We start from the raw sequence: 252,660 nt of genomic DNA, 5'->3' as shown, positions 1-252,660 counted from the left end.
GTCAAAGTCAGTCCCCACTCCCCACATAACTGTGGAGAATGTCCTGTCCATTGGGTAGATCAGAGTAGGGGTTTGAATCATGGCTTTCCATGTCTGATATATGATATAAAATCCTCAAACTTCTTCCTAAGGGTAGAATTGCTTAGCATTTTTTGCCATTGCTAGTAATAAAACCAGCCCTTATCAATTTATCAGTGAAAGAAAGCCTTGCTAGGCAAATACTCTGTCAATGTTATACACATACACACACACACACACACACACACACACACACACACACACACACGTGTGTGTGTGTGTGTGTGTGTGTGTGTGTTTACAGTAAGAGTGTTTACAGTAAGAGATGATAAAAGTAATAATCAGTGAACTACTGTTAAAATATATTCTCTTTAGCAGTTGTTCAGATATCTCTAAGTCTAAAATCAAAGGATTTCTATTTGTAAGTTATTAAATCAAATACTTTTAGGGGTCAAATATGATGAAGATTTAAATTATAGTATGGTGGTTTGAATGAAAGTGGCTCCATAGGCTCACAGGGAGTGGCATTCTTGGGAGGTATGGTCTTGTTGGAGGAGAAACCCTCTAGGGGGAGGGTTGCAGAAGCTTAAGTCAGGCCCAATGTCATTTTCTCTCCCTGATGCCTGCTGATTCATATGAGGACTCTCAGCTCCTTCTCTAGCACTATGTCCACCTGTGAGCTGCCATGTTTCCTGCTGTGATGAGAAGAGACTAAATTTCTGAACTGCAAGTGAGCACCAGTTAAATGGTTTCTTTTATAAGAATTGTTGTGGTCAAATGTCCTTATTGTGTGACGGAGCATCTTTTGGGTTAAAGCCAAAAGTGGAATAGCTGGGTCTTGAGGTAGGACTATTTTAAATTTTCTGAGAAAGTGCCAGACTGATTTCCAAAGTGGTTGTACAAGTTTGCACTCCCACCAGCAATGGAGGAGTGTTCCTCTTTCTCCACATTCTCATCCACATGTGCTGTCACCTGAGTGTTTGATTTTAGCTATTCTAATAGATGTAAGATGGAATCTCAGAGTTGTTTTGATTTGCATTTCCCTGATGACTAAGGACATTGAGCATTTCTTTAAGCGTTTCTCAGCCATTATATATTCCTCTTTTAAGAATTCTCTGTTTAGCTCTGAATCCCATTTCTTAGTTGGATTATTTGTTTTGCTGGTATTTAATTTCTTGAGTACTTTATATATTTTGGATATTAGCCCTTTGCTGGATGTAGGATTGGTAAAGATCTTTTCCCAATCTGTAGGCTGTATGTTCATAGCAGCCTTATTCATAATAGAGAGAATCTGGAAACAAGCTAGATGTCCCCTAATCAAGGAATAGATAAAGAAACTGTGGTACGTTCACATAATGGAATAATACTCAGCTATTAAAAACAAGTACATCTTGAAATTTGCACATGGATAGAACTAGAAATGATCATCCTAAGTGATATAACCCAGATCCAGAAAGACATGAATGGTATAGGTATATACTCACTTATTAGCCCAACATGGATGTCATTTGAAAGTCTCCACTCAGTGGGGGATCAGGACAGATGCTGGGACTTGCTGCTGGAATCCAGGTGAGAGTGGTATGGAAGAATGGAGAAATAGAAAGACCCAGAGGGCACAGGAGCCCCATAAGAAGACCATCAAGGCTGGTGGATCTGGACCCAAGGGCGGGAGGGTCCTACATAAACAGCTGACCCAACCAAGGACAATACATGCCGTAAACCTAGACTCCCTGTTCAGATCTAGCCAATGGACAGCTCATTCTCAAAGGTAGTTGGAATAATGGGGACTACCTCTGACATGAACTCTGGTGTTCCCAATTTGACCACTTCTCCTTGGTGAGGAGGCCTGGCAGCATTCAAAGGAAGGGGAAGAAGGCTATCTGGATGAGACCTGATAGGCTGTGGTCATATGGTGGGGGAGGAGGCCCCTTTATGTCAGAGGTCTAGGGAGAGGAGTACGGTGTATTTTCACAGCAAGAGAAACCGTAAGTAAGATATATGGAAGGTGTGGATTTTCTATATCAGAACTTTTATATGAACTTTGTACAAGAGAGTATTTCCTATTTAAAAAATGAGATGCTAGTAAGTAATAAGATAACTGTCAGTAGCTATGTAGATATATTCAGATTGGTGTCATAGTGTGAATATGTTATATAAGCCATTTATATCTTTTATATGAAGACTAAAAACTCAAAAGTTAAAATAATGCTGCCTATAAAACTAGTTTAATGGCTGAACAACATGGAAAAGTAAAATGGGACAAAAAGGCTAAAAGTGTGAGTATTAGGATTTCATTAATTTATCCTCCCCCCTCCCTGCCCCATTTTTTGGTTTTGTTTCTTGCCTTCATTAGAATTTTAATGTAATTATTTCAGAAGACCATGATATTAACTTTCTGGTAACCACCAAGAAAAAATCTTAAAACATGCTATTAGCATCAATTATGTAACCACAAAACAAACTATGAGAGATTGAGGGGAAAAAAATAAAGCATGATAAAACTTAAAACAAGTTACAAAATGGCTATAGTAAGTTTTTATCCATTAATATTTACCTTGAATGTCAATGGATTCATTCTCTAATTAAAAGCCATATAGACAGCCAGGCATAGCTCTGCACACTTGTAATCCTAGCACGCAGAAGACAGAAGAAGGATGATCATAAATTATATAGTTCTATGCTTACTGCGTAGTTTCAATCCCTCTGCTCCCACAAAACAAACAAACAAACAAACGCCTGAAACTGAAAAGATTGAAAAAAGATATGACTCAATTACATGCTGTTTACAAGAAATTCATTTCACCTCTAAGGACATAAGTATAATAAAAAATAAAGAGATAAGATAAGATGTTCCATGCAAATGGAATCTATAAAAATACAAGACTACTCATTCATTAATAAAATAGGAATTAAGTCCAAAACAACAACAACATAAAAGACAAAAAAAGTCATTGTTGTGGTTGGGATGAGAATGGCCTCCATAGGTTAATGCATTTAATGTATTTCAATACTTGGTCCCCAGTTGGACTGTTTGGGAAGGATTAGGGGGTGTGGCCTTGTTGGAGGAGCTATGTCTTTGGGAACAGGCTTTGAGGTTTTAAAGACTGGCGTGATTTTCTGCCTCGTTGTTTGTGGACCAAGTTGTGAGCTTTCAGCTGTTCCTTTGCTTGACCATTACGGAGTCTAAATTGGAATCTGTAAGCTAAACTTTCTTTTATAAGTTGCTTTGGTCATGATGTTTTATCACAGTGAAAGAAATATAATTAAGATGGAAGTCATTATATAATGAACAGGGTATCTATTCAACAATATGAAATAACATTTATCAATATAGAGGGCTCTTCTAATTACATCAGGACTGTCTTAGTTAGGGTTTCACTGCTGTGAAGAGACACCATGACCAAGGCAGCTCTTATAAAGGAAACATTTCATTGGGGCTGGCTTACAACTTCAGAGGTTCAGTTCATCATCATCATGGAGGAAGCAAGGCAATGTGCAGGCAGACATGGTACTGGAGTAGATGATACTTCTATATCTTGATCCCCAGGCAGCACACTGGGCATAGCTTGAGCATATATGAGACCCCAAAGGCTGCATCCACAGTGACATGCTTCCTTCAACAAGGCCACACCTTTTCCACCAAGGCCACACCTCCTAATAGTGCCACTCCTTATGGGCCATATCTATTCAAACCACCACTGGGGCACTGTATACTTAGAAGTGAGAAGTAAAATAGACTATAATACAATATTATTAGAGATAGTTAATACCCTACTTTTAGCAATGGAAAGATAACCTAGAAGAAAACCAAAAAGGAAATACAGTTAAATTGTGCTCTAAGACAAATGGACCTAACAGCCATTTACAAAACATTTTGGCCAGTGGCTGCAGGATACACATTCTCCTCATCAGCACATGGAACATTCACTAGAATAGATTGTATGATAGATCACAAAATGGTCCTTAACAAATTAAATTTAATATTGAAAACACATTCAGTATCTTTCCTAACCATAATGAGCTAAAACTAGAAATCAGTAAGAAAAACACTCAAAACTGCAGATCATGGAAATTAAACTAATTTCTCATAGAAAAATAATGGGATATATAGAAAGTAAGTAATAAAACTGTAAAAATTCTTGAAACAAATGAAAAATAGGGGGTATAGAAAACACAGTATTCAGGGAATTTTGTAGAAATCAACAGATATGTCATATTCAAATATTAACAACTATTTTTGCATCTCAAGAAAGTAGAGAAACAAGAATGAATAAAAATCATTAGAAGAAACAGTAATGGTCAGAGCAAAAAAACGAAGTCGATATTTACAAACAAATTAAAGGATTGTTTCTCAAAAAATTAGTAAATTTGGCAAAGCAGTAGCCAGACTAAAGGAAAGAATGTCTAAATAAAATCAGAGATGGAAAGGTAGATACCAGAGATATCATAAACACAAAAGACAGTTAGGCATTAATTTGAACCACTGTACCTCACTCAATTCAATAATATAGAAGAAATGAAAACAATCTTGGGAATATACAGTGTATTTAGACAGATTCATGAAAAAGTAGGGAACTTGATCTGACCACTAAAAAGAATGTGACTAAATCTTAATAATGTCCCTTCTCAAACAAAAGCATGGGACCAGTTTTTCAGCTGACTTCTACCAAACTAATTATAATCCTTCTTAAAGAATAAATTGTTTCATACTAAGTAAATAAATCCAGGATACCATGATATCAAAACATGGTAAGAGAACTTTTCAACAAAACAAAGTACCTCAGTTCTAACAAAACATTAAAAAGGTTGCTTACCATGACCAAGTAGAAGTTACCCAGGGATGGAAGCATAGTCAAAACACACACAAGCCAATAAATGTGCCTTGTCACATCAATACAATGCAGAACAAAAGCCATACGAACATCTCAATAGATGCAGAAGAGCCTTTGATAAAATCCAACATCTGCTCATGACAAATATGAACAAATTATGCATAGAATTAACATATGAAAACAACTACAAAAATTGTATACAATGAAAGAAAAGCCAATGTTAGACTGTGACTTTTAATATTTTTGTGAAATAAATATAAAATATACCTTAAAACATAAAAAGTGAAAATTATTTATTTTACTTTAGAAATGTTTAAAACTTAAATGAACAACAACAACCCACAACTAATTCTGTAATGGCTTCAGAATAAAATGAGCCTCTAAACTGGTGTTGAAGTTTTGATGCCCAAACAATGATCAGATGTGGGGCTTTGGAGCAGTGGATGGAGCTTGAGAGCATTGACCTAATGAACAGATTATTCCATTGATGAATTAAAAATGTTATACAATTACTGCAAAAAAAATGAGATATGGCCTACAAAGAGAAAGGAAGTCACTCTTGATGAGTATACCTTGGCCTACAACTGTCTCTCTTCTTTCTGGTTGCCATGAGATGAGCAGCCACATGATCCTACAACCATAATGTTCCGCCTTAGCACATGAGCATAGTAATAGAGTCAGCTAAGTATAAATCAAAACATCTGAAAGTTTGAACTAGAACAACTATTTCTTCTTCTAAGTATATTATCTCAAGCAATTTTGCTATCATGTCAAAACAAACAATCAGAACAAAACAAAACCCTGACGCTAACCCAAAATGTTATACGCTATATCCAATTTTAATTAATTGTCATTAATAGCATAAACAAGAAATTAATTAAATTATGTTATTCATGCATATAGAACTAAATAGAGTTTCACAAATATTGGGGATACAGCCATATAGTGTTACCGTGAAAAGGCAACAGATACTTAGAAATAAAAATGATGTGCAGTGGTGCTGCATGATATAAACTCTTACACAAATCTTTATACAGACACATATAAAAGGAAGAGACTTCACCAAAATATGGACAAAATATGAGGTTCAAGGAAGTATTCATTTTCTTTTTTCTTTCCTATAGACTGTAGATATTTTCTCACTGAGAATTGTTTTCTAAGGTGATATATATCTTGTAACTGTGAAGGTTTGCCTAAAATTATTTTAATATTAGTTGGAAATTGCTCAAAACTTATCCCTTTTATTCTGGGCCATATCTATATGCTGGGGAGAAAGATCGTGAGCTCTAGGCTAACCAATAGTACATAGTGAGATCCTCTTTCACCCTCTTGCTCCCATGAGAAAGGCATAGAGTAACTAAGTGGATTTTTAAAAATATGACTCAACTGTATATTGCTTACAATAATTGATATGCTGTTTCTCATGTTCTCTGGATGGAGTTCTGAGAGTGATAAGAAAGAGTGGAGGGTGTGTGTGGAAGGTCCAGGAGGGAGCAGACACTCCACTGGGAGATCATCAAGGCCAGTAGATCTGGACAAAGAGGGGCCTATACAAACTGATGCACCATCCAAGGACAATGTAAGCAGAGAACCAAGACACCCTGTTCAGATGTAGCTGATAGAGGGATGGGAAGAGGGAGGGGAAGTGTCTGCTGAACCTCTGACAGGCACTCTGGTACTCATGATTTTGTCAGTGTCCCTAGGCAAGACGGGCTTGTGGGCACACAGAGGAAGGGGATGCAGAGTATTCTGATGAGACCTAGTAGGCTGTGGTCAGATGGTGGAGGAGGAGGGCCTGCCCATCAGAGGTCTAGTGGAGGGGAAGTGGGCAGAAGGGGGAGGGAGGCAGGGTGGGAGTTGGAAGATAAGAACATGCGGATAATTAAAAAAAAACACTTTTTTCCAAAAAACAAAAAAGAAAATAAAAACATGTTGAATTAAAGAAGAAGGGGAAGAAGGGGAAGAAGAGGAAGAAGAAGAAGAAGAAGAAGAAGAAGAAGAAGAAGAAGAAGGAGGAGGAGGAGGAGGAGGAGGAGGAGGAGGAGGAGGAGGAGGAGGAGGAGGAGGAAGGGGAGGAGGAAGAGGAGGAGGAGGAGAAAGTATATGAGACACAGGATTGGCTTCCTCAGGAGGTAAATATTCAGCTTCTAGGGATTGGAATTTTATCTGAGTAAAACAAAGTCAAGATGGGCAAGTGGATAGGGCCAGAAAAAAAAATAGGAAAATTAAAGCCACATGTGGCTAATATAGCCATGAATTTATGAGGATGTGATTTGTTACAATGGAAAACACAGATTAACATTATTCCAATCTCAGAAACAAACCTAAAGCAAAATAAAGAATGCTTCTGAGAAAAATAGTAAAAGGTATTATTATCAAGAACAGTTACAGTCCACCCAGGTTGCATATATCTGCTGAATTAAATCACTCCGTATTTTATTTTATTTTTTTATAAATCACTTTACAGTTTGATACTCTCCCTTTCCCCCCTCTCCTCCCAGTCCTGCAGTCCTGCTCACCTCCCACCACTCCCCTTCTCCTTCTTCTCAGCAAAGAGTGGACCCCTAAGGGGTACCAACCCACCCTAGCAATGTATACTTTAAAGATGTGTTGACCTCAGGATGGAATTGGAACATGTGTTACATTGAAGAGGTTTTGCCTTTGTTTCCACAGGAGAAGAAAAGCTGTAGATACTATCAAAATTGATAAAGATAGTTGAGTGGAGAGTGGGGACTGACTTTCACACAAACTTTGGTGCCCCATATTTGACCACGTCCCCTGGATGGGGAGGCCTGGTGGCACTCAGAGGAAGGACAGCAGGTTACCAAGAAGAGACTTGATACCCTATGAGCATATACAGGGGGAGGAGGTCCCCCTCAGGCACAGTCATAGGGGAGGGAGTAAGGGAAAAATGGGAGGGAGGGAAGAATGGGAGGTTACAAGGGATGGGATAACGATTGAGATATAACAAGAATAAATTAATAATAAAAAATTTTAAAAATATTATATTCAAACAAGAGATATCTCCTGAATAAGGCAATAGCTCATCAAACAGCTTGGTCAGCTAGTCCAAATTAACTTATAAACACTAAAGTTTTCTTCTTAAATAGAAAGGCTATTTTCATTGCTTGGCATTAAAAACACAGCTCATGCTTTTAATACCAGCACTTGGGAGGCAGAGGCAGGTGGATTGCTATGAGCTCATGGCCATCCTGATTTCACGGTGAGTCCAGGATAGCCAAGGCTAAACAGAGAAACCCTGTCTCAAAAAAAAAAAAAAAAAAAAAAAAAAAAAAAAAAAAAGGAAATTCAAACTTGTTTTCTGAATCTCTAAGAGTTGTAAGAGTTGGAGTAATTTGGAGCTAAATTAAGATATTTGAGCGGGGAGGTGATTGCCCATGCCTTTAATCCCAGCAGAGACAGGCAGATCTCTGTAAGTTAGTTGCTTTGTAAGTTCTAGAGTTAGAATGAATAGGGTGATGATGGTTCCAACTTTGAATTCCAACACTTGGGAGGCAGAGGCAAGTGCATAGGAATTACAAATATTTAATAAAAATATGAAAAATAATAAATTAAGAAAAAACAACTATGCCATTTCCAAAGAGACCCAAATGTCTATCAAGTGATAAATGGATAAATATACTCTGATATATACAATAGAATAAATTGTACCATTCAAAATCACATAGTGTGGTTTGTGCCCTAGGAGTGGAGATGATTTTGAAGTGAAATCAGGCAGGCATTTCAGATCAACCTGCTGCCTGATCTCACTGCTACTTGGAGTCTAACAACGTTGGCCTAATGGAAGACAGGATTTTCCTGCCTACTAACCTCCACAGTTAGTAGGGCAGAAGTGGGCTACAAGGTCTAGTTCTGTGTAAGAAGGCCTGGTATGCTTTTGAATAGAATTGTAGGTGGCTAGAAACAGTGATGACCAATATCCTAAAAGCAAGAAAAATGATTTTGAATGTTTTTACCATACAAAATCATGAATGATTGAGCAAATATTTATATTTATTTAATTTAAATTCTGTCCAATATAGATATGTCCATAGATGCCATAGTATAGTTTTCCTAGATTTATGTGTTTGCTATATTTAATTTAAATAAATGTTAAAGATATTTAAAAATTAAAGACTGCTTGCAAAAGGAGGACTGAAATTCAAAGTGAATGTCCTTTGTAATCCAATAATAAATACACTTAAAGGTATATTTAGTTTCAAATTTCCAAAAGAATATTTTTTAAAATTTCAGCTGGACCACAATGCTATTCCTGGCTTGTTTAACCATTTTCCCCAATGAAAGAGAGATAAACATGTTTTTGTTTAGATCCCAAGTGTGGGATGAGAAACAGACTTGTGAGAGAGCAGGTGATGTTTATCCCACCTTGTGGGAGAGCTTAGTTGTTACCAGCCAAAAAATATCCTTGAACAGATTCTGAGAGGAGATATAAATGTGAGCCAAAAAACAGGAGGCAGGGTGTCTTTGGAGACTTGGGATTGTTTGGCTGTTCATTACTCTACTTTGAGACGCTTCTAGAGAGAACCACTATAGGGAATGCTTCAGTGCTCCAGGCTCTGGCTGAGGCTCCAGGTTCCGGTCGCTCCAGGTTCCAGCAGAAGAAATCCTGCTGACTACACCAGGAGAATCTTTTCTTGGAACTGATACCCAGAAGGCTTCATTCTTGTGTTCTTTAATTTCCTTTTCTGCTTGTTTAAGTTAGTCCGGCTATAAGTGAGGTACGCTTGATTAATAAGTTCATAATAAAATATAATTGTTAAGAAAATTGAGCCTACACCCCATTTTTATTTGGGCCCTACAAAAGTATCATTCACTCCAAATCAGCTGGAAGAAACCTTAAGAAAACGATGCCCCATTTCACCTAAGGGGGTTTGGGTACATTTTTCTTGGCTCTCTTGGGCTACAGATGCTTATAAACTTATGTTTATAAGTTATTATTGGTGTTATTCAGAGAGAAAACTAGGTTGGACTCAGGGATGTCTTTCTTTTCCTTTATCTTTCTTTCTTAGGTTTGGAGATGGGAGTTGAAAAGAAAGAAGAGGGGATATAGAAATATATAGAGATGACTGGACAAAAGTAGATCATTGAATTTACTCCTCAATTTAAAGCCTTGTTACTCACAAATAAGGTCTTTTTTTTTTTTAATTCATTGGTATAAAATTTTGCATACTGATGCAAAATAAGTTTAATTTTGATACATTGGTATATAATTCAAGTTTAAGATTAGTCTTCACACACACACACACACACACACACACACACTATATATATATATATATATATATATATATATATATATATATATATTTCTACTCTAATATGAGATATTGTACCCATACAAATCATTTATAATATAAGGCTTACTTCCAACACCTTGAAAGTGGTATTGCAGGCTGTTTAGGATAAGTAAGTAATGCAAGATAATTGTTAGTTGACTGAATCATGGTCATGTCAATTATTAGTCTATTTTTATCATAAGAATACACACCCTAGGTTTAACAAATAGATATGATTCTATAGATAGATAAGGTAAAATAGTTAGATAAGGTCTTCAAAAGCCTCAGAGACCTATAGAATATGGCAAAGATGTTTTTTTTATTATTTTAATGATTTTTTGATAACAAGACATGTTAACTCCTGGCAACACCCACCCTACCTCAAAGAAGATGATGAGCATCAAAGAACCTCCTTATGGGGATGGCTTCAAATGAGGCAAATCATCCACTGGGCAAAATATCCTCTTCTTTGCCACAGACAGAATTCTGCCTAAAAATGGGCAAGCTTGGGTGCAGGCAGAGTCAACAGCCAAACTCTGCCAAGACAGGATGAGCAAGTCCTCAATTGTTCCTGCCTTGCAAGTATGTCTGTCAGATATATTGGGCCAGATGGCTGAAGATGATGCTCCAACATTATAGAGAGTTTTGGGTGACTTTTCACACAACAAATTGTGTATGTCATTTTTTTGTTTGTTTCTGAAGCTACTCACTGGCACTTCCGTTTTTCTCAGGTAATTAAGTTTTATTCTTTCTCTAGTCTCTGATGGGGTCAAAGACCAGATAGTCTAGTCTTAAAATTAAGCTTAGTTGTTTAGGGGTTATGATGTTTTAGGTCTAAATAGATATTTCAAGTTGATAGAGATAAATATGATAGCTATTGATTTAATTTCAGGATTTTAGACTCACCAAGATAGGGAAGATGGTTTCTTCAAGGTTGCCAAATACAAATAGCCAAATCACTATGAATGTAACATTTTCATAATTCCTGACAGTTTCATGGTTCTTCTTGCTGTATGTAGTTTATTTTATTTATGTGTAATAATATAAATGTATATATGAAAATAAATATAAAATTTCAATTCAAAGATCACACACTTTTTCTGTTGGGGAAAAAAAAAGTCCTAGGAAGAATATAACCTGCTTTATAAAGGAACACCTCAGTGTTAGGATGTGGGTAGGGTTTTGTTTTTATCTTTCCAGAAGAAAAGCATAAAACTAAGGAATCTGGAGACCACTGGATAAGTGAAACATCTGAAGAAAAAGGACCAGACACCAAAGAAGACAAGTACGCCAGGTGATCCAGCCTCAGAGATTGCCTCAACAGCTGTTTCATCAAAATCTGCATCCAGAGCTGGGCATGGGGGCATATGCTTGTAACCCCAGCTCTTGGGGTGTGGAGTGGGGTGAGGATTGAGAGGCAGAGGCAGGCAGATCTCTGCCAGTTAGAGACCAGCCTGGTCTACAAAGCAAGGCCAGTATACCCAAGAGTACACAGAGAAACCCTGTCTCAAAACAAAACAAAACAAAAACAAACAAAAAACCCAAAGCAAACCAACAAACAAAAATCTGCATCTAGAACAATTTCAAAATCCCTAGCTAAAATAATCCAGCCAGACAAAATTGTTCCAGCCAGAATTTCCCATGCCACAAAGACTGAACAATAAGTGATACAGCTAGCTCTCCTCGGACTTGGCCAATATTTCAGTTTTCTTTGGGCCCCCAATAGATTCTGTCACCTTCAGACAATAGGAAAGAATTTTAAGAGAACAACGCCCCATTTGCAAGAGGTAGGATGGGTAGTTTTTGGTCATTTGATGGATGATGGATGTTTAGGGGGTTGGTTGCAAGTTGTTAATGATCTTGGTCAGGGAGGAAACAAAGTATAGGGGGTTAGACTAAGAGATTGCTCTTCTTTTCTCTTTCTTTTCTTTTTTATGTAGGAAGAGAAGGGTTAAAAAGAAGAAAGCAGGGATATAGACATAATATAGGAATAATAGGGGAAAGGTAAATTATTGAATCTACTCTTATAGATCCTTCTATGTTGATACAAAGCTAAGGCTATATTTGGTTACATTTGTATAGATCTTTGTATATTGATACAAAATTAAGGTAATATTTGGTTATAACTTGCTATGTATTAATCTTTTTAAGGTATTGTACTTATCCTATGTAATTCTTTAAAATGTTATGTGAAGTTATAGTCTTTTTGAAAGCCTTGATCACAAACTGTTTAGGAAAATTATGAAGTGGAAGATAATAGTCAATCAAACTTGTGGTTTTATTAGGTACTATTTTAGTTAATCACAGGTGTTTTCTAAGTTAATCAGATATAAAATAGCTAGAAACAAGCAATTCAGATACAGGAGAGATAGACAGTCTTCAAAAACCTTAGAGATCTATACAGTATGATATTTAAAGATGTCTCAATAATAAAAGTCTTTTGACATTGAGCCACGTCTGCTACTGGCAGCACCTCTATACTACTTCAAAGAAGATGATGAGCATTTTAAAAACCTCCTCATGGAGTTTGCTTCAAATGTGGCAAGCTGCCACTGGTCAACAAAATGTCCTTGTTTCAACTGAAGACAAAATATTGGACAGACTGAACAAATTGAACACAGGAAAGTGGACTGCCAGGCTTTGCAAGGACAAGGTAGGCAACTCCTTCATAATTCTTCCTTCACAGAAATGTCTGTCAGGTATTCTGTGCCAGAAGGCTGAAGATGATGTGCCAACATTACAGAGAAAATTTGGGGGACTTTCCAGGTAGCCAACTACATCTGTCATTTCTACAGTGTTGGAAGCTGCTTCCTTTGCACTTCCTGTTTATTCAGATAATATTTATCCTTCTCAGGTCTCTGACAGGGTTGAAGACTCATTATAGTCTCACAGTTAAGCCTAAGTTGTTTAGGATTTACAAAATTAGTTTAAGGTCTAAATTGATGATTTTAGGTTGATGAATGCAAGTTACAATAGAAAGTGATTTAGGCACAGAACATTGGAGTCACCAGGATAAGATAGATTAGAATACTTTCTCCAAGGTTGTTAAGTACATATGCACTGGGTATTGTAAATATAATTTTTACCAGATAGTATAGCTAGAGAAAGAGTCTTTTATTTGGACAAAAAGGGGGAAATGTAGCAGGATATTTGATCTCATTGTACACTCCAAGATTATGAACTGGAAAGACCTGTTTCTTGTTTGATGTGGCTCAGTCTTAACACACACCTTTAATTCAAGAGTTTTCTGTTTACTCTAAGTACTTGTAGTATGGCTCAGCCATAGCACACACCTTTAATCCAAAAGTTTTCTGTAAAGAGGATTAAATAAAGTTAACCCTAGGTCAAACAGCAGAGCAAGCAACCAGATTGGCAGGAAGTGAACATGAGGAAAAAACAGAGAGAGTGAGAGGAAGTCCAGAAGATGGATAAAGAGATGCACTGGAAGTAGAAAGAAGAGACATTCAGTTAAGGGTTATTTAAGGTAGTGTGTAGAAGGAAAAAGGTTTTTTTCCCATCTGGGACATAGGCTGAGTAGGAAGGTAAGCTGGGTGCTTCCTCTGCATCTCTGAGCTAGAAGACTTTCAACCCAGCACCTAGCTCTTGAGTTTCTATTGGCAAAATCCAACATTAGGGATTTTATTTTTAAAATAATAGACTTTACTGGACAAAATCTTTAAGCAGACGTAGACCTTCTTTGGAGAGCTCTTTCCTCTTCATCCAGCTGTATGGAGATGATACAAAATATTCCATGTGGTGAAACTACAAGGAGAAAAGCCTGGCTCCATCAGTTGCCATTGGTAGAAAGGCGACCTTCTAAGTAGATATGCTCATTCTGAATCTTTAACTATAGAAGAAATAATCCTGATAATACCTTTGTGCTGCTATACATTTTGAAACATATATGTATACCATAGTAATAAAACACACCCTAGAAAAGATGAGCGTCTAAATATTTTAATACTATGAGATTGTATATCCTTTATTTCAATCGATTAAAAATTCATCTGCCTTTGTAAACCACTTCTGTCACCAACAAATATGATCTGTTATTTTATACCACTTACTGCTATAATATCCACACTTGCAGGAAGCATTTATTTAAAATGAAAGACAGTAAGGGCTGGGGAGATAGTCTGGTGGCAGCAAACTTGCTGGGTGTGTGCTAGGATGTGACCTGATCCACAGCTAGCAAAACCAAACAGATCATCTTAGTGGGGCTATAAACAAGGCATAGGAGTTCCCTCCCAAGCATTGGCATAGGCAACTGCTTTGACAAAAATGTAATTGAAAACTCTATGAAGCACAACCTAACGTTTTGGATATTTGCAAACTGAATTCTGAGCATCATTTTCTCTTACTTCAAACTAAACTTTCTGTGAGACACTCTGAAAATATGTCACATACAATTTAATAAAAAATTATGACTTTGTCCAAAGTAATGAGAAATACTAGTTTTGAATGCCTGGAAAGACATTTAGATTCCTAAAGTATGAAAAGGAGATTTTTCTGTTAATTCATGTGGTTTTTTTTTTTCATGGTAGAAAACTGGCAGCATTCCTATTGAAATTCTCTTTGGTGCAGGGGCCAGATATCACACTTTATCTTACACGGCATATTCTTGACCTGGCTACAGACATCTGCAACATGTTTGTCTTTCATTAGAATTCCTTGGAAAGAATAACTATATTCCCTAGCACATGCTTTCTGAAACAACTTGACCAATAACCTTTGATTTACATTTTCAAGGCCCATTTTAACTTTGTCCTTCTTGATTTCTAATGACCCGGGTGCCAACTTTCTACAAGGCTATTACGAGAGAATGTAGAGATCATGCTGAGAAGCTGCTGTGGACAGGGCTTGAAAGTAGACACACAAGGTGCTGTTGACTACTGTGCAGTGGCTTGTTGGAAAGAAAGAAAATTTCTTTTGGATTCCAAGGTCCCATTCCCAGACTCTATTCCCTTGATGACCAGAGTATCTTTCAGAAGCTTTGCAGAATTTTGATTCAAGTCCTTTGGCTTCTTTTCCTTTCATCTTTTCTTTCGTTTCTCCTTTCTCTTCCTCTTCTCCTTCCTCCTACCTCCTTTCTTCTTTCTTTCTTTCTTTCTTTCTTTCTTTCTTTCTTTCTTCCTTTCTTTCTTTCTCAGCACTGGGGAAGGAACTCAGGGCTTTATGCATCCATGCAAGCTCTCTGCCATGGGCCTATATTCTCATTTTTCAAATGGATTTTTTTTGTTAAATTATGAAGGCATAGACATTTTTATATATTCAAAAGCAAACTTACTTCAAAAGATATAAAAGAGATTAAAATGAAAGAAACTTCAAAAGGAAACAAAACGCATGTTTAAAATATACAAGGGATTCCCTGAGGAGTGTAAAGAACTCAGTGATAACTGCCAATTTTAATCAGTCAAATACTTCAAAATTTGCTGTTTATACTCAACAGAAGAATAGAAACTATTTTAGAAGTTTATTTTGACAGTAATAGAACAAGGTTAGGATGTTCCCCAAAATTCCAGTCAAGACCTGTCCAGAGACCCTGTCATGACCTGCTTATGCCCTTCCTTGGCATACATCCTCTTCATTAAGTTTTTGTCTTCCTACAGCCATCACCCAGAATGGTACTGTGAAACCTAAGGGCCTCATTTGGAAGCTCATAAAGTAATAAGGCCGATTGAAAGGATAATAATCATTGTTCTGTTGGCCCCCATCCCTGCATGAATGGACTGCATATATAAATGTAATCCAAATGCAGAAATGGTGGAAGCCAGAAAAAATATGAATCACTGAGAAAGTAGAGGAGAAGGTCAGGCTTGGGAGAAAATTATACTTGTGATTTACTACAGAAGCCTATCCAAAGTACTTGGAAAATTGTGGACACACAGACACAGACACCACACACACAGAAACACACACGCTGACACACAGACTCTCTTTTATCTAGCGCAAAACACTATGTCAGCATCAGGCTAGTAGAGATTTACTTTTAATTGTAGCTTCACATAGTCCTAGGCTTTTTTTCCTTCTCTCTTTATTAACATGTGCTTTAACATCTTTGCTTGAAGATCCTCAGAATTGTTTTTACATGAATACAGTAAAATGAATAGAGTACTCATTTTTTTTTTGTTGCCACTGTAACCAAGTCTAGCATATTTAGTGAATTATTCAGAACAGATTTATTATCTGACAGTCGGACAGTTCTGGAGGTCAGAGTCTGATAGAAGTCTCTGGGGGCTAATACTAAAGTGCCAACAAGGCTGAGTTTCTTTCTTGGAAGACGTATGGTTGACTGCTTCCTTGTGGTTCCCAGCTTCCTGGGGCCACCCATACTCCTTGGCTTTCTGTCTCCTTTTCCATCTTCAAAGTCTACAAAGACAGATCAGTTCTTCCTACATCGCCCACTCTGCTCTGCTTAAGTCTGGAAAAAGTTCTCTGCTTTTATGGATGCACATGGTTAGCCAACAGGCCTGGCATCCCAGCACTCAGGAGTAGAGGCAGGAGAATTAAGATGATGCTAGCAATTGTTACAATGACTACACCACTATAATTTGATGAGGACAGTCCAAAAAAAACCCAACTAATAACAATTCATTTAGTCTATATTTGGTTCAAATAAATTATGGGTGAGACACTGGCCTTGAACTCCTAATCCTGCTGCCTGCATGTGCTGATAGTTCCGGGGTTATGGGTGAGTGTCACCGTGCAAGGTAGTATGGAACAGTGGTGTATTTCCTTAATCCTCTTCCTCTTTGACAGCGCTGTGATATTGAGTAACTGTCGCCATTCTATATTAAGTAAAAGCCTTTAATTGATTTCTAAGGTTGCTCCATCTTGGAGTGTTTATGAATCGGTGTCAATATCACTGTAACACTCCATTAGGACCGAATTAAAACTTCCAGGATTACTGAACTACTCGAGGTAACTTAACAGTGGAAGTGCTTCAACACTAGAAATGTCTTGAGGTCATTTGTGGCTCTATCAAATACAGCTCTATTAAGACTCATCCCCATTGCCTGAGCTTCGTGGCACAGGTCTCCAGTTTGGCCTGGACTAAAGAGCAAGACTATCTCAAAAAATCAATAAGGAGCACTTGGGAGGCAGAGGCAGGTGGATCTCTGAGTTCAAGGTCAGCCTGGTCTACAAAATGAGTCTAGGACAGCCAGGGCTGTTACACAGAGAAACTCTGTCTGAAAAAAACTAAAACAAACAAACAAACCAGCCACCAAGCAGACACAATTATAAAACACAAATTTATTGTCAAAAACCTCATCTGAAAAAAAGAGGCCAGGAGGCCAGAAGAGGGTGTCAGATTTCCCCAGAAACCAGAATTATCAGCCACCACATGGGTGTCAGGAACCAAACCCAGGTCTTTAGCTAGAGCAGCAAGTGCTCTTAATCACTTAGCCATGCCTCCAGCTCACAACTTTTATAAAAAAAAAATGCAGGCTGTGAACTTCTCAACATTCTCTGAAGAACTATCGTGGCATTGTAGATTGCCCCTAATACTTCATTGAACAACACAAATCTGTTAGCAGGACTTCCCTACTTTCCTTGAGATGGTGGAGATTTAACTGCACACTTACTTTGTTTTCTATTTCACCCCTTGATCCACTTCTTCCTCATCTCCCAGGTCTTCACAGGTCCTTCCTTGGGGCAACCCAGTGCTCACTTTAATAGTCAAGATGCCTGAGAGACAGACCCTGCAGGGTGGAAGTCACTGGAGCAAACACAATATTGGAATATGTAGCTCAGCTCCAGGAAGATCAAAATAGAATTGAATCTATTTGATTGCTGTTTTATGTTGTTTTCTTCTGCCTTTCTTGATTTGATCTTGGTTAAGAACAGTCTGCTGTATATCTTGTTTTTAAATGTATCATCCATTTTTATTGACACAACAGGAACTAAAGCTATGAAAATGGACACATTATTGCTTGATGCCCAAAGAATCCATACTTATGAAAGTGCACTGCAGGCATGCTATCCTCTGAAACTTTGCACTTCTCAAAGTCACACATTAAATGGACCCCTTTGACAGCAGTATTAAGAGGTGGGTCTTCAGGACTAGTGCTTTTGTCAAACCAGCCCCATGAAGTTTGTTACCTCTTTTCCACTGAAGATGCAGCAAGAGAATGGGCCCTTTCTAGACACTCAATATGGTGCAGCTTTGACACTGGACTTCCCAGCATGCAGAGCTACTGACTATTTCTCTGGCATCATTATTGGGATGTAGCAGCTTGTACAGTCTATGACTAGCCAGTAGGTGAACTTTAACATTCAAACCAAGTGTTTTTCCATCCGAAAGTTATCAGTGATATACTGAATGGATCTATAAACTAACGAGGATACTGAGATTGCCATCGACCTCACTGGGAACAGAGTGATCCATTGTATCCATTCTGCTAGGAAGTTTTAAAGCCTTAGGACTACATGAACATTTTGCTGTAGTTGTAAAGTCATACCTTCTCATAACTTCATTTTCTCTTAACAGTTTCCTGTTTTCTTCCTTCCTTCCTTCCTTCCTTCTTTCCTTTCTTTCTTTCTTTCTTTCTTTCTTTCTTTCTTTCTTTCTTTCTTTCTTTGTTTTTCGAGACAGGGTTCCTCTTGACTCACTTTGTGGACCAGGCTGGCCTTGAACTCACAGTGATCCAATTGCCTCTGCCTCCCCAGTGCTGGGATTAAAGGCGTGTGCCTTCACGCCTGGCAGTTACCCATTTTCTTAATGGCCACCAATTGGATGCTTGCTTACCTTTGAAGGCACACAGCATTGGAATGTACAGTTGAGATTTGGGAAGAATAAACCATTGGGAGATTTAGCTTTGAACATATCTGTTGTGTTTTGACTTTCTTCATATTGTCTTAGAAATACTCTTATGTTCTGTAACAGTTATCCACACTAGTGTTACTTCAAGAGTAGTAAAGTAGGCCATCAGTTATTTGTGTATTTATCTTTAAATGGTCACAAATGGCTATCTGGAACTTTATGTCTTTAGGTCCACACAGCACTTGGCACTTTATAACTTCTCAACCAATGCTTGGTGATATGAAGTTGACTGAATACCCAGTGTGTCCATAAGGCAGCTCAAACATCATTCATCCACAGTATGACGGTAAAAACATGTGTATCTCTGATTTTAGCAAATGTGCCAAAGATATCAAATAGATTACTGATTTTTTTGCTCCTCTATTAGATTAAAATGCTTTCAAAAGTATCAGAATCTCATCTGTATATTTATTTTCTGATACACATACTGACATATGCATTGATGTAAATATATTAACAGGGCTCTCTTTAACTTTTTACCTGCAATACTATGATTTTTTTCTCATGTTAATCTGAAAATAGTGAACACAGTGAAGACTCTGAACTTTTGTTATAGTGACTTGCAATAATTTCTCTTTAAAAGCTGCTAGACAGTCCTTCAACTATACTTAGAATCAGGGAATGTTTCTAAAAATATTATGAGAGGAATGAAGAAGATTAAGAAGTATTTAAGATCAAGTATATATTCATATTTGTAAATAATTGTGCTCATTACATTTCCTCTTAAGTTTATAGCTATTTAAAATCTTCGCATATGTAAAAGTTAAATGCAATGAAGGAAAAAAAGAGACTCATTGCATACCATCAGACACAAAAGTCATATGTAAAAAAGGGAAGAAACCCACTGCAAAACCACCAGTCAATGACTGGTTTTGAGATTTTTAAGTATATGGCACTACTTGAGGGGATATTTTCTAATTGTTCTATATCTGTTGAGGTGGTTTTGAAAATCTACCTCTCTTTGGACCTCCGAGCACAGGCTGAGCATTTCTTCTCTAAAATACTGAGATGATGAGCTTGAAGTGTGGAGGCTTTCAGGATTTGGGATACTTCTGACTTCACCGGCTGCACACTTCTAATCTGAAAAGTTCAAATCTAAAATGTTCCAAAATCTAAACCTTATTGAGGGTTATGTAGGCAAACTTACCTAAACTTTTGATTTTGGATATTCTGACAAGAATGCTCAATCTGAATAGCATTTGCTCTATGTGCTTTGAAACTCTTGGAAAGAACAAGGGGATTGTGTCCCTTTGGTTAATCTGACTAATTAACCCCATAATCATTATGATGTAACTTTTCCCCAGTAATATTTTTATTCTACAACCTTCACAAGGTTTACTTTCTAGCAGTTTGGGCCATGGCAGAGAAACTTTCCTGCCCTCCAAAGAGCAAATTTTTGTCTGTCATGGTATATGGTTTCAATTTCCTCAAAGGCACTTATTGACTAAATTCTTGGCATTTATCATACAGTGTTCAGAACTATTTACTTACTTACTAGGACTGATGCCAGGATTTAGGTTTTGAAAATCTGCTATGTTTCCGGTTACAGTGAGAAGTGGTTCTGAGTTTCATCTGCTGAAGCCCAAGTATTTGGACTTGAATTTCATATCTTCCAGCAGTGCTAGCAGTCTAACTCTGCAGGATCATTTCATGTGTGGCAGCACAGGAGGGTCAGAAGGGCAAATTTTCTTTATTTGGGCAGAACAGATTGAGGCAATGAGGGATAGAACACATTTCCCTTTATTTTATATATTATATTACCTTCTAGAACATTATATTACATTACCTTCTCCCATGGCTTTATCATCTTCACCCTTGTCTTCAATTTCTTGGCTTTGAACTTGTGGACATTTTATTATATACTTAGGGAAAAAGAATCATATGACTTCTGACTTCCTCCATCTTCAAAGATCCATGGTAGTTTCTTTATTTTTAAATTATTTGCCCAGTCATCTACAAGAATGTTAATTTTTTCAGATGTCATAATTATGTTCAAATTTCACTGTGACGTGAATAGTTTTTTCTTGTTATTATTAGTATTATTATTAACTTAAATATATTTTATTAATTTATTCATATTACATCTTAATTGTTATCCCATCCCTTCTATCGTCCCATTCCTCTCTCCCTCCCATTCTCCCCTTACAACCCTCCCCTATGACTGTGACTGAGGGGAACCTCCTCCCCCTGTATATGCTCAGAGGGTATCAAGTCTCTTCTTGGTAGCCTGCTATCGCTCCTCTGAGTGCCACCAGGCCTCCCCATCCAGGGGACTTGGTCAAATACGGGGCACTAGAGTTCGTGTGAAAGTCAGATCCCACTCTCCACTCAACTGTGGAGAATGTCCTGTCCATTGGCTAGATCTGGGTAGGGGTTCGAAGTTTACTGCACATATTGTCCTTGGCTGGTGCCATAGTTTGAGCAGGACTCCTGGGCCCAGATCTGTCCATCATAATGTTCTTCTTATAGGTTCCTAGGACCCTCTGGATCCTTCTATTTCCCCATTCTCCCATGCTTCTCTCACCTAGAGACTCAATAGGATGTCCTCCCCTCTGTCCCACTTTCCTGGTAAGTGAAGACTTTCATGGGACATGCCCCTTGGGCTAGTGTCCAGATATAAGTGAGTATATACCATGTGAGTCTTTTTGCTTCTGGGTTAACTCACTTATTATGATCAATTCTAGTTCAATCCATTTGTCCACAAATTTTGGGAATTCCTTGTTTTTAATAGCTGAGTAGTATTCCACAGTGTAAATGTACCACACTTTCTTTATCCATTCTTCTACTGAGGGACACGTTTCCATGATCTGGCTATTATGAATAAGGCTGCTATGAACATGGTTGAACATATGTCCCTGTTGTGTGGTGGAGCATCTTCTGGGTATAGTCCAAGGAGTGGAATAGCTGGGTATTAAGGAAACCCTATTCCCAGTTTTCTGAGATAGTGCCGGATAGGTTTCCAAAGTGGCTGTACTAGTTTGCATTCCCACCAGCAATGAACAAAAAACCCCAGAATAGCTAAAACAATCTTGTACAATAAAAGATCCTCCGGAGGAATCTCCATACCTGATCTCAAGATGTACTATAAAGCAACAGTAATTAAAACAGCATGGTACTGGCACAGCAATATGCTGTTTGATCACTGCAATTGAATCGAAGACCCAGATATGAATCCACACACAGACGGTCACTTGATTTTTGACAAAGGAGCCAAATCTATTCAATGGAAAAAGGATAGCATATTCAACAAATGGTGCTGGTCTAACTGGATGTCTAAGTGTAAAAAAATGCATTGGATCCATAGTTGTTACCATGCACAAAACTCAAGCCCAGGTAGATCAAAGACCTCAACATAAAACCAGAAACACTAAGTCAGTTAGAAGAAAAGGTAGGGAAGACCCTGGAACACACTGGCACAGGAGACAACCTCCTGAACAGAACATCAACAGCCCAGGTCTTAAGGTCAACAATTAATAAATGGGACCTCAGGAGGCTGAGAAGCTTCTGTAAGGCAGGAGACACTGTCAACAGAACAAAGTGACAGCCTACAGACTGGGAAAAGACCTTCATTAATTTATTTACCACAGTTTTGTTTAGTAACTGCAATGGGCTTAAATGTATATGAATATATGTGTTTGCATGTGTTCGATTGTAGACTTTTAAAAGTACTTTCAGAATATGTCCACTAATCTGAGAGCTGGCAATCAAAGCCATAACATTGTATATGCTAAACAAGGGTCTTGCCATTGAACTACATGTTCAGCCCAAGGTATAGAATTCATACTGTGATAATAGAGAATATTGGTTTTGGATCATTGCTTTCTTATTTATTTATTTAATTTTTTTTAGAAGTAACATATTTTTTTATTAATGTATTCTTGTTACATCTCAATGGTTATCCCATCCCTTGTTTCCTCCTATTCTTCACTCCCTCCCATTTTCCCCTTACTCCCCTCCCCTATGACTGTTCATTTTTTATTTATTGTTTTATAGTTCTTTTACTCATTCATGGTTGAGACATTCAAATATGTACCAAGATACATATGAATTACTAAGGATCACACATGTGCAAATAGCCTGTAAAATCAAGAGGCTCAACATGTGATGGAAGGATAAGCATAAAATAATGTCCACCTTGTGTGCAGTTAGGTACTAGTAATTTCTCCAAGTTACTGCTAAAGAATCCCTGGTGGTTTTAGGAAATAATATATGCACAGCATAATGGCCAAAGCCAATGTCCTTTCCTTTCTCAATTGGAGGAGAATGTTCCTTATACCTACAAAAATGGCAAGGCTGTGGATGAAGAAAATTCCATTGGTTGCTAATCAAGTAGGCAAGCCCTATGGCTAAGACAACGTACTGTTTCCTCATGGAACTTTTCTGTCTTTGTGTAGAGTGGGCTCTGGTGTCCATTCCTCTTATCAGGACACCAACCCCTAGGAATGGAGTCTTATCAAAATTGTAGCATCTAATTACTCTCCTAAAAGCTGTACATTTAAATAATCACACTGGGAGTTAGCCTTCCAAGTATGAATTGTAAAGGGATACAGGTGAGTTCCTAACACTTTGTAGGCTTACTTTTTGTTTCTCTGGGAATCTTTCAGATTCAACCTGTGTTGTGAAATCTCTCCTTACTTTCTCAGGCAGAAATATGGTATTGCATACCTTTTCCTTTTCCTTAGAGCACCTTGTCCACTGGAGTATATGGCTGAGACAGCAGAAAAACCTAACTCCTGTATACCCCGTTACACACCTAACACCCACAACAGAATCTGTTTGCAGATCTCCAGTGTGGAAACGACTCATAGCATTGTTCTGGTAGTGTGCCCATATAGCTACATCCTGTCTGAAATAGTCAGTTTATAAGTGACTGACTGTGCAGCTTTGTAAGCAGATGACAGGACCCATGTCTCAGGACAGGCAAATGGCAACAGGAAGTGAGTTCATGTATGTAAAATAACCTAGGAGCAGTGTTTGGCATGTAGTACATACAACATAATTCTCTATAAAAAGCATCTGAGAATTCTGTACCCTCTTTCAAAAACACAACTTTTCTATGGACAAAGGTTTGTTTAGGGCCCAAACTTGATGCTTTTGACATAACTGCTTTGCTGTACAAAATGAATTGCTAAAAAGGGGTGGGGGATGGGTGAAGAGAGGAAGCCGTGCAGATAACCAAAACTCAGCCCTCTTCTCTTTTCTTTCAGAACTAAAGTCTTTCCCAATCTTCCTCTTCCTTTAATGGGTACTGAGAAGCCTCACACTTCCAGAAGTTCAAGTCACACACACAGTAGGTCCACCTCAAGATATTAAATTTCCACAAGTGTCATTGGAGGGAATTTGCTTGGTGCACTCCTGAGGCCAGTGAACCGATTGGGTCAAGCTGGCCATGAGAACCATTCTTGGGCTCTGGCCTCAGCTGAGCAGTAGCGTGCTGCTCACGACAACCAATGTTGACAGAAAATTATCTTATTTTTTCATCCTTTTCTGATACCCTGGTAAAACACTGTTATCAGTTTTATTTGGGACAGCCACAAGAACTCAAGAACTCCGCACTTAAACTAAATTCTGCAGTGAGCGCTCCCAGCTGAGATCACCTTTCAAGTTAACTTGGGTCAACCCTCACTTTCACCTTCCTCATACCCAGTTTACAGAACGCCCATGGATTCAATACACTTGGATCTTACTCTCTCTATGGCTACTAGTGGCTCATGTCAACCTCTCACACGGTAATGAATGCGGTACTCTTAACTGGCCCCGTAGCTCCCAATCCTTCTCTGCCTAGCCTTCCACAAGTGGCAACAGCTATAGGATCAATTCAAAAGCTCCTATCATCACAGCAGGTCATTCTTCCTCACAACACCTGCCTGCAGCTCTTCCTCTTATTCGAAGCCAAGTCCCTATGAAAACCCTGTATTCTCCCAGGCCTCCTGGCTAATCAGGCGTCCTCCCACATACATGAGGGCGACATTATCTCTTCCCTCTCACCAACCACACAGCAGTGCAGCTGGGTACTTACCTCTTCTGCTCTTTCCTCTGTGAGGCCCATCTGAGTGACCAATTCAAGTCTCCTAGCCTGTGCTTTAGTTTCCAACATGGAAATTCCCTGAATCTCACTATGATGTCTTGTGGACCAAGGTCTACATCTTTAGGAAGTGCTGCTTTGGTGACCTCATTGTTTTTGGTCTGGACAGGGCTAGCCTACTCAAACTTTAGGGTCACTAGACAAAAGACAAGGTAGTTCTGGAAGTACAGGAGGCCGAGTGCTACAGCTGGAGATTCTGACTAAGACAGCTGAGGACTACATTCTAACAAGCATTCTTGAGAAACACTCATCACATATGACATGTGGTAACTGTATTAAGGATAGCTATTTCCTCCTCATTAGAATGTAAACTGAGGCCAACTGACTTTATTTTCTGCCATTTGCTCTTGACAGAACAATACCAGGCACAAAGCAGGATTTTATTAAATACACGTTAAACATATGAAAAATGTTTATCCTGTTACATCACAAAATGTGCCTTAGCTTATAGGAATAGATACAAAGGTATTAAAAATAGTTCTGTCATGCAAGGAAACATTTCCTGATATTTCAAAATGATTTGTCACTAATATTTTACATCATTTTGAAGCATCCAGCTGTAGGATTTACTGTGTGCTGGGCAGTGGTGGTGCATGCCTTTAATCCCAGCACTTGGGAGGCAGAGGCAGGTGGATCTCTGTGAGTCTAAGGCCAGCCTGGTCTACAGAGTGAGTTCCAGGACAGCCAGGGCTGGTACACCGAGAAACCCTGTGTAGAAAAACCAACCCCCCCCAAAAAAAGTCCAAAAATGTACTGTGTGCTAAGCTCCTTGCAAACAGCATTTCAAATGCCAGTTGTGTCCCTTCCATCTTACAGAGAGGGGCTCTGGGTTGGACCAGTAGACTTTACAGTTGTCTCCTAACCTCCATGTGCTCTGCCAACTGGGAGTGAAACAGGAACCATTTCTAGGTTTGCATTATAATTTGCTATATTTTATTTATGCCTATTGAGGTAATAACCAGTCATGTTTTAATTTTGACATTCCATGAAGCATATCAGAGCACTGAATTTTAGATGCAAATGCTGAGCCACAGTAATGCTTACTTCATGAGAGCATTTTCCAGATGTATTCCATGGGTTCTTTGTGATGATGCTGAGAGTTCAGTTACTATGTGTATCTGTTCTATCAAACTGTGGAGTTTGATATATATCAATGTGGAGAAAAACAGACATAAATAATAGTAATGAGTCAGTGACTTTTTCTTTCGAGTAGAGTCAATTGTTTTTAAAGGCCTAGATAGTAAACATTCACGTATATAAAGCATATAACTTTGAAATTATGAAAACACCCAGATAAAACCTGGAAGAGTGGGTAAGGTGTCATTCAAATAAGATCCAAAGTGACAGGTGAAGTCTATAGGCCATGGCCTGCTGTCCCCTGTACTAACAAAGTCATGGATCATGGCGTGCCATCCTTATAGTAAGTAGAGTCTATGTCCTCTACTCTAAAGAATTCCAATCCAAATGGCATAAGTGAAAAGGCCCAGACAAATTTCAGGTGAATTAATAAAATAAAAAAAGACATTCCTACCATGCAAATCAAAACATGATTGGCTCTGCAGTACACTGACCAAGTTAAAGAATCTTGTTGTAATGTTCACAGAGCACACATGCAGGCAGCGCATAGCAGTATAAAACTGATTTACTTGACCCGGAGACCTAAGTCCTATGGGCTTCGTCATCATTCCATCTACCATCTTCAATTCCACAGAACAGAAGACAATCTTTAAAGCACCAAGTATGTGAGCATTTGGACAACATTCTTTCCTTCATTTTCTAATACATAAATCCACTTCCACTGAAGGGTACCAATCCACAGTACGTGCCAGAGGGTAGACGAAGTCATTGTGGTGTTACAGTGTAAAGTGCTACCTCTTCATCTTGTATTTCCTTCAATGACCTTTAATTTTTACAGTTTTATCTAAATATGAGTATAAACCACATTTAATCTCTCATCATTTACCACTTTTGGATGCTCACATTTGCCTTGCAAATCCTGAGAGGAAAAAAACCCAAGATTGCCAATCCAGAATATTCTGGTAGTCTTTATTAAAAGTTTAATTTAGAATATTATAGCAACATAATACGGTTTGTTTGTCCAAATATTACAGATTTTTCCAAAACTTCCTTTAGTGTGTATAAATTAAGAAAGCTGATACCCAACATAATTTTCTACAGGGATCTTTTCATTTCCTGAAGCAGGGTTTGATGCTAACACCAACTCTAAATACTCAGAGATAACTTGATCCACTAAATGGACAATGACAACTGGCTGAGGCAGCTGATGAATGCTTCAGAAATACACAGGAGTCACTGTCTTACTTAGTGGCAAGGAGGTCTTCTGTAAAACCATGCTCCTGAAAGGCTGAGAAAAGTTTAATGGACTGTTAGTTCTAAATGTGGAAAACACATGGGTTCCACAACCAGAGGTTCATTCCCTGCCTGTTGTCAGCAGCCTGAGGGCCTTCTGTAGGTTCTGCACAGCGGTACCCACGTCTTCATACTGTAGTGCACTGCCAGCATATTTGCAGTACTTCTGAGCCCTAGTGAAGTCCTCGGGGGTCAGGCGGACATCCCCTAAAAGAAGCACATTCAGACACATCACAGATTACATCAGTTATGCTGTTACTTAGGTACATATTTCAACTCAAGGTGAAATAGCATATTTATGCTTATGTAAAAAGATCAATCTTTGTTTTGCTGCTAATATAAATCAGATACATTTTAATAAAAATAACTCATATGTATACAGTTTTCCATCAGTAACAAATAAATCAGAAGTCTGTGTTTTAGTAATTAATCGTGATATAAAATAAAACCAGAGCATCTGGATGTGTGAAACAAAAGAAGCAGCTTGGTGTTTACACTGAGCAGCCGAGGCTCTCTTCGTGGAACACCACAAACAGACTAAACCCTTCTGCCCTCACTGGGCTAGAATATTAATATATCCTCTAATAAAAGGGGAGGGGGATAACATAATCTAACCAGAACATTGTTTCTTTTTTAAGCATTAAATATTCTACATTTTGTACTGTCCATGTAAAAAGTAGTTAAGGCTACCCTCAAATTCTTATCATTAAACATACAAGTAAACATGAAAGCAGACATTACAAAACAATTTCCCTACATTTATTTCCAGCAGTTTTTTCCTACTTACAGATGAGTAATATGTCCAACTAAATAATTTGGGTAAAAACTACATTATTCATTTAATTTAAAATATAAATGTTCTTGTACATATGCATTTCTATACTAATATTAAAAAACAAAGTATTTTGCCTTTGCAAAAGAAATACATGGACATTTATTCATATATTTAGTTTTTTAAAATGGAGAAGTTTATTATAGAAGCATGGAAAAAGAGGAAGGGGCATTACAGAGAGAGAGAGAGAGAGAGAGAGAGAGAGAGAGAGAGAGAGAGAGAGAGAGAGAGGAGAGAGAGAGAGAGAGAGAGGAGAGAGAGAGAGGAGAGAGAGAGAGGAGAGCGCGCGAGTGCTTGTTTGCGCGCAAGGGAGAACAAAAGAAAGGAAGTGTTTACTTTTTGATATGGAAAAGTTTGAGGATGGTAAAGCATACTTCCTGACTAGAAGAAAGAAACACAGAGAAATGAGCAAGTGACACACTTTAATTATTTTTAAGACTGTACTGACATATTTATTACTTTTAAATGGTCTTTATTTTTTTATTTTATTTTTTTACTATTGATGAAAATAGCAAAGTACGACATTACCTAGTAAAGAGGTAGCAGCTGTAGGTAGGCTGACACTAAATCCTAACAAATATTACCATATTCTAGAGGAAGTACTGATACACTATGAATTTTTGTGTTTATTCTGTATAAGGCACTTACTTCGTGGTTGCCAGCTCAGTGGCTCACTGAGTAAGTATAGACAGCCTGCCTTTATTGTCAGTAATATTCCACATTCTAAATATAGTTCATGAACAGTTAAATACTAATTAAATCCCAGATTTTAAGATAAAATGCTTGCAAATTTACACACAGTAAACATACAGGGTGCTACTAGACTAAGCCTTCAAATAATCATTGGGTTAGTAAAAGATTCAAGTAATTAGATATTAAGTTTTTTTTAATTTCCATGAATTTCTCACTTGCCAATCAACAAATGAGTAAGACTACAATTGTGTATTAAGTAATAAAGAATAATTCATTACCGTTAATAGTTCAGTGGATAGTTACTCGCCACACTGATCAACCTTAAGAACAACCACCTTCATCTATGTTCACAATTTGTCAGGTGCGCTTCAGTTTATGTTTTGCTTGAGAAGTATCTACTAGATTCCTCAATGGTTTTCAAAATAACTAAGGCTCTAGCCACCTGGAGTAGAACACGTGGACTGAGTACATCTTAACACTGCCCAGTTTGTGTCTGAGAGCTTCTCCTTCCATCTTAGTAAACTTTAATGCAAAGGGAAGTGTCCAATATTTACCACACCTGTTGCAAGGCAGCTTTGATGCCTAGAACAACCCCATCTATACAGGGTAATGTTAGTTTTGTTTTGCTGATCCATCACTTACTCATAATATGTGCATAATAGTAAATTAATAGCAAAGCTGATACTATTTTATTTTCATAAACTAAACCTATTCACCAATAATAACGCTATTTTAAAGCACAAACATTTTAGTTTTTATGAAATCATCTCAATATTGGTAAATTACAAATGAAATATCACTATCGAAAAATAAAGACATAAAGCTTAGTGACATATGACACTAATTAATTCATATGTAAAAGATAGTAACTAGATGGTAAAAATCAACATGTAGGTACATATTCAAAATGTACTTTCTAGACATACTGAGAGAGATGTTAGCCTTTTCTCCAACAATTTAAAGAACTTAACCAAGCCATGACAAATAATTGCTTTTGTAACAAACTAAGCTTTCCTTCATTCAAGAAATATAATTAACTCATAATTAAATACAGGAACTCCTCTTTCAATATGAACTAAAAATAATATCTTGTCACCTACTTATGACCCTTGAAAAGTACCATATAAAATTTCAATAGTGAAGGTAGAAAAACAAGAAAGGAGACAGCTTAATTTCAGTGTCCCCAACTTTATACTCAGTATCATAAAGACAGCCTTACTCCACCAAATAAAAGCAGTTTTCCCTATGCCGACAGGTGAGAAAGCACCACATGGTCCCAGTGGTGATGCCTAACCTCGCATTTCTCTCAGGCACTGTGATCCTGCAGATATGGCTTTGCACCAAGACCACCTTATCATAAGAGGGTGTGTCCCCTTCAGAGCAGGACCAGGACAAGCAGAGGACAGCTGGGTAGCTGCCAGTCTCTGCTGCTGTGGTAAGGAGAGTGGGTCAAGAACTATATCAAAGCCCTTTCCAGGGGTAAAGTAAAATCACTGATAGTTGACAAAAGCATCCTTTTCCAAGATTCATCTATCTAATGTCACCACAGAGCGTAACCAGACATATTTCTAATTTATATAGACAGTTCTACAAATTAGTATGCCAAGGGCCCTGGCAATCTCATTAGAGTATAGTCTATTACTGATTTGATTAGGCCACTTAAGACACAAGTAGAGAAAACAGAGAAACACACTTCTGAATTCTTATAAAAAGACACTGTCTAAAGGAATTATGGATACAGGTAGTTTCATTATTTCAATATTTTGTAACTGAATGTAATAACAACATTCAATATTTTTCAGCTTTTGTAACATTTAAGACTCAAAAACACTGAGATAAGGTTTTATTCATATTATAATAATATATGAGGTAAAAATACTAGATCTTGAAACTTTTTGCTTTTCTAATTTCTTTCTGGAGTCAGTCACAATCATTACAACAGTTTAATATACATTAATATTAATATATTTCTATATTAGCATAACAGGTATACTTCTGAAACACTAAGGGAAAAGTAGAGCAGTGAAAGGGCACAGGAAATAGAGATGATGGTGAGGGCATGAGGAGTTGGTATAGAAACCTGTATTAGTTTTCTGAAAACAGACAACTCTTTAGAGGAGTTCTCAGTTCACAGGAAAGACAGGCATTTTTTTTATTTTTTTTGCACACACGCAAGCCCTTCCATTTCTGGCGTCACCAGCAATGACTCAACTGTTGGATGTTCACTGATGTGCTGTGATTGCCCTGAGGCCACTGTGCAGCTCCCCTTTGCTTTGTGTATTCGATGAGCTTGGGCTAATCTATAAAATCCTTCTGTAACTAACAGAATACTTCTTCACAGCAGTGAAATTCTTGTTCTCTATTCTATTCATCCCTGTTTTTCTTTCTTTTTAAAAAAATTAATTTATTATAATCTATTGAGATTACATCCTGCTTGTTGATTATTATGCCCTCACTTGAATCTTCCAGTCCCCACTCTCCGTCCTTCTCCCTTCCTCTAGCTCTCCCCTAGACCTTTGACAGAAGATGACTTCCTCTCCCACCAAATGACCACAGCCTATCAGTTCTCATCTGGATAGCCTACTTCCCCTTCCTGTGTGCCCGAAGGGCCTCCGCACCAAGGGGAAGTGATCAAATCGAGCTCTTGTCAGGGGCAGTTACTGCTCTCCCAACAACCTTGGAGAATTAGCTGTCCACTGGCTTGATCTGAACACGGGGTCTAGGTTTACTGTATGCATTGACCTGGGTTGGTTTCATCCCAGTTTTTCTTACCACAACTTACAAATACTGATGTTTTCACTGCCTCCACTCTCTTGCCTCTTCTGTGTCCTAGCTGGGATCACACAGTACGCAGCCTTTGTGCATTTGTTGTTGCGCTGTTTTTGTTCCCTGGGCCCTGAAGCAAGCATTGTATTTAACATGAAACCATCAGGGAGAAGGTATCACGACAAATTTCATCACAGAGCTAGTTCTAGTTTCAGCCATTTGCTATGCTGTAACTTTTGCCCGTCGTCTTTATTAAAGACATGTGCCAGCTCCTGACAATGTGGCATCGGACAGCACATGGGCACAGAGCTTTTTAGACTAGGGAAACAAGTGACAAGTAAGACAGTGGACTGGTTTGCCACTTGGTAGTAGACACTTAAGTTTTCTTTCCTTTCCTTCTTTTAAAAGGCAGGGCAGCTCATTTGCACTTAAGTTGGGATGATATTTTATCATCTGTATATTCTACATTTTATCCCTTTACTAACAATAGAGATCTTGTTACTTTTCAGTTTTGGCAAAAATGGATAAATTCAGCACCAACAAGTAGATGCAGTGTTTTATGTGTACAGACTCTCCACATTTTTGGATCAACATCAAGGGGCATGACTCTACATTTAGGCATGTGGTTATTTTGAGTAAAAAAAAAATTAAAGTTTTTGCCCCCAATTTCAATAACTTCATCCCTATTTTATTTTTATTTAATTTAAAATTTGATTAACAGGTGCTAGTGGCATCTGCTAATGGAGTTCACATGCTATCTGAACATATGCACAAACCATCACCTGTCACTTTAATGTTCATCTTCCATATATGAGAGAACAGTGATTGTCTTTCCATTCCTGCTTCTATCCCTTCATGTTGTATAGTTCAATGGGTTCCACTCACTTCATAGCAAATCACAGCATTTCACTCATTTTTTATGGCTAAATAGCCATATTTACAACATTTATATATTGTGCTGGCTAGTTTTATAAGAACTTGGCACAAGTTAGAGTCATTATGGAAGAGAAAACCTCAATTGAAAAAAATGTTCCCAACAGACTGGACCATGGACAAGCCTGTGTTATATTTTCTTGGTTGATGGGGCAGGGTCCAGATCACTGTGCATGGTGCTACCCCAAGCTACTACCCCAAGCTACTGCACCAAGCAGTCCTGGGTGCTCTAAGAACATAAGCTGAGGAAGACATAAAATCTAGTAAGCAGTACTCCTCCAGGGTTTACCTTCAGTTCCTGCCTCTAGGTCCCTGCCTAACTCTCCTTAGTGATGGGCTATACGGATAGTATGAAAAGAACCCTTTCCTCCCCAATTTAATTCTGTCACGGGGTTTTATCACAGCATACTCACTAATTTGCTGATGGCCATCCAGGATGATTCTATCTTAGCTACTGTGAATAGTGACATGTAAGTAAGTATACAGTTACCTATGCAGCTTACTGATTTACTCCCCTTGATTATATGTACATACATACATACCTGGGAACCAGATCACACGTTAGTAGAACTGTTGTGTTAACTAATATCCTATAATAGTGTATAAAAGTTCCTTTATCTCCATATCATTACTATCCTTGTAGTTTTGATTTGCATTTCAAAAGATGTTAATTGTTTTTATGTATCTGCTGGCCATTTCGATTTCTTTCAAGTGTTTATTTAGATCACTTGCTAATTTTAAGAGGAGGTTATTTTTACTTCCAGTTCTTATTTGCTTAAATAGTCCATATATTAGCCTTTTGTCAGTTGACTAGTTAGCAAACAGTCCTTCATGCTATGGGCTGTCTCTTCACTGTTGACTGTTTTGACTTTGGGATTAATACCATTTGTCAACTTTTGCTTTCATTCCCTGTCCTTTAGGAATTGCATACATATAAAATTGCCAGCCCTTCAGTGTGTATCTTAGTATTTCCTCCAGTATTTTTAAAGTGTTAAGTCTTGTTCTTGAATAATTCTGATTTCTGTACAGGAATGAGGAGGGGATGACATTAACCTGCATGCAGATGCAATTTTTCCATCGCCATTTACTTAGGAGGCTGTCTTTTCTCCAACATGTTTTTGACTCCCTTGTTGAGATAGGTTAACTGGAGATGCAGAGGTCTAAGTTCATTTCCTGGTATCTATTCTGTTATACTGGTATACCTGTTTATGGCAATACCATGCTTTGGTTTTACATGAGTCATAAGAAGACTTAAACTCTGAGTGAGAAGTTAAGACATGCCTCAAATCCAACTAGAGGCAAAAAAGTAGAGAGGAGTCAGAAAAAGAAAAAAGATTACATCAGCATGTCAGTCACCTAAAGTATGAGCCAACCAGACACTTAACTGTAGACAGTGATGCCCATATTCATCATGGTTAGCTTTTTCCTTTTTGGATAATGTAATAATGTAGTACAGATAAGAAAAGCACAATGACAGTACAGAGTGATTTTGAAAAGAGGTTTTGAAACGTGGCCAAGTAACCACAGGCTTCCACAGTAGCTGTGGCTAGATATTTGTGTCCAGTACAGAACAAACAAGAAGGACAGTACAGAAAAGAAAAAAAAAAAAGATAGAGTATCTTTAGATTTGGGTCTCTGTGACCATCTTATAGACTCCTGGTTCACTTGACAATCTAGTGGAGACAGTGAAAAATCTTGTTTTGAGTAACCTAGATATTTGAACTCAGATGTAACACGCAAGGAACAACTTGAAACACAGCCCAAATAAGGAAAGAAAGAGTGCAGCCTGCAGAAAGGCAGCTGGCTCACCCTGGGAAGCTGTGTACAGGTCAGGGTCCATGGCTGGGACAGTCTGTGGACTAGGCTGGACGGCATTACTCGTCACACCTGTGAATCAAAAGCAAAGACATGTAGAAAGTGCTTCACCCCTTAATTAAATGTCAGCACAGAAGTCAAGGGAATTATTTCACTATTTCAACATTTTCTTGGAACCTTAGTTGAATCCGATGCATTAATTTGAACACATTAAACAAACTGGAACAAAAAATATGCAGGGAAATATGAGTATTAACTTCATAACTAGTACTTCAAATTGTTTATTTCTAATTCTTTGAAATTAGGATATAACTACATCATTTTTTCCTTCTTGCTTCTTCCAACCCTCCCCATGAAACCCTTACTCTCTCTCAAATTCACTGCTTCTTTTTCTTTATTTGTTGCTACATGTTATACATGTACATATTCACAAACATGTAACAATGATCTACTCATCCCACATCATATTACTTGTATGTCTATGACCAACTGGTAAATTACTTAATTGAAACTTGTCATTTATGTTTAAGGGAAGACTCACTTCCCACCTTTTAATCTCAGCCTGCTAAGCAGCCTGAGAACAAAGTGAGACATAGTTGTGACTTGGGTTGGAAGAAGAGTACAGTTCATAACTGTGTGGTGTTGAACACTACAATTCTCCACTTAATGTTTATAAGGTGGTATTTTTATAGGTAAATGGGTGATTAGCTTGAGTTCCTGTTAAGACTTGTCAAAGCTGTCATATCAATGATTAACTAGCACTGTGCTCCAGATGTAGCGTATTACTCATCTAGAAATTTAGCAAAATGAAGTGAAATCTTACAAAAGACTTTACCGAGTCAATCAGCAGGGAAAGTAAACGAAGACAAGCCGATTAATTTCAGAAGCCAACTCATGTCTGAAAACTCAAAATTCTATATGGCATGTGTCTTGCAAATATAATTAGTTCTGCATAGTCTGTTGCTCTGCATGCTTTGCTGTTTATGTGGCTTAGCAATTATAATTTCAGGTTAATACATACAATCCCTGCTTTCTTTTTAATGATCTGATAATGCTCCTTTTGAACGCATGAATCATGATTTACCAAACAACTCATTACTAACAAATATACTTCCTCATCTTTGCTGCTACACACAGTACTATAGTGGATGTACCTAACACCACAAAGACTGGAGACATATGGAATTTATGCTAAATAATTCAGTGATCTTTTGCTTAGGTTTGATGAGTGCTAAGAAAGTATATTAAGTTATTAGCATTTAACATACTTTTCCCCACAAACATTTAAAGGCACACATAAAAATAACATTTAAAAAATGCTAGAAAGCTGGGCATGGTGGTCATGATTTTAATCCCACGACTTGGGAGGCAGAGGCAGGCAGATCTCTGAGTTGCTGGCCAGCCAGGCCTACACAGTGAGACTCTGTCTCAAAACACACACACACACACACACACACACACACACACACACACACACACACACCAAAACAAGATTAAAAGGGAATGTTAGGCAGTCTGACAGGGACTGTTTGTTTACAGCAGGCATATCTTCCATACGTGCAAACGGCTGTATACACTGTCTAAGCAGGTAGTACCACTCTTCCTCAAGCAACTCATACTCTTCCATAGGTTACATCCTTCAGCCAACTCCTTCATGGAAAGATATACTTTTTGGTCGGTTTTCTATGGTAACTCTCTAATAATTATGTGTACAAGTCTTGTGAACAAGCCATATTAAAAACACAGTAGGAGTCATAGAGACTGCTTAGTTATGCAGCAATATACCATGTGAATAATGCTTTAAAAGGCAGTGTGAATCTTACTAAGTTTTCGGTCAGTCACTCAGCTGCACATGCCTGAGGCAGGATAGTCTGAACATTGAATATGTCTCTTCCTGTTTTGTCTTGAAGCAGAGGCAGGTCTGCCCTTTAGCCGCCACCAGAAGTCTGTAATACTGGATTGACGTAAGCTCGGAAATACCTGGTAGGTTTGTAATGTTTTTAGGTTACTATTTAGTCCCTGGACGCTGTAATCTGTTATTCTTTTCTCCATTCTGAATTTGGTTAGGTACCTCTAGGCAATATGCTCAATGATCACAACTTTTAGACTGCATTATGATGGAGTGAGGTGATCCTTTTAAAATCCATCCAGGAGCAAAGCAGTGAGCTTGGACATTTATTCTTTCTGTTACTCAATAAAATGCAATACAGTGTTTATGTCAGCAAGTAACTTCTGAGTGATACTTAGCAGTATATCAGAAGGCATCCATACATGCTCAAGCACACTGTAACACTGTTAGTTAAGTACTCTTGCTATATAGACTAAATGCATAGAAACTTTTGAGAAGGGAGACATGAGAGTTGGTTAGGAAGTTAAGACTGACTGACTCCCAAATTTGAACAGAGCCGTGACATATAGTGGTGTTTAGAGGCCCAGTGGAGGGAGGAGACACAGCTACTGTAACCTATGAAGAACAGCAGAAACAAAGGTAAGAAAAGCAGGACACCAGATGGAAACTATCCTTCATGTAACCAGGGGAAATGGCACTGAGAGAAGAACACAGGCCAGGATGTCAATAAGCAATAACACCCCACAGAGCCCAAGAGCACAGCTTCCTTCTCCACAGTTCTTTACAGTGCTCAGATTTGCAGTGTATTAGGTGAGAGGCAAAAAGATGAGCAGTGGCTGGGTGTGGTGGTGCACACCTTTAATCCTAGTACTCCTGAGACAGTGACAGGAGGATAAATTTGAGTTAGAGGCCAGATTATCTACATAGAAAGTTCCAGGTGAGCCAGTGGTACATAGTGAGACTCTGTCTGAAACAAATGCAGTTGTATCATTTTTACCTAGTTTAATTTTCTGCTAAGGCCTTCTGTGATACAGACTACAAGAAATATACGTTTCAAGAGACAAAGGGAACATTTATCAGAGTCTCCATGTGACTAATGTCTGCTCAGTGGCTTCGGCACAGGGGCAAACACTGCTACACAACCTCTACTTCTGCCCTCCTTGCACCACTGCTTTTCTTGTGGAAGAATGAAAGCATGTAAATGAGTACATACTATTCTTTTCAGCTATCTGAAGGATTTCCCTTGATAAAAATGCATCCTGGACCCATTGCATGAGAGAAGGTAAATGACTCTTAAAGTGAGCAAGAGGGGAAACATCTGTTATGTTTATAAACTAAAAATGTTATTGCTTTCTTTTATTTGACAGTAAATGTAACAGAAAAAAAATGGAGTTAAGAGGAGATCCGGCATCTAAAATCACTAACTAAATAGAGGCTTGCCACTGAGAAAGCAGGTTTAGATTTGAAAAGATTTTTAGATCCTTGTCTCCAAAGGATAACAGACAAGGGACACAAAAAGGAGGTAGCAACTACTTAACTAACTAAAGGAAGCCAGAGTCTTGAGTTCAAATTCTAGTTCTTCCCTGAGTAAGTTTCTCTTTTTATTTGATTCTCTGATAAATGAAGAGGAGAGTGGGACAAGAGTAATTAGGATGTATAATTTACACATATGTGCACTCAGAGACCGCACACACCACCACCACCTGTGCACACTAGAATACCTCCTAGAGTCCACCTTCCAATATTTATCATTGTCATGAATATTCCCAACAATAACTGCTATTAGTGTGACTACATGAAGCTATCAATATTTTAATGTTTTCACTGTACAAAAATGGCAATTTTATATAGGTCAATTGAACGGTCCTCCTACTTAAAGTATGGTTTGTTGTTTTACACACACAGCAAGGCTGTATTGATCCGGGGCAAGTGATTTTACTATGCTGCCCTCAACTTTTTCTATAGTCGTACCTTTCAGGTAACCTTTCCATACAGTCTACGCTGACATGTGATATTTGTCTTGGCTCACAAACGATTCTGAATCCTTACTCTTGCCATTGAAGCCCTGTCCTTTTGGCACAGAGAAGGACAGAAGATGGAAAAAGGAAAAGGAAAGGAAGTGAATTTATAGAATGCTTATATTTCTGTTATGGCTAAGTACTAGTCAACTGACGCTTTCCCCTCTTTTAATAATGAAATTAAACATGAAAAATAGGTATAATATACTAATTTCATCTTAGAAAGAAGAAAAACATAGGGTGATGTAGGTAGATTCCAGCTGAGTTACTGCAAATTTAGTTTAGTGGGAAACAACAGACACTGTGTTCTGATTCATTGCATAGCATATTTCTTCTGTAAGATGGCAGTGGTGACTCTTTCAGGTACACCCTGACCATTATTCACCTCCAGATACAGTGGGGTGGATGGTTTTGCTTAAGCACTCTAGATCAGAAATGATGAATGTTTCCAAAGACTATACAGCATTTAAAATAGTGTCTTATGAAATATGCATACAAAATGAATTCACATTGGCTGCACTAGCTATGTCATGACACATACCTTAAAGCCTTGCAAGCCAGGTAAATTACACAAAACCATGACTCAAGAAAGACTGGTGATGCAACAATTAATTTCAGCAATAGTAAAGGTACTATATTAGGAATATAAACAGAAAACATGAAGTTTTAAAATGCAAAGAACAAATGTAATTGCTATTTTAATGGCGAAAATAATTAACTAATTGTGAAACCCATGCAAGATGACCTAAATGGTTTGGATAAAATGTGACTTGCAAATGAAACCCCGTGACGTAATGGGTGCAGTGTCACAGAAATAGCAGACATCATTGTGTGAACCAAATATAAGTGTAGTTCCTTTCTAAAAACACTGAGGATGGTGTGTGTGTGTGCACATGTGAGTGTGTATGCATATATGAGTGTGGTACATGTGTATGTGGTATGTGTGAGTAGACGTGTGCTGAGGCCAGAGGAGGACACTGGGTATCCTCTGCTCTACTCCTCTGCATTCCTTTAAGGTAGGGTCTCTCAAGAGCCCTGGAGCTAAGCTCCCAGCCAGCAAGCCCCAGCAATCCTCTTGTCTCCATACCCCTTAATATTTGGGTTACAGGTGCATATGTTGTCATGGCCAGCTTTCCACGTGGATGCTGGGGTCAGAACACAGGTCCTCATATTTGTGCAGCTTGCTCTTATCCACTGAGCTATATCCAGCTTCATGACTCTGCAGTGTTTATGAAAATGGGGACAGTGTACTGCGTTCATACCTGTGTTGTGCGGCACTTCCGCAGGGGTGTTAGCTGGAGCATGTGCGCCTGGAGGAATCTGTATCCCACTGTAGCTGCCTGGTGTCAAGTTGCTTGGGTCATATGTTGAAGATGATGATGGCTGAGGTGGCTGAGTGGGCAGAGAGGTTGCGCCAACATCTTCATTTTCTTCAACATCTGCATATAATACACGCACAATGTTGAAACATACATTCTGAAATGGAATTGCTCATCACGCTTATCCACCTTCACTGACGTGACAGAAGGAACCTACACACACAATTCCACCCAATGCAGCTGATAAGTACGCTATTTCTTGAAATCATTGTTACTTTAAAGAATTTTACTTTCTTAAGTTTATGACTAGTAATGAATACCATTTCTCTAGAACAGTATCCACAAAGTCTACACATTCATTGCACATAATATTCCCTTCTTTAAAACAAACTTCAAGTGAAACATAAGGACATTTTTGGCAAATTCAGTCACGTTTGTATTGTTCAAAAGATTGTTTTTTGATACTGTCTTTTACTCAATATCTTCTATGTGCAGGCTATTAAATGTTTATCTATTACTACTGTTCAGAGATTTAAAAAAATTAAAAATGAAATTTCACATTGAGATATCTACACTATAATGGGTAACCAGATATATAAATAAATTTTGAAAAATACACTTTTAAAATAAATTATATCATTAACTGACTCTGAAAACAAACATGAGAAAGTTAAAATTTGATAGTATATGTGAAGAGACAATTAGCCACCTTCAGTAATTATATAATTTAAAATAAAATAAAATTAGAGCTATAAAATTTAAAACACAATATTTTGCTTTAAATTAACTTTTCAAGTAAGTATTTTGTCTGAGTATATACACTTTTAATATAAACTATTTTAAATAAAAAGTAAATCCAATTTACTTACTACCCTGAGATAAGCACTTTCTAAATAATTTTGTGAACCTATTTACTCTTTAAATACACTGACTGAAATTCTTTTCCTCTACCCATACTCTTAACACTGACGTGTGCCATTTTAATGTCTGACAAAACAGGCTTCAAACCAAAACTAATCAGAAGAGATAGAGAATAACATTACATATTCATGAAAGGAAAAACCTACTAGGAGTAAATTACAATTCTAAATGTTTATTCAGTAATCACAAGGGCACCGTATTTTAGAAAAGAAATGCCGAGACTTCTCGAATCACACATAAGACCCACACACACTGACAGTGGTAAACTCTAGTACCCCACTCTCATCAATAGGGAGGCCATGTAGACAAAAGTAAAGAGACAAATGCTAGAGTTAAGCACCATCATAAGTCAATCTACAGACCATTCCACAGCAACACACAGAACATACTTATTTCAGCAGCCCATGGACCTTGTTGCAAGACCAGCCAAACACTAGAACACAAAGCAAGTCTTGACAGATATAGGAAAACTGAAACAACACCCTGCATCCTATGTGGCCACCATGGATTAAAGCTGGATATTATTTTGCATTTATATATACAATTCTATACCAGTGAATTAAAAATAACCTTTCTCAGCAACAATTAAGGCCTTAAGTTGAGGAGTAGGTTCACTAATCTACTTTTTGTCCTATCATCACTATATATTTCTATATTCCCCCCTTTTTTTCAACCTCTATCTCTAAACCTAAGAATGAAAGATAAAGGAAAAGAGAGACATCCCTGAGTCCAAGCTTGTTTTTTCTCTAAATATTTAAAACCAATAATAACATAACCAACTCCCATTGAAAATAAACATCTGTTGCCCAGGAAAGCAATCAAAAAGCTACCCAACTCCTTAAGGGAAATGGTATGTTGTTCTCTTAAGGTTTCTTTCAGTTGATTTGGGATGAATAATACCTTTCTAGGGGCCCAAATGAAATTGGGGAAAATGGTTAAACAAGCTGGGATTAGCATTTGTGGTCCAGTTTCTAAATGTTGAGAAATTCCAGGCTTAATTAGAGTCCTATGTAGGACAGTCTGAAATGCTGGATTGGAACCTTTCTTTGAAGCTGTCCTGTTCTGATGAGGAACAGCAACTGAAGCTACTTCAAAGAAGACGATGAGCATCAAAGAAGCCTCTTAGGGAGATTTCTGGCTTCAAATATGGCAAACAAGCCACTGGGCAAAATGTCCTCATTTTTACTACAGACAGAATTCTGTCTAAAAAAGGGCAAGCTTGCATGCAGGCAGAGTCAAAGGACAAACTCTGCCAAGACAGGGTAAGGAAGTCCTCAATAGTTCCTGCCTCACAAATATGTCTGTCAGATATATTGGGCTAGAAGGCTAAAGATGATGCTCCAACATTATAGAGAGTTTTGGGTGAGTATTAAGGCAACAAACTGTCTCTGTCATCTTCTCATTTGGGAAGCTGCTAACTTGCACTCCCTGTATACTCTGCTAATTAACTTTATTCTTTCTCAAGTCTCTGATAGAGTTGAAGACCAGATAGTTTAGTTTTACAAGGAAGCTTATGTTTAGGGGTTAACATGTTTTTAGGTCTGGATAAATGTTTTAAGTTGATAATGATGAGATATGATACATACTGATTTACATTCAGAATTTTAGACTCACCAAGATAAGAAAGATGTTTTCTTAAAGGCTGTCAAATATAAACAGCCAAAACACTACGAATGTAACATTTACATAATTCTTGATTTTTTTCATAGTTCTTCTTGCTGTAGGTAGTTTATTATATATATTTGTAATAACATAAATGCATATGTAAAAAATAAAAACTATATTTAATGAAAAAAGAAAAATTAAAAAAAGAATAAAGACACATGGAAATAACCCCACCTAGAAAACACAACAAAAAACCCAATGTATTCTGGTTCTTATGGGGTGGGGGTGGAACTGGATGTCAGCAACAAAAGAAATGGCAGAAAGGATACAAAGTCATGGAAACTAAACAACTTACTAGTCAATGAAAACTGGGTCAGGACAGCAATGAAGAAGGAGGAAATCAAAATAGTTTATAGAGTTACATGAAGATGAAAATTCAACTTACCTAAACCTAAGGGAACAATGAAGGCAGTTCTAAAAGGCAAAGTCATAGCACTAAAATATATGTGTGTGTGTATATATATATATCTCCTATGCTCATGGATAAGTAAAATTAATATTGTGAACATGCCCATCCTACCAAATGCAATCTATACATTCAAGAAAATCTTCATTGAAATTCTAACACAATGCTTCAACTTCATACGGCAACACAAACACCTCAGGAAAGCTAAAATAATCCTGAATAATAAATGGACTTCTGGAAGTATCACCACTCCATAATCAAGTTTTATTACAGAGCTATAGTCATAAAAACAGCATGGTATTGGGTGGGGGGAAGACATCAACCAATGGAATTGAACTGAAGAACCAGACATAAGCCCAAACACCTACAGATGCCTGATTTCTGACAAAAATACACACCGGAAAAGAGACAGAATCTTCAACAAATCACTGTTAAAACTAGATAGTCACATTCAGAAAAATGAAGATAGATCCCTATTATCACCCTGTACAAAACTCAACCAATTCCAAATGGATCAAGGACCTCAACATAGGACCAGATAGCTTGAATATGAGAGAAGAGACGGTGAGGAATAGGCTTTAACTCACAGACACTAGAAGGGACTTTCTGAAAAGGATACCTGTAGCACAATTAATAGGTGGGAACTCATGAAGCCAAAAGCCTTCTCTACAGCAAAGGATGCCACCGTCTGCGCAAAGCAGCAGCCCACAGATGAAGGAACTTCAGCAATCAGACAGGGTGAGTCTAATGAGAAAGGGTTACTATCTAGAATATATAAAGGACTTCCAAATATATAAAGGATATATAAAGAACATATAAAGGAAACCCAAATAAAAACTATTTTGAGATTTTATGTTGCCACAGTCGGAATGGCCAAGATTAATAAAACAAATGACAGCAGATGCTGGCAAGGATGCATCAAAAGGGAAACTCTCGGTCATTGCTTGTAGGTCTGCAAATTGGTAAAACCACTAACATAATCTGCACGGAGGTTCCTCAAAAGCTGAGAATCAATCTACCTCAAGATCCAGCTTGGGTATATAACTTACTGTTCCTACAGGGATATTTGTCCATATTTTTAACAGTGAGAAACTGGTAACAAACCAGATGTCCATCAACTGATGAATGGATAGTTAAAATAGGGTAAATTAGCAGAATAGAATTACTGTTTAACTATTAAAAAACATGAGATTATGAAACTTGCAGGTAAATGGATGAAGCTAAAAACAATCATCTTGAGTGAGGTACTCTATATTCAGAAAGATAAACATGGCATGTTTTCCCTCTTATATCAATGCTAGCTTTTAAGTGCTATATATGCATGCTTTAGGTAGGTAGCAAGAGTTTGGTGTGGGGATTTTCCAAGGAGGGATGTAGTGTTATAAAAGAAACAAAGGAGAAACTAGGAGAATTGAATGGGGGTGGGGGGTGGGAGGGAGGGCAGAGTAAAGGAGGGACTATGGGAGGGACAACACTAAAAGCTTTTTGAAAAGCCATATGGAAATCTGGTACTGAGGCAGCTCCCTAAGTTAAATAAGTATAGGAAAATAATTTAAAAAGAATTACCATATAATGTGGGAAACAATGCCATAAGTAGGTATCTTATGCCACCAAGTATCTTGTAGAGTCACTGGCCAATAGGGCCCCTACACATCCCTTGCCCAAATATTATGGGCTACTGCCAATGCTATTTCTATTGCTGAAGATATTCCTTATGTTATTAAACATGGAGGAATCTAGCTGGGGCCAACTATAAGTTTCTCCTCTACTTACTAGCATACATAGTGTTAGAAAGTACTATACATGCTGCCAGAGGAGAAAAAGAATTATCATTATCTTCAAGTGCAAATCCTATGACTTACAATAGCGACCTGACTGCAAAATACACTGCACAAAATAGTGCAACAGTGTTATGCAAATAACTAACCAGTTTTTCAATCTGATTTAAGGCCTAACCCCCATGATATACAATCAATTCCTGACACTGCTAAAGTGGCCAAGAATCTGAGAGTAGACTGGCTCAGAACTGTAAAGCAGCAGTTCTCAACCTGGGGGTCATGACCAAATGACCCCTTTCACAGATTTCATCTAAGACCATCAGAAATAACAAACAAAAAGATATTTACGCTATGATTCTTAACAGCAGAAAAATTACAGTTATAAGGTAGCAACAAAAATAATTTTATGGTTGAGGGTGACCACAACATGAAGAACTGTATTAAAGGGTTGCAGCATTAGGAAGGTTGAGAACCACTGAGCTGGATACTTGTATTATTCTGCTATATATAATGTTCCCTGAGCCATAGATACTCAGCACCATTGTCACATTTGTCCGTGGATGTATGCAACCTTGTATATGGATGCTTATCTCTATACAGAACTGTAACTCAGAGCTAATGGGAAGGACCCCACTCACATCTACAGGTTACTAAAATGAGTTAAAAGAAGTACTTATTTCATTAGTGTAAATTTATTTCCTAGATGGGCACAGATCAGAAGTGTGCCAAAGAAGGTTTCACAACACCCGACTTCCTTCTTTCTTCTCCCCCAACTTTTTTCTTGAAGTTTTGTCTGGCTACATACCCCTGTCTGTTTGTGTGCTCGAGAAATCTTTCAGCCTAGCTTGCCCATGTCCTAGAATTATAGGCATAAGCTTCCATACCCAGGGGCACAGAAAGTTTCTACAAAACATTAAAAAAGCAGATAATTGGCAACCTATTTAAACCAAGAACTAATGTATTTACTATCTGAATTTTGGTGGGATCTAGGAAGATGAGTATATGGAAATACTGTAAGTTTTGGAGCCTCCCTTGCCAATAAGCACATAAAATTATCACAGTACTAATACAATATTCATGGGGTTTGGAGACACTTCTAGGTCAATGTGAGTGGACAGACATTCCTATGCAGGGATGAAATCTGGGCAGATATAGGAAACAGGCAAGCCACTCGGCTGACCTGGACAGATAGCACATGGAAACTTTTACTCTTCGATGTCCCTAAGTTCCTGCTTTATAATTATTATAGATTAAAAAATTGTTAGTACCTTGGAAAACTTTGAAATCTTCTGAAAATAAGATTCTACTGAAACATTTCTACCTAGGATTCAAAAACACATACCGTTATCTTCCTCTATTCCAACAGGGCCTGCTTGAGGAGTCTCTCCATTCTTTAAACAGTTATGAATGTATGTTGCCTTCCACCTTGCGTACTTTCTGTGTTTCACATTCTAAAAGAAAGTAAATTTGTAGCACCATTAGACCATGGTAAAATAAAAAGGAGAAGCATGTAACTCAGGCTCAGCTAAATTTTTGAGATGAAATCTCTATTTGTGTGGTGCAGTTCTGAGAGTCTGACCAGCTCTATAGTCTAGCGTGGATTCTTCAGGAGTCAGGGCCTGGCAGACTCCATGAGAAGGTATTTTCACTGGAGCACATTATAGACAAAGTCCACAAGGGAAGTGTATGGATGTCTTGTCAGCAAAATTTCTAACTCCTGGGTCCTGAGAGAAATAGGTTAAATGGAATTTTAAGCTAAAATAGAAAACAAAGCAAAAATAGACAACTTGTTTCTGTAAAGATATATACAAATTCATGAAAATAAAAATAAAACTTAGATGATAAAAATGATATTGCTGTGAATTTTAATGTCTAAGTTATCATATATTACCTAAGTTCAGAAGGAGGGCAAGCAGGATCTCATTATGTTGTCTAAAGAGGAACTAAAAACACCACTCACTAAGGAGCCTGAAACTCTTTCCTGTTTCAGCCCCAAAGACTGGTTCCCATTAAGGCCCTATAACTACCACCATCACCGCCACCGCCACCGCCGCCGCCACCACCACCACCACCACCACCACCAGGTTTGACTGAACCTGGTTTCATTTCTTTAACAAAATTTTTAAAACAATTGTCCATGTTCATGGCTTTACTGTTCAGCTCACTGGTGTGTGTGCCTGCATTATTTCTTTTCTGTTCACTTGTGTCACAAATGAAGTCAGACAATTTGAAAAACCCACTCCTTTAGTAGCAAGGGTCTGTAACCCATCAGAGGGGCTTCTCTGGATAATGTCACCAGTAGCCTACTACTCTTGGGCAAGTCCAGTGGACATGTTCAGCCTTCCCTTGTCAAATCTGACACCAGTATAGTAAAACCTAGGCCATTTCTGTCTGCTAAGCCTTTAGGGACATTTTGTGACAATCTTTTTCTCCTACCTCAGTTTTTGCTACCTACGCCCCACTCAACCTTCAAAGAGTCAGAAGACTCCTATTCTAGCAGAGACTGCAAGCTAGTGGAACAGTCAGTGTGACTCATATAGGACTTTAAAACATCACCTGTTTCCCAGAGTAACAGTAATTTTACAGAAATCCATTATTTCTAACGTTTTTAAGAAATGGAGGCCTTGAAACACTGGGATTACCGTTATTTGGCAGTGTGTTTAAGCTGGGTGCCATTTCCTTCAGAAGAAGTACACTCACATAGATTCAATAATACAGTGTCTCTCCCCTGTTCTCACACCGTCCTTTCCTTGAATTCCCAGGTTCACACATATTTAGCATTTATTATCAGGTACAATTTACTCCCTCAAAGTAGTCTGTCTTTCATCTTTATAATACTCATGAAATTCCTACAAATATCATGACAGTCATCCAGCTTGTTTCTGTCTGTCTCCATACTGATTTATATGGCTTCTGTCATCTTTATTAACCTTAAATGTATATAACTAGTCTGAATTTGTTTGTGGCAAATATCTGATGATGAGTATTTCCACTTGGAAGTCACATATACAAGTAAATTAATCTGCCCCCCATTTTTTTTTTTAATTCTTCCCAGCCTCTCCTCCTCCTAGTTTACTTCATTCACTGAAGAAAGAAATCTGTGGGCATCATGTTTAGCAATCCTATCTTATCTTTGACTACTTCCATGTAACTCACCAAGAATTCAGTTGATTTTTTAAAAATATAATGCTCTCCACCTTCATATTTCAATTTAGTATTTCCCTAGTCCCCAATTTGTCTATTTTTAACGTATCCTCCCATATACTTTCCTCTTCCAATGCACAGATCAATCTTCTAAAACATAAACCTGCTCCTATCAATCTTTTCAGTGGCGTCCCCATGCACTTGGGCTATAAAAGTCTTTCTTACTTGGTTCATAACTGCCTGGGCTCCTTGACCTTTCTATCTGCCTCACTCTATCATATAGCTTTCTGGATAGTTTCTATCTTTAAACATAGCTAGGCCAACATATGCTGCTATCTCTCGCTTTTCTACTTGTTCTCACAAGGTACATTTATTTACCTCCACTCATTCCTTAGGTGGTATGTCAGATATTAATGCTCACAAAGGTTTCCCTGACCTATCGAATCTAAAACTAGTATGTATTCTGTTTCTCTAATATTTGCCACAATTTATAATTACTTATCTATGCTCATAAAATACTTCCTCATCTATAAACACACTCATGACACCCCAGGCAGTCTACCCTTTCTGTCCTCTGCACCACATGGCTGGCTTTGTTCTAGCACATTCTACTTCTTAACATCATCTCCTGTCAGATGAACTGATTCTAGCAGAAATTATCTTGTTTTCCAATAATGTAGTAGAGTTGATTGGCTATGTATGCAGTAGTCAGTTAGGAAGTTCAACTGAATCAATTATACAGTTATATATATTAGTTATATAGGACAATTTGAAATTTCCTAAGTTTGGCTGTTGAACATTTTTAGAGGTGGGGTGGTGGACTTTGAAACAGGGTATCATTCCAAAGCCTAGGCCAGCTGGGACTCACTGTACAGTCTAAGCTGGTCTTAAATTTGTGGCAATTCTTTTGCCTCAGCTTCCCAAGTGCTAGAATTACTGCATGAGCTACCATACGAGACTAGCAGTTTCTGACCTATAGAAATATCATCAGCATATGGTTTGCTCTTTTTCCCCCCTTCTCTTTCACTGTCTGTCTGAACTCAATCTGCTATGGGTAGGAAGATTATGAGTGAGTAGGATAAGAAATCCAAAACAAGACTTAAAGTTTCAGCCAATAATATTTTATCACCCTCCAGGTTATAAACCACTTATATACTTTCTTATTTGGTCCTCACAGACCAAGTTATATTTTATTTCATCTAAGATGCTGAGACATTATGGGACCAGGTAAACAAAAGCACATTTTGGTCTGACATTCAAGGACTTCTGCATTTATGACTCTGCTTCAGTCTCATCCGTGTCATTTCCTGTAATCTAGAAGAGGCAATGTTTCCTCATGCTATTCTATATTTCCTACCATGGTCACCTTGTGGTCAAATCTCTCTTCTTCAAGGCTCAGCTCAAATATTTACTCCCAAATAGCCTCCCAGGCTTGCAGGAAGTTAATAATTACTTGTCATTTTCTCAAGGCAGACACTATGTTAACTGCGGAGGAAGACAGGATAAAAGGGGACAGCACAAACATTATATATAGTCCAACATGAAGACCAGTAGTTATTGCCATGTGTAAATGTGAGCCCTTTCATCAAAGCTCTACTGTTAGCTTCTGCTATAGAGGGAAACCACATACTTTACCATCAAGAAATAAGAAAAAAAGGCCTGAGTTCTACAATATCCTTGGTGGGTATGTTTTCAGTGGCCTAAAAGATCTCCACAAGGTCCTACCACTCACCTGCATTGGATCTGAGGAAATAAGCATTTAAAACCAGAATATTTGGAGATGTTATTCAAACCATAGCAGTTATATATTACTTCTTTGTCCCTTTCCCTTAAGCTTGATTAATTTCATTATTACAGAGCTATCAGTTGTTACGATATTTTAATAATAAAGCCAGGCACACTATTTAGAAATGGTTTGGTAAGCTACAATAATCATGATACAATTTATAATTCAGAGGGAAATATGTGAGCCCTGGGGAAATGACTTTAGAAGATAAATCACTTAAAATGTATTTGGATATGTCCACAGTAAAGAGAGGCTACTTCTGTAAACAAATGAACTGCATCTTTACATAAGCTAACCATCTGCAGATTCAGTGGAACAGCTGTGCTGTGACTAAGATTCACTCCTAGTTTCATATTGTGAGACGTTTAAGCCATCTTGATTACCTTTACTAAGTAAGTAAAGTTTTGAGAAAATATTAGTTTTAGCTAAAGGGCTTATTTTTATAAACATATGAAAAATTACCCATAGCACATAAAGGAAAAATTTTGTGTTTGTCCCCTATTTTCCAAAACCCTGACATGAATAATATATAGCAGACATTTCTGACAGTTTATACACATCTGAATACTGTTGTAGTAAAATAAAACACTTGATGATGCACAGTATTTTACAGGATAATAAGATGTCAATATCTGAAAAACCCATTTACTCCTTTTGGCTAATCAAGATGTCCTTTCTGGGAAACAGGAATTACTAAAGGAGCTTTTACTTTTGTCCCTGGCCTCAAGTTCCTGTTTTGTAGCTGAACTGATGAAAATCACTGACAATGGCAAATTTCAGCTACTAGGGTCAGCAGCGGATGTGAAGGTTTCCACTGAATTCTCAATTCACTAACTGTATTAGCCCTCTGTGACTGGACTGGTAGGAAAGCACAAAGCCAGAGAAGGTGCTCTCAAACTACGTGCACACAGGAATGAAAAGAAATTTAACTACATACAAAATCCAAGTTTGTACCAAACCTGCAAACTTGGAAAAGCCAATATATTGTGTTTCTGGCACACAGGACTTCACTTTGGAGACAGCTCGAATGACTTGCCTTTAGCTCTTCCTCCATGACCTTTTGTCTTGAACTGACCTAGATCCAACATTGCAAATGTCCTCATTGCCCACGTTAACTGCTCTTTGTCAAGGTCAGGTATTTCCAAACGCATCTGTGCTCATCCTACACTAGATGACATTATCTGCACCCTGCGACCCAGTTGTATCACTCCCATTGCTTTAAGCTCTATGTGTATTTGTTTTACTGGTTTTTCAGGTCTCCTAATTTTCTTTTTACCTTGATGACATTGCAATCAGTGCCTTTTATTGTCTCCTTTTTGTTATGCAAGGCCTGGACTGCCACTAACTAGTTCTTAGATACCTTTTCTTCCCCATCTAACTCCATTCTTTGATTCTTCTATCCAGCATGGTGGTTAGAATAAGAATGGACCCCATGACTCACGCTACCATGTTTAGTCCCCAGCTGAAGAGGTGTTGAAGGGATTAGATGTGCCTTAGTTGGAAGAGGTTTGTAGCTCAGAGTAGCTCTGAGGTCTCAAAAGCCCAGGCCAGGCCCAGTCTTGCACGTTTTTTGTGCCCTTTGGTTGTCTGTGGATCTTGATACTCTGAGCTGCTGCTCCAGCACCATGCCTGTCTGCTTCTAGCCATGATAATAATGGATTACCTTACTCTGAAACTTTGAGTAAGCCCCTATTTAAATGCTTTTATAAATAAGAGTTGCCTTGATCATGATGGCTTTAAAGATGACATACAGCAAAGTCCCAAATTTACATCTTCTCTCCAGACCTCTTATATGCCCCTCAATACTAATCCTTCTACTCAACACTGCACTTGTAGAGAGCCTTCTTCACATGCCAATGCCCTCTCCTGAATCCTTCATCTAGTTTTATTACTTCCAAGCAATATATGAGGGGCAGTCACATTTAAAAATCTAGTAAAAAGTGAGAAACTTTTGGAAAATTCTTTTTCTTTTCTTCCAGACAGGGTTTCTTTGTGCAGTACTGGCTGCCTTGGACTCATTCTGTAGACCAGGCTGGGTTGGAACTCACAGAGATCCTCCTGCCTCTTCCTCCCAAGTGCCACCACTGCCTGGCTGGAAATTTTTCTTTTTATTATGGAATATTTTCATATTAGAAGAAAGAAGTTCCTTGTAGCTCTAAATTAATAAACTTATAACGATCTCATAGACCTCAGAATTGTAATTCAACTGACAACAGGCCACCACTATACACTAATAGAGTCTTAATGTTCAGCTCCATTGTCTGAATGGCCTCACTAAAGCTTGTTCCTTCCCAGGGTAATTGTGCTCTTTCATAATATTTGCTGTTTTTCTGAGGTACTAAACTTAAACTGTGTTGGCCTGGAATTCATGACCTTTATCTCCTGAGTGTTGAGGTTACTGTATGTGCTATCATATGTGCACCAACATCCTTAGCAGCTAGCTGCTCAAGGCCACGCTCTCAGCCATGCTCCTATCATCCATCAGCACTATGACAGAAGCACATGCAGAATGTGGAGGACCTGACAGCTAGAGGACTGCCATGACCTCCACTGCAAACTTTGTTCTAGGTGAGCAGTGTCTCTAATATGGATTACCCAATGTCTGCTTTTCCTGTTCAGTCCTAGTCTACTACACTGAAAACAGTGACGCCAGGAGCAATGAAATGTAGTAAGAAATACTTAAGAAACTAGTAATAAAATTGTTATAATAGAGCCAGAGAGCAAAATTTTACTATAAAAATAATTAAAATTTAATCCACATATTTGGATTATCTACTCTATTATCAGAACACTGGATATTAGATAAGATTTCCAAAGAAATTACGAATGTTAACTATTTAATAATATGGTTTCATTAAATTTACAATAAAGTTTTAATAACAGTATACATCATACATAGATATGTTACATCTAGGCAAGATACATATTCCATATAGCTTATAATCATTCTCCAACTGTTTAAGATATTATGTCTCCCTATGTTTTTCTTTTTCTCAGATGGAAGACAATCTCATATATAACAGATATCAAGACCAGGGATATTTACACACAACAGTATTGTCTGGTCCACAGCTTGTCAACTATGTCAGCAATGTCCTCTGGAGTTATTTCTCTCCAAGGCAGAGATCTAATCTAAGAAGCATGCATTATTTAGTCATATTTAGTAACCATGCCCATTTAATTTCAATCTATAAAGGCTTTTTTCCTGACATAAAAAAATGCTATCAGTTATAAAATGTCTACTGGTTAGATCTGTTGGATGTTTCTTCATGTTTGGTTTACATTGCATACTTTGAGCAGCACTGCCACACATTACTTAATATTGAACTGGATACTGGGATGCTGGCTTGTTCCAACACTATGGATGCAGGTTGCATAATCTGTTAAAGTAGTCCATGCTTTTCCCTTATGAATTTACTGTTTCTCTCTTTGAAGCTATTAAGTTATCTGAGGGGAGATACTTAACAGAATATAACACCATAAAGAGCTTTCTCTGTTTGTCCATCACTTATTAGTTTTATTATATTTTTTATATATTTATATGCATTATTGCATATTTATATATTATTTCATTTATTATATTGTATTTCAACACTATGGACTCACTGATTTATAAACATTGGTTATTGTCCATAGTTATCAAACTTGCACTGATTAATTACTTTTGGAGAGAGGGTCTCAACAAGCTTAAGCAGGCATCCAACTTATAATCTTTCTATCTAAACTTCCAAACTATAGAATCAAAGGTGCACACCACCATGTCCAGTGGAAGATGTTCTTTATATAGACAGTGGGACCCTTTCAAGGAGGCTGCTGGGTCTCTCAATTATGACCACATCTGGAACAAGAAGGTTTAACCTAATGCAGAACTTTCCTGACCTAAATTACGATTCATTCATTTGTATGAAAGCACTGGTTCCTGTCAGAGAAGACTGGTATTCAGAATCCAATCAGGTACTCAGGATGTTCTGTTACTGGTGCTTTACTGCTGTTAGACTTTCTTGGAATAGAGAAATACACTACACTGTATGTGTTTTACACGTTCTAAGTAGGTATTCACAAAAACATGGCAATTATATATATGACATAATACACACACACACACACACACACACACACATATGCATAAATGTATATATGTAAGCCAATGTACTCAGAAGCATGAATTAAATCCTCTACTTCAACACAGTATACTTCTCTCTCTCTTCTTGTGCTTAACTTCTCCCACTGAGAAACCCGCTTCCCCCTGTATTACCCACTTTGTCAGTCCCAGAGTAAGCTGCTTTATAATTGCCAACTTACCCCAGATAAGCCTGTAAGTAGTTCAATAGTGAAAGTTTTGCAGTGAGATTGACATATAATTTGAGATGCATAAATGCTAAGCATATAAATTACAGTTCTGATAAATAAATGTCAGTGTAAATCTTATTCCTCTCAATATACATAATTTCTAACTATTCAAAACTTTTTACAGCCCTTTCCAGATCCATTTCCCTTGCTTTCCTAAAAGAACTTTTTTTTTTTTTAAATTAATTTTTCTTTTCTTTTTTTTTTCTTTTCTTTTTTTTTTTATTACATTTTTATTAATTTATACATATTACATCTCAGTTGTTAGCCCATCCCATGTATCCTCCCATCCCTCCCTTCCTCCCATCCTAAAAGAACTTTAAATGTACTTTTCACTTATTAGAATGAACTTGTCTGTAGCTATACATCATATACAAGCAAAAATGTATGATACACCGTTTGATTCTTATGTTGATCAGCATTTCTACACAATTTCTCTACATTCTAGGCTGCATTAGCTGTCAATTCTGTGTCACACTGAATAACACCACAATTTTGTTTATCAATTGCTCAGATGGAGATATCTGGATTGTTTCAAGAGTTTGGCTATTATGGATAAGTTTCCAAAGAGCAAGCTCTTTTTCTAGGCAGATGTTTTTATTTCTCTTGGGTAAGTATCAGAAAAGGAACTGCTGGGCAAAAAGGTGGGCGTATGTTTACTATTATAAAACCTGCCAATTTTTTCCACTAAGTAGTTATAACACCTAACATTTCCACCAAGCAAATCTGAAAGGTCTGGTTTTTCTTCATTCTAAACATTCCAGGGGCCGGTCTTTGTTTGGTGAATTTTAGTGATTGTTAAAGCTACTGTTTGTTTTTTTAATCAGTGAGTGACATTTTTAAATCTCCAACAATAATTATAAAATTTTAAACATTTCATATAATTGGAAAATACTGTTATTGGGCATACAGGAATTTGTAATTGTCCCAGTTTCTTCATGAACTGACTGACCCTGACTACTATGAAATGTCTCATGTCACCATCAGCAATGTGTTCTTACAGCTTACTTTGCTTATTACTGTTACTTGGCTCTTTGCCACTTAGTATCTGACAAGAATGTTCTTCTTTTTAACATTTTCACTTTAGAAAGTGCACTACCTGCTGAACTGCTTCTCCTGCCTGTATCTTCATCCTTTTCAAGTGAATACTGCTAGCAAAAGAATTCTGGTGAACAATTTCTTTATTTCTGCTTTTCTGTTTTTTTCCCCCATTCTTTTTCTCTAATCACCTGTATTTACAATTACATTACTTTCTATCCTCAGTCTCTCTGTCTCTTTCTCTTTTCCCTTTCCCTTCCCCTCTCTCTCTCTCCTTTTTTTTTTCTCTCTCTTCTCCCTACCTCTCCCCAATCAAGTATTTTTCAAGGTATTGTGATCCTGTGTGTAAAGTGTTGCTTCATATGATTTTCAAAATGTAGCTAGAGAAAATTTACCCTTTTTGCTTCTGTTACACGTCAGACAGACATGTTGGTCTGAATAAATAATGCACTCAGGAAACTGATAAAAAGCAGCATGTCTTGGCTTCAGCTATGAGACAGTAGAACTTGTTTACTTACTTCATCTGTAAGTTCGCCAAACACTGTTATGACATCGATTAAGAGGCTCGCCGTGTAGAAGGACTTGATCATGTTTCTGGAAGAGAAACAGTGTTCTAATTTAAACTAAAAACAAGCAAGCAAAGAAACACTGAAATGTAGTCATGTACCTGTAAGGAAAAAAGAAAGTCTGAACACAGTGAAATTAATCTTTGAAATAAAATCTATACCAAGAACATAAATGGAAGCCAATTGCTAATATTACCAGAAAAAAACCTAACATTCATACTATAAGTAAATGCTGCAAGGTTTTATTGTAGGGTTTTGTTTTGTTTCTGTATTCTTCCTTTCAGCAATGTCAAGTACTGCCTGGATCTATATCAAAGCATGATGCATTTCTATGATTTTAAGCAGTATAATAATGACTAATCAATCGTCTAAGTTGGCTAGTAGAGTACTCTTTCTTGTTTTGTTGTTGTCCCGTGTTTTTTGAAGCAGAGTCTCACAATGCAGCTTCTGTTGGCATTGGATTTTTGATGACCCCCCCCATATCAAAACAGTTATGTGCCACCACACCTAGGTAGGCTGGTATGTTTTTAAAATTGACATCATCAGGACAAATTTGTTTTGCCTATTTTTACTAAACGTAAAGAATGGCTTAATTCGGATACGTTTACTGAGAAATGTGTTTGACATAAGTAGTTCCTGAAGTTATTTTCTTCAAATAGAAAGGCCAACATTTTTAACTTAAAAAAAAAAAGTCACTGTGGATTTACAATTCCAAAATAAATAAACCATTACTCAGGTGGTCAGAAAGTATTCAACCGAAAACTTGGTTATTCTGGCAAGAAGCTAGCCAAAGTAATAAAAGAGTTTTTATTTTCCTGTCCTTACTCACTTGTGAAATCGTCCAGCTCTATCTTCATTGTCTGCGTACAAGAACATTTTCAAAGCATAATTTTCCAAATGGGCACAACCAACTATTTCTTGAGTAATAGCTTCATTATCCCCCAACTGTTTCTTAAGCTAGAATAAAAGAAGACATACAGCTCATGATTTTGTATTTTCAGATGGGTCTGCTTAAACACAAGTCATTCTCATAACTACTTTACGTACATTACATTCATTTCAATAAAAGCTGTATCAGCAAATCTTATAAAAATGGTTTACTCCAGCCTCCTTGTTCAAACAAAAGGAGTCTCTCACAGGGATGAAGATGTAGAGTACAACTGAGCTCTAAAGGTGGCAGCCACCAAAAATAAAAGACAACATTGCCAAGTATCCCAGTGAAGAATCAAACCCTGCTAAACATTAGCAAGTCACTAACAACTACCCTAAAATGGAAGTAGAAACTTCTCAAGCACATAATTTAAAATTTAACTTTGAACCATTCAGTTTGCATCAAATATAGAAAAATAAGACTAGAGGCATTACTATGTCCTAAAATAGTACCTTCAGAACAGTGTGTAAAGGAGAGCTCACACCAAACTAGGAGAGGTATAAAGTGACAAACTCATTACCAGATTATTTTAAACTTAGACACATACAGCCCAAGTCAACTTACAACCACATAGAGTCTCAATTTGCATATCCCTCCACTACATATAAAGCAATCTGAAATACATAAAACCCAAAACAGCTCCTGTTTTTCTTGTCTAGGACTATTATATTGGATTAAATTATTTGCAGGAACATATTATGTAGGCAACCATATTCTTAAATGTTTTTCTATTAGAGACTGACTGAAAAGGTGGCTTCTTGTTCTTGCAGAGTACATGGGTTCAGTTTCCAGCACCCACATAGTGGCTTACAGCAATCTGTCACTCATGTTCTAGGGGAGCTGATGCCCTCTTCTGGCCTAGGCAGTTACTGCACACTTGTGGAGCATTAACATGTATGTGGGCAAACGGACTTGCATACGTGCATGCATACACATACACATGACTTCAAGATTGCCTACAAAGTCAGCAAAAGCAAAACTACTAAAATAAAAATAGAATAATTTAAAGTTTAGACGAGATATATGTGATGTTAGAATTTAAGGTAATTTTGGCTAATCTTATTCTGCATTACAGCAGAAAAATACCCAAATGCCCATATAATACAATTTACTGTGTTTAAGCTGCAAATTGATTGGCAAAAACAGACTTAGTCCTAAAAAACTGGTGAAAACATGGCATGTCACCTTGTTTTCAGTAAGCAAAAGTATCTGATAAAGTCCTGACATATTTGAATGCTTTAAAGTATAATGCAAACACTGTATCATAGAGGTATGCATTCATGTGAACGAACTTACCTGGCTAGTCATTTAAAGTCTTAATGAGTCCCTACATAAATGTGATTTATATGTGTTACAAAGAAGTGAGTGCGCCTTTTCCTGAAGCTTCTAGCTGTTGTTACTCATGGGAAAAAGACACATCTACATAAATGTCTGGGAAGGTGGAATTTTACAAATTCACCGCTATGCGTGAGAGTCATCTCCCATCTTCCTCAGCAGCATCTCTGCAATAGCACTCTAATTCACTTCACGTCCATGGAAGCAGCATTAGAATCCAGAGAAGAGTGACAGCAGGGTACAGAGGACACTATTCTATGACTGCTAATAAGTTTTACTTTGGACCGGCCCTCTCATCTAAATAGCAGCTTTGGAATAATAAAGAAAAGCAATAAAGACATTAAAAGGTTCTGGGTTAACATAAACTATTTAATTTTAGTATGTATAACTTTTGTTTCCTTAAGCCAAATTGTGCAAGCAATCCAATTTTTAAAATACCTAAATAGACAGAAAGTGAAGTATACAGCTGTCAAAGGAACTCTTGGAGTGGATGCATAACTGTGTCTTTGTTTTTGCCTTTCTTAAGAGATAAACTTGGCGGTCTGCTTTGCTTTCTGTTGCTGTGATAAAAACTATTACCAAAAGCAAGTTGAGGAAAGGAAAGAGTGTATTTGGCTTAAACTTCCACTTCATAACCCCTTATTAAAGGAAGTCAGGGCATGAACTGAAGGCAAAACCTAGAGCAGAAACTATGCTAATGGCTGCTCTTTGGCTCTCTTCTATAGCTTTTTTCTATAGCTCACACCCACTTGCCTGAGGATGGTACCACCCACAGTGGGCTGAGATCTCCTGCACCAATCAAGCCAATTCTTCAGACACGCCCACAGGCCAATGTGATAAAGTAATTCAGTTGAACTTCCCTCTTTCCAGGGACTTAATTGTGACAGCAGGGCACAGGAGTCACTGAGAGAACTCTGATTACTAAGACTATTAATGGTTGGTATTACATTCTTTGTTCAATGACACCTAATCCAAGCAACTCAACTTTCCTTTACTTGGCCTACACAATAACCTGTGGAAGGAAAAGAATAAGCAATCGGCACCACCTTTTTCATGATTCCTTTCACTAAATATAAATAGTCCTTTTTATTCCAGTAAGAGCTATCTAGGAATTATTCAATCACCAATCCACATGATTATGTGAAGGAAGGCAAGACAGGCCTCACTACTTATGAAAGGATGACCAGAGAGCCGTCTATACTAATGTCTATACAGCAGTAACTGAGCCTACTTTAGACTTGAAACTCCCCTGGATATAGTGTGGGTTTTTCAGACTCCTCATTTTTCTCCAGGTATAATGAGTTAGCTAAGTGTTGCTAGGGCAGAACTGGAATGACAGAAATACACGCACAAACATACAAAACACGGTGCCACATAAAACAACCAGACAGTAAGTCAGTCATTAGTGTTTAACTTACAGCTTCTAACTGATCCATTAGCTTTGATAAAAATTTACGGCACTCAGGAGTTTTACTATCAATCTTCATTCCGGTCTGCATAGCATATAAACGACCTACACAGGAAAGAAAAACATGTTGGGTTTAAATTTCTATACTTAGAAAAAGCCCCATCGAGTATCATTTCATTAGGCCCACGGCTAAGGGATTTCCAACATCCATTCGTGAGGATACGCTCAATTTGTTAGGATCTAACCGACAGCATGCACACCTGAAGCTGGGGTACATACAGCTTTATCTCTGGTAGCATGTATGAGTTCACAGCTTTCTGATTAATCTTAGCTGCTCTATCAGTTGATATTCTTGTTTCTCCATGACATCTATCTCACTGTCCTTGTGTCTCGCTTCCACAGTTGCTTTTGAGGTAAAGAATGCTGATTGGACTGGACATCATGAGTGTGTTCTTACTGCAGGTGGTTTTTTTTTTTTTTTTTTTGCCCCTGAGGCTTAAGAGCCTTTACATCATATCCTGAGTAGAAAAATACCTTGGTATTCTGCTAAGCATGTAAGCTAAGGAATCACCATTCGTGTTTCCACCAACTAGTTTGTGAACTGTCTTATTCTTCACAACTTAGCAGCTGCGTACAGCCCCTCCTACATCCCCTTTCTACAACACACAGCAAGACTGGGAATACTGGTCATTCTTCCAAACAAGACAAGGCTTCACATTCTTGAGTATTCTTGTCTCGCTATTGAAACACGCCACCAACACTGCTTTCTTGGCTTTGCCTTTGGTCTGGCTTCCTGGATTTTTGAAGCACCATCTCATGAGATGAGAAGCAGCTGATCTTATATACACTTTTTCTTTTAAGTCACTGAATATTTAGAATATTTTTGTCTAGTAAAAAAATCAGAATTTGTATACATTTAAAGATCAGATTTCTTATGGATTTTTATTTATAAAAAACATAAAAATCTCACCTAAAAACACAAGAGAGGCATCATGATAACATATTTTTATAAGTAAGGTCTTTTTTTGCCATCATGTTAATGACAAATCAAAACACTAGGTAGGCCCTGCGGTGTCAAAAGCATAAACAATTTAACTGGTGAGCCAAAGCATTAAAAGACAAGACAAGACAAAATGAAATATAATCCCATGTAGAGTGCTTGCCAACAGAGTCAAGAGTGAAGCTCTGCTAAGACAGGGTAAGCAAGTACTCAATAGTCCTGGCCTCACAATATCTGTCAGATCTATTGGGCCAGAAGGCTGAAGAAGATGCTCCAACCTTATAGAGTGATTTGGGTGACTGTTCAGGCACTTCCTGTCTACTCAGATAATTAATTTTATTTCTTCTCAAGTCTCTCATGGGGTTAAATACCAGATAGTTTAGTTTTTACAATTAAGCTTAGTTGTTTTGGGGTTAAGATGTTTTTAGGTCTAGATAGATGTTCTAAGTTGATAGAGATAAGATATAAAAGATAATGATTTACATTCAGAGTTTTAGACTCACTAAGATAGGTTCGAAGGTTCTGGGCTAACGTAAGTTATTTAATTTTAGTATGTATAACTTTTGTGTCCTTAAGCCAACTTGTGTAAGCAATCCAATTTTAAAAATACCTAAAGAGACAAATACATATAGCCAAAACACTATGAATGTAACATTTATATAATTCCTGATTGTTTTATGGTTCTTCTTCCTGTATGCAGTTTACTATGTATGTGTATATATATGTATGTGTGTGTATATGTGTGTGTGTAATAACATAAATGTATATGAAAAACAAAGAAACAAACAAACCCAAAATGCAAAGAGGTTGGCAATACTCAGAAAAAAAAAAGTGCTGGCCAAATTAGTGGTGCTGATAGACAACTTGGGCTGGAATGGTGCCAACAGAGGATTGAGATGAAGTTTATAGGGTGAATTGTTTCAGTCCTTGCAATGTACTCTTTCTTTCAATAAATAAACCTCTTAAAAAAAAACTAATAAAAGCACATGAGATATGGGTAAAACTGAAGACATCTTGAACAGACACCCCATTTCAACAGTTTCCAATGTGGAGAACTAGAAATGTTTATGGTGACGACTTTACAGGATCAACATCTACACAACATCTTTAATTCCCTCGTCTGCAAATGGCAGCACTACTGTTTCACAGAGTCTATGGGTTCTTCTAGCAAATGCACATTGGGGAAATTCTCTAAGTTCACAGTTAGAGCTCCTAGTGCACATATTTACAAGTTGCGGGGGTTAGAGGAAAACAAGAGGTAGCATTTCCTAGTGCCAGTTTCATTTTGAGAGATACTTCAAGGTGTGCTTTAACACCAAGTACCACCATATAGTTACTTCTATAATATATGCAGGTACCTGTATTTGAGCCCACAAAAGCTAATATTAAATGTAAAATCATATCAATCTAGGGATTGAAAAGTAGCATCTTGGTGAGTTTCCTGATGAATAAAATGGCATTACATATTTCCTAGATATCTTGGTTATTCTACTTTATAACATTAAGACTGCTACCAAAATTAAAATCTTGTACAAAACTGGATCTCTTTGTAAGAAGCAGGATTGAAGAACTATCCTATCATTTTTCGTTCTCTTTGGGCGGCTGTGGAAGAAGAGGTAGGGATTAAAACCAGGATGCCATGTTAGGTGAACACAATACCAACAAGTGACAATCCTGGTCTACAGTTCTCTACTTGAGGTTAGATGAACATACGTTTTCTCATCCATAGATCCAACAGAATACATTTCTTTCTTGTCTCCCACATGCCCAAATCAGCCATATTCTTCAGGAATTTGTTCAGGGTATCATGCAGGACAACTACACTCGTCTTCATCCACTCTCACCCCTATTACAGTGCGGTTGGACATCCTTGTCAAACCACTTCTACTTCTTTGTACTTGGCCCAGTTTGCTTCTATTTTTGTCAGTTCTTTTGTATTTGAACTTGAATTCTGACCACTTCTTTGATGAGCTGTCAATGTCTTCTTAGAGGATTTGGGGATACTTCTTAAAATTCCATCACATAAGGTCTTCAGATAGAAATATGTTAGCTACAAATACTGTGGGCACTCTTTAAGTTACTTAGTTTGTGACATTTTCCCACCAAATAGACCTAGCTAATGGAGTTTCAGAGCAAGCAAGCAACACACCACAAATGTCACATATAGTTCAAGGTGAATACTAGAGCTGAGACTGCTGGCAAACTGTTATGATTATAAATATAATCATTAGCCTCAAATAAACTTAGTATTTACTGTCCAAAAATGCAAAATTTTATTTTAAACATACTTCATCTCTTTAGAACAAGCATATATCTACAACTATGCAAAAATTAGCACATATTAATTAGCTGACCACTATGGACATTCTAGTCAGTATAATATAATAATGTGAAGCAAGATTATACTGAAAGCTTGATTTCTGTATGTCTTTTCATTTCTTCTCAGCACAGTAATGGACAGTGGACATTACCTTAGGTCTAACATCCAAGGAGAAGAGTTAGCTACTTAGTAGACCTGCTTGGGGGGCACGGCTACTCAGCATAGTTAAAAGCCCAGGTAGAGAAGGAGTGCAGTTGATTGCTAGACTTGTCTTCTACAACAGCCCTGGGACAACTATTAAGCAGACATATGGAAAATTAAACCAGTATCTTCTTGCTACCATAAGTAATTGACTGCCACGTGAAAGATTCCGGCTCTTTATTAAATTTATTTAGCCTCTGTTGCTTACAATATAGAGAGAAATACGTAGCTATCTTCTCTAAAGCAAAGATAAAATTGTTCATACTTTAGTGTAGCCATGATCACTAGCACTGACATTCTTATTCTTCAGGAATACTTGAAATACAGTGTAATAATGTTTATGGTATTGACTTAAGCTTTATCCTCTTCTGAACTTAAGAATTAGATCCTCTCAGACTCCTACTTGATATTTCTGTATTAGTTATGTGGCTTACAATTTGAAGTTTGAAAAATATAAAGATGATATTTCCAATACTGGTAAAAATAAGACCTTGATTTCCTTACGAAAATTACAAAATATATTTTGCCATGTGGATGGAAAAAGGGTCACTTTCATACAGAGCTGTTTGAAATGTGCAATTTACTGTAGAAATAGGAATGTAATGACTTAATGTGCAACAGAAAAAACATTTACTAAGGTAGAACAAATGCATGTGTTGCCTACAGGAATACTGAAGCTGGGATTTCTTTCAGGAGTGGAATGGATACTCTTTAATTTTTTTCTGAGATAATTACACTATTTCCCCACTTCCACATATACCTCCACTCCCACTCTTTTTAAAATTCATGCTCTTTTTGTTTGCTTTTATGAATAAATGAGTAATGAGGTATGTTTGCAAAAGGATTAAGTACTTTCCAAACCAACTTTAATTTAATGTGAGCCATTTGGGAGACAAACATTCACTAATCATGAAACTATGCATTATTCAAAGTTCCACACACTTTGAACATAAATATTCTAACAGACCTTGCTTATCCAAGAGAAATGTAATTCTAACATGACATAAATACAAAATTATATATATATATCCATACATACGGATATATATACACACTATATATAGTTTTTATAGTAGGTATTATTTTACTACTTTCCAAAGTAAAACTGTAAATAACAATTCTTTCTCCTACCAATACAAACAGTTTGGCCACAAATAATGTCAAAACAAAACAACAAACAAGGAAGGCAGAATAATAAATAAATGTCTACTAAAGGGTATACATTCATCCTTCATCAAATAAGCAGTTTGGAGCTTTATGATACAACTACTTTAATAAAGTTACACTTAGTTCCTACTAAAGGATGAAATAAAAATTGATCTACGAATTAGTGTATCTAGGCTTTTAATATCTATACAATCAGCCAATACTCACACTTAGATTATGGATATCAGCATTGCGCTGATATATAGCAACAGTACATGACAACTGATTATTAAAATGATACCGTATGCTGGGCTGAGTGGGAAAGATCTGCACTCTAAGTTACTTTTAAGGCTAAGACAAGCTGGACATGGTGGCATATGTCGTTAATCCCAGCACTCAGGAGGCAGAGGCAGGTGGATCGCTGTGAGTTCGAGGCCAGCCTGGCCTACAAAGCAAGTCTAGGACAGCCAAGGTTACAGAGAGAACCTTGTCTCAAAAAAAAACAAAGACTGAGACAAGAAGATTGTCAGGTTCATGGTTGGCCTGGGAAACTGTGATTTCAAGGCCAGCTTAGGATTTAGGGGGAAAAAAACCCTGGAACAAAAATCACAAAGCAAGTTTCTTAACAGGAGAAACAACAAACCATGGTGTTTAAAGAAATGATACAAGGATGGAACACCTAAGTTCAGGCCAAGATTTTACATGGAGGCACCCTCAAAACTCAGGGGCAGGACAACAGTTCCAAGCAAGAACAGTATGTTTTCTGATTGAATTGGTAAAAGAAGGATGGAGTTCAGGGAGAATGAGGCAGTTGTAAGTTGAAGGCTAGGGTCATGATCTAGAGGAAGCTATCAGAAAGAAGTCCACTGAGTTGCACAGCTACACACAACTGAAGTTGGCCATGTATGTGCAGGGAAAACTCCACAGGGCCAAAGAATGCACAAGGGCTATGTGTCTACCTATTGCCAAGCACACATACAGTATTAGAATACATTCATGCTCCAACTAGACAATGGAGAGTCCTGGATATTTATTCAGGCTATTCAGTTGACTCCAAAACCATACTTTAATAGTGGTGCTTTGATAGGGATTGCATTGAATCTGTAGATTGCTTTTGGTAGGATGGCCATTTATACTATGTTAATTCTCCCGATCCATGAGCAAGGAAGATCAGTCCATCTTCTCATGTCATCTTCAATCTCTTTCTTCAGAGTTTTGAAATTTTTTTCAAACAAGTCCTTCACTTGCTTAGTTAGAGTAACTCCTAAATATTTTATATTTATTGCTTGTGGCTAATGTGAAGGGTATGGTTTTCCTAATTTCTTCCTCTGCAAGCTTGTCATTTGTGTATAGGAAGGCTACAGATTTTTTTGAGTTAATTTTGTATCCAGCCAATTTGCTGAAGGTGTTTATCAGCTGTAGGAGTTCTCTGGTGGAATTTTGAGGGTCACTTATGTACACTATTATATCGTCTGCAAATAGGGATAATTTGACTTCCTCCTTTCCCATTTGGATACCTTTGATCTCCTTTTGTTGTCTTATTGCTCTAGCTAGAACTTCAAGTACTATATTGAAGAGATATGGAGAGAGTGGGTAGCCTTGCCTTGTTCCTGATTTTAGAGGAATTTCCTTGAGTATCTCACCACGAAAGCCTTCACTTACCAGGAAACTGAGACAGAGGGGAGGACATTCTATTGGGACTCTAGATGAGAGAAGCATGGGAGAATGGCAAAGTAGAAGGATCCAGAGGGTCCTAGAGACCTGCAAGTAGAACATTAGGATAGGCAGATTTGGGCCCAGGGGTACCGCTCAAACTAAGGCACCAGCCAAGGACAATACAGGCTGTAAAACTTTAAACCCCTACCCAGATTTAGCCAATGGACAGAACATTCTCCACAGTAGAGTGGAGAGTGGGATATGACTTTCTCACATACTCTGGTGCCTCACCTTTGACCATGTCCCCTGGAGGGGGAGACCTGGTGGCACTCAGAGGAAGGACAGCAGGTTACCAAGAAGAGACTTGATACCCTATGAGCATATACAGGGGGAGGTAATCCCCCTCAGGAACAGTCATAGGGGAGGGGAATAAGGGGAAAATGGGAGGGAGGGAAGAATGGGAGGATACAAGGGATGGGATAACCATTGAGATGTAACAAGAATAAATTAATAAAAAAAGGAAAAAAAATAGTGGTGCTAACCTGTTCCAAAAGAAAGGCTCTTTTATACAGACTCTCTAAAGGCTACTTTACTCATGTTCCCCACCAAGCTACAATGGCAACAAACAGCATTGGGAAACAAACAAAAGAACCAAGCACAAAAGGATCCAATGAACCACACATACCTTGAAAATTGGCCAGATCAAATCTTTTCAAAGTGTTCTATGTACAAGCAAAGATTACTAACCATGCTGGTGTGAAAATGTGATGCATAAGGTCATAAGCCAACACTTCAAGCAGATCCAGCAAGGCTAACTAAAATGAAGGAAATATCAGATGACAGTCAAATACTAGGAATCTAATATTATTTAAAGAAAATGAGTAAAAAGAAAAATGAAATATACACAAAAGGATTCAAATGTAACATCCAGAAATAATTATTCAAAAGGAAAAATTGACTTGATTAAAAGAGAAAGAGAGAGAGAGAGAGAGAGAGAAACCACCTAAAATAAAACTGGGAGAAAACAATTTTAACACTTTTTAACTACTAGATGTCCCTCAACTGAAGGATGGATACAGAAAATGTGGTACATTCACACAATGCTATACTACTCAGCTATTAAAAACAAGGACATCTTGAAATTTGCAGGTAAAAGGATGATGCTCATTTATAAGTGGATCTCAGCCATAAAGTACAATATAACCATGATACAATATCCACAGACCCAAAGAAAGTAAGTTACATGAAGGCCCAAGGGAGGATGCATGAATCTCACTCAGAAGGGGAAACAAAATAGGCAATGGAAGTGAGTGGAAGGTGGGAACTAGGTAGGAGAGGGGATGCGGAGGGGAGCAGGGGTAGTGATTAGGGGTAAGGTGAGCAGGAAAGAGAGGGCCAGGTGAGAGAAAGGAAACTGGAGGTGGAGATGGCCTGAGATAGAGGAGGGCACAGGACGTCTATGGGGTCACCCTAAAGAAGACTGCTGCAGCAGGGGATATGGACTCTGAAGTGGCAGCCCCCTGTAGCCAGGTAGGCCTTTCAGTGGAGGTACAGGGACACCAACCCACCCATAGAACCATCGATCCAAACTTTGTCTTGCCTACAACAGGTGCAGGGACAAAGACAGGACAAAGAAATGAGGGAATAACCAAAAGACTGGCCTAATTGAGACCCAACCCAAGTAAGTGAACCGATCTCTGACATTACCATGTTACTGTGCTATGCCTGTCGATTGGAGCCTAACATAACTCCTCTGAAACCCTGTCTTGAAAAACCAAAACAACAACAACAACAACAACAACAACAACAACAACAACAAAGAACATACATGGACTGGTCCTAGGCCTGCTGCACATATGTAGCAAATATGCAGCTTGGTCTTCATGAAGATCTCCTGACAACTGGACCAGGGGCCCTCAGTGATTCTAGTGCCTCTGTTGGATCACATTCCCCTGCCTTGTCTGGCCTCAGCGGGAGAGGATGCATTTGGTTTTATAGTGTCTTAATATGGGGAGGGGGGGGGTTGCTGGCATCCATGGAGGGCCTCCCCCTTCTCTGAGAAGGGAAGGGGAGAATGGGGGAAGGGCCTATGAGGGGGTTCCTGGAGGGGGGCTGTGTAAAGTGAATACATAAATAAATTAAAAAACATGACAGTTAAAAAAGAGAAAGAAAGAAAGACAAACAACTTAAAAATCAGCCTCTAGAGGTCCAGGAAAATGTCAAGTATCTACCTTACATGTGACTAGATTCCCAAATAAAGGAATCCAGCCAGAAAGGTGTCAAAGAGGAGGTAAAAGAAAAACAAGCTGTCAAGTCTAGTACACTGCAAGTGCAAGTGAATCTGTCAAAAAGAAAGGCTGAAAGATAAGCTTACTTCCTCACAGGAGAGGCTGAAATAACCTCAGCATTAAACTGAGAAAGAAATGACATAGTTCTGGGAGAGGAAAAGTAATGCCACCAGATTTAAAGGTTAGGCCAGAAAGGAAGTAGAATGATGAAAATGATATTTATGTAGAAAATATATGAAAAAATGGCTTCTCACTTTATAAAAAAATTAGAACATAAGTAAAATGTATTACAGGGCATATGACATTTATTGGCAAAGAGTAGGAAAAATGATAGTTTGTGGTGTAAAGTTATATACCACATGACAGCAGACTGCAATGCTTTAATGTTACAGGACCTTTGATCCCTAAGATTGTGAAGTGTAAAAATCTGTCTTTGATCCCATTGTGATTCCTGAGATTGAACTGTAAATCTTTGTTTCTTGTGGTTGAGCCCTAACACACCTTTACTGCAAGATCTGTTTATTGAAAACAGGTGATTAAGGTATGGTTCAGCCAGCCTTACAAATACTTTTAAATCCAAGAGCTATTAATAAAAAGTTAACCATAGGTCAAGACGTGGAACGAGATATCAGCTGACAGGGATTAAACTGTAGGAGGGACTTTGAGTTTAGGGGTATTTAAGACATTAATAATCAGAATAAACAAATAATCTACACCAATTAAAAGGTAAAGGGTATCATACTGAGAAAAAATATAAGACTCAAGAATATATGAAATTATAAGACTCAGAAATATATGTAATAATAACAAAAATAATTAGCATTAAATGAATAGTAAGAGTCATGTACTTACATAATCATTTAAAAGTGGCAACATCAAATTATTTCACCACAAAAGTATTGTGAAGTATTTATTACCTTTGATCCAAGATTAGTAATAAAGTGCACACTTCCTGCTATCTGATTCTCAAAGGTTCTAAAACCAAATGTCAGATAAAGGCACACTCTTAGCCAAATAGTGCTAGGGAAAGTGGACGGTCAGATGTACAAGTGTCAATCTAGATCTTCATGGCTCTCAAAACTAGACTGAAAATGGATCCAAGTCCCTAATCAAAGACTTAAAATCAAAAAGGAAACACTTTACATTAGCGGCATAGGTAAAGACTTTCAGAACAGGATTCAAAACAGCTTATGGAATAATATCAAGATTAACAAATACAATCACATAAAACTATGCAGCAATTAACAAAGAAGAGACAATATGTAGAACATGAGAAAATCTGTTGTCTCTATAATCAGGGAATTAATATTCAGAATATATAGAACACCAGAAAGTAATCTGAGAAATAAGTGAACAAATATGTTGTTCAAACCAACTCAAATGTCAATGAATACTAAAAAACTCAACATCTCTAGCCATTATACAAATGTAAATCAAAACTACATTGAGATTTCATCTTATCCCCATCAGAACGGCTAAGTAAAAATACAACAATTCTGCTGTGTGTGTGTATGAATGTAGGGGACACATTCATAACTGTGAATAAGAATTTAAATTAGTATAACCATCATAAAAATCAGGATGGAGCTTCCTCAAAAAAATGAGGGCCATGTGATCTACCTATACCACTCTCAATGGTGTACATTGCAGGAACAAGGCCAGCTTACTATAGAGGTACCTGTATATCCATGTTTACTGAGACACTAATCACAACAGTTAAGTAATCAATAGCTACTATCAACAAGTAGGTAAAATGTGTCACACAAACATAACTATCCATAAAGAATGAAACAGTATCACTAGAAGGGAAGAAGGGAAAAATAGAACTGTCTATCACCACGCCTATGAAGCAAGCCAACTCAGGCAAATACCATGCTTTCTCTCATCTGTAAAAGGCAGGGGTAAGTTAGAAAGATGACATCAAAGTAGAATGGTGACTACTACAGAAGAGAAAGGGGATGAAGGAGAAGAGATAAGAAAAAGTAGAAGGGGTGGGGTTACATTACATCAAGTACGTATGTGTCATGTATGTAAATATTACAACAAAGCTCATTATTTATGCAGCATTAAAAATAAACTCAATTTCACAGTGATGCATGTTGTCCGAAGTCATGTAATCAAGTAATAGGTTAAGATTTCCCTCAGGTACAGTCTCGCTCAACTCCCTTACCTAGTATCTATAGCTCTTACCGCACACATGTACATAGTACTGCATATGTACTATGTATATAAAACCAGATTATATATACTTGAATATATTATTATTCATATTTTTATAGTATGCTGTGGATTCTTCTGTAAAAAAGGTAACTATTATTTCTAGTGACATAGCATTGTATTATAGCAGCCTACCACAAAGGACTTGAACCTATCCATATTAGCTTTACAGTTTCAGCATATCATAAAAATCACTACTAAAAATAGGTTTATGTGTGTACACTTTTGTGCTTGCCATTGTTTCCTTTATGCCCACTCTAATTAACTAGACTACCATGGTAAAACGTATTATTTATTCTCTTCTCATAGTGACTATTTCCTTTTTTTGTTTTTTCAAAACAGGGTCTCTCTATGTAGCCTTGGCTGTCCTGACTCGCTTTGTAGACCAGGCTAGCCTGGAACTCACAAGATATCTACCTGCCTCTGCCTCCCACATGCTGGGATTAAAGGTGTGCGCCACCACCGCCCAACAACTATTTCATCCTTAAATAAAACCTTAACCTGATAAGAATCCTCGATATAATCATTGATAATAATGATCATAATAATCATCATCATCTGTTGTAGAAGTTTTTGTTCATTTAAAAACTCAGTAATGTTATGTAAACATGTTTTGTTTTAATTCCATGTGTGGAATATGGGGGCTGTACAGTTTGTCTACAGCAGATAACAGCCTCATGACAGGGTTCATGATCTTTGTCAAGAGAAACTGCCTCGTGCGGAGGTGTGATCTTTGCCAGTTGGAAAAAATACAAGAGCCAAAGAGAGAGAGAGAAGGAGGCCTGCAAGAAGAGCACCTGGAGATGGTTGGAGAAGGAAAATGGCTGCTGCTGGATTTGCTGTTGTTGGCTGAATATCCTGACGACAGAGATTGTTATTGCCCCAAAGAAGCCTAAGACCCCAAACAATAGGAATTAGCCAAAGAGTACTACGTCCCTTCCCAACTAATGTTTTCTCTCTCCTACCTGGTGTTGGAAGGGATTGGGTGGAGAAGGGAAAAAGAGACATAAGAACCCAAGTATACTTACAATCATCCTTGGCATAATTAATCATTTTTTCCCTCAAAAGAACTGAAGCCTAAGGAGGTCAGGTGGCACACACAGTTACAGAAGATAGCAAGTATGGATTTTGTACATAATTTTACATGTTAGTCCCGTCAAACAAATGCTGCCTGTGATGATTATAAATGGGAAATCATGTGATTCTTTATTCTTTTGGTTGTATCCCACATTTTCTAAAAAACATACATTATTTTGATCAATGTTTCTCAAAGGTGGCAAAACAAGACTTCTAGAGAGAGCAAGAAAAGTATGGAGATGCTTGTGTGAGTGTGCACCAAATGCCAGAAGGCAATGTTGGTGTTTTCTTCAATGTCCGCCATATGTCTCTAACTGAACCTGGAACTTCCTAATTAGAAAGACTGGCTGCCCAACTAGTTCCAGACATCCACCTGTCCCTGTATTCTGAGCGCTGGGATTACAGAGGAATGCTGTCATGTCTGGCACTTAATGTGGGTGTTAGGAATCAAAGTTGGGTGGTCATGCTTGCATGGTAAGCACTTTATGACTGAGCCACCTTCCCAGTATGTGTAGTGTCTGGGGGAACTGCGCCACTTACAACAATGATTTTCTAAAATGTGTTGGGAAGTCCTGTCAACAGAGAACAACTCCTTCCATGATTTCCAGCATTGTTTCCAGAAAGAAGCAATAATACATTGAGGCTTAAACAAAAGCACCTCATACCCAAAACTGATTAACCCCAAGACAGAAAAACAAACTAATCATTATGACAGCTAAATGAGGCCTAGTATACATAGTCCTGTGCTGTTCAAAAAGGCTGTGTCTTTCACTTCCCCCCTCCACCTCCCTTTTGTTGAGCAGTCAAATGCAACTATTATGAAAAGCAAGCCTTATCAAAAAGTGGTTTAAATTCTCTGGGATGGATAAAAAGGAAGTGAAAGTTGAGGGGTTGCACAGGCTCCACTCATGTAATCCGTTTTTTTTCTGAAGAGTTTTATTTAAACAAAGAAATGTCATCAAATGATTCAAATGACCACGTTTATAAAACAAAATATGGGTGTTCTTATACTTGTACAAATAAAAGTAATGAAATTATAATACATAAAACAGGAATTGATCATTCTGTATATTTACTGTACTGTAAGACAATGGTCACAGTACAGTATCTTGAGTTGGCTACAATAAAAAAATTACAAAAGGCTATGATCCCAATTTACCATTTAAGTTCTGAAACCACAAAGATAACAAGATTCTTCCTATTGACTTAGGATTATCTAACTTAAAATTCTAATTTTCTTCTGTGTGATTAAGAACAAATTAATAAGAGGCAATGCTAATTTCCATATATGTTATCAATAGCAAAGAAAAACTAACATTTTTTTTGTTATTTAAGTTAAACATTTCTGCTTTAATGTGCTATATTATATCTGACTGAAACAGTTACATGTATTCACAACTTCCTGAGGAACTACTTAATCTTTCTGTGATCACATAAACAAACAGAGTCTCAGAATGTGTTTTCATGGTCACTGAAGGTCTATGGTTTTACAATGCCACCCCCTAGAGGAATGTTTAAGTCAAACTGGACCCTTTATACAGTGAACTTGAAGAGAACTTTTTGGATTTAGCCTAGAGTACCAAATCTGGCAGTGTCAAAATTGTTATCATACAGTTGCGCTAGAGGAAAGTCAAATATTTTCTGCCTTTATTAAAGAGAAGGGAAGAGGAGCTTAGAGACACAGTGTTAGGAGCAGAACTCTTACCCTTCATTTTCTCTTTCAACCTAAGTTTCTCCCTGATTATGTCATTATCTTTTGCTAATTACTTTCAATGACAACTCTTTTATTCAACATTTCTCCTTTCCACCTGTCATTCAGATGTTGGTTCTACCAACTAGCAGCAAGATCAAACGCCCCTAAAGAAAGATTGTTACAAATGCCAAGAGTTATCTAAGCTTTAGCTGTCTGCCAACTTTCTGCGACATCTATGTGGTCAGAGCTCTATAAGGACCACTGTTACCTTAATATTCAGTTCAATTCAGTAAATTTTGGACTTTTTTACTCTGAAACTATCTCTGGTAGCTGAGCACTAGCAGGCACAGTAAATGAATAAAGAAAAGCAAGCCTCCCTACCTTCACAATCTACAAGAGAAGACAAGCAAATAAACAGGCAGCCAGAAGAAAGCCATAGAAAACACAATGAGGACTAAAACTAGGGGCCCAAGAAAAGGGCTACCAGGAACAACAGTGACATTCAGGCAGGGATGTTAAGGATACAAATGGAGTGTGTAGTGGAAGAGTTGTAGATGCAGAGCAGAGGCTACAGGCCATGGAGACAAGGGAAAGTCAGTTATGCTCCAGGAAGGGAAGGGAAATCAGTTTCATTAGAACTACAAAACACAAAATCCAATCACTAGACACCATGCCACTGAAGACACTGCAATTTTTTTCTGGTTAGCATTTGAAGCTCCCCACTACCTACCTACGCCTTTTAATAGTTTGGGTTATAGTTTTCAGTGGCTTTATTTATTTATTTATTTTTACAATATGAAATATAAATATGTCAACTCACAGAAAGGGGAAAACACAATCAAAAGGAAAAAATACCACACACATACAAAAACTCTATTACTTGTGAATATATAAGATTATTTGTCCTACATTGTCATATAACTTTTCATCTTATAAAATACAGATTGTAATTTTTGAATAATTATGATTTCCTACCAGGGAAGACACTATTTTCATAGTACTTATTTACACTGTTCATATATTTCACATAAACAAACATACACAAACAATTTGTGTTTTGGAACTTTACACTTTAATTTATAGCAAAACTTATGTAGTACTTGGGTCCCACACATGGTAGGCAAGTGCTCTAAAAGGAGGTATTTTGATAGCAATAGACAGGTTTTCATGTAGCCCAGGCTGGCTTTGAACTCTTGATCCTCTTGCCTCTATGGCCTGGGTACTAGGATTACAGGTATATACCATGATGCTCAGCAAACCTGAGAATGGAAAGATCTTCCTACATTTAGCATTACCTAAAGGAGCACATTTGGCAGTGTCCAAAATATTTCACACAGTGTCAGTTATTTGTAGGGACTCAGATATTTTCTGGTTTTATTAAAGAAAAACAATATGCATCATATATATGTCATGGATTTCTGCTTAAAGCTCTTACAGTATTTGTAATTATTTCTAAACATATTTCCCTGAACTGGAACCACTTAATTATATTTATATTTTCTCAAAGTGCCTTCTAAAACTTTGTGCCAACTCACCTAACTATGTCAGTGAAGACTTTAGAACACTTACCTGTACTAAGCTCACTTTTTATATTTAAAAATGGTATTCATTTTAACTTACACTTATTACTGTCTTAGTTAGGGTTACTTTTGCTGTGATAAAACATCATGAGCAAGGCAATGTGGAGAAGAGAACCTGGCAGCAGGGGCTGATGCAGAGACCACGGAAGAGTGCACCTTACTGGCTTGCTTAGCCTGCTTCCTAATAGAATCAGAACCACCTGCCCAGGGATGGTGGCACCCACAATGGCTAGGCCTTCTCACATCATTCCCTAAGCAAGAAAATGTCCCACAGGCTTACCTACAGCAAAATCTTACATAGGCACTTTCTCAACTGAAGTTCCCTCCTCTTAGATGACTCCAGCTTGTGTCAAGTTCTTATTAAAACTAGGTGGGACACTGATTAAGCTTAATGTTAATAATTAACACTGTCTTTCCTTAGTTTGCATTTTTTGTCTATTCTCAGGGATTTCCCATCTGTAAAATTGGGTCTGGGGAGATGGCTCGATGGTAAGGTTCTTGGGCAGGTGCAGAGATTTAAGTTCAGACTCCCGGCACCTCCAGTCATTCATACTGCTTGTATGGGGGTTTAAAATGATGAAGGAACTAGAAGTTCAGTCTTTTTATATCAGAAAAATGAACATTAATGGTGTCATTAAAAAGTCCTCTGTGACATGTTAGTTTTATTCATAAAATGAACATGAAGCAGCCTGAATATCCTTCAACAGTTAAGTTGCTAAGCTGTCATAGACATATAAAAGACTGTGTGTCCATTTTATACATGTGTATTTAACTGTATATACATGTGTATATAACTGTATAAACATGTGTAAGGTAGATGTGGTAAAGAGCACTATAATGGATGTAAGGAACATATAAGCCATTTTCTGTAACCTAGAAACCATTTTTTATGACTTGAAATACTATGATGTCTGAGCTTGTCATCAGGCAGCTATGATAAGCACTACACCTTAAAAGCAAGCTTCAGGCAGGCTACCTGGCAGCTTAGATACTTAGACAGGAGCCTAGCCCAGGACAGACCTTGATATATTTTTGTTAATTAATTAATTAATTAGCTTCACATCCCAATCATAACCCTTTCTATACACTCCTCCAGTCTCACCCTCCCTCCCTCCTTCTTCCTCCCTCTGCCCTACCCTATTCTTCAGAAAAAGGGAGACCCTCCCCCAGTTCATCAAGTCGCATCAGGACTGAGGGAGTCCTAGTCCCCTGTAGCCTGATGAGACAGCAACCCCAGGCGGGAGTGATAAAAAAGCAGGCAACAGAGGCCATGTCAAAAGACAGCTTCAGCTGCCCTTACTAGGGGACCCACATGAGCTGCCCATCTGCTACACCTGTGTAGAGGCGTAGGTCCAGTCTAAGAATAGTTTAGTCCTGTTTGGTGATTTGGTCTCCACAAGCCCCTCTGGCCCTGGTTAGTTGGCTCTGTTGTTCTTCTGGTGGAGTGCCTGCCCCACTCAGGTCCTCTTATTACCCCAACACCTCAACTTTTCCACAAGACTCCCCGTGCTTCACCCAGTGTTTGGCTGTGGGTCTCAGCATCTGTTTGGATCTGCTTCTGGGTGGTCTTTGGATGTAGGCGCCTATCTGTGAGCATAGCAGAGTTTCATTAACAGTGTCAGGGGTTCACGCTATCTCATGGGGAATGTCCAACCAACGCCTGGTCCAACCTGAGGCCTAGATATTTTAATGAGAAAACCCAAGATGCTGTTGATGTGCTAGTGAACCAGTCCCAAGCTAGGAGCCCTGAGAGCACAAAGCTAACACCCAATGAAATGATTAAAAAAAAAAAAAACATGGGACTTTGAGAATGGTCTAGAGGATCACACACTCCCAAGACATGGCTTTGCTAGTTTCTGTGCAGTGGCAAGAAGACCTGAGACTCTGTGCATGGATGGCTCTCAAGGATTTCCAGGACCTCCATCAGTGCCCATCTTCACAGTCTGTCACAGCTGAAGGACTTCATGGTAGACGTGGGTAGGGCCTGTAAGCTCCTGGGATTCCTTGTAGGATAAGAATCCACACTGGAACCCTGAAGCAGCATGTCTGCCCAAACATCTGTTCAATACTTGGGCAGATGTCTATTTATCTTTCATGCTAGCACAATATTATAAGCATAGTCCAAAGACAAATCTTGTTCAGACATCCTACTGCCAAGTGCCTTACAGCCCATAGCTCCCTCAATGGATTCTTAGGCTACTGTGTATTGACTGTGTTGATACAAATAGGAACCTACACAGGTGAAACTGCTTAGAACTAAGTGTGTGTACACATAAATAAGCATGTGTAGAACTTGGAAATCAGAAATCCGGTGAGCTGCACCAATTTCAACACATCTATTGATGTGTTGCATCTGGCTAAGACATATGACATTTGTGAGGACAACAGGCATTTTCTGTATTATTTCTTACACTTGCACATGGATCAAAAGTGATCTCAAAAGAAAAATTCTTTCTTTTTTTAATTTTTATTTTATGTTTAATGGTGTTTTGCCTGCATGTATATCTGTGTCAGGGTGTCAGATCTTGCAGTTACAGAAAGTTGTGAGCTGCCATGTGGGTGCTGGGAATTGAACCCTGGTCCTTTGGAAGAGCAGCCAGTGTTCTTAACTGCTGAACCATCTCTCCAGCGACCCCCTCCTCAAAAAACCACTTTCATAAGAAATAAAATTGCTGGCCACGGTGTAACACATCTGAAATCTCAGCATTCAAGAGGAAGAAGTAAGTGAATCTTACTGAATTGGAGGAAAACCAGAGCTATGAAGACTGTGTCTGAAAAAGACACCACAACATACCACAACACAAGATGAACTTATTGAATTCTTTCTTGGAATGGACAGAGTTTTCATTTCTGGGGATTACACTATTTTGCTATGACTATATTAAATAGGCCATGCAAGGACACATTCAGCATTAACTTTTGATTTAAAAATATTAAAAGAGCAGGCAACCTGGAAGTGTTAAGAATATTAAGGTAACAAAAAATACAAAACGTTGGAAGATTCCTATTAAGTCCAGGAATCACTCACTCATTTTTTGGAAATCCCATTATTACCGAGAAATAAGTATAACACACATACTCCTAACTACAGTGGTATCTGTACAAGGGATTAGATCTATGTGAAGACATGGAGGTTTGTTTTAGACACAGAGACAGCAGATATTTGTGTGTGTGTGTGTGTGTGTGTGTGTGTGTGTGTGTGTGTGTGTGTGTAGGCATGTATGGAGGCTGTGATCAATGCTGGGTGCTTTCCTCTGTGGCTTTCCACTTTGTTTTCCGAGACAAGGCCTCTCGTTGAGCCTGGAGCTCATCCCCACTGTCTGGTGGGATGGTAGTAGGCTCCTGGTCCTACTCATCTCACCTCCACAGAATCACACTCTCTCTCCTCTGCAGGTGCTAGAGGCCTGAACTCAGCTCTCACATCTGCCTAGTAAGCACTTCACCCACTGAGCGATCTCTCCAGCACCCATCTCTCTGGCATGGGAAGTAAATTTATATATTTCCACGGTCTGAAGCATGAAACAATGGTTCTCTGGGAAATTTTCTACTTTTGTCATCATGTTTGCATTAAAAGCCTTTTGGATTTTAGAGCATACAGGGTATGGGGGGGGGATATATCTAAACTCAAGAGCTTTAAAGATAAACTCAGTAATGAGAAATGGTCAGGCAGATTTGAAAACAAACACATATAAGCTGAAGTTAACTCAATAGATGTGTTAAGCAACAAATATGTGAAAATTTAAGAAAAGGCCTAAAGGATTCACACAATATATGACAAATGAAATATATGAGAGAATTAAAGGAAGAAAAGTAAAGGGAAAAATGATAACATATATGTAACAGAAACTTGACACTAACAAAGGAAAATCAATAACGTAACTTTCTATAATTGATAAGATATCCATTTACAGTATTAAGAAACCAAATCCCACGTGAGTACACAAAAGAAATCAAGGACTGAAAAACTAGAGCATTTCCTAGAAACTGACAGACAATTTATATTAAGTATTTTGGATAAAGGACTTCCTGAAGAAAAACCAGGCTGTGAACTGGGAGAAAAGAGCTGCAACACATGCAACAAAGGATTGGTATATATTATTAGGAAAAGACATTTCAATAGAAGCACAGGCAAAAGCGACAAAAAGGCAGCTCGAAAGAAAACCACATGTTTAATTAACATATGAAAAGATGTTGAACCTCATTAAGACCCAAAGAATTGCAAATATTACTTCAAAGAGACAGCATCCACAGCCACCATATTATCAAAAATTAAAAACGTTAGTAACAGCAAATGTGAGTTCATTAGTGCCTTCCTGTCATTCCTTAAACTCTGTATGACCACTATGCACAGCTTACATACAGGTCTCATAACAAAAATGTCATTACAGACTAATGGACTTTGTCATGGAAATGCCTATTTGTGACTCTAGCAAGAGGGATTCCACTAAATAGAAACAAGCATAAAAATCAGATGGCAGTGGACTAAAAGGTCCTCACCAGTGGACTCCCATTTCCAGCTTACCTATGAGACTCAACTTAAGAATTATAGGGGCCTGTCATGGGAAACATTTAGGATGTTTTTTTTTTTTTCTTTTTCTTTTTCTTCTTCTTCTGTTTTAAACAAAGGGAACAAGGGGACAAGCTTAGAACAAAGGGACAAATGAGCTCAATGACACAGGAAGGATAGGATCCTGTGCAGTCACAAAGGTGCACGGTAATAGGTAACAGTATGAATAAGGATGAGGTTTGAGGGGAACAAAGGGCCCCATGTCACAGTAGGAGACTTTGCTTCTCTGTCCTGTACAAGTCTGTCTGGCTCTGCACTCCTGTCCTAGCTCCTCCTCTTTTAAACTTGCCTCTGGACCTCTAACCTTTTATTCCTTGGAAAGGTACATTCTTTCCCCCAAAGTGCCCAAAGACCTGGCTTCAACTGCCAACTCAGTGTTCTCTGAACACAGGAAAATAAAATCCCCTTTACACTACTGTGGGACTTCCATTCCCTTTCCTGACTTACTTTATATAATTCACAAGAACTGTCCAAGCACCCTCCTTTCATTAGTCCTACAAATGAACATAGGAACTGTGTACAGTACTTAGCAATGCTTGGCAAGAGGGGAAAAAAGGCTCAAAAATTACCTACTACACGAATGGTTACTAGGCCTTGTTTGAGGAACTTAAAAGAACAAGCATGGTGGAACCAGTCTTTAAGATTTTTATAAAAATAAAGTACATTCTTCACCTGGGGGCTTGCAGAAGAGGTGCCAATCCATCTAAATCAAGAGGAGTTTAGCTGCTAGGGGGAGGGTATCCAGGCACATTTGAGAAATTAGGTGTATGTGGAAGGGAAGGATGACTTGGTCCAGATTTTTGCTAATAATGTCCACAACAGAGGACACATCATATTAAATTGCTCTAGACGGAGGAGCTCTGTATTCACAGTAGCACAGCCACTTCTTGCGACAAAGACGTGAGTATAAAACTCAAACTAGAGTTAACATAAAACTACTAGTCCCTACCCACTTTACCAACTCTAAAAAGTCAGGACAAAGATTTGTTGCCCTTCAGTGACCGAATATATACATCTCAAACCGGGACTATTTCTCAACTTTCAGTATCACTAAACGACGGCGGAAAATTCTTATGGTGGGGGGAAAGAGGAGTATGGTAAATCAACTCAAGTACAGTCAAACTCAAAATATTAGTAGTAGACACTCCACTGAATCCTTTATGAGTTTTGGAACGTACTTGAATGTTGTCATAATTAACGTGCAATTTTTGCTCTATTTTCTCTATTAGTCTACCTTCCTTCCCATCTCTGGGAAACCCACTTGAGTTTCACCCTATCTCAAAGGCTCGTCTGTCGAGCTTATTATTCCCAGAAGATAGGCAGCTTTCGCGTAAACACAAAAAAAAGCTGGGAGGCGTGTGCAGAGTGCTCAGGAGCGGGTGGTGTAAGGCAGGAGAGGCCGGGGACAGCAAGGTGCTTGGGGTTTCCCAGGGCAGGGCCAGAGGTCAAGGCTCAGGTCTAAAGCCAGGGGGCGGGGCGGGCCTCGAGAACCGAGGGCGGCGCGTGGGCTCCGGGAGCAACCCTGTGGGAGGGCGGCGACTCGGAGGGACTCACAGTAGTAGGCCACCACGGGGTCCCGCTTGTCATGCTCCTGAGCCGTTCTCAAATGATGCTGTATGCTCTTAAACTGCGCGGGCAGCGGCGGCAGCGAGGCCAGCGCGGCCATCTCCACTCCCGGAAGCGCCACTTCCTACAAGCCGGCCCCAGACACTTCCGCTTCCGCCTTTGAGTGCGCTGAGGCTTATCCGGGACGGGTGGCTGGAAGAGACCAACTTAGCTGCCTGGCTCAAGGCGGGCGAAACGCGGAGGACGAGCGTCTGTTACGGTGCACGCGGCACCAGCGCTCTCTGCTGGTAAGAAGAAGAGAGTGGTTTTTATTTAATCTCCCCCCGCCCCCCCCCCCCCCCCGACCAACCATGGAACTCAGTAAAGCAAAGGGAAGAAAGGGAAAAATAAGAAAGTAAAGCACATTGGCTGAGAGAAAGGGAACTCACCCTCCTCATCTTTTTCCCTCGTGCTTCCTGTGTGTGTGTGTGTGTGTGTGTGTGTGTGTGTGTGTGTGTGTGTGTGTATTTTGATGGGAACATTCTAGGCAAGCACTATATACCATTAGGCTACCTTCTCTACTTTGAATTTTCCTTCCTTTCTTCCTTCCTTCCTTCTTTCCTTCCTTCCTCTCTTCCTTTTTTTATTTTTAAATTTTTGTTTATTTATTACTTTTATTTTTTAATGAGACTGGGTCTCACTAAGTTGCCAAAACAAGATTTGGACTTGAAATCCATTACCTACAGCTTCCCGGTTAGCAGAGATTAAAGCCATGTGTTTGTAGACAGGCCCACAGCGCTTTCCGGGTCGGGGTGGCGGGCATGCCATTAATTTAATAGAGCAAATGACTGCAAAAATAAAATTTTATAAACATTCACACAAAAAGGTACACCTTGCAGCCTTTCTAACTTTCTAGAAACTGCAGAGAGATGCTTGAAACATGTATGTAAAGGGAGTTGGAACTGGAAACAACCGCTGCTTTTAGTTTAGAAGCTTTAAATCCTTGCAAAGAGAAGTGCTGTGTTTAAAGATTAAATTAAAACTTTGCATGTTCGCGTATTGAACTAGATAACTAGCCCTTTTCAAACTTGAATGATAAACACATGCAGGTTAATGAACATTGAATACTTTCTCTGATATGGCTACTATATATTTTAGTGAGCTAATACTATGCGCGCTGATTAAGGACATTAGGAAAGTGTTATTCTATCTTTAAACATGTCACGATGGAGTCCGGAGATTCATACAAAACTTCTGGCTCGTGTCATTTTACAGCATGCCTCGCCTTTTCGTCATGTCAGCGTTTCTTGTGCCCCCACCACGTTCTGTAGTTTCATCTCTGAGGACTTTCATCTGCTCATGCTTTCCTCCCCTCCCCCCTCAGCACTCAGTTTTGAGGCTTTGTCTTAAAACCGTTGTTCACTGAATTCCTCCCCCCCCCCCCCCGTGCTGCTAAGAACTAAAAGATTCCGTGATCACACCCCACAATGTCCTTATATTTCTCCTCTAGATACTTTGTCCTTGCATGCTTTCTACACTTTTATTTATTTTTATGTAGTTTAATGAATTTAAAGTCAATGTACAAAGTATAATGGGTCTTATGAGGTTTTTATGGAATTTACATACACACATACGAATCATATACAAATGATATAGTGCCACGTATGTATGTATTAAAGCAATGTTGGGCTTTGTCAAAGGCCTTTTCTGCATCTATTGAGATTATCATGTGATTTCTGTCCTTAAATATATTTATATGGTAAATTAGTTTTATTGATTTACAGGTGCTGAACAAACCTCGCATACATGGGATTGAATCTTGGCCGTTGTTTATAATCTTCCTAATGTGTTCTTGGATTCTGTTTAAAATTATTTTTCTGAGAAAAATGTTATCTACGTCCTTTCCCAATATTGGTCTATAGTTGTTCTTTTGCCTTTTCTAGTTTAATTCCCGAGTGATATACTGGTGTCACAAAATGGGTTTGGTACTGTTGTTTCCCTTTCTATACACGGAATAGTTTGAGAATATTGCTATACTCTGTTCTGTAGAGTTCATTAGAACTCAATGGTGTGCCAGGCATGGCGGCACACACCTTTACTCCCAGCATTCTGGAGGCAGAAGCAGGCAGATCTCTGAGTTCTGAGGTAACTAGTCCACAGAGAGAACGCCAGGCAGGACAGCCAGGGCTACAAAGAGAAACCCTGTGGTGGAGGGGGAGTGGATCCAACAGTGAATATGACTAGTCTTTATCTGTCTGTCTGTCTGTCTGTCTGTCTGTCTATCTATCTATCTATCTATCTATCCATCCATCCATCTATCCATCTATCTACCTATCTATCTATTTTTGCTTTGTGGACAAACTTTTGAAAAAATATTGCTTCATTTTCATACCTTGTTCTGAACCCTTTGAAGTTGTTTATTTTGGTAAGTTATATATGCCTAGGAAATTATTTCCCTTAGATTTTCCCGTTGTTTTATTTTAATATAAGTTTTTGAACTATTCTCTAATGATTCTGTGAGTTTCATTGCAATTTGCTATAATAACCTTTAAAAATTTTTTTTTATTTCTAATTCTGCTTTCTGTCTTTCTTTTGATTAGTTTGACTAGGAGCTTCTCTATCTTGCATATCTTTTCACAGAACCTGGTTGTGTTCGGTTGATATGATGGTACCCTCGTAGTCTCTGCTTCATTAGTTTCCTCCCTGCCCTTCGCTGGTCCTCAATGTCTACTTCTTTGGGGTTTGACTTGTTCTTTTTTCCTTAAAATGTTTGAAGGATACTTCTGGGTTATTTATTAGTGATCTCCTTGACTTTTTCTTAAACCTGGCACTTACAGTCTTGTACTTCCCACTAATGTATAGTTTCACACTTTTCACTAACAACTGTCTTATCTGTATCCCAGGGTTCCTGACAAGTTGTGCTATGATTTTCATTTGATTCCAGTAATTTTAAAATTTCTTCCACTATCCCCTGAGTCTATTATTCAGTCCTTAAATATTTGGTTTTTCTTCTCTTTTTTATTGTTTCTAGTTTTATTCCATTGCCTCCCAAGATTCAAAGAATTATTTCAATACTCTTGTATTTATTTAGACTTGCTTATAGCCTATAATATGTTCTATGATGGAAAAAATTCTGTAAGAGGAGCAGAGGAATGGATATTTTTTATATATTGGGTAGAATATTTGTAGATATCTATTCAGTCCAACTGGTCAGTGATCTTGTTTAACTCTGAACTTTTTTTTGATGATTTTTAGTTTGAATGGATTTTCTGAGGATAAAAATAGGGTATTGATATCTGAGGTATTGATTGTATTAGCATATGTCTGACCTTTAAATGCACATTAATGCCTACTTTATGAAATTAGCAGCAGAAATATCAAGCGAACGCATTGATACATTTACAATTGTTATATCACATTGACTAATTGGTCTCTTTACTAGTGTGAAGTGGTCTTCTTTATTACTTTTGGTTTGAAGTCTTTTCGACATCACAATAGCTATGCAGTGTGAATTGTTTCTATTTACTTAATAGTTATGCTAATAGTCTGCGAGTCTCAGTTTCTAGGTTACTTTGCCGGAGATATCTTTCTTAGACAGAACAGATAGCATTCTTTTTTAAAGATTTCTTTTAAAGTCTATGTGAGTCTGTCTGTTTGATACAATGATAGTTGTACTTAATAGATATCTACAGATGTAAACTGCCTGACAGGCTTGCTTGGGAGGAAACTCAAAACTCAGGAAGAGCAGTACCTATTCTTAACCAGTGAGGGATCTTTGCCAAGGGTGGAATTTATTCTTTAATCCAGCCAACTAGTCTCATCATTTAAATATTGAGCTGAGGCCTTTTGTGTTTCATTTGAGGATTTGCTAAATCCTACGTTCTTGTTCTTGTTTGTTGTTTTTCTGGTTTTAGTTGGGTCATTCTTTTTTTTTTTTTTTTAATCTTTTTCCTGTTAGTAAAGATATTTGTTGTTGTTTGCGTGCTTGTATGTTTTTTAGCTTACTGTATTAAAATAATGATTTTTTTCCTTTTATGAAACTTATCCTATCATGAGCTTTCTTTAGTATTTCCATATAAATTTTAGGAACCATTTGCAGATATTTACAAAAACTGGGTGGGATTATATTGACTTTATAGATCCACTTGAGGTACCAGCAGATCTTAATGATTAAGGCTACCAACACAGCTATTGCCATGACTTTTAATTTATTTAATAGATTTAAGAATATCTTTATTTTTGTCATTTAATTTCTTTGAGGACTGCCACATTATTTTTATTGTACCTGTCTAGCAGGTGAATTTTTTTTATGTGTTTAGGGATTTTTAGTCTATTATAAAAGATAATACTTTTATGAAGGTAAAGATTTTGTTGTGGAAAAGCAGTGTTTTCTTGATGTATTTTACCATTGGTGTAGGGATTTTAAAAATGTTTTAGAATCTTCGATGTACTTCCATATGAGTGGAGATGATATTCCTTCTTTTCTAATCAGCATATCTTTTATTTTGGTTTTATTGAATACACTGAAGAAATCATTCAGCATATATACTATTTTTTTCTGTTTTGTCTTAATGAGCTACATTTCAAAATAAGCCAAAACATTAAGTAAGAATAGAAATCTTTCTCTTTGTCCAAGTCATAAGGAAAACTGTTCATTCTTTCAATATAATGGGATATTTCCTAAGATTCCTTTTTTTTTTTGCTTTGTTTTTTCATCAGCAATAACTGTTAATGTTAATCAAATACTTTTATTTGCATTTGTTAAGATGATTATGTGGTTTCTTCCTTTTTTTTTTTAATAAAGTTTAATTACATCAATTGTCTTTTAAATGTTAAAAAAATTTTTGTCATCTCCTGGGTAAACCCAACCTGGACATGTTTTAGTTGTATATACATAGCTGGATTACATTTGCTAATATATCTTTTGCTAAGAATTTTCAATACCAAAATTATGCTGCTCTGATTAAATGAAAGGGGAAATATTTTCTACTCGTTCTGACACAATCTTGCCCAAGAAGCTAGATGCCTCCTTTTTCTCTTTTCCTAAAAGATTTTGTAATGTTAGGTCTTCTCCAACATTTGGTGAATTCAACCAGAGAGTTCATCTGGAGCTAGAATTTTCATTATGAAGAGGATATGAATTTTAATTTATATAATACATTTAAGAATATTAATTTTCTATGTGTTTTATCAGTTTCCTCTGTCTTTGTAATATGGCATCAAAGAATTTCTTCATTCCATCAAACTTAGTGTTACATTGTTCAAGTATCTTTATGATCATTTTAATATCCTATCACTTTTTATTTAGTATAAAATTGAATTTTTTTCTTTATCATCATAAACTGCGTAACCAAAATCTTACTAGTTTTACTAAGCTTTATTTAATGCATTTTCTTTTAACATTCATTTTCATATTTTTATATTTTGTGTGCTTAGTTTTATTCCCATCCCATTTAATGTTTTTCCTACTTGTTTGCCAATTTCTTGAAGGGAGACAATAAATAAATGTATAAATTTACTGACATAATATAGAATTTCTATAGGCTAACAAACATTGTTGATTCTTTCAACAAATTTCAGTAAATTCTGCTTTCATTATCATTTTGTTCACAGTGTTTTTTAATTTCTGATGTCAATTCTCCCCTATTCCATGGATTATTATAAAAAATAACAGTGTGTTTTTAAACATTTAGATATTTGCTAAACATCTTATTTTATTTACAGTTTATTTCCATTACAACAGGCCACTACTTTCTTGATATATCACGTAATCATCCAACAGAATGTGCTCTCCTTTGAGTAGCAGATTTTTTGTTTGTTTGTTTGTTGTTGTTTTTTAATTTGACCTAACAATGGTCAAATTTCCATATTAAATAATATGTCCTCCATAGCTATTTGTTGAGAGAAACAAAGCTGGTTTTCTTGTGCTTTTATGGTGCAAAATCAATTATTTAAAATCCTAATAGAGAATTTTTAATATCAAGCATAGGCTAAACAATGCTCTAGAATTCCAAAATTTCAGTATTTGACCAGCTATATGTGGTTTCCCTATGAACGTACCAGCATAAAGCAGTAGGGCAGAAATATGTTTAAATGACATAAACTGAGGATGATTGTTGGTATTGTAGGTAAATAAAAAGAAAGTGCAATGATTTTCTGTAAAATTGCCTATGAAGTGATCTAAAAACTATTGAGGAATTATAGCTTAATAAAAACAAAATTTTCCATTTCAATAATTTTAAATATGGAAGTCAATTGTTACAGGGTATGTATGGGCACAACAAAAAACAAGGAAGCCATGCACACTGTTGTTCATAGCAACTCTAATTTATTTGGTTACTATCTCCATAATCATCTAATATTGAACTTTCAGGAAAACAATATGGATTTAGTATTTTAAAATGCAATTGTTCATTTTCTTTGAGTTAGCAATCAAACCATATTATGATTCTTAATTAATTTATATTTTGTGTTTAAAGTTATACTTTACACAAATGCAAAGAAAATTATGTCCTTAAAGTTGAAGATACACAGTTCAGGGGATATGGAAGACCTGGAATCTGGTTTGGTTGTGTGACTCAGGGCACATAAAATAACATCTGTGAACATCAATTTTCAACCTGTAACAGAGGTAGGATGTTTCTCTGTCCAAAAATTGTGATCACTTAAAATGTTGTATATGAGAGAAGCCTATAGAATTACAGTCTTAAAAATGAGTTATCATTAGTCTTAAGTGCACATTGTCATAGAATAATTGATAAAATGAAAATAGGAGAAAATATTTGTCCAAAAATACCTAGTTTAGAACTTGGTATCCTATTTTCTAGTATACATAAATTGCTGACACACAAAAGCTTAAAGAACATATGTAATTAAAATACTTGGGGAAACTGAATATAAACGATTGGTAGGGTCTATGGTATGACAAAAGGTAATCAACCCTGTCATCGTTTAAAGAGGAAACATGATCTTTTAAATATGATCTCAAAAATCTCAGCAACACATAATACTATTGTGATTACAGTAAATGTGTACATCGCAATGAGAAAAATAGTCTTTTCAAAGTGTTCTGGAACCATGCATTTTAGAATATTCATTTTTTTACCAAGTGGTTCAGCATCGCACAAGTATGTAGGCTTCACGTGGAAGCCAAAGAGGTCAATCTGAAGCCAAAATGCTAAAACTTCCAGGCTGATTCTTAGCAAGACCGAGAGGATGTAAATCACAGTGTACACGGGCTTTTGAAGAATGCATTCTTGATTGATGCTTTTACATGCAGCATAAAGGTGGAAAATAGCTCCAGGAAGCAGGACAATCACTAGTTGCAATGCCCAGAACACCTAAAGTATACCAGAACTATTTTAGTTCAATTAAATAAGAAACCTGTAACCAAGAACACATGGATAATTCATGGATTCTGCAAGGACCAATTTAAAAATTTAAAAAGTTTCATGAATACCTTATACAAATAAAAATATAATTAACAAACAGTAGTATTGGCATATACCATTTAATTATTGATATTTTAGAACTTTAAACATATGGCAGTTGGGGAACATGATCATATTTTACTATTCTGCTTATCTGCTAAAGATAATGATGAGGTACTTGATTTTAATACTCGCTTAATGCCTTTATGATATATATATACATATATATAATATTAACAGATAATAGAAAATTGTATTTGGAAGAATTTTCTGAGGACCTCAAGTCACAACTTTCTTTAGCATTCAGCCAAGTAAAAAGTAATACAATTCTCAAAACAATAGTAGAAAAAAACTGCATATTGGGGAGTCAGTGTTTTTGCACACACTGGAAAACTTACTTGGGGAGTTATTGGTCTGAACTGATTGTAACAGAACAGATTTATCTCTCGTTTGTCTGGGTCACAGCTGAAGTGCAGAGCTTCATTCCCATAAACCGCAAAACCCAGGACTCCAAGGAAGAACATCCTCACTGAGCCGAAGAAGAGGGTGTGGAACTGGCCGATCACCGTTGGAGGTTTAACCTATCATTTTTGGAGGCGGGGGATGGGGGTGAGAATTGGTTGGAAACAAACATTTAAAAGGGACACTTTGGAGGATGCTTTTATGATCACATTTAAAAAAAAAAGATAATTTAAAAAATGTTAAGATTTGAGAAGTTTTAAGCAAGCTAGACTCTTTGAGGTGACCAAATGCAGGATAAACCCTACATTATGAAATTGTTGCACTTTACTTTTCATAAACTACAGAGGTCAAATAGGGATCTACTGCCAACCAAACGGGTAAGCTTAGAAACACTGTAAACAGCTTCCAATGAAATGAACATTTCTTTCTCTTGTAATCTCTTTGAAATGAAACCATAAATATCTTAGAATGTCTGATTGTTTCTTTTGGAAGATTAGATGACGCATACAGCATATAACTTAGGGCAAATATCATCATAATTGCAGAACATTAATTATTTACTTTTGGCAAAACTTTTTTCATATTTAATATTAAGAGTGTGAGCTAATTTAATGCATCAATGAATGAAAGTACGTTCAGAGTTAATCTATCTAACATTTTAAGTTCAAAATATTTTACTGCATATTGTTGTTATTTAGGTTATTTTCTTTTGTAAATGTCCTTATCAACACGCATGTCAATGAGGTTAAAACACACAGACAAAAAGTCATGCAATTGATTTTCTTGCTTGCTACTTACACATCCTTCATAGAAGTTTTTGATGTAATTTAGAGACATCTTTCAAGAGTTGTTATCCTGGCATCCCCGTGGGCTGTTGTTGAACTATGTTCTCAGTTTGCTTCCATGAGAACCAAACTTTCACATGCTCTCTTGACTTGTACAACTGAAACCACTTATCTCTGCAAATTTCTCCCCTACCCCATCCTTTTCCTTTCTTTTTTCCCCTCACAGATCTCTGGGGCCCTAGTCAACTTTTACGATCTCCATCTCAAAACAAAACAAAAAACAAAGAAACAAAAGCGGAGGGCACGTGGTCTATCTACTAATCCCTTGGCTTGCAAGATCAGCAGAGCCAGCCAGTCAGTCAGGAGTGCCAGCAAAGCAGGCCAGCAGGCAGATGCCCTGAGGACGCAGGGGCCCTGCAATCTCTTGAGAATTGCTTAGGTGTAAATTGGCACACTGGGTACTCTGGAGTGTCATTTGCTATGTGCTGAAGTACAAGGAGGTATTTCTGGCGTTGCCTGTTGGCCTTCCACAACCTATTGTTAATTTCTAAGAAGTCTAAGAAGTTGTAAACATGGGCTTATTATGATAATTAACCGACACTGACTATTATCAGTGTGTTGTTATATTTATCTTTGCTGAGTACTTGCAACAGATGTAGAGAAAGATTCAATTAGGTCTCTGTTCTAAGGATACATGTGTGGGACAATATCAGCATAGGACTAGGGCCAGGGTCTAGCATAAATTGTAACAATCTATCTTTTCTTTTTGTCCTTGAGTAGATATGTCACCCATTCGACATTGTTATGGGTGTCCATACTGGACCTGAAAGATAAATAACTACTTGTATTTAAACCAGTTGGTGTTATTTTCTGTAGACCAACACTAGCACAGGGCCAATGATGGATGGTATCTATTTCCTTTCCTCCCTTTCTTTCTCTTGTGATATCCTGGAGATTAACTCCAGACTGTTTTGGGTTTTTTTGCAACAGTGTAGAAGTGACAGTATTATATATAATTGTAACTAATGGCAAAGGCAGTTATATTGTTGAATAAGTGCTCTTTTAATAGGAACAACCAAAATTAGCAACTTAATGGTTCCTTTGATTGAAAAAAAAGCTTATACTGTTATTTCTTCAGGTTCAAAATATGAGTGTACTTTAATTCCTCCCTAGAAAGAGAAGTACAAAAGCTCTTACAGTTATTTTTGTGAAAGGAATCCTGTACTGAATTCTATCTATGTACAGTAATAAATGATAATGTTTAGTTAAATATATACAGTGTCATACACATATAAATCATCTTGTTGCGGGCTCCTTGCTCATAAGGAGAAAGTCCTGGTCAGTAAATGTTATATATTCATTCTCACCTTCCAGAGGCATGTTAAATTCAACCGGTAAGAGCGCTTCTTGGGAGAGGGACCCCATACATATGACAGACATTAGCTAGGGTTGTTTATTGGGTGATCACCTGGGTTTCTTTACATGCAGGTTCCTAAAAACACAGGTTTAACCGTACCCAGGCACCTGATGAGTGCATGTTTGCTAATGATACATTAAGTAAAACAAGGTATTATAGCTCAGATGTGAGAGACAACTTCTACTGTTTCATCTGAAATCATGTGAGAGATGGTAAGAAAAAATTGTGCTCAAGGTCATATTCTATTATAAATATTCTACCACAAATATGAACATCTCTCTCACTGTTTTCACCATTATGCCAGGATGCTAAACATCCTGTCTAATAGCAGGCTTAAGCTATTATGCCTGGATATGGCTTAGCTCTGACTCTTCTTGTCTCGAGCCTGGAGATACAAAGGGAAATATTATCTTCCTCTATTCAACATCCACATAAAACTGTGAGACAGACCTGAGATCTATCGGCACTTCCACTCCATTTGAAAGAGAGGAGAATACAGCCATCACTGCTGTACAGTGATTTTGAATTTCACAGGGAAAATACTGCCAGTTGAAGACTTTATTGCTTTAGCAGAAATGGTTCCCAGGTCCACAGCTAGCTATAGTTTGTAGCTCTTCCATGGCCTATAACTCTGCACTCCGTTCTTGGCTGAAAACATCTTCCCTGTTTTATTAGGAAAACAGTGGTTGTGTTAGAAGCCGAAATGTTTCCTTAACTGCTACCAGCCAGAAGAAAACCAGCGAGAGAGAAGCCTTAAAATTTGACCAAGATCTAGCTCCTTAACCCATACTAGCAATTGTTTAGCTACTACAATCTAAAAAAAATTATTTGCTTATTTTGTGTGTATGAATGTTTTGTCTACATATATGTATGCGTACCACATGCATGTGTGGTGCCTGCAGAGGTCAGAAATGGCGGTAGACTGCTGTGAGCTGTCATGTGGGTGTTGGGTAGGGAACCAAGGTCCTCTACAAGAGTGGCAAGTTCTCTAAACTGCTAAGCCATCACTCCAGTTTCTGTTCTTACGTTCTTAATTACTTTCCCTCTGCTTCTGTGTATTGGATTTAATACACTTAGCTATTTTTTCTTTTTCTTTTTCTTTTCTTTTCTTTTCTTTTCTTTTTTTCTTTTTTTCTTTTTTTGAGACAGCCTTTCTTCATGTAGCCTTGGCTGTCCTGGAACTTGCACTGTAGACCAAGCTGTCCCCAACTCCAAACTCACAGAGATCCATCTGCCTCTGCCTCCCAAGTGGTACGATTAAAGTCATGTGCCACCAGTGCCAGCCATACCCTTAGTTTTTTTTTTAATAAGTCACATAACATCTTAAATACTTAATTTTCTGTCCTTACATGCATCAGCTACTGTCTGGAGAATAAGCTTTCTGTGAGACCATGCTTTTGAACGTTTTAGAAATCTTTTGTCTAACTCACACGGTTATTAGTCATACTTTAAGTGCTTGAGAAATCATATGCAAGGACATAATCATATCACCAACTTGAATTCTACCCTAAATCCCTTTCTTATATTAGAACTTTTTACTGGCCAGGATGAATAAGAGTGATAAAGAAATCTAATGCAGCAAGTCCTGGCTCCAAATTTTACTTGCAAAGCCACATTTGGCTTTCTAGACCAGGCGATGCAGAGTGAATACTTAGAATACTAAGATGCTGGAGAGAATACCATGCGCCTCCTTGTTCTCACCTCTGCAGTCTAAGGAGAACACGGAGAGGCACAGTGGCTGAAGGCCTTACAGTGCTTGCTCTCTTTCCACGTCCAGAGACTGATCTCACCAACAAGAGGCAAAGCAAGGCCAAAACACATTCACAGGGAAGAGCTGCAACAAATGAAGGCTTCTAATAAATAATGCATCAATGTGAACAGGACAAACAAATAGTATGAAAAACTATAGGTAGAAAAAAAAATCATTCTGAGCTGGGTAACCCAAGCCCAGGAAGACAAATACAGCATGTAGTTACTTATATGTGGATGTTGGCTGTTAAGACTGGATAGGAAGAGCAAGTGGGCCCAATGAGGAGGCTTAGGGAGGGAATACAGGGAAAGACAGGTAAAATTAAGGGTCATGTGAGAAATAGAATGGAAACCTAATACAGTAGAAACTTTATAGAATATAAACATGTTTTAAGGTGATCAAAATGAAATCGCCAATTATGGGGGAGACATATGGCTATCTCTTGTCACGAAATGAAGTTCATACATCTAATTCAGTTGTTCCATGGGAACTCCCAAACAAGCCAGGCTGTTGCCAGGGCGATAGGTTGCTCTCTAGAAACTGATAATGTCCCATAGCTGAAGTCAGCACCTACACAACTCGTTGAACATGGAAAAGTCAAGCTGGTGCCTGCACAGAGCCTTCATCTCAACATGCCAGCTCTTTTCTGTCTGTGTTTTCCACTTTCAATGTATTAGTTTTTGTTTTTTCCTGTTATATTTTATTATTGTCCCTTAGAAGCCTTTGGGTTTTCTTTTGAGAGACAGAAGGTGGAGGTATCAAGATGGGAGGAAAGGTTGAGAGGAACTGGCAGGTGTAGAAGGAATAGAACCTTAATCAATATAATTATGTGAGAAAATAAGCTATTTTCACAGAAAAAAATTGTGTAAAAAAGAAAATTCTGAAATACCAATGAAGGAATTGAAAAAGATGTAGATAAATGAAGGTAACTCATATTTAGGTACTAGAATAATTAATAGCACTTAGATACCCACGTTACCCAAATTCGTGTGCAGATTCTGTGTAATCTCAGTCAGATTAAAAAACAAAACAAATATGGACCTGTGAGACCAAGTCTACTAAATACCATTATAGTATGTGGCAAGAAAAACACAGATAGAAGCATTCTAGGTCATGGTTTTTATTTTTATTTTATTTTATTATTTTATTTTATTTTGGTTTTTCGAGACAGGGTTTTCTCTGTGTAGCCTTGGCTGTCCTGGACTCACTTTGTAGACCAGGCTGGCCTCGAACTCACAGTGATCTACCTGCCTCTGCCTCCCGAGTGCTAGGTCATGGTTTTTAAATGTATTCAAAGCATTAATTATCAAACCAGTAGTATAAATTAACATTAAAAACAGACTAAGAAAAGAGAAACAGGGGAACAGAGTGGAGAATCTGGAAGTGGGTTTACACGTGTCAGTCTTCAGCACTGATGCCAAGCAAATGCAATGTAGAACCAGTAGTCGCTGCTATGAGTAAGAAACCTGGATGCCTCCCATGGAAGGAAGAAGATAAAAACCTGCTCTCACACACAAACACAAAGTTACAATGGCTTGAAGATTTTAAGCCTTTCAGTGAAACTGAAATTGCTAGAAGATAGCAGAAGAAAAGCCTCTTGACACTGTTTTGACCCAGAATTTTTGGAGGAAACACTGAACACTGGCAACTAGAGCAAAACCAGAAAGTGGTAGCACACTGAAGTAAAATCTCTACAACAAAGTCGATCAGCACAACTAAAATACAACCTGCGATATGGAAAGTGCACTCAGATGATGTATCTCCAAAACGGGTTAATAGAGAAAGTATAACTCAATCAATGATTGATAACCAATTAACACTAATACTCAGATTAAAGGACCGACAAAGGGTGTGTATCAAAAGAGGACACAAGCTGGGTGCGGTGGTAGTGCACACTTGTAATTTCAGCACTCAAAGGCAGAAGTAGGCAGATCTCTGTGAGTTCAAAGCCAGCCTCATCTACAAAGTGAGTCCAGGACAGCTAAGGCTACACAGTGAAACCTGGTCTCAAAAACTCAAAACCCAAAACAAAAAAGAAACAACAAACAAACAAAAGAGAAAACAAATGGCCAAAAGACATGTGCAAGGGTGGCCTGCATCCCCCCATGATCAAGTGGGAACTGCACACTGAAACCAGGGTAGATATCACCTCACACCTCTCAGAACGGTTATGATGTCAGCAAATGTGTGGAGAAATGGAGCTCCTACTCATGGCTGATGGCATGCAAACTCACACAGCCCTTACAGAAAAGGGTATGAATGTCCTTCGAAACTGTAAAAACAGAATTGCTGTAATGGTATGCAATCCCAGGTGTATATTCCTACAAGTGAGCTTAATACCTTGCATGATTCTCTGCGTGCCCATGTTCACTGTGGCATTATCCACTATAACCAAAATGTTGGCCAACCTAATGTTCACAAAATACTAGAAAATCTCTCTCTCTCTCTCTCTCTCTCTCTCTCTCTCTCTCTCTCTCTCTCTGTGTGTGTGTGTGTGTGTGTGTGTGTGTGTGTGTGTGCATGTGTAAAATGTGTCACTGAGGGTTTGTTTAAAATGGACATGATTTGTATTTAATCTTTCAGAATATGGTCATGAACTATCTTGGATAATTTTGTATTTAGCAAACAAGGGAGATAATCTCTATATAAATTTCTTCTCTAACATTTTTTGACTTTCAGTGTTTGCATTGTGTCTCAGTAATTTACCTTTCCCTTCACATGATAGCTGATGACTGTTGAATGTGGTTGAATAGAGATCAATTTAGATCCTCACAATAGTGTGCTTCCCAGACGGACAGCTGAGATAAGGCAATCTGGATAGCTGCCTAGATTCATAAATCACAGTCCTTAACCAATTCATATCTCACTGAAATCTCTCACTTGCCAAAATTGGGTTTGTCTTTCTACATGAATAATTTATATTTTCTGGAATGGAATTGGGGATGGCTTAGTAGAAAGGTCAATAACCAGCAATGGTATTTTGGGTAAATGATTTAACCTTATGAGGTACACCCCATTTCTCCAAAAAGAAGGCACTGGATACTACGATCTGTAAGTAATTCCACAATTTTGTGGTTTTATGAGTGAGTCTTAAGTATTTATTTCTATACTTACAACAATTGCTCTACTTTAAAGATTTAGTGACAGCTATTTGTTTCTTACCAGCAGTTTCTTGTTCTAAGAGTGGAACGGATGGCTTTGTTTCCCATCATTCCATGAAGTTTGTAGTTTGAATATTTCTAGACTGCCTGGTTTCTATCTTCATAACACACATGACTCTTGGCTTTTTGATACCTCATTGATAGGATGAACTCCAAGGAGAACATGGCATATGACCAGAAGACCCAAGTCCGGGCCTCTTTTTTCCTAGTGTTGTTTCTTCAGCATCTGTTGAACCTTTAGTTTCAGTTTTTCCGTCTTTAGAATGGGTAAGACAACTCTACATGTAGATGCTTTGGTAAGAGAAGTAAATGGAACACTACCTTGAATGGTGTCTTCTAGGTGTGTACTTGGTTTCTCAATAAATTCTCAAATATTCTCAAAAAATTTCAACTTCTGTTTTGGAGGTGATTACTCATTCCATCAAGCTTGGCAAGAGTTACGCCAAGTAGTTATGAGATTTCTGTCCTAGAAAATGGATTCATGCCTATGGTGGGAATGTGTTGGCTCCTTAGAGGGTGGGTCCAGATGACAAGGACACATCTCTGCTCTTCTTTCTGTCTCAGGCATACTTTCTTGATTTTTCTACCGCATTATGTTATATCATGGGATGTAGATTGCTAGATTCATTCTTTTAAACTATCAAGCTTGCACTTTTAAAATACAAAACATTGTAATTTATGTAATTTGTAGCACATCAGTCCACTTTATCTACTCCAGGGCCCTGAAACCACAGATAATACCTAAATCTAATTCCTTGTATGTTTACTGCTCTGGGGGAGTGGGACCTAGGAGAATGGAGCTGATAAGTGAGGCAGACTGAAGTCTCATGCAATACCCAACTTTATTCAGAGTATCAGACAACGTTATAGTCTTAAGAGTTAAGAAGAGGCACATGAGTAAAATGTACAATCACAAGAACAGGTCACAGGTGGGAGGGGGCAAGGTTCATGAGGCAAAAATGTGTTTCTTCGTAGAGGCATATAAACGAATGCCAATAGCTGGTTGTAATGAGCGATCTGAAGTAAACTCATTTTTATTTACTATGCCTTGGAGGAGCATGAAAACACATTTCAAGAGCAACTCTATGTTTTGAAGAAACTCCAGTTAAAACAAAACAAAACAAAACAAAACTCTTGTTTCCCTGGAATTTTCTCATAAGCACTCAGAATTCTTCTCTCAACAATAAATACCATTCTTGGACCATGTTCCAACACTTGTTATACCGTGTGTTTCTTATACATACTATCTAAGCACAGCATCTATGAAGAAATTTAATTTATAAGTTAAGCATAGTGAGAGTTTCATTATAACTCTAACCAAATAGAAAATGTAACAATATCTTTTGATAAAAGTTCTGTGAATGTGGTCCTTCTTTCTCTCACAATGCGCTACTCACTCCTCTCTACATGAGATGATTCGTCCCCCAGATGATGGACTTAGCTGAGATAAATGATTCAGGCACGTGGGTTAGTGTTAGGTGTCTATGTGAGAGGTTATTCTGTACAGAAGCACTGGGATGCTGATGCCATAGTTGATCTGGTAGGAGAGACTGTTGCTAAGTGACTAAGGCAAAGAAAGATAGCATCGGCAGAGAAGGTGCACAGATGGAAGGATGACTGATGTATAGAGCAGGAAGGAGTGAGGTGAGAGAGATTTCATCCTGCTACTCTGGGTGCTTCACAGTTTAAAACTTACAAATTGTTTCCTTTTAGGGTTTTCCATGTAATAGCTTTGGACAGTGGTTAACCATGGGTAACAGAAACTGTGGGAAATAAGGCTCCAACGGAGAAGTGGTGTACTCTGTCAGAGCAGAAGAAAACAAGGACCATAATAGAGCTTGAATTTTTGTCTCAGTATGTTTTATCTTACATACTTAATCTATAGGCTCTGGAGTTGGAATTTTTCAATTTGAACATATTTTATTTCTAGGAAGAGGTCAACAGTACAGCTGCTATATCCTTTGTGAAAGGGTGTTTTATTGCAGCATCGTTATATCCACTTACTTATATATTGTCTCTTATTGCTTTTTGGTATAAAATAAGAGCTGAATACTTGCAACAGCAATTATGTGGTCTGTGGAGTTAAAAGTACTTGCCATATGGCCTGTGGAGCAAAATATGGCAGGCCTTTCAGAGTCATTACTGCTCTAGAAGCTGAATTTAGGACTTTTATAAAGTTCTCTCTTTTCTGGTAATAACATCAATATTTTTCTCTTATTTAAACAGACAGAACATATTTTAGTAGCTGTTTAATATATTTTCTGGTTTTGTGTTTGTCATTTCGAGGTCTGTTTTGTGTGATTGATTTTCTCATTATTAATTATATGTTCTAGCTTTTAATAATCCTGGTAAGTTTTAATTGACTGTTTGGCATTGCAAATTTTATTTTGTTAGCTGTTGAGCTTTATAGTCTTCTCTTAAATATGGCTATAGTGTGTTCTGGAATGCATCCTCATTATTAGATTCTGATGAGTAGTTCGGAAGCTTGGTCCTGAGGATAGTCACACGTGATTCGGAGATGGGAATGCAATCTCAGACAACACAGTTAATGAGATTTAATCATTGTTCCAATAGCGTAGTGTGTATTTACTGTGCACCAGCTGAAATGACTATATCAAGGATGATTTAATCTTATGGGAGCACTGTTATATGAATGGCCCAGGATTGACCCAAATACATTCTACACTAGTATGCAATAGAGGATATTGTACAGAGTACATTGTACATTATGAGGTCTTTCCATTCTGAGAACACAAACTGTCTCAGGATGTACAAACTGCTTTTAGTTCTTTGTGTTTCCAATATTTTCTGGTTTGGTGTTTGGAAAGGACATTGCTATTTAGCATCTTAGACTGCCTTGAGTTTGTGATCTTTCTGTGGCTGTCCTGAGTGCTGGAATAACAGGCACTTAGCATTATGTCTGTGTGTGTGTGTGTGTGTGTGTGTGTGTGTGTGTGTGTGTGTGTGTCTAGAACTTACAACAGTTCTTTCTCATGCTTTGGATAGCTTTTTGTCATATATGAGATCTGTCCTCAGTAGCAGCTTCAAGAAGCCCTCTTTGCAGGTCTTCTGAGTTTTTTCTACTTAATTTCCTCACATATTGTACTCATTTTGGCAAACCAGGCCCATTCCTTCTCTCTAAATGGATTTCTTCTTTTACAGTTCAGAGTGTAGGCTCTGTTAGGGTTTTCTGTTCCCAAAAGATCCTGGAAACAGATGGACATAAGCTGATATATTCACAGTTTGCTTGTTTGTTTCTTCTCTTTTAGTGAAGTTCTGCACTGTTTATTTCCTAAGGAAGTACAGTGATTTATACAGAAGGTTGCTGTTGTTGGCGGTAGAATTTTCTAGTTTTGAGAGCAAAATAGCCAATCCCCAGCACTACAATCCTCCCTGAACAGAGACCTCTCAAACCCATTTTGAGGTTCTAAGTAGTATTCCAAAGAATGAAGATTGTTGGACATGTGATCACTGAACAAGTATAATGCAATTTTAAAATGCTTGTGATACAGTGCCTGTGACTTAAAACTAAAGTGAGGAGTTTATCTGAGGTCATAGAGGTGACCATTGTATATGGTCAGTGTTACACCAGGATGCAGACGTTGTGTTTTTGTTTTTTGTTTTTAATTACCAAACTGTTTCTTATTCTGAGTGTTACTGATTGTCTGTTTTTGGATGTACTATTTTTCCTTTAAGAATTAAGATTTTATTGGAGGGCCAGTACACAGATGTTTCATTTAATTCACCCTTAAAATTTTACTATATTGCTGTTTTTGCAGGGATGAGGTATGAATGTGCCATAGCACACGTATGAAAATTAGAGAGCAATTTGTGGAAGTTGATTCTCTCCTTCGACCATGTGGGTCCTAAAGATTGAGCACTGGTTGCTGTTTAGTATGTTTTTCACTGTGTTAGATAAAACCAAGTCCTCAGTTGGAATGCTAGGCTGATGCCCATGACAGCCACAGGTTCCTGTATTTTAATATCTGACTATTACTTGATTATACCAAAAAGTATGTATGCTATTTATTCCTAGGTTTCAATTGCCATTCACAACAGGGAAAATTGTATTATGTACCTCCTAGGGCTTCTATTAAGATGAAATGAGATAATCTGTGTGAAGTGTTTAGTATCATATTTGAACGTAAATTCCAGATTATCAAAGAAATACTATTGTTTATTTCTTGTAATCATTACATAAAACTTGGTCATTTGCCAATGTAACACCAAGATTCAAGTTTCTAAGTGCCTATTATGCCTACTGCCTTTGGCTTTCTATTGGGCAAAATCAGAAAATTTTCCCTGGCCATCACCATCTGGATCATCTTGCAACTCAGGCAACAGCAACCAATAACTCAAGCCTAATAAGATAACCCTGTGTGATGAAGGTAACTTGGTCTAAGTGTGGTGATTCGTAAGGGTCCTCTACTTCAATGCCATGCCACTAGTGCTGGGAATTTTGGCTTCTGACAGGGACAGCTTCATCTTTGATCACAATCCTACTTTTCAAAGAATTGTTATGCTAGTTTATGTGCCTCCCTAGTGGTGACGTGTGTCAGTAATGGGCTGATGCAGCCCAATTAGAGTCTTAGTTCAGAAAAATGCTCAAGGGCTATCCCAACTGCCCTTTGTATTGACTAAGACTCAAGTTACATTACAACCATGTCATAGATGTTTCTTTGTTTGACCAGTGTTTCCTATTTTCTTCAGCATCCAATTCTTGAAAGTACTCTTCAATAAATATTCTGTACACATATCCTCATCAGAGAATCTTTCACATGACAGTACATTTAAGACATTTTTAGATTGGTTTTCCTTCACCATTACAAACTGTGACAGTCAGTTTCAAATATTCATTTAGGTTCATGATAAATTTAAGTCCAGTATCAATGAACTTTGTTGCCCTGCATGGGTCGTGAGGCAGCACATTCTGGAGTAATTATGTAGCACAACAAAACTTGGTTGGGTGGATGGGGAGTGAGAGACAGATTGGAGGAGTCCCACCATCTCCTTCAAGACCATGATGCTAATGACTAGACGACCTGTGAGTAGGTTCCAACTATTCAAGATTTTGCCACCTCCTGTCAGTGCCACACAAGGGACCCAACCTTTTAGGGACACTCTAGATCCAAACTATATTACTTGAGGAACATGGGTGTGACATACTCAAGGGAGAGGAGATGCTACATTCTGAATGCACATACCCTCTACTTGGCTCTTTATGAAACTTGATACAGTCTTTCCAGTTAGAATAACAGTTGTTGAGCAAGTATTAAGACATTTATTGTCTTCTCACCCCTGTTCCTTAACTTCAACCTCTACTACCATAACAAGTCTGGAAATGTCTTGTACTTTTACTTCAAATGATATTTATAATATAGATGATCCAGACAGAATACTCCTATGTCTGCTGAGTCAGAGCTATTCCATGAGAAAAGGCTGTGAAGCAAGTGCAGAGAGGAGAATCGTGAGGACAACATGATCAGAAACCATATGCTAACAGCTCCAGGCTGCCGAGCTGTTCACCCTCTAGAAGGGACATAAGAAGAAAATCTTCCAGTTTTTGTTTTTCATGCTGAGATAATCTGTCCTGAACATAAACACGACTTTGGAAATAAGTTAGTAATGACTGTAAGTTAGTGAGAGCTGAAAACACATTAGAATCAGAGTATAAGCTATTCCTTTCAGCATGATTAGATTATCCTCACATCACTTCAGATCCTTGTAATAACTAAAGAGCTACAGATGTTATGGTACCCTAGCTGGATCATTTAGACTCATTTTTTAAAAAATCACATTTATTCTTGTGATAAATAATACAAAATTAAATCTGTCAATGTTCAATTTTTTCATTGTTTGGCAAACCAAATCTCTCTCTGTTTATATATATGTATATAATATATATATACATTATATAATACACATACAAACACACATGATGGCCAATGTTGTAATATTATGTACTGCGAGCCAAACTTAAACGTCTATGCTTAATGATTCTCCTGTTTTGGCACTTGTATCTGACTTAAGTCCAATTTTTATCAATATGAATCCTATATGCAATCAATTGGTTGTCATTATGCCATAGATTTGTTATTATTTTGAAATGTTATAATAACAAGAGATGTGTTTATGTTACTTGCTTTAATGTGGGGAATATTAACAATTGCTTCTTGTTTAACAAAACATTATTCTGTAATGTATTAGTATTTGGAAATTTGGAACCATGTTTTGAATTCTTGAGATACAATTCATGTCTTTAATTTATGACATGATTCCAGAATTGAACTTTAGTTCATGTAAGCAGTCATGTGTGTGCATAAGCTTTAGATTACAGAATTAAAAATCTCATACTAAATTGTTGGGCTCTCATTAGAATTGCTCCTTATTCCTTTATGACATGTTACTAGGGAAAATCCACTTCTTTGAATAATAATGAACTTGAGACACATTTATCTTTTGAAAGATGATTAATGCATTTCCCTGTTATTAGCACTTAATTTATAAAATATTTTTACCCTCTTTTGTAAGGGATATTTAGTGTCAAACTTTCTACATGTTTCTATTCATTATGCACTGGAATATGCTAATTTTTCTTTACACTATTAATAGGGATATTCTGATGTAGATATACAGGAGTTGATAGGATATGGAGCCATATGAGTGATGATTATATTAATATCCTATATATTGTAATTATTTGATACTTCTAAGTCATATAGACTAAAATAATTTAAAACATCTTATATTCTTTCACAGTTTTCCCAGATCTTTATGCCAATGATACTTTTTTCTCCTTAATTAATTAATTTATTTACTTTACATCCCAATTGCAGATTCCCTTTCTTCCTCTCCTCCCAGACTTTCCTCTCACCTCCCTTGCCCTCCTTTGTCCTGTCTCTTTCTCCTCAAAGAATGGGAGGCCTAGCATGTACATTAATCTGGGTTAGCATATCAAGATGCAGCAGAACTAGGCCCATCTTCTCTTCCTGAGACAGGCCAGTTAGTGGAAAGGGATCTAAAGGCAGGCAATAGAGTCAGAAACAATTCCTGCTCTGGTTGCTATGGGAACCACATGAAGACTAAGCTACACACCTGTTACATATGTGTAGGTCTGTCCCAAGAATGCTCTTTGGTTGGTACTTCAGATTCTGTGAGCCACTACAGACCCAGATTTCTTGATTCTGTAGGTTTTCTTGTGGAGTCCTTGACTTCTCTGGCTCTTTCAAGCCTTCCTTCCCTTCTTCCACAGAATTCCCCCAGCTCCACCTAATGCTTGACTGTGGGTCTCTGCATCAGGTTCCATGAGTTGCTGGGTTAAGCCTCTCAACAGACAGGACAGTCATGCTAGGATCCTCTCTGCAAGTACAGCAGAATATGATCAATAGTGTTAGGGGTTGGCTATCTCTCATAGGATGTGTCTCAATTTGGGCCAGTCATTGGTTGGCCATTCCCTCAATTTCTGCTCCATCTTTATCCCTGCACATCTTGTATGCAAGTCAAATTATAGGAAGAAGGTTTTGTGGGTAGACTGGTATAACTCTCCCCTCCCTCTTTATTGGTTACAGGAGGTGGCCATTCCAGGTCTATCTCCCCTGTTGCTAGGCATCTTAGCTAGGGTCACACTCATAGATTCCTGGGATTTTCCCTTGTCCTAGGTTTCTGGTTCATCCCAGAGATGCCTACTCCCCCTCCAATTTCAGTTCTTTCTCCCTAAGTCCTCCGCACACTTGATCTCTCTTGTTCTCCTCTCTACCCACCCAGGTCCCTCCATCCATCCATCTCAAATGTCTATTTTATTTCCCCTTCAAGCATCCTCCTTTGTGCTCTCCTTGTTACTTAACTTCTTTGGGCCTGTGGATCGTAGCATAGTTATCCTGTACTTTTTGGCAATATCTACTAATAATTGAGTACATGCCACATGTGTCTTTTCTGGGTCTGGGTTACTTTACTCAGAATGATATTTTCTAGTTCCACCCAGTTTCCTGCAATATTGGTGTTCCTGTTTTTAATATCTGAGTAGTATTCCATTGTGTAAATGTAACACATTTTCTTTGTACATTCTTCAGTTGATGGACATCTAGGTTATTTCCAGTTCCTGGCTATTATGAACAAGGTTGCTATGAAAATAGTTGAACAGGTGTCCTTGTGGTATGGTGGAGCATCTTTTGGGTATACATTCAGGAGTGGTATAGCTAGGTTTTGAGCTTGAACTATTCCCAGTTTTCTGAGGAACTGCCAAATTGGTTTCCAAAGTTGTTGTTCAAGTTTGCACTCCCACCAGCAATGGAAGAGCATTCAGCTTGTTCCACATCTTTACCAAGCATGTACTGTCTCTTGAGTTTTTGATCTTAGCTATTCTGACAGGTGTAAGATAGAATCTCAGAGTCATCTTGATTTGCATTTCCCTCGTGACTAAGGATGCTGAGTACTTCTTTTTTTTTTAAAATACATTTTTATTAATTTATACATATTACATCTCAGTTGTTAGCCCATCCCATGTATCCTCCCATTCCTCCCTTCCTCCCACTTCCCCCCTACTCCCCTCCCCTCCCCTAAGTCTGTGTCTGAGGGGGACCTCCTCCCCCTGAATATGCTCATACAGTATCAAGTCTCTCCTTGGTGACCTATTATCTTTCCTCTGAGTGCCACCAGGCATCTCCGTCCAAGGGACATGTTCAAATATGGGGCACCAGAGTTTGTGTGAAAGTTAGATCTCCTTCTCCACTCAACAGTGGAGAATGTCCATCGGCTAGTCCGGGTAGGGGTTCAAGGTTTTTACTGCCTATTTTTTCCTTGGCTGTTGCCACAGTTGCGGAGGGCCCCAGGGCCCAGACTCGCCTGTAGTTTTCCAGGACCCACTGGATCCTTCCATTTCCTCTTTCTCCCAGGCTTCTCACACCTAAAGTTTCAATAGGATGTCCTCCCCTCTTACCCACTATTCTGGTAGGTACAGTTTTTCATGGGGACGTACACCTTGGACTAGTGTCTCGATATAAGTGAGTATATACCATTTAGCTCTTTTTGCTTCTGTGTGAACTCACTCATTATGACAATTTCTAGTGGCTGAGAAACACTTAAAGAAATGCTCGACCTCCTTAGTCAACAGAGAAATGCAAATCAAAACGACACTGAGATTCCATCTTACACCCATCAGAATGGCTAAGATCAATAACTCAACTGACACCTCATGCTGGCGAGGGTGTGGAGAAAGAGGAACACTCCTGCATTGCTGGTGGGAATGCAAACTAGTACAACCACTTTGGAAAGCTATCTGGTGCTTTCTCAGAAAAATGGGAATAGGGCTTCCTCAAGACCCAGCTATTCCACTCCTTGGAATATACCCAGAGGATGTACTACTACACAACAGGGACATATGCTCAACCATGTTCATAGCTGCCTTATTCATAATAGCCAGAACTTGGAAACAACCTACGTGTCCCTCTATAGAAGAATGGATAAAGAAACTGTGGTACATTTACACTATGGAATACTACTCAGCTATTAAAAACAAGGAATTTCCAAAATTTGTGGACAAATGGATTGAGCTGAGTACTTCTTTAAGTGATTCTCAACCATTAGAGATTCCTCAGTTGAGAATTTTCTATTTAGCTGTGTACTCCACTTTTTATTTGGCCTATTTGGGTTTGCTGGTGTCTATTTTTTTTCAGTTCCTTATATATTTTATATATTGTCCTCTGTAAGATATAGAGTTGATGAAGATCTTTTCCTAATCTGTAGACTACCATTTTGTCTTATTCATGGTGTCCTTTGCCTGAGAGAAGCTTTTCAGTTTTATGAGGTCCCATTTATTAATTATTGATCTTAGTGCTTGAGCTGTTAGTGTTTTATTCATTATGTTGTCTCCTTTGCCAATGCATTCAAGGCTGTTCTCAACTTTCTCTTCTGTTATGTATATAGTGGATCTGCTTTTATGTTGAGGTCTTTGATCCACTTGGATTTGAGTTTTGTGCAGGGTGATAAATATAGATCTAATTGCATTCTTCTACATGCAGATAATTAGTTAGACCAGCAACATATGTTGAAGATAGTTTCTTTTTTTTCTATTGTATGGTTTTGCCTTCTCTGTCAAAAATCAAGTGTCCATAAATGTGTGGGTCTATTTATTAGTCTTTGATTTAATTCCATTGATCAACCTGTCAGATTTAATGCCAATACCATGTGGTTTTTACTACTTTTGCTCTGTAGTACAGCTTGAAATCAGGGATGGTGATACCTTCAGAAGTTCTTTTATAATACAGAATTGTTATACCTATCCTGGGATTTTTATTTTCATATAAAGTTGAGAATAGCTCTTTTAAGATCTGGGGATAATTGTATTGTAATTTTGATGGTAATTGTATTGAGTCTGTAGATTGCTTTTGGTAAAATGGCCATTTTTATTATGCTAAGTCCATGAGCCAGTCCATGAGCATGGGAGAGCTTTCCATCCTTTGATATCTTCTTCAGTTTCCTTTTTCAAAGCCTTGAATTTCTTGTCATCCAGGTCTTTCCCTTGCTTTGTTAGAGTTATAGCAAGATATTTTCTATTATTTGTGGCTATCATGAATGGTGTTGTTTTTGTTGTTATAAGACTTTTGATGACTGCTTCTATTTCTTTAGGGCCCACAGGCCTATTTAAATTGCTTACCTGATAACATCTTACCCTCTAATCTAAATAGATGTCTTAAGTTGATAGTGAAGAGATAAGATATTGATTTACATTCACAATTTTACACAACAATTTTCCTCAAGGCTGCCAAATACAAATAGCCCAAACAATAAGAATGTAACATTTATGTAATTCCTGATTGTGTCATGGTTCTTCTTGCTGTAGGTAGTTTGGTATGTATATGTGTAATAATATAAAATATATATATATATATAAATAAAATTATTTAATAAAAAATTTAAAAAAATAAATTGTTTACCTGATCTTGATTTAACTTTGGTAAGTGATATCTACCAAGAAAATCATCCATTTCACTTAGATTTTCCAATCTTGTGTAGTACAGGCTTTTAAATTAAGACCTAATGATTCTTTTGTTTTCCTCAGTATCAGTTGTTACATTACCTTTATCATTTCTGATTTTGTTAATTTGTATACTGTCTCTCTGCGTTTTAGTTAGTTTTGTTAAGGATTTGTCTATCTTGTTGATTTTTCAAAGAACCAGCTCTTGGTTTTGTTGATTCTTTTTATTGTTTTCTTTGTTTCTAAGTCATTGATTTCAACCCTGGGTTTCATTATTTCCTGAAGTCCAATCTTTTTGAGTACTTTTGCTTCTTTTTGTTCTAGAACTTTCTGGTATGCTGTTAAGTTGCTTGTATGAGATCTCTCCAATTTCTTTTTATAAAATTGATTAATTAATTAATTTTAATATAACTCATTCCTATTATAGTAATCCCCTGGCTTTTATCTTGCTGTTCCTAACCTCCCTCCCTCTTCCACCCTATTCCCCTCCCCTAGACCTCTGACTGTTGGGGTCCTCCTCCTCCACCATCTCACCACAGCCTATCAGGTTCTTTATGAAGGCATTTCATGCTGAGACCTTTCCTTTAAGCACTGCTTTCCTTGTCTCCCATAAGTTTGGGTATGTTGTGCCCTAATTTTCGTTGAATTCTAGAAAATTTTTAGTTCCTTTCTTTATTTCTTCTTTGACAGAGTGGTAATTGGATAGAGAGCTATTCAGTTTACACGAACTTCTAGGCTTTCTGTTGTTGTTGAGTTCCAGTTTTAACCCACAGTGGTCTGACAAGATACAAGGAGATATTTCAATTTTCTTTTATCTGTTGAAGCTTGCTTTATGACTGAGTTTGTGGTCAACTTTGGAGAAGATTGATATTCTTTTGTGTTTGGGTGGAATGTTCTACAAATATTTGTTAGCTCCATTTGATTCATAATGTTGGTTGTTTTCATTATTTTTCTGTCTAGTTTCTGTCTGTGTGACCTTTCCATTGATGACAGTGGGGTTTTGATGTTTCCCAGGGTTAATGTGTGAGGTTTGATGTGTGATTTAAGCTTTATATTGTTTCTTTTACTAAGTGGGTGCCCTTGCACTTGGGGCATAGATGTTCAGAATTGAGACATGATCAGGGTATATTTGTCTTTTAATGAGTTTGAAATGTCATTCCCTATCTTGTTTGATTAATTTTCATTGGAAGTTTATTTTATTAGACATCAGAATGGCTAGTATAGCTTGGATTTATGTCTGTTTGGAAAACCTTTTTCTAGTTCTTTACTCTTAGATAATTTGTATCTTTGTCACTGCGATGTGTTTCTTGTATGCAGCAGAGTTATGGATCCTGTTTTCACATCTATTCTTTTAATCTGCATCATTTTATGGGATAATTGAGTCCATTGATATTGGGATATATTATTGACCAATGACTATTAATTCCTGTTATTTTGATAGTGGTGGTGGTGGTGGTGGTGGTGGTGGTATGTGTGTGTGTATGTATACTTCCCTTCCTTGGTTTTGCTGATGTTTATTTCCTCTGTTTTCTTGGGTGTAGTTAGCATCCTTGGGTTGGAGTTTTCCTTCTAGTTTCTCTATAGAACTGGCTTTGTGGATAGCTATTGTTTAAATTTGATCTTACCATGGAATATCTTGTTTTTTCCATCGAGGGTTATTACATTTTGCTGGCTATAGTAGTTCAGGCTGACATCTGTGGTGTCTTAGACTCTGAAAGATACCTGTCCATACTGCCCTGGGCTCTAGAGTCTCTCTTGAGAAGTCAGATGTAATTCCGATAGATTTGCCTTCATATGTTCCTTGGACTTCCAATATTCTGTCCTTATTCTATACAGTTAGTGTTTTGATTATTATGAGGCTGATGGGTTTTCTTTTCTGGCCCAATCTATTGGGTGTTCTGTAAGCTTCTCGTATGTTTATAGGCATACCTTTCTTTAGGCTGGGGAAATATTTTTTCTATGAGTTTGTTGAAAATATTTTTCTGGTCCTTCTATTCCTATTATTCTTAGATTTGCTCTTTTCATAATGTCCTTGATTTTATGGATCATTTGTTTCAGGAACTTATAAGATTTGATATTTTATTTGACAGATCTATTGAGTTCTTCTGTATATCTTCTATGCCTGAGATTGTTTCTTCCATCTCTTGTATTATATTGGCGATGATTGTTTCTGTGGTTTCTGTTCTCTTTCTTAAGTTTTCCATCTCCAGGATTTTGTATTTTGTTTGTATTTTACTTATTGCTTCTATTTCCATTTTCAGGTCTTGAACAGTTTCATTCATTTCCTTTACCTGTTTGATTTTATTTTTCTGTGTTTCTCAAAGGGATTTATTACTTTTCTCTTTAAAAAGGCCTCTATCATCTTTATAAAATTGTATTTAAGGTCATCTTTTGCTTTAGGTATGTTAGGATATGCAAGGCATTCTGTGGTGTGATAGCTGAGTTCTGATGGTTCTGTATTGTCCTGACTCTTGTTGATTGTGCTCTTATGCTGGCCTTTAGCCATCTGGTTGTCCCTGTAAGTATCCTGTTGTGACTTATCTACAGCAAAAATTGTTGAGTAGAAAAAAAAATGAGTAGAAACCAACCCCAATATTTGTACTTGTAATGGGGATCCAAACAATTTAGGATATGAGTTTATGTGGAGCAAGTTTCTAATAACAATGTTACTATTTAAATATGTACCTGTGTATGTGATTTACTCATTTGTAAGATGGTAGGTTGCTAACAATGTTAATCATAATGATGCTAGTATAAGTTAATAACTAGTTAAAGGCCAATATGTTAAAATTAATAATAACCATCAGAGCCTATTTGATTAAAAATTATGATAATACTAAGTTGAAAGATCACTTATATCAATGAATTCATTCGAGTAAAACATAAATCTCTAAATTTTTACTGAAAACATGAATGGGCAAGAAATTAAAAAAAAAGATGTGTTTCTAATGTTGCTTGTCTAAATATGTCTCATTAATAGGGAGATATTGAAAAAAAGTAGGATCCTAGTGGAATGGATTTCTTAGAGTTGGTACACAGAAGTGTTTGGAATCAAATGCTGTACAGGCCACAGCATGAGAGATTTCCCTGTAGTAGTAACATTTCAGAACTCAGGGGCATCATCAACCTTGTCAACTTTGAAGCCTGTTTATTAGTCAATGGATGGTCCTAGTAATTTATCGTACCTGAAAGAGTCTAAAACTAGCACTACTTTCAGGCCTTTGTTTGTGTTTAAATGAGTTTACTAACCACATATTCCCTTAGAGCCAAATATTCTACAGGAAACTTCCTGTGACTAAATTCAATAAGCATCTCTGTATAAATATGTGTTTTAATGGATGTATATTTTTGTAAGACTAAGGGTGTGAAGTGAATTATCAAAGCTATTTCTTTCACAAGCAAAATGGCTTTCCATGGAAAGGTGCCAAGCTTGTTAGATTCCCAGAACCCATATGGTGAAATGACTCCCACAAGTTGTCCTTTGAGCTTCTCTCCATACACACACACACACACACACACACACACACACACACACACACACAGTAAATCAATCATCAATACGTGTAGACTGTTATCTACATGACTACTTTATTAATTGATCATTTAAACATTTGACTTAAAAGCAATTCTTTCTGGATGTTTGGGATATTTGATAATACACAGTGTAATATAAGGCCACTTGGCACTTTTTTTTATAAATTCGGAAAAAGAGCACTTCATGTGGTAGGAAAATCCAAAAGACACACAGTTTATTGAGCAAATATCTCTTAGTGGATCAGAAAAAATACAAGATACAAAATTTTCTTTTAAACACACACATATAATTTTTGGTTGACATATAGTACTTGAGCAGTATGATATTTCAATGCTTGTATATTTGTATTTTATATACACAATCTTGTATATTTGTGATGATCAAATTACATTCACTTTCTGATACTAAAAAAAGAAAATTCCCTCAGATGAGCAACTTAGAGGAAAAAAATGTTTTCTTTTGTTCACAGCTCCCGAGATTGCAGCCAGTGAACCATTTACTTGTGTGCACTCTTATAGTTGTCCTTTGTTTTGCTTTTTATTCTCAAGACTAGTCTGTTTTCTCCCTTTCACTCTGGAGTGTAGTTCAATATATTCATAGATACAAATATGCTTTTGACTTAAAGTTTACTGAGACTCATATCTCAACTTGGTACCTTTAAAATGGATACTACTCAGATTACAAATTTTCAACTACCGTGTTGTTTTCTTTTTTTACTGATATCAACAAGACATATCTGACTATTACACTTTTTTACATATGTGTCAAAATATCAGGAAATTGAAATATCACACTGTGCTCAATGAACTCAGAGGGTACAAGTAAATATAATGAAGGATAGGAGAAGTATTCTTATTAATAACCTGAGTTTTAAGAAATTTATTCATATGATTTATCATTTCTATCCTATTGAGGACACATTTCTATTGTTTGAAAGACATTTTTTTAAAATAAAATATCAGATTACTAAATAAAATGTCCCACTCATGTAGTGGTTAGTGAAGAGAGAAAGAAAAATGGTGAGAGACATTACAATTTCAAAGGAGTAGGCCTTGGCCTTGACCAGTGGAGATTGTCCTCAAGGAACAAAGCAATTTATTTTTTCACCTAGGCTCATTCAAATTCTTGTCTTCTCTGCCGTCACCACACAGGTTACATGCAGTGGACCAAATTCCTATCAGTCTTTTAACCTTTGCAGAACACTTTGTGACTGTGCATATTTGGCTTTGAGGGGAACTTTTTTTATTTTGTAAATGGGATCTCCATGCTAAGAAACCTCCAGGGAATCAGGAGAGATGGCATGGGTGAGAGAATGCAGCAGGATTGTTCCACAAAATGATCCCACTACACAAGAACGTACATGCAGTGGAGACAGGATTTTTATAACAGTATTTTGAGTATGTTTATGTTTGCAAGTATCAAAGCCTTCATGTGAAATATCAGCATTGTAGACAATTATGTTTTATGTTTGGTAATCATTTCAGTGTTTACATGTATTTTCATGCTTCCAATTTTGGCAAGGCTCCTTGTTATACTTGTGTATCATAAATAAGAAACAAAAAAAAAAGATGCTATGCAGCTATTATTTGACTCTTCAAACTGATGTTCTGCTTGTGTTATGAGTGTGTGGTTAACAAGACAGATGAAATTATTTCACTACATTTTTTCCATACTGTTTTATAATAATTAAATAAGGTTTAAAGGACGGTACAAATAGGTTTATATAGGTAGAATTTCCAACTAGCCTCTTTTGTGATATGGCATTCACATCTCTGATTACTGCACCTATACATAAAAAGAATGGATAAAATGATGTACTGGCCCTAGGACCTTCCCATTGTCATTCTTTTGTTCCTTTGATTTGGTTGTTTTGATTTTAGTCTTTTTCTGAGATTTAGAAAATGAAACCAGCCCTCAGTAGATGGCGCTAACGAGTCACATACAATTACGCTGTCAACTGCGGCTGCCAGCCATCTGTTTGCCAGTTAAATTATGAAGTTCAGTAATAAGGATGTAGAGAGTGAAGACAGATTGGTCTCATCTCTCATTTGGGGAATGCTTATGAGATACTAAGGGATTTTAGTGATATTGTTCAATTTCTGATATATATGGAATGTTAAGGTGATAACTATACCCTTTTGTCCACTTGATATTTGGAGAAAATAAAAACAACAATTTTACTGAAAATAAGGGTTCCTTTTTACCTAGGAGTAGGTCCTTGTGGTCATGCACTTCAAGATGGAAAAATTGGAAAATATTGATGATTCTACTAAATATTTGCATAGCATTCAAACAAGAGTCACGACAGCTACTATAAGGAAATTATTGTCCTACTCATCTTTGGGGCATATCAGTCAGTTACCCATCTAGGCTACGTGATCTGAGTTGGAAGATGACTCTCTCTCAACTCTATTGTACATTCAGAACAAAAATTGGATTCAGAGTGATGGTTCAGTGGCCTTACAAAAACAAGAAAATACTAGTTAATGTTAATGGATTGAGGTATTTGCATGTGTTGTCTATTTAAGAATTAGAGTTTAAAACAGCACTGACTTTGTGCTGTACTATTCCTGAGAAAGGGAAGAGTCATTGCTAAAGCAAGAGTTGTGTTTCAAGTGGGGATAAAGAGTCTTTCATTGAGTACACAGTAGTCTGTGTTATTTGAGGCTACAATTCCTCATGGACTACGACAACACTGGCATTTTTCTTATCATAAGATTTTCACTTTTCAATACTCTTTGTGCACAAGTCAATCTCATCCAGTTCTATGCTCTGATTTGAATAAATTGAGCCATTTCACCTTTTTTGTTGCAACTATTTGAAACAAGTGGTAGGATAAAAGTATTTAAAGTGATTCCCTAATGTTGCCAATGCTTAAGTAACAACCAGGTTAATTTCCACAAGTAATATTAATAGTTAAAAACTCATAGAAATCTCATAATATAACTAAAGCAACTTTTCTCATTATGAAACATTCAATTTTATTTTTAGTCATAAATAAAAAATTTGACTTTTGAATTTCTTGCCTCTTTCTAACAGAAATGATCTCTTCCCAAGGCCCTGGTTTAGTTGTGTTTATCAGAACAATTCAAAGGCCATGCCTCAGTGAATTCAAGAGCCCAATATTTTTGTAATCATTGTTACAGACAGATCTTCTGTTATTTTGTTGAATTAGATTGAAATATTTTCCCAAAGGGAAAGGTAACCTGTTGGCTCTGATTCCTTAACAATGCTACTTTATAATGAATTTATTAAAGGCATGTACCTCCCTTACAACCCGACTACCCTAAATAGGAGGGAAAGGAGGTGAAGGAGAACAAGAATGAACCGTCTGGGTATCTCTTCCACCTGGCAAATCCTCTGGCATAATTTTCCAGAGTCAAGTAAGTCTTCTATCCAACAGAAGAAGCCACACCTCTTTGTCCACCGAACCTGCGTGACTCCACTAAGTTCTCTGCTCCCTGGTGAATATTTTAACTCCAGGCCTTCAGGAAGGAACCTCTGATCTCTCTCACTGGATTCCCCAACATCATCCATCTCCTCCCAATCAATGGTCCTTTTTGCAATACAATACCCTGGGTGTAATCACAGGAGCTTGTTTTTTTCTTGGGCTGAAACTTAACTTCCTCTCTCTCTCTCTCTCTCTCTCTCTCTCTCTCTCTCTCTCTCTCTCTCTCTCTCTTTGAGTCTAAGACCTTTATCAGTTTGTAGAGACAAGGTCTCAGTGGGGTCAAGCCACCCAAGATTGCTTTCACCTTGGGCCCTGCCTAAGGCAAGGTTACGTTCTTTCTACAGTAATCCATCAACTTCTTATGGGAGTTTGGCTGGGAAACAATTTATGTGTTTCCTATTTCTTTAAGTTCTATAATTAGTCAGCTATTATTTTGAACTTATGAGGCTGAGCCATCAAGGAGATTAATATAAAATCCATTCCCCACTTAGGAACTTTCATAATTTAGAGGGTCCAATTAATTTTTCTATAACTGGTTTTGGAAGTAAACATGATGAGCTAACAGGCCTACGAAGGTGTCCTTCTCTACTTCCTTCTGGCTTTGCTTTTAAAAATCTTATGATACATGGCTCATATACTATGCCATTCGGGCTCATAAAGTGTACAGTTTAATAAGTTTTACTCTATTCACAGAGTTTTGCAACTATCACAACAATCAATTAAGAAAGTCTTTTGTCTTGCTCAAAAGAAACATTACATTATCATCACATTCCCCATTTCCACCCATTTCCTGCTAACTTCTCAGGTCATGAAAATCTAGTCTATTTTCTCTTTTAAGCTTTTTGATTTCTTTTTTCCTTTTTAAAACATTAATTATAATATATACATTTATATTATTGCACATGAATAAAATGAACTACATACAGCAGGAGGAACTAGGAGACAATCAGGAGTTATATAAATGTTACATTCATAGTGACCTGGCTGTTTGTATTTGTCAAATGTGAAGAAAGCATCTTTCCTATCTTGTCAGGTCTAAATTTCTGAATGAAAATCAATATCTAGCATATCTCATTTCTATTTACTTAAAACATTTACCTTGATCTAAGAAAATCTTAACCCCTAGCCAACTAAGCTTAACTCTAAGGCTAAACCATCTGGTCTTCAACTCTGTCAGAGACTTGAAAAAGGATAAAACTTAAATACCTGAGTGAACTGGAAGTGCAGGTGAGCAGCTTTCAAAATGAAAAAAATCACTGAGACAGTTTACTTCCAACATTCTCTATAATGTTGGAGCATCATCTTTGGCATTCTAGCCCAATATTTCTAACAGACATATTTGCAAGGCAGGAACTATTGAGAACTTACTTACTCTGTCTTGGCAGAGTTCATCCATTGACTCTACCTACATCCAAGCTTGCCCAGGCAAAATTCTGTCTGTGGCAGAAATGAGGACAGTTGGCCACTTTGAAGCCAACTCCATAGGGAGGCTCTTTGATGTTCATCATCTTCTTTGAGGTAGGCTGGGTGTTGCCAGGAGTTAACTTGTCTTGTCAAAGAAACTTTAGAATAATAAAAACATCTTTAAGTGTCATATTCTGTAGGTCTCTGAGGCTTTTGAAGACCTTATTTAACTACTTTACCTTATGTATCTATAGAAACATCAATCTGTTAGACCTAGGATATATATTCTTGTGATAAAATCAGCCTAGTTTTTGACATGGCCATGATTTACATCAATATACAAAATTCTATGCCTTATTTTTGAGTAACAATTAAGGCCTTGAGTTGAGGAGTAGCTTCAATAATCTATATTTTGTTCTATCCTCCCTCAATATTTCTATATCCCCCTTTCTTTCTTTACAGCTCCTATCTCCTTACATAGGAAAGAAAGAGAAAGGAAGAGATGCCCCTGAGTCCAACCTAGTTTTCTCTCTAAGACCAATAATAACTTATAACATATCTCAATGAAAATAGGCATCTGTAGCCCAAGAGAGCAAACAGAAACCTACACAACACCCCTTAGAGGAACAGGGACTTCATTCTCTTAAGGTTTCTTCAGGCTGATTTAGGGCAAATAATACCTTTGAAGGCCCTACCCCCCAAAATTGGGGAAAATGGCTAAGTAAGCCAGGGATAGCATTTGTGGTCCAGTTTCTAAATATTGAGAAATTTCAGACTTTATGAGTCCTGTGTGGGACAGTCTGAAATGTTGGAGATATTGGGATCAGAAGCTTTCTACAACACTGTCCTGGAAGATGACCAATTCTGATGGGTGACAGCAACTGAAATGCCTGTGGCTGGAGCCAATCCCATCCCTTCCCTCATCCCCTTTCCCTCCCTCCCCTAGTCCTTAGAAAGAGGAGTCCTCCTCCCCTAATGTCTGACCTCAGCTTATCCAGTGTCCTCTGTATTATATGTAACCTCTTCCTCTGTGGCCAGGCAAGGCCAACCTACAACTCTCAGCACTCTGCCCAGCGCCCAGCTTCAAGTCTCGGTAATGGTCCCTATCCTCTGCTGGGTGGAGTCTCTCAGAGGACATCTATGTTGGTCTAAAGTACACTTATAAGTGAGTATCTGCGTGTCTTTTGGGGTCTGGATTATGTCACTTAGGATGATCATTTCTAGTTCCATCCATTTGCCTGCAAATTTCAAGATTTCCTTGTTTTTAATAGCTGAGTACTATTCCATTGTGTAGAGGTACCACAGTTTCTTTACCCATTCTTCGGTTGAGGTACATCTAGGTTGTTTCCAGATTCTGCCCATTATGAATAAAGCTGCTATGAACATTGTTGGATTCTGCTTTAGTCTGACTACCTGTGATGTCACTGCTTACCTGCCATGGGGGCGTAGCCATGACCTGGACCATATGAAAGACACTCTCTCACTACTTCTTTCTCTACTCTTCTCTCTCTCTCTCTCTCTCTCTCTCTCTCTCTCTCTCTCTCTCTCTCTCTCTCTCTCTCTTTTGCTCTGGGGTACCCTTTCTCCCTTTTCTTTCTCCTCCCGTGCTCATGTAATAAACTCTGTACAACATAATATCTGTCTGGTACCTTGTATTCTATCATCTGCCTTAATCTTTAATTTTAACAAACATAGTTGAGCAAATGTCTTTGTTGTATGGTGGAGCATCTTTCTGATATGTGCCCTGGAGTGGTATAGCTGGGTCTTGGGGTGGAACTATTCCCAATTTCCTGAGAAAGTGCCATATTGATTTCCAAAGTGGTTGTACAAGTTTGCATTCCCACTAGCAATGGAGGAGTGTTCTGTCATCTTGTTCATATGAAACTTTTACATTTCTTTAATTTTGCAAGTTTTGGTTTTATATTTTTAGTGTTTATTGATTATTATCTGTATAGCATCAGATTCACCTCAGATGTATATGAATAATTCCATAAGTTATAAAATACTACTGTTTAATTTTATGTTAAAATTAAGTTGTGTATGTTTGTGTGTGTGTGTGTGTGTGTGTGTGTGTGTGTGTGTGTGTGCGCGCGCGCATGTGCGCGCTATGGCACACAGGTGGTCATAGGACAACTTTGTTCTACCGAGTGGGTCCCAACAGTCAAATTCAGGTTGACAGACTGGGCACAAAGTGATGGGGCCAAAAATACTATGAAAGACATTTCATTTGCATATGAAACTAGCCCAATAGTACATAGTTGTAATTTTTATGTCATATAATCTCTTTTTTAATGAAACTGGGAGGAGAAAGAATAACTATACAATTATAGCACTTGTTATATTAATTCATGTGGATTTGGATTGCTGTCAGTTGCTTACCAACTGAGGAATTTTCTTTAGTTTTTTTTCATATTCAAAGTATTTATTCAAAAAAAGTTGTTGTATAATTAGAAATGTACATAATTATGTGATAAACATAAAAACACCAAAAATGACAGTAAATTTAGCTATTAAGATTATAGGAAAATGTAATTAAAATATCTAATGCATTGCTTAAGGCGTATATTTTCTTTTATACTTTTTAATATGTTTTGAGAATTTAATGCATGAGTACTCTATTTACATGATTTGCACCCCACTCTCCCTTCTCCTGGTCCTCCTTAGTCTTTGGAGTTTCCTCTCAAATTTATAATTTCTTCATTATTATTTATATACATACATGCATACACACACACGTTTTACTACAACATGCTGAGTCCACTTAGTGTTGCTCATACACATATGTGTTTAAGGATGACTACTTGGGATTATGTATCATATCAGTGGACTTGTCCCTGGAGAATGCTGTGTCTTCCACTTTTGGCAGCTAATCAATTGCCTATTGTTCGTTATTGTGGCCAGGGTCTTGTGACACACCACTTCCATGTTGGGATGGCACCTAATGGTGTCATTGTGCAGTTTTTTTTCTTAGTTGACCACATTGTTAATATTTCATGGGTGTGGCTTGCCTACTATATTGTAGCACAGGTCCTGGTCCCCTTTTGCAACATTTCTGTTTCTTCTTCATTAATCCACGAGCCTTAGGTGAAGGAGCTGTGTTCTATATTTATTAGTTGGGGTGGTAAGTGTCATTTATATTTGAGAAGTAATCAGAAACCATCTAATTAGACTTAAGACTCCTCAATAAGAAGCAATTCATGCCTGGTACTCTAAATTAGTCCAGTTACCTTTGGCTGATGAGGTCCTGCACTCTACAGAGAACCTACTATTGTCATCTCCTTAAACCAGGATAATTCCTATTAAATACAATATAAAAACTATCCTTATGCACACAGATACCTCTCATTTCTTACCAAATAAGCTTCTTTTTTTGCAGCAGAGGCCACCACAGAAGTGTCCTTAGTGTTTCTTTTAAAGCAAGGCTGCTACCATAAAATAATGCTTTTGTCTGTGAATGTATTTGCCTTCCTTTGTAATGGATAGCTTGGCTGATTATAAGATTGTTTTCTGGCAGGCTTTCATTCATTATTTTGAAAATGACAGCCCACTGAAGCATAGATCTCCCTTCATTCTTTTAAGAGAGAAAATGAGCTGTTACCCTACAGATGTTTCCTTGTATTTGACAAGTCATTTTTCTTTTGATGCTTTCACTATTTTATCTTTGTTTTTGACTTTGAATATATTTATATCATTGAAATGCATGCATGGGTATAGACATTTTTGTGCTGTCCTGTTGGGAGGTTTTTGTGGGTTTTCCAATGCAACTTAAATATGTTTTACAGAGTTTGAGAATTATTTCTTTGAATATTTTATTCTTTTTATTTGTCTGCTATTATGATATTGTTTACATTGCAGCATACTTAATGATATGGCATCACCTTTCTGAATCTGTTTCCTTGTATTTTTTTGTTCTCTTGTCACCAGATTATATACTCACTAGAGTTGGTCGCCAGTTTTACTGATTCTTGTCAGTTCAAACCCAGTGCTGAGGGCAGAAGTGAATGTGTTTTGCTAATTATTTTACTTTTCATCTCCAGAATTTACATGGGGTCATTTGAGAAGCAATTCCCTCATTTTCAGTATTCTATACTTGATGAGACATCCTCTAACTTCTGTCTCTTTTTAAACCATGGCTTGTTTAGTTATTTGAATGTTTTAAGAATTATATTCAGGTAGTATAGAGAAAGTCATTAATTGACTAGAATGTTCCATATATTACATTGTTACAGTCTTCTCTTGTCTGCTCTTTTTTTTATATATGTATGCCTGGTTTCTTTTCATTGAAAACTGTACAGTTTAGGTAATATATTGTATCTACTCTCTATTCTGACCACCTTAAAACCTATTTGCTTCCTTACATTTGTTAACTAGGTTAAAATATTTGGATGATATCCCTATTCTCCACAGTGTGCATCCTCTAATGTAACACCACAGAAGTAGAAGCTATTTATGTGGACAATCACTTTACTATGTAGTGGTTTGAGCAGTATTAATTTGATATACATTGTCCCTGAACTCTTTTAAAAAGTATACCTTATTTTTTAAATTACATGTGTGTGTAGATATATGCACTTGAGTGTAGGAGTTTACAGAAGGTAGAAGTATTAGATCCCCTTGCAATGGAGTAACAGGTGGTTTTGAGAACTGGAATCCAAACACTAGTCCTAAGCCAGATCAATAATCACGCTAAAGCACTGAGCCACTTTTCCAGTCCCTTCTTGAACTCTTTATTAATCTATTTGCCTCAATAAACATCATATCCAGCTGTTAGCTTCAACTAATTGCTGACTGATGCTCTGTTGTTTTTAATAATACCTTGGGGGCATTAAATGCTTCACAGTATAATTCAATTAAATTCAGAACCCTTTGCAAAGGGTAGACGTTGAGGTCAGTATTTAAGCTTTCTTCTTTCCTGCTTCTTTGCTTCTCTTTTGTGAAATAAGTAGATGGTTTATGATTTAGCTGATTATTCTTAAAAGCTATAGGACATCATACTCTTCACTGATTTGAAGGCAGTCCTTCATATTGAAATTCCCCATGTTTCGTTCCAGTGTTAGTTTCCTTGGGTAGGGCTATTGATTTCTTTGTTTTTTCGTCTTTCTTCAACATCTCAACTTAACAAAAACTTCTGTTTGTAGCTCTAGAAGCAGGGTGATGGCTTATTGTATTTGAATAACACCACGGCAGTATGTTATACTTCCAGCCAGAGAAAATGGGCAGGAATGGTAGTCTAAGTTTCTTTACTTTGCCTTTCCCTCTTCAAGTGAGTTGGAGTGAATGTGAGTAGGAGCCCCAAATTTACAGACTGCGACTCCTGGGGCGCAGTTTTCAATACACTTGTGGTAGATCTTGGAGTAAGTAGTGCTCTGGATTGCTCAGATGGTCTTGAATGAACTCAAGCTCAGGTTCCTGCCAGGAAGGAACTGTATCACTGCTGGGAGCAGGGGAAGATGGAAGAGGGAGACTTCTGTTTGTGGCTGCTGACACACAGAAAGAAGATGCCACACTAATTGGGAGTCATGAGGGCAAGTGGAGATGGTGTGATTTTTCAAATGCTGTTGGGGACAGTAGGCCATATGGTCAGTGTTCAGCCACCTTGTCAGAGCCTGCGCCTTTAGGCTTCTATTTCTCCAGCAGTCTGTCATTTATCAGAAACCAGCTGACCGACCCTGTCGTGATTCGGCAGTTAGACTAAAGTTAAGATTAAGATGGAGCCACCTTGTGGTGGTTTCTTGTGAGGGACGGTCATTCTAAGACCCCTGAGCTCATAGTAAGAGCTACTCCTTTCTGGCTATAAACTAGCTTTTCCAGTAAGACTACTGGTAAAATCAGATTAAAGGCCAGCTACCCACGAACAGCAGTTCCGGGAACTTTTTCCTGACTAATCAGATCTTTTAAACTTCCCTCTTTCTCTGGAATTTTTCCCCTTTCTGTGATCATAGCCATAAAGGTAGACACTTGCTGGAGCATTCCAGAGTTAGGTATCCATAGCAACCCTCGCTTGTGCAAATACCCATGTCTCTGTGCCTATAAAAACTTTGTGAAACTTTTCAATAAAGGGGGCTTGATCAAAATCCATACTTGCCCTCATTTCTTCATGTCTCTTGTCCCCCGCCCCACTCGTCTGCCCCTCCACAGGTACCCGTTGAAGACCCTGCAAGCCCAGACAAAATGCACAGACTTACTTTGATTTTGTTTAGATTTCACAGGTAGTTTGGACAATCGCTTCAGTTTCCTTTTGCACTATGAATGCCTAAGGTTATTAATGGCTATGTGTATTACTAATGCTCACTAGTTCTGCTTTTCCCTGGGGATGACAGGTCTACAGGTCTTGCTCTAGCATTGTTCTAGTTGTGCTCTTGTAGAAGGCTATTTATCTATTTCATCTCCAATGATTTTAATGATTCACAGTGTTAACACTTCTATTCTTTTTTTTTTTTTTCTTCCTTCTGAGGACCTGAGGGTTGAACATAAGGCATCATGCACATTACTAGGCACGTGCTGTAGTGATGATCTACATCTTCATCTAAACATGTTTCACCATTTGGGAAAGAAAAAAGTTATCAGGCCCAGAAGCTTGCTACCACCCCCTCCTTTTTATGGTTGTATAACCACAGGCTATCTTGTTCTCAGAAGACCTGTACTTTCGCTTAATGTATCCCTTCACTGAGGCAAATTCTACTAGCCCTAATTGTCCTATACCAGATACTGGTTTACCTTAATGTTGCCCTCAACCTCATAGTAGAATTTTTATTTGATCTAATATTTATGTTATAGCCATTGAAATTCACACAAAAAATCTGATTCTAAAGACAAAATCATTTGACGATAGTTAACTTAGACTGTACTATTATCCATGTGTATTAGAGAGTTTCACAAAAACTGCCTAGACTATAGATACTATCTCTAGGACTTGAGTTTGTATGTGATCCCCATGTGTCTGATGGCTTCAGTTACCTCCACATTACTTTTTAAAGGAAAAATATTTTGTTTTATTGTCTGAATGTTTGTATACACCCAAAATTTATATGTGGAGACCTAATCAATAGAATTAAGTACTATGGATAGGGGCTTGGAATGGCAATTAGGCCACCAGAGAAGAGGGAGTAGTGCCCTTATTAAAGGCCCAAGAAAGCTTGTCAGTCTCTACTACCATGAATATAGAGAAATTTTATATGTTATTTTGTTATCATAATAGCCCAAGGTGACTAAACCACATGATCATTTCATTATATGCTGAAAAAGCATTTGACAAAATCCAACATCTGTTCATGTTTAAAGTCTTGGAGAGGCACATATCTAAAAATAATAAAGGCCATATACCACAAGCCAATAGTCAACATCAAACTAAATGGAGAGAAACTCAAAGAAATTCCACTAAAATCAGGGACTAGACAGGCTACGCACTCTCTCCATATAATACTTGAAGTTCTAGTGACCACAATAAGACAATCAAAAGAGATCAAGGGCATCCACATTAGAAAGGAAGAAGTCAAAGTATATATATTTGGAGATTATATAATAGTATTCATAAGTGACCCCAAAATTACACCAGAGAATTCCTACAGCTGTGGCTGGATAAAACATTAATTAAAAAATCAGTAGTCCTCCTGTATGCAGAGTACAAACAGGCTGAGAAAGAAATTAGGGAAAGTACATTCTTAACAATAGCCACAATGAATATAAAGTACCTTGGTGTAACTCTAACCAAGCAAATGAAGACTTGTATCAAAAAACTTCAAGTCTCTAAGGAAAGAAAGAAATTGAAGAAGATATCAGAAGATGCAGAGATCTCTCATGCTCATGGATCAAGAGGACCAACGTAGTAAAAATGGCCATATTACCAAAAGCAATCTATAGATACAATGGAATACCTATCAAAATACCCATACAATTCTTCACAGACCTAGAAAGATCAATTCTCAACTTCACATGGAAAAACAAAAATCCCAGAACAGCTAAAACAATCCTGTACAGTAAAAGATATTCTGGAGGAATCTCCATCCCTGATCTCAACTTGTACTATAGAGCAACAGTAATAAAAATATCATGCTACTGGCATAGGAATAGGCTGATTGATCAATGGAATAGAATTGAAGATCCAGAAATAAATCCACAAACCTATGGACACTTGATTTTTAACAAAGAAGCCAAAACCATACAATAGAAGAAAGATAGCATCTTCAACAAATGGTGCTTGTCTAACTGGATATCTACATGTAGAACAATGTTGAGACTCTAGGTGAGAAAAATATAGGGGATAGGCAAGTAGGTGGATCCAGAGGGTCCTAGAAACCTACAAGAGAAACATTATGATGCGTAGATCTGAGCCCAGGGGTTCTGCTTGATCTAAGGCACCAACCAAGGACAAAACATGCAGTCATCATCAAACCTCTACCCAGATCTAGCTAAGGAACAGAACATTCTCCACAGTTAAGTGGAGACTGGGGACTGACTCTCACAGGATCTCTGGTGCCCCATATTTGCCCATGTCCCTTTGTTGGGGAGGCCCAATGGCACTCGGAGGAAGGATAGCAGGCTACCAAGAAGAGACTTGATACCCTAGCACCATATTCAGGGGGAGGAGGTCCCCCATAGCCACAGTCATAGGGAAGGGGGATTGGGGTGAAAGTGGGAGGGAGGGAGGAATGGGAGGATGCATGGGATGGGATAGAAAATGAGATGTGATATGAATTATTTTATTTTTCAATAAAAATGTGTTATTAAAAAAAGAAAATGTAAATAGATCCAAATTTATCACCCTGCATAAACCTAAAGTCCAACTGGATTAAAGACCTTAACATTAAATCAGACACACTAAATCTGTTAGAAGATAAAGTGGGAAGGAGCCTAGAATACATTGGCACAGGAGACAACTTCATGAACAGAACACCAATAGCTCAGGCTCTAATATCAACAATTAATAAGTGGGACCTCATGACACTAAAGGCTTCTGTAAGGCAAAGGACACTGTCAATAGAACAAAATGACAGCTCAAAGACTGGGAAAAGATTTTCACGAACCCTATATCCGACAAAGGGCTAATATCCAAAATACAGAAAAAAACTCAAAAATTAAACACCACCAAATCAAATAATCCAAATAAAAAATGGGATACCAAGCTAAACAGAGAATTCTCAATAGAGGAATATTGAATAGCTGAGAAACAATTAAAGAGACACTCAGTGTCTTTAGTCATCAGAGAAATGTAAATCAAAAACGACTCTGAGATTCCATCTTACATATGTCAGAACGGCAAAGATCAAAACCTCACATGTCAGCACATGCTGGAGAGGGTGTGAAGAAAGGGCAATACTCTTCTATTGCTGGTGGGAGTGTAAACTTTGAAAATCAATCTGATGTTTTCTCAGAAAATCTGGAAGAGTGCTATCTCAAGACTCAGCTATACAATTCCTTGGCATATATCCAAAAGATGCTCCACCATACAACATGGATGTTTGCTTAACTATGTTCATAGCAGCTTTATTTGTAATAGCCAGGAACTGGAAACAACCTAGATGTCCATCAACTGAGGAATGGATATAAAAATTGTGGTACAATTACACAGTGGAATACTACTCAGCTACTGAAAACAAGAAAATCTTAAAATCTGTGGGCAAATGGATGGAACTAGAAAAGATCATCTTGAGTGAGGTAACCCAGGCCCAGAAAGACACATATGGCAAATCCTCACTTATAAGTGGATATTAGTCCAATATAGATGTCCTCTGACAGACTCCACCCAGCGCGAGATCAGGACAGGTGGTGGGAATCACTGCTGGACTTTGGGTGGAGTGCTGAGAGTGGTATGGACAAATGGGGGGAATGGAAGGACCCAGAGGGTTCAAGAGCCCCATAAAGAGACCATCAAGGCTGGCAGATCTGTTACATTAACTAAGGACAATGCATAAAGTCTTCTAAGACCCCTTGTTCAGATCTAACCAATGGACAGCTAGATCATTCTCCATGGTTGTGGGGAGAGTGCGGACTGTCTCTAACATGAAAACTGGTGCCCCCAATTTGATCACTTTTCTTTGGTCAGGAGGCCTGGTAGCACACTGAAGAAGAGGAAGCAGGCTATCTGGATGAGACATGATATGCTTTGGCCATATGGTGTGGAAACAGGTCCCCTTCTGTCAGAAGTCTGGGTAGGGGAATGGGGCACGGAGAGGAAGGGAGGGTGGGAACAGAAAGATACAAGCCAAGGGATAACGTTCAGGATGTAATCTGAATAAATTATAATAAATTAAAATAAAATAAATATTCAGTATATTCAAAGACTGTTTATAAGGCATAACCTAAAAGGTGTACTGATTCCACCCAAATTACCCCCCCAAATACATTAACCTCTCAGTGTCCTCAACCAGAGTGCTGTACTTGTTACAATTAATTAAATTATGTTGAAATATTATAAACCACACAAAGACCACACTTACATTAGGAGTCATTCTTGGTGGTGTGTGTTATATGCATTGGACACATTTATCATTATGCTATCACACAGAGTATTTTTACTAACCTAACAATCTTCTGTACTTTCTGTATTCTGATTTCACCTCACTCAAAAATGGCTAGTCAGCAGTATCTTTATATTCTCCAGTTTTGCCCTTTGAAGGAATGCCCTATGCTTAGAATAATATAGTGTGCATCCTTTTCAGATTGCCTTTGTTTGCCTAGTTATATGTATATGTTTTCTCTAAATCTTTTATCAATTTAGAGCTATTTTTAGCATTGAATACTATCATGTGTGTGTGTGTGTGTGTGTGTGTGTGTGTGTGTGTGTGTGTGTGTGTATTTTCTGGATATATTCATTCTAGTTAAAAAGGCCTGGCATTACAGTTCTGCAAACCTGAAGAAAGAGAGCCAGATTGAACTTGGACTGTATAGAATATAACTTATTGAAGTACCAATTTGTGGAAGTATGGTACTATGTATGAATAAGGTTAGCCTAGTTCCCACAAACCCATGTATTTGGGTTAGGACAAAAGTAATGTTATCTTAGCTTGAGTGTAGGTGCATGGTGGGTTGTAAGTTACTATCAAAGAATGAGGCATCCTTCTGTATCAGCAGTCTGGGCTGTAATGTTCAATTTCCTGTTCTAACAGTTTGCCTGCTTATATGGTTTATTGGAAAACTATTCAGGAAAAACTAGGTTGGGTTATTCTGGGGCAATCATGGCAGTACCAAGTCAAGATGGCAGCAGTCAGATCAAGCAGAATCCATAAAGTACATGTTTTCAACTCTGCATAAGCAACGAAACCAGTATTTGAATCACATGCAAAGAATCTGCTCAGTTTTGCAAAAACTGCCAAGATATGTTTTATATTTTTATGGTCTCATCTTCATTGAATGAAGGTTCATATTGTTACAAATTCTCATTAGTATTGAGTGCTAATAGTCCTTTTAATTTTAGTCGTTATAATATATGTATACAGTAAATCATTGTTATTTTACTTTTCTATACCTTAAAAACATATGATGTTTGATATCTTCAAATATGCCACTTTGCCTCTTCATCTTCTTTTAATTTTTTAAAACAATATTCTGATTTATCATTTAAAAATGTCCTATGTGTTTATAAGGTATTTTAATCTGATTTACCCCTCAGTACCTCCCACCAACTGCCTTAGGATTCAACATTCCATTTTTACTTATGTTCTTTAAAGATAGACTATCATCATTACTAAAAGCCGCCTGTCTTAGTCATTGTTCTGTTGCTGTGAAGAGACACCATGACCACAGAAACACTTAAAAGGGAAAGCATTTAATGAAAGGTTGCTCATAGTTTAGAGGTTTAGTCCATTGTCAGCATGGTGGAAGCATGGCCGCGTGCCGGCATCCATGGTGCTGGAGAGGAGCTGAGAGTTCTACATCTGGATCTGCAGGCATCAGGATGAGAGAGAGAGAGAGAGAGAGAGAGAGAGAGAGAGAGAGAGAGAGAGAGAGAGAGAGAGAGAGAGAGAGAGAGAGAGCGCCACTGGTCTGGACCTGGGATTTTTATACCTGGGTCCATTCTTATTCAACATCCCTCCATGAGTCATATTAATGCTGATCATGTGCAAATAGGCACAGGACCCTCCACTGGGCATGGACAACCTACCCGTGGTAACATCCCCTAAACAATCCCCTTCCCCACATCAGCAATCAGCTGATAGTAGCCTCCCCCATTTAGGCTGGAATTTTTACTAGCTTGATCCTCTGTGAAGGTCTAGTGCACCCAACTATAGCCACGTCATTCCATGTAACCATTTCATCCCAATTAAAATAGTCTCTCCAGAAGGGAGGAAAAGATTCATGAGACTTAGGAAGTAACCAAAGCTCACGCTTGAGAAAGCTGAAACTTGGAAGCTGCTAAAGACCCCTCCCCGCAACCGCCTTACAGATAGATGTGAGTACATCCTATTGAGACTCTAGATGAGAGAAATAAGGGAGAATGGAGAAATAGAAGAATCCAGTGGGTCCTAGAAACCTACAGGAAGAACATCAGGATGGGCAGAACTGGGCCCAGGGGTTCTTCTCAAACTACTGCACCAACCATGGAAAACACATGCAGTAAACAGCAAACCCCTACCCAGATCTAGCCAATGGACAGGACATTCTCCACACTTGAGTGGAGAGTGGAAACTGACTCTTACACAAACTCTGGTGCCCCATATTTGACCACTTCCCCTTGGTGGGGAGGCTACCAAGATTAGACTTGGTAGCCTGTAGCCATATAGTGGAGGAGGAGGTCCCCCTCTGTCATATGCCTAGGGGAGGGGAATAGAGTGAAAGCGGGAGGGAGAGAAGAATGGGTGCATACAAGGGATGGAATAACAATTGAGATGTAATCTGAATAAATTAATTAAATAAAAGACCCCCCCTTACTATTATATAAAGGCAGTGAACAACTGTGGGTAGAGTCAAGTGGGGTTGGGTCAGGAGAAGACTGTTCTGCAAACCTGCTGAGAAGAGATCTCTTGGACCTGTAGAGCACCCTGAAAATTCTGCAGTAAGCTCTGGGGATGCAACTTTTGAGTCTTCACCATTATTAGTGTGTAATCCCTGCTTCTCCAAGTCACCTTTCACCCAAACTCCTCTTAACAACCTCAAACAAACTTCATAACCTCATCAACTTGGATTTTAGAGCAAACCATTATTTTTGTTTGTCTTACGTTCTCTTTATGGTGTGTGTTATTTTTCCTGAGGAAAAAGTCTTTCACCCAATAGTCATGTAGAGAAGACAACATTTGACTGCTATTCTCCTCATCCTCCAGCTCTTAGATTCTTTCCACCCTCTCTTCTGTGATGTTCCCTGAGGCTTGGATACAAAGGTGGATATAGATGACCCATGTATGGCTGAGCACTCATTTATTTTCATCACTTTGATCAGTTATGAGTCTGCAGTAATCATTACCCACTGCAATAAGAAGCCTCTCTGTGATCAAAGTTGAAAGCAGCCCAAATCTATAAGTGTAAGTATAAATATTAAGAAAGTAGTGTGTCGGACAACATGACCATTAAGTGTGAAACACCAGTAGATTTGCCAGTGGGGCTTATGGTATCCTAAGTCATGAGCTTTTGACCAGATTTATAAACCAGAAATGAAATCCTTCCTGTGGCTTGGAAGCCTCAAGTCCAACATCCACATCGCCATTATTGTGAAAGTGGTCACAACTTGCCTGGCAGGTTGGTACTGAAGCATTTTCAGTCTAGTGATGTGTAAGACCCACATTTCTCCCCAGCAGGCTACATAGCACCTTCCAGTACTACAAACACAATTATCATGGAGTTTCTTGGTCAGTTTGAGATTGATTGCTCAATGTCCTGCATCCAAAGTGAGTATGTCTTCAGCGATAAGGCCTTACCTTTTAATGACGGTGAGCAGCCAAGAACTATGGGAATAGCCTGCATTATTTTAGTGTCTTTTTGTATGTCTTGACCAACAATTCATTTGAAGATGTCCTGTACCTGGCACCTAAATTTCAGTAACTAATCTTGTCTTCTGAGGAAAGTAATCAAACTTTATTTTTATGTAATATTTGTAATTAGCGTATAGGCTAGTGGGTTTACATAAATCTTACTCATACGTCTTCAGTTTTGGTTAGCCCACCTCTAGCCCTATTAACATTTAAACTTTTAACTTTTAGTACCCACCCACCCCATTCCTTATGCCATTTGCATTACTATCCCCTATAATTATATTGTTTAAACTTGGATGGCAATTAAGAAAATATGATCTTACAGGCGCCCTCTGTCCTGTGCTGTGATGCATTGCCATCTTGCTGCTTGATGAATATACTGTAAGGAATTGGAACTGTGTGTGTTACTAGTGCCTTTCTGTAACAGGATGTAAAATACAGATGAAGGATATGCAAATGAAAGACATTCCTATCTCAGAATATCTAAAGCTTTTATGCTTTGTATGTTTTAACCTTTTGCCTTAAACTTTACAGAACAAATGAAAACAAAAATAACCAAAAACATATGGAAACCAGCTATCCTGATTTTTAATTAATTTTTTTGTTTGTGAAATATACGTGACTATGTGAATGAGCATGTGTGTGTGTGTGACCAACAGAGGAAGATACTGGATATATTAATTTCTCACTTTCCACTGTGTTTTATTTTGACAGGGTAGCTCCCTAAACCTGGCTTTCATAGTGCCATAGAGATTCATATACCTATCTTCTTTAAACATGTATGTGTAGGGTCTTTGACTCAATTTTTTGCTTGGTCAGTTTTTTCTTATTGTTTAATATTAATTTTTTTGTGTGTGTACTTGGTGTTAAAGAAGTGGCTCATTAGTTTAGAACACTTTTTGGTCTGTCAGAGGACCCACCCATGTTCAATTCCCAGCACCCACATGGTAGTGTCAGTTTCAGGAAATCTGATACCCTTCTTCTGATCTCACAGGCAACAGGCATGTACATGGACCACAAACATGCATGCAGGAAAAACACTCATACACATAAAATAAATAAATAAATGTAAAAAAATAAAAAGAATTATTTGTGCATTTTGGATATGTAATTACAACAATTTCATCGCAATTGGTATACTTTAGCTCACAGATCCCAATCTGTGCCAGGTCTTTGTGTCACCTTGATAGTAGCTCTTACAGTGAAAAAGTTTTATATTTTGATTAAATTAGTAAGTAAAACATAATCAGCTTTTTTAAAGAAAGTGACAGTGTTATGCCCATGTCATTTAGAATTTTCCCTGTGTGGTTATGTAGGGATTCAATGGTTTTGGGTTTTACATTCAAATCTGTGATCAATTGTGAGCTAGGTTTTGTGTTTAGTGTAGGATCCATGCCTAGATGATAAACATGAAGAAGATGAAGAAGATGATGAATGTATTTGTATTTGTATTTAGATATGCATTTGTTACAGCACCATGTGCTGAATGTTTATTTTTATTTCTTTATGTTTTCTTAATTCTTTGTCAAAGAACCATTGTTTATATTTCTGTGGGAATACTTTTAGGACTTATTTTCTATTTCATTGACTCAGTTTTCATTTTTTTTTTTTTTACAACTACTGCTATTTAGTTATCTTCTGCTAGAATCAATTCTCTAATTTTGTCTTCTTCTACAATATAGTTTTCACTATTATTCATCTCCAGGAAATCCATGGAAACCTTATTGTCATTTTGCTGATGCCCATATATTACCTTACTAGGCTATTGATTACTTTTCATTGAATCTACAGATCAAGATGTAATAATAGATATATCAAGTCTTGCTTTATATCTATAAATATGAGCTATTTTTCCACTTATTTAATTTTTGATTTAATTTACTAGGGTTTGCAGTTTTCTTCATATAGATATTGTATATATTTTGATAGTTGCATGTATTTATTTCTTTTTAGAGACGCAATACAAAAGTTTTACTGTTTTGAATTTAAAACCCACTTAATAATAACATCACATAGGAGAACAATTGATGTTTGTTCACTAATTTTAACCCTTAAAATGCTTTTATAATTCATCAGTATTTGCAAGAAAGATTTTTTTCTTGTTGGCTTTCATTATCCCAGATTTTCTACATCAATTTATGTTTATTCATGAAAAAAAGCAGTTTTATTTTTTCTCTCCTAGTTAATTTTCTATTTTGCCTTATTGCATTATAGAGTACATCTAATACAGTGTTAAAGAGGAATGGTGAAAGGAGGGACATTCCTTCTTTATTACTGATCTTAGTGAGAAAGCTACAGATTTCATAGTGTGATATATGATTTTTTTCCTTTGAAAAATTTTTATTTAAGTAATTTATTCAGATTAAATCTCATTTGTTATCCCTCTACTTGCATCTTCCCGTTCCCCCTCCCTCCCTCTTTCATCCTATTCCCCTCCTCTAGGTCTGTGACAGAAGGAGACCTTGTCCCCCACTATAAGATCACAACCTATCAGGTCTCTTCCTGGTAGCCTGCTTCCTCTGAGTGTCACCAGGTCTCCCCACCAAGGGAAGTGGTCAAATAAGGGGCACCATAGTTCATGTCAGAGTCAGTCCCTGCTCTCCACACAATTGTGGAGAATGCAGTGTCCATTGGCTAGATCTGGATAGGGGTTCTAGGTTTACTGCATACATTCACCTTGGTTGGTACAGTAGTTTGAGCTGACACGTCTGGGTCGAGATCTGCCAGCCTTAATGGTCTTCATGTACGTTTCTAGGACCCTCTGGATCCTTGTATTTCCTCATTTTTTCCTTACCTCTTTCACCTAGAGTCCCAGTAGGAATTCCCAGTATCTATCCTAATCTCTAGCTAAATGAAGACTTTCAGGTGATATCACTTTTGAGCTAGTATCCAATTGTAAGTGAGTATATGCCATGTGTATCTTTCTCCATCTGGGTAACTCACTCAGGATGATCATTTCTAGTTCCATCCATTTGCCTGAAAAATTCAGAATTTCCATGTTTTTAATAGCTGAGTAATATTCCAGAAAATAAATGTACCCAATCTCAAGCTGTACTATACAGCAACAATAATTAAAACAGCATTGTACTGGCATAAGCAGGCTGGTTGACAAATGAGATTGAATCAAAGACCCAGAAATAAATCCACACACATATAGACACTTGATTTTTGACAAAGAAACCAAATCTATTCAATGGAAAAAGGATAGCATCTTCAACAAATGGTGCTGGTCTAGTTGGATGTCTATTTGTAGAAAGATGGAAGTAGATCTGTATTTATCAGCATGCACAAAACTCAAGGCCAAATGGGTTAAAGACCTCAACATAAAACCAGAGACACTACATCTGTCAGAATAAAAAGTGGAGAAGAATCTGGAACTCATTGGCACAAGAGACAACTTTCTGAACAGAAAGAACTCCAACATCATCATCAATTAATAAATAAGACCTCATGTAAGGAAGAATACATTGTCAATAGAACAAAGCGACAGCCTACAGACTGGGAAAAGATCTTCACCAACCCTACATTTGACAAAGGATTAATATCCAAAATATATGAAGAGCTTAAGAAATTAAACATAAACAAACCCTAACCCTAACCCCAATTAAGAAACAGTGCTCAGAACTAAACAGAGAATTATCAATAGAGGAATATCGAATGGCTGAGAAACACTTAAAGAAATACTCAACATCCTTAGTCATCAAAGAAACACAAATCAAAACGACTCAAAGATTCATCTTACACCCATCAGAATGGCTAAGATCAAAAACTCAAGTGACAGCATTTGCTGGTGAGGATGCGGAGAAAGGGGAACACGTCTTCATTGCTGGTGGGAGTGCAAATGTGTACAACCACTTTGGAAATCAATCTGGTGCTTTCTCAGAAAACTGGGAATAGGGCTACCTCAAGACCCAGCTATTTACCCCTTAGAATATACCCAAAAGATGCTCCATATACTCAAGGACACATACTCAACCATGTTCATAGAAGCCTTATTTGTAATAGCCAGAACCTGGAAACAACCTAGATGTTCCTCAGTTGAAGAATTGATAAAGAAACTGTGATTTTCACTTGTTCTATCTGTGAATTACTGAGCTTCCTGTAATATCAAGGATTTTAGCTCTTAATAAATACACAAAACTGGAGACAGTATTTCTTCAATAAATTTTTTTGTTCTTTTTCATCCACTTTCTGGCAGTCAATTAAATTGCTATTAGGCAAATTAGATATTCTGTGGTATGTTATATGTCTTTTATTTTATTTATTAAATTTTATTTAATTAAAAATTTTAAATTAAATTTTATATCTGTAGCATATATTCCAATATAGATAATAACTATGAGTTTTCTCTAGCAATTTTCCTGTTGCTAATTGTATATTTTTCATAATAGACATTTTTCTTCTGTAGATAATCAATGCATATCTTTTTTTATTTTCTATGTGTTTCATTAGGATGCATTTTTCTTTTCTAATAATTCATGCATATTTCTAATTTTCTTATTATTAATCTACTATTATATTACCCATATCATTATTGGTTTAATTTTAATGAGCTAAGTTTCAGTCCTTATTAGCAGTTTTCTCTTTGGAAGGATAGAACAGAAAAGCCTTTATTGTATTAGTAATCTTTCTTCCAACTTTGGACACGGTACTTTTCAGAGTAATATATCAGATGCTCTGAGTAGTCAAAGGTCATACTCCTGATGCTAAGAATGTACCTTACTTAAAGTACATATTGCTCCATGAGTTGTTGACTTATTATTTTTGGATAGTTATTTTATACATTTGTTTAAGTATAAAGTACTTTCTTCTCCCTTGGTGATAAACATACATTTAAGTTTTTTTTTTCTCTTGTCTTTCTCTGGCCATATTCACTTTAATTCAATTTAATGGAATTAGAACATTTATTGTTATGTAGAGGCTCATTCTTTATTTGTGAACTGGTTTTACAAGCATTGCCTATTAAGTAATCTATACTTCCCTGTGTTTATTTGCTGCATCATGCTTTTAAATATGTTTTCTTATAGACAAAACTGTCTTTGAACGTTTTATCCTCTTCCATTGATTTTAATTCATATTCTGTCAGTTCCACTGTTATTTTGGTATTTTTACTTTGTATTACTATCTCATTTCTCAAAGTTTAGATATTTTCTTTTCTTTTTTTTTTTTTGTTACCACAGCATTGATTGCAATAGCCTCTAATTATTAAATAGCAATGGTAATTGTAGGTACATTTGTGTTTCCTAAGTTCTTAAATGGGAATCTGTAAAATGTAATATGTAGAACATTTGACTTCTTCGTACTTTGAAGGAAAACACATTGAGAGATATAAAGATTATAAGAGTAATATACATTTCATATTGTTCAAATTCACTTATAGAATAATTATATTAAAATTTTTTAAAAAGACTTTTTTATAGTTTCGTATTAAGGATGTAAAATCTATAATGCATATTTTATGAGGATTCAGTGCCTTAAGGTTAAAAACCCATTCTTTGCTTACATAAGATTTTATATTTATTCATTTATTTTAGTCTCACCATATTTAATTTTTATTCATTATTTGTGTTATATATATATATATATATATATATATATATATATATTGTGTGTGTGTGTGTGTGTACACTTATGCATGAATATGTGGAGGCCTGCAATGACTTCAGTTATCTTACTTGATAACACTCCATCAAAGTTTTGAGACAGGGTCTCTTGTTGAAACTGGAACATTCTATTTTGATAAATTGTTCTCTCAGGGAGACCCCAGGATCTGCCTGACCCCACCATGCTACTGCTGGTCTTGCAGATACCTGCCTTCCTGCCCAAGTTTCACATACCCGCTGGTGTTCTGAACTCTGCTTCTTTTTTTTTCCCCCCTTTTAGGGTTGTTTATTACTTATGCCTACACAGCAACACTTTCCCCATAGTGCCATCTCCAATGGTCTTATCTATGTGTTTTTTCTTCAGGGACAAAGAATTATAACAGACATTGAGCTCATAAAATAAGCTTTAAAATACAGTTTTATTGAGTTGTTTGTAGAATTAAGCAACTCATCTTACCTCGGTTGTTTGTTGTCTCATGTAAAATATAATACTTAAACACTTACCTCAAAGAATATTTATAGTTATTAGTGAGATGTGGATCTCAAGGATGGATGGCACATTGAATAAAATAAATATTTTCTTCCTTTAGTGCATGCCGTCTTATGATTGTGTTTAAAAGTTAGATAATATTCATATTTCATTTGAAATTTTGTGATACATCTTATAGTTGTAATCATTTTATAAAATTTCATACTAAAATAATTATTATTGAAATATTTTAAGTCTCTTTTAACATGAATCCCCCTCCCTCTCTCTTTCTCTCTCTTTCTCTCTCTCTCTCTCTCTCTCTCTCTCTCTCCTCTCTCTCTCTCCCTCCCTCTCTCTCTCTCTCTCCCTCTCTCTCTCTCTCTCTCTCTCTCTCTCTCTCTCTCAAACACAGACACACACACACACATACACACACATGTATTCACGATGAAAAAACATTCAATACAAATGCCTCATTTCTATGAATCATATTATTTGTATATTTGCTAACACAGCTTTTGGAATAAACATATTTCTCATGTCATTGGTTATGATTATACAGAAAACTTGAAGAGATAAACTTATACAATACTTTGGCTTTCCTCATACTTTCATATGCATACATTAAAATGTGATAACTGTAGACTAATATAGTGCCAGATACAATAAACCTCTTTTTGAAGGGTTGGTCAGGATAGTCCATATGACTTCCAAAACAATACAGATTATTGATGTTGCCCCTGTTTGCCTTTCAGGAGTTGAGTGTTGAGTTTTGGCCCCTAAAGCTGAACATACCACATTTAGGATACATAATTCAGGTAATTCAACCTGGAGCTTACCTTACAGCCTCTTTCCTCTGGTATGGCTTGTTTGGTTGCAGAAAATATGATGTAATCTGGGGAGAGAGGAAATCAGTTCAGCAGCCCTATCCAGCTGCTGCACCTATGATCCATGTCAATTACCAGTGTGGTAAGTTTATAAATAGGTGCCAGAAGTAACTTTCACATGCATGTGGCCACTGTCAGCTATGTTATTGGACTTTAGGCCCACTCAACAGGAGGAATATCATGCCTGTACCAACCTAGCTAGCTTCTCAGGGCTATGGACTTAGGAAAGAATCTACTGCCATCACTTTGATAGAGCAGCATTAACTCCATATCACATTCTAAATCTTATTCTTATGCCCACAAGATAAGTGTAGCTACCACCCCCCAATTAAAGAAGCCTCTCATAAAAAAAATGGAGGCCATGACAGAAAACCACAACTTGACACAATGCAGGGTTCATGGGGAGGCCAGTCCCAATGGATACACATACATCACAGCTCATGCAACTATGCCATAGGATACATCTAGGAAGAAGGGACAGAAAGATTTTAGAGACAGAATATCATAAAGTCTTCTGTAAGCAGTTTTCCCTAAAAGAAAAAAAAAGGCTGCATAAACAATACTAGAACAATAGCAATATCAATAGACATGCTAATGTTAGCATAAGGAGGAAAATATCAAGGGTCTTATGCTTATATAAAAACTACAAGTAACTAATGTTTACTGGAGGATGCTTAATTAGCTCTTTCAGGGTTGAGCACTCTTCCTGGTTTTCCATTGCGGAGTGGTCAGCCTTGAAGCCATATACGCAAAAACAACAAAAACAGACCCAGTAAGTTATATATATATTTTTTACATGCACAAACACATATGTAATAAGTACAATAAAATAAAAAGATGTGTTGAACCTGAGAGCAATGACTAGAGGGTGAAAGCGAGACAATTTTATTGCAAGGGAAAACATTAAAACATAAAAAACAATAAAACAGAAAATAGTTTGAGCTTGAAAGTTTGTGACCTCTCAGAATTTTGATTCCTTTAAAAATTCACTTTGCATAGAAACTTAACCTTGAGCTGTCCTTTGGCTGCATCTGAACAGGGGCTCTAGGCACTCAGCATGCATTGTCCTTGGTTGGTGTCAGTCTGTGCAGGCCCCTTAAGTTCAGGTCCTCAGGCCTTGATCGTCTCTCTGTGGAGCTCCTCATCCACCAGGTCTTTCCACCCCCCATCCCACACTCTTCTATACAACTCTCTACCCAGTATCTGTCCCAAACCCCTGCTGGATGGTGTCTCTCCCAGGTTATCTATTTTGGGCTAAAGTACCTAGACCCCTTGTTCAGATGTAGCAGGTAGATAGCTGAATCTTCCTGCGTGTGAAGGTGGGGAGAGGATGTGGGAGAGCAGGGACTGCCTCTCACATGAACTCTGGTGCCTGAGATTTGGTCACTGTCCCTTGGCTGGGCAGCTTTGCTGGAACACAGAGGAATGGGATGCAAGCTATCCTGGTGAGACCCTGATAGACTGTGATCAGAAAGTGGAGGTGGAGTGCCCTCCCTGTCAGAGGTGAAGGAGAAAGTAATAGGCAGAAGATGGTGGGAATGGGAAGATAAGAACAAGGGGGTAACAATCGGGTTGTAATGTGAGTAAATTATAATAAATAAATAAAAAAGAAAATGAACAACTAATATATATATATATATATATATATATATATATATATATATATATATATCTTACCCTGCAAATAAATTTGACATCCCCCCCAAAAAGGTTGCCTTTATAATAAAAGAAAAAGAAACAACCTTGAAGAAAAATTTTCTAGAGACATATTTCAATATATATGTAATGCTAATTATTATACAAAAGTATAATGTACAAAATAGAAACAGTGTTCATTTATTTAAAAAAAAAGTACATGTAAATTTGATTTAGCCAGTCTAAACATTGTAGTGGAGTAAGCAGTGAAATTCAATAGTATAACAAAGACTTAAAATTGAACTAGGAAACAATTGATTTTAATGCCAATATCTACCTTGCTGTGTGAAATCTTTGTTAGGTGATGTCTGAAAAGACACTTAATTGACAAATGGTTTTACACTTATGCACAGGTTTTCAACTAATAGCTAGGCCATTGAAGGGACTGACTTCCAATTGTTAATTTTTATCTTTTAATGTTCAAACCCAGATACACATTTTCTTCAACAACAAGGGTGTTATATGCCTCATTTTGGAGCTATTATATGTAGGCAGTTTAGAATACTTTATTTATAATAGTTACTGTGGGGTTTTGTGTGTGTGTGTGTGTGTGTGTGTGTGTGTGTTCAGGTATGTTGTGGGAGTCAGAGTCAGCACATTCTAGAAGCTTCTCTCCTTGCACACTGTATATGGGCTCCATGGTTGAGTTCAGGCTGCCTGTCTGACACTCCCACTGCTTTATACACTGAGCCAACTCACTGGCTCCAAGCAGTCCTTTCTTTGCAAAATTCTCATGTGGTGGTGGTTAAGAAAATTATTTTATTCTTATTGACAGATTATTAATTTGCTAATTTGGGTGCAGGATTAGGTCCTGTAGTTCCAGATTCTCTTGAAGCAAGAGAATCACTTGAGCTCAAGAACTCAAGACCACCCTGGGTGTTGTGTAACATTACACTTCAGAAAAATGAATATATCTCATTTTAAAATGTCTAAATTTATGAGTGGCATTATCAACTCTGGGCATATATAACTACATACATACATACATACATACATACATACATACATACATACAATGTTAACATCACACCAATATAAAAGGAAAAACAAGTTGATAATTCACATTTAAAAAACTATGTTTTACAACATGTGAACATGAGCTCCAACTAACAAACTCAAGCCTGGAATTTGTCCAAGTGCGTGCACCCGAAGCCATGTGCACAAATGTTCATAGAAACTTCATTTAAATCAGCAAACATTGTGAAATGTTAGTGAACTTCCAACTGTTAGTGAACATGAGAATGGATCAGTAACAGCTGTATGTTTATGGAAGGCAAAAATCAACACACCGGCTCCTCACAAAGCATATGTGGTTCCTACACATGTAATGAGAAGAAGTCGGATGATGATTGTATTTTAAGAAGTTCTATTCTTGTGATGAGACAGAGAGAGAGAGAGGGAGGGAGGGGGAAGGGAGAGGGAGAGGGAGAGGGAGAGGGAGAGGGAGAGAGAGAGAGAGAGAGAGAGAGAGAGAGAGAGAGAGAGAGAGAGAGAGAGAGAGAGAGAGAGAGAACACTAAGGTGAAGGTGAAGGCAAACATAGTGGTGGTTTCCACTAGACTGCTTGTTTTCACAGTAAAGCATACATCTAAGAGAGCTGCACTAATGCACGCTGTATCACAATAAAATATGTTTAAAAATACATCAGCTGTAGGAAAAAGTTTCCAGACTTGGGGTGCAGGGTGCTCAGAGGATGACAGAATAGAGAGAAGTATTTTCATTGACTTCATCCTTTGTCCCTTGCTGGCTTGCTAAATTCAGTGTTTCAGCACTGGGGACTTGCCAGCTCAGATTTGCAATCCTCAGTGGATCACAAACTTCCTGCGTGGGCTTCTCCTGCTCGGAGTTGATTGAGGATGGATGTATATGGGGACGTAGAATGAAAAGCAACTCAGTTACCCTTAGGAAGGGAGGAGAAAAGAGCAAAGCTGTGGGGTGAACACAAAAGGCCCCACGTTAGTGCCAGCATTTCAGCGGCTGCCGGTTGGACAGATCCTGGATGGCTTCCGTTCCTGGAGTGGACCAGTTAGTCAGGTAGGGATCAAGATCCCACAGGGACTGACCTTTGTTTTCTCGCTTGACAAAGCAAAAACTAAGCTTTAAAGACAGAATAAAGGCTCCACTTCTTTGTTTTTTGTTTAAGTCTAAATCGCAAACCAGCGGCAGTGAAGGGAACCTCTCCTAGGGGGAAGCTCTGGAGCGCAGCGCTCACAGACTTCTCTGTGAGACTGGCGCTGTGGCTCAGTCCCCGGAGCGACAAACTTGCCAGGATTAAAGACAAATTAATTAAACCCACGGCGTGCTCGTCGCACTTTTCGAGACATCCGAGTGCATGAAAAGTCCTGCGAGTTCCCTAGGAAAGAAGACCATGTCCTTCAGTTCTCTTCCCAACCTCTCCTTGCCCGCGGAGGCGAATGAGAGCAAGTTGGCTCCTGAGGTGTGGGGAAAAGATGTCCTGCCTGGCTCGGATGGGACCACAGCGGAGTTGGTAATCCGCTGTGTAATACCATCGCTCTACCTGATCATCATTACGATAGGCTTGCTGGGCAACAGCATGCTGGTGAAGATATTCCTCACCAACAGCGCCATGAGGAGTGTCCCCAACATCTTCATCTCTAACCTGGCCGCTGGAGACCTGCTGCTGCTGCTTACCTGCGTCCCAGTGGACGCCTCCCGCTACTTCTTTGATGAATGGGTGTTCGGCAAGCTGGGCTGCAAACTCATCCCGGCCATTCAGCTCACCTCGGTGGGGGTTTCTGTGTTCACTCTCACCGCCCTCAGCGCTGACAGGTAAGAACACAAGTAGCAAAGAGATAAACTGGAAAAGTGATGGGCAGGGGTAGGGGCTGGGATTATTGGGAATTGGGATACAGCAGTGAAGGAGATGGGGAAAGGAAACTATATAAGGGGAGCCTACTAAATCGTATTCAAACATAATGAGAAGTGAGATTTAAAAACATTGTATATATATATATATATATACACACATATATAAAAAATGTTTGCGCTGTGCACGCACAAAATGAGGGTTATTTTGAGACAGGGGTTCTCTGTGTAGCCCCGGCTGTCCTGGAACTCACTCTGTTGTCAAGGTTGGCCTTGAACAGAAATCCACCTGCCTCTGCCTCCAGAGTTAATAGCTAAAATTGCAATAACTTTAAGCTTGCATGTTCTAGTGCCTGCATCCTCCCCGTGCACCCCCGACCCCGGTCTAGAAACCATACTACAAACAGAAGATCCACAGTATAAACAAGTTAAAATTCAATTGTCTTCTGGGATTTTCTCTGTGTGTTTAAACCTGAGCAGTCTACTTTCCTGATTCAGTAGGGTGGCATTCTATGTTAAAACACTAAGTTTAACTTTAGGGAACTGTTTAGCTCAGGCTGTACACCATTTACAATATGAAGTAAACATTATTTGTCTACGTGAAAACAATCACAATAATAGTTGTTCTTTAAAAATAGACTCTCAAAATTTGTTAAAAAATCATAAGTTCTTTTTGCTCTTGTTGAAATCAAGTGATGTCTCCCATGTAGATAATGCTAAATGTCAGTGTCTTAAAACAATGCTACGGGCACAGCCTTCATTATCAAATCTGCTTTCACATACTCCAGGGCTGTGAAGTATCCATTATTCTAATTGGTTCAGCTCTGTCATTTTCCATGTGTGGATCTGAAGCTCAGAGAATGTAAGTCTTCGTGACATCCCTGGGAGGAAAATTGTGGCTTCCTGAAAGGACTGCTCTCCCAGCCATCGTGTTTTCAGGTTTTTGTGCAGGAGCGAATGTCTGGGTGGATGACTGGAGGCAATGTACATAATTATGCATTATTATTGGAGCTGTGGTCTCATTGCCTTGGGATAAAGGACTGACTGAAGTTATTTAGCTAAACAATTTAATTTGGATATGAAAATGATATCCGTTGTCTTTATTAATCTGCATATTGAGTTACTAGTGAGTCTGGATTTGAGTTTCCTGGGGCTGGTTATAATGTCCTCACACTAATTTGGAGTTGAAGAGTTAATACTGGAAGTAAGACAGTATTCAGTGGAGAGTCTTTTGTTGTTGTTGTTAAGTAGATACTTAGTCTCTGTAACAAACTATTTAAAAATACTCCTGGGAAAGTGGTTTAAAAATTTGAATACCTTATGAGCCTTATTTTGTCTTCTTGGCACTATTTCTATCATCTTTTAAAAAGTTTTATTTCAACTTCAAAGCTAAAATATTACATTTAAGTTGGCTACTCTTCTTCAGGTGAACTATTTTGGTTACACTGTTAAATAAATAAACGTAATTAGAATAAAACACAATGGTTAACAATCACAAAAGTTGAAACTGACACCTAGCATCTGTTTTTAAACTATGGCATTCGGAGCCAGATTCAGAGCTTGAGGTTATTTCATACAAGTTTTCCAATCTATTGCCATGTAAACAAGTAATTTTGCTCTGACCAGAGACAGAAGACTGAAGAGCCTTCTGCATTTAGGACCTTTTGAAGTCATCATATGTAATTATGGAGGCAGCACAATATTCTGATACTCTCATTAAAATGACAAACACTGGTGGATTGCCTCTCTTGTACCTTTGAGTACTCTGGCTGTTTTCAATTTTGTTTAATTAGGAAAGCTTTAAAAATGTCAATAACATATTACAGGGATAAAAGGGGGGAAACATATGCAGGGAAAATGAAAGTTGAGAAATACAGGATGACCAATACCTTCACAAAAGGTAATTAATTTTTCTGAGAGTTTTTGTCATCTCAAAAAGAAAAGTTGTCAAAAAAAAAAAAAGAAAGAAAGAAAGAAAAGGAAAAAGAAGAAAAAGAAAAAGAAAAAGTTGTCTTTTATAGTTTGGACCCAGCTGTGGTTTTTACAGAGCCATAGTTACAGAATGAAGTGAAATTTCTGCACCTAATTTATTACTCTAGTATTAAAGTGACTTATACTATATCTGACTTCAATAAGTTATGTCTTTTACTCAATTGATTTCAAGCACTGCTAAATTGCTTTCATTTTTCTTATTAGAAGGAACACCATGACTTAAAATGCACTGTGGCATTCTTAAGTAGTAATATTGTTTCCACAACTTAGTTGTAGCTATAGCATTATTTGGTTACTTGTAACACAAAAGCTAAGTAATCAGAGAATGTGTCAGGGTGGATTTTATGGCAGCTGAGCCCTCATTGCAGCCTTTACATAAACGCATTTTACCCCAAAAACGATGACAAAATAATATAAGACATGTGCTCCTAAGGCACTGTTTACCTAATTTGACAAAAAGACTAATACTGTCAATATGACATGACATTTTGAGAAAAGGCTTCTGACTCTCTAAATGCCATACTTCCGTGATTGCGCACCCACTACTCTGGACAGCTTGCAGGACGCCTGAGGCAAAGCCGCACATTGTTGCATCAGTCACGTTGAAAAGTTGTTTCTAAGCATGACCTGTGTGAAGATCTGAAAAATATTAGAGAGGCAGACTCTCTCAACTCATATCCAAACGACTCGGTGTCACTCAGTCCCTCAAAAAACCCAGCTGTATGCCTCATATCATCCCCGGTCTTTAGGTGATTCCCAAGCGTGATGTACATTGACCATTACTGGACAGTTTCCATTGTGCGCCACCATTCCTGCCCTAACCCAGTGTCTACACCACAGTTGGTCTCAGTGATTTCCTTATTACTCAAGCCAACAACTATTTGCTGAGAAGCCACTGCGCTGGACATTATACTGAGCACTAGTGAAGCAACGACGAGAAATAGCTTTGCTGCTGCGAGCATATGATTCACACCTGGACTCCCTGTTGGCCTCCTTCCTGAACACTAATGCTTGATAATCTAAAAGAGGGAAGTGTAACTAGACATGCTTAAAGAAACGGATTCTGAGATGTTCTGATGATTTTTTTTTGCAAGATGTAAACACGATCTGATTTTCTGTTTTTTGTGTAATATGATCAAATTCAATTTAATATTTACATTAAGTCAATACTAATACAGATATCGCAAGAGATATTCACATTGATGAATAAATTTATTCACTGATGTTTAATAAGCGAATGATGATTATACTTCTCTATATCTGCCTTCTGATTGGGTACTCTTTAATTCAGTTTTCAAGTGGGAATGTCTCTCAGAGGCTATTTGTAAGGGAAAATGTAACGTTTTACACGTATCTGCTATGCTGCAGAGTTTAATTAAATAGGCTATATGCTGAGGGACATCTTTCTCAAGTTTAATGTAAATATTTGAAGGAAGCATGATAAAACATGCCCACTTGAATATGCATTAGATGACTTTACTTATTGCTTTATGGTCTTCCAAAGATAAACTTGCAGCATTAATATTCTTTCACAGCTGGGTCTATAGCTCAGTAGTAGAGTGCTTGCCTTGCACACAAGCTACCTTGGGTTTATTCCCTGCCCCCACAAAACCAACCAACCAACCAACAAACAAACAAACAAACACTAATTCACAATTCTAAGCTATGTTACTGTACTGATAGCTTTGGTAATCTGTATTTTCTATTGTAATTCTTTGTTTATGGAACTGGCACTATTTTCTCTTCATTTAATTTGTACTGTTTAGAGATTCCTAAGACATAACCCTCTTTTCTTGGAGAAGGTGACAAGAATCATTCCTGAGATGAAATAGTTTTCCTTATCTTTGCCCTACTCTCCTGCTGGGCTTGCTTTCCTAAATGAATTTTGACCTATTGCTAGTAATCTTATCATATAAGAGGTTTATACATTTTATAACCATTTAAGTTTCTTTACCATCTTTTAGGGGTGGAGGGCATATTAAAATACGAAGATGTGTGTCATCCAAAAATTCATAAATTAAAACCTTTTCCCACAATACCGTGGAATAGGTAGTGGAACCTTTGGGAGGTGATTAGGTCTTTAGAATACGGTCATTGTGAAAGCAACTCCAGAAGGACCCAGTGGAAGACACCAATATACTATAAGCAAGGGCACAAGTGAAACCACCAACTGGACCACTGTGTGGGTAGAAAGCAAAGCTTTTGGGGGAGCAAGCTGTCAGGATGCCTCTGAGAATAGAGGTTTTTAGCTGTTCTGGAAAGCAAGTGAGTTTCATATGATAGTCAACAGCTTGAGGTCTTTGAGTTGAGCAGGCTCTAGACTGACTGGGAGCTAGATGCTCTTGCTCAGGTAGTTGACTGTTGGTGGATCAGGGAGGTAGTGGCTTTCTTGGTAATAGAAACCAGCCTTAAGAGATCCCTGAGAAATGCTGAGTTTAGGCTTCTGTTTACTTAGTAAGAGCCATTTTGTTTAGGAAATTGTCACCAGCACTGCCATTTTGGGGTCCTGCTTTGGGACCCCGTCCCAGCTTTATTCATGTCATCCAGGAAGGGCACTCTCAGAGGGAGTGACTCTGGAAAGCCTTCACTCTGGACTTCCTACTCTTCAGGACTGTAAGATGACCTTAATGGGTTAGTAAATCTGACAGCCTAGAGTATTTTATTTAGTATTGGAGATACCTAAGACCATGTTTCTGAAAGTGTATACACTTGGTATGGTGTGGAGAGGGGCATTCCTTTTATGTTTTAAAAGTATGAAGGACATTTAGAATTTTCTTTGTGGTTCTTGGCTATCTAAAAGAAGGCTACATATGGATGTTTATTATCTGTCTTATTCATCCTCCTCCTTTAAAAACTACATTCAGCAGGTTTCATTTATTTGTATATATATATTGATAATTTACCCTTATCAGTTTTCAGATAGAGTATCAGTCAATAGATAGGTAAATGTTGGGAGAGAGAGATGTTTTTTCCTCACTTCACAGTGGAAAAAAAGACCTTAAGTTTCTTTTTAAAATGATATAATAGGTAATAATAGTCTGACTGAAATCACTTTTCATTATATTTTGTTATCTCCTAGATACTTTATAACTTCAAATACCATTAAAGACAAATATAACTTGCTTATATACAGTTCGGTTTGTTTGAATTATCACTGCTTCATTTGAAGTGTGGAGTTTGCCGTGGTACACTGAGGATCAATTCACTGTCTCAAAATGTGAGTCCTGTACCACCTGTTCCTACTACACATTACCACTGATATGTATGAGGTGAGACTCTATACAACCTAAAACAATAGAGTAGATGTATTAAAAACAGAATGCTATTCAATTTTCATTTTTCTTAATTGGACTGTGGAGAAAATTCCCACTCTGGAGTAGTATCTAGGGTTTATCGATTAGGAAAACTGTGAAGAAAAACAATATTCAGTCCCAAACATTGAAGTTATGAGAATAGACTCAAGGTAGACTTTAACTGCACTGCTTTGTGGACCTTTAATAATTTAGTTATTTTCCTTAGATGGAATTATAGATTGGAAATAAAAGCATTCAAATAAAAGTCTAACAGATTGTCATATTCAATGAAAAATGATAGTGTACATTGACTTAAGATAAAATCATTGTGAAAGAGCCAATAACCGCTACTCAGGAGATTCCACTTTAAATCTCTTTAATTGTGTTCTGTGCCAATAATCCCTGGAATGAGTTGGAGTCACTGACATGACAGGTAATTTTTTTCTTCCATACATTGGGAAATGTCCAGGGGAGGAAAAGGTGTTGGTACTTTTATTGCCAATAAAATTTATCTCCCCCTTTCTTCTTGCTCGTTCTCAATCTCTTTTTCTCCCTCCCTCCTTCCTTCCTTCCTAAGGAGTAACTTGAGATTCTTGTCCTAGGTACAGAGCTATCGTGAACCCCATGGACATGCAGACGTCTGGCGTGGTGCTATGGACCAGTTTGAAGGCCGTGGGCATCTGGGTGGTCTCTGTGTTGTTGGCGGTCCCTGAAGCTGTGTTTTCGGAAGTAGCTCGCATTGGTATCTCGGATAACAGCAGTTTCACAGCATGTATACCCTACCCACAAACGAATGAGTTACATCCAAAGATTCATTCAGTTCTCATTTTTCTTGTCTATTTCCTCATACCACTTGTTATTATCAGCATTTATTATTATCATATTGCAAGGACTTTAATTAAAAGTGCACACAATCTTCCTGGAGAATACAATGAACATACCAAAAAGCAGGTGAGCTTGTTCAGGGTGTGTGTGTGTGTGTGTGTGTGTGTGTGTGTGTGTGTGTGTGTGTGTGTGTGTGTGTATGTGTGTGTATCTGTGTGTGTTGAAAGGGTAAGATAGTCAAAGACAGTGATTGCTATTATTTTTATGGGCTGTCAATCCCATGAAATACGAAGACAGCCTTCGGCTTTCGCTTGCCTTTGCCAAAATGATTCTTGGGAAATTTCTGTCATGTGGTTGTGTCACATTGTGAAAGGGTCTACCTGGCTCCTATTTACCAGGCATCCCAGACTCTGAGAAGAATTGGAATTTTAACCAGTAGATACCAATGTCTCTGTGCTTGGTGATTCTTAGTGGTGTGAAGATTGAGTTCAGGTCCCATGAAGCCACGTAAAAACATTGGGCATGGTCTGCAACTAACAGCAAGAGGGAGAAGTGTGCAGACAAGAAGTTCCCTGGAGCTTGCTTGCCAGTTAGTCTACTGTCTGTGCATGGGGCTCAGTGAGAGAACCAGTCTATAGGCTCATTGTGTCCTTTACTTGACAAAACTCAACACTACTCAGAGTGCTATAACCCAATTTGTATTATAATTAGATATTTGATATTTGGTATTTGATTTCTTTTGAGTTCTTCAGATACCCACAGTTTTTGTTTTGTTTATTAAACAGCATTGGTTCTGTCTTATTTCTGCAAATTTCCCTTTGGAGATTTATAAGCCCCAATTGGGTAACTGATTCTTGACACTTGCCAAGACATCATCCAAAGCTTACCCAAAGCTTACCCAAAGTTGAATATCCAGCTTCGGACTGACATGAAAGTTTTACATCCATGCCTTGTCATCTATGGAGGACACACTGAATGCTCTAAGTTCCACCTTCCTACTTCTTAAAATCGGTTGGTTTATCTAATTTACACTACCAAGATGCATCATAGTGCCACTGCATCTACTTCGGTGCCAGCTTTCCTCTGGCTTTCAGACTTTCTACTTCTTCTAGGAGTATTCTAGCTGCTGATCAATGGCTCCATCTCAGAAAATGTGAGGACTGCTGTCAGTCCTGATTAACCGTGTCCCTACTCACACTGTTAGATTTAAACATTGAAGCAAGCTGGAAAATAAGATCTAAACCTTGTACTCTAGATTTAAGAAAATAATTCTTAGGTTGTTAAAATGTTAAATGTCTGATTTTGATTTCTACTTAATATATCCCTGAAAACTTTCATACAAAACAGTAAGCATAAGTATGCATTTTCTGAAATAAATCCAGTTTAATGTTACTAGGGTTGATATTTACATTAGAAGTTTAAAAATTATTTTATCTATCATCTATTTACCTATATGTATGTCTATCTATCATCTATCTATCTATCATCCATTTTTCTATCTATCATCTATCTGTAGCTATACATCCATATATATCTATATGTCTATCATATCTCTGTCTCTCTCTCTCTCTCTCTCTCTCTCTCTCTCTCTCTCTCTCTCTGTGTGTGTGTGTGTGTGTGTGTGTGTGTGTGTGTGTGTGTCTTACAACTTGAGGACAACTTACTGTTACTGGAGTTATTCTTCTTCTTCTGTCATGTGGCCTCTGATTATTGAACTCAGATTGTCAGGCTTGGCAGCATATTACTTTAGCCACTGAGCCATGTCTCCAGTTCCCAAAAAATTTGATTATTTTGTAAATTAGGGACATAAATCTCCATGTTTATTTCTTTACTTGTTTGTTTTTGATTATCTAGTTGTGTGTGTGTGTGTGTGTGTGTGTGTGTGTGTGTGTGTGTGTGTGTAGAGAGAGAGAGAGAGAGAGAGAGAGAGAGAGAGAGAGAGAGAGAGAGAGAGAGAGAAACTAAGGTAAAATATAATCCTGTCTCAAAAGGTCGTTTTTTGGAGGCTATGCACACTTGAATGTGTTGTATGTTTACTTAATTTAATATACTTAATATAAACAAAATAATTTTTGTTTTTTACTATCATGGCCTTATCTTAAGTAAAAGGAAAATATTTTAAGGCATTCGTTAACATTACCTCTTTGACATGAAGATAGTCATTTATGATTTATCATCTAATCTTGTATACATACTAAGTAAAAAGAAAATAATGTGGTGATCAGAGTTGTCTTGGTCAAGCATTAGAGCATTCACTATGGTGAAGTAAAGAAACAGTTGGTGTGCTTAATATTCACCACATGTGTCCCATGGTGATACCTCTTACTTCTGGGAGGTGAGTTTTGGCGGTGGCTGACTGACTCTGTTTCCTTTTGACCAATGGCTGTCTCTGCTCTTCACAGATGGAGACACGGAAACGCCTGGCTAAGATTGTGCTCGTCTTCGTGGGCTGCTTTGTCTTTTGTTGGTTTCCCAACCACGTCCTCTACTTGTACAGGTCTTTCAACTACAAGGAGATTGACCCTTCTCTCGGTCACATGATTGTCACCTTAGTGGCCCGGGTTCTGAGTTTCAGCAATTCCTGTGTCAATCCCTTTGCTCTTTACCTGCTCAGCGAAAGCTTCAGGAAGCACTTCAACAGCCAGCTCTGCTGTGGGAGGAAGTCGTATCCAGAGAGGTCAACCAGCTACCTTCTCAGCTCTTCAGCAGTGAGAATGACTTCTCTGAAAAGCAACACCAAGAATGTGGTGACCAATTCTGTCCTGATAAATGGACATAGCACAAAGCAGGAAATAGCACTGTGATTGGAGACCACGCAGGTTGCTCTTAGAAAATACCTGATAAACTTTTCTATTATTATCAACAGAAGCAGAACCAAATAATTTCCACAATCATACCATTCCCTAAGCTAATTCATCAGGGGACTTCATGACTTGACTGAGGTGTAAAGCAAATATTTTTCTCTGAATAGATTTTACATTACACCATGCACATCTATACTGCACATACATAACTCAAACATATTTCCTGCTAACATTTATTTACAAATTCCCTCAGGATTTAAGGTATTGCCACAGGTAACTGTGCCATATTTACTTTAAGTTCCTTTTTGTCTTAAATCACAGAGAACAGTGCCATAATGAGTCAGTAACTTAATGAAAGGTATTATTCAAACACCCATTCTTTGAAATGAGTTATATCATTCTGCTAAGTAAATTTTATCCATAATTAGTGTATATATGTACATATATCTTAATTTGGAAACAATCCCCAAGGTGGAGCTTAATCCTAATTCATTACTATTTATGGTTTTTGGCATAATTATAATATATAGAAATGTTTGTAAGTTCTAGATATTGTATTGGAAAGTATGATGACATTTTATTATGAATTATAAATTGATATGTGTATGTGACTTACCTTGGTATATGTATAACAGGTATCATATGCTCCAAATTTCAATACTGTTACTTGGATGTTTGCATGACTATTTTTGTCAACACTCAAATTCTTGAGTAAACTGTCAATTTTGCTTCTGTGTAGATAACAAGATTTGTGTGATTCTGATGATTTCTCATTTGCTTTGGCATCTGCCAACTGACAAGTGTATGGGATCTCAGGCATTTTTTCCTGTGCATGATATCACAGTTTTCTAAGAATAAATATCTTGTTATTATTAAGCAAAATGTAAACATTGTCTTTATTAAACTCTTTTCTTAAACCCATACCAAATGTCTAATACTTGACTTTATTCATGCCATGTTACCTTCTAAATTTACTAAGGTGATTTTTCTGGCACATTAATCTCCCCTTAAAAATTCCTTAACCCATACAACTAAAGATAGGACATAATCATTTGGACCTAGAAATTGAAAAATAAGTGTAAGCAAAGTACCTATAGCATGACCTATAGAAATGACAAGAAACACGAATCAAGTGTTTGGTGTTTTTTAAGCTTATTACTGAAGCTTTATATGTAAAATTTAATTTTCTTTGAAATAAACTCGTAAAAGAATAAAAGAAAGGATCAATTTTCTATGTTATGAAGATGCTAAAATTCAGGGGCATCTTTCTTCAAGAAATGGCACAATCCCACAAATTAAATGAGAACATTAATTCATTGCCAGAGACCTGGTCTTTAGCTTTCATTAACTTCATGGAATGGTTACCTGTGAAGTAGGTCTTGTTTTATTTCATAGGCTCAGAAATCAAGGCTCAGCTATATTTAGTAACACAAAGAAGATGATTCTGCCATGTGCACCACTTGGAATAGGAAATCTGATATCACATCATAAAGTGTCTGCTCCACTACTTTATTGCCTTTCAGCTGTAGCTTTCTACATCAACCCTCAAACTTCGGGCAAGCTGCAGATCTGCTCACCATGAAATTACACAATGTGCAAAAAGCTTACATTAATTTTAAGAATATTACAAATAACTTAAGGCTCATTCACTGCAATTTGCAGAATCATTGTCTAAGAAGTAAGAATCTTTGGTCAACGTAGAATATTTCTCATTAAAGGTGCTAGGAGGATAATAGACAAGTATGAAAGATTGCAAAGCTCATTCCCAGATGTCTTACATGATTCTTTTAGTTCCACTTATATAGAAATATATGAAACATTATAAAAATGGATGCATATGTACTGTAATATATTCATATGACCTTAAATGTAAAAGGACATATACATATTAACTGTGAATTACTAACAGTTTAGGTTTCAAGAGAATACAATTGTGATATAACTATCAGATATTTTGTAAAAATGAAAAAATTTAATGAAAGGTTTTAGAAAAAGATTCCCTATTTTGTTTACCTAGAAACATGTCAATGTCATGATATCTATGACAAACATTTTTAATCTTCTTCTTACTAGAAAGAATATTAGCAATGGTCACATTTCTGAATATGTCATCACAATTTGGCTGCATTTAAATAGATTTATTTTATTTTACGTGCATGAGGATTTTCTCTGCATGTATGTATGTGCACTGCATGTGCGCTTGGTTCCTTGAAAGGCAGAAGAAGGCACTGGTTCCCTGGAACTGCAATTACAAATGGTTGTGAATCACATGTGAGTGCTCTGAACCAAGAGGGGGTTCCCTGCTAGAGAAGCAAACTTTCTTAACAATTGAGGCATTTTTTTCAGCCCTTCAAAATTCTTTTTTTTTTTTTTGCTTAGACATGGAGAGTTACTAAATTAGAATATATTTTAATATACATTGTGATGAAGGTGATAATAGATATATTTATCAAATGGTTGCCAAACAAAATAATACTTTTTGCATTGCATACATGGAGGTACATTTACACATATAAGATTTTTTTAAAACATAAAATCACATTGAAACACTTGGTTGGACTTGTTGGCTTTTGTGTGTTTATCCTATATAAACTTGCTAATGGTCCCTGATTTATGATAGTTAGACTATGATTTTTTTCTACTCTACAACTGTGTAAAGTTGATATGTATTATGTAGAAAATATTCCTTAAATTTTGATCATTTTCTGAATTGGTGGTATCACCCTCTGTCATGCTGGGGAGCCATGGCAGCGAGCTATAGTTCATGCCTACCTTTTGATCACAGAGATAAATAGAAAACAATCAGTGCATTATACTGAATAAATAATATGCAGTATTAAGCTTTTATTAGGCTTATATTAAATTATTTTGCCAAAAATAGGTGAATTTAAGTGCTATAAACATGTTTAATACAGCCAAGGGTAAAGTATATTGTTTGGAAGGGTAGCTGTATTTAATACATTTTTATAAGAACTGGGTTTGGGTGAGTAGTGGAATTTAGTCCAGTTTAGCCTTGAACCCCACAAGTCTGTGTCTTTTGAGTGCTAGTATTAAATACAGAAACAACCACACCTGTCATTAAATGCATTGTTGATTTAATATTTGCAATACACAATTTTTGCCACAGACTTATCGGACCACCCCTTTTTGGGATAAAGAGCATCTATGCTTGCCCCTGGGTATTTGAATATTTATAGCTCTTTTTATTTGAATGTGCTTCCAAGTTCATGTGTTGGACATGTAATCCTTGTATTAAGAAGGCAGAATCTTTTGTGAGATGAGTAGAGAATAAGGGTTCTGCACCATAGAACACATTAAAGTCTTCATCATGAGAATGAGCTCATTAACACAGGAATAAAATCTTTACAAAGGATGTCAGCTTCCTTCCCTCTCTCTTTTTCATGTGATCCAACTTACTACACTTTCTGCTGCTGATAGTGGGGCAAGAGGAGTCTCCAGATGTTGCCACAGATCTTAAACTTGTCAGTTCTCTAACTGTGATTCAGTTAAGTTTCTATTATTTACAAGTTAAACAGTCTATCCAACAAACTCCAAATGAAGACGGTTCCTAACACCAAATAATGATAAATAAATGAGCCCAAAACTTACCTATGATGTACACAGAAAAATAGTCAACGAACTGAAAGGTGTAAAGCACTCAGATGTAGAGTGAGTATGCTTACCTTCAATGAGAATCAGGCATATATTTTATTATTTAACTATCCTCCTTAAAACGTGAGATGTGAATGAAATGAAAACATTAATCTTTCATATGTTTGAGACTAGGCCCTAACCTCACAACTATCTCCTACACATCAGATGGTTTAGTGACACTACAAAGATGATTAAACATGTGATGTAAGATTGTCAGACAACACCTGGCATAACAGTAAATGTTCAGCGATGGTGATCTATACCGTTCTTTAAATTTGACTTGTGTCTCCTGGTAGAGTGATAGTAAAATTTATTAAACATTTACTATGACAGCTAGTACTGTGTCCTTTATAAGGACTATGTCTCTTGTAAGGCCACATCTAATCCAATGCATAAATGATTCGAATGTTAATAACTGGGCAAGACACATGAGGAAGAGCTTATCATTTAGCTTTTTCTGGTTTCTAAATTCTTATCGAATTATTTACTGTTTAAAAACGTTGTATTCAATGTAGGGATGAATATGCTATGATGAGCTCAGCAGATGGAGTTATCTAATAGCATTGTAGCTGTCATTGTTAATGTAACAACATAGTCTGGTATTTTACAATAATGACATCACCAAATGACATATTGCTAGCAGTGTATTACTGTTTTTAAGTAATACATGAATGCATTCCCTCTATAGTCAAGAGTCTGAGAGATCTTGTATTCAGTAAATTCTTTGAAAGATGGAATTATGTATGCTAGTTTCCCCCTGAAATGTAGACATCATTTTATAAGGACAGAGAGAAATAGCTCTTTGAGTAGCTTGAGCATTTCCAGAAAAGGAAAAAAAAAGCTTAAATTTTTGTACACTTTCTTTAGTACATTTACAAAAATGACATCTCACATATAAAAACACGAAACTGCAATTTTGTTCACAAATACCTTTCATAATTTTGTGTGCGCTACATAAAAAGTGGGAGAGAGATAAAAATTGGTGAACTTTTTAAAAATACAAAAACATTTTATTTGTCTATTTGCTTATTAGAACATATGCTAGATATTGGTGAAATCCCATGGAGTTCTGGAATAACTAATAGAGTCTGGACAAGCATAATCCACATGTACTCATATTTCATTTTTAGCTTCATTGCTCAGTCAGAAAATACTTCTACGTTTCTAAGAAAAGAACTATTTCAACCATTAGACAGCTCCTAAAATAGAATATGCAAAGTATTTCATCTACAAATAATTTAACATTCCGGTATGCTTTCCTTATCCTTGCTCAAAACCAGGAGGCAAATCTGTCATAAAATATGGGGTTGAAAATTATTTGTGTAAAGTTACAAAAGAACAAAAGAAAAAAAAAAGCAGGAGAAGCGTGTTTGTGACTGGCAGTAAGGACCACTAGTGGAAGCCTTGCTCATTAGCATTAGCAATGTTTAAACCAATGTAAAAACCACCATTTTACTCTCTTAAATCATTTCGCCGAGTTGTTTTATTTTCCTTTTTATGTTGTGTTTTAGCAGGCATTTGAACAGGAAAATGTCCTGATTCCTAACTCAGTGTTAACCTGCAGTGGACAATTTGAAATCACATAACAGCAAAGCCATGGTGAAGATTTTATTTCTAAGAACTAACTCTTCCCTTGGGCAATAAATTGATAGTAATTACCCCTCATGCCTCATGTTGGAAGAATTATATAAGTTAAAGCCACCCAGGAATTTTGTAATTTTTTTTTACTGATATTCAACAAAACTATTTGAAATGAGAAACATATAATCATTCAAGTTATCTCAGATATCAGGTCACAAAGATAAATAAAATTATCCAATCTGAAAATCAGGTGATAGAATGTTTTAATTGCTGGTGTTTTATCATACTAAAAAATTACTTGGAACCACGAGCCTATATTTAAACTTTTAACTGTCTGCCCAATGTTAGGAATCTGTTTGCTTCTGGTATGTAGAACTCTATTGCTTCCTTCTAGGCACAATGTGAGAGTATTTCTCAATAGTATGATCCATACTTTTGCTATTACTGTGCTGGAGATAGCCTTTTCCCCCATGTAGCCCAGGTTAATCTCTAACTCCAAGTTATAGAGCATCTGCCTATACGGGATTGCAGACATGCTCCACCCTCTAATGCCTATAATTGTAGTGAGAAATGTGTGATTTTGGTTTCTTTAAAAAACATAACAATTTTATGGGAATATGTTTTTGTTTGTGTGTGAGGATATGAGATGACTCCCAGCAGTGGACTATGATTTGCCCCATGCTATGGCAAGAGCATGGTTTTGCCAGCTGTAGACAGTTTCTGCAGGTGTGTGAGGTATGGTATTCTGGGACCTTTTCAGAGGAGATATAAATGCTAGGGCCCCGAGAGGGTGGGGATTGCTCTTTTTGACTGCTTGGTAGTTGGATGCTGTTGGTTGCTGTTTGTCCAGTAGTCATGAGCAAAGATGCAAGAAGAAGAAATCAGATATCCTGATTGCAAAGATCAAACTTGTCCCAAGGAACGCAACATCCCTAATCAGCAGGAAGGAGTCTAATGATAACGTCACCCATTTTTCACCCATATTTTTTCTTTGCTATCTCCTGTTAGATGGTCATTAAGTGTAGAGAAGGTGGAAGAATTTTAAAAATGGAACCTGCAAAGTAGCAAATGCCAACTATGTAAAACAGTAAAGCTTTATATTTTCTGATGTTAATTTATGTGCATGTGTACAAAAGAATTGTTTCTTATCTTGCTCAGTTCCTGTTCCTGGTGAGAATGAAGAAATAATGGGAGAAAATTCCACAGATCACTCCCATCCTACACTGTATCTTCACTAGACTTACTCTTCATCCTAAATTGCTGTTTTATTGGATGAAGTTTCTTCATGACAAAGCAATATTGGTCAAACAATGGCGATGTCTTATATCCAATAAAGTTCAATGTCTGATTGAATTTGGTATGTGCTTATCACTCAGCTTAGCACAAATTTATCCTAGGAACAAATTGCTAACAAGAAGATTGTTTCAGCTTATCTGTTTAATCAAATCAATCTCTGGCTTCCAGCAGAGACCATATAAAATAGATGCTAGAATTTACGTGTGTTTGATCTGTCTGTTTTACTTTTGTATTTCAGCCTAAGCTATAATAACCTGTCCAGAGTGTTTAGAAATTAGAGCCCTGTTCTCTTGTCAGGCATCTTGCCAAAACCAGAACTAATGAATGCACTCCATTGAATTAAATGTCTCAGAATATTTCTTCTCAGAGGCCAAGAGTTTAAATTTTATTTCAAAATAATTTATGATTAGAGAAATGAAGATAAATGTTTATGCCTTTGAAGTGCTTATAATAGTGTTTAATTATTTATTTGATTTTTAAATTCAGCTTTAGGAATTCATGATGATTTATTTTTAATAAGAATATTTAATAAAAATCAGGGTGGCACTCAGAGGAAGGACAGCAGGTTACCAAGAAGAGACTTGATACCCTATGAGCATATACAGGGGGAGGTAATCCCCCTCAGGAACAGTCATAGGGGAGGGGAATAAGGGGAAAATGGGAGGGAGGGAAGAATGGGAGGATACAAGGGATGGGATAACCATTGAGATATAACAAGAATAAATTAATTAAAAAATTTTAAAACAAAAACAAACAAAAAAAATCAGTGTAGAAAATTGCACATGTGAAATCAAAAGTCATAGTTCTACAGTCTTCTCAGAACACCTTTTCAATGTGAAGTGGAGAAAATTCCTGCTTAAATTAGTTCATAATTACATCCCTCTCGAACACATCCTTAAGCTATTCAAAACCTAAAGGAATTATATATTCAAAGTCTAAGAGAATTATATAATTGTTTGGTCAAAACTGAAATTGTGCTAAATACTCATTATAATATTTTCCTTTTCTATCTGCAATCATTGAACAAAACTAGTATTAATAGTTACAGTGGGCGTGTTTTCACTACCGTTAATTCCTGCCCTTTCATTTTAAATTTCAATACATATGGAATGTTTCTCATTTGCTAGAAAGTAGTTTTTGAAGAAGATTTTGAAGTTTAAATATATATATATATATTCTATTTCAGTAATGATTCTGCAGAATAGTGGAATGCTCTCATAGGATTGTTTTTCTCTATTGAGTAGTTTTACTCTGTCCAATCATTTACAAGTCATTTATATTGACACATACAATATGGGGCAATAGTATATCTTCATTCCTATAAAAATAATTAGCACATTATAAATTTGTTTTTTTCTGGTAAGCTTAGGATGCCTTATCAATGCTGAGGACTGAAAGAGAATTCAGGCTACATTCTTTTTTATATTTCTCTTTTTACATACACATTTATATTATTACACATAAATAAAAAACTACATGTAGCAAGAAGTACCATGAAACAATCAGGAATTATATAAATGTTACAATCATAGTGTTTTGTCTATTTGTATTTGGCAACCTTGGGAAAAAAATCTTCCCTTTCTTGGTGAGTCTAAAATTTTGAGTGTAAATCAATATCTATCATATTTCATCTCTATCAACTTAAAACATCTATCTAGGCCTAAAAACATCTTAACCTCTAAGAAACTAAGCTTAATTGTAATACTAAACTATCTGGTCTTCAACCCCATCAGAGACTTGAGAAGGAATAAAATTGATTACCTGAGTATACAGGGGATGCAAATTAGCAGCTTCCCAGATGAGAAGATGACAGAGACAGTTTGCTACCTGAGCAGTCACCCAAAACTCTCTATAAAGTTGCAACATCATCTTTAGCCTTCTGGGCCAATATATCTGACAGACATATTTGTGAGGCAGAAACTTTTGAGGACTTGCTTATCCTGTCTTAACAGAGTTTGGCTGTCCATTCTGCCTGCATCCAAACTTGCCCATTTTTAGGCAGAATTCTGTCTATGACAGAAACATTTTGCCCAGTGTCTGGTTTGGCATACTTGAAACCAACTCCATAAGGAAGTTCCTTGATGCTCACCATCTTCTTTGAGATAGTCTGGGTGTTGTCAGGAGTTAACCTTTCTTATTGCCAAAGGATCTTTAAAATAATAGAAACAATCTCTAAATGCCATATTCTGTAGGTCTCTGAGGCTTTGGAAGATCCTATCTAACTTCATTGGATTGTTTTATGGAGATTCTACCAATTAGATTTTTGCGGTGCACATTAGAAAGTCTTGGCTCTAAGATGGAAGCTTTTCTTAATGTTACTTATGTTGAGGGTCATAGGTGAATTGTAGCTTGAAGTATTTATCAGCAAAAATGATTCGGTACATAACAATCACATTGTGTAATTGTCATTAATACAATTTATAAAACTAACATGATCATATGTAACTAAAAATTTTAAACCAATGTTCATTCTATTTGAGGTCTTAAGGAAGACATGTTATATTAAATTTTTTAACCCACTACATGATAATTTGGCAACATAGAAATTATGAGATTTTGCAGGATAGTGCAATTAATAATTCAATTTGCTATGTTAATTTAGTTTCTCATATTTTAAGAGGTAATTAATTTTATTTATGTAAAATAAGAATCACAAATTTTTTCTCTTTATTTTAGAGTTTCTGTTGCTGTAATAAAGCACCTTGACCAAAAGCAACTAGGAGAAGAAAAAGTTTTATTTTCCTCTTACATTTCTCAGGCCACACTCTATCAGTAAGGAAAACCAGGACTGGAACTCTTGGTAGGAACCTGGTGGCAGGAACTGAGGCAGGGACTATGGAGAGGTGCTAATTACTGGGTTGATCAGTTTGATTTTATTTTTTATTTTTACAACACTGGACCACTTGCCTAGGGATGACACTGTCCACAGTGACATGGGACCTCCCACATTAATCATCAGTCAAGACAACTCTACATAGACTTCCCTACAGGCTAACCGGATGGAGGCATTGTCTTGACTATGATTCTTTTTTCCCCCAGACATATCTAGGTTTGTGTCAAGGTGACAAAAAGCAACCAGTATATCTTTCCATCAATTTAGGGCAATAAATACTTATTTATACACTTTTCTGTTTTTTGAGATAAGCTCTTAGTATGAAGGCTAGGCTGGTTTTGAATTCATTATATATTAACAGCCTCATGAGGAATGTAGTGATAATAGTACAAAACAACTGGCTTCATCACACTTTGATTTTTGTGTCTATCAGTGAGTCAACACTCCCTGAAAGAATACTCAAAAATCATTGCCATTCTTCTACTCCTAATACATGTGTGATTATTTTACTTAAAATCATCTATCAAAAGTTATGTCTTATTTTTGTGATGATTTTGTAAAAACTAGAGTTTGACATTGCTATTAAAAAACACATGAAGAAAGAGGTATGCAATTTGTAGTTGCTTACCAGCTCAGATTCAGAAACCTGCATATGAGGTTTAGAGGGAAATTAAAACCTTTTCTGATTTCAGTTTAAGTGGATATTGCACCATGCTGTCTGTGAGTTACATGAATCATATCCACAGTTTTTTTTTATGATACACTTGTTATTTATAATAATTGACTTTGATTAGAGAAGGCATTTCCCTGTATAGTGCCCAAAGATATATTTTATTATTTTTCCTCTTTTTAGTTACTTAAACTTTTAAAAATTCACTTTGCAGCCTGATTGCAGCCCTGCCTTCTTCTGGTCTGACTCTCACAGGCCTTCTCCTATTGCTTTATTCTTGGAGAAGGGGAGCCCCCCTCTGCCCCCACTGGGGACCAACCACCCTGGAATATCAAGTCCCAGCAGGACTAGGTGCATCCTCTCCCACTGAAGCCTGAAAAGGCATCCCAGCTGTGTAAAAGTGGTCCAGAGGCAGACAAAGGAGTTCAAGGCAGGCCCCTCTCTCCCTCTCTGTGATGGAACCAACATGAAGCTGCAAATCTGCTACATATGTAGAGGGCCTAGGTCCAGCCCATGTGTTTCTTGGTTGGTGGTTCAGTCTCTGTGAGGCCCTGTGGGCCTAGGTTAGTTGACTCTGTAGGTCTTCTTGTGGTGTCCTTGATGTATCCAGCTCTCTGCCTCCCTCTCCTCATTCCTCCATAGGATTCGCTGAGCTCCAGCTATTGTTTGGCTGTGAGGCTTGACATCTATTTCCATCAGCTGCCGAGGGAAGCCTCTCAGAAGACAGTTATGCTAGGCTCCTGTATGCGAGCATAGCGGAGTATCATTAATCCCTCTCTCCGTCTACCTCAGATCTCTATTTTATTTTACTTTCTGCGTGAGATTCAAACATCATCTCTTGGTCCCTCCTTGGATTGTAGCCTGGTTATCCTGTATTTTATTGCTAAAATCCACTTATAAGTGGAAGCAGAGTCCAGAATTGAAGGAGTCTACAGGATTATTCTCATGCTGGGAGTGGCAGTGGGGGGGGGGCGGCCCGGGGAGAAGATTTTTCTCTGAGGATAAATCAGCTTATGTGTGTACCTTTATTGCTGAAAACGGTCAAGTTCCAATGTGTGTAACAGCTTATGTGTGTGCCTTTATTCCAGGGTTAACAAGTGTTATATGAATCCTGGGTAGTGAGATGAGCCTTCTGGGTGAATGCATTCCATTGGTTGGGATTGGCATGCTGGTGATGCTTTATTTACTTCCAGGGGCCCGCTACTTGTCTTTGTGCTACTTGCATAGAGGCAGGCATGGAAACAGAGAGGGAGCTTGTCCTCCCGCCAGTCCCAGGACGGCTTTCCTGATTTTTTTCATAACAGTTCTTACTGTTTGAAGTTTATTACAAGTAAATAAAGTTCATACGCAAAACAAATCTCAAGTGTGAGACTTCCAGGATTTGAACATGCTCCACCTAGCCAGTCCCATGCCAGTTCCCCTGGTGGCTTAATCCATGTGTCCCACACACTTGGACTTGAGCTTTGTCTAGGGTGACACCTATGGATCTATTTGCATTCTTCAACATGCAGACATCAGGTTAAAGCAGAAACATCTGCTGAATATGCTATCTTTTTTTTCCCATTGTATGGTTTTGGTTTTGGCTTCTTTGTCAAAAATCAAGAGTCTGTAGGTATATGGGTTCATTTCTGGGTCTTCATTTAGATTCCATTCTATCGTTCAACCTGTCTGTTTTTATGCTGGTATCATGTGGTTTTTATTACTATTGCTCTGTAGTAGAGCTTGAAATTAGGGATAGTGATACCTCCAGATGTTCTTTTATTGTACAGATTTGTTTTACATGTCCTGGGTCTTTTAATTTTCCAAATGAAGTCAAGAATTGCTCTTTCCCTAGGGTTTGTAAAGAATTGTGCTGGAATTTTGCTGGGAATTACGTTGAGTCTGTAGATTGCTTTTGGTAGGGTGGCCATTTTTAATTTGTTCATCCTATGGATTCATGAGCATGGGAGATCTTCCCATCTTTGGATATTTTCTTCAACTTCTTTCTTCAGATATTTAAAGTTTTTGTCATAATGGTCTTTCACTTGCTTGGTTAGAATTACACTAAGAAAAAGGAAGCCCCCACTAACCCACACCAGGACATCAAGTTGCAGCAGGATTGAGTGCCTCCTCTTCTCTTGTGGCCTGACAAAGCATTTCTACCAGGGGGAAGCTATTGAAGAGCAGGCAACACAGCCTTATTTCAATATTTTAATATTAACACATATACAACTTTATTAATACATAATATCGGATATTTTATTTAGTTAGGTTTTTATTGTTTTTATTAAGGTGAAGCATTTACTCAAAATGTATAAGGTTTGTTTTGAAATTAGAATACATAAATCAGCTTGTTTCTTAGTTTCATTTGTTTGGAATGCCTTATAAAAATTCTTTTACCTTAATGTAATATCTAAGGTTGGTTTTAAGGTGTGTTTCTTTTAAGCACTAAAAAGATGAGTCCTAATCCAATTTGTTAGTATGTCTTTTTAATAGGAAATTTGGGTCAGTAGTATTTAGGGTTACTAATGAATGATGTGAGTTAATTCCTGTCCTTTTGTTGATTTTATGGTATTTTCTTAGATTTCATTTAATTACCTGCTTATTTGACCTTGTGATTTCTTGCTTGCTTATGAGATAAACACATATTCGTCTAGTCCAGGCACCTGTGGAATTTGATAGATTTGCATTTTGTACCTCTTGAGACATGGGCGTACTTCTAAACTATCATTTGGGTGTTGTTCTTTTGAAGAAATTAGGAGAGAGCGCAGCAAATCTGTAAACTTTGTCCAAAAGTCCACACCAAATGTCTGTGCATTTAGTTTTATCTTCTTAAATAGCTATCGTTTGAAATGAGAGGAAAGATGAGCTACTGATTAGAAATCAATTTTTCCAGAGCTTTTACATTCACATCAGCTGTGGTATTTGTCTTTCTCTCTCCCTCTCTCCCTCTCTCCCTCTGTGTCTCTGTCTCTGTGTCTCTGTGTCTCTGTCTCTCTGTCTCTCACTGTCTCTCTCTGTCTCTGTCTCTCTGCCTCTCTCTCTGTCACTCTGTCTCTCTCTCTCTCCCTCTGTGTTTCTGTCTCTGTGTCTCTGTCTCTGTCTCTGTGTCTGTGTCTGTGTCTGTGTCTGTGTCTCTGTCTCTCTGTCTCTGTCTCTGTCTCTGTCTCTGTCTCTGTCTCTCTCTCTCTTCTCCCTCCTTCCCATGGATAAAACAGACACCTTGTAATGAGGGATTATGGCTCACTGTAGCTGGCAGGTAATTCCCTGACTTCTACGTTATCTTTATAGAGACTACTGTGTTAATCAGTTTGATGTTAGTGTAGTAGAACACTGAGACAGGCAAGTTCTAAAGAAATGAGGTGTATTTTGGCTGATCCTTCTGGAAGTTCATGTTCAGAGATTGCATTAACCGTCTTGATACTGGATTTCTGGTTTAGTGAAGGGCATCACACAGCTATTTATAAGGAGTATGTTTGTCAGCCTGTCTGTTGTCTCTCCTTTGTGGTATTAAGTTAGAATGACTCAGTCAGTCACCAGACAGAAAATGACACTAATCATGGTTCTATCAAATACTAAAAATATCATAAGGACTCTAAGTATTAGAGTTAGAATACATCCTATTAATACCTCTGCTATATGACTTATACTAGACTATGGTTTGACATCAGTGAAAGCAGTGGGCTGGTGGGTAGGAAGATATATAAAAATCATAGAAACTTCCTTTCTCTGAACTTATAATTAAAAATTTTCCCATCATATAGTCCTGTAAAATGAGAAATGGGCAGAGGGAGTCACTATGAAGCCATAGATTTTTATTAAGGTATTGATAAAACCATTAACCTATTTTCTAGGGCAATGAGTAGAACTTAGGAAAGAGATATGTCAGATATATACCGATTAAATTGATTGAATGGTTAGACACAGTAGAGTGATCGGAATCCATAAGCCACAGACATTAAGCATCTGTGACGCTTGATATGACTATTTGACTATCTGACCCAGTTCTAGTTTCTAACATCCTGAAATTAACTTGTTATCTTTTCACTGTTGAAATTAGAATTATTTCAACCTCTCTGTATTAAAAATGCTGCCTAAAAGACCTGGTCTACTAAAATAACTAATTTGTTAATGCAGCAATTCTGCAAGTACAAATACTTCTTTATAATAGATTTTTTAAAAATGTAAAACTGTGGCTTTGTGACAAATAAAGACTTCAACCCAATTGAAAAACACGCATTGCTAAGACATACTTATTTTCTTGTGTTGGAGACATCTGGGTGAAATCTAATATACTTTAGTAAAGGGTAAAATAAAATTATTGTTCTCTAAACCTGTTTTTTTGGGGGGGAATAATTATTACTAAAGGCAGAACAATAATTTTCAGAAAATCTTATTTTGGCACACAGACTCAGGATTCAGTTCTAAATTTTGGCCTTAGGTATTGTTTCTTTAAAACATTTTTTTGATTTTTTTTTTTTTTGTAAATTTTGGATCCTGCACTCCAATCCCAATTATTTCACTGTCCTTCCTTATCTGTCCACTGCCCTTGCAAACCACCTCCCTTAAAAATAAATTAAACACAACACAAAACAAAATCTTGGCATGGAATCTGTGCTGTTCACAGTGTGTAACACAGTATGTCACACAGTATATACCTTTTTGTTCAAGGAGCTTTTCTTGCCGATGTTCATTTCAGTGAGTCATTGGTCTGGTTTGAGGCCCTTGGCTTCTGCTACACTGTCACTACTGGATCCTCACTGGGACTCCTCTCAGATAACCCTTTGTTGCCCTGTGTCATGGAACTCTTTCAGCTTTGGATCAGAGGACTGATACCTTCACACCCTCCAGCAGTTCATAGATGGGGTAGATGTTGGAGTGGGCCAACTCAAAGCCAGCTCCTCCCAGCTTACACAGGCAGCCGTGTGTGTCGGGGGGGGGGGCAGAGGAAGGTTGGGAGGATATCTCTCGAGCCCACACCACTGCATGGCCAATGAGGAGTGGGGCCACCTCTGCCCAGTCCTGGGATATCAATATGGCCCCACGTGGCAACCCAGATCAGGGAATTGGCCTTTCGTGGTAATATGGGCTGTAGACATTGACATAGACCTGTCCTGCTGCAGGGCCCCAGTCCTCAGCTGCAGTGTGAGCAGGACCTCAGGAGGCAGTGCAGGCTACTCACATTATGATTTCCTCACTATCCCAGCACTTCCAGTTTGGCCTCTCTTCATTGAGCACACACACTTCTGCTTCTCTTTCTCTCCCATTTCTACACGTTTACTTGCTCATCTTGATGGCGCCTGCATCATCTGGGTTTCTTCTGCCCTGTCCATGCTGCGTGGCAGCAGGCACAGTCATCTGGGCTGTTCGGCCAGAGTTAGGAATTTTTTAACCTTTAATTATAGACAATTTAGTCATCCTTATGCCATTTTCTATCAGTTTTAATTTCGAAAAACTTCTGAATGAAATACTTTAGACTTTTAGATTTCTGTTCACTTATTCTATCTTTTGTGTTAGAAGCCAATCTTATTTTTTATCACACAAACTCATTTCTCATCTGAAGGCATTTGATTTCTCCTTTAACATCTTTTAAACATAAATTTTATGTTGTTAAATTTTGCACATTTTTAAAATTCTTGATGATTCCTTTCTTATTTTCCCTGGCAAAATTTTTGAATTGAAAAAAAAATAATTTTTAACACAATAAGCGCATGTTTTAGTGAAAACCAAGGAAGCCATGTTGGAACCATGGGCAACACATATGAAGGACATTAAGGATACCTCTGTTTCTTTTATCAGCAAGTTGAAACTAATTAGCTTATTGAATATTTAAGTTTTATCATAATAAGCACTAAGAGATTGTGTCGTTTGGTTTCACGAGGCAACCAAAGACAGGAGGAAAGGTCTGGCACCACTGTCTTCAGCCTGTTTATCTTCTTTACTTTGAGTCAGATTGAATTTGCATGTTAGTCACTGCATACTAATCACTTATTTAATTATCCCTTAAGTGCTTACAGAATAAAGATAAGTCATGATCTTAAACTTATAGTCACTTAGTATTGCAGGAATGTTGAAGACCCACACCATGACTAATTCCCCTTTGAGTGACATTACCTATAAAGACAAGTTTAAAGCCTGAGGGATAAGAAAATATTGTCTAAACACGTGTTTGTCTCTGCATTCAGTAGGACATTTTCAGACTACCTTTTGTGTGAATGAGCTAATAAGAACACCCCCCTTTGATCAGGAGTGCTGAATCATGAATAACCGATGTCCAATTTTAAATGAAAAGCCATTCCTAGTGCTCTGAAGATGGATATGGGTTATTGGACCCTTTAATTTGTCCATTTCAATGTGGTCATATTGACAAAATTTCATTTTTGCTCCTCATCATTACTCATCTCTTTAACTGATGTTTTGGGACAGGTAGCCAAGCTTATCTTGTTGAGGTTGTAGGATGTGGAGATTTTGACCTCAAATTTTTGGTACATTATTCACTTAGAGAAACTTAGGCTAAGTGTACATAAGTGTTGCTTACTTTTACTTTATGTTTTTAATTTTTTTTAAATTGAAATTTAATAAAAATTGTGGGTCAACCATTTTCCTGTGTTACTCATAAGTCAATTTGAATCAAACACCTTTAAAAATACTTATCTTATTATAATTATGAATATGCTTGCATGCTTTTGCATAGTTGCAAGTGTGTGCTCGTGACCACGGAAGCCAGGAGACAGCATCAGATCTAGAGTTACAGGCAGTTGTAAGCTACTGAGCCTCCTCTCCAGCCCTCAAAGTGTTTTGGAGGAACTTTATCACATAAATATATCACACAGTATATATGTAAAGGTAACACACAGAAACATGTTCTGGAGCCAAAGTGTTGTAATATTTAAACTAACACTAAGACAATTGATGGAATCCAACAATTTGAAAAGGAGTGTGAATCTAAATTTACAAAGAACAAAGTAAAGCACAATCACCTGCTTATTAAACACTAAACATCTTATTTGTTGGTTTGAGTGATAGGTAAAAATATCTAAATTGCAGTCTTTAATATAAGCAGGAAATCATAGCTACAGGTTAACAGTAGACCATCAGGCAAACAAAACAAAACACAACAAAAAACATGTAAATAATCACAGTGACTCAACAATGATCATAAATAAAATGATTATGTTAAATTATACTGTGCTATTAGTAGAAATTGCATAACATCTTTATATCTAGTTCAGAACTCCCTTAAATGAAAATTACAGGTCAGAAGAGGAAGTATTTTATATTAAAAAAATAGTTTTCCCCATATTAAAAGGGAGACTCTCTTAAATAACTAATTTGTAGGTCCACAAGATGATCTCAAGACAGCAAATCTCAGGGCTCCAAAAACCTCATAACTTTTTTAATGGTGTGTGTGTGTGTGTGTGTGTGTGTGTGTGTGTGTGTGTGTGTGTGTGTATGTGAGTGTGTGTATGCCTGTGTAAAATTGTTTATTTGTGAGTGTGTATGACTGTTAGAGACTGTATATGTGTGTGAGTGTGCATATGTGTGAGTTTTGCAAATACCTTGGTGTGCATGTCGATTAGGAGGCCCAGAGCAAGCAGAAAAAAGTTATAACTTTACATGTTATATAATGACATTATTAGCTTTAGGGTTGGTGAAAGCTAATGAACTGTTAATATACTTAACCTATTTCATCTGATAGATGAAAGGATGTCAAGTCAGACACAGCTGAGTGGTGAGTGGCTGGTAAGGTGAATATAAACAACCCAACATCATTTTGCCCCAGATCTCCAACAGTCTAATGCTCCACAATCCCAAAAGGCTAGCCTATCACTCTTCCAGAGTCAGTAACGTAGTTGTAACTTTGCGAGGGGAAATTGTTGCCCATAGGTCTGAGTCATACAGCCAGATTTATGGAAATTGGCAAGGTACGCAAAAACTGGGGACAGGAATGAATCAATATCTGTGAGGGATAAGTAGCTAAACATGTTTTATATTTCACCAACGTTTTCCATCTGGAAGTTTGTGGCTATAGGAGAATACATGAGGGAGAGGTTTGGGAGTTAGAAGTAGGCAAATCATGACAGATGCTGGAATTATCTGAGTTCAAATTGGAAACTTTAAAGAATTTTAACAAAGGTAGTACATGTACGTATGATCATAAAATTAATTAAATAATTAATAAAATAATCGTAAAAGTTGTTATGAAATACAACTTCTTTTTTGTTAGAGTAATAGAAGTAAGAGTTGGCTGGAAGGATCGCTCAATAGGTAAAGTCACTTTCTGTGCCCACGTTAGGGCTTGAGTTCAAATCTCCAGTACCCACCTAAAACACCAAGTGTGGCACCTGTAACTCCAGTGCTCTGGAAGAGGAAGAAACAGTGAAAGTGAGAGGAATATGCTGGCTTCTAGTCTAGTTGCAGGGTCAGTGACAGTCACTGGAGTAAGACCAGTGGGACAGTTGAATAAGACCCGTGGGACACCTGGCATATTCCTTTGGTCTTTATCAGTGTGCATAAGTACTTACACATACGTAACACACACACACACGCACACACACATACGCACACACACACACACACACAGGAAATATGAGTATGGACACTTGCAGTAGGAGACATGATAGTAACTCATACAAATGTGATGTCAATATGTAGGTATATTGTTAAAATAAGATACAAATGTGAGTATATATGGAAGAAATTGTTGACGATTGCTCTTATTTTTAATAGAAAGTCATTTGATTGTATAATGGGAATTATTTTCTTATACATATGGTATATATATAATTATTAAAAAATCCAGCCTATTTTTGACTATTATATTCTGTAGATGATAGAAATTTAAACACAATTAGATTAAAATAAATACTGGTTCATATGTTTTGACAAGGTAAGGATGAATGAGGGCATTCGGCAAAATCATATTTAAGTCCATAAGTGGATTGTGATTTTTTTTTTAAAATCCACTCTATCTCTGCTTATTTCTGCCTTTAGAAATGTATACTGTTTTCTTTTCTTGAAACATCAGTTATCATGATCTGGGAAGCCTGAGGTTAAAAACATCAGAGAAATTTCCCCCATCTACAAGTGAAATCTGGAATTCTCTCGAGTGTCGATGTGCAGCAGCAGTAATTGAGCATTGCATCCAAGGCCTGGTACATCTGCCAACCTCTAGGGGGGCAGCAGCTGTTATATTAACAGAGATGTTGAGGAGTGCTCATTTTGCATACCAAAATAACTAGCTAGCAAATGGGGAAGCAAAGCCACGGTAACAACTGTGTCTGCACAGAGTGAGAAAGGGAGTTTCTGACACCCAGAAAGGGACCCGGACTCAGGCTGGAGCTTGGTGTTCTCCTGTTCATCATTAAGAATTCTGTAGAGCATTAGTACGAGACAAGGCCATGCTGTGAGCATGAAGATGGGGGAGAAATCAATTTCATTGTGTAGACAGTTGTTGACTTGGAGCACAGGCATGGCTTAATTGGAGCTTTTCCTTGAAGTGATCAATATGAAGTGGTAGGCAGGATGGCTTGCGGAGGAGGAAGTTGTTAGGAAGTATATCGTAAACCAATGTCTGGAAAAAGTGTAGACGAAAATCTGTGAGGAACTTAGCTTGGGTGTTGGAGTAGAAGCTGAAGAAAATGACGAGTACACAAGACAATTTGGAGATAAATTGGGTACATAGTGTTTTCAATACTGCATGTAATATTGTGCTACCTACTTATTCTTTGCTTTGATGTATGCCTGTATATAAAACTTCTGGCCAATACAATTAGCTCTTTTATTGTGAGAATATGTGGAGTGGAAAATGATTTGAGCTGGAAATGGATCAAGGACACTCTGACCAATCCTTAATTTTCAGAGAAAAAAAAAACTTCATGTCAACACAGAGCAGATAATATACTAGATTACCCAGTGAAGAAAATGTCTGAGTCATATAAGATAAACTGACTGGACACACTTGGCAATTGATCAGAGTTAGGGGCTCACATACTACCACAGAATGTACCACTGATAATAAGGTCCAGGCCAATTACAGAGGGCAATCATATAGTCCTCATAGACGCCCGAGAAGTCCTTAAGACGCCTAAGGACATTGAAGTCATATTGTACAATATTTAAATGGAATCACCACTGACATGCTACCAGTCTTCTTGTGTGTTACATCATTCCATGATTATCTTAATTAATTAACTATTGATGAGATGATAGTAGCTCACATTTGAAGACAATCTTAACTCACAAATTAATCTTTCATTTATTCAAGTAATTACTTTTGTAGAAGGGATATTAAAGTATTGTGGTAGAACAAATATCTATTGTATATATTTAAATTTTAATTTACACCTATAGTGAGGAAAAGGCAATGTATGTACAAATCCTAACAGTGTTATTCTTCATTCTTTTTAATCTTTGATTTGGCTGGCATCCTAACATTGTGGGCTGATTATTATTTGCTACTCACACACAGTATCTAATTTAAATGACTTTATTATCTCTGCATACATTTTAATCAGATTTCATTCCATGTTGGAGTACAGTTTAATTCTATTAAATAATTCACTCTGCCATTAAATTCAACTTTCAGTGGTTTTGCCTGTTAAATATGTGTTTTGGAGAAAAATCCATATTACTGAACATTTGTTGGTGACATGAATTATCTGCCGAAGATGGTGTTGTGATTCAGAGCCATAAGTTATTTGGACAGCTCTTATGGTAACTCTGTTCTATTCTGAAACATCTCATAACTCACAGCTGTCAGCCAAGAGGGCAGGAGGAAGTCTCCATGTTCCTCTATAGCCTCCTTCATCAGTTGCTTTTTCATTCTTTCCTGGGAGAAAGTGACAGAGTGATCACTACTGGAGTGTCCACCTCAAGACCATAGCTTATTTTTCGAATAATTTTGATTCTCAGGAATAAATTAAAGGAGAGAAGCAGAAAGATTTTCATCTCCAGTACATTTATCACCCAGTTTGCTTAGCAAATGTTTGTGTGAAGATATCCTGTTGTCTTCCTTTTTTTCCTTTGGAGCAAAAGGCTTATTTGTAACTTGAAAACGGGGCATAAAAGCTGTCCAAGCTTATGTCATGTCATTAAGCCTTGTCCAATAGAAGGAGCAGGTGGAAAGGTGAGGGCAGAGGCTTATGGTTGGGACAGAGGATTGCTACAGTGCTGATTCATGTCAAAGAAATGCCAGAAGGTGCCAGTCTTGTTTGTCCAGGAATTTATGAATTTTGTAAGACCCATGATTCCCCTTTGCTTTCAACATGATCATAGCTCATGAAGAAATCCAGAAATTAGATTTTGTTACTATAGAAACCAAGAAACTGATTTTCATTTTTCTTTCATTTTAAAGAAACCACTTCAAAATGCAGACAAAAATAACAATGAATGTCAGAGTAAATATTTTTAAGGAAAACAAAAATTAATATCTTTCCTTGTGGTTTTAGGATTTTAATAAATTATTTAGAAAAAAACAAGATTTTGAAGGTTTCCTGTTTCCTTTGCTCTTTCCCTGCAAGCCTGTCCCTTCCACTCTCTGTTTATCCTTAGATGGTAAAGTTGTGCTGTAACTGCCGTCTCCGCCTCCACACTGTTGTGACTACAGGCATGCACCACCACTCCTGAAAGTTGAATTAATAGATACTGATGTAAGAACAAGAAATAATCATAATGAGTGAGTTAACTCAGATGCAGAAAGACTCAAATGGTATATACTCACTTGTATCTGGACACTAGCTCAAGGGGCATGTCCCATGAAAGTCTTTACTTACCAGGAAAATGGGACAGAGGGGAAGATTTCTTTTTGTGACTCTAGGTGAGAGAAGAAAGGGAGAATGGGGAAATAGGACACAGAGGGTCCCAGAAACTTACAAGTAGAACATTATGACAGGCGGAACTGGGCCCAGGGGTCCTGCTCAAACTAAGGCACCAGCCAAGGACAATTCATGCAGTAAACTTCGAACCCCTACCCAGATCTAGCCAATGAACAGGACATTTTCCACAGTTGAGTGGAGAGTGGGGATTGGCTTTCTCACGTACTCTGGTGCCCCATATTTGACCATGTCCCCTGGATGGGGAGGCCTGGTGGCACTCAGAGGAAGGACAGCAGGCTACCAAGAAGAGACTTGATACCCTATGAGCATATACAAGGGGAGGAAGTGCCCCTCAGGCACAGTCATAGGGGAGGGGAGTAAGGGTAAAATGGAAGGGAGGGAGGAATAGGAGGATGCAAGGGATGGAGTAACAATTGAGATGTAATATGAATAAATTAATAAAAATATTTTTTTAAAAAAGAAATAAGCAGGAAGTTGAAGTAATTTTCTCATTGCAAGAAATAAATGAGGATTTAGAAAAAGGGGGCCCCATTTTGTCCTATTCAAAACTCAGAGACACAGTTTCTTTAAAAGGAAAGAAAAATGTATTTTTGCTATGAGCTGCTATACAAAGTAGAATAATTACTAGTTATTCTTTGTTAAAATTTTGAGGTTGGTTCGCAATATGCAGCTTAAGGGTTTGGGGATTCCAACACTGTATGATCTTCTGCGTTTTTGATCAGCCCCATTAGTAGCTTCAAGAAGCGTATTTAGGGGCTGGTGTTACAGCTCAGTTGGTAGAGTGATTGCCTAGTGTAGAACAAAGTGTAGTTTCAATCCCTAGCACTAATAAATAGGTCTTGATGTCTTATCCTTGTCACATTTCCATGTCATAGCTGGGAGGCACAAGAAGAAAGATCGGAAGTGTAGGATCATAAATTCAAGGCCACCCTCAGCTACACACAAGTATGAGATTATCCTGGGATACATAAGTATTAGAAATAGGGCCAAATTTAAAAAATAACAAAGCCAAAATAACCCTCACATTAAACAGTGGGTCATTAAAGCTTTTTAAAAGTGTTCTATTTTCTTTTTAATTTTTTTATTAAATACTTTTTTTACATATGCATTTATATTGTTATATAGATATACAATAAGCTACCTAGAGCTAGAAGAATTATGAAACACTCAGGAATTATATAATATATAATTATATATATATTACATTCTTAGTATTTTGGCGAGATTTGTATTTGGCAACCTTGAAGAAAACATTTTTTTCTATCTTGGTAAGTCTAAAATTCTTAATGTAAATAAATATGTTTCATATCTCATCATGATAAAACATCCATCTAGACCTAAAAGCATCTTAACCCCTAAACAATTAATCTTAATTGTAAAACTAAACTATCTGGTCTTCAACCCCATTAGAGACTTGAGAAGGAGTAAAATTAATTACTGAGTATATATGGAGTGAAGGTTAGCAGCTTCCCAAATGAGAAGATGACAGATACAGTTTGCTGCCTGAACACTCACTCAAAACTCTCTATAATGTTGGAGTATCATCTTCAGCCTTCTGGCACAATATATCTGACAGGCATATTTGCAAGGCAGGAAATCTTGTGGACTTTCTTACCATTACTTGGCAGAGTTTGGCCCTTGACTCTGCCTGCATTACACTACAACACAGAGACTGATGCACCAACCAAGGGCCATGGATCCTCTGCTCAGATGTAGTAAATAGGCAACACAGTCTCCTTGTGGGTGCCACATATAAGGGGTAGGAACTACTTACAACAAAGCTTTTCTTTAGTGTTTAGAAGTTTATGGAGCTCTTTTTACTTTTTGGAGGGTCAGTTTCTTCTCTACGTGGGGGTAACATTTGTTTGGCTGTGAGAAGTGACAATTCATGAGTAAGAAATGCTCTGCAGGGTAACATAGAGTGACTAGTCAAAATGCAGCTCTAAAATTAGCACACTCTGCTTGGTTCCCACCCTCACCTTATCAACCCATCCATTATACGCCTTCTCTCATTGTTATGGTTCAGACAGCCACCGAAACTCCCTTGTTATTTCATGGCTGTTCCTCCATACTTCAGTCACAAAGATTTGTTGTTTGTCCATGACCCCTGAGTGAGAGGACTAAGGTCATGAACTATCACTCTAGGCCTCTTGTGTGCATCTTCAAGACTCAAGACACCAGGGTCTCATTCCCACTTCCCAAATTTGCTCTTTAGTTTGGAATGCTGATATGTTAGTGCACATTACCTTCCATCTTTGGAGACATTGCGTTGATTGGACAGGTAAATTATTAAGTACTGCTTTCAGGGTTCCCTACTATCTGCCACTCTCCCTACATAAAAGTAAAATTTGTTAAATGCTTAACAGAGTACCATTTCTTCTCTGTTGTGCCGACACTATTCTTCCCAGGAATGAGGTCACCTTCCGCCCCCCCCCCACAACTGTGACTACAGAAAATGTCATAATCGTTCACTCAGAAATGTGCATCAGAACCTTGAGAAGAATCACGCGCTATCAGAAGCTCCTGACCGCCCTTTCCTAGCTCCATTGCTGGGGTGCACAGCAGCACACAGTTCTGGACATCCTTTTCAACACCACCTCTTCAATCCACGATGAACTCACAAAGGAGCTGTCTGCAGGGGAATCTTTCTCCTGTTGCATACTCTTCAGAGGTTACTTCCTGAGTAGAGGCTCCTAGAGTTTGCTCTGGGGAGACAGCCTTAACAACTCTAAGGGATATGCTTGACATGCAGATATTGAGAAGGTGGGGCCCAGTGCTGAGCTTTAGAAAACTCTACAGGTGATTCTAATACTCTTTTGTTTGCCAACCACCCACTTAGGATGGAATTCACAGCCCTTGAATAGTTAGGGAATGTCCAAAAGTCTATTTGGTTTTTCTTTTCTGTTTTGATATAAATTCTTCAAACTTGAACTTGTTGCTTCTAAAACACAAAAATACCTTCTTTTCCTCTATTTTGGTCATCATTTTCTCATCAGTCTTTTGTTAGTAGCATTTACATAAATTAATTATTTTGTAAAAATAATTTTTATAACTAAACAAAGTCATTTTATGTGCATCTATAGGTATGAGGGTCAATACTGATAATCATTTTGACAGGATATGTAGTCACCTAGGAGACAAACTCTGCCCATGCTTGTGATGGATTATGATGATTGTGTTGCTGAGATGAGAACCTATCCTTAAAGTGGGTAGTACCATTCCTTGGGTTTGAATTTTGCATTGCACATGAGCCCCAGAAATCACTGTTTTCTGCTTACTGACTGAAGATATAATGTGGCCATCTTCATTTAGAAGTATTCTTTTATTATCGCAGTGGAAAATTTAATATGTGTAAGCTTTTTAAAAATTTCTTATTGTATAATCATTATATAGTCTGATAAATGCCATTTCGGTTTGAAGTACTTTTTAAATCAGTTTCAGAATATCTGACTATAACAAATGCTGATCATTTCCTGAAGAAAACTCAATAATAGTTAACATTTCTTACAGTTTAAGGTAATTTTCACATATTTATTGTTGCAGGTTTAGAGATAAAAAGAACTGCAGCCATTTCCAAGGTGAAAATGTCACCAAATCTATGGAATGTATCTAGCACAAATCTGACTCTATTCTGTCTCCTTCTTTGGTATCTTAGAATGAGATCCTTAACTTGCAACTCTTATAGATTTTGAACAAAGCCTGTACCTTCTATTAGTGTAAAAAAATGAAGGTGCTTGATTTGGTGAATATACAAAATCAAGAGAGTAAAAATTGAAAGGAAGAAAAATTATTTTTACCATTTTCAATTCCCAGTGATTTAGAGAAATGTTGTTTTGATTAGAGGTATTGTGCTTAAATTAGGTTGACCTTTCCTTTTCCTTAGTTGTAAAAGCTTATAGCTCCATCTGTTGTGTACCTCTTTCACCAAGCAGCCACCTGGGGGATTCTGGGGGATTCTATAGTCCGGATTTGGAGTGATCTCTACATTCTTAAGCTAAAGCTGGCGATACAAAGAACAGCTGCACAAAATCAGGCTGCTTATTATTTTAGCAACTTTTCTGAAATAGCAGATTCTACTGTCTTCGTTGCTTTGCCTGGGGCATAGAAAAAAAAACAACTAGCTCTTTTTCAGTTAACTTACAGTATGTAGTATTGATTAAACAAATCAATCCAGGGAATGCATTTATAACAGCATTTGACACATAGTGTTTGCTATTATTTTTATTCAGATCAGTGGTATTTATTAAATTACTTCCACAAGTGTTTAGTGGATTGTATATCAAATATGCATTGCCAGGGCTTTCTATACCCCTCTTGTAAAGAAGGACATTATTGAAACTGCACTTGCCTTGGGGACGCAATGCTTCACATTAACATTGGTGTGAGTTCTCAGGGTGGAACTGAAGTAGAAACTAAAGGGAGGGTTCTGGAAAACCATGAACATTTAGAATTGGGTTGAACTGCTATACCGACTACTTGCAGTATGTCACAGAGGCAGAGATATTTCACAGACATCATACTTAGTTATTATGAATTAAGAGTTAGTGTTGCTTCACAGTCATGGATCTGGAGCTTCAAGAATGGTATGATTTGTTTCAGATTGCTCCTGAGAAAACATAAGTTCTGATCTCATGGATGTGATTATTCCTGTTTTATTACAGTCTTGACACAGGATGATGCCTTTAAGAAAGCTACTTTCTATTTCAGACTTATTGTTTGCTTGTTGTTCTAGAATAGTGTTTTTTGTTTTGTTTTGTTTGTTTTTTTATACAATATCGTTGCATCCATTGGGTATTAGTCTATGGGCTCAGGATGGGGCTGATACAAATACATCACTGAGAGTGAGTGGTTATTATACAAACAGCATCACTAATTCAAGTCTGAAATGAACATGCTCCAAAGTCTGGTGCTACGAATGGAAAATTCCAGATCTCGATCTCGTATGAGTTATGTGTATAAGGTGTATATAAAACAAAGTGAATGCTGTACTTAGATTCTAGTACCACAACATACTTATTAGGTGTATACAAATATCCCAAAATTAAAAATATGAAAATGTAAACACTTCTAGTTCTAAGGGGTTGAGACACTCTATAGATATAAATTGCTAGGTCAAAACAAGCTTCAAAGAGAAATATTCTTCTTATATGAATAATCTTTAGGAAACCAAAGGTCATTTTATGCTTTTAACTGGTACTTAAGTAGCCTTAGATTGTTGACAATGCTTATTTTTTATGAGTTTATTTGCTCTGTTAGAAATTATTTTTATAAATTACATGTATCAAACAAGTTTCTTTAAAACAAGTCAAGACAGGGCTGGAGTGAAAGATAGCTCAGTCAGTTGAAAATGCGCTAACCTAGAGACCTGAGTTTGGATCCCCAGTGAAGCGTGTCACATGGTAAGGAGATGTTATTGGTGGGCTGGTGGCATATCTGGGCATGTCCACATTTTCTTCCCATTCTCTGATTCCTACTCCATTAATTCACACTATAATCTGATAGCATTTCTCCTTGTTGGCAGAAGCTGTTCTTCTTTCCCCAAAACACAGCAGCCTTAATTACAGGAAATGCCACAGGTTTCCCTTTGAATTCCCCTCTTGGCTATAATTTCACAAAGTCTGCTTCTTGGAACCACTTATAGTCTATCACAGGCTGTTCATACCAAAATGTCAGAGTCTAAAATATTTTCTTGGTAAAACTTTGCCACCTTAGCAACAGAGAACCTAAAATACATTTTAAAGATGATATCGAACAATATATTCTGTGTACAAGTGTTTACAGACTACAAACCATGAAGCCATTCTTAGAATTCTGTTTTGTACACTGGATAAAGCCATCACAGAAGACATGATAATGTGTGTCAATAAAAATGAATTAGAAGTTATTTTAGTATGTATATTCCTAGAACATTTATCATAGCTTCACTTCACCCTGCTTGTTTGGAAGTCAAGAAAATTTGTGTTCCTGGTGAGACATTAGTTATAAAAAACAAAATTATATGGGAAAGGTACAGTGAGTCTTAGATGTCCTCAATCCAGTGGAACGCTCTTATTTTTAGAAAAGATGTGGGGTGAAATTATATTTCATTGATTAATTTTCAGTAGCTCACTAAATAAGGACTAGAATGAAGTGGAGATGGGTACTCTGTTAAAATGCTAGGCAGAGGGGGAGCACGCACACCGTTCATTCCTGCACCTGGGAGGCAGAGGAAGGCAAATCTCTGAATTCTATGAGTTTTAGGCCAGCTTGAAATACAGAGTGAGTTCCAAGATAGCCAGGGCAGTTATGCAGAGAAACGGGACTGGAAAAACAAAACAAACCAAACAAACAAACAACATCTCCTATAAAGCTCATGTGGCTGTGACTAAATAACAACGGAAGATACTTGTACGGTATTATGTATTATTTCTAAGTGTTTTAAGTGATGTGGAGTAGATTTATTTATTTATCCTTTCACTGGAACAGCTTTATCACTCAGGTTGTGTTATAACATGCTTGGAGGCTTGGTACAGAGGTCAATCTGAAGGGTAGCAAATTCACAATAAGCCAGCCAAGGGTTGAGAGGCAGCTTATGATGGAGCTGGGGTTTTGATCTTTTGGGAGTCTGGGATTAAAACCAACGTTCTTATCTAATATCTGTAATATTTTTCTTTTATTGAGAATGGCTTATTTTCTCATATATAATATATCCTGAATATGGTTTCCGTTCTCTCTCCTCTTCCCAGTTTCTCCCCACTTTCCCTTCAATCCATATCCATGCTCTTTCTATTTCTCATTAGAACACAAATGAACTCCTATGGGAAATAATAAAATAATAAAGAAAAACTAACACATTGAAACTTGACAAACTAACAAAAACAAAGGAGGGAAAGAGCCCCTCAAAAGGCACAAGGAACAGAGGCCCACTCATTTGCATATTGAACTCAGGAATCCCATAAAGACACCAAACTGGAACCTTCATAAATAACAAAAGACCTGGTACAGACACTTGCAGGCTCTGTGCATCCTACCTCAGTCTCTGTGAGTTCGTATCTAATTTGATAATGATTTAAAAGGCCTTGTTTTCTTCTTGTTACCCACTACCTCTGGCTATTAGACTCTTTCTATTTCCTCTTGTGGTGGCTTCCTTGAGCTCTGAAGGGAAGGATTTGACATCCCATTTAGGGTTGTATTTCAATGTCTTACATTCTTGGCATAATATCTGGCTGTAAGTCTCTACATTTCTTCCCACATGATGAAGGAGGAAGCTTTTCTGATGATGGTTGAGCAACACACTGACCTATGAGTATAGCAGAAAGTCATTTGAAGACACCTTATTGTTACATTGTTTAAGAGCAGTAGTATTTGATATTACCTAGGCACTGTTGTTATTAATGAATGAAAAATCCCATTCATTCAATATTACTAATAAAGACTCAGGAGCCAGATGCAGGGGCGAAAACCTGTTACCACAGAGAGGCAGAGAAAGCACATAGCCAACCTCCTAGTCATGTCACATCTCAGAGAAAAAAGCCCCCGAGTACACTAGCTTAGCTGACAGCCCAGAAGGAAAAGGCAGAAACAAAACAAAACAAAACAAAAACAAAAACAAAAAACCCAAGGCCAAAGGCTTGCTATCTCACAAATCAAAAAGCCCACTCTTATCCACACTGCCTTTAATACCTTTCAACTCAAAGTCCCTCCTACTCTTTAATGTCTGTCAACTGGTTTCTTCTCTGCCTCTTGACCTAGGATTACCGTCATTAAATCCTGTGTACAGAAATCTCTTGTATTAAAGATGTCTGCTAGAGCTGGCTGAACCACACCATAATCACCTATTTACAGTAAAGGGAAAGTGCTTGGATTTAAGGTGTGTTTTAGGGCTGAATCAAGCCAAATAAGAAACAGGTTTTTGCAGTTCATAGTCACACGGTTCACAATGGGATCAAAACCCTGCAACATAGCACCCTGAGCCACCTAGTCTCAGGTTCTTGGTCACCTGAGCAGTGTCAGTCATGGGTTTCATCTCATGGAATGTGCCTTAGGTCAAATCAGGTATTGGTTGGTTACTCCCACATGCTTTGTGACACCATTATCTCAGCATATTATGTAGGCAGGACACCATTATCAATCAAATGGTTTATGTTTTGGTTGGTGTTTACATTTCTCTTTCGGTAGCTTGCAGAGTACTTTCCTGTCATGTATGGGTAAAGACATTATTTAGGCATTATCTTTACCTTTCTGTGTTCAGTGAACTTATGGACATGTTATCTTCAGCAATGGGACATTGCCATCAGTTTGTAGAGAGCAACCAGTTTGTCTTGGCAACAGCCTGGATTGTTTGAGGAGTCCTATGGGACCCTTAGGTTAATAATTCTATCAGATATAACTCAATCCCAGAACTGGACTCTTCATTTGGTCACAAGGTAAGACTAGTTAGGGCAATGACTCTCTCAGTGTTTGATGATTTTGTTTAGACAGCCTTAATATATGTATATAGTTTAGACTATTTTCTACTTCCTCTTTTATCAGGTTTATCTGGTTTATGTTGAGGTTATTGATCCAGTTGGAGTTGAGTTAATCAGGGTGAGAGATATAGAAATATTTGGATCCTTCTACATGCAGCTGTCTAGTTTGACCAGAACCATTTGTTGAAGATGGTGTCTTTTTTCCAGTGTGCATCTCTGGTTTCTTTATCAAAAATCAGGTGTCCATAGGTGTGGGCATTTATGTTTAGATCGTTAATTCAACTGCATTTTTTAATATGACTGTTTTTCATCTAATATCATGCTGTTTCTATTACTATAGCTTTGTAGTACAACATAAAATCCAGCAGTTCTTCTACTATTTAAGATTGTTTTAGCTATTCTGTGTGTGTGTGTGTGTGTGTGTGTGTGTGTGTGTGTGTGTGTGTTTATGCTTCCATATGAAGATAGAAATTGTCCTTTAAAGATCTGTGATCCACAAAGAATGTGTTGGGATTTTGATGAAGAATAACATAGAATCTGTAGATTACTTTTGTAATATGGTCTTTTTTTACTATATTAATTCTACCAATCTATGAGTATGGGAGCTCTTTCCATCTTCTAATATATTTTTCCATTTCTTTCTTCTATGTCTTAGTTTTTACAGTACTAGTATTTTACTTGTTTGGTTAGTTACCCCCAAGATATTTGATACTATTTGTGTTTATTATAGAAGGTATTTCCCTCATGATTTCTTTCTCAGTACATTTGTCATTTGTACACAAAAAGGGTATTGATTTTTGTGAGTTAATTTTGTACCTAGCTACTATGATGAAAGTGCTGTAAGTGTTTCTTGAAGGAATTCTTAGAGACATTTATGTATACTATTATATCATCTGTAAAGAAATATACTTTGACTTCTTCCTTTCCAATTTGTAGCCCCTTGATTTCCTTCATTGTCTTATTGTTTAGCCAAGACTTCAAGAACTATATTGTACAGGCATGGAGAGAGTGGAGAACCTTGTCTTGTTTCTGACTTTAGTGAAGTTTCTCTGTGTTTCTTTCCATTGAAATTGATGTTGGCTATGGGCTTCCTGTAAACTGCCTTTATTATGTTGAGGTATGACCTTTGTATCCCTAATTTCCTCCAGATTTTTATTATGAATGAATGTTGAATTTTGTGAAAGACCTTTTCTGAATCTAATGACACAATCATGTAGTTTTTGTCTTTCAGTTTGTTTATATTGTGGATTACATTTATTAGTTTATATATGATGGAACTTCTTTGCATTCCTGGGACAAAGCCTACTTGATCATGGTAGATAATCTTTTTGATGTTTTCTTGAATTTTGTTGCAAGTGTTTCATTGAGAATTTTACTTTTTCGTGTGTGTGTGTGTGTGTGTGTGTGTGTGTGTGTGTGTGTGTGTAACCTCTTTACATTGGAATTTTCCTTCTCACACATTTTGTAGGCCTGGGTTTGTAGATAGATATTGCTTAAATTAGTTGTTATCATGGAGGTCTTTTCTCTATTAATTTTTGCTGTGCATAGTAATCTATGCTGCCATCTGTGATCTCTTAAAGACCATAGAACTTTAGTCAAGGTCCTTTTGACTTTTAGCATCTGTATTGAGAAGTCAGGTGTTTTCTAATGGGTCTGCCTCATACATTACTTGGTTTTTCCTTACAGATATAATAATAATAATAATAATAATAATAATAATAATAATAATAATAATAAATTATATATTTTATCATATATAATCATATATATCATATATTATTATTATTATTATTATTATTATTATTATTATTATTATTATTATTATGACTACTACTACTACTTTGTTTTTTTGAGACAGGGTTTCTCTGGGTTGCCTTGGCTGTACTGGACTCACTTTGTAGACAAGGCTGGCCTCAAGCTCATAGAGCTCCACCTCCCTCCGCCTCCCGGAGTGCTAAGATTACAGGAGTGTGCCACCGCACCTGGCTCCTAACAGCTTTTAATATTCTTCCTTTGCTTTGTACATTTAATGTTTTGATCATGTGCTGAGTGAACTTTTGTTTTTTCTGGTTCAATCTCTTTGGCGTTTTGATTGCTTCTTGCACCTTCTGTATTTTAGGGCAATTTCCTTCTATGATTTTGTCGAGTTCTTTTCTGTGCCTTTGATCTAGATTTCTTCTCATTCCCTTATTCCCATTATTCTTAGATTTATAATTTACATACACTCCCAGATTTTCTTGATGTTTTGTACCAGAAGTTTTTTATATTTAATAGTTTATTTTACTTTTATTATGTTTGCCTATGTATCCATTTTTTCTATGATGTCTTCAATGCATGAGATTCTCTATTTCATTGTTTGTAATCTGTTGGTGAGTCTTGCCTGTTAGATTCTTGTGTGAGTTCCTAAATATTTCATTTCCAGATTTCCTTCTGCTGGGGTTTTCTTTATTGATCCTTTAAAGTCTTGAACTGTTTTATTTATTTAATTCCACTATTTATTTTTCCATAGATTTCTTTATGCAATTTATTCATTTCTTCTTTAAGAACCTCTATTATATTCATAAAAGGTATTTTAAAATCTTTGTTTTGTGCTTTAACTATGTGACAATACTTAGGGCCTGTTGTGGTAGGGTTCTGGACTCTGGTGGAGACATATTGAACTGGCTGTTATTGACGGTGTTTTTATAACCAGGACCTGGGAATCGGGATTTGGAAAGACTGTAATTCTAGCTGTTGCTATCTGGTCTTGTCTCTGTTGGTTGGGTGTCTTGTTCCTTGGTTTCACTTTCTAGTTATTAGGAAAGTGTTGTGGTCATGTGTTAATTGGCTAGGAAAGACTTCTGAGATCCTGTTAGCTGTGGTCACTGGACATTCCAAGCAAAATGTGTTTCTAGGTATTGCAGACCTGACACTGAGAAATAAAAATACAATAAGGGGGATCTGTGGAGGTCCACAGGAGGGTAGAAAGCAGGGATCTGCTTATTCCCTCAAGAATGAGGTCAAAGAATGAAGAGTGGCTATGCCAGAACTTCATGCCCCAGAGCTGTTGATGAGACGGGAGCACTGTGTTTAGCGGAATGGATGGAAAGATAAAGCTTGGGAGTGAGCCTGCATGCGTCCCTGGCTGGAGTGACTTGAGGGTTCCCAGGGAGTGCCTGTTGGACTTAGGGGAGGTGTCTGGGATAAAGCAATGAATGTGTGTTGCTTGCATGTGTGTGTGTGGGAAGGGGAAGTAAGGACTGGAAAATCTATGTGATCCACTGGAGGTGGTGGTGATAAGGTAGCATTGGCAGGTGGTGTGTTATAAAGCTGATGATGACATGGGGGTTGGACTTGGAGGAGATGCAGGAGAGGTGCTCTTCTTCAGTTAGCTACCTGCTTTTCTGCACAGAGTGTAGAACCAACACTGTTATTGCCACACTAGACTGCAACAAGAATAAGCCCCATTTTTGTTAAAAAATTAAGTATGAATATTTTGAAAGCTAGAGTACTATATATGATTAATTCTACAGGGTTATCAAGCTTTACTGAAAACTAGATTGACTGACTGTGGAATTTAAAATCTTTAACTGTATAAAGAGAGTGATGGTCTGTCAGCTATGAGAGTTCTACATTTTCCAGGCTAGCAGCTGGACTAGTTTCTTAATACTTTAAGAACTTCAACTTAGAGAAAGCTAGATAGATCTGTGGCTTCACCACAGAAAAATAATCTCAGGATATCCAGCATGAGGTGGGACTCTTAAAAGACATTTGTTTTTTATTTTATTTTATTTTTGACACAGGGTTTCTCTGTGTAGCCTTGACTGTCCTAGACTTGCTCTGTAGATCAGGCTGGCCTCAAACTCACAGAGCTCCTTCTGCCTCTGCCTCCCAAGTGCTGGGATCATAGAAGTGTGCCACTGCACCCAGTTAAAAGATATTTCTTAACATGAAGCTTTTTGTGTTAAGAGGGTTAAGAGGAAGCGGTTTCTAGGGAGAAAAGTAGGGTACACTTGAGAGAACGGGCATTAGCTTCTCCCAAGAGAGTATCATCTTTACAATAGCAATATATGATATTGGTGGTTTTGAAGCTGTTATCTTCTAAGCATAGCTAAATATTGTAAATGAAATCAAAGGGTGGTTCAAGAAAGACCCCCTAACAGGATTACAACTGATAAGGTGAAATTCCAGATCATAGGCATGCAGGAAATTAAATTTCTTCACCGACACAATGCTTTGCCCTTAAGTCAAGATTCTTAGAAGAGTCCTAATAATCTTGCACACTTTGCTTGTTTATCTGTTGAGACAGCCTGTCTTGCCTTGGCAAGAAAACTCTGGGATGGATAGACTGCCAGAGAGAATGCAAGGTATGTCCTGCAACCATTTCTGCCCTCATAAAATGTCACAGCTATCTCTCTTCACTGGCAGTCTACTCAAACACTGGTGTGGGAGAGAGAATGCCCTTTTTTACAGTGTGTGTCTATCAACAGCCTCATCTGATGAGAGATCAGACTCTTGCTTCCCTCTTTTTATTCTGCCTCCTGTTCCTTTAAGCCATCTCAGAAAATTCACATTCACTACAAACAATATTTATGACCACATTTGAGAGCTTTTAAGAAAATGTCTAGGAGAAGAGTGAGGCCCTATCCAATGTCATATACACTCAAGGATAAGGCTGGCTATTGTTAGATGTCCTTGTTATTTTTCTATCATGCTTTAGATAAATGTAGAATAACCATGATAGAACTAGAAAGTATAATACATGGTAACAGTATCATTATCATTTCATGTGTAATAGTTCAGAGTATTGATGAAATAGCTTTAGAAATCCATTACATTAAATCATAAAACAATAAAGTAATGAATCATAGAAAAATAGCAGACAATATAGGTGGCTATATATCTACTTTGTAAATGAGGACAAAGTATATAAATGTGAGAAAAGCCAAATACCTAAATACGGCCCATCTTATAGTATAAACTTCTATTAAACCAATAAAGCAAGAAAAAAAAAACCCACAGCAACAAAAACAGTAGCAGCAGTAACAACAGCAGCAGCAGCAGCAGCAGAAGCACTAACAACATCACCACAAAGGAAAAAGCCTAAATTAGAAAAGGAAATATATTTGAAACACAATGTGACAGGCTGTGAAAATTCTTAATTTGTGAAAGCATAAAACTATTTTTAAGAGAATAACCTAAAGTAAACCTCAGACAATTGGCCAAGACAAATAAACTGTTCATAAATTACAAAAGGCAAATGGGTAATTAACTTTTGAGTTTATTCTTAGCAATAATGAGTAGGTAAATAAAAAATATCATTTTCAGTAATTACCAGAGATACCACTTATGAGTTAATGCACTGTCAGTGGGAGTCCACACTGAAAGAACGGATATATTTTTATGTTTTTGGAAACCTGTTAGTATGATCTAGAGCCTAACATATACACATTGGCCCAGAAATCCTTTTTCAGGAAATATTGCCTATGGGATACTCCTAGAACCAAATGAAACCTTTTCAAAAACATTTTTTTTTACTGTTTATATAATGAAAATCAGCTACTAATTAAATGTATTAAAAGTTAAGTGGCTATAGGAGTATGAGCCTTATCACTTTTGTTTTTTTAATCCTCTTGGACAATATGACTGTTTTTGTGCCATTGCCATGATTTTCTTTAGTATTCTAACCTTGTAGTATAAATTGAAAAGAGGTTGATGATTAACTGTAATGTGTTCATTACTAATGAATTTTGCCTACCCTGGGTCTTCTGTGTTTCCATATGAATTTTAAGATTTTATTTCAATTTCTGTGAAGAATTTCACTGTGATTTTGATAGAGATTACATTAAAATCTATGATATTTTTGGTAGAAAATGATTTCATGATATCAGCTCTTCCAATTTGTTGCCATGACAAGTCTTTCCATCTTCTCATATTTCATTCTTCAATGTTTTAAAGCTTTCATACAAATCTTTCACTTGCTTGGTCAAATTTATTACACAGTATTTTTGAGGCTACTTTGCATGTCATTGTTTCTCTGATGTCTTCATCTGTATGTTTGTCATTAGACTTAGAAAGATTAATGATTAATTTTGTATATTAATTTTGTATTAAAGGTTTCATGAATGTATTTATTAGTTGTAGAAAATTTAATGGTGGATGCTTTAGGCTCTTTTATGTGTAGAATTTTATCATCTACAAATAAGAATACTATGCCCTTTTTCCCATTTTTATTCCATATATGTCTTTCTTCTGTCTCATTGTTTTAGGCTAAGACATTAAGCAATGTATTGAACAACAATGGGGAACCTGAACATCCTTGTCTTGTTCCTGATTTTAGTGAAAATGCTTTTAAGGTTTTCTCCACTTAGCACGATAATGGCTGTAGGATTTTTGTATATCACCTTCACTATGTTAAGATATGTCCCCTGTCTCCCTTATTCTCTAGGACTTCTATTGTATAGAGATGTTAGAATTTGTCAAAGACTGTTTCTCCCTTTAATGAGATAATCATGTGTGGAGGAATGTCTTGAGTGGATGTAACAACTGTCAATAAAGTGCTCTTTAGCCAATCAGCTGGGCAGAAGGACAGGAAGTGGAAGGCGGGACTTCCTGGAGAGAGGGAGGAGCCAACAGTTGACAGTTAAGAGGAGAGTTGATGGTTGACAATTGAAGGAGAGAGTTGAGGGAGAGAAGCCACCCAAGGAGGATAGGCAGCTTTAAAGTACATTTCAGTCTCTTTGTGTCAGGTATCTGCTTCCTAGGCTAAACAGATACAAGTCATTTTAATAATCATGTGGTTTCTTTTTATATATATTCATATTGTACATTTTAATACTTGATTTGTATATGATGACCAATTCCTGCACCACTGGGATGAAACTGACTTGATTACATTAGGTGATCTTTTTTATAAGTTTTTGAATTCTGTTTGCAAACACTCAAGAATTCTCTGAAAAGAACAGTTAATCAAAAGATATCTAAGATTATACCACATAAATAACAAAATGACAGAAATTAGTACACAGTGTTCATTAATAACTCTTAATGTCAATGATCTCAAATTCCCAATAAATTGACAACACTATCAGACTGGATTACAAAATCAGATCCATCTTTTTGCTGCCTGTAAGAAACATATCTCAGTATCAACAATAAGATCCTTAGGATAGGAGGATATAACTAAGAACAAGCAGTTGTAACTGTTCTAACAGCTAACAAAGTAAACTTTTAAGACAAACTAGTCAGAAAATATAAAAAGCCCTACTTTCTACTCATCAAAACAACAATTAAATCAAATTACAGTTGTAATATAGTCTCCAAACACAGGCCACCCAACTTTCTAAAAACAAATAGTAAACTTAAAACTACAGATTAACAATACAATGAAACATGGGTGACCCCAATAACACTACTCTACAAGTCATCTGGACAAAAATTAAATAGAAACATGGGAGTTAAATGATGTCATAATCAAATGAACCTAATAGGAATTTACATAATAGTCATTCCATTTAAACACTAAAGGATGTGCATTCTTCTCATCAGCCCATAAAACTGCCTCCAAATTACAGCAGTGTATTTCGACACAAAGCAACAAATCTGGGAAATTTACAAAATACAGTGAAACGGAAATCATATGTTGAATTCTATGTAACCACAGTGGAACAGAAGTGAATAGGGACAGCAGTAAAAACTACAGAGACTAAAAAGTCATAAGGACAAAATAACACTCTCCAGAAAGACGATTGGGTCAAGGAAATAATCTAAAGGAAAAATTTAAATTTCATAGAATTTAGTGAAAATACCACATGCTTAAATCTACAGGATTTGATAAAGACAGTCCTAAGAGGAAACGTAATAACTCTGCTGCCTACATGAAAATATATGAGAGTTCTCAAAAGCCTTGACAAAATAAGAAAAAACTATGCCCCAAAACAGTAGCTGAGAAGAGATAATCAAAATCAAGGCTGAAGTTAATGAGCTACAAACAAAAACATACAAAGAAGGAAGGAAATGAAGAATTGGGTCTTTGAAAAGATTGACAAGAGTGACAGTCTTTTAGCTAGTTAAGCCAGAAGAGATTAAGAGAAGACAAAAATTAATGAAATTAGAGTGGAAAAGGGAGAAAATTCAACACATTGAAATGAAGGCATACTTTAAAAAGCTTTTATTTCACTAAAATGAATGAACTTCTTGATGCAGATGATCCACAAAAGTTAAATCAGGATGAAGTAACTAATTAAAAAAGACTCATATCAACCAACAACATAGAAACAGAAATTTAAATCTCACACCTAAAAAATAAAATGCCCATGTTCACATGGATTCACTAAAGATTTCTGAGACCTTCAAAAAGAACCAACACTGTACTTCTCAAATTATTTGATAGAATTGCAAAGGAAAAAACACTTCAAACTTTTTTTTACAAATTCATTATTATTATGAAATGTAAATCAAAGACTCAACAAAAGAACAGTATTAGATGCAATTCTTCTTGATTTATGGATGCAAAAATTCTAACTAAAACATTAGGAATTGTTTCTTTAGTAAAATATTTACAAAAATAGTCCACAAAACAGTATTAAAAGGGAAGCAATTTAACAACACTTTAACTTGTGGTAATGTACACATTTTAAAATTTATTCTTAAAACATTTAACCTTCCTTAGTTATTATAGAAATAACTACAGAAAATTATTATTTTAATTATATTAAATTACACAGAGGTTAACATAGAAAAATAATAAATTCAAATAGCCAATTCCATGGTCAGAATCACAATTTCTTTATTCCCACTTAATCAAATTGAAAATTACAAATAACAAAACGACCTCATATTTATTTGAGAGAAAATGTTTTCATATGAAGATTCTCTACACAGCAACTAGGAGGCAGGACGCCTTTGCCATTTTATTAATACATTTGTCATAGGTAGCACGAAGGTTGCTGCTGCTTAAGAAACCCAACTGATGAGCTCCCTTTTCCCTCTGTGAAGGCACAAGTGGTACCAGAGAAGTGCAGATGTGTCGATCAATAGTTTGGACAAGGTTAAAAAGAGAAGTTCACTTTTGCATTTCACAGAGCACCGAACTACCAATCAAATAAAACAGAGGCTTCCCCCAAGCCAGCATAAGCTACACTCTCACTGCTGGCCTCTATGAGGGGTCTCACTCTGAATGCTTTAACACCACTGATTAGCGAACAAGAAGCCATTATAGCAACACTAGCAATGTATAGACCTCAGATTGGCGGGCAATTCCAAGCTATGAACAAACTGATGCTGTAGAAGACGACTTGGGTGCGCTGTAACTTAATGTCAGCAGTTCTTTCTGAAGTATGACTGGCATTGTGCATATAAAAGGAGGTGTAAAATGCTCACAAGGTCAGATACCTCATCTTGGAGCATGTTCTCTCATCTCTGCTGTTGAGTTGAAAGCTTTCCTTTCAGTCTAGTCCGTTTTCTTTCTTGCATGGAGGTTTACAAGCAAGAGAAAGTTCTGATGGTAGAAAGCAAATCTGAAACCCTACTAGAATTGAGAAATGGTTCATTTTTTTTGACTACGTTGTATATGCTGTCAGAGTTAGCATTATAAATAAGTGTTGGATATTACGACTTTGAAAGTATATTTTCAGCTCCTCAGTAACTGAAACTGAAATTGTCCTCTTTAAAAAAAATTAACTTGATTTTGTGGTATTGATGACACTCATGATTTCTATTCTTTGTGTGTGTGTGTGTGTGTGTGTGTGTGTGTGTGTGTGTGCGTGTGTGTGTGTGTGCTTTTATTTTATTTTTTAAAATATATTTTATTAATTTATTCATATTACATCTCAATTGTTATCCCATCCCTTGTATCCTCCCATTCCTCCCTCCCTCCTATTTTTCCCTTACTCCCTTCCCCTATGACTGTGACTGAGGGAGACTTCCTCTCCCTGTATATGCTCATAGGGTATCAAGTCTCTTCTTGGTAGCCTGCTATCCTTCCTCTGAGTGCCAACAGGCCTCCCCATCCAGGGGACATGGTCAAATATGGGGCACCAAAGTTTGTGTGAAAGTCAGTCCCCACTCTCCACTCAACTGTGGAGAATGTCCTGTCCATTGGGTAGATCTGGGTAGGGGTTTGAAGTTTACTGCATGTATTGCCCTTGGCTGGTGCCATAGTTTGAGCAGGACCCCTGGGCCCAGATCTACCCATCATAATATTCTACTTGTAGGGTCCTAGAGACATTCATGATTTCTAATATTAAAAACAGTTCTAAATTGTCTGAGAAAAGGAAGAAAAGACATTTGTTTTGAGATTATCTTGGTTTTGCCTTTCAGAAAAATTCTGGTTTTCTTAATTAAACCAAATTAATTTTTTTTTCATAACAGTTTAAAAGGTGCTGTTGATTGTAACTCTGATGCTGTCTAAATACAGCCAAGATCCAAGGCTGTATTGACACTTGAATATTGCATTTTTCTGTTTTGAATCACAACATATTTATTTTTATTTTCACTTTTCCTTTCAGAAAGCAATTTAAAAGCAGAATCATCACAGTATAAATATTTTTCCTCCACATAAATTTCAAAAAAGGGAATACTTTAATGGTATCTAAGAAACAGCACCCGTTTTTTAATAGATATCAATGTGGAAGCTTTTAGTACCTTCCCTTACCAAGAAAAAAAATAAATAGAAAGCAATAAAAAAAAGGCTCGATCTTTTTTGTTCCTTCTTAATAAAAAAAAACCCACATTCTTCTGCACTAACAGACCATCCCAAAGGGGTATAAAACTGAGTGAGAAGGCTTGCTCCATTTTAGAGCTAAGCAAGAGCATTATGAAATAATAACTTATTAAACTTGGTTGTGTCTGTAAAACTAGTTTTGTGCATCAAGATACAGGTCTAAAAACATCCTAACAGTTTTTCTTCTGGGTTCTTTATTCCTTTTAGTTTGAATATTTTTTGTCCTGCAATCCTGGCTGCTATTAATCAGAGAGAGAGGGAGAGAGAGAGAGAGAGAGAGAGAGAGAGAGAGAGAGAGAGAGAGAGAGAGAGAGAGAGAGAGAGAGAAACAGAGAGAGAGAGAGAGAGAGAGAGAGAGAGAGAGAGAGAGAGAGAGAGAGAGAGAGAGAAAGAGAGAAGTTGTGAGCTGTGTGCTGAGAACATCGTCCCTTAGATATAGAAGCTGTACGGCTGACTACAGCGTTGTCAGGTAATGAGTTACTTAGATCCCCAAAGATTCTTAAGATCAATTGAAATAATCAAATCCACACGCGATCCCATTTTATTTCAGAGCCGCATATGTATACCACTGAAGAAGTCATTAGCCAAAACACCTGCTGGAGGTGGGGAACGAGCAATGTTGTCAATCCAGAAATAAGAATGAGGCTTGGAAAAATCCCTTTTCTCAACAACTGATTCAAATCATCTTATAGATCACAAGGTAAATAGTTTTTGAAATCTTAATTGAAAAATCTTGAATGTGAGCATTTAATTGAGAAAAATACTTTTAATTAACTTCACACATCAAGAAAATTTAGTGGCCTACTAAGCAGCTTTTAAAATGTATAGAAAGACCATCCCTTAGAGCAAAAGATTTATTGTTCCAATTTTTATGAGATTTTCTCATTTTTCTTTGTATAAAAATTTTATTCTGTGAGAAAGTCATATCCCACTCTCCACTCTACTGTTCAGAATGTTCTGACCATTGGCTAGATCTAGGTAGGGGTTTAAAGTTTTACCGCCTGTGTTGTCCTTGGTTGGTGCCTTAGTTTGAGTGGGACCCCTGGGCCCAAATCTGCCTATCATAATGTTCTACTTGTAGGTTTCTAGGACCCTCTGGATCCTTCTACTTTGCCATTCTCCCATGCTTCTCTCATCTAGAGTCCCAATAGAATGTCCTCCCCTCTGTCTCAGTTTCCTCATCTTTGACCATGTTCTCTGGAGGGGGAGACCTGGTGGCACTCAGACGAAGGACAGCAGGTTACTGAGAAGAGACTTGATACCCTATGAACATATACAGGGGGAGGTAATCCCCCTCAGGAACAGTCATAGGGGAGGGGAATAAGGGGAAAATGGGAGGGAGGGAAGAATGGGAGGATACAAGGGATGGGATAACCATTGAGATGTAACAAGAATAAATTAATAAAAACAGGAAAAAACAAACAAACAAAGAAAAAAAATTGTATTCTGAGTCAGAAGGATTGCCTTGAAACATCAGTTTCAGGCCAGAATAAAAAGTATACTGTCTCACACATGAAAGCAATCAAATGTGCTTTTTTTCCCCCATTAATGACAGATAGTTAAGACTATCCCCTCTTGTCCTAGGCTCTGGATATCTTATCTTTATTTTACAGTGTCTCTCTCTCTCTCTCTCTCTCTCTCTCTCTCTCTCTCTCTCTCTCTCTCTCCTTTTCTTCCTCCTCCATTATTGCTGTCATTGTTGTCTTTGGCTTTGTACTTTGGATCTACGCTTAGATCATTTCGAGTTAATTTTTGAGTAAGGAATGCACTAAGGCCCGTTGACTTTTTTCTAAAGGCCTCTAATTGCTCTTGCTATGTTTCTTCAATAGGTTTTCTTTACATTATTGAATTGCTTTTGTACCTTTGCCAAAAATCAGCTGAAGATTTGTATAGGCCTATTCTTGTGTCTTCTATTCTATTGCATTGATCCGTGTGTTCATGTCTCCAGCAATTTCACACACTTTTGATTGTGTGGCAGTATAGTAATAAGCTGGTAATTCCACAAGAGTTACTCTTCCTTATTGGTATTGCTTTTCACTATGCCAAGGCCTGAGGATTTCAATATATGTTTTAAAATATGCTAGACTATCACATCACAGAATACTGTGGAATTCTCATAAGGACTTGAATTAAATCTATAAGTAAATTCTTGTTGAATAGCTATATTTAATATGTTTCCTTCCAAACTATAAATACAATCTATCTCTTGATTTATTTAAGACATCGGTTTTCCTAATAACATTGATAATTTGCACCATAAAGACCTATGTCCCTCAGATAAATTTATTAGCTGCTAGAAAGTCATTCTTTACTTTATATTTTTCACATATCCTACTGTGCATTCCATAATAATAACAGTCATTCACATCTCTTTATGAATATAAAATTTTACTAATTTCTAATGTAGTTCTTCACTGTGCTGAATAATTGTGTTTTATGATGTTGCTAACAAAGTGTGCTAAGATCATGTATAAGAAGTTTTTTTTCCTCTTCGTTTTGTTTTGTTTTGTCAAGACAGGGTTTCTCTCTGTAGCCTTGGTTGTTCCCAGACTTGTTTTGTAGACCAGGATGGCCTCTGACTCACAAAGATCCACGTGCCTCTGCATCCCTGAGTGCTGGGATTAAAGGCACGCACCACCAAGCCTGGATCCAAAACTTATGCTGCTTTCGAGACAAACAGGGATAACGATAGGGGAAGACAGAGCAGAGATTGAGGGAATGTCCAACAAATGCCTGGCCCAACCCTAGAAATACCCATGGAAAACAGCCAACTGCTGACACTACCAATGATACTCTGCTGTGTTTGCAGACAGAAGTCTATCAGAGTTGTCTTGATCGACCACCAAGCAGTGGTTTGAAACAGGTGCTGAGACTCACAGCCAAACCATGGAATAAGTATAGGGAACGTGGTGGGAAAGTGGGGGTAGAGGGGAGGATAAAAGACTCTAGAGGTGACAAGAGCCCCATAGGAAGACCAACACAGCCAACAAACCAGGGGCCAGAGGGGTCTGTGGAGTCTGAACCTAGGACCATACATGGCCAGAACCTAGGTCCTTTACATAGAAGTAGCTGAGGGGAAGCTCAGGCTTCATGTGGGTCCACTAGTCAGAGAAACAGGTGCTATCTCTGACTTGGACTCTGTTGCCTGCTTCTTCATCCCTTCCCCCTGATGGAACGACCTTGGCAGGCCACAGGGGAAGATGAAGAACTCAGTCCTGGTGTGACTTGATGAAATAGGGTGGGTGGGCAGGGGTCTTCCCTTTTCTGAGGAATAGGAGGTGGGAGATGGGAGATGGAGGGTGGGACTGGGAGGAGATGAGGGAAGGGGCTAAAGGGATGTAAAGTGAATAAATACATAAATCAATTAAAAAAAGAAAGCTATCTTCAATCTTGGTATGTCTAAGAACAAACTTCTACACTTAGAAAACTTACCGTGATTTAAAAAATAAATCATAAATTAAAGAGAACACTTACAATGAGATAATTTCATATCTATCTATCATTTATCTATCTATCTATCATCTATCTACCTATAATTTGCTTATCCAAATCAATTAAATTAATAAGGTTACATGGTCAGAAGTTTTTTTCTGAATATTCTCAATTTGTATAAACCTCTCCAAAGATGAAAATGCTCATGAATCTTCTTAATGCTTGTATCAGATTCACCATTAATATTCTTTTATTGTCCATTATAATGCTCCTATGTGGGCATGCCATTCCAGACTTTCTGTTTATTGCAGTGAGCAGCCTCTCTGTTTTGGTTATAGTAGCAGGCTTCTTTCCTTTCCTATGAGCCAGAAAATTTTGACTTGTCCTTCTGGTCTCAAGAAGTTAACTCCCTTGAATTTATATCTAGTTCAGATATTAGTAATTTCTTACATTATATTTCGCCTTTTATGATAGTATGATATTTTTCTTTTGATAATTCTAATATGACAGTTCCTTACCCATTATTATTATAGATTCTGAGAATCCAAGAAAGTATGTTGCTATATCTGGGCCCGTCAGAAGTTACCATAATGTTATTATGTATATTGCATATGCATATATACTAGTTGGCAGGGAGAAATGAAATAATATTTAAAGACAAGATGAGATCAGAACAAGATGTGCATTGCCTCTTGTGCTTGGTCCAACTGTCCCTGGCCAAGGGGCTGCTGGAAGCCCACAATTATCTTACCGTCTACTTGCCAAACCATCTGTTCTGGCTGCATCTGCCACTGAGGGAGGAATTGTTTTATAGTTCTCACAAAGTTGTAATAAGAACAAATGATATCCCTGTGTGGTATATAAGAAATGGACTAGTTTCTAAGTTTCCATCCATCTCAAAAATTCTAAAGTTCTGAGGAGAAAAACAGCTCTGGTGACCAATGGAGTCACCAAAGCTTCTATGTAGACCATGAAGTGAACCTTAAAGGAATTGATATGTTTGTTTAGATAATTGGCTAGAAAAACGTGAAGAAAGTAATTATAAGAATAGAATATTATTTTTTCCACTGAGTGCTCTCCACTGCTGAGTCGTCTCTTCAGTCTCTTAACTAGGATAAATGTATATGCACATGTATGCATATATGATGTATATGTATGTATATATATATTTATATTTTATGCAACATATTTTGATCATGTATTCTCTCTCCCAAACTCCTTCCATATCTTCCTCTACCTCTCTACCTAGTGAAAACTATGCTCTCCCCCTCTCTAAAATAATCCCTAAAAATCAAAACAAACAAGCAAAAGACAAATAAAACAAGAAATCAAAACAAATAAATGAAACAAAAGCACACACACACACACATACACACACTCAACACATACATACACACACCCGAGGGCGGGTAACAGGGAGAAGGACAGGGAAAGAGGGAGCAGGGTATTAGAAGGAAGGTAAGAGAGGGGGATGGAGAAGGGGGAGAGGAAGTGAGGGAGGGAGAGAGACAGATGGGGGAGGGAGGAAGAGGGAGGCAGAGGGAGAGGGGCAGATAGAGATAGAGATAGATAGATAGATAGAGAGAGAGAGAGAGAGAGAGAGAGAGAGAGAGAGAGAGAGAGAGAGAGAGAACTGTGGAGTTTGTTTAGTATTGCCCACCTACTCTTGGGCACGCAGGCTGGAGCTGGCCTGGAGTGTGACAAAACACATAAGGAATTATAGATTATTAACATCCATATTCACATAGCTATTTTAAATTTTTTTGCTCAATAACTAAGTCCCCACCCTTATACATTTCACGGTCTAAATCCACAGCAGTGTTTTCCATCCAGGGAGCTTCTTGAGTGCCATGAGTTCCATGCAGATGTCAGAACAGAAGATTTGAGACTTTACACCTCTTCACAGAGAATCCCATCAGTAACTCTCTCCACAGAGGAACTATCTTGTGAAACCTCAAAGAAGCCTGAGCCATCAATATGGTCAGCTGAACAGATTACAGGCTCATAAAGGGTTTGAGAGACGCTGTCTTGATTTAACCATGCTTCCCTCCTCAGGTTGGTAAAACCCAACACAGAAAGTTTCCGGCGGACCAGCGTTGCTATAAATTAGGAGACCTGAGGTCAATAGGCTACTTACCTCATAATGTAGATGCTTACCAGGAAGATCACTCCTATCTCACCTCAAGGGAAATATAGGAGACACTAGATTATCCTCAGGCCAGATAGATACAAAGGAAACATGTCAGAGCCTCTAGTGAAGAGCACACATTTCTTAGATCAGCTCAGTCTGCCTTACAGTAGTATCTGAAAAGAGATGGAACTGTTGAATGGATATTTAATATTGAATTACTATTTTAGTGAAATTAGTGGTTACTCCTTAACCAGCTTTATACCCAAATGACCACACAGAGAGACCAGGATCTATTTAATTAGCCTATAGCACAATGATGTATAATAATTACAGCATTCTAATCTTCCATGTTAGTATAGTTTCTTCCCATTCAGATTTCCCACATTATACTTGCATTTAAATCATCTCCTAGGCCCAGGAGAAATCAATATTTGAATGAACAAGGGTAAACTGAACACAGTACACAAGGATATTGTGCAAACATGGAACCCAGCAGCACAGCCTACCTATGACACATTCCAAAGAGGGTGTCATGATCTGAAACTCTAGGTAACTGTCTTCCAAGAACAGCCTCTGATGAAAAACCACATATCACTCAGAGAGGAATATGGTCACCCTTGCAAATCTGATCACAAGCTAATTTAGCCACATTTAGCACCTTAATAATGCTCAATTTAGACTCAATCCCTGCACAAAGGCTCCAGATAAGCAGATCCAATTGTACTGTGTATTTCCACAAAGCACAGAAGGTATCCATCCCAAGTAATGACTCCATCTAACCTCAAGGTCCCTTCTCCAATCTTGTCAATTGTTGAAGTCTCTAGTGATGCCATCTGGTCAGAGAGTGCATCCTGGGGCTCTGCTGATCAGAGTTAATTGTCATGCTGCCTAGTAGCTCAGCTCGATTGCATAGTTAGTTCATCTTGTGGTCTCACCACATAACAGCACCTAACCAGCTGTCTCACTCAAACTCAGCAAACCACTTATAGTTATTTGGAAAGGTAAATAACAGGATAGAATATATATATATATATATATATATATATATATATATATATATATATATATATATATATATATATATATATATGATAACTCCTAAAATATGAATACTGAGACACTGATTTATTGCTATCTTTCCTATTAGGCTTTTTCTCCTGTATTCATGTGTATGTTTAGTGGATGTCATAATCATTATACCACTTATTATTTTATTGCTACTGTTAGTTGTAAGTAAGAAATAATATCACAAAGAGTGGCTTAGGGAAGATGATGAACTTTCTCTGTTGGTGTTAAAGATAAGCAAGTTGAGGTTCTTCAGTAGACTCTTATTTTCTCAAGTAACTCTCAGTAACAGATGGGGAAAAGCCAAATGTAATCAACTGGGAGTCAGTATTCTTTCATGCACAGAATGAAGAGGAAGTATTAAAAATATTTTAACAACTGTACATCTCTGGATACTATACTTAGGAAGAAATAGTAAAGCCAGGTATGTTAATAAAGATTAAAGAGATAAATACAGTAACTTGACTTCTGTCTGGAAAAAAATGATGATGGAAAATAAGTATGATAGAAATCTATATGAAGCAGAAAGAAATTGAATAAGTGGGCATTAGGGAACAGCCAGCAAGCTAGAAATAAAACACTGAGACTGATAATGATGAAAAAGAGGTTTAGGTTAACAGATCAAACAGAAAGCACTGTGATTTACCATGTCCCCCACAGAGCATGCACTGGGAAGGCAAAGCTCCTGCTCTCAACTGAACCCAGGAGCCAGAAAAGCCATAAGCCAAGTAAATCAACTGTAGCTCAAAGCTACAATCCAGGGCCCTGGCTGAGGCACACAATTATGAGATCCTTGAGCAGCCACAAAATGAGACATTAGAGCCAGTGGGGAAATAGGATGGATTTCACAGAGGAAGGGTAAAATAAGCTTCGAAGGATGAATTGTACTTGTCTATGTGTACAGCAAAAATAGAGAATTAAATGGCAAAGCCTTAGAAAAGGCTGAGGATAAACACTGCAGGATGCCCAGGAAGTAGCAGCAAGGAGGGCAAGAAAAATAAAAGGAAAAAAGAAACAGTGATAGCTACAAAATTTGAGCTAGCCTTGTGGTACAAGGTAACCTTAGCTTCTCTGAAGAATAGGGCAGGATATTCATGGGTTCAAGACCCATCAAGGCTGCACAATAAATTTAAGGTAGATCTGAGCACTTTATTGAAGTTTCAACCAAAAACAAATAAGTAGACAAAAGATAGATAGATGATAGCTAGCTAGATGGATAGATAGATAGATTGATTGAGAGAAAAAGGCAGATGATGTTCTTATTGTAGCTTAGTGATAGAAATTTATGAAGTATGAAGCCCTATGTTTGCTACTCAATATAGTATCAGGTGGGGAAAAAGCTTATGAAAATTTTAAATTAATGCATAAATCTTTAAGTATTTTTACATTTCTTCTGTGTTCAAATAAATATATGTAAATACTATACCATAAATAAATATGCCATTATAGCATTTTCTACTCAAGCATAGCTGACTAATTACAGAATAATTACGATCATATTGCTTGTCAATTTTATAAATAGTCCTAAAAACTAACAGCATTTTGTATTTCAGCATTTTCACAAATATAAATACATTTTCAGGACAGGAACAGTTTGAGAAGCCACAGTGTTCCTTAGCTCTTCGCTGGAAATGGTAATTAACACATCAGTAAATTACCTGTACAATTTTATTTTTCTGGATGGGAAAATAAGATCATCTCACTCAGGGTAGGAGGCCAAGGTAAGTTAATGATTTGCAGAAAAAATGAAGAGTCATGCTGTTTCCAGAACTCATTGTTCTGAGGCACAAAGTTATGCTCCGAGAGTATTGTAAAGACATCCTCAGAACAGCACGAGATCCTGATCTTAGGGATAAGAAGATCCCATGAAGAGTTCTAAAAAGGGACAGGAAAGTGATGGAGATGGTGTCTCTCTCACACACACACAGGCAGAGCACTGGGCCACTCAGCTGTCTCCTCTCCTCTTCAACCTTTCCATCATTTTTATTTGCTCAAATCAGTGTCTACAGATAAATCCAATCAAATCCTCTTCTAATGCCTCCCTGGTAAATCACTATAGTGTCATAAGTTGGCTTTGCTAGTTAAATTACATTATGAAAACCAATGAAAAGAATAATAAAATGATTTGTGTTGTTACAGAATTGTTAACTACATGGTATTAATACATCATTTTAAATGTTGAAGTAGTTTAACTGATTCTTACATTTATTATTTAACCACTTATTTATTTAGTTATTTGTTTTGTGTGTGTGTGTGTGTGTGTGTGTGTGTGCATTTGTCTCTCTTTGTGTGTGTGTGTGTGTGTGTGTGTGTGTGTGTGTGTGTGTGTGTGGTGTCTGTGTGTGTATGTGTTTACAATAGAGCATATGTTGGGAAAGAGAAAACCTGCAGGAGCCTGTTTTTCCTTCTACCATGTGGTTCTGGGGCACCGAACTCCAGGAGTCAGGCTTAGTGTAATGCGCCTTTAACCTTTGGAACCATTTTGATGTCCCTTAAAGTGATTTTTATTGATAAAGAGATAACTAGCACCAACAGTGTTTGAAAAAAAGCCATATGCCGTACAGAAACCTACTATCTTAACACACACACACACACACACACACACACACACACACACACACACAATGTGAAAGTGTGACTGTGTGCCAAAGGGGAAAAAAAAGTAAATAAATTCTGAATACCATACCTGTACTTCTTTAGTTAGATTAACACCAATATCTTTGGAATGGAAAATTATTAACATAGTTTCTGAGTGATCACTCCTTGAATTAATTTGGTTAAAACAGTCATTTGTCTTAAAATAATGTCTATCAATCAAAAAAGACAAAAAAAAAAAAAAAAAAGGAAAAATTCTACACACAAACTAAAAAGTGGAAAGTTATTAAAATAAATATAAAGTGTGCATGATGATAAATGTCTATACAGTTAAAGTTCCACAAAAATTTACCACCATTCAATTTCTACTTTTAGGAAATAAACAATAAGGTGTTCTCCTCATCTACTCCTGTAATCATCATGCAGTAACAACATGAATCAGAAGTAATTGAAAACATAAGAAGAAATAAATGCATTGAAAAATATTCTTCATATCCTTACTGCATTTCCAGAATTATACCAAGGACCCTGAATGAAAAGAGAGACAAACAGACATGATGTCTGTCCACGCAAAGTTTACAGTATGCTGAAAGATTTAAGCATAAAATGAGGTAGGTCTACTACCGTATATTTGAATAATAAATAAATGAAGATTAGTATTTTGACAAATTATGTAATTTAGAGAAGAAACAGCATAATTACAATAAGAAGAAACTATTTAAAGTCACTTCTATCTTGGCTGTGACAAGGAGTCTAAGCAAATATGTTGATGTTGATTTGAAGATGGTTAAATTATAGACTACGTTTTTCCAATTATTGTTACTTTCTTTGTGTATGCAATAAGTATCTTGTAAAGTCTAATTAATGGTCTACTGTACCATTTGTAAACAAAAACACTATTTTATGATACTGACACTCATCAATCTCTCTGAGGGATCCATGTTATTAAAAATAACAAATATAAACAATTATAAAATGCAATATTACTGTTTATTTTCAACTGAATGAAATCAAATTATATTCAATATTTAAAATTCATCAATTACAAAAATATTTTTACAATAGTTGTGATGAGCCTACTACCTATACTTTTCTCAGTAAGTTACTTTATATTTTAGTCCAGGTATTTGATTCTAAAGAGTTTCTATCAGTGAACAGCTCAATGTTTAGCTGCCTACAATGTATAATGACCTGAGTACAGATCTTCATCATTGGAAACAAAAAAAGGAATCTCTTAAAATAAAAAAAAAAAGAGTACACACAGTCACTTAGTAATAAAAATGTGATAAGAGAATATACAAGTAATAAACATATTTCAAAGTAGATTTAATGTGCGTTAACAAAACTAAGACCTTTGTAACATCTTCAGAAGTCAGACAAAAGTCCCTGGCACTTTTCCAAAGAGTTTGTGGTGCCCGTCCTCTCCCCTCAAACAAAATAATCTCTCACTAGAACAAAGATATTAATTGCATAAGTGGTTGTGAAGAACATTATTTCTGGGGTAAGTGGCATGAAATCCAGAGAACTGTGTATACGTGTAGGTATAAGACAGGTCTGTCATGAGAAGGGAATAGGGGATCTTGTGAAGGTGAATGAGCGAGAAGTGTTCATGGAGAAACAATAGTCTATATTCTGACATAACTACCTGCTATTATAGCTACTCTGCCAGAGAGCGCTGTCCTCACTTTGCTCTCACACATAGCTGACCAATAGAGAATTCGTTGTTAGAAAAAAAGTAAACGTCAAGATCTACAATTGTATCTTCTTGACCTGAGATTCATTTCTCCATCTCTTGGATACTGTTAGAAAGACCCACCTCTGTGTTGCTCGTCTTCCTCTCTGAGCTCTCATGTTCTCATTTTTCTTCTGTCTGTGTGTTTGTCATTGAATCCATTTTCATTTTCAGATCTTGAGGTGTTTTATTGATTTCTTTCATCTGATTGTTTGTATATTCCTGGGTTTCTTCCATTGCCTCTTTATAGGCCTTCAGAGCTTGAACAGTTTTATTGATTTCCTTCATCTGGTTGTTGGAGGGGAATAAGGGGAAAATGGGAGGGAGGGAGGATTGGGAGGGTACAAGGGATGGGATAACAATTGAGTTGTAATATGAATAAATTAATATATTTTAAAATTTTTAAAAAAGAAAGAAAAAAGTAAACATGCCAAGATAGCCATTTTATGGTCTACAAAGCTATTTCAACTGAAATGGTAAACTTGAACAAAAATTGTAGCATATTCACTAGAGAAAATATTGTCTATGTATTTGAAAATATTGCCAATAGTTAGTGATATGTGATAAAGTACTTTCCCATGGAATTCAGTAGCACAATACAGCAACACAAATCTTTGGAAATGACATAGAAGGGTCAAATACATGATCGGGATTTTGTTTGTTTTTTTAGCATTTTAAATTATTCTATGTTATTTAGGGAAAATTTGCATGATTCAAAGGGAATCACAAATTCAAAAAAAATGTCAAGAATCAAACTTGTTAATCAAATTCATTACACAGGATACATTGCACACGTTCTCTTGCTCTTTGCTTTTGACTTCGGATGAGAGCAATGTGCCTCAACGTTAGATGGTTTATGTTTTACAGCAGATGCAGTAGCGGACAGTTGCAATATTTGATGTAGCTATAACCATAGCTTCTATATCTGCATGGTAAAGGCATCTGTGTCTTATCTATATTGTTTTCTAATCCTAGTCTTTTCTTTCATAGTCATGTATCTCTACGCCTCCGCTGGACAAAACACATTACACGTTCATTAAGGTGTCATGCGTAGCATACCTTATCTCCAGAGAACATTCTGTCCCAACTGCTTGATTTGACACTTCTAAAAGTTGATTTGATTAAACAATTTGTACTCACATGTGTGCGTGTGTGTGTGTGGTATTTGACTTGTCTCTCAAAGCTTTCATCAGGTGCACTCCCATCATTTTTTTTTTCTCATTAGGCATATAACATCTCCTTTATAATATCAAAATTATAGGGCTAACTATTGATTATGATTTTTGTCCTTGTATGAACTATCTCAAACTCTGTTAATTTATGAAACACAGAAAACTGAAATGCATTCCAAATGGGATTATTTAACTCAGGTTCTGGCAGTAAAGTAATGCAGCACTGGCATTGGATCATCTCTTGTGAAGATCTCATAGCAGTAGGCCATGGCAGGAACACACACAAGAGGGAGCTATTTTGTGGCAGAACAGAATTCCAAAGACAAGGAAGTGACCCACCTCACTCAGGGTTACAGAGCCCTCCAGAACCTTACAAGAATGACTTAATCCTTACAACTGGTGGCACCCTTACCTAGCAGGCCTTACCTCCTAAAGCTTACACACCACTCTTCTCTCTCTGGCACTTCCACACCGAGGGACACATTTCCAACACATGCCCTCTGCAGGGACACTTAAAAAGCACATACAAGATGAAACAATCCTTGTCTGAACTTTAAGTTGTTAAAAGGTAACAAAGTAATGTCCCCTTCATATATGTGGCCCCAAGGTCATGGAAAATAATACCTCAGTGAGTGTTATGATTCTTGGTGGCTTAATGGAGCTAAAGGTATATTCCCTTCAGTATACAAGAAGATGTTTTATTTATTGTGAAGAACAATGCTTAAAACTGAGATGTAGGGAAAAGTCAGATGACCGTTATTTGGCTGACACCAGGATGAAAACACAAATCGTAGCACCAGGTATAGTATATGAGTAAGTGCAATGGTTCTTAAAAGCTAATGTAGCTCAAGTCCACACTGGACAGTGAATCTGAAGGAGGAGAACAGGCAGACTCATGTAAGACTTCAAAACTAACACCCTCTGGTTCATATACTTTCTGTCTTCTAAATTATTTTTTATTATTTAATTTATTTATTCACTTTGTATCCTGGTAGTAGCCCGCTCCCTTCTCTCCTCCAAGTCCCACCCTCTGTCTCTCATCTACCCTCCCTATTCCTCAGAAAAGGGGAGCCCCACACCCTACCCACCAACCCCAGCTCATCAAGTCACATCAGGACTGAATTTGTCTTCTTCTCCTGTGGCCTGGCAAGGCAGTCCCATCAGGGGGAAATGATCTAGGAGCAGGCAACAGAGTCCATGTCAAAGACAGTCCCTGCTCCCCTTACTAGTGGACCCACATGAAGCCTGTGCTGTCCATTGGCTACATCTATGTAAAGACGTAGGTCCAGCCCATGCCTGGTCCTTGGTTGTTGCTTCAGACTCCACAGTTTTAATTGTTCAATAAGTGACAATCTGAGAGCTATGATGTAGGCATTTTGTAGGCATAATTAAGGCCTCTTTCAGATAAATTTTAACTAAGAAAATTTAGTGAGTCTGACTTAATTATATTTGCTTTTTATAGGGAGCTATGCTCTTTCTGTCATATAATATTTAATGTCTAAAAGGCTTTTAATATTAAAATTTTCTTTACTTTAAAAAGTTTTGAGATTATAATATAATTACAATGATTGCCCCTTTATTTTCCTCTTTCTAAAAAGTCTCTCTTCTATCCCGCCTTGTTCTTTTTCAAATCTATAGTGTCTTTTTCCCATTAATGGTTATTGCATGTATCTGTTTATATGCATATATACAAATATGTATTCCTAAGAATAATCCACAAAGTCTATATAATGTTACTTGTATGCATGTTTTCAGGGCTGCTCATTTTGGAACTGGATAACCAATTGGTGTGTGCTTCCCTGGGGACGACTATTTCTTCTACTTCCAGTATTCCTTAGTTGTCTGTAGTTCCTTGTGTCAGGTCGAAGCCTCATGGGCTTTTCCTTATCCACTTTGTCATGTCTATTGGTGCCAGCTTTGTTCATCTCCATTAGTGTAATCATGTTGTTTATACTTTATGGGTGTAGCCTCTGTCGTACCTAGGGGACACAATCTCCCAGCAAACTCTCTGATCTTTTGCCTCTTACACTCTTTCCACCCCCTCTTCTGCAATGTGCCCTAAGCCTTATGTGTAGTAGTATTTTGTAGATGGACCCAGTAGGATTGGGGTATTTTGTATTACTGTAAACACATCCCACACAAACCTTGACCTCAGCCATGTGAAGAGAAGTGTCAAGTTGCACTATATCGATATGTATCACTTTAGGACTATTAGCTTATAATTAGATACTGCTTTAAGCACTATAATTATCCTTAAGGTAGATCAAACTTTAAGTATTATTTATTAAATTTATGACAATATATTGATCTAGAATTATATAAGAGATTAGTTTTGTACTCTAATACATGCTCAGTGTATTTAGACAGGATTACTGCAATAACCAAGTGTGGGAGTTAGCCTTTGGCTTTCAGATCCTGAGCACACATGGAAGGAGGGCAGGACTGACATTAGAAAAATATCCCAGTCACTAAATACATCCTTTGAAACCCAGTATTTACGTCCACAATCTAAGAGTATCCTAGCATTAATTTTTCTTAATTATATGAACATGTATGTGTTTGCATGAGTGTGTGTTAGTGAGGGCAGAGGGCATGCAGAAGTGAATACAGATGCTCATGGAAGCCAGAAGAAGGCAGTGGATCACATCGTTTTGCAGTTAAGGGAAGTCATAAGCTGCCCAATGTGAGTGTTGGGAAGCAAATTTAGGATCTTCTGAAAGAGAAGTGTGTAGGCTTAAACTTTGAGCATCTCTCTAGCTTTCACAATCTAGCTTCCTGCTGTAGGAGACAACTACCATACTTCCTGTCAGATGCAAGTGAGTTAGAAAGCACGTAATTTGATTTGAAATCCCACTCACCCTTTCTGTTGCTGAGGGATATTTAGCCTAATTAACCTCCAAATCTTTGACTGTAAACTTGGGACTGGAGCAACTCTTTCATAAGTTATTTTGAGGATTAAATGAGTTGAAGGATTATGCTTTTAGTGCTCTTTCTAGGATATAACAAACACTCATAAGAATTAACTAGCATTAATTCATTTTCCCAGAGAATTTCTTCCTTTCAAAAATATTCTTTCTTGGCCTAAAAATCCACAAATCTGTGTATAAGATCCAAGAATTAATAGTCCTGTGTTCAGTACATAATACACAAAACTTCACAAAAACGTCAATTTGTAAATGTTAGAGTATAAATGGAAATAAACAGTTATCTTTCCTCAACAGCAGGTGAATTTACATAATCAGAGTTAAATGCCTGGGCTGATGTCCATCCTACCAATACATTTATAATAATGCTATTGATATTTTAATTGAAACACCTGCTCCAGAGTTTGGAAAAGAAAAGCTTTATTTATTTATGCTTTCATTAGTTTGGGTGAATAAATATTTCCGCATTGCTACTCCTCATTTATTCTACAGTTTTGTAATGTTCCTAGAACATTTTTTCATTTTAAGTCCAATAATAAAAAATTAACTGAAAACTTCAACCAAGCATCCTATTAGCGTGGTTGATATATGTGAAGTATTGAAATGAAAAGTAATTGTGCTACTCTGAAATTCAGAACAATTATGGAAAGAGACTAATTATAATGTTATTATAATAATCACTAAAGAGGAGAATGAAGTAAGCATGAGTGAAAAAGAAAGGAGACACTGGCAACCACTTCTTGCTCAGATAAATTTAGACCATTGACCAATAACCAGGTATGGAGAATGGGGACTGAAATGCCTCACTTCTCTCTCTTACATCATGACCACTGAGTTACCAAACTCAGTCATCTATCTCCACAACTTTGACATCAGCTGTAAAGTAAAAAAAAGCACACATCTTTTAGATTAGACAAACCTGAATTTGAGTCTCCGTTCTATTATGTGTGATCAGCAGGGCAACAAACAACCTCTAATTTCCTGTGGATGGCTACGTAATGATGACTGTTTGTTTATGTGCACTGTTCACTTTATTTGAAGCCCAGACAGAAGTGTGTAAAAGGCCCTTTTTGCTTATTTAAGGAGACAGTGCTGCTGGCTGTAGTCCTTATTAAAGACAGAAAAGAAGATCCCCACCAGGCCTCATAAAAGTCAGGTCGTTTAGGCGACAGCACGGACACACTTAAAAACAAAAGCCATTTTGAAATGACTCAAGGCTACAATAATGGCCAAAGAAATCATCAAAAGAGCAAGACTAAAATTCAGAAAAAAATGACTTTGTGTTAGTGGACTGTGGATCCTCAGAAATGTGTGAGTGGACAAAATGGTTAAAGAAGTTTAAAGGTTTTGCCTTAGCTTGAAGGTTAGAATAAAATAAACAAATCATTCGATTATTCTTCTCATTTATTGTTTCATTCGTTTACATCTTTGTGAAACTACTGTACCCTATGAGCATATACAGGGGGAGGAGGTCCCCCTCAGTCACAGTCACAGGGGAGTGGAGTAAGGGGAAAATAGGAGCGAGGGAGGAATGGGAGGATACAAGGGGTGGATAAAAATTTAGATGTAATATGAATACATTAATAAAATATATTTTAAAATGTGGAATTAAACCTTGCCTATACAAATATAACCAGGCCACAACTCTATTCCTTAAGAAGTCTGTATCTTAGAGGAAGAATTATACTTGAAAATTTTAATTCAACCATAGCAAAGTATCAGGGGGAGAATAGTCATGAGGAAGGCTTGACAGTATAATAAGTGCTTGGAGAACAAGAAATAGGGGCTTGCTGGTTGTTTACACACACACACACACACACACACACACACACACACACACACATGCACTGAAGGAGAGGGGAGTGAAGAGGAAAAGGGTGGAGGAGGTAGGAAAGGAAGGAGAGAGGGAGGAAAGGAGAGAGAGAGAGAGAGACAGACAGACAGACAGAGACAGAGACAGAGAGAGACAGAGACAGACAGACAGACAGACAGACAGACAAGGAAAGAAAGTTGGAGAGAACAGGTGGGACAGATGAAGAAGGCGAGTTCTTAAGGAATTTAACTTCATGTTTTCAGGGATGCTGAGGTATCATTAAAGAACAGGTAAAAGAAAGATAGTCAAAGGGAAAATTAAATTCTACATTCTAAATCATTTGTTTTTCCCAAATACACTCTGGTGAGTACTCTCTATCATGAAAGAGACACAAAGGATGCCCATAATTATTTTGACAGGTAATGTAATATTTGTGACAATAAAGATCCTGAGTCTGAGGCGGCTGACAAAAATGGCAACACAATTACTCTTACTAGTGCATGTTCTACTGCTCGATTCTGGAATTTCCTTGTTTCCTTTGCACTGGTCAACAGAAGGAAGAAACAATTTCCAGTGCGCGCCAGGCCTGGCAGGCAAGTATCTCCACACTTGCATTGTCCAGTGGGCTGCTGTCATTCTTCAGTGAGCCAAGTCCAAGCTGGTCTGCTAGGGAACAAGAGACAGGTGGGACAGACAAGTACTGCAGCACTATTAGACCAACAGCTTCCAGCTGACCTGCAAGCTGATCACAGGCAAGGAAATGAGCCCAAACAAAACCAGCCTGTCTTGCTTCACCCAGGCCAAACTGGCAATCTGTGGAACCATAGACGAAACAGATGATGTCTTAAACAGTATTGTCATCAATTATTATGTCTGGCCTTTTCATATATCCTGAGCATGCTCATAGTACCAAAAATAAAATATCCTTCCATAGTTTTTTTGCTCTGGTGGTATCTTTATGTTTTTTATGATCATCATCTAATGTTATTGCAAAAGAAAATTTGCTTTATATCATATTATACCTATTTAACCAACTTCAAAGTTGACAGAAATGTGGATGTACTTTCTCCACTGGCAAAGGCAGCCTCTCCAATAATTTTTATATTTTTCAATCCAAGTTTATTCCTGAATTTCTGAAACCATCCTTTTTCACTGTAAATGTTTTAGTGTTCCTAATTCTAGGGTAGTGGTTTTTCTACCTGGGTATCACGAAACCTTCAGGGGTTGAACTACCTTTTAACAGGGTCACCTAAGACCATCCTGCATATTAGGTATTTACATTATGATTCATATGGTAGCAAAACCACAGTTATAAAGTAGCAACAAAGATAATTTTATGATTCAGGGCAACCACAACATAAAGAAATGTATTAAAGGGTCCTAGTATTAATATTAGGAAGGTTGAAAGCCACATTGTTCTATGGGATTCCATGGTGAGGTCTCCATATGTTCAATGTTTTTAGGCTCATGTGTTTTACTCAGACTATATTTTCTGTTGGTATCTTCCACCCTACAATCAACTGCCTCTCTTAGGTTATATAAGTATCCATATGCTGTCACTACAACTTTTGTTGATGCAAAGCAATAAAATCAGCAAGAATTTCTTTTCCTTCATCCTGTTTTCACAGAGAGTGGTTTCATTCTTATTGTATTTCTTAGCACCTTTGGTGTGTTTTTATTTTTTTTTCCTTATGACATTGAGATTTTTTTCATCTTTTCCTTAAAAGAAGCTAGGTTAAGAGTGTCTTGGGCATGCTTGCATAGCTAACATCACTTTCTCTTATTGTGGGAACTTTTCATTTTTATTAAATAATGGTGACTTGATCATTACAAGTATACAGTGATAGTCAAACTAATAACTGTGATTATAGTTTATAATGAGTATACAGTACATGAAGTTTGGATATGCTGGACAAAGGGATATTTCACAACCTAAGAGGGATGGAGTTGAATAATATACAATGTCAGGGTAGTATGCATTGAAGAAGTATACATTGTTTCTAGCTAAAATATGGATTAGATAAAATTATAGAAGCAAAACTATAGTTGTGGCTGACCATTAATTATATTTGAGTTTTGTAGGCGATCTATAGAACCATGCATATAATTTTGAAGTTTGGGCTTCTTAGAGTTAGTATGTTGCATATGCCATTATTTTTTCTTCTTTCTATATCTGAATATTCTGAATATTACACGTGCATCAACATGCAACAGCTTATTTGCCCATTCAGTTGATCAGAACCTGTCCTCTTTCCAGTTCAGAGCAATTTAGAAAAAAAAAAGTTGATGTAATGGTAAAAATCTTTCTGTTCTCATATCAAAAGTTGTAAAATGCTGAGTTACAGGACAAGTGTGCCTAGTTTTCTCAGAATCTATCAATATTTTCCCAGACCTACAGCTCATTTTATATTTCCATTAGTAAGGCATGGGAGTTTGGTTACTTTATCTCCTTTGCCAAGATTTTGTGTTGTCATATTTTTAATTTTAGTTAATGGCAACATATCTGTAATTTATTGAAATGTAGTTTGTCATTTCTGATTGATAATAATTCTGAAAAGTGTTACATATGCTTAAAGGACACTCATAAACTCTCTTTACTGGGGTATCATTGAGCAGGCTTTCCCCATATTTAATGGGAACACTCAGCATTTTACCATCACATTGCAGAACTTCATTGTGTACTCTGGAAACCTACTTGCTATATACTTTTGCAAATGTAGTTATCTAGACATGGATAACATACTTATTTCTCTTAATAATCATATCTTTTAATTCACATCTTCTGATGCGCCAAGATGGATGCTGGTGTATGGGGGAGTAGAGTAGGGAAGGCCTTGTATAACAACATGGTAAAATAACATATATTATGAAGATGCTACATCAAAATCCATTAATTGTATACTGACTTAAAAGTTAAATAAAGTACAATTAATCAGTTTCATCTACAGAAACATGAGAAGTCATAAGTCTTGTTTAAACCACAATTCTAGTATGGTTTGCTATCCAATAATAAATAATAAAACTTGGTTATCTTCAAAGGCTAAAAGTAAAAGAATAATGTTTAAGGGAACAGCTTTAACGCCACATGATAGAGGGATATATATATATATATATATAAAGAACTCAAGAAACTAGATATCCACAAATCAAACAATCCAATTACAAAAGCATATACAGGGGGAGGAGGTCCCCCTCAGTCACAGTCATAGGGGAGGGGAGTAAGGGGAAAGTGGCAGGGAGGGAGGAATGGGAGGATACAAGTGATGGGATAACAATTGAGATGTAATATGAATAAATTAATAATATATATGAGATACAGTTTTAAACAGAGAATTCTCAATAAAAGAATCTCAAATAGCTGAAACATATTTACAGAAGTGTTCAATATCTTTAGCCATTATGGAAATTCAAATCAAAACTATTTTGAGACTTCTTCTTATACCTATCAGAATGTCTAAGAGCAATAACACAAGTGACAGCTTATGCTGGTAAGGATGTGGAGCAAGGGGAAGACACTTCTATTGCTGGAGGGAGTGCAAACTTTTATTGATTTTAGCAAAATCAATATGGTGGTTCCTCAGAAAACTGAGAAGCAATCTAAGCAATCTACCTCTTTGGGCTTATTTTATATTACTTTTGGGCGTATTCCCAAAATTCGCTCCATCCTATGACAAGGATACTTGATCAGCTATGATCAGAGAACCTTTACTCACTATAGCCAGAAAATGGAAACAACCCAGGTATCCTTAAACTGAAGAATGGATAAAGAAAGTATGCTAAATTTACCTAATGGAGTATTGCTCCACGGTTAGAATAAAAATGACATCATGCAATTTGCAGGCAAATAAATGGTACTAGAAAAAAAAAAAAACCTCCTGAATAAGGAAACCCAGGTTCAGAAAGACAAGCAAGCAGGATATGTTTCCGCTTACAAGTGGATATTAACTGTTAGGTAAAAGTACACTACAATCTGCAGACCAGGAGAAGTTAGATAATGAGGAGGAGTCTGGGGGGTGGTGCATGGATCTCCCTGGGAAGGGGAAACAGATTCGATTTTGAAGGTAGACTGGGGATAGGTGAGTATGGGAAAAGGAGGGATCAGGTCAGGATGGGAGGGATGGAGGGAGACAGTACCAGAAGGGACAATTGGAACAGGTGGGCATTTAGGGGGAAACTTGGAATCCTAGCGCAGTGGAAACTTCCTGAAACATATGTCGGTGGCTTTAATGAGGACTCCCATTAATGGAGGATATGGACCCTGAATTATACATCTTCCACAGTCACACTAGGCTCCCAGTTGCTTGTCCTGGGAAACCAACTCACCACAAAACCTTCAACACACTCCCTGTCTTGCCTGCGAGATGTGCTGGGGCAATGCTGGCTCAGAGTTTATTGGAGTGCCCAACAGGTGATTGTTCTGATGAGACCCAAGCCACAAGAGGGATCCCTTGCCTGACTCTAGGAAATGGAAGCTGTATATCTCAGAGACCTAGGGTAGAATCAAGCCCAATTGATTGAAAAGGTCAACTAAATGATTTCCAATGATATTCTGCTTTAGTTATAGATCTGTGACTAACCAAATTTTCATCAGAGAGGCTTTCTCTGGAGGCTGATGGGAGCAGATGCAGACACCCACAGCCAAACACTAAAGAGAGCTCAGAAAACCCTGAAGAAGAGGGGGAAGAGGGATTGTAGGAGTCAGATAGATCGAGGACATGGCTCACAGAATCAACCAAATAAGTCTTATAGTGGCTCACAGAAACTTAAGCCAGAATCACAGAGCCTGCATGAGTCTGTGCTAGGCCCTTTTTGTGCATGCTGTGGCTGTTTAGCTTGAGGTTTTTGTTGGGCTCCTAACAGTAGGAACGGGGGATGTCTCTGACTCTTTTGTCTGTTCATTGGAGCTTTCCCCTTCTCTTGGGTTGCCTCAATCAGTCTTGATATGGAAGTTTATGCCTAGTCTTAATTGCATCTTGTTATTCCAAGTTCAGTGGATATCTCTGGGAGGCTGCTCATTTTGAAGGGAAATGGACTTGGGAGGGAAGGAAGCTGGAGAGAGATATGGGAGAAAGGAAAGGAGGGAGATGGCAGTCCAGATGTATTGTATAAGAGAAAGTTAAAGAATAAAAGAGAAAAAGATGTTTCATCTATTCCAAAGGAATAGTGAAATGGTATCAAAATAAATATATTGCTAGAATGCATGCTAATCATGACTTCTTTATACAATCCCACATTCATGTATGGGTACAAAGAATTCAAGCCCTCAATGCATTGCATGTCACAGAAATTGTTAAAACCCAGCAAGAACCAAGATCCGCAGGATAATTTTGATTAGTACCACGTTTGTATGTTGGCTTCTGATAATTTGCTTGACACAGCAAACAGAAAACTCTTTAACGTTAACAAATTAGTTGACTAAAATTATGTCAGACACCAAAAAATGAAACTGGAGTTATATAATTATGGTTGTCCTGGTTATAGTATAAAACAATCAAGAAATTGCAAGAGTGTCTTTTCTCATTCACCCCAGGGGATAATTTAATGATATGATGTACTCTTACTAAGGACATTAATGTCAGGGAAGACTGTGGGTCTATTCTCTGATAAGACAATTACAATGTATAAAGCTGTGTGTGTGTGACTCTTTCATGTTTCAATACAAAGGGTTTAACATAGTAAAAACCTTTTTTAAAGAAAGAAATTCTATTATTTTTCATTTCAAAGCTTCATGCATTTTAGAAAATGAAGTAAAAAAAAAATCATTAAGAATGGCAACCTGAACTGAGGGAAAAAATTAAGAGGCATATGTTCTAGAATAACTTTCTTTCTTGAATTGGGAATCAGAGACATATAAAGGGCAAATAATGAAATTACTTTATTGTATCAGAAGGAATTCTTAAAATATACTCCCCATTTACGCTACCTTGGACTTTTTTCAAAATAGTTTTGTTAATGCTGAAAACACTTGACAGGATTCATGTCCTTTTCTTCCATAAATCTCTATTAGATACCAGTTCTTTGTTGGGTATTGTTGACATCTCAGCAAATACAAAGTGAGAAAAAAGTTTACTACTCTCACGCAGCTTAGTTTACAATGGGGGAGGTATTAATAAGTAAACTATAAATCTAGTTAATTTAAAAGCTTCACAGATAAATGCCGGCTTTGAGTTTTTTCAAAGTCACTTTATTTGTGTTTTTTTAATGCTTGTACCTCCCTTATAACCCACCTGCCTTAGATAGGAGAGAAAAGCGGTTAATGGGCACAGGAGAGGGAGACCTTTTTAGACTCAGTTCCTCGGTGTGATTCCATTCATCATTGCCAAGACTCCAGCACACTCATTAAACAGTAAACCAGCAACTCAGCAACGGTGGCTGTGACCACAGCAGCTGGAATCAGGAGCAGCTGTCAGAAGCCAGAACCTCAAAGCCTTCTCTGAAGTGTTTCTCTATAGGAATGCCTCAAAGTGGAGAGATGAGCAGCCAAATGATGGGAACCAAGACCACACCCCAAAAGCCCAGCCTCCGGTTTGGGGCTCATATGTCTATCTCCTCTTCAAAGTCCCATACTAGGATGTTTATCAGCTAGCCAAGACCACGCCCTTTCAAGAGGCAGTTCCTCTTCTAGCAGACAAGCACCACATGTCCTCTCACAAGTCTGTTTCCAGTGGACAAACACTGCTCATGCCCACACAATTCTGATTCACATTTCGTACTTTGGATCAAAACAAAAACATGTTTACATCCACTGCAGATAAATAAAACGGACCATGAGAATTATACAAGGGATTGTATCTTGCAAAAGACCCAATTGTGAAAGATTTGCTTGAGGATACTTGAACAGCCTGGAAAGGAAACATTTAGTTTTTTAGAATAGGAGATGGTCTAAAAACGGTAAATACATCCCGGAAATCAAAGACTGGAAGACAGTGATGTTCGCCTGATAAAACTATGGACAAATCACAGTGAACTGAATGAGAACGGGCCTATATACTCTGATAGTTCAGTGCTTGGTCCCTAGGTAGTGGAAGTATTTGGGAAAGATTACGAAGAGGAGGAAGAAGAGGAGGAAGAGAAAGAAAAGGAGGAGAAGATATGTCACTCGGGATTGGACTTTGAGGTTTCAGAATCCCAAGCCTTTCTCAGTTCTCTCTGCTTCATATAAGCACACTGAGATGTGAACCCTTAGCTTCTGTTCCTGTCCTATGCCTGCCTGCTATCTTGCCTCCCACCATGATGTTCATGGACTTTAACCCTTTGAGACCATGAGCCCCAAATTAAATGCCCACCATTTTTTACAAATTGCCTTGGCCATGGTACCTTGTCACAGCAATATAAAAATAACTAATGCATATTTTTAAGCACCAACACACTTCTAGACTTTCTATTTTTTGCTTAAAAAAACAAGACAATGTATTCTATAACTGTGAGAAAAGAAATGATGTGATTTTTGTGGAATAGTTTAAAGACAATGGTATTAGCTCTTTGTTACTCACCAGAATTTACTCTACTGCAGAATACCACACACATTTTTCTAAGAGGAAAAGGAGAAATAAGTGTACATTGACCTGAAAGTTTCACCCCTACTGATCAGCATTCATGGTGCTGGATGGTGTGCCATGCATGCTACTGAAGCAGAAAAGCAGTCATTAATTTTACTCAAATGTGTACCCTGTGAGCATCAATAATATCTGTCCTTGTTTGAGATGCTCATGGGTGCAACATCTGGCCTTGTATGAGATGCTCATGGGTGCAACATCTGGCCTTGTATGAGATGCTCATGGGTACAACAGTGATGTGGTGTTATTTGCATAACTGACCACTTTCTAATTGGGTATAAGTCTTCTCCACAAGTTTGAAATCATATTTAATGCTGCTAAATGGGCCAAAACCCTGTAGTTGTGTAGGTTACAGGCTCTGTGGAAGAATCTAATACTATTTTTCTGTTAAACGGACATAGTATTAAATGTCTTTCAAAGTTCTTATTTTTTATAACCATAGGTTAGTATGTCAATTCTCATCAAAGATGCTTCATTAAAAAAATTCATTCTACAGCAGCTGGTACTTAATATAAAATCCACCAAGGTAAAGATGCGGAGAATAAGATACCATGGAACTCTCACTCTCTTGATATGGTTCACGTATATCATTACCGCCCCCCCCCCCCCCCGCACCATGCAAAGCTCGGAAACCATTGATAAAGTGGGATTAGGAAGACTGTAAGAGTCAGGTTAGATTTCTGCAGTGAAAGGTTTCCTGTCTGTAATAGGGCCATTATACACATGGAGTCACAGAAGCTGTTACTGTAGCCATAAGATGTATACAACATGATAGTAGCATAAATTCAAGCATGAATGGGTCAGGGGATCATGAAGTCCCCTTTCTAGGTGAGAAGACGTTGGAAACTGTCAGCTGCTGGAGGAGAGTTTTTCCCTTTTAAGATGATGTTGCCACTAAGAGACGACCAGCTGCACAGTAGATAGTGCACATAGACCCATGCACATAGAGGCAGTGCTCAGAAGATACAATGGTTTTTCCAAAGGGAGAGAGCATACGAAGTTAGCATGGAAAAGTGATGATGGGGATAGGAGTGAAATTGTAGGGTGCAGATAAGGTATAGATTTTATTTAAGCATCCGCATGTATAAAAGTTTCATTTCAGTTTTATTTAAATTCCTAAAAACTTTGTAGCTTTACTGATGTCAGTTATGTGAATTTCATGCTTTATTATGAAATTAGGCTACAGGCCTAAGATGGATCTTATGCCACTAGTTTTTAAGACAGAGTGTCTTAGTTGCTTTTCCTCTGGCTGTGATAACATGCCCTGACAGAATCAACACAAGGGAGAAAGAGTGTATTTTAGCTCACAGTTCCAGAATACAGTGCATTATATCAGAGAAGTCACAGCAGCAAAACCTAGAGAGCAGATGGTCACATTGCAACCACAATCAGAAACAGGATGTAATGAATATATGCAACTAAGACACTCTGTTAAATGGACATAGTATTAAGCTTCTTTCGAAGTTCTTATTTTTATACCCATAGATTAATATGTCTCTCAATTCTCATCAAAGAAGCTTTCTCCACATAGACAGTTTAGTTTCCCCCCACACTTAAGACTGGTTTTCCCTTATCAAGTATCAAAATTAAGGGCTGAAGAGATGGCTTAGCAGTTCAGAGCACTGACTGCTCTTCCAGAGGTCTCAAGTTCCAGAGGTCTCTTCCAGCAATCACATGTTGGATCATGACCATCTATGATGTGATCAGATACTCTCTTCCTGCCTGCCAGTGTATATGCAGATAGAACACAGTATACATAATAATACATAAATAAGTCTTTAAAAATTAAGACAATTATTCAAGGCATACCTAAGACACCTCTCTCAGGTGCTTTTACTTTTGTCAGGTTGCCAATTAGTACTATTAATACTATTATATAGGGCATTGCTTAGTAGATACCTCAGCTATCAAAATTCACTCAACAATACACCATACATTTTCCTGGTCTGGATAGCAGAGTGAGAGATGAAAGCTAGAGAGAAACATTAGGAGTGACATTCAGACTTGTAAAAGTATAGAATCCTAGTTGACAGTTACTGAACTTCCATTCACTCTTTTATCCTGTGATGTGAATTAAGAGCACTGCAAAAGTTTAGTGCTTGGTTTTTTTTACTTTAATAAAAATATTTAACAAGCTGAGTGTGATGGCAAACATCTTTAATCCTAGCATTAGGGAGGCAGAGGTGGGTGGGTCTCTGTGAGGTAGAGGCCAGTCTGGTCAAGTGAGTCCGGGACAGCAAAAGCTATACAGGGAAAGCCTGTGTTAGAAAAACCAAACAAAAGAGAAATTAATGAATATGGAGGTGCTTATAGGAAAAGTAGAGATTGAGAGGACTATTTGCAGTTAAAACATTCATAATGTTCCTGCTTGATCTCTTTACAAACATTTCATGTATTCACATCTGAAATCAAGAAGACAAGCTTCCCAACACCTTTGTTTACATAAACTATCAGTGATCCATGTCTCATCTCTTAGTAAGAGAATAAATGTTTCTGAATATGTGTGTGTCTAAAGAGAACCTAAGAGAAATGAAATCATATGCTGTTTTAGAAAAGCAGTTGGCTCGAAAATGAAAATAGGTTATTGATAAATTTTAATGTCTGCTGACATTGGTGTAACCAAACACACTTCTTTTCATGCCATTGGATGTGTCCAGCCAGCCAGAGACACGCTACTGTCCACTATTTTTGCCTCTCACAAGTTTTCTTCCTCTCTTTTGAAATGACCACTGAAATCCAAATATATTTGCCTCTCACACTGAGGCTCCCCAAGATAGTACTGATAGCAAAGCAACTGTTCTATAAGACACATGAATGCAAAACCAAGTGTGATGGTTTGAAAGAAAATGGGCCCCATAGACTTATAGTGAGTGGCACTGTTAGCAGGTGTAGCCTTGTTGGAGTAAGTGTGGCATCATTGGAGCAAGTGTATCACTAGGGGCGGGCTTTAAGGTTTCAGATGCTCAAGCCAGGCCCAGTGTGGCAATCTCTTCCTGCCTCCTGCCAATCTGGTTGTAGAATTCTCATCTCTTTCTCCAAAGCCATGTCTGACTGTACACCATGATATTTCCAGCCATGAAGGTAATGACTTAAACCTTTGAAACTCTAATCCAGCTCCAGTGAAGTGTTTTCCTTTTAAAGAGTTGCCATGGTCATGGTGACTCTTCATAGTAATGATAATGATGATGATGATGATGATGATGATAATAATAATAATAATAATAATAATAATAATAATAATAAAACAAAATAAATTGGGAAGTCTTTGCTCATGCATTAGCTAAAACTTTAAAAAGCTTTAAATTTTACAACCAAATTGTAAATAGAAAATAATTTATTATGTTTTTATTTCATTATCCATGAAATATGTTCAAAGTAAAAAAGGCTATCCATTATATTAACAGCCATAATTTGCAAACAGTATACCAGTTTATTCAATTCTACAATAAAGATCAAAATACTTTGTCTTTTGAGGCTACATGACCCTACAAGTGCTGCAGTTTCAATCATTTTTTAAAATGTGCAGCATTATAGAGGAAATGAGTAAAGCCCCTAACTGTATTTCCCCAAGACTTTTCTATATGTTTTCTTATTAATATACATATTTTAGCAGTAATGTTAATGAAGAAATTTGGTCAACAATTGCCTCTTTTTTTGTTGAGTCTCTTTAGTTTGGATATCAGGGTGACTATGACCTCACAAAATGAATTTGGCAATGATCTTTCTGTTTTTATGCTGTGGAATAATTTGAGGAGAATTGTTATTAGCTCCTTTTTGAAAGTCTGGTATAATTCTGCAATAAAACTGTCTGGCCCTGGGCATTTTTGGTTGGGAGATTTTTAATGACTGCTTTTATTTCCATTTAAATTATTTATTTGTTCTTGACTTAACTTTGGTAAGTGATATCTATCAAGAAAATTGTTCATTTCTTTTATATAGGTTTTTGAAGTATGATCTAATGATTTTTCTGATATTCACAGTATCTGTTGTCATGTTCCACTTTTTGGGTCTGATTTTGTTAATTTGGATAATCTCTGTCTTTTAGTTAGTTGGATAAGGGTTAGTCTGTCTTGTTGATTTTTCTCAATAACCAACTCCGATTGATTCTATATATTGTTCCCTTTGTTTTTATTTTATTTATTTCAGCCATCAGTTTGATTATTTCCTGCCATCTACTCCTGTTGGATGTGTTTGCTTCTTTATCTTCTAGAGCTTTCAGGTTTGCTGTTACATTGTTACAGACTATCTCTTTAATTTTATTATTTAGGCAGTCAGTGCAATGAACATTCCTCTTTGTGTCACTTTAACTAACATAGTAAAAATGGTCATCTTACCAAAAGATATCAACTGATTCAATGCAATACCCACAAAAATTACAAAACAATTATTTATAGACTTTGTAAGAACAATACTCAACTTCATATGGAAAAACAAACAAACAAAAATTAGAAAGATAATCCAATCTTGTACAATAAAAGAACTTCTAGAAATATCACCATCCCTGATTTCAAGCTTAAGTATACAGAGCAAAAGTAATAAAAATCATGTGGTATTAGAAGAAATTAAGACAGGTTGATCAATGGAATTGAAGACCCAGACATACAGCTATGGACACCCAATTTTTGATAAAGAAGCCAGCATTTTACAATGGATTATAAGCATCTCCAACAAATGGTGAAGGTCTAAATGGGTACCATCATATAGAAGAATGCAAATAGATCCACACCTATCACCATGCACAAAACTCATGTCCAAGTGGATCAAGGACTTTAACATAAAACTAGATACACTGAACATGATAAAAAAGAAAATGAGAGAATAGCTTTGAATATGTTTCCACAAGAGACATTTTTTTTTAACAGAACACAAACAACACGGACACTAAGACCAACAACTAAAAAATGGGACCTTATGAAACTGAAATGCTCTGTAAGGCAAATAACACTATCAATAGGAAAAAGGGGGCAGCACACAGAATGGGAAAAGATTTTTACTTACTCTACATCTGACAGTGGGCTAATACTCAAAATATATAGAGAACTCAATAAAGTACACATTAACCAACCAAGTAATGCAATTAAAATGCAGTACAGCTCTAAATAGAGAATTTTCAACAGAGAAACCTCAAATGGCAGAGAAGCATTTAAGGAAATGTTCAACATGCTTAACCATCAGGGAAATGCAAATTAAAATGACTCTTCAATTCCATTTTACAGCTGAAAAAAATGTCTAAGATAAAAAAACGCAAGTGAAAGTTCTTTCTGGATAGCATGTACAATCTTGTACAGTTAATTTAGAATCATCATGGAGGTGTCTCAGAAAATTGGGAATTGATTTACCTCAAGACCTCATTATAGTATTCCTGGGAATATACCCAAAGGATGGCCCATTTTACCAAAAGGACATTTGCTAAACTATGTTAACAACAACTTTTTCTTAATAGCCAGAAACTAGAAACTACCAAGATGTCTCTCAATTGAAGAATGCCTAAAGAAAATTTGGTACATTTTCACAGTAGGATACTTGCTATTAGGAAAAAAACTAACATCATAAAAGTAAAGACAAATAGATGGAACTAGCAGAATAATCATCCTGAGTGAGGTAGAAACCTAGTGCAATAGAAAGTTTCAGGAATCCATAAAGGTGAGCGACCTTGACTAAGAATCTTAGCAATGGGGGATATGGAACCCGAATGGCTTTCTTCTGTAAACAGGCAATAATTCCTGTGGGGAATTCAGACACCAACCCAGCCATGAAGCCTTCGACTTATAATTTGTCCCGCCTACAAGATGTAAAGAAATAAAGATACAGCAGAAATTCAAGTTATGACCATCTGGTGACTGGTGCAACTTAAGACTCATGCCAAGAGAGGGAGCCTGCCCCTGACTTTGCATGGAGGGCCAGGGACCAGAGGCTGGGTAGCCCAGAGACCGAGGACTTAACATGGCAAACCAAAAAGAAAAAAAAAAGTCAATGAAATGATTCCTAATTATAATCTGCTATACACAACAAGTGATGGAAACAGATGTAGAGACCCACAGCCAAACATTAGTCTGAGCGTGGAGACTCATATGGATGATGAGAGGAAAGCATTGTAAAGCCAGAGGGGTCAAAGACACCACAAGAAAACAATCCACAGAATCAACTAAGAGGTTCATATCAGCTCACAGAGACTGAACAGACAACCACGGAGGCTGCATGGATCTGACGTAGGCCCCGTGCATAGATGTTATGGTTCTGTAGTTTGGTTTTCTTAAGGGACTCCTAACCGTGGGAGTAGGTGCTGTCTTTGACTCTTTTGCCTGATTTTGAGCACCCTTTCTCTTACTGGGTTGCCTTGTCCAGCCGTAACATGAGGATCTTATCGCAACTTGATACGCCAAGTTTGGTTGACATCCCTAGAAGACCTGCCCTTTTCTGAAGGGAAATGGAGAAGGAGTGGATTAGGGGGAGAGGAGAGGTTGCAGGGGAGAGACTGGTAGGAGGGAAGGGAGGGGAGACTGTGGTCTGGATATAATATATGAGAAAAAAAATTAAAAATTAAAAAGTAAATAAATACTTGGATATAGAAATATTATGACAAAATGCAAATAATATGCCATCATCCATTCAAAAGTTATGCATCTTAGGAAAATTCATTCTATGTTGATGTTTCTTTTCATTTGTTTTGAAAATTATAAGCTGTTGTTCAGTGATTGAGTGTCTTCATCATCTTTTTTATTTAATACTTTTTTATTTTTAAAATTAAAATACAAGTATATACTTTTCCTGATTCTTTTTTCCCTAAAACTCCTCTCATGTACATTCTTCTGCTCTCTCTCCAATTGTCGGTTCTTTTTGATTGCTGTTTTCTATATATTACATATATAATCTTAATGTATATATAACCTGCTCAGTTAATATAATACAATATATATATATATATATATATATATATATATATATACATATTAGGGATGACCACGAACTGTTATTTACCATGCTGCATAAACAGAAGGCTGATTAAAAACTAGGGCTCATTCCATCAGTGAGCTCCACACGTGCTTATTCATATAATCTTTAAAATACACGTAGACAATAGTCATGGTTGTCTTCATTCATTAATAGTCATTTCAACATTATTTGGCCTTGGTATACTGGAGATGGCTCAGTGATTAAGAACATTGCCTGCTCTTCCAAACGTCCTGAGTTCAATTCCCAGAAACCATATGGTGGCTTGCAGCCATCTATAATGAGCTCTAGTGTTCTCTTCTGACAGGCAGGCAAAACACTATGTACTTAATAAATAAATAAATATTTTATTAAAAATCACCAGAAAACTGAAAATTAGAGAAGATGTGGAGTAAACATGGGTGGTGGTAAATTAGACAAGGTAGGTATGGGAGTGGCCAGTGGGCTTTATGAACCTGTGTGAAATTGTCTAAGAACAAATTTGATTAATAAAATAGTTACTCCCCTGCCAAGTCACTAGGTGGCAGGAAATTTCCAGCCTCATTTTAATTCTATGGGACCAGGTCCATCCTCGACTGTTAACTGTTGTTCCAGAAAGTACTTTGTAGACCATAAGAACTGTTGTCACGAAAGCATCTGAAGACATTTCTCTTCTTTTTTTAAAATGTTCTCTCAACAGATCAAGTAGTATCACATTCAAAGTAAACACAAAGGGCTTGGTGTCTCCAAGATGCTTTGAAAGAAAATTTGTTGAGAAAGAACAGTATCATCTGTATCTCGAAAGGTTTAGAAAATATTACAAAGTATCTCTCTGGAAGATCAAGATACATCACTGTTTCCATGTTAACAAATTTACTTTAAAATATCTTACTGTCCTATGGTTTAGGAAAATGAGAACTTAAATATTTGCCTCAAAAGCTTCACATGATTTTATTCAATGCATTCTTTTGGATCTGAGATCTATAACTAATATCTCTTTAGTGATGGTGTTGTGGTGTCATAGACTTATGAGATTTGTCTTTTGCTCATCTCCAGGAAGAAAATAAACAGTTACTTTATGAGTAATCTATGGAATCAATGTCTATGTCCAAAATTTTTCTGAATATCTGTGGTTAAGTTTTATATATATTCTGTGAATATCTATTTTAGAAACCACATTAAAAACTCATCTTGATGGCTCAGGGAGTAAAAATGCCTGCTGCCAAACTTGAAGATCTGGGTTTGATACCTGGAACACGCATGACAGAAAAAGAAAATCATTTTCACAAGTTTTCCTGTGCTGTCTACTTGTAGGTACTACACACAGAAACACACAAGCAAACAAATAAATAATATGTAAAAATATTGATATTGACTAGAAAGTAATATTTGGAAGTGCTCAAAATGTTTCTCTGAGAGTAATAGGCTGTGGTATTATAAACACAGCCGAACTTCCCTGAGTCTTGCTTGATGTCATTTGCAAAGCCAGCAATCTGAAGCCAACAGACTTGCTTTCCAGGTATTCAGAAGAACACTTGAGCCTTTTGAACAGCAGTCCTCCAAATTTCAGTGTTGCCATGACAACCGCTGTATCGTTCTTCAGGTATACACTGGTATCACATCTTGCCAACTGAGAAGCCCATGTGACCTCTCTGGATAACTACTTAAATTATCACCCTTTAAAATAGTGACAATTAAAAAATTTTCACTTCATGGTGTATTAAGGTATCAGGCAGCTTTCTGAAGAAGCTAAGCAATAATTTTTGTAATTATCTATCTACAAAGTAACATATGATGCCTTACAAAGAGAGATGATTATATTCTTGGTGCTCCTAACTTAAAAAAAACAATGCTGATTCTTAGAATTTTATGCTTTCAATGCATGTGTGGGTCATAATTTAGTCGCAGAAGGGAGTAATTAAGAGGTGTGGCATAGCTCACCTATGTGATCTTAGCAGAGAAAAAAGAAAAAGAAGAGGAAAAAGATATATCTTATTTTGGAATCTAGGAATTCTGGATAAATTATTACAAAAGGACAGAAAATAATATAATACATTTTATTTTCACTTTCAATTGATAATAATTCTGTTGCTTTTATCATCTTCTCTGCCTTCTTCAGAAAAATAGCAGATAATTTTCAGACAAAATATTATTTTGTTTCATGATGGAAGTTTTGTAGTTCATAGAACTAATATATACTTTGTAAAAGAAATTAGAAAAATCAATCTACCTAATAAGGGAAAAATATTCTAGCATTAAAAATATAACATAAACCCTTTTACTATCTACCCCTTAATAAAGTGTATACATTTTCTTAACAGATAAAGTCATGGTGTAGAGAAAAATATAGCTCACTTGTAGAAAACATGCATGGGTGCTACAAATAGCCTGGGTCAATACCTAGCACAATTAGGAGAGAAAAATGACAGTCATTTATTTTCCTAGAAAAAAATTCAGTCTAAATAATGCACGAATATGTACAGCATAATTATTATTGATTAAACTGCCTCTAGAGAAAATGATATCAAAGCAGGTGAAAGCTCTGCATATTTTAGTCAATTTTTAATAAAATGTATACTAAATGTTGCTAAGTACACCCAGAAATCTTATACTCCAATATTAAAATCAAATAAATGCAGTTTTGTATAAAGTAAAAATATTTTCAATATTTAATGCTTTTCAAATAAGTATCTGAGAAAGCAAATATTCATACCTTATTTAACAAAATTTTAGTTGGCTTCTTTTAATACATTTAATGGTCTTCAACATTGTTCCCATAGAATTAATCACATATGGAAGTAAGAAATGGGAATGTAAAAGAGTAAAAATATTTTATGCTTTCAAAAGTTTAAATGTTTTGAGGCATGAGCTGAAGCTATGGATGGTAGATTGAGATTTAGCAAGAAAAGGAGACTGAATGATTTAGAGGCAGAAAAACTGATCAGGAAGAGAGGAAATGTGAAAAGGACATAGGAAAACATTATTTTATAGTTATTAAAATTAATAGAATATATGTATGTATATATACACATGTATTTAAATAAAATTATGCCATTTGGTACAATAATAGTCTCAGCAAGAGCCATTGGGTATCTAACAAAAATCCTAGTACCTATTTTCGAGTTGTTGATCAGAGGAGTCCAAAAAACTCCCCATAAATATAGAATATTGATATTGTCCTTTCTTGCTTCCCCAAAATTGAAGATAATACCCTATTGCTGAAGATACTACACACTTCAGATAGAGGACCTGACCTGAAAGCCTTTTTCCTGAAGAATACCTTCCTAGTACCAGTAGATAATATACAATCATCCAAGGGAGAAGAAGAAGAAGGAGGAGGAGGAGGAGGAGGAGGAAGAGGAAGAGGAGGAGGAAGAGGAGGAGGAGGAAATAATAATAAGTACAACAACAACAACAACAACAAAAGAAATCCAACTAACACCTGCTGTTTGCTCTTGACACTGTCCACAAATATTCCTGTGATAACTCCAGCTAGGAGCAATGACAGGACACCCATCCAAACTTCAGGACCATTCTTCCTTTTTAATCAAACATCTAGCCTACCCCTTCCCCTCTTTTCCAGGCCATTATAATGCACTGCCAATCAGACTGATACTGGATCAACCTGTGCTTTACCTCCCACTTAGATATCCTGATGCCAAGGGTAGATCAGCGCTGATAGGGCACACCCGACTAGAGAATTCTGAACAAGCATAATCAGGTGAGGACAACCACAGCTAACAGCCTAGGATTCGTCAAGCTACAGATGAACTCTTGCTGGAGAGCTAGACCTAATGACTTTCACACAGGTGACAACTTGCATAGCATTGAGGAAAATGCTTTGCCTATTAGACATATCAAATGTTATTTGAGATCACTGTTAACACTCTCAAAAAGTTCTGTACAAACTTACTCTTGAGATGTCAACCCACTAATGTGGTTCAGTAGTCCTCTATGTTCTTGATCCTTACTCTTTATTAGTTATCTGATAATGCTGTCTTTTATTTCGATACTTGCACCCTTACTTATGTAATTTTTAAAATTGAAAATGGGCAATGTTAGTAAGATCACTGTCAGTCAGTTTCTGGTTCAATACCAAACAGTCATCAACACAGAAGCTGAAGGCTGTGAAGACACATTTATAAAATAAAACAGGGGGAGATGTGGGACTCTCCTGTTAAAATCAACATCTGTCTTTTCTGGGTAGCCTCTGAGCTTGGCATAAGATGACGGAATCCTTTTCTCAGTTGGGTTCTTTGCCTGATCTGAGGAAACCCAGCTAAGGAGCATCACAGAGCCCTCAGGGAGATTAAAAAACCCAACCCTTTCTTGATAATAACTCATTCAGTGTGAACCTGGGGATTTCTGGAATCATCCACCCTGTGCTAATGTCTTGGTGTCTTGGCTTTCAACTAATGACCTTTAACCATACCTGGAGTTCTCCCCCACCTATAAGATAACTAAGTACTGTGTTCCTCTTTTTATGATAGAGTTGTGTTATTGCACGTAAATGAAGTATCCCTAGCATTCCTAGCCCCAGTGAATCAAACACATTCACCACCAAAACCCCTCCTACTGCCCACGGTTTATAACTCCCCGTTTCCCAAGAAATAAACGGGCTAGCACCATCTGTTTCATCAAAGATCTTCTGATACTTAATACTTGTGATTTTTCCTGGGGGAGGAAGGGTTTCCCTAGGGCTTGGCTTCTGGTCAGCCAGCCACATACTACTGGGTGCCACAGGCTTCCTCCATTCACCAGTGTGCCACTGCAGATTGCTGTAGCCATCTTTATAGCTCTGCTCTGCCCACCTCAGTGCCTGTCTGTGGGAGCAAGCTGCTGGCTTTTCCTGAAGCAGTCATTTTGTCTGCCTGGACAAAACCTAGCTCCCAGCTCTGCCTCTCTTGCTTTCAGAGCTCCGAGTGAGCCTTCATTACTGGTTGCTTATGAAGCAGCCGTTGACTAAGGCAGGCTCGGATTTTCTTGCCGCCTGGCTTGGGTTTTGGAACCCTGAACTCCTTTGAGCCTGTGCTTTACCCTTTTTTCCCACCAGAGTGTGCACTTTTGGCTTCATACTCAACAGGACCCGAGCTTCCCAGCAGAGTACCCAACAAAGCCCAGGCTCTCACCAGACACGGAACAGCAAACATTAGTCCTGCACATCTGCTGGTACACACAATTTTTTCTTCCTATCTAATTTTTGAGGGTTTTTGTTTGTTTGTTTTGTTTAGGGACAGGGTTTCTCTGTGTAGCCTTGTCTGTCTTAGACAGGCTGCCTTTGAACTCACAGAGATCCACCTGCCTCTGCCTCCTGAGTGCTGGTATCACAGGCACTAACGCAGCCACTCCTGAATTGACTTCCTTATATATTTGGGTTATTATCCCTCTATCATAGTTGGTAAAAATCATTTCCCATTTCTAATAAACTGCTTTGTTGAATGATGTTATTTCCTGTGCAGAAGCTTTTCAATCGCATGAGGTATTACTTATTGTTGATCTTAGTGCCTGTGATAGTGGTGTTACGAATCTAAAATATTTTCCCATGCCAGTTAATGAGTTCAAGGCTATTTCCTATTTTATCAAGTTCAGTGTATCTGTTTTTAATGTTGCAGTTTTGATCCATTTGGAGTTTTGTGGAGGGTGATGAGTATGGGTTTATTTGAATTCTTTTATATCCAGCCATAGCATCTGACCAGCACCATTTTCCTGAAGATGTTGTCTTTTTTTTTTCCAGTGTGTATTTCTGGCTTCTTTATTAAAAATCAGGTGTCCATAACTGTGTGGTTTTATGTATGGGGTTTCCATTCAATCACATTAATTGACAGGCTGTTTTGTTGTTGTTGTTGTTGTTGTTAACAGCATATTGTTTTATTACTATATCTCTGTAGTACAACTTGAAATTGGGATTGGTGATCCCTCCAGCAGTTCTTTTATTATTCAGGATTGTTCAGATATCCTGTGGTGTGTGTGTGTGTGTGTGTGTGTGTGTGTGTGTGTGTGTGTGTGTTTCTATATAAGGCTGAAAATTGTTCTTTCAAGATCTGTGAAGAATTGTGTTGGAATTTTGATGGACATTGCATTGAATCTGTACATTACTTTTGGTAGGATGACATTTATACTATATTAATCTTACCAGTATATGAACATAGGAGGTATTTCCATTTTCTGATACTATTTTTATTTTGTTTCTTCAAGATATTAAATAATTTTGTCATACCTTTCATTTGCTTTTTCAGAGTTACCCCAAGGTTTTATATTATGTGAAGTTATTATGAAAGGTGTTGTTTCCCTAATTTCTTTTTCAATTCTTTTGTCATTTGTATACAGAAGGATTGCTGGTTTTTTAAAAAATTAATCTTGTATTCGGCTGCTTTCCTGAAAGTGTTAATCAGTTGTAGGAGTTTCCTGGTGGTATTTTTAACATTACTTATATCTACTATTATAAAATCTGCAGGTCGGATGGTGGTGGTGCACACCTTTAATCCTAGCACTTGGGAGGCAGAGGCTGATGGATCTCTGTGAGTTCGAGGCCAGCTTGGTCTACAAAGTGTGTCCAGGACAGGCAAGGCTCCACAGAGAAACTCTGTCTCAATATATATATATTGAGAATATATATATATTCTCATAAAGTTACTTTGACTTCTTCTTTATCAATTTGTATCCCCTTGATCATCTTCAGTTGTCCTGTTTTTCTAGCTAAGACTTCCTTGATTACATTGAGTAGAGAAGGAAAGAGTTGCCTATTTTGTCTTATTCCTGATTTTAGTGCAGTTGCTTATAGTTTCTCTCCATTTAAGTTGATGTTGCAAATGGGCTTGCTGTAAACTGCCTTTATTACATTGAGGTGAGTCTCTTGTATCACTACTCTCCAGAACCTTTATTATAAAGGTGTTGAATTTTGTCAAAGGCATCAGTGGTAGGCTCCTGTCCTGTTCCCTCTCTTCAATCACTTCAGGTACACTAAAGTGACCCTATTTGCCCATTTGAATGAGAATTAAGCATCCTCCCTAGGGTTCTCTTTGTTATTTAGCTTCCTTAGGTCTAAATCCTCTGAAAGACTCCATCCAACAGGGGATTGATGCAGATGCTAAGACTCACAGCCAAACTTTGGGCAGAGTGCAGGGAGTCTTATTGAAGAGTTTGGGCATAGAGGGTCCTGGAGGGAATAGGAGCTTCACAAGGAGACCAACAGAGCCAACAAATCTGTTCCCATGGAGGCCTGCAGAGACTGATGCACCAACCAAGGACCATGCATGGAGAAGACACATATGCCTTTCTCAGATGTAGTCAATAGGCAACTCAGTCTCCAAATGGGTCCCCTAATATGGAGAGCAGGCTCTGTCTCTGACACAGACTTTGTTGATCGCTTTCCCCTGGCTTGTCAACCTTGCCAGGCCACAGAGAAAGATATGCAGGCAGTGCTGATAAGACTTGATAGGCTAGGGTCAGATAGCAGGGGAGGAGGGCTCCCCTCTTTGAAGACTAGGAGAGAGGGGTAGAAGAAGGAGAAAGGGAAGGTGGGATGGGGGCATGAGACAAGGGAGGTCCCTACAGTTGGGAAGTAAAGTGAATAAATTTAAAAAACAAATTGATTAAAAAAATGTCAAAGGCTTTTTCTGAATCTAATGAGACGATCATGTGATTTTTTTTTGGGTCTTTCAGTCTGTTTATAATATAGATTGCATTTTGTTAATTTATGTATGTTGCATACATAAATAAATCTCTGGAATGAAGCCTACTTGATGGTGGTAGATGATTCTTTTTTTTAATGTGTTATTGAATTGGCTTTCAAATATTTTACTGAGAATTATTACATCTATGGATTGTAATTCTCTTTCTTTGTGGCACCTTTATTTCGATTGGGTATGCAAGTAACTGTGACTTCATAAAACAAATATGGAAGTGATCCTTTTGTTTACATTTTGTGGAGTAAGTTGAGGAGTATTAGCATTAACTCTTCTTTGAAGTTCTGGTATATTTCTGCATGAAAACCACCTGGTGCTGGCTTTTGTTTGGTTGGAAGACTTAATGATTGCTTGTATTTATCTAAGTGTTACAGGTCTGTATAAATTTTTTATCTGATGTTGACTGAACTTTGATAGATGGCATATATCCTTAAATTATCCATGTCCTTTAGATTTTCCACTTTGGTGATGTACAGATTTTTAAAGTATATCCTTACGGCATTCTGAATTTCTCCAGTGACTCTTGTTATGTTTCCATTTTCATTTCTCATTCTGTTAGCTTAAATTTTCTCTAACTGCCATTTAGTTAATTTGGATAAAAGCTTGTCAATCTAATTGATTTTCTCAATGACTCAACAATTTATTTTATTGACTCTTTGTGTTGTTTTGTTTGGTTATTTCTATTTTATTGATTTCTGCCCTGAGATTAATTATTTCTCCCTGTCTACTCATTTTAGGTGTGATTACTTCTTTTTGTCTAGAAATTTCATGTACACTGTTAAGTTACTAACATAAGATATGTCCAATTTTTAAAAATTTATTTATTATTATTATAATTTATTTTACATTACATCTTGATTGTAATCCCCTCACTCTTATCTTCTGTTCCCACACACCCTCCCTCTTCTGCCCTATTCTTCTCCCCTAAGATCTCTGACCAGTAAAGTCCTCCTCCCCCACAACCAAATGTTTAATGTACGTACTTAGAGCTATGAAGTTGTGTCTTTTAACTTCTTTCTTTTTTTAAATTATTTTATTTTTCTACATATATATTTATATCATTATACATATATACAATAGATTATCTATGGCAGGAAGAACCGTGACACAATCAGGAATTATATAAATGTTAAATTCTTAGTCTTTTCCCTATTTGTATTTGACAGCCTTGAAGAAGACATCTTTCCTATCTTGGTACATCTAAATTTCTGAATGTAAATCAATCTCCATCACATATTGTCATTATCAGCTTAGAGCACCTATCTAGACCTAAAAACATTTTAATCACTAAACAATTAAGCTAGAACTTCTTTCTTTGCGTCTAATAATTTTTAGTATGTTTGCAATAATTTTTATTCAATTCTAACAAGTCTTTAATTTCTTTTTTTATTCCTGTATTAACCCATTTTTTTAAAAAAAAAATTCAGTAATGTGATGTTGAGTTTCCATTAGTTTTTAAGCTTTATATTGTTTCTGTTGTTGATGTTTAGCTTGACTTCATGGTGGTCGATGAAATGTAGGACATTGTTTCAATTTTCTTGTATCTATCGAGACTTCTTTTGTGTCTGAGTATGTGGTTAATTTTCAAGAAATTTCTATGAGGTGCCAAGAAGAAGGTATATTCTTTTGTGTTTGTGTGAAATATGTTGTGATACCTGTTAGGTCCATTAGTTTATAAAACCCATTAGCTCCAGGATTTCTTTGTTCAGTGTTTGTCTCTAGGACCTGACCAAATCTCCCACTATCAGTGTATGGAGGTCAATACGTGATTTAATCTGTACTTGTGTTTGGTTCATAGATATTAAGAGTTGCAACACTCTCTTAGTAGATTTTTCATTTAAAGAGAACTTGGTGTCCTTCTATACCTCTTTTTATTAACTTTGGTTTGAATTCTATTTTATCAGACCTTAAAATGGCTATACTAGTTTGATTCTTAAGTACATTTGTTTGAAATATCTTTTCCCATAATTTTACCCTGAGGTGATGTCTATATTTTTTAAAGTTTTTTTTTCTAATTTTAATTTGTTCACTTCACATCCCGATTGTAGTCCCATCCCTAATAGCCTCCTGATCCTACCTTCCCTCTCTCATCCCTTTCCCCTTCCCTAGTCATCAGAAAGGAGGAGTTTTTCTCCTCCCCTAGCATCTGACCTCAGGCTATCAAGTCTCATCTGGACTGCCTGTATCCTATTCCTCTGTGGCCCGGTAAAGTCTCCCCACCAGGGGGAAGTGATTGATGTGTGGAGGCCAGAGTCCATGTCAGAAGTAGCCCCTATTTCCCATATTATGGAACCAATGAGACTGTGCTGCATATCTACTAAGCAGAGGGTCTAGGTTCTCAGTATTGATGGTCCTTAGTTGCTGCATCAGTATCTACAGCACCCTTCTCCTTAACCAGGACTTGTTGGCTCCATTGGTCTCCTTTTGGAGCTCCAGCTCTTCCATAAGACTCCATGCTCTCCACCAAAAGTTTGGCTGTGTGTCTCAGCATCTGCTTGGATCGATTGCCAGGTGGATGTTTTCAGACTTCTATGGTAGGCTCCTTCCTCTTCCTTATTTTCACCTGCTTCCAGTGTTTATTCTATTTGCCCTTCTGAATGAGAATTAAGCATTCTCCCTAGGTCCTCCTTGTTATTTAGTTTCTTCAGGTCTGTGTATTGTAGTGTGGTTATCTTGTATTATTTGGCTAATATCTGCTTATAAGTCATATATACTATGGCTGTCTTTCTGGGTCTGGGTTACCTTACTCAGGATGATTGTTTCTAGTTCCATCCATTTCCCTGAAAATTTCATGATTTCTTTGTTTTTAATAGCTGTGTAGTATTCCATTGTGTAAATGTACCACAGTTTCTTTATCCATTCTTTGGTTGAGGGACATCTAGATTGTTTTCAGATTCTGGCTATTATGAATAAAGCTGTTATGAACATAGTTGAGCAAATGATCTTATGTATTGCGGACCATCTTTTGGGTATATGCTTAGGAGTGGTATGGCTGGGTTTTGAGATGAACTATTCCCAGTTTTCTGAGAAAGTGCAAGATTGATTTCCAAAGAGGTTCATTCCTACCAGCAATGGGGGAGTGTTCTTTCTCTGCATCCTTGTCATCATGTACTGTAACTTTGTTTTTGATCTTAGCCATTCTGATCGGAATAAGATGGAATCTCAGAGTCCTTTTGACTTGCATTTCCCTAATAAGTAGGGATGTTGAACATTTCTTTAAATATTTCTCACCCATTAGATATTTCTTTGTGGATAATTCTTTGTTTAGTTCCATACCCCATTTTTAATTGGTTTGGTGGTGCTTAATTTCTTGAGTTGTTTATATATTTTGCATATTAGCCCTCTGTCAGATGTAGGGTTGCTAAAAATCTTTACCCAGTCCGTAGGCTATCATTTTTTTCTGTTGACAGTGTCCTTTGCCTTACTGAAACTTTTTAGTTTCATGAAGTCCCATTTATTAATTGTTGATCTTAGAGCCTTAGCTATTGCTGTTCTGTTCAGGAAGTTGTCTCCTGTGCTAATGAGCTCAAAGCTCTTCCCTACTTTTTCTTCTAACAGATTTATTGTGTCTGGTTTTATGTTGAGGTCTCTAATCCAATTGGACTTTAATTTGTGCAGGGTGGGTAGTAAGCGTTTATTAGCATTTTTCTATATGTAGACATCCAGTTAGGCCAACACCAATTCTATTTCTATGCCAGTATCATGCTATTTTTATTACTGTTGATCTATAGTTTAGCTTGAGGTCATGGGTGGAGATGCCTCTAGAGCATTTCTTTCTTTCTTTCTTTCTTTCTTTCTTTCTTTCTTTTTTTCTTTCTTTTTCTTTTTTCTTTCTTTCTTTTTTTTTTTTTACTGTAGGGGATTGTTTTAGCTATTTGGGGATATTTATTTTTCCAAATGAAGTTGAGACTTGTTTTTTCAAGGTCTGTAAAGAATTTGGTAGGAACCAGGCCCGACTGAGCTGCCTGCCTGTCTTGCTGATTCATGTCCTGTTTCTAGCAGCTGCTATGTCTGTGTTTATGTTGGTTAGCTAGTCATGTTTACTGCTCTGAGAACGCACCACTCCCCTCCTTGGGACTTTTCCTCCTGTGCGCAATCACCTCTTGAGGAATTTCACCTGTGAGTGGCATTCCTGTTTTGCTGCCTATAAGAAGGCTCTTTGAAGACTGAATAAAAGATGCAGCATGAAAGACCTGCTGTGTTATTGTGTGCGTATGTGTGTGTGTGAGTTAAATCCGCAGTCCCTCGCCCTTGACTCGGTACCTCAGTGGCACGGGCACCACAGAATTCTGTTGGCATTTTGATAGGAATTACATTGAATCTGAAGATAGCTTTTTGTATGATGGCCGTTTTTACTGTGTTAGTCCTACAGTTTCATGAGTATGGGAGATATTTCCATCTTCTATTATCTTCTTTAAAGTCTTTCTTCAGTCTTGAAGCTTTTTTTTTCACACAAGTCTTTCATTTGCTTGGTTAGAGCATGTTTTTATGTGGCTATTGTGAAGGGTATTGTTTCCCTAATTTCTGTCTCAGCCTGTTTGGCTTTTGTATAAATGAAGGCTACTGATTTTTTAAAATTGATTTTATATATAGCCACTTTGCTGAAGGTGTTTATCAGCTGTATACCGTTATATCATCTGCAAATATTGATAATTTGACTTCTTCCTTTCTAATTTGTTTCCTTTTGATTTACTTTAGTTGTCTTATTGTTCTAGCTGGGAATTCAAGTATTATATTGAAGAGATATGGAGAGGGTGGACAGCCTTGTCATATCCCTGATTTCAGTGGTATTGATTTAAATTTTTCTCCATTAGGTTTGATGTTGGCTATAGGCTTGCTGTATATAGTCTTTACTATGTTTAGATATATGCCTTGTATCCTCAATCTATGCAAGACTTTTAATATGAATGGGTATTGGATTTTGCCAAAGGCTTTCTCAGCATCTTCAGAGATGATCATGTAGTTTTTTTTTCTTTAATTTTGTTTATATAACAGATTACACTGATTGATTTCTGTATATTGAACCACTTCTGCATGCCAGGGATGAAGCCTATTTGGTCATAGTGAATGATATTTTTTGATGTGTTCTTGTATTCAGTTTGCAAATATTTTATTGGGTATTTTTGCATCAATATTCACAAGTGAAATTTGTCTGAACTTCTCTTTCTTTGTTGAGTCTTTGTGTAGAACAAGTTGACTTTGGTCTCTAAGAATGAGTTTGGTAATATTTCTTCTGTTTCTATTTTGTGGAATAGTTTTAGGAGAATTTATTTTAGCTCTTCTTTGAAGGTCTGGTAGAATTCTGCACTGAATCCATCCAGCCCTGGGCTTTTTTGGGTAGGGTGACTTCTGATAACTGCTTCTATTTACTTAGGAGATTAGGATTATATCAGTTGCTTACCTGATCTTGATTCAGTTTTGGTAATAGGTAGCTATAAAGAAAATTATCCATTTCATTTAGATTTTCAAAAATTTTGACATGTAGGCTTTTGAAGTAAGACCTAATGATTCTTGGATTTCCCCAGTGTCTGTCATTATGTCTCCCCTTTCTTTTCTGGTTTTGTTGATCTGAGTACTCTCCCTCTGCTTTAGTTAGTTTGGCTCAGTGTTAGTCTATCTTACTGACATCCTAAAGGAACCAGCTCTTGGTTTTGTTGAATCTTTGAATCGTTTTCCTTGTTTCTAATTTATTGATTTCAGCGCGGATTTTGGTGATTTCCAGCTATCCATTCCTCTTGTGTGTGTCTGCTTCTTTTTGTTCTAGAGCTTTCAGGTGTGCTTTAAAATAGCTACTATGGTATTTCTCCAATTTCTTTATGAAGGCACTTAGTGCTATGAACTTTCTTCCTAGCAGTGTTTTCATTGTGACCCATAACTTTTGGTATATTGGGTTTTCATTTTCATAGAATTCTATGAAGTCTTCAATTTCTATTTTTCTTATTCTTTCCCTGACCCAGATGTCATTGAGTAGGGAGTTGTTCAGTTTCCATGAGTTTGTAGGCTTTCTGTTGTTTCTGTTGTTGAGTTCCAGTTTTAATCCATGGTGGTCTGATAAGATGAAAAGGGGTTATTTCAATCTTCTTATATCTGTTGAGGTTTGTTTTGTGACCAAGCATGTGGTCAATTTTGGAGAAGGTTCACTGAGATGCTGAGAAGAAGGTATATTATTTTGTGTTTGGGTGAAATGTTCTGTAGACATCTGCTAGATCCATTTGAATCATGACATCTATTAGTTTCATTATTTCTCCATTTAGTTTCTATCATGATGATCTATATATTGGTGAGAGTGGGGTTCTGAAGTCTCCCACTATGAATGTGTGGTGCTCTATGTGTAATTTAAGCTTTAGTAATTTTGTTTTGTTTTGCTTTTTCCTTTCTATGAATTTTGGTGTTCCACTAGTTGGGGTATCGATTTTCAGAATTGAGATGTCCTCTTGGTATATGTTTTTTTGATCAATATGAAGTGTCTGGGATTATTTATTTATTGTATTTTCTTGTTGTAGCTAAACTCATTAGGTTGGAGGTTTTTTCTAATACCTTTTGAAGAGCTGAATTTGTAGATAGATATTGTTTAAATTTGGTTTCATCATGGAATGCCTTATTTTCTCTATCTACTGCCATTGAAAGTTTTGCTGGGCATAGTAGTCCCGGCTTCATCTATGTCGTCTGAGAGTCTTTAGAACTTCTGTTCAAGCCCTTCTGGCTTTCAGAGTCCTCATTAATAGTTATGACTTTATATGTTACTTGCTCTTTTCACCTTGTATCTTTTAATATTCTCTCCCTTTTTCTATTTTGTACATTTAGTGTTTTGATTATTATGTACTAAGAGGAGTTTCTGCTCTTGTACAGTCTATTTGGTGTTCTATATGCTTATACTTTGATATCCTTCCCTTTCATCAGCTTAGGAATGATTTATTTTATGCTTTTGTTGAAAATATTTTCTGTGGCTTTGACTTGTTTTTTTTTTTTCACACTATTCCAAGTTTTGTTAAATATTTTTGTCGTGTCTCAATTACCTGGATATTTTGTGCCAGAACTTTCTTTAGATTAACATTTTCTTTTACTGAGATACCCATTTCTTCTATTATGTCTTCATTATTTTATATGGTCTCTTCCATTCTTTGTATTTTATTCATAAATTTTGACTTGTTTGAATCTCTAACATTTTCACTTCCAGATTTTCCTCAGTTTTGGTTTTATTTATTAAGTATATTTTCACATTTAGGTTTTGAACCATTTTATTAATTTTCCTCCATTTATTGTTTGTATTTTCACAGATTTCTTTAAGCAGTTTATTTATTTTTCCTTTAAGGACCTCTATCATCTATTTTAAGTTCTTTTTCTTGTGCTTCAGCGAGGGACTATTGTGTTAGTGTTTCTGAATTATAGTGAAGACATAATGTCCTGGCTGTTAATGATTGTGTTTTATGGCATCTAGGTATCTGGGTTTTGAAAGATTGTAATTCTAGGTGCCAATATCTGATATTGTCTTTGTTGGCTGAATGTTTTGTTCCTTAGTTTCTTTTCTTTGTTTCTTATGAGAACTTGATGGCTGTGAGTTGCCTGTTAAGGGATTCTTCCAGGATCCTACTAGGTATATCCACTGACTGTTCCATGTAAAATGAGTTTATACAGACTGAGGGGATTACACGTAAATGGAGAGAGGCTGTTGAGAGGGGAGCTGAGAGGGTCCACAGAAATGATGAAATGGGTTGTTCACCAGTATCTGTTTAGTTCTCTGGGAATTGAGGCAGAGAATGAGGAGAGGCCACAACCCAAAGTCTGCTAAAGAGCTTGGATGAAAATAGGGAATTGACCTTGAAATAATGGAGGGAGAGGGAAAGATTTTCAGTTGGTCTATACGCTTCCATGGGTAGAGTGGCTTATAATTTCCCAGAGAGTGCCTGCTGGTTTGGGGGACTAAGAAAAAGGTGTGTGTGTGTGTGTGTGTGTGTGTGTGTGTGTGTGTGTGTGTGCACATGTGTGTGTATGATTTACTAGAGGAGTGGGGGAATCAACATCAGGTGATCTGCTATAGAACTTGAGATGAAACTAGGGGACTCAACACAGAGGAGAGAAGGATTTGATGAAATTCAATAGTTAGCCTACCTGCTTCCTTGGTCTGAGTATAGTGCCTTTATATTATCAAATTAATATCTATTCTAGTTTTATTTCTGGTATTTTTCTAATGAATAAGTTATAGCAGTTTCTGGATTCAACTAGTCTGCTGCCACAGGATAGACCCTGTCCATTTGTAATACATATACGCTCTCCTTTGTCTCCTTATGTCTGCGGGACAATCACAAGAACCATTCTTTTCTTTAGCTGGTCCATGATAAATTTTTCTCATTTTAATAAGGGTCTATAATGACCTACTCTAGAATTTCAACCATTAGACAACTTATCTATTAAGTAGGCAAATTTTCTTTGGTAATATCCCAGTTGGGGGATTGTTAACTTATGGAAAACAAGTCTTGAATTTCAAGGTTTTAGTTGGCCAGTGGACATTATTTAATGTGGTGTGTACTGCCCAATACAGTAGAGCACTGTCTTGCCAAGAAAATGAAAGAGTGATGTGGTAACTGAGCAAGAGAAACAGCTTGCTGCCATGATTTTGAGGATGTAGAAATGGTTTATAGATGCTGCGGAAGATGCCTGAGATCACTCAAAGGGATGCATGATCCAGTTAGGGAATTTTTTATACCTAAGAATAGAAAATATGCCAATGTGTGATGCTGTCAGTGACTTAAATGATTGAGAGTATAATGTAAAATAGAAAGAGTCAGGAACTGATCAGTAAGGGATTCTGGTATAAAGGTTTTTAATGATAATTTTAAAATCTTTCTTTATTTCCAGATTTGTCTTTGATAGAACTGAGTGGGTAAACATCATATGTGGTTAAAGTTGTGCAGCTTTAAGTCCCAACAATTTCCACTGATGTGGGTTGTACAAACCTCAAATCATGCTCTTGCTCAGTTACAACCTCACTCTTTTATTTCTTACTAATCTCCATGGTGGCGAATTGTGAAATTTCATTCAATTTTGTTTCAAATGCCCATTTATTTCTTCCTGCTTCTAATAACTCTGTCTTTGATGTTGGTCATACGCCCAAGGTGATGTAGCTCTATGAAAACTCAGTTTGGTAGATTACTAATAGTGAGGATCGAAAGAGGTAATGATTCTTAGCTACCATATGGATGATTCAAATGGAAATAAGACCCATTCAACTTTAGGAGTCTTCTAATTATATTAATATTAAAATCAAGAACTGTAAGACATAAGAAGTAAGAAGCTATTGTTGTTCAGGATTTTCAACCCTACATCACAGGTATTTTGTTTACATGAATAAATTTCAGGTGATAAAATGTGAGTGAAGTTAATATCTAGGTCTATTTAGGATTGTGTTACCTAAATGAGGGTTAGTCTTTACAAACTGTATCTGAAGATTAAATATAAAAACTGTTATATTTATATTAAAGGATTTATAATTTATCTATAGCTGGTATGTATGGACCAAGTACATATTCATCCATCATTTGTGAAAATAAATAAAAGTGAAGAAAATGTATTTGAAAAGTTAAAGTCAGATAACTTTAAAAATTTCAGAGAGCTTGTGTTGGATTCAAATTGAAAAACAACAACAAAAGAATCAATGAGTTTAGTCATCCCATTATTGATGTTTTCCTAACAGAAAGAGGATTTTACTTGAACAATCATTAGACCATTAATGAGTTTATATTAGTAAAAGTGCTATTGTATATTAGGCAAACTTTTATTCACTATAATAATTACCTTCTGAGTTATGAGGGAATAAACAAGAACTATTTTCATGTGTTATTTAGCTCTAGCTTTGGTATTATTTCTGTTGACACTAAGAGAAGACAACATTTTAAGCCAATAGTTAGCTTTGCCTTCTATAAAAAAAAAAAGTTAAAAATCATGTTTTTAGTAAGTATCAGAGTTCTTAACTGGAAGAAGTCAATTTATTGATGAGTGTTTTATTTACAGTAAAGTTTGGTTTTGTTTATCAAGCACAGGAAGGGGCTCAGAGCAATGAGCCTCTGTTGGCTCTGTACGCATCTGCACTTGCCTGAGAGCTAATTATTTTTTCTGATGAATAAGCTCAAGATAAAAGTAAAAGGAAGAAAAAAGCTAATGATTTTTCTGTGTTTCCAGCCAGTGGCTAGAATCTAACACAGAAACTTGGTAAGTATAGTTCAGAACATGTAGCTATGGAGTGAAAAAGCATAGACTCAAGTCAGATGAAAATAATAATTTCTTATTCCAAGTAGAAGCAAAATGTCTGACAACAGTGATGATGACATGTTGGTTATGATATCACAAATTTTTCATTTTAACAAGAATACAATATTTTTGTGATTCTTCTGCTGCAGCAAGGCATTGTGTCCACTTCGACACTGTCCTGTTGAATTCCCTGTGCTTAGCCTTGATTTGAGACCCACAAGGCTTGCTGTTCTAAGGAATTCATTGTTTGGATTCCCAACTCTCTTTGACACTCTTTCAGAAGTACCAAATAAATAGAAAAGTTTTCATATTTTCTCCTTATTCTCCTTCATCTGTCAATGGAGAGTTACCTTGCCATTATCTAACCTCAAAATTTTCTTCATAATTATAATAGGTGGTGACAAGGTAAATACTAGTTCATAGCTACATTTTCTGTAACTGGTTTGAAGGTTTTAGAAAATATGTCATTACCATGGACTTTAATTTAACATCCTAATTAGGTGTCACTACACCCAAACTCAGATTGATTACCTTGTGATCTCACAGACTTTAAGGACACTTACTTAAAGAGACCATGGCTAATGGTTAATATTTGCCTAAAAATTTAATTGAGACATGACTTGAAAAGAAAATTGGATGACTGGAGTTTACTTTATTCACTGGAATTAAATGGTTCAGTGATTAAACGTACTGGTTTCACAATAATGAAGACCAGAGTTCAGATCCCAGCACCAACCAAAAGATTGGCCCACAAATAACTCTCAGTCTGATGTCACCTTTTGGCCTCCGGGTACACAGGCACCTGCCACCCTCTCTCCACACATGTGCAAAATAAATAAACAAATAATAAATAAATGACGAAGCTTTTGTAAGAACATCTAAGAGACCTGCAGAAGTGACCTTGAGGCCTCTTGCTACATTGCACACTTAGCTGTTAAGTGGAAGTTTCTGGTTTCTTTGAAGACTCACTTATGTCACACAGTGTTTTGCTGGGATCTGTCTTGAGAGAAGGCATATGATGTCTTGCTGGGAGCAGACACATGGGAGGTTGTGTGATGTTTGAAAGGAGTAAATAGTGAAAAATCCCCAAAGGGAGACCCTCACTCAAGCCTCGGGATGGCGCGCACCCAAAGACACACAAACGACCGTCTTGCTGTAAACACATGAGGCAGTTTATTGGCGGAGCTCCGGGTCCACACGTATCTCACGCAGGAGACAGAGGGGTCGACTCAGAAGCCCAGGGGTTAGGGGTTTATATGGGCAAGCGTCGAGGGGAGTGGGAAGTTTTGGCGCGGCCACACACGATTGGTTGTTTCAAACATTTGAACATCAGCAAATTGCATAGGCAGATCTGGGGTAAGCTCAGACTTAATCACATGGGTACAGTCCTTGGTTCCTGTCTTTCTTGGAACCTGAGGGTAGATGTTTTATCTGAGCTGACAATACATCTGGTTAAACTCAAACCTGGAACATTGTGTGCGGGCCTCAAAGAGGATTAAGCAAACACCATAAAATTGGATGAGGGGTCTTGGCTCATTACTCACTTGATCATGTCCGGTACCTGCTTCTCTCAGGAATTTGTCCTTGTGTATCCTCCCTATCTTTTATGGCCAGCCGGTCCCTGGAACACTCAGTAGGCCTTTGTCTCTTATCTCCGCATTCTTTGTGACTTATCATCTGGGACCTTGGGCTAGAATACCTGTCGACCTGCACTTATGAGTTAGAGAGCTCTGCTGTTCTGGTTGCTTTAATGCTAATTAAAAATTTTCCCTTTCAATAGAACCCCAGGGACAGTGGGACAATGCTTTTGCTACGCTGGCCACCCAGCAATGCTTCATAGGTCTTCACTGGTCTTTGATGATCTTTGCTGGTCTTTACTTCACAGAGAGAAACGTTCCAGAGAACCTCTCACGGTACTCCAGCTGATTCTGCCTGCTTCCACTGACTCATGCCTATTCAGTGGAACCTTGCTGTTTCTGCTGGATCATGCCACCTCTATGGATTCATGCTGCTCTTTGGTGTTGGCTATTGCACTGGGATGCTGGTATCCTGAAAAAGAAGAGTGGAATTTCTCCAAAGAACTATGTTGAAGCAGGTCCATAAACCCCCTTTCCTATTAATATTCTTTATCCCCTTCCTCTGGTTGGTGGGTTAGAAGTGAGGTTGAAGTAATTGTTTAAGAACCCTAAATAAAGTAGGTTTTGGAAAAATTAAGTCTACAGAGCTGGCTGATCTGGGTAGTGGGTCTGATACTCCATTCCTTTACTGAATATATAATTTATTTTTTTCTGAAAAGATAATGTACATTTCTTTTATCTTGCATTGTGGGTAGAGGAGAGAGAGAGAGAGAGAGAGAGAGAGAGAGAGAGAGAGAGAGAGAGAGAGAGAGAGAGAGAGAGAGAAGAACAGAGGTAGGAACAGAGATGGGTAGGGAAGAGATTGTGTGTGTATATATACTACATATAGTGTATAGATACCGCATATATATAGTGTATGTAAACATACATTATATTTATATGTAATATGTTTTGTAGAGTTTGCTTAGCATACAAACATTTTACTTGGATCTACTATAACATGCCAATAGGGAAAAAGGCTGTCATGATGGCTCAGTGTCCTGTATGAATCCTAGAAGTCAGTGGCTGCCATGCTTTAATCTCTTTTGTTTTCCATGCAGATGGCCCCACTTGATGGTCTTTTCCTAATACACAAACACTAAAGCCCTCAACGGTGTACAGGAGTGCTATCACTCTGTGGAAACTACTGCTAGACCTCCCACATGAGGTTTAACTTGACTAACATGTAGCAAGGCCAAGAACTGTGTGGCTTGGCCTTATTTTTGCTTCTATAGTAGTTGCCCACTCACTCATGTGTGCATAGGGTCCTCATATCTCTCACTCTGCTGACCACTTCAGCTAGAGGCAAACTCATGCATGAAGGAAATTGAACATTTTAGCTTTGCTTCTTCATTCTTCTGAGTAATGTCCTCGCACTCAGTAGCTGCCATTCCAGTACCTGAGTGGTTCCTAGAAAGAAATGGATTCTATTTTGTAAATGGATAACCAAGTCAGTCTCGATGCTCTTAAAAACACTGAAATTATACAAAAATGTTTTCTAAACTTTATGAATTGTGTTAGAATTCCTCAAATATTTGAACTTAAAACAGTAGGAACCTCTGGGAAACTTAAAGCAATTTGAATTAGCGAAATAGATATAATAATCAGAATAATGAGAAAACACACATCACAATTGACAAAAAACTAAAATAGAACACAGAAGACATTTGAAACTTTAATATATAATGTTAGTATATTCAATGAAAACAGGTAACTTGTTATTTGGAAATCTAGATCTGAGGCATAATAGATACTTAAAATGCATATAGAGCCAATTTTCTTTGTACATGACTATTCCTTGCTGGCATTTTATAATCCTATATTCACTTTTCCAACTCTCTTAACCATTCATTTTTATTAAAAATGTATAAAAGTTAGAAGTGAAATGCACCTCTTTAAGAGAGCGATATATTCAGCACCATCAAAGCAAATTAGTGATTTTAAATTGAATTTTATTTTCATCTACTCTACAGAAACATACTACATATTTTAAAATAATTACCTGTAATCATGCCTGCTTATCTGTGTTTTTATAATATGTATACATACTGTAATGAGATAGCTATTTTCAATACAGGTAATAAAATTGACAGAATAGTAAAACTTCTACTAGTTTTGCAGTGATAGAATTATTCTTGAGGGTGAACACATGTACCAACACCAACCATATTTCTGTTCAAACTCCACACCTCAGCACTTATAAGAAGATGACATCACTTCTTCCAAGTGATGACATCTTGATGTGTGACATTGATTGACTGCAATTAGTCACTGCCATTTCTGTGTGTCTCTGTCAGTGGCTTTCTTTAGAATTTCAGAGATAAAATTTGGTGCACATAGTGATCTCCGTAATGCCAACGCATAAATACTGAATTGGCTTGGTTTCAATATGCTCAATTTATGCTCAATACCCACTCATCATCCCCATAATGAGAATTCTCTCTGTTCCCCTTTAAAAATTATTAAAATAGCACCTTTCTGAGCACACTGGCACATGCCTATAATTTCAGCACTCAGGAAAGCAGAGGCAGGTGGATATCTGTCAGTTCAAGGCCAGCTTGGTCTACAAGGCTGCACGCAGAAATCCTGTTTCACAAAACTAAAACCACAACCAAAAAACATAGCACCTTGATTTCCAGTTAATTATTCCATTCAATAAAAAGATAACTATCATTTCTGGTGGTGTTTTCAGTACTGCGGTTTGAAGCAAAGCCATGTACGTGCTAAATATGCATTTAGCCACCAAGCTACAACCTAGTTGCCAATAATATGTTTTTTAAAGAGGAAATATAGTTTATATTTTGCTTCCAATATGAGCTTGTACAGAACTGGTCACCCATGTGATTTCAAACTTTATTATTTTTCTAATGAAAAATACCCAAGGGAATATGCAAAGGGAGTTAGGGTGAGAACTAATGTTGTTTCTGATCAGAGAGTATTGCCCACTAATGCTGAGACATGTTGGTGTATGTAACAGGACAGCAATGAAGGGTTAAAGACAATCTTTGACACTTTGATAAATAGATACGAGCGCTAATTTCTTAGAGCAGGCACAGATGACTGATTATTTCATCAAGCGCTTGATCTAGTGCCAAGCCAAAATTAATCAGCAATTTAAGTGACTGACAGGTTGTTCAGGATCTAAGACTCTGCTGTGAAACTTTGTAGACTCCCTTATTAGTCTCCAAAGACAAAGATGACAGAGAAAGGAAGGAGCATGCATTTGAACTAACTCTTATTATATTGAGACATGTGCAGAATTTGTACGATAGTTGAAAAAAAAAAAGAGCTAACAAAAAATACACAATATTGAATGTTTTTCCTTTCCCCCAAATACACAATCGCTCTCCTCTCTTGGAAGCTTTTATGGTATCCTCTGGTGGCATGAAAGTTAGTACCAAGGGAGGGGACTTTCAAGTTGGATCCAGCTTGAGTACTCAGGGTTCAGTGTCCAAATTTGATGTTGTCTTCAGCAATAGGAACTTACTTTTCACCTCTGGGAGGCAACCAAGAGCAGCAGCAGGAAAACCTTGACCAACAACTCAAAATTGGTGGTTTGTTGTCATTTGGTTGGTTTTTGTTAGGTAGTTTATATATGACTCTTGCGGGGAAACCTATAAGCCCACATGGGAAAAGTTTTATCTCTCTCTCTCTCTCTCTCTCTCTCTCTCTCTCTCTCTCTCTCTCTCTCTCTCACACACACACACACACACACACACACACACACACATACACACACACACACACACACACACACACACACACACACACACACACAGATAATTAAAAAGGTGCCATGAATTTGAGAGAGAGAAGGAAAGTGCATAGGAGGGATTGAAGGGAAAAAAGAGAAGAAAATAACTGATAGAATTATACTAAAATTTCAAAGAATAAAATTTTACTATTAAAAGTTATAAGATAAATTGGATTATATGTGATTGTCTATTATTTGAAAACAAATTCTATTCAGCCCAATAAAGTACATGGAGAACAAAGAAAATTAAGGTTAAGGTTAAGACTGCTGTTGTAGATTTGAGCGCAGATTCTCATCCTTGAAGAGTAAGTGCTCATACTCACTACATTTTCCTAGTGCAAATGTCAACACTTCTTTTTAAATTATTTGTGGTTTCCACCAGTTATCCATTTCTCAGAGATTTCTAAATTTCTTCATTTTGGGGATAGGAATTCTGTGTGTAGCCATTGTTATCCTGGAACTCACTTTGTAGATTAGGATGGCCTCGGAATCAGAGATCCATGTGTTTCTGTCTCTGCAATGAGATTAGTCTGTGTATTTGTGGCAATTTTAATGCATTTCTTGTTGTAGAGTTTATAGTTCATTTCTTCCTAATGACTCTGTTTAGAACCTGAGCATGGGTAATTTTTAAAGTTCTCTCAAAGTGATTCTATTATGCGCCATTGCTTGAAAGTCTTTGTTTTTAGATTTTTTTTTTCTGTCTGCAAGACAATACTGTATTTTTCTCTTTCATTGGTTCTTATTCATTGTCCCATAATCAGGATAAAGCTTCTGGGGATGAGATATATTAATATTTTGTCATATAAGTAGTAACTATGCTAAACTTCCAAAGTGAAACTCCATTCTCACTGAGAATCAGGTGTCATCCAGTGTAAACTAGGGTCAGCACTTGGGAAGAAAACCTAAAACTAAGAAACTAGATTTTTATAGATAGGACGGACAGCTTCTTATTACTTCTGGATATGTACATAGTAACTCTTATCTCCATGCCGTAAATAAGTTCTCAACTCTCCTTTAATTCAAAACTATCACCACATCAAACCACTGCACTAACCTGTACTGTTTTCTGAACCCCGACTGAAGAAACATTAATATCTTTAAATACATGAACAGATAAACTGTGGTATAGCCATAATGTGTGTGTGTGTGTGTGTGTGTGTGTGTGTGTGTGTGTGTGTGTGTGTGTGTAATAAAAACCAGACGCTTTCAAGGGACAGAAAGATATAAAGGTCCTTGAAGTACTTATTTCCCTGTGGAAAGGGCAATTTGAAAGAGCTCCACGGTATATAATCTCACCTAGCATGCAGGAAAAAAACACACAGGAGTGAAGCAATGAAGGTTGGCATTGGTGTGGGTAAAGTCAGAGCACAGAATTTTAAGGAAATGAAGCTGTTTTCATGGGTACCTCATAGGCAGCTCAGCGTGAAATATATCGTGGTGATGGACGTTAAGTAATCAGTGCTTGATCGTCACCTGTTGTAAATACAGAATGCACCATGCTACTGCAAATATTATCAAAAGGAGAAATGGTGTACTGATAGGCGAATGGATCCATGTGGAAATTGTACTTGGTGTTCATAGTTTCTCTAAACTTGAATCTGTTCTGAGGTGAGCCCATTAATTCCAAAAGCGCATCTTGATTTTTTTTCTAATGAATTAGATTTAATCACACAGAGATAATTAATTCCAGAAATAGCTCCGCTATTGGATTTTTAAGAAAAGTGCCTGGCTGTATGGGAAGGACAAATAACTGTAAAGTAATAGAGAGAAATAATTGTGCCTCTCTCCAGATGCTGATGTGAAGGGGGAAAGAAAAAAGGATGGTTTTATTGGTCGGTGGCCAACCTCAGGGTATGCTTTAGAGAGATCTATTGGTTCGCTCATTTTTTATCATTTATATCCATCACATAAGCCACGGAAAACTTATCTGGTTTTTGCTTCGATTTTATAGAATTGAAGTGATTATGAGAGATCAACCACAAGTCCCTTCTGATAATTAGCACTATGGATTAAAAAAATAATTGCTCAGTGCTCACTTTAGTGGCTAGATGAAAAATGATCAAGAGTGCACCGTTTAATCTAATTAACCAGAAACTCATTGACTGACTGTATCATATAAGCATTTTAGTGTTTTACATGTTTGAAGTTACTAGACAGTTGATAGATGACAAGAATTTTAAGTATATTTAGACTAGCAGTGTCTTTTACTTGGAGAAATAGAAAAAAAATGGCATCTCACATTAAGTTATATCAGCTTTTATAGCAATCATTTGGACTGTAGTATAATTCTAATTGTTTCACCTGTGAATTTTAGGGCTCTTATTTCTAGCATTTTTGATGATCACTCTCAATTTGCTTTCAGATATTTCATTTCTTCTTCCATCATCTCTCTTTTAATATTGTGAAACTTGGTAATAACATATTCATTAGAATTTTATGAACCCAGTAAGTGTTCTTTTATGATGCTTTCTTCATTTCTAGAGAAAAAGGCATTCACAGCCTCAGGGTGTGTGTTATTCTTTTGAGCTTTTCATAAAAACTGGTAAAATCGGTTTAGCAGTTCTGACCTCTTCGGTTTTAGCCATCTTTCCATGTCACTGTCGCAAATAAAAGTACATCTCAGTTTTTACTGGCTATCAGCAGGCTGAGCTACCAAAGAGAAGAGTGGGAAACATATAAAATCCTACAAAGGCCATCATACCATTGTTGAAGTTATACTGTGCCTGTTTGGGTATAGAACAATGACAGGAATTTTTATTTTGTGAGCATCCAGAAGCCTACTTTATGACACTCCCGTATTCTAGATCACTCCATATATTTTATATATTTGTCATAGCCATCATCATTTAAATCTACACATGACATGGACAGACTACAGCAGCAGTTCTCAACCTATGGTCACAGCTACTTTGGAAAACCTCTGTCTCCAAAATACTTACATTACAATTCATAATAGTAGCAAAATTACAGTTATGAAGTAGTAACAAAGATGATTTTATTGCTAGGGTTTACCACAACAGAGTGAACTATATTAAAATGTCATAGCATTAGGAAGGTTGAGAACCACTGGACTAAAGAAAAGCTGAACCTGCTCAATAAATGATAGCCATTTACTATTCTTTTTATGCTGTTTTCATGCTAAGTTGACATGTAATTTATGTTTATTCCAAATATACACTTTAGCTAGTGACTGCCACATTCAGTCAAAATTTAGGATATTTTCCTTTTCTAAGAAAAGGCACTTTCATCCAGCTGATCTGCCCACTAATTACAGACCTCTTCTCTGGACTCTTGTCTCATAAGGGAAATTGTGGTGACTCTGAAAATTAACACAGTATTCCCTTGCTTTTGGCTTATGGCATGCATTGTGACATCATCCACAGTATGTGTAACAGTAGTTCCATTTGAAGCAATATGCATTGTGTGAATTTACCCTATTCACACGTCTAGGAATTTTAGATGTTTTTGATTTTAAACCGTACGGATTAAAGGAATTCAGTACTGTTTAGGGAAATACAAAGAGACCCATAAAAGCAGGATTTTATTTTCTAAGAAAAAGAGTGGTGGAAGTTAATGCTTGTCAATTTGAAGGAAGCTGACAATGAAAATGTGTGAATTTTTTGTTTTAGAAGCTTGGTTTTGAAAAGAATATGGAGAAACCATTGAAGTAATAGTGATTCAGATGATCATTCTTGAAATACTCTTGTGGCCATGACATGTTCATAAGCTTTATTCTGAAAGGAAAAAATACTGCTTTAATTAAAATACTGACTAATATTTATACTGTCTAAAGCATAAACCTGATTGAAAGTGTGAAGTGTGAAGAGAGAAATCACCAGTTTAACTAGGAAGTTCAGCTGATTTTCTCTGAGGTTTAGAAAGGTTAACTCTGTAGTTGTCCTTGATTATAAAATAGCTTATTAAAATAATTTAAAACTTTCTACATGTGGGTAATCACAGCAGAGTTATGAATGAGCTGGAAGATAGTGAACACTGTTTACTCGCCGATATAGTTGGAATGGAAGAATACACACAGAAACCAAACCAATGCTTAAAATTAAAACACAAATCTTTTGAATGACTTTGTGAGAAAATCAGGACAAGGAAAAAGTGAAATAGAGGTAAAAGTCATAGGAACATGAAATAAAGGAAAGAAAGCTAATACTTTGTCAATTGGTTATGAATGATCGTGGCTACGGCAGATTTGGTAGCATGAATGTATAAAAACATTACATCACTAGCACAAGGAGACAAAGACAAAGCAAGGAAACATAGTAAGAATTTATCGAAATTTGAAAAGCTCATAGTGTTCATAGCAAAAGAATATTTAGCTATTATGGCTAATAAGAAAAATGGATTGCATATGGTAGTGTTTTTTTCTAACTCAGTAATAACAAAATCAAGTATTACAAGGTTCTTTTCTTATAAAACTGAGGCCAGGGGTGACATAAATTCTTTCTTTGAAGTTTTATTTTTCTACTTTTTTTTTTTTTTGGAAATTAAAGCTTGTATTTATATCTAAACTATTCATCTACATTCTTTTTGTTATATATTTATTTAATTCATCAAAATTGTGTGTTTGAATAAAATAATTAAATGAAGGAAGATGTTTGAAAATATTTACAGTTGATTCAGAATGTGCAGGAAACAGGGTTATGTGAAGTCTTATGGGAAATAATTCATGTTGACAGGGCAGGGTCTCTGGAGAGATACGGTAGGGTTAACAGCTCTTTTCTTATAAAAATATCTTTTAAAATTAGAATGTGATTATATAATTTTTATTCTTCATTTTCAACATCCAACCTATTGAAGGTACCCCTTCTTGCTCACTTTTAAATTGATTTTCTATTTTTTAATTGTTGTAACAAACACATATTATTACATATATGAATGCAACCTCTGAAGTTTATAAATCAGTAATAGTTAAATGATTCATGGTTGATCACCTGGTACTGGACAATCTGTTGAGGGGATCTTAGTGGGAAAACAGGGGGCAGACATGATTTCTATCTTACCTACTGCACCATAAGTCCAACTAGAGAGATGACAGCATCATCAAAGTATATGGGCAAACTACTGTGGCCTTAGGTTTATTGAACTATAGGCCTAGATTTTCTACATCTACTTTATTTAAGGTGCTTAAACACCTCAACCTCACTTCTACCCCATTGACTGGAGGAAAAGGAAAAAGCATGTTAGTAGGAAAAGGGGGTTTTGGACATGTTTAGATGTAGTTCCTTGGGCCAATATCACTCCGCATTGTCAAGATACCAGCAGTCCAGTCCGGTATCCACAACCAAACAGTCACGGATCCATAAGACAGCACAATACAGAAGGAACCCCAAGGTTCTGCTGAATAAACATGAGTCATTGGAAGTGGCCAGAGTACTAAGAGAAATTCTCTAGCACATTTCTTCATGTGAGGCTAAGACCAGTGAAGACCAGCAAAGACCAGCAAAGTGTGGCATGTCAGAGTAGCAATGTAAAAGCCTTCCCCAACTGTCCGTGGTGTTCTATTAATACTCTTCCAAACATCACATGTCCTCTCGTGTGTCTGTTCACAACAAAACATCACATGACTTCTCATAATATCTCTTCCAGAAAAGCATCACATGACACAACAGAGTCTTCAAAGAAACCAGAAACTTCCACTCTGTTGAGCCATGCTTGTTGTTGTAATTTTTTTTATAGGTGTCAAAGCTAGGTACAACACTATTAGTTGTTTTTCTCCTTTGGAGGCATACATGGTGCTGGAAACTTAGCCAACTACCCAGGGCTATGGAAGTCATGGACCTTGAAGGATAATCAACAACTGCCACTTCACTAAATTAGCATAATTCCTAAATACATTCTAAATATCCTTTGTAGCATAGCTCTTCTCAGTGCATCATTTGTGATGCTAGTGATGGCGATAACTTTCCATTGAGACCACTGAGGACATAACTATATACACAATCAGGTATACACATGACATTTTGTAGGTGTGGGACTGGAAGTTATTGATACTCTCTTAAGGCCCCATTTCCACAGCAAATTAGTATTAGATCTGTTTAATACTACTTAGATTAGGGCACAGTACAACATGCAGGGGCAAGGGAAATGCTGGCAGCAGAAGTTTGAGGCTGCTGGTCAAATTCTATTCACCTTCAGAAAGCAGAGAATAACACATGCTGTGCTTAGGTCATTTTCTCCCTTTTTATACAGTCTAACATCCCAGAAAGAAAATAGGGCCAACTAACATCACAACTCATCACAGACGATGACAAAAGTAATCTAGAAAATATATGTACACCATCAACTGTAATATTTGTGTATATTGTATATGTTAGCAATAAAAATAACATGTTTAAATTGAGTTTTAAAAATTTTTAGTGATATTTATTGGTCCCAGCTTTAGCTGCTACCATCTGCCCTGAGCCATTAGTACAGAAGAAAAGTTGAGACTCAAGTCTCAGGAAGCGTTGTGCAAATCAGCAAGACACATGGACTAAAGCACGATGATGAAAGTGTGCTTGAAGTCATTCTTTTTCAGCGTGGCAGAAAAAGAATAGCCATAAAGAAAGCAGACACCAAATTGGATAGAAAGCAATCTTGGGGAGACTGATGTTTAGGATGAGTTTGTACAAGGACAGATGATTGTGTCCGTAATTGGCTTTGTGATTTTAAATGTGACACTGCAGGTGGCTGAACTATAGAAGTGCAGTTCATTAGAGCCCAAAATGTGAACGAATTTTCAACAGACAATGTCTGATGAACCCTTTTATAAGAATAAGCCCAGTAGACACATCATCAAAGAATAAAAACTAGGCCAAATCTTGTAGCTGGCTCAAAGATTTAAAGTGCTACACAGTCATCCTCATGAACCACACATCAACAGTCCTCCTTTCAACAAGGAACTAGTAAAGTTATACTGTTTTTATGCAAACTGTGGAAGTTCTTTTGAGTAATAGCAATTTATCAAGATTCAGAGCATGGATATAAGGTTTAAAATAGGTTCAGTATATTTATTTTTAATTTATCATATCTACTCAGATTACATCCTGATTGTTATTCCATGACTTGTATCTTCATGTTCCCACTCTCACGCCATCTTCCACCCTATTCCTCTACACTAGACCTCTGACAGAAGGGGACCCCTTTCCTTACCATATGACCATAGCCTACTCCTTCCTCGCCATATGACAACAGCCTATCAGGTCTCATCAGGATAACCTGTTTCCCTTTCCTGTGTGTACCTTCCAGGCCTCCCCACCAAGGGGAAATGATCAAATTGGGAGCACCAGAGTTCATGTCAGAGGCAGTCCCTTCTCCTCCACAGGAACCATGGAGAATGAGCAGTTCCTCTGTTATATGTGAACAGAGGAGTCTAGGTTCTCTGTATGCATTGTCCTTGGTTGGTGCATCACTTTGTGCAGCTGCCCTGGGCCTTAGTGGTGGTTTCCTTGTGTGGCTGCTTAACCCTCTGGGTCCTTTCATCCCCCACCCCAATCTTCCATACTACTTTCAGGGCTCCACCTTGAGTCCAGCAGCACATCCCAACATTTGTCTCTATCCCCTGCTTGATGGATTCTCTCAGAGAACATCTATATTGGGCTAATACCCACTTATATGTGAATACGTCATGCATGTGTTTTTTGGTCTGGGTTACCTCACTCAGGATGATCTATTCTAGCTCCATCCATTTGCCTACAAATTACAAGATTTCCTGTGTTTAATAGCTGAGTAGTATTTCAGTGTGTAAATGTACCACAATTTCCTTGTCCATTCTTTTAATTTATTTATTATTATGTATACAGTGCTCTGTCTGCATGTACACCTGCAGGCCTAAGAGAGGGCATCAGATCTCATTATGTATAGTTGTGAGCCACCATGTGGTTGCTGGGAATTGAACTATGGACCTCTGGAAGAGCAGTTAGTGCCCTTAACCTCTGAGCCATCACTCCAGCCCCTCTTTTTCCATTGTTTAGTTGATGGACATCTAGGTTGTTTCCAAATTCTGGCTATTATGAATAAAACTACTATGAATATAGTTGAGCAAATGTCCTTCCTTTATGGTGGAACATCTTTCCGGTGTATGCCCAGGA

At 37.1% G+C, this 252,660-nt stretch overlaps 3 protein-coding genes and 1 long non-coding RNA gene across 12 annotated transcripts; 2 read left to right on the top strand and 2 right to left on the bottom strand.

The window, feature by feature from the left end:
* Positions 1 to 27,074: 27,074 nt before the first annotated feature.
* On the bottom strand, positions 27,075 to 80,434 carry VTA1 (vesicle trafficking 1). Its single transcript, XM_084776102.1, has 8 exons — positions 80,276 to 80,434; positions 58,987 to 59,081; positions 56,132 to 56,259; positions 55,255 to 55,330; positions 45,764 to 45,872; positions 39,595 to 39,771; positions 34,460 to 34,537; positions 27,075 to 27,633 (listed from the first exon to the last, which is right to left on the bottom strand). Exons 1-8 carry the CDS (start codon positions 80,385 to 80,387, stop codon positions 27,488 to 27,490), a joined length of 921 nt encoding a protein of 306 aa, XP_084632228.1. The 5' UTR covers positions 80,388 to 80,434; the 3' UTR covers positions 27,075 to 27,487.
* Positions 80,435 to 80,470: 36 nt separating this feature from the next.
* Positions 80,471 to 149,838, top strand: NMBR (neuromedin B receptor). 2 transcript variants are annotated; one of them, XM_084776101.1, is made up of 3 exons: positions 80,471 to 80,574; positions 145,901 to 146,249; positions 148,526 to 149,838. In XM_084776101.1, exons 2-3 carry the CDS (start codon positions 145,923 to 145,925, stop codon positions 148,925 to 148,927), a joined length of 729 nt encoding a protein of 242 aa, XP_084632227.1. In that variant the 5' UTR covers positions 80,471 to 80,574; positions 145,901 to 145,922; the 3' UTR covers positions 148,928 to 149,838. The 2 variants fall into 2 exon arrangements, with proteins under 2 accessions (XP_084632227.1, XP_084632226.1); XM_084776100.1 differs by lacking the exon at positions 80,471 to 80,574 and adding an exon at positions 139,207 to 139,977.
* Positions 87,113 to 89,198, bottom strand: GJE1 (gap junction protein epsilon 1). Its single transcript, XM_084777832.1, has 3 exons — positions 88,957 to 89,198; positions 88,095 to 88,277; positions 87,113 to 87,606 (listed from the first exon to the last, which is right to left on the bottom strand). Exons 1-3 carry the CDS (start codon positions 88,993 to 88,995, stop codon positions 87,211 to 87,213), a joined length of 618 nt encoding a protein of 205 aa, XP_084633958.1. The 5' UTR covers positions 88,996 to 89,198; the 3' UTR covers positions 87,113 to 87,210.
* Positions 149,839 to 173,298: 23,460 nt separating the features above from the next.
* Positions 173,299 to 224,612, top strand: LOC311593410. Of its 8 annotated transcripts, none has more exons than XR_014777689.1 (5): positions 173,299 to 173,540; positions 190,477 to 190,626; positions 198,137 to 198,188; positions 199,525 to 199,760; positions 224,481 to 224,612. It is a non-coding gene; the product is annotated as an uncharacterized lncRNA (long non-coding RNA). The 8 variants fall into 8 exon arrangements; XR_014777690.1 differs by having other exon boundaries at positions 198,137 to 198,275; XR_014777691.1 differs by having other exon boundaries at positions 173,299 to 173,576; positions 198,137 to 198,275.
* Positions 224,613 to 252,660: the final 28,048 nt, after the last annotated feature.

The sequence above is a fragment of the Acomys minous genome, assembly GCF_964271855.1.
Source record: "Acomys minous genome assembly, chromosome: 3".
In the NCBI taxonomy this organism is placed as follows: Eukaryota; Metazoa; Chordata; class Mammalia; order Rodentia; family Muridae; genus Acomys; species Acomys minous.
Note: the sequence above shows the minus strand (reverse complement) of the source record. Positions and strands in the feature narration are given on the sequence as shown.

Bases quoted from the DNA above. Each gene is read 5' to 3' on its own strand.
- VTA1 (XM_084776102.1), bottom strand. From the start codon at position 80,387: ATGGCCGCGCTGGCCTCGCTGCCGCCGCTGCCCGCGCAGTTTAAGAGC. The intron at 45,873-55,254 runs GTAAGTAAACAA...ACTTTCTTTTAG, and splicing joins TTGGCGAACTTACAGATGAA to AATGTGAAACACAGAAAGTA. The intron at 34,538-39,594 runs GTATGAACGCAG...TTTGATTCACAG, and splicing joins GGAAGTGCCGCACAACACAG to GTGTGACGAGTAATGCCGTC.
- GJE1 (XM_084777832.1), bottom strand. From the start codon at position 88,995: ATGTCTCTAAATTACATCAAAAACTTCTATGAAGGATGT. The intron at 88,278-88,956 runs GTAAGTAGCAAG...CAAAAATGATAG, and splicing joins AAAACTTCTATGAAGGATGT to GTTAAACCTCCAACGGTGAT. The intron at 87,607-88,094 runs GTAAGTTTTCCA...GGTATACTTTAG, and splicing joins TCAGACCAATAACTCCCCAA to GTGTTCTGGGCATTGCAACT.
- NMBR (XM_084776100.1), top strand. From the start codon at position 139,520: ATGAAAAGTCCTGCGAGTTCCCTAGGAAAGAAGACCATGTCCTTCAGT. The intron at 139,978-145,900 runs GTAAGAACACAA...TTCTTGTCCTAG, and splicing joins ACCGCCCTCAGCGCTGACAG to GTACAGAGCTATCGTGAACC. The intron at 146,250-148,525 runs GTGAGCTTGTTC...TGCTCTTCACAG, and splicing joins ATGAACATACCAAAAAGCAG to ATGGAGACACGGAAACGCCT.